Source organism: Myotis yumanensis, unplaced genomic scaffold (assembly GCF_028538775.1).
Source record: "Myotis yumanensis isolate MYYU_CA2020_CCGP unplaced genomic scaffold, mMyoYum1.0.hap1 SCAF_14, whole genome shotgun sequence".
NCBI lineage: Eukaryota > Metazoa > Chordata > Mammalia > Chiroptera > Vespertilionidae > Myotis > Myotis yumanensis.
The window spans coordinates 5,544,299-5,823,486 of NW_027223765.1; the positions used below are offsets into that span (position 1 = coordinate 5,544,299).

At 51.3% G+C, this 279,188-nt stretch overlaps 10 protein-coding genes and 3 long non-coding RNA genes across 32 annotated transcripts; 6 read left to right on the top strand and 7 right to left on the bottom strand.

Annotated features, from left to right (window-relative positions):
* Positions 1-4,918: 4,918 nt before the first annotated feature.
* Positions 4,919-16,986, bottom strand: LOC138992641 (uncharacterized). 5 transcript variants are annotated; one of them, XR_011468112.1, is made up of 6 exons: positions 16,872-16,986; positions 14,861-15,000; positions 12,129-12,319; positions 10,301-10,467; positions 6,783-7,318; positions 4,919-5,616 (listed from the first exon to the last, which is right to left on the bottom strand). It is a non-coding gene; the product is annotated as an uncharacterized lncRNA (long non-coding RNA). The 5 variants fall into 5 exon arrangements; XR_011468113.1 differs by lacking the exon at positions 14,861-15,000 and having other exon boundaries at positions 6,783-7,311; XR_011468115.1 differs by lacking the exon at positions 14,861-15,000 and having other exon boundaries at positions 4,919-5,613.
* Positions 16,987-17,152: 166 nt separating this feature from the next.
* Positions 17,153-25,857, top strand: HIGD1A (HIG1 hypoxia inducible domain family member 1A). Of its 2 annotated transcripts, none has more exons than XM_070391482.1 (4): positions 17,153-17,236; positions 22,491-22,605; positions 23,915-24,049; positions 24,833-25,857. In XM_070391482.1, exons 2-4 carry the CDS (start codon positions 22,509-22,511, stop codon positions 24,880-24,882), a joined length of 282 nt encoding a protein of 93 aa, XP_070247583.1. In that variant the 5' UTR covers positions 17,153-17,236; positions 22,491-22,508; the 3' UTR covers positions 24,883-25,857. The 2 variants fall into 2 exon arrangements, with proteins under 2 accessions (XP_070247583.1, XP_070247584.1); XM_070391483.1 differs by lacking the exon at positions 17,153-17,236 and adding an exon at positions 21,758-21,897.
* A 5,373-nt stretch (positions 25,858-31,230) lies between these two features.
* On the bottom strand, positions 31,231-32,649 carry LOC138992642 (uncharacterized). Its single transcript, XR_011468116.1, has 2 exons — positions 32,470-32,649; positions 31,231-31,795 (listed from the first exon to the last, which is right to left on the bottom strand). It is a non-coding gene; the product is annotated as an uncharacterized lncRNA (long non-coding RNA).
* CCDC13 (coiled-coil domain containing 13) lies at positions 32,613-64,021 on the top strand. Its single transcript, XM_070391481.1, is given in 17 exon segments — positions 32,613-32,662; positions 34,157-34,383; positions 36,336-36,412; positions 36,415-36,468; positions 38,523-38,665; positions 40,238-40,327; positions 44,208-44,324; positions 45,529-45,633; positions 47,730-47,891; positions 48,615-48,791; positions 50,173-50,379; positions 52,259-52,395; positions 52,878-52,961; positions 55,349-55,471; positions 60,130-60,281; positions 62,670-62,784; positions 63,328-64,021. Coding segments are annotated over 16 exon segments (2,124 nt in total). The 5' UTR covers positions 32,613-32,662; positions 34,157-34,162; the 3' UTR covers positions 63,488-64,021.
* Positions 64,022-69,190: 5,169 nt separating this feature from the next.
* On the top strand, positions 69,191-78,264 carry HHATL (hedgehog acyltransferase like). Its single transcript, XM_070391487.1, has 12 exons — positions 69,191-69,403; positions 71,101-71,219; positions 71,587-71,654; positions 72,150-72,263; positions 72,396-72,590; positions 72,956-73,165; positions 73,545-73,716; positions 74,171-74,315; positions 74,419-74,454; positions 77,243-77,444; positions 77,788-77,929; positions 78,041-78,264. Exons 2-12 carry the CDS (start codon positions 71,114-71,116, stop codon positions 78,163-78,165), a joined length of 1,515 nt encoding a protein of 504 aa, XP_070247588.1. The 5' UTR covers positions 69,191-69,403; positions 71,101-71,113; the 3' UTR covers positions 78,166-78,264.
* KLHL40 (kelch like family member 40) lies at positions 76,131-85,123 on the bottom strand. The gene is made up of 6 exons (XM_070391486.1): positions 83,896-85,123; positions 82,564-82,724; positions 82,174-82,281; positions 81,857-82,042; positions 80,555-80,701; positions 76,131-79,048 (listed from the first exon to the last, which is right to left on the bottom strand). Exons 1-6 carry the CDS (start codon positions 85,051-85,053, stop codon positions 78,937-78,939), a joined length of 1,872 nt encoding a protein of 623 aa, XP_070247587.1. The 5' UTR covers positions 85,054-85,123; the 3' UTR covers positions 76,131-78,936.
* A 3,535-nt stretch (positions 85,124-88,658) lies between these two features.
* ZBTB47 (zinc finger and BTB domain containing 47) lies at positions 88,659-101,297 on the bottom strand. The gene is made up of 6 exons (XM_070391505.1): positions 101,139-101,297; positions 96,188-97,735; positions 94,353-94,500; positions 92,947-93,062; positions 92,280-92,424; positions 88,659-91,972 (listed from the first exon to the last, which is right to left on the bottom strand). The coding sequence occupies exons 1-6, from the start codon at positions 101,139-101,141 to the stop codon at positions 91,593-91,595; spliced, it is 2,340 nt and encodes a 779-aa protein (XP_070247606.1). The 5' UTR covers positions 101,142-101,297; the 3' UTR covers positions 88,659-91,592.
* A 165-nt stretch (positions 101,298-101,462) lies between these two features.
* LOC138992658 (uncharacterized) lies at positions 101,463-109,055 on the top strand. Its single transcript, XR_011468117.1, has 3 exons — positions 101,463-101,823; positions 101,905-102,015; positions 105,560-109,055. It is a non-coding gene; the product is annotated as an uncharacterized lncRNA (long non-coding RNA).
* On the bottom strand, positions 106,384-144,517 carry NKTR (natural killer cell triggering receptor). 10 transcript variants are annotated; one of them, XM_070391499.1, is made up of 18 exons: positions 144,418-144,517; positions 144,148-144,228; positions 138,415-138,489; positions 137,420-137,467; positions 136,797-136,841; positions 134,977-135,064; positions 126,416-126,445; positions 125,575-125,720; positions 124,464-124,686; positions 123,428-123,583; positions 121,935-122,022; positions 121,311-121,456; positions 116,977-119,853; positions 112,515-112,610; positions 111,470-111,526; positions 111,126-111,155; positions 110,850-110,954; positions 106,384-109,178 (listed from the first exon to the last, which is right to left on the bottom strand). In XM_070391499.1, the coding sequence occupies exons 2-18, from the start codon at positions 144,203-144,205 to the stop codon at positions 109,091-109,093; spliced, it is 4,356 nt and encodes a 1,451-aa protein (XP_070247600.1). In that variant the 5' UTR covers positions 144,206-144,228; positions 144,418-144,517; the 3' UTR covers positions 106,384-109,090. The 10 variants fall into 10 exon arrangements, with proteins under 10 accessions (XP_070247600.1, XP_070247605.1, XP_070247596.1 ...); XM_070391504.1 differs by lacking the exon at positions 134,977-135,064 and adding an exon at positions 136,463-136,490; XM_070391495.1 differs by having other exon boundaries at positions 110,850-110,951; positions 137,360-137,467.
* Positions 144,518-147,468: 2,951 nt separating this feature from the next.
* SS18L2 (SS18 like 2) lies at positions 147,469-150,569 on the bottom strand. Its single transcript, XM_070391046.1, has 3 exons — positions 150,394-150,569; positions 150,059-150,135; positions 147,469-147,748 (listed from the first exon to the last, which is right to left on the bottom strand). Exons 1-3 carry the CDS (start codon positions 150,460-150,462, stop codon positions 147,661-147,663), a joined length of 234 nt encoding a protein of 77 aa, XP_070247147.1. The 5' UTR covers positions 150,463-150,569; the 3' UTR covers positions 147,469-147,660.
* A 1,825-nt stretch (positions 150,570-152,394) lies between these two features.
* Positions 152,395-171,140, top strand: SEC22C (SEC22 homolog C, vesicle trafficking protein). 4 transcript variants are annotated; one of them, XM_070391510.1, is made up of 7 exons: positions 152,395-152,766; positions 155,779-155,987; positions 160,105-160,268; positions 161,035-161,214; positions 163,302-163,420; positions 164,577-164,642; positions 166,488-171,140. In XM_070391510.1, the coding sequence occupies exons 2-7, from the start codon at positions 155,806-155,808 to the stop codon at positions 166,686-166,688; spliced, it is 912 nt and encodes a 303-aa protein (XP_070247611.1). In that variant the 5' UTR covers positions 152,395-152,766; positions 155,779-155,805; the 3' UTR covers positions 166,689-171,140. The 4 variants fall into 4 exon arrangements, with proteins under 4 accessions (XP_070247611.1, XP_070247609.1, XP_070247610.1 ...); XM_070391508.1 differs by lacking the exon at positions 152,395-152,766 and adding an exon at positions 152,972-153,102; XM_070391509.1 differs by lacking the exon at positions 152,395-152,766 and adding an exon at positions 152,992-153,026.
* Positions 171,141-179,917: 8,777 nt separating this feature from the next.
* Positions 179,918-206,233, bottom strand: VIPR1 (vasoactive intestinal peptide receptor 1). 3 transcript variants are annotated; one of them, XM_070391515.1, is made up of 15 exons: positions 206,055-206,233; positions 202,024-202,091; positions 196,359-196,467; positions 192,769-192,876; positions 189,861-189,958; positions 188,681-188,784; positions 188,237-188,369; positions 185,665-185,818; positions 185,115-185,175; positions 184,842-184,911; positions 184,357-184,448; positions 184,116-184,268; positions 182,151-182,280; positions 181,883-181,924; positions 179,918-181,324 (listed from the first exon to the last, which is right to left on the bottom strand). In XM_070391515.1, exons 3-15 carry the CDS (start codon positions 196,435-196,437, stop codon positions 181,127-181,129), a joined length of 1,422 nt encoding a protein of 473 aa, XP_070247616.1. In that variant the 5' UTR covers positions 196,438-196,467; positions 202,024-202,091; positions 206,055-206,233; the 3' UTR covers positions 179,918-181,126. The 3 variants fall into 3 exon arrangements, with proteins under 3 accessions (XP_070247616.1, XP_070247614.1, XP_070247615.1); XM_070391513.1 differs by lacking the exon at positions 202,024-202,091 and having other exon boundaries at positions 206,055-206,215; XM_070391514.1 differs by lacking the exons at positions 184,116-184,268; positions 202,024-202,091 and having other exon boundaries at positions 206,055-206,215.
* Positions 206,234-246,193: 39,960 nt separating this feature from the next.
* LYZL4 (lysozyme like 4) lies at positions 246,194-252,299 on the top strand. Its single transcript, XM_070391088.1, has 4 exons — positions 246,194-246,332; positions 246,453-246,602; positions 248,028-248,106; positions 252,230-252,299. Exons 1-4 carry the CDS (start codon positions 246,194-246,196, stop codon positions 252,297-252,299), a joined length of 438 nt encoding a protein of 145 aa, XP_070247189.1.
* The last annotated feature ends 26,889 nt before the right edge of the window (positions 252,300-279,188 follow it).

Here is a 279,188-nt window from a genome sequence, read left to right on the forward strand (position 1 = left end):
GTCAAGGGCATGTACTTGGGTTGCGGGCACATCCCCAGTGGGAGATGTGCAGGAGGCAGCTGATCGATGTTTCTCTCTCATCGATGTTTCTAACTCTCTATCTCTCTCCCTTCCTCTCTGTAAAAAATCAATAAAATATATTTTAAAAAAAAGAATACAATAACTGAAATTGAAAAATACATTAGAGGGAATCAACAGCAGGATAGATGAAGCAGAGGACTGAATCAGCAACTTGGAAGGCAAGGTAGTGGAGAGAACCCAATCAGAACAGCCAAAAAAAGAAAAGAATCAAACAACAAGAACAAAGTAGCATAGTTTAAGGGACCTCTGGGACAACATCAAGCATACCAACATTCACATCATAGGGGTACCAGAGGGAGGAGAGAGAGAGAGAGAACAAAGGATTGCAACCTATTTGAAAAAATAATGACTGAAAACTTGCCTAACCTTTTGAAAGAAATAGACTTACATGTCCAGGAAGCAGAGTCCCAAACAAGATGAGCCCAAAGAAGCCCACACCAAGACACATCATAATTAAAATTCCAAAGGTCAAAGACAAACAGAGAATCCTAAAAGCAGTGAGAGAAAAGCAGTTAATTACCTACAAAAGAGATCCCATAGGACTGTCAGCTGATTCCTCAACGGAAACGTTGAAGGCCAGCGGGATTGGCATGAGCTATTCAAAGTGATGAAAAAGAAGGACCTACAACCAAGATTCCTCTACCCAGCAAAGCTATCATTTAAAATTGAAGGAAAAATAAAGACTCCCTAGAAAGGCTCTGGCCAGGGTGGCTCAGTTGGTTGGAGCATTGTCCTGTGCACCAAAAGTTGTGGGTTCAATTCCCCAGTCAGGGTACATACCTAGGTTATGGGTTTGATCCAGGTCAGGGCGCATATGAGAGGCAACCAATACATGGATGTTTCTCGAGCTCTATCTCCTGCTTCCTCCCACTCAAAAAAAAAAAAAGTGCTCCCTAGGCAAGAAAATGCTAAAGGACTTCATCATCACCAAACCAGTATTACAAGAAATGTTAAAGGTTAAAGGAGCTTCTTTAGGAAGGAGAGAGAAAGGGGGAGGAGGAAGAAGAAGAAGAAGAAAAAGAAGATATAAATATGAATAAAAAGAAGATATAAATATGAATCAATGATTACTTTAAATGTAAATATATTACATGCTCCATACAAAAGAAATAGGGTAGCTGAATGAATAAGAAAACAAGACTCAAGTGTCCACTGACAGATGAGTGGATAAAGAAGGTGTGATAGAGGAGGAACCAAGATGGCGGCATAGGTAAACACGGGAGTTTGCTGCCTCAAACAACCACTTCAAAAATACAACTAAAAGACGGAATGGACATCATCCAGAACCACAGGAAGGCTGGCTGAGTGGAAATTCTACAACTAGAAGGAAAGAGAAAAGCATACCGAGACGCAGAAGTAAAATACTAAGGTGCAGAGTGCATGCGGAGCAGGCTGGCGACTGAGGGCGTGGTTGTCGTTTTCAATCGGGAGGGAGTCTCAGCCTCTGAGCTCCAGTTCCGGGCGAGTCTCTAGGGACACAGACTCATACAGGAGAAGCAGGACTCTCTGGCATCGGTCAGAACCCGAGGGCAGCTGTCTCTCTGAGGGGCTTGCAGCAATTACCAGGACACTGAGAAGCAGAGCCTCTGAGGGCAAGACTGAGAGCAGCCAAAACTGCTAGCCCCGCCCTGTTGATCCCGTGGGACCTGCCCCGCCCAAGCCCAGCTGGGAGGCTTTTGCTGGATAGCCGCAGGCAAAGGCTAGATTAGCACCTTCCTAGAGATCCAGGAGCCAGGAAGCCCAGAGGTCAGGGTGGAACCATAAAAGACACACTCAGGGGGCAGACTCAGTGAGTACCAAAGCCCCATTGAAGCAAGTCTTGCCCTAGAGGGGTGTCTCCAGCACAGAAGTTCTCCCACTGCAGACACAGCTGATTCTCACAGCCAATTGGCCTGGAGGTCAATTCCTCCCAGTGATAACTACAACAATCAAGGCTTAATGACAACAAGACTGTGCACAAAGCCCACAAGGGGGTGCACCAAGAGTGTCTACCTCAGGTAATTGGGACACTTGGCACGGAGAGGCACTCTATCAACACAGCGAAGCATAAAAAATGCCGAGACAAAAAAACAGGACACAAATGGTGGAGGTGGAGGAGAGCAAACTGCTGGATATAGAGTTCAGGGCCACACTTTTAAGGTCTTTAAAGAACTGTCTAGAAGCCGCCGATAAATTTAGTAAGGCCCTCGAAAAGACTGGTGAGACCGCCAATAAATGTAGTGAGATCTACAAGAAATCTAGTGAGACCCTCGATGTTGTGATAAAGAACCAACTAGAAATTAAGCATACACTGACTGAAATAAAGAATATTATACAGACTCCCAACAGCAGAGCAGAGGAGCGCAAGAATCAAGTCAAAGATTTGAAATACGAAGAAGCAAAAAACACCCACCTGGAAAAGCAAAATGAAAAAAGAATCCAAAAATACGAACACAGTGTAAGGAGCCTCTGGGACAGCTTCAAGCGTACCAAATTCCGAATTATAGGGGTGCCAGAAGAAGAGAGAGAGCAAGATATTGAAAACCTATTTGAAGAAATAATGACAGAAAACTTCCCCCACATGGTGAAAGAAATAGACTTCCAAGTCCAGGAAGTGCAGAGAACCCCAAACAAAAGGAATCCAAAGAGGACCACACCAAGACACATCATAATTAAAATGCCAAGAGCAAAAGACAAAGAGAGAATCCTAAAAGCAGTAAGAGAAAGAAAATCAGTTACCTACAAGGGAGTACCCATACGAATGTCAGCTGATTTCTCAACAGAAACTTTGCAGGCCAGAAGGGAGTGGCAAGAAATATTCAAAGTGATGAATACCAAGAACCTACAACCAAGACTACTTTATCCAGCAAAGCTATCATTCAGAAGTGAAGGTCAGATAAAGAGCTTCACAGATAAGAAAAAGCTAAAGGAGTTCATCACCACCAAACCAGTATTATATGAAATGCTGAAAGGTATCCTTTAAGAAGAGGAAGAAGAAGAAAAAGGTAAAGATACAAATTATGAACAACAAATACACATCTATCAACAAGTGAATCTAAAAATCAAGTGAATAAATAATCTGATGAACAGTATGAACTGGTGATTGTAATAGAATCAGGGACATAGAAAGGGAATGGACTGACTATTCTTGGGGGCAGGGAAGGGGTGTGGGGGGTGCGGGAAGAGATTGGACAATAATCGTGCACCTATGGATGAGGACAGTGGGTAGGGAGTGAGGGCGGAGGGTGGGGTGGGAACTGGGTGGAGGGGAGTTATGGTGGGAAAAAAGAGGAACCAATGTAATAATCTGAACAATAAAGATTTAATTAAAAAAAAAGAAACGAGGAAAAAAAAAGAAGGTGTGATACATACATACAATAGAATATTACCTGGTCATTAAAAAATAATAAAACTTTACCATTTGCAACATCATGGATGAACCTAGAGGGTATTTATGCTAAGTGAAATAAGTCAGACAGAGGAAGACAAATACCATATGGTATCATTTATATGTGGAATCTAAAAAACAAAATAAGTGAGCAAACAAAACAGAAACAAACTCATAGATACAAAAAACAAATTAATGGTTGCTGGGTGGGAGGGGTGTTGAGGGCTGGGTGAAAAAGGTGAAGGGATTGAAAGTACAAACTGGCAGTTATAAAATAGTCAGAGGGATGTAAAGTACAGCATAGGGAATATAGTCAATAATATTGTAATAACTATATACGGTATCAGGGGTACTAGACTCATGGGGGGATCATTTTGTAAGTTATACAAATGTCTAACCACTATGCTGTACACGTGAGACTAATATAATATTGAATGTAATTGAAAACCAAATTTTAAAAAGGAAAGATGTGCAAGGATTGTTTGCCCTGGAAAGGAATGGACCCAGCCTCTGAAGCCAGGCACCCAAGATGCACAGGACACAAGGTTGCTTCAACTTCAGAGTAGAGACTTTAACATCTTCACCACTCTGACATGCTCCTGACGCACACACATTTTTAACATGTTGCACACATGGACTATGACAGTGAAAAGTGGCATCACATTTTCAAAACACCTGCTTCTCTCTTCAGGCAGCACTGACTGAATTTGGGAAGCTTTGCCTGCAGCCTCATCCATCCTCTACTCCACAGCCCAGCTCCCCCCAGGAGCCCCCTGTCTCCCCCAGTTTTCTAGGCCTCCCTGATGCCCTGCTCTGAGCTTCCCACGTCTATATAGGAATTAGCTCAGGGGCAATTTGTCTCCCTACAAGAGCACAACTTCCTCCTGGTCAGAAGCCTTGTCCATCTGCACGGAGGAACTGGCACTACCCACAGGGAGCAAGGAGTAGTGGGCTCCCATAGCCGAGCCGGCACCCGACAAACTGGCTTTTTGATGGAACAGCCCCAGTTTGGCTCCCGTCTCATCCTAGATCTCACTCTATCTCTTTCTCTCCATTTCTATCTTCCTTGGGCAAAGGTCACCCCATCTGGGCTGAGCCCACAAGAGGGTCAGTGTGGTTCATCTCTAAGTTCTTAACACTGGAGTTTCTGAACCACAGACGTGCCCTCCGGTCCACAAGCTCTGCCAGTGCCCGTGTTTACTTGCTTTGAATAGCTGCTGTGCCAGAACCTCAGGCTCACTCTTCCCACCATGCTCCATTGACGGCACAACAGGAAGCAAATGTTGCTCACCTCACCTCTTCCATTTCCTCTTTCTGTCGCCCCCACCGGCTGGCCCCTCCAGCCACCCGACATGTGTTGTCTCTCCTTGTGTACATCTGCCCATATGTGCTCAGAGGGCGTTGGGGGGGGGGGGGGTGCTTTCTGCTAAAGTTGGGGGAGGTGGTTTTGCCTTGGTACAAACATATGTGTTCGAAATCAATTTATTTATTCATTTGTCAAAATATCTTCAACCACATTTTACATGTAAAAGTTCTTGTAGTCACTCTCCAGATGCCTCTCTGTGGGTCAGGCCACGCTGAAGTGATCACACCCATTTTGCAGACAGGGTTGTCAAGGCTCCGAGACGGGAAAGTCGCTTTCCCAGAAACACAGGTGACAGGAGCCTCCTGCACTTGCTGACTCCCCACCCGAGTGCTCTCTTGCCCACAGGTCCATGAATATTCTGTTTAATTCTTTGCTCCTTCTCTCTAGCCAGCCCCCTCCACCTCAGATCTAGTTAGCTATTCCAGGAAAAAACTGATTTCTTACTCATCTGAGGGGCCCTCCCAGCACAGTCCAGCCAGTACTTGACAAGCAGGAAGACACCCAACAACAGCTACTGAGTGAACACGTGCTTCTGTATAGAAGGTCTTCCCAGATCACCTTCTCTGACCAGAGACTTGTCCCAGTGCTTTTTGTACACAAAGACTCCACTTCCTGGGGCTGTTTCCCTGTCTGTAGAGCAGCGACAGAGGGCTGGACTTGATGATATCCAGTCTCCATCAAGTGACTGGAAACCAGGATGCCCAGCCAGCCAGACATCTGGGAAGGCAAACAGCAGCAGCTGGCCATCCCCTCAGGTACCCAGCAAAGAAGACAACATCGTGGAGGGCTTTGGAAGCTGCTGCTGTTAAAAACAAACAAACAAACAAACAAAAAACCAATTTAATCCTACAAGCAGTTAATTTAGGTTATTTTGTAAGATTAACTTGACCTTGGTCATACCTCTGAAACATCATGAGCAAAACTAGAGCTGTTTCCCAAGGTAGAAAGAGGTAACCATTGGTCAATGCCCTATCATTTAAGAAAATCCTAGTATTACAGCCAGTGACTGTGAAGAGGAAAGAGTCACTGCCTTCTCACTGTGTAAGCTGCTTTATAACAACACGCCCTGAGCTCCAGTCCATGCTTTGGCTTGTGTGCTCCCAGTTTGCAAACTGTCTTTCTGGTGTGTGCACAGTGATCTTGCACTCATTACTGCTCAGTGGCTCAATGGTTTCCCTCTGGCTATTTATGACTCTTTGGCAGTGTTCACAGCTGAGCCAGGGAGTGGGTGGAAGGCGTGGACAGGCTGAGCTTCCTGCTTGCTGCAGCCAATTTCATCCTTCAGATTATTTTCTTTTCAACACTTTCAAAGTCTTGGAAACTGAAACGCCTACTGCCAATCAACAGTCTAGAACTGGAAGCCTTGCCTGACACTCCCTTCACCTTCCCACCCCATCTGTCCATCCGGGAGGCCCTCCCCCAGTGTCTGTCCAGGGCCCAGGGTGCCTGACGCCTCCACTCCTACCCTCGACCCCCAGCCAGTTGGCTGACTGCACTCCCCTTCCAAATCTATGTTTCCCTCTCGTCACCAGACAATTTTGTAGTTTTATTAAGTTGCTTACTGCATTTGAGGGTATATCAAACATATACCCTCAAAGTGCCAGAACAGTATAACGAACTCCTCTGCATCCATCTTCCGCTTCAACAATATCAACTAGTGACCCATCTTTTTTGCCTACACTTCCATCCACCTACCCCTTCCTATATTATTTTGAAGCAAATACCAGGCATCATATCATGTGATCTGTACATATCTGAGTATGTGCCTTTAAATGATATTAACTTTGACCATGGTCACACCTAAAAAAGTTAACACTGATCCCTTAATATGATCAAATAGCCAGTCACTGGCCTCATCCATTTTTTCCTTAAGTTTGTTTGTTTGAATCAGCATCCAAATGAGGTCCACACACTGTGAGTGGTTGCTGTATTTTTTAAACCTTTAAAACTCTACAGGTTTCCTCTCACCTCCATCCTTTGCTTTTCCTCACAACTTACTGAAGAAGCTGGTTGGTCACCGTGAATGTAAAGTTCCCCACAGCCTGGGTGTGCTGAACGCATCCTCGGCGGGTTTAACACGCCTCTCTGCACTCTATTTCATGGAAGTTGGAAGTCTGATCAGATTCAGGTTTGATGCTTCATAGGTAGAGCTGTTCATGCACCCGGAGGCACAGACTGCCTGGTCGTTGCTCTTCTTGTGGAGGTGCGTGGGGTCGATGCCCAGATCCATTCACTCTTCGCCGGTTGTACAATGGTGGCTGGCTTACTTTTGACCACTTATGGTCTCCTCCTGCAGACTCTTGCTCACCACTGACCCAGCTCTTGCATCTTCCGCCTAACTACTGGCATTTCTTGACACTTGGCCACTAGGCTTCTGTCAAGGCCGCCAGGTACCAGATAGGGCTGGAGACAGCACAAATTCCACCTGAAACCTCCCAGTCAGGGGGCTGTTCTTGGGGGCTGCGATGCTCGCTCCGTGGCCATCACAGTGTGCATCCTGACTCCTCCAGAAACATTCAATAAAATAAATGTAGTTCAGTGTCAGCTGAGATCACAGAATGGGATGGGCTTCCCTCTGGCAGGGAATCACCTCGCTACAATTCTCCACCCACTCACAGCTCACCCCCCACAGCTGTCCCCTGACCCTGCAGCTCCAGGTGTGGGACTCAGCGCAGTCACTACTATGTCTCCTGAAAAGCACTCACATGACTCATTGGTGAGTGTGACAGATGTTCCTAAGGTTGGGGACAATGGTGGGGTTTCAGGTTGCCGTGTGCCTGGGCCCCTCTCATTCTTCCTCTGTCTGTCCTCGTCCTCTGCCTCTCCTCCCCGCCCACTCCCCTCATTACGGTGAAGGTCAGCTCAGTGACGTGGCTGCGATGTCAGACCATCTGCCCCAGGTCTCCCCCAGCAGCACAGAAGACCTGGCCGAGGCTCTGAAACACTGCCCTTCCCTGTCCGCCTTCCCACCCAGCTCCTCTGGATAGAAGGGAACAAGGTGGAGGTACAGATTTCTCCCCTTTACAACTACATTTTTGTGCCAATGGGTCCCTTGGGTGGTGTAGCAAAGCCCTGGATTCCATCTCAGGACAACGTTTTTAACCCATAAAACAAATTATGTTTAAAAACAAATTATAGCCCAGAATTGGAAATAACCCAAATGTCCTTCAGTGAGCAAATGATCGAACAAGTTGAGTACGTGCCTACATGGAACGTTACTCAAGAACAAAAGGAACAAACCGTTATCTACACAAGAATTTGGACAGCCCTCCAGGGAAGTATACAGAATGAAAAACAGCCAATCTCAAAAGGTTACATACTTTTGAAAGTATGTGGACCTCAAAAGGTCACAGATTCCATGTTTTGACATCCTTGTAACTACAAAATTATAGATATGGAGAACAGATTAGTAAATGGCAGGGCTGAGGGAGGGGAGGGGGAGTGTCTGGCTATAAAAGGGTGATTGCATGAGGGATCCTTGCGGTGATGGAACTGTCCTGGTGATCACACAAATCTACACGTGTGACAAAATCGTATCAAACTAAATACACACGCACATATGTACACCAATGAGTGCATAGCCAACCTGCAGATGCCCCATGGATTGTGCCCATGTGAGTTTCCTGATGTGGTGATGTGCTATGGTTTCACAAGATGATGCCATTGGGGGAAACCGGGGGAAAGTTACATAGGGAATCTTAAGGGAATTTTAAAAGAAAAAGTTTAAAATGTATTCTGAAATAGTTATTTTTAAACACCTTTATGTTATAGTAATACATGCATTCCATTATTAACACATGTAGAAGATCTAGTGACAGATCTTACAGCTACCCTGACAATAATGAGTGTGAATGATATTTCAAGATACCTTCGACAGGTCCTGCTAATACTGCTGTCTTTTGTTGCCTACATCCATAATCGAAGGAGATGCCAATTTTGCCAATGAAAATAAAAATGTAAACTTTCTTCCTATCCACACTCAGAGTTCCCTGAACTATATCATTGATCCCCAAGTTAAGAACCCTTGCCTTGTTTAAAATGGCAACTTTTGCCCGGCTGGTGTGGCTCAGTACTTGAGCATTGACCTATGAAACAGGAGGTCACAGTTTGATTCTGGTCAGCGCACATGCTGGGATTGCAGGCTCAATTTCTAGTAGGGAGCATGCAGGAGGCAGCCGATCAATGATTCTCTCTCAATCTCTCCCTCTCCCTTCCTCTCTGAAATCAATAAAAAAATATATTTCTAAAAAAAAATGTATACACACACACACTTAAAAAAATTAAATGGCAACTTCCCCTCCTCTGTTACACAAGCTATGATGAACACAAAAGGCAAAAAGTAGAGGGAACATCTGTGTAAGAGACAGTGGTCACACTGCACTGGTAATGGACCGGGGAAGGGGGTGCGGGGAGGCATTTTTTTGAAATGTTAATTGATGTTTCCCTGTATTGACCATCCCTCCACTCAAACAGCCTGACCTCAGGAATGCTTCTCAAATGCTATTTTGTTCTGAGTACAGGAGCTTGGTGCACTGGATTTATAAGCATGACTTTTTCTGCCTGGGAAAGCTCTAAGTTAAAGCAGTTGACGTATGTAAAGAGAAATGTTTGAGATGAAGCAGTCCAGCGTGTAAATATTTATGAGTACCCTCCCTGTCCAATCCCTAGATCCCATCATTTCCCAGTGTAGGAACAATAACAAAATGGGGTTCCTGTATAGAAAAGGCTGCCTGAACACTAGCAGATTGCTATCTTGTCCTATCTATTTTAACTTCCACGAAAATGGGCAACCCACAGTTTCCAGATCCCTCCTTCCTTCCCCTGCTCACCAGATCCGGCATCTTAGTGCACAATTGGAGGAAGGAGCGTGATAGAATAAAACATGCGAGGCATGCCCCAGGGTTTTCCTATTTATTAGCTTTTCGTTGTGTGCACCGCCTTTCTTCTGCCACTGGTAAGCGGGGGGGGGGGGGGGGGGGGGGGGGGGGGGGGGGGGGGGCAGAAGAGGGGGGAAGGACACTAGGAGCCATCCACTGGGTCTGAGTTAAGCTTTTTCTCTGGGTAGTATACAGCGACCCCTACTGGAAGGCAGATGCCATCACAGAAGAACTCCCAAAAATGCATTCTTCCCCAGGAAAAGACAGGCTCACATCTAAACTCAGACTAATGTTCTCATTTCATGGGAAAACTTTTTCAACATGTGTATAAGTTACAAACCACACATTCTTCCAACCTCCAAAGCTCTGGTGAGCTAGAAGCAACACTATGGCACTAAGCAAAATCAAATAAAACTTTGCAACAAGCAAGTTTTACACCGCCTAAAACCTTTCCAAAGATCAAGATGAACACTAATGCTGCAATTCCACAACCCACCAGATGTTGGAACTCAGGCCACATCAACATCATTTTGGCTGGTACTCCACTAGTGTCACTTCAACCATGAGCTTTCTTACTTGTCTGTTACTATCTCATTGTCAAGTACTCACGTCCTGGATTCCTTTGCAGCCCGGGCCATCCTAGACGACATACAACACACAGGTACCAGCAGGATACAGGGTCTATGACAAGTCATTTCAACCAAGAACCCAGATGGAAAGAGCCCTGAGATGTTCCCTTGAGCATCTCCATGACTCTGTGGGGCTCTAGACCATCCCTGGAAGATACAAGGTGACAAGCCACAATTACATAAATGCCAATAGCAAACAAGGTAAGTCAGGAGACAATTCACAGAGACCACCAAAGCCCTTGACCTCGGGTGATAACTTACCTTTGGAATGTCAGAGTAATCTCCTTTTCCAGACGCCTCAGGGCACAACCTCCCACCAAAGCACCAACCCCTCAATGTTATCCTGGTGCCCACATACCAGTGAGATGGGCCAGACCAGGGGTGGGCAAACTTTTTGACTCGAGGGCCACAATGGGTTCTTAAACTGGACCGGAGGGCCGGAACAAAAGCATGGATGGAGTGTTTGTGTGAACTAATATAAATTCAAAGTAAACATCATTACATAAAAGGGTACGGTCTTTTTTTTTTTTAGTTTTATTCATTTCAAACGGGCCGGATCCGGCCCGCGGGCCGTAGTTTGCCCACGGCTGGGCCAGACACATCCTGGAGCCCTCCTGTGGTCCCTCCCTGGCCCCGATCATGCACTGGTGGGGTCCCTCAGCCTGGCCTGCGCCCTCTCATAATTTGGGACCCCTCAGGGGATGTCGGAGAGTCAGATCCTGCAGGCCACTCCCCTTGGGAGGGCACCAAACACAGGGCTCACAAGTGCTGCTGTGGTGGTGTGAGCCTCTCCCAATCGGGACTGATTGGGCACGAGCCTGCGGAAGGCACAGTGGGGCTGGGATGAGCTGGAGTGGCAGGTAGGAGCTGCAGGCAGCATTGGACTGTGGGTTTTGGCCCGATCCCTGCAGGCCACCCTGAGGGACCCCACCTGTGCATGAATTCATGCACCAGGCCTCTAGTATCAATAAAGCTACAGAATTAAGTCCAATATTTTTTATGCAATTTCTTTTTTTAAAACTGTCCCCCAAAGTGTCACTCACATTAAGTATGTGTCAAACCATGACTTAGAGCTGCACTGTCCCATACAATAGCCACTAGCCATACATGGCCATTGAGCCCTTAAAATGTGACTAGTACGAATTGAGAAGTGCTGCGTTTTCAGCATCATGGCCCATGAAAGGACAGTGAGGAGACAGTAACCACAATGGTTTGAAAAAAGAAAGTTTAATATAAAGAATTAGTAACTATTTAAAGGGAACTACTATGAGGAAATAAAAAGCAAACTCTAAAGAATACCCTCTGACAGAGGGAAAGTACTCAAAGAAGGAAATAGCTTGGGATGGGAGGGAGCCCCTCCCTAAAGCTGGGACACAGGTCTCTTAGGGTTTGACTGCCACCACTGGATGACAGGGAAGTTCACTGGGTCGTCCGGGCCAGAGCTGGTACGCCGTCAGAAGCTGAGGCTGGCAGGCAGAATACTATGGGCCTTGCCTGGCAAGCAAGAGTCCCCTACAACTGGGGTTCTTAGTAGGCAGAGGCTATGGTTGGACACCACCTGCTCACATGGATGAAATGTGCCCTCTAGCACCCCCTACTGACAACAATTGAGCCTGCTGGCAATGAAAAAATGTTCTAATATCACAAGAAAAGTAATGAAGGGTGGATTTGGAATAAGGAGGCGTTAAGTGACAACTGGCACACCCCCTCTAAAGGTTGAAGGCTTGATATTGTGCTATCAGGGTTGTTGTTGTTTTTTTAGAGAAACATAAAAAACTTCCCCAAAAGAATTTTACCAACATACTTACTGAGGTTTTCCAACTTCTCCTGGGGGGCAATTAAGGATTCAGCCTTTTACTTTTTAGTCCTCATTTTCTCATAGATCTCTGACTCAGTGTGGCCATGATGAGGGTTTCCTTTATTCTTCCTTGAACATTTCAGGAAATTATGGTCCCAGGATCAATCTCTGGAGTTTTGGGTTCTTTCTGGTACACGAATCCTAAATTAAACAGAAGAAGGACCAAAATGTTTAAGATGAACTGACTCAGGGGAAGTTGTAGTTCCTTTCCTGACCCAGACAGGAACATCCGTGGAACATTTATCCGGTGTAAAGAGAACTAGAGAACATCTGATTTTGAGGGGTCTGAGAAGGAAGGGGTGCAAGAGAGGCCAGACAGTTAAACAGGTTTAGTTTACAATGCCTGTCTGAAGCAACAAAGACTTTTGGAAAAGAAAACCAGCCCAGGGGCAGAACTTAGATATGGCATCACCAGGCGTGGAAGGCGAGGGAGGAGGACACAAAAGGAAGACATTACGGGATCTCACCAGGTGGGCACTTACCAATTCATTCTATATTACATCTCTGCTCTTCTGGGAGTCTGGTTGCTCCATATCTTGACTATGCCAAATTGTTGGGGGAGGGGGATACAGACAAAATCTAAAAGCAACATTTTGGTAAGACTGGGGTGGCTCCATGGTTGAGCATCGACCTATGACCCAGGAGAGGTCACCAGGGAGGCACATGCCCAAGTAGCACAGTCTTGGTCCCCAGTGTGGGACGTGCAGAAGGCAGCCAATCAATGGTTCTCTCTCATCGTTGATGTTTCTATCTCCGTCTCCCTCTCCCTCCCTCTCTGAAATCAATAAAAATATTTTTAAAAAATAAAGGCAAGATTTTGCTTCTTGTAGGGACTGCATTGTAGAAGTAGAGGAGTGCTCATCAGCCAGAGGTCAGAGATCAACACCTCCAACCCTTTATATGTGGAAATTACACACTTCCTTTGATACATGGATACAACCTAAGTCTCCCTCCACGATGGCCTTGTGGTCATCAGAGGAGAGTCATTGAGACATTCAGTCCTCATCACATTCATCAGGGGAGAGATCTATAGACCTAGTTGTAAGTTAACAAACTTCAAAAAAGCTATTTAAAAGGGGTGCTACAAAGAAAACATTTAAAGCGGTCCCAGTATTTGTTTAATAAAATATTAAGAGATCTATGAAAGGGTCACAGAATTTGTTATTTCGGAGTTTACATTTAAAAAAAGGTGACCTAACCCCGGCTTTCTCTTGAGAATAGGGCCATGGAAGACAAACCTCTGCCCCCAAACTCCTCCTGCCTCTCCCTACGTTCCCTGGGGCACTTTACAGTTGAGGGACAACCCCTTCAAGTCTCTGCCATGCCCCATTCTGTGTCCCTTTTGCCTTAGTTGGTACAATGGGAAGAAGACTCACAGAGGAAAGCCTTGTTGGTAGAGGACAGAGTGCAAGGGGTTGGTAGCCAAGAGGCCCTTCTAATCCCAACTCTGAAATCAGCATGCTGTGGGAATAAGGGCAAGTCCCTTCTCCTCTCTGGGCCTCAGGGTCCCTAACTATCAAGTTGGAGCTATTTCAACTCCAGGTCCCTCTCAGAGAAGTCAGAGGATGAGAGAACTGACAAAACCAGAATTTGGGAAAAGGTGAAGAGAATGAGCCGCATAAGCCCTTGGCCTGATCTCCCGGTATTAACCCTGGGGAGGGTGACTCACGCTGGCCCACCCAGAACTGCCCATCACTCCTGGTCCACCACTCCCTTTTTCTCCCCTGACCTGGTAAGTCACGTAGGTGGATTGCCTTAGTCATCCACTCAATAGGGCTACTGCCTAGAGTACAAAGACCTGTTTGCACCTACTGAGCTAATCTTCCTGTTTGAAAACTCTAAAGTCTGACACACCTACGTGAACAGATGGGCAGCAATTTCCCTGTGCCTTGCCGCTACCAAAGCCCAGGTTTACAGCCTTCTCAATATGCACTCTGCATTGATCAAATAGTGTATTTTACATATTCCAAACTCTGTGGCCCTCTGACTGACTGTTATCTCTTTTACCCTTCTCTCCATCCAAAGCTCACCCACACTTCCACCCTGCTTAAGGGACAGACGGGCGATCTCCTCTGTCCCTTCTCTAGTTGGCCAGTATCAGATGGCTTGATGCTCCCCTCTCCTGGGAATGTTTTGCCCAATAGTATTCTGACTGGGACAAGAAAAAACAGCCAACCTGTTCTGTTGAGTGGCTGTACCATTTTACATTCACACCACTAATGTATGAACAATCACTTCTCCACATCTTTGCAGTGTTTGATAATGTCACTATTTTTAAAATATATTTTTGTTGATTTAAGAGAGGAAGGGAGAGGGAGAGAGAGATAGAAATATCAATGACGAGAGAAAATCACTGAATGGCTGACTCTTCCAAGTTCCATTCTGGGGATTGAGCCTGAAACCTGGGCATGTACCCTAACAGGGAATTGAACTGTGACCTCCTGGTTCATAGGTTGACACTCAACCACTGAGCCATGCCAGCCAGACCATTTGGATATTTATAACATCATTCAAGGGACCATACAAAATTATCAACTTAAATTCTCTCTCATCATTGATGTTTCTCTCTCTCCCTTCCTCTCTGAAATCAATAAAAATATTAAATAGAGAATAAAAATATTCTCTAGTTCTCTGTATTAAAAACTAGCATGCTATATTTGGTTAAACATTTAATTAACTCACCCCTAATGTCTTTTGGCAGGGCTGTTTGGATAGCTGCATGTGGTTCTGCTTGCTTCTGGCTTAAGATACTTGCAGGTAAGGGGAGGCCGTGGACAGCTCACTCACTACAGCCCAGGGATCACAAGGATTCCAGATCCCAGCTAAATGTAAGAGCAAATGAACAAAAGGTGGTCTTTTAAAGTTATTGGTAAACTGCCCTTAAGCAACAGCCCATCCAGTTTCTAGGGAATTTACAATCTGGACAATACACTTAACACCTCTCGTTGCCAGTGATTTCTCTCTGGTCAGCCACACTGTGCTAGGTAACAGGCTCGCTTTTAAATATATATCCTATATAATAAAAAGGCAATATGCAAATTGACCAAACAGCAGAACGACCAGAATGCCCATGGCCCCTCCCCCTGGCCAGCCTTGCCCCGAGTGGGCCCACCCACCCACCCACCCTGATCCGGGGCAGAGTCCTGGCCAACAAACCACCCGTGGGCCCTAGCCCTGGCCAGCTGGTCCCCGATGGCTCCCATCAGGCAGGCCGGCTGGACCCCACTACTGCACAAATTCGTGCACGGGGCCTCTAGTATATATATATTTCAGAGAGGAAGAGAGAGGGAGCAATAGAAACATCAATGATGAAAGAGAATCATTGATTGGCTGCTTCCTGCTTGTCCCCTACTGGGGATCGAGCCCACAGGGGCATGTGCCCTGACAGGGAATCGAACCATGACCTCCTGGTTCATAGGTCAATACTCAATCACTGAGCCACACCAGCCCAACACTAGCTCACTTTTTTAGTGGTTACTTAACACTCATTATTTAAAAAGCTTTCTTGGCCCTTATAAAGCAAAATGGCCGGACTCTGATGGCTAGCACTTGACTGCTGATTCAGAGTGAACTTGGGTCAGGCAGAAAAACCTTTCTTTTCTGGTTTCCCCACAACAGGGCAGGCAGGTTCCAGTCCTTAGGCAAAAGCATCAGCACAGAGGAGGAGTCCCTCAGGGCCACCATGTGGAGTGAAGTGACTCTTTGTATAATCCATTTTTCTCCCAGAGGTATTCAAGTGATTTTTCCACCCATTATTTTGTGCTTACTGTGACGGGATCAAATTCAGATGTCAGCCACCTTTATGAGCCTCGATTCATTAAGCCATCGAGACAAACAGATGGTGCTATGCACTCAGTATGAGGGCAAAGTGACTTGGAGAGCCCAGAGATCAGTCAATAAAAGCCTATTTGCAGTGCCATTGAGTACGGCAGGGCCTCCCAGAAGAGGCACTCATTCTGGGCAAATTAGCGGACTGTAAAAATAGCCCTAAGTCGTGGTTGGGAGAGACAGAGTGGGAGAAAGCAGAGAGGCAATCAGTATCCACGGCAGTGAGTGGAGCAGGGAGGGGGGTTCTTTACAGAAGTGTGTAAATAGTGGGAATCAAGAGACTCTATTGACATATATAGATAGATATTATCGATATTTACAGATATAGATATACATGTGATAGGCAATCAGTCATGAGCTGAGCAAGGACCACGGGCCAAGTACACAAACGCACGAGGGTCAAAAAGCCCCAGAATAGGGGCAAGGCTGGGAAAACAAAAACCTAGACCCTAGGGCAGCGGTCCTCAACCTGTGGGTCGCGACCCTTTGGGGGTCGAATGACCCTTTCACAGGGGTCGCCTAAGACCATCGGAAAACACATATATAATTACATATTGTTTTGTGATTAATCACTATGCTTTAATTATGTAAAATTTGTAACAATGAAAATACATCCTGCATATCAGGTATTTACATTAGGATTCATAACAGTAGCAACATTACAGTTATGAAGTAGCAGCGAAAATAATTTGATGGCTGGGGGTCACCACAACACGAGGAACTGTATTAAAGGGTCGCGGCATTAGGAAGGTTGAGAACCACTGCCCTAGGGGTAAAGCTTTCCTCCCCTAGCAAATGGCTGGTCCTGTGGTTTGGCCCCCCTGAGCTCTCACACCGCGGACCATGCGGCTCAGACAAAACCGACCTTGAGGCGGCCGGGCTCCGCACACCCGGCCCCGCCTGTCCCCCCGGGAACGGGCGAGAGTAACGGGAAGTGCCCTCAAGCCGGGAGTCGTAGGCCGCAGCACCGCGCAAACCCCACAAGGGAGCGCTCACCTATGACGAGATCCCCGCGCGAGAGCAGGGGACTTCGCCCCTACGGCGCGCCAGCCAATTGGGAACCCGCTCCGGGCGGCCCCACCCACCGCGCACACGCACGCACACACCGGCCGCTTCCGACCTTCTGATTGGCTGGATCCGGCTGTAGGCGGGACGGGGAGAAGCCGGCTCGACGGCGCGCGCGGGCGGGGGCAGAAGCCGGCGAGTGTGTGAGCGGTCCCGTTGCGTTTGGTGAGTGAAGTCTGGAGGGGTCCTGGGAGCGGGGACGCCCGATTTGGGGCGGGAGGCGGTGGGGTCACGCTTGGCTGTGCCGAGAGCACCTTGAGGAGGTTGGGGGCCACGAGGCTGGGAGTGGGCGAGGCCGGGGGTAATGGGGGCGAGGTGTAATTGGGGGCTCAGGCTGGACCGCGTGGTTCAGGGAGTTTGGGGGGTGGGTGGGGTCCAAACACAAGGCCTGACGCCCTGTCGGGTGAGGAGAGACGGAGCCAGCGCGGAGGTGAGGCAGACGTTTGTGCAGTGCATGGTGGCCGGGAGGGAGGACTCTCGGATGGGACCGTCAGGAGTGACCCGCGGAGGGGCTGGGCCCGGAGCGGGGCCGAGCGGCGGGTGAGGACTGATCGGGAGGCCGAGCGCTCGGGCCATGGAGTCCTGACAAGGTCACGGGGAGAACGAGGGCGAGGAAGGTGAGAAGGTGGAGAGGAGGGCGTAAAAGCCCACGACCTTCCGGTCCGCGCCTCCTCCTCTCCGGGACCCGGTGTGCCCGCTCGCCCTCCGCGACCCTCGCCGGCCCTCGGGAGGGGACGAGGCCTCAGACCGGGTTTAAAGCATCTGGGACGGAATTGGCACCTCTTCCGGTTAGAGATTACAAAACACAGCCTGGGTTTGGAAGGGAGCAGCCGAGATGATTCGGCAGTGCTACTCGCCCGTCTCTCTTCATTGCCGGTGTGGGGAGCAGCCCCCCCGCCCCCCGCCATCGCCCCCCTCCCCCGGTACTAATCCTGCCAAAGGCCCTTGGGAGCGGGACCGGTTTGAATGGAAATCTGTGAGTGAGGGATCGGAGTACCGGGCCCGGCGTGACGAACCTGTTTGAGTCCCGTGTACCAGGGCTGCGCCTAACTCCGTGCACCAGTCACTGGAGGGGGAGGGAGCTTCTGCAAATGCACTCTCCTGGGTCCTCACCCCCTGGAGTCAGAGCCCTCAGGGTGGGGCCCTAGCAGCTATTTTTCGACAAGCTGGCAGGTGACCGATGCAAAATCAGAATCGGAGGTGATTGTTGTTAGATGCCGTTCTTGAGGCCCTAGTGGCCGCTGTGGAGGTCCGGCAGCCCAGCCTGTTGCGTCACCGGAGGCTGGGCAGCTCCTCTCCCCTTGCGCCAGACTCGTCCAGGTTCCTGTGCATTTGCAAAGGTCTTCAGGGGGAGTGGTGTCTTGCTCAGCCGACAGTGCTTCGTGTTTGTTAGACGGGCTTTGAGTATCTGGTTGCTAGCGCCTCTTTTTCACACCTGTTCGACTTTCTGTGGGCAGTCGTGGCAGTTGCTGTGTGTGGATGAGGAAATGATAAGGGGAATCTAGGAGTGCTAGTGGAAAGTACATCTTTTCAAATCACAATTGTGAAATTGTCAGATAAGAAGCTGGGGAAGAAGGTTCCATTTAATGTTAGGTATGATATATATATATATATATATATATATATATATATATATGTATACTTTTTTACAATTCAAGGAAAGAGATGCAGACTTCTGTTATGGAATGGATTTCAGTATTTTTCCAGATTAAAATATACCAGCATCATAAGATGGGTGGTTTGGAATATATTGTCAATCACAGGAACCCTGGACTCTGTCAGGAGAGCTTGGTTCTAGTCCCACCCTGCCAGAAATGTATGCCTGTTGTTGAGCAGTTCCTATAAGCCTTCCTAACCCCTTTTCCATCTGTAAAATAAGGCTGTTCGCATTCATCATGAGTTGTTATTTTCAAATTATATGATTTATAGTTACTGACCCTGGTACTTTAAATGTTAACCATGTTCAGTTTAGGTGGCTGTAAATCATGACTACTTGGGAAACTTCTAGGTGGTAATTAGAAAGAATTATAAAAATCTTATATTCAGAGTGTTATAAATATAACACAGAATTTATAAGACAGTATAAAATATAATTTAAGTGTTGGATTTTTAATGTTTCTGTTAATATTATCCTGAAATGTTCACACAAAGTATCCTGGATCAGACAGATTATCTAGTCACTTAAAGCAAATAATGACCATATGATTCTTACCCAGGGACTACTTTCTGAAAGCCAGATGAAATATCCTTCCCACACAAACTTCAGAGTCTGTATCATAGGTGAGGAATGGAAGTCAGTGGATTTTCTTCTGTTCTTTTATATATGCAGGAGGGAGACAGCCAGCCCTCAGCCCTCTCCCTCCTGAAAGGATGGAGGTTGGGGGGAGGGGGAGAGTGAGGAGGGAGGCTTTTGCTCCATTGCCTGTGGACAATTAGTGATCCAGATGTGAGAATGTAGAGCAAAAACTACCCACTTTCTTGCTCTTTAAAAATATATATATTTTTTATTGATTTTCAAGAAGGGAGAGGGGGAGATAGAAACATCAGTGATGAGAGGGAATCATTGATTGGCTGCCTCCTGCATGTCCCACACTGGGGATCAAGCCCCAAACCCCAACATGTGCCCTGACAGGGACTCAAACCATGGAATCAAACCATGACTTCCTAGTTCATAGGTCCACGCTCAACCACTGAGCCATGCCAGCGGGACCTACTTTCTTGCTTTTAAAGACAATTCCCAAATGACTTCATAGTTTAGGAATAATTAAGGCAAAGGAAGAAAACATGCTTTTATAGCTGCAAAAAAAGGTGCTAGATTTTAAAAGTAGATTATGGTATATAATAGTTTTGTCTCTTGTGATTGCAAGAAGCCAAGACCTACTGAGGTTAACCATTTTTTTCCTTTCATAGATAAAATATAAGAATTAAAATACAAATAAACACTTAAGGTATATACGGTTCAGCATTCTTCTTACCAACTGATTAAACCTGAGAATAATTTTAATTGTTGAAATATATTACCTTTAAATGTATTCAACATTTTGTGGTGTACTTCCTACATGCAAAGCATTGTGCCAGGCATTGGAAATAGATACAAGCAGGACAGGTGTGGCCTCCTGACTTCAAGGATTCTAGCAAAAAAAGCATTTAAATAGGCATTTATAAGAGAGAGTTATGATAGAGAAAACATAGCATTCGATGAGACTGCATAACCAAAACACCTTTAGAGGACTTTTTAGAGGTCAGTTAAGGTAAGAAGCTGGAAAATGGGAGGTGTCAGCTATGAAGGAGATGAAAAGGGAAAAGTGTTAGAGGAGTCAGCTGAAAGGCTGGAGGTATAGATCATCTATAAGATGTTAATAGTTATGCATTTGAGAAGTTCATGATTAGTTATGAAGGCAACTAATAGACATAGTAGCCTAAAATAAATACAGTGTTTAGTTTTTATCTAGTCCATTTATGTAGGTTCTTGAAGGCCATCCTCAAATATTTCTCTGTGAAACTTCCCAAACCTACTTTAGCTAAAAGACATCACACTGTAAATTCAGTTCTCGTTGTCTCTGTTATGCTATTGACAAGTAATCACATTGTCATGTCCTTTTTTTAAAATCTAATTTTTGAACCACTAATCATTTCTGTGTTTATGTTCTCTCTTCAGATAATATAGTGAGCGTCCTGAACCTTGAGCTTGTTGAACCTTGTATATAGTAAAAAAAGCTCAGTAAGCAGGGGTTTAGTCAATTAGCAGGTAACGGAGTACAAAAGAAAGTCTAGTTGTAATCTGAGTTTTCTTTCATCTCACCGTGATATTGCGTAACTCCTCTGGATTAAGGTTGTCTTTTCTGTCAGATGACAGAGTCAGCTCTTCCCATGGAGATGGGGCTTGGAGGGATGATGTCACTTTTCAAACTAAGTAGTAAAGTTGGGTTTTCTTTGAGGGCCTTAGCCACTCTAACAACCCTTGAAGAGCAAAGTGTTGAATGAGGGCTATTGTTATGGAAGGGAGTATAATGCACAGGAAACGCCCAGAAGTGAAGGTAAGATTTCACATGGGTAGTTGACTTTTGACTTTATTGTAATTGACACCGATCAGAGACTTGTGCACATATATACTATGTTTGACTCCCTTATTTTATCTATGGGTAAAGTTTATAGGCAGTTCAAATCAGATTGGTGAAGAAGGAAGTGTGTACAGTTACTGTGACTAAGGTGAAACTGAATTTATTACTTCATTGTGATGAAACGCCTGCTAACTTCCTATGTAAAAGAAGGTGATTGAAATGGGAGAATGGAGCCTTTAGTCCCTGTGATAATTGAAAATAATCTTTTTTTTTCCTGCCCCCTTATTCATATAATGGTCAGGCCAATATCTTGCCTTTTTTGATATTATTTAAAAGAAAGAGAATTTTAAGAAGCCCAGGGAATATAAGGTATGTAGGAAAGACAGCTAAAGCTTGAGAGATATTCTTTTATTATAAAAGAGTATAGTTTGATTTTATGCTGCAATATTGTTTAAAAAAATTATAACCCTAAGTTATAAAAATCTATTAGTTCAATTGAACATAGTTATGTTTAAAAGGAGACATTTCTAGCAATAATATTAAAATAAAAGCTTTGTCCTTAAAAGATGTAAACAATGAGTCTAGAAATTTTGGCTAATCAGAATAACTGTAATCTTCCCCACAGACAGCCACCATCAATAATAAAGATCAGTGTAATCGGTTGGAAACTATTCAGAGGCGAGAACTGAAGCCGGGTAGCATGTTGGAATAAGTCAGCCAGTTGTGATTGAAAGCAATAAAGACTACACTCAACTACACTTAAAGGTGCTTAGTAGTATTTCACCATGATATTGAAGAGGCAATAAGGAGTATCAGTTTGGTTTGAATAAATTAAAGTTGTCAAGTTGAATTGATTAAGGATGGAGAAAATAAAATTTTTTAAAAAGGATGAAGATAGTCAGCAAATTAATAGCTACTATTTTAATTGACGAAACTTACTTAAAATGCATTGTTATGAACAGTGACATGCTAAAAAGGAACTGGTGTATGGAGAAGCTTCTAAAAATGCTTTTTAGAGTTCATGGATATACCCGATTTTTTTTTTTTTAATATTTTTTATTGATTTTTTACAGAGAGGAAGGGAGAGAGATAGAGAGTTAGAAACATCGATGAGAGAGAAACATCGACCAGCTGCCTCCTGCACATCTCCTATTGGGGATGTGCCCGCAACCCAGGTACATGCCCTTGACCGGAATCGAACCTGGGACCTTTCAGTCCGCAGGCCGACGCTCTATCCACTGAGCCAAACCGGTTTCGGCGATATACCCGATTTTTATGGAAACTAGGATTAAGTACATCCAGTCACTTAATGTTCTAGTTGCTTTTAATTGCAGAACCTCATGGAAATTCTCTTTCAGGAAGATTCTTCAATCAGTATGTCATCCAACACAGATGTTTCTCTATCTTCATATGATGAAGGTCAGGGATCTAAATTTATCCGAAAAGCTAAAGAGGCACCATTTGTCCCTATTGGTAAGTTTGGCTTTGACGTTCTGATAATCAGTCCATTGTATGCTGTAACACAATCGAAGTGTGATCGATTCATCAAATACATCCATAAGCATTATTTTCAAATGTTTTTTCAGGTGTGATTGAAATATGCTGAGATTGGCATGATATAACTATCATTATAGAAATGCTTCTGTGTGTATTTAGACTTCTTGCTTTATTGACTCTTCTTTCAGTGAATGTGTTGGGGCCTGGACCCCCTTAGTCTCTGTGGTTTGCTAGGACTCAAGAGGCTAATCTTTTGTTTTTGGTTTTTTGTTTTGTTTTGTTTTGAATATATTTTATTAATTTTTACAGAGAGGAGGGGAGAGGGATAGAGAGTTAGAAACATCGATGAGAGAGAAACATCGATCAGCTGCCTCCTGCACACTCCCCACTGGGGATGTGCCCGCAACCCAGGTACATGCCCTTGACTGGAATCGATCCTGGGACCCTTCAGTCCGCAGGCCGACACTCTATCCACTGAGCCATACCAGTTAGGGCTTACCTTTTTTTTTTTCATTCTTTATTGTTGAAAGTATTACTTATGTCTCCTTTTCCCCTCTCACGAGGCTTTTTTAAAAAAGCTGTTCTACTCACAGTTACGGTTTCTTACAGTCTCTGTTATATTAATTGATTCCCTTTAGAGAGGGAAGGAGGACAGAAAGGAAGAGTTCCCCTGGTTCTCTTAAAGGAATTTATCTACTGGCTTCACAAGCCCACATTTTGAAGATCTTAACTTTATGAGTCTGCTACTTTTTGCCACCATCTCAGGATTTTTGGTTCTGCGTAGGGGAATTAAAAATACAACATGTATGTTAGCTAATTAATGGTCTCATAAGCATCTTATATAAAAAAGAGCTAATATGCAAATGGTCATTGCACCCTCGTGCTGGGGCCGGGGGACCTGAGGCCAGGCCAGGAGATCTGAGGGGCCCCCACCCACCCCACCGCCCCAGCGGGGCTTGACAGGGGGTGGGGCCAGCCGGGTCTGGGTCTTGCGCGATTTTGAGGCGCGGGTGGGCAGGGACTTGACTCTGGATCCTGTGGTCTGCTCCAGACTCTGACAGGAGGGAGATTTTCATATATATTTTACTAATTTTCTTTCATCTCTGACACTTCTATTATAGAGAAAGGGCAAATAGCAATATTAAAATATTTCCCTTTTAATGTGCACATGCACTGGGCCACTAGTTTTTATATAAAATAGTAGAAAGTACATTGATTGGTGGTGAAATCATCTTGGTTCCCTGTCCCCGTGTATCTGACATAATTGTGACTATTTGTTTCTCAGGAATGGCGGGTTTTGCAGCAATCGTTGCATATGGATTATATAAATTGAAGAACAGGGGAAATACTAAAATGTCCGTTCACCTGATCCACATGCGTGTGGCAGCCCAAGGTTTTGTTGTGGGAGCAATGACTCTTGGTAGGTACCTACAGGAAATTTCAAATTTGTGGTTTCCCATTCATGAATTTCTTTGTTAATAAAACAAGGTACATACTTTTAGCTAACTTTGAAGTACTTTTCAGATATCACTTATATTTATTTTCCTAGAAAAGTGATTAAAAATAGTTCAATTCAATAGTGACATAAATTTGCTGTGTATGATACAGGGTGGGGCAAAAGTAGGTTTATAGCTGTTCATATGGAAAATAATACAATCATTAAATAATAATACAAGAATGTACTCACAGCTGTAAACCCACTTACTAAGGTTATAAAATAAAGGAAGAAAGACAATCCTGTCCATCACTGAGTTTATAATTTCACTGAAGAGCCTAGATATGCATAGGGTTGGAAGTAAGATCCATTTTCTGGAAGAGACCTATGACTGCTGTTTTATTGAGTTGAAGATAAAAGAGATTTTTTAAATGTAGATATTAAATGCTTTTATTGGCTCTATGATTCATTGACTTTATCTGGTATTATGTAGCAAGAGCAGTGCCTTTTAAACTTGCCAGATAAATATTAAACAGTCTGAGCTAGTCCATACTAGCTTCAAGCTACTTGGGAAAGTGAAAAGAATTTTAGAAATTTAAACTGTTTAAGAAGGTAAGCAACCGGGGGTCTTGTTCCCTTTATAAAGATTGCATGCTAGCAAAGGTGCTACTTTTAGCTATTTTATGAGCCATTTTTAATTTTCTTAATATTGAAAAAAAGATCTTTAAATGCTTAACCAGCATTCTTTTTTTCTTCTTCTTTTTTAAGGTATGGGCTATTCCATGTATAAGGAATTCTGGGCAAAACCTAAACCATAGAAGAAGAGATGCTGTCTTGGTCTTGGTGGTGTTTGCTATAGTTAGACATCTCATATTGAGGTTATATGTTTATGTTGAAAATAATCATTTGAGAGGGTCAGACAATAACACATTAATATGAATATTGGCTTCCTTTTTTGCAGGCTTGATTTCCCAGGTGACTAAATTACTAGTGACTAGTTCACTAGCTGGGTCATTCAGGGGAGTCAGGTTAGCACATAAGAAACATGTCATTTTAAATGCACTCAATGTGGTGAAATGTCCACCTTGTTAAACTTTTCTGGTGAAATTAGTTCTAAGCAAGAACTACATGCCAATCCAGCAACTCCCAGTTGCTGCAGAATCTCACATGCTTTTGATGTTATGTAGGAATCCTATTTGCCCCGGTTACTTTGACTTTATTCTGCCTGCCTTGTGGACTGAATGAGTTCAGTTTTTAGGGTTGATTGGCTCTTAAAGAACCCTTTCAGAACAGTGCATGGCATATAATGTTACAAACCTCCCCACAACTGAACGTGTGTGTGTTTAAACCAAACCTAACATGCTGATAACAGCTGCTAGAAGGTAGTATTTATTTTAGAGTCACACTTGTAAATGTAAAATAATTATGGACCCCAGTTTAGCTCTTTTCTAATTGCAGAATTATATTTTTGCTGCTGTTATATTAGAATAATTTTTAAATGTCACCTTGAAATAGATACATGTATTTTAATTGCCAACACAAAGGTAATGAAAGACAGTTTTAAATATTTGCTGTACGTTTATTTTCTCTGTAAGAATCATAAATGTTAAACTAAACAAATAACTATAATGGAAATGATGACTGATTCAAGAGCAAGCTCTGGAAAGACATTATACAGAAACTTTGATGTACTACAGAAGGCTTTATTGCACTTGTGAAATTCTAACCTGAATTACATTCCATGGTGATAACATGGTAAATGTATTGTTATTAAAGTAAGTGAACACGTCAAATGTCTTGTATTTATTTCAATTTGGAAAAATAAATCATTCCTCAAAGTAGCATGAAAATTAAGTTTCCAAAGAGATAAACCAAAGAACTTACATACTTATATGCATATCCCATGGACATGGGCAATAGGGTAGTGAAGACCTGGGGGGTGGGTGGGGAGTGGGTAGGGGCTGGGAGGATGGGGGAAGTGGGAGATATCTGTAATACTATCAACCCTAAAAAATGTACTTAAAAATTAAAAAAAAATGTTTCCAGAAATGAGGGAGAGCATTTTGTACCTTTGGTAAGAACCATGGTTAAAGAATATTTACCAAATAGGAAAATTGGCTAACATTTATTGAGCATTTATTGTGTGCTACACACTGCTGTAAGCACCTTTTAAGTATAATGTCATTTAAGTTTCCTAACAACCCTAAGCGTTAGGAGCTATAGCCTCATTTCATAGAGGACTTTGGCATGAATAGTTTAAGTAATGAACCAATGTCGCATAGCTAGAGAAGGATAGAGGTTTGGGACTGGAACCTGTATAGCAAGTGGTAGATGCCAACCGGTTTTAGAGACTTGAAATGTTGGCCTTTGTGAAATTAATGCTGGAGTGGCAGCATTAATGTTATTTGTTATAAATAAAATTAAACGAGGTTATGGCATGGTCTTGGCTCACCACTGACTATAACCTGGACCAAGTCGATTTTCTCAATCTTCCTAGCTGTGAGGTGAGAGATTGGTCTAGGTAATTTCTATGGTCCTATTTAGATCATTTATGGGTCTGTGAGAAAGTGATTTAAAATATAAGCTATTAGGAATTTTAATCAGCTTCAAATAGACGTTATAGGAGATGCTTATAGGCAGTCTTAACGTTTCTGTAGAAGAAAAAAATTGGGAACAAGTTTCAGAAATTTGTCATTTTAATAGATGAAGGTATTATTGATTTTGTGAAAATAAATACTAATTTGAAAGAAAACGATCTGGACAAATGACAGGTTGCTGGGCAGCTTAAGTGCAATGGTGGATATAAAGGGCTGAGCATAGCACCTGATATATCAGTCACAGTCAATTGGTGCTGCTACCCTTGTGAAGCTTGGGGATGCAACAGGAGCTACGTGGGCCCTGCCCTTAAAATTCACAGTCTAGTACGGAGGGTGGCATTAAATAAGTGGTGACCAAAGGCATGGTGGGTATTAGGTATAGGATGCAGCAGGGACTTTGGGCTGGGGTCCTAATCCAGGGTTGGAGGCAGACGGTATCCCTGAGGAAACCATGTCCTGCCTTAGGCGATGGTCTGCTGATCTGTCACCGAGAGTTGGAGTCCTCAGCTTCCTGTTGTGTGTTACTGAGGCATTGGTGCGGGGTTGTTCCGTGCCTCTCCTCCACTAATCTGTAATTTTTTTCATCCAAAGCACCTGGCTGGCACCTGGCTCATATAGGTGTTCAACAAGTCTTTGTTGAATTAATTAGAATAAATAGGTTTTGTTTTTTTTTCACATTCAGGATCCTGCTGTCCCCAAAGCAGTTACCTATGTCTAGTTAGCAAGCAACAGTAACATCTGGTGATGAGAATCAGAATTTGACTCCATACTTATATAAACCCTCAAAGGACCTTCCCTTCTGTATCAGAATTTTGGAGTAGAGGATTGGACAAGTAGGCTATGCCTGAGGGAATGCTACTCAGAGAGTTACAGGAACTTGAAATTTAGGATCAATGCTCTTCTAAATATATACAGCCTGTGGCAACATACTTACTAGGCCAGAACAAAGCCGAATGCACACGTGGTATTTAAAGTTCTCACGTGTCAAGTACTGGGACTGCCAGTTATTTATATACTTGATCCTGTTTGAAAGTTCTCCAAATAGAAGGGAGAAATTTGAGAAACGGAACATGCACCAGCCTTGACGGGGTTGCCGCTTTCTCAGTGAATGACTTACCTGGGACAAGTTCACGAAAGAACCAGCACGGCCCAGGCATCCTAGCTTAGTCTTAGTCACTGAAATGAGGCCAAAGAATCCGTTTCTAGCAGGACAAAAGTTGTGCAGTTTTCTCCTACATTCAGTAGCGATAAATGGGTCTACAGTGGAGGCCAGCGTCCATGTGCCCCTCTCAGAGGAATGCAGGAATAGGTCCTTTTGAATATTTTGAGCTTCTTACACCTTCCGGCTCGAGCCCTATGACCTACACTCAGCTTATCTACAGCCACACTCAGGATCCTCCCCACTGGTGCTCCTTCCTAGCTCGCCCATGTGTCAGCGATGCCCTCCGGCTCCCACGGTCACACTCTGGGCTCAAACTCAAGCATCTTTCCTTCCTCCTGCCATTTATCACTATGAAACCAGTCCCCAGGACCTGCCAGTTTTTCCTAAGCAAAGTCTCTCAACATTCAGATTTGTCCTTCTCCTCTCCCTGTTGCCAACACTGTAAACCTAGGTCCTTCACCTCTGTTCTGCCACCTTCCTACAGCGGTGCCGCTGATGCCAGAGCCCTGTGCCCAGCACTGCCCGAAGGCAAGATTCCCATATACAATTCCCATATACAAAATTTTTTTTTAACTCAGTCTTTTTGTTGTTGTTTAAGATTTTAAAAATTGATTTTTAGAGAGAGGAAGGGAGGAGAGAGGAAGAGAGGAAATAGATGTGAAAGCAGAACATCAGTAGGCTGCCTCCTGTATGCCCCCTACCGGGGATGGAGCCCACAACCCAGGCCTGTCCCCTGACTGGGAATCAAACCCAGTAATCCTTAGGTGTATGGGATGATGCCCAACCAAGCCACACCGGCCAGGGCTATCCTCAGATTTTTTCTTTTTCATAAACTAAAATCCTCTGCCAATATTTGTTTTGGCCTTTATAAGAAAGAAGGTGAGATTCCCATATACAAATGGTCTTGACTGGAGGAGGTGAACGAAAAACTAGGAAGTACACAAGGCACTGGGGACCTAATCAATAGGGGGAAAAGGATGATCACTGAGACCAGCTGATTTCCATCCGTGTGTTTTGAAAGACCAAGAGTGATCTGAACCAAGAGTGAAATTGAGAAAGTTTGGGACAAATATAAATGATATTACCAGTGCATTGTGCTGAGAGCCGGAAGCAGAGCCAGGGTAGATCTCATCCATCGGAAAGATCTCTTGGAACTAAATAAAGACTAATGAGTCTTGGCAGAACATTTAGTTTCCTAACAAAATCAACATATGATGAATGAGATCACCATACACTATATACAAACACACCTTAGACAAAATAGCTCCATGGGTAAAATAAGACTTGAAGTGGTATGAAGTGAGAAGCTGATGGCCAACAAAAGCCCAAATCCTTGGTGAGTTGAAGAGGCAGAACTGACAGTGTGTATCCAGCACCTTCCAGCCCACGGGAACTTGAACCTGGAAAAGGGGAACAATTTTTATCTCTGCAGGAGCCCCCAGCTAAGAAGAGGCATATTTAATAAGACTTAAAATATCTCAGGCAGTTTGCCTGTTTGCTCTGAATCCGTACCCACAATATCCTTCTGGTAACTCTTGGCTTCTTGTGTGTCTGATTCCCGGAAGGGAGGGGCTCTGGATAAGGGTCATCGTCCCCTAAAGTAAACTGGTGGCTTAGTGTTCTGGGTGATACCATGACTGGCGTAGGTCTAGCCTCAAGAGACAACTCCTGGTCCAAGGACCAAATCCCATTATGGAGCCTAGCTTTAGGCTGCAGCAAAGCTTACTTCCTTTTTGAGACAAAACAGCTAAATATGGAGTGGTATTTCATTGTGAGTTTGTGGTTTTTATGTTATTTTATTTTTACTCCTCACCTGAGGGTATTTTTCCATTGATTCATAGACAGAGTGGAAGAGAGGGAAAGACAGAGAGAAATATCCATGTGAGAGAAACACATGGATTGGTTGCCTCCTGCACCACCCCTACTAGGGCCTGGGCCTGGGAGGAGCCTGTAACGAGGTATGTGCCCTTGCCCAGAAACAAACCTGGGACCCTTTGGTCCATAGGCTGATGCTCTATCCACTAAGCCAAACCGGCTAGGGCTTTTAAGTATATTTTTATTGATTTCAGAGAGGAAGGGAAAGGTAGAGAGAGACAGAAACATCAATGATAAGAGAATCATCGATTGCCTGCCTCCTGCATGCCCCCCACTAGGGATCAAGCTGCAACTGGGCAAGTGCCCTGACCAGGAATCAAACTGTTACCTCCTGGTTCATAGGTCAACCCTCAACCACTGAGCCACGCTGGCCTGGCTCATTGTGGTTTTGATTTGCATTTCCTTAATGGCTAGTGATGTGAGCATCTTTTCATGTGCTTATTGGCCATTTGTGTATCTTCACTGGAGAAATGTTTATTCAAGTCCGTTACCCGGTGCCAATTGTTTTTTTGTTGCTGTTGTTGAGTTTGCTCAACTGATTTTTAAAAAATATGTATTTTATTGATTTCAGAGAGGAAGGGAGAGGGAGAGAAGATAGAAACATCAATGATGAGAGAGAATCATTGATTGACTGCCTCCTGCACACCCCCTACTGGGGGTTGAGCCTGCAAGCCAGGATGTGCTCTGACGGAGAATAGAACTGTGACCTCCTGCACACCCCTGGTCGGAGCTCAACCACTGAGCCACACCAGCCGGGCTGCTCAACTGATTTTTGACAAAGGTTCAAAAGCAATCCAATGGAGGAAGGATATCTTTCAAGAGATGGTGCTGGGCATCCATACACAACAAAACAAAACAAAAACTTGACTTAAATCTCACACCTTATACAAAAGTCACATCAAAATAAATCATGAACATAAAACGCTGGCACTTTTAGAAAACTACAGGGAAGTCTTTGGGATCCAAGGCTAGGCAAGGAGTTTTTACACTTGACACCAAAAAAGGAAGAAACTGATCAATTGGACCTAATAAAAATGTAAAAAGTTGTTCCGTGAAGTCCATGCAAAGAGAATTAAAAGACAAGCTACAGACTGGGAAGAAATTTGCAAGCCACATACCCAACAAAAGACTAGTATGTAGAATACATAAAGAATTCTCAAAACTCAACAATTAGAAATTGGGTGAAAAGACATGAACAGACACTTCACCCAAGAGGATATACAGATCGCAGGTAAGCACAATGAGAAAACTGTTCAGTATCATTATCCATCATGAATGTCAGACCACAATGAGATGTCACCACACAGGTATTAGAATGGCTAAAATAAAAAACACTGCAAAGATGCGGAGAAACGAACGCTCATACATTGCTGGTGGGAATGTAAAATGGTACAGCCACTCTTACAGACCAGGTTGGCTGTTTTGTTTTTGCTTTTTTTTTGTAAAACTAAACATGTGATTACCATATAACTGTACTCCTGGGCATTCCAGAAAAAGGAAAACATAGGTTCACACAGAAACCTGTATATGAATGTTCATATCAGCTTTATTTATAATAGCCCTCAACTGGAAACAGCCCAGAAGTATTCTATGGGTGAAAGGTTAGACAAACCTGGGCACATCCATACTATGGAAAACTGCTCAGCAATAAAAAGAAACAAATTATTGATACAACAACTTGAATAAACCTCCAGAGAATTATCCTGGGGGATGGGGGGGGAGTCAATCCCAAAAGGTTACACGCTATATTATTCCACTCACAAAACATTTTTGAAATGACAAAATTTTAGAAATTGAGAACAGATTAGCAATCACCAGGGGTTAGGGACTTGGTGAAGGAGGTGGGGAGGGGAGGGAAGTGGGTGTGGCTTTAAAAGCCCAACAGGGGGGATCCTTGTGATTTAAATGCTCAGTGCCTTCTCTTCACTTTGGCGATCAAACTGACATGTGTGATAAAACTGTATGGAACTAAATATGCACACACATGAATACCGGTCAGACGGGGAAATCTGAGTAAGACAAGTGGGTTGTGTCAATGTCAGCATTCTGGTTGTGATACTGTGCTCGAGTGGTCTGGCGCTGCATCTCTGTGCATGTCTATGAGGTGGAAAAGAAGGAAAAAAATGAGAGATTTGAAGATTTTCACATTATAAAGACCTGGGTATATATTCAGAAAGCTTCCTCAGATCTTCTCTCCTAGAAATTTGTCTCCCACCCTCAGATGGCCTTGAATATAGTAGTGACTTCAATTGGGAAGTGCCTTTAAGAAAAAAAAAAAAACCACAAGAGTTTTTTTACTATGAAAATAAACCACATTCGTTATATTTAAACTCCTCTGAAGTGCAAACATGAATACAGCACTGCAGTTCCAACACCAACATGAAATAACTCTTTCTCACTATTTCTATGCGCCCCTCCCGGTCCTGCTTCTGGGCCCCATTTTAAAAAACACAACCTGAGCAATAGCTCACCATCAGGGCATGACCTTTCCCCCACACTTTTCAAAGACAGTCAAGGTGGGGTCGGCCACTTGCTTCACTCACCGTCACAACATGACCTTTCCCCCACATTTTAAAAACATTTTTCAAAGACATTCAAGGTGGGGCCGTCCCCCTTTCAACTCCCCGGCAGGCCTGCGGAATGTGCACCCTGCGCAGAACGTCTGGTCCGCAAAACTTTCAGAACACGTGGCCCCGAAGCGGACTGCCGCTTTCAAGTCTCCGGCACCCGACACCCGCCTCCAGCCCCCCCGCGCCTCCTTCCGTACCTACCCCACCGCCGCACCCGGGGCCCCCCAGGCCGCTGTCACTTTCCGAACTTCCGGCGCCCTCTGGACCACGTGGTGACGTGACCGGGCGTTGTAGCTCGGTTTCCCTGGCGACAGTTGCCGGGGCAGCGCGAGCAGCGTCCGGAAGAGGTGGCCCGGCTGCGGTGGCCCCAGACAGCAGGAGCGGAGTGACCGTTGTAAGTGCGGGGAAGTGCGCAAGGGAGCCCGCACCCCCGGGGGCTTGGATCGGAGCCGGAGCTCACACGCTCGCCCGGCGCGCAGGCACTGGCCGGGCGCTCCCTGCGCGCCCCACGCAGAGCGAGGACTCCTGCTCGGCTCCGGGAATCCTCACGCTCCGCCTCCTCCCTCTCCGGGCACTGATTTCCGCGCGGCACTGGGGTTAGTGAGGCTCCCAGGGTAGGTCACCCGCCCAAAGCCACCGAGCCGGTGGCAAACTCGGGTCCGCCTGACCTCCAGCGCCCTCTTCTGGTCTCTGCTGCGGAGGCCTCGCGCCCCACGCGCGGGTGGAGCGGGAACTGCGCCACCTGGTGGCCGTCACTGTCCCCGTCCTCCCGCTCCAGGGCCAGCCCCCGCTTCTCTTCCATCTCTAGACACCTTTTCAGGTGAAATTCCTCCAAATGGGCTTGGCAAACTAAGGCTCACAGCTCAAATCCAGACCACTGCCTATTTTCGTAATAAAGTTTTATTGGAACACAGCCACACCCGCCCACTCACGTCTTGTCTGTGGCTGCTTTTCACTGCAATGGCACAACACAGTAGCGGCAACAGAGCCCTCTGGCCCGCAAAGCTTAGAATATTTACCATCCGGCCCTTTACAGAAACAGTAAGTTGGACTCTGTTGTAAATTTAGGCTAACCAGACTTTTCCTGTGAGGTGTAGGAGCAAGGTGACCTAGAGGTGGCATTATCAAGGGGAAGGCAGGCTGGAAGGAGAGACAGCGGCCAAATCCCCCAAAGCCTTCCGTGCCTTTGGACTCGGTTTGGGGTTAACGGGCATCTACTGAAGCTTTTATTTATTTATTAAAAATATATTTTATTGATTTTTTTTTACAGAGAGGAAGGGAGAGGGATAGAGAGTTAGAAACATTGATGAGAGAGAAGCATCGATCAGCTGCCTCCGGCACACCCCCAACCAGGGAGGTGCCTGCAACCAAGGTACATGCCCTTGACTGGAATCGAACCTGGGACCCTTCAGTCCGCAGGCCGACGCTCTATCCACTGAGCCAAACCGGTCAGGGCTACTGAAGCTTTTAAAAGTCATGATTGAGTCCCATCCCTAGGAATTGGGATTTAATTGGTCCAATATGTGCCCAAGTCATATTTTGGGAGCTCCTGAGAGATTCTAATGTTCAGCCAGAGTGGAGAACCACTGTTTTAGGGACAGGAAGGGGGAAGCGTTGAGTCTGAGTGATGGGGAGTATTCTGCTGCCAGGCACAGTTGGGGGGCATAGTCAGGGCTAGAGGAGGAGGCTCAGCTCAACTTTGGTTTCCAGGGGATTGAGGTGGGGCGGGGGGGTGGTGTCTTCTGAACTTCCACGTGGCCACATGCAAAGCTAAGCAGCTAACTCCAGGGTTGGGGGCTGCAGACCCGCTGACTATGTACTGAGCCCTCATGGGAAATGTGCGTTTTGTGAGGGTCGCTTCAGCTCGGGCCTCTTTTCCTACTTCCAGGGCAAGATGGCAGCGGAGGAGGGCTCGCAGGACACCTTGCGGCTCCAGTTCCAGGCCATGCAGGAGATGCAGCACAGAAGGCTACAGAAGCAGATGGAGAAACAGAAGGAAAAGGAACTGAGCCTCAGCAGCAGAGACGATGACCCGGAAGAGCCCTTGGAGGTCTTCGATGGCCTCAGCCTTCTCCAAGCCGGGGAGCAAAACTCGCAAAGCGGCTTTGAGCGGCGGTAAATGCACGTCTGAACTCTCCCCGGAGCGCCCGCCGCAAAGAGGTCGGGAGGCGGGGGAGAACCGATAGCCGAGAGTTGGGCCGTCAGGTTGACTGCATATGCGTTTTTAAGTTGAGACACAGGGGTATTGGCACAGGTTGTTATCAAAGACTCTAGAGCAGTGGTTCTCAACCTTCTGGCCCTTTAAATACAGTTCCTCATGTTGTGACCCAACCATAAAATTATTTTCGTTGCTACTTCATATCTGTAATGTTGCTACTATTATGAATCATAATGTGAATATCTGATATGCAGGATGGTCTCAGGCGATCCCTGTGAAAGGGTCTTTCGACCGCCAAAGGGGTCTCGACCCACAGGTTGAGAACTGCTGCTCTAGAGTCTGGTAGGTCTGCGGACAAAATTGGGTAGGAAATGTACTTAAAAAACCACTTAAAGTTTAAATGAAATCTTGGCACTCATCAGGGTGTAGTCTATTCACTTGGATTTTCTTACGTCGTTTCTCATGGAAACTGGGCCTGGGTTTCTGAGGAGCTGGTTGGCTAATTCTCGTGGTTCATCGGTTCATCGACAGTCATCGCTCCCATTCCCACCTGGGATTGTTCCTCCGGGCAGTGTCCCTTTCCTGGCCTAGCATCACAGAAAGCTGGCTGTGCTGAAGAAGCTCTGGGCGGGTTCCTTGCGATTTTACAGTTGGTGGAAAAGTCGAAGAGAGTCCATAACCTTCTCACTCTGCTCCGAATTCGACGTCCCACGGATGCATGTTGGTCTACACAGGAGTCTGTATTGACACAAAATTCTCTGTTTGTCATTTGTCATAAAAATCACTGCAGTTGTTGAGCTGCCTCTTTGCTTCTGGCTTCACCCAGGATCTTTTTTCTCCATCTTCAAATACTACTGTTTATGGTTTCTCAATTTTCAGAATGTTCTACTAAAAATTCTAGTTGATAAAAAATAGAAGACCTCCCGATAATTGAAACTTCATATGGCTCTTAAATATTAGCTCCAAGTTAACCCCAGAGCTATTGGCAAATGACCTTTCCCCAGATCAGGAACCTGGAAGCGAGGGAGACTTGAGCCATGGGTGGATTAACAGCAACAGCAATAATTTCTATAACCTTTAACTTCTATAACGGATTTCCTTTCTGAGCAGCTGTCGCTGGGGAGCCTGTCCCATTCGTACAATGGAAGTGATCGCAGACGCTCCGTTACAAATGGCCTTGCAGACAATTTATAACACACAAAACCAACCAACCACCCGATTCTCTGTCAGGTTTACCGAAAACCTGGAGACGCAGCCTCAACGTAAGGCTTAGACAAATTCTGTCTGGTCTTCTAGCATGTGTGTGCCATGAAGACTGTAAATCCCCTTCTAAGCATCACTTTCTGCCTTTCACAAGTTGTGATATTTATCGCTTCTGCAGTCCGTCCATTCGAAATGCTGGATGATGCATTTAGGATTTCTTCTTAATCCACACCTAATTTAGGAGTGGGTTTTTTTTTGTTGTTTTTTTTTGTTTGTTTTTTTTAGTTCCAGACATACGATAGGTTTGCCGTTTTTTTTTTTTTTTTTGTCGTGTTGATTTCTAATTTTAGTCAATTGCCATGAAGGAAAAACGGTCTGTAGAGCTATGTCCATTATTTGGCATTTGCCAAGATTGCCTTTGTACACGTTCCATGGATGCTTAAGAGGAAGATGGATTCTCTGAGCGGAGGTTTTATGTCCCGCTCTGTTGAATCCGTAGTGAACCATGTTATTCAGATTTCTTTCTCCTCTCACGTGTGCGCGCGCATGTGCGTGTGGCTCGTGTGCACCGAGTCTCGATTTTGAAACCAGTCTGTTAACATCCGCTCACTGAGGGTCCCCTAATTTCCCCTTCCTACTTTGTTCAGACCAGTTCTCATCACCACCTGGTGCCCGGCGGGGCCGTAACGCTGCCTGTGCCTTGCAGGGTGCTGGAAGATGAGATCGAACAGCTTCGCCACCAGCTCAGGGAAACCGTGGACGAGAACGGGCGGTTGTACAAGCTGCTGAGATCAAACACCTGAAGAAGAAGCTGGAAGAGGACAGGTTCGCCTTCACAGGTAGCTCCGCCATCGCCGCGATGGGCCCACAGCGGGTTCCAGGCGGCAGGGGCCCAAGGAGGGTGCTGAGGGTCCGCTGTGGTTGGGCTTGTCCAGAGGAGTCCTGGAAATGAGGGCGAGGGGAGGGAGGGCAGGCCCGGAGGCCAGCACGGGAAGTGGGAGGGGAGAGCGGTAGGGATAGAAGAACTGGGGCTCAGCCAGGACTCCCGGCGAGGGTTCTGCATGGTGCTGGCTCGCTGTGTGTTCCCGGGTCAGCAGGGCCCATTTCCTGTGGGTGCTCTGGCCCCGACGTTGAATCTTGGACGTGGAAACGCCCCAGCGATAGCAGGCGTTTACTCAACTCGCACTGCTGCACCAGAGAGGTGGGCGAGCCGGGGAAGCCAGCTGTTCCCTGGGATTTCGTAGGACCCAGCATGGCCTAGAATGGACGGGGGCCCTTCAGGTCCAGGCTGGACCTTGGCTGTGTTGGTGGAGACCTTGCCCCACGGGTCTGGTGGGGACCGTGGCTTTGTGGGTGTACGTAAGATTGACCTTAGCCCTGTGGGCGTGGGCTGGACGTTGGCTCTGTGGTTATGAGCTAGACCTTGGCCCCCGCTCCCTGTGTGCCCGATGAGCAATCCCCAGGTGGCTGACCAGTAAACCACAAAGGCCGTGTCACCAATGGCAGAGAGCAGCCGGCCTCGCCGGACACCGGCCAGAGCGTCCCTCCCGGCCTTTGATCTTAAATGCCTTAGAGGGTGGGGACACCCAGAGGACCAGTTCCAAATGCAACAGCCAGGGGCTTTGGCACCCTGACGGCCCTTGGGGTTCTCCTGCGCCTCCCTGCGTGCTCCGGCCGTTTCTGTCTAAAACAGAACACCGGAGACCGGGCTCAGTGTTGCCAGGGCAGAAACACTCATCCTGGCTCGGGGCTCAGACGTGCAGGGCGGCCTGCCCTGGCGCAAGGCTGCCGAGAAGCGGTGGCTCCACCGCCTGCCCTCGCTAGGCCCCGCACCATGCGGCCTCCTCCGTGGCATCCCTCCAGCCACCCCTTCTGCAGCCTCCTGCCCCTGCCCACGGCCTCCTGGCTGCTTCCTCAGACACTCCACGCACTTTCCTGCCTCCGGACCTTTGCACTTGCTAGTTCCTCCACCGAGAACACCCTTCTGCCTGACCGGTCTCTCACTTCATCCACCCAGGTCTCTGTCCACACGTTGCCTCCTCAGAGAGGCCTTTCCTGACCGTCCCTCGAGCAGCATCACCCCTTCACTCTCACCCCCTTGCCCAGCGTCAGTAGCACTTATTCCTCCCGGGTATTGGAATGCATATTTATGCTGGTTTTTTATGATCTATAAAAATCTTTTTCATTCACCATTGAGTCCCTGATGCCACGAGTGTTCGACACTTGGTAGAAACTCACTAAGTTTTGACTGAATGAACATGTGCTCCTGTATTATTAGGTGTTACCACCAAATCCTGTGTAACAACCACATCGCCTCAGCAGCGCTCAGCAGCAAGCGCTGATTTAGCTCCGACCTCTGGGGTTAGGCTGGGGACCAGCTGGTCTAGGCCGGGCTGGGGCGGGTCAGCTTTGTTCTGTGCATCTCTCTTCCTCTTCCTGGGGTCAGCCAGCTGGCCTGGGTGTGCTGCTCCTGAGGAGGTGGCCCAAGCGACAAGGGCGAGCTTACCTGCACGAGAGTGTCTCAAGCCTCCACCTCCACCTTGTCTGCTAGTGTCCCATCGGCCAAAGCCAGTCCTTGTCACCCCAGCGTCAGCACTGGGGGGCATAGCCGAGTCCCGGGGCCGGAGGTGTGGGTGTGTGAGCCTGTCACCAAGAAGGGCGTGGAGGACCGGCACAATCACCCCCTCTCTCGGAGGATTAACACTCCGCTTCCCGACTAGGTTATTCTCCTAGGGCACGCCCGCCTGCTGGGGTCGGGTTCCAGGCGCCCAGGTGTGCGGGGACTCTCCCGAGCCTCTTTCAAAGCCCTGGTGGTTGGCTGGCAGTGGAGCGTGTGTGTGCTGTGTGGGACTGTGTCTTTCACTGACCCCACCCTCTCTTCCTTTCCCCCAAGGGTCAGTCGGTGTGGCTGGGGATGCGATCGCCAGCAAGATCGTCGAGCTGTCCAAGAGGAACCGGGTGCTGATGGCGGAGTCGGAGGGCGCGAAGACCAGAGTGAAGCAGCTGAGCAATCGCGTCCGGGAGCTGGAGCAGGAAGTGAGGCGCCTTGCTCATCCCCGTCTCTGCCGGGGCCCCAGCACCCCGGGCCACCCCTCCACAGAGGGAGCCTCACTGGGGGGCTGTGGCTCCTTCTGAAGGGCTGGTGGGTCCGTGGTAGCAGGGAGCTCCTCAGTCTGTCGCATCCTGAGAGGGGGGAGTGTGTCGGGAAGCGAGGGGGACAGGGGTCACGGAGAGGCAGCGCACAGAGGTCAGGACGCGGCCTGGAGCCTGGCTGCCTGGGTGGGGACCTCAGCTCTGTCGCTGACTCGCTTTGTGACACCGAGCGAGGTGGTCCCCCCCATCCCGTCTGTCACGTGGCGGTAGGGACAGGGCTCCCCCTACGGTTTCCTGAGGAATGAATGACTTCATGTTGCAAAGCGCTTAGAGCAGGACCCAGCATGGAGTGAGCACTGGATGCACGTTTGTTAGATGCGTTAACGGGGATCCTGGCGAATTGGAAGTTCAAGCCAGGAGCGTGCTACCAATTGGTCTCACTTCCGCCCACCTTCCTCTTTCTGCTGCGCCCCCCTGTCCTCCCCCCGCCCCCTGCACCCCCCCCCCCCCCCAGCTCATCCCAGAGCCCTCCAGCAGGGCCAGGGCACAGCCCAGGCAGTCCACGCTCCCGTAGGAGCCGGGACGGAATCCATGTACCAGGGAGCACCCACCAGCCTCTGCTCACACGGCGGCAGGAGCCGAGGCTGGAAGAGGCTAAGCGGCTTCCTGGAGCCGCACAGCACGTGGTGGTGCCCAAGTCCAGTTCTGTGGCTCCGCAGTGTCCTCCCTGTCACTGTGCCTGGCACGGACCTGGGGCTTCTTTCTTCCATAACACAGTTCTGAGACCCGTCTCGGGCTCTGTGCCAGGCCCCGGGGAGACTGTAGGGATAAGATAGGCCTGGTTCTCGCCCTCCTGGGAGATAGACCAGCACCCAGGGCCTCTTAGAGGAGGGAGCGTGGAGGATGAGATGGGAGAGGTGGCGGAGGGGCCCCCATGCCTGGTGCCCGCAGGTGCGGGGCCCTGAGTGGGGAAGAAGGTCTGGGAGGAGACCCGTGTGGCCGGGAGGGGAAGAGGATGAGGTGAGAGAGGTGGGGGTGGGCCATGCCCAGCCTTGTTAGGCAGGGCGTGGGCTTCGTGTGAGGAGCAGTGGGGAAGCCAGTGACGGGCTGGTGGCCTGTCTGTATGTGGTGATGGTCTTGGCCATGGGCCCAGGCAGCGGGTCCTCAGCGTCTCCTCGTCTGAACCATGAAGTCTGTCTTTCCTTACCCCTCCCAGACGGCTGTTAGGGTTCCCGGGCACAGGCCCTGGCTGCAGCGTTCTTCTTGTTAAGTTGTCAGTGACTCCCAGGGCTGGGGAGAGGGCGGACTGTCCATGGGACCCTCTCCCAGGGCATGTGGTGGATGAGCGTTCCCCACCAAAGACCCCCACCAAAGACCCCCCGACAACCACGGAGGTCGGAGATCTGCAGCCACGCACCCGAGGGCGGCCTGGGCCTAGGGCGGCCTTGGCTGCTTCACTCGGTGCCACAATTGCTGAGCAGAATGAAAGATTGAGTGTGGGGCTTTCTTTTCCAGCTGCAGACGGCCCTGGCCAGGCTGCCAGCCAAGGGGGCCACCGACGCGGGAGCTAAGCCACCGAGGGCCCAGCCGGGAGACGGAGCCTTGGTATGCATCTTCCTCTGTGCTGGGAGGCAGCGGGCAGCCCCGGGGGGGGGGGGGGGGGGGGGAAGGTGCCTCTGTCCCGGGACCACCTCTACCCCCCTGGGGAGCGGTGCCACCATCATAGCATCTGCACAGCAGCGATTGGGGGGCCACAATCCCCCCCCCAGGGATGCCCCAGTGGAGGCAGGGGTGGGGGGTGGTCTAACGCAGAGAGGGGCTTGGGAGGGGCCTGAGGACCTGAAAGCCTAGGATTTCAGGACCAGAGGGGAGGGCCTGGCCCCACCGGCCGCCCACTCTCAGCCCAGCACCCTGTACAGCATCCTCACTGGGGGGACACCCCACCTGCGTCACCCCCGGGGGCAGGGGGCTCACCGCTGCCCATGGAGCCCTGCTTGGAGGGGGCGGTTTATTTTCTGAGAATTCTTCTCTTTCCCGGAGTCTCGAGAGCATCCCAGAGGCCTCCCTGGACATTCCCCTGGGAAGCAGCCAGCTGGTGACCCGGGTCCCAGCCTCAGGACGCCCAGTTCAGAGCTCCTGTCCCAGCCCCTCCCCCCAGCTCTCCACCACTCAGGACCGAGTGGCTTCACGCCCGTCCCGGGGGGGGGGCTCAGTCCTCTGCATGCAGCGTCCGGCCCTGGGGGTCCAGGGTGGATGTGCCTCCTGAGGGCCCGTCTGTGTGAACCCGCCTGGCTGCTGGGGGTGCGAGGAGGGCTGGCGCTCGGCAGGGGCTGGGCTGAGGGTCCAGGGCCTTTCCTGGTTCCGAGGGACGCGCTCAGCGGCCCCGGTTGACCCAGAGCTCTGAGCGCCTCCGTGCCCACCCCGGGCCGGGCCGGAGCTCCTGGAGGGGGCAGCGCTGGCCCAGGCACTTGTGGAGACTGAATCCGGGGAGCCCAAGAGGGCAGATGAGGGGCCATGTCGAGGGAAGGAGGGGGCAGGGCCTTCTAGAGGGGCTGAGCTCTGAGGTCGCAGAGGGAGCGTGCCCCTCACCCCTGGTCTGAGGCGGCTGGGAGGTGGCATGAAGGAGGGTTCCTGAGGGGGGCCCTGCTGGAGAAGGGGGTGGGGGCGGGGCCTCCAACAGGCAAGCCCAGGCTCAGAGGCCGGGAAGCATGGGTATTCTATCGCAGGGGTCCTCAAACTACGGCCCGCAGGCCACATGCAAATACAAATATTGTATTTGTTCCCGTTTTGTTTTTTTTACTTCAAAATAAGATATGTGCAGTGTGCATAGGAATTTTTTCATAGTTTTTTTTTTTTAACTATAGTCCGGCCCTCCAACGGTCTGTGGGACAGTGAACTGGCCCCCTGTTTAAAAAGTTTGAGGACCCCTGTTCTATCCTGTTTGCTAACTGGTGTCTGTCAGCTGGATCACCTTGGCCTGCAGCCCAGGGCCCCTGAGGGGGAAAAGGGAGTGTGAGCTGAAGGAAGCTGGGGGGGGGGGGATCCCCATGGAGGGGGCCTCGAATGGCAGCTGGGGTGTCTGCAGGGGGCCTGGACGGTTTCTGATGGAGGAGCAGGTGATGGGCTGCCCGTCTCAATTCATCAGTGCCCTGTGGTTTTCCTGGGCATCTTCTGACCAGAGAGAGAACCAAGGCAGTGCCTTCCCCCCACCCCCAGTAGACTGTTCAGAGTGGAGCGGGTGGCCCTCCCTCCGCTGGGGCTGCAGGAGGCGGTGGTGTGAGCGTCGTTGGCGTTGGCGCTGCCGGCTCCCCGGGGGCTGGGCTTCACTTATCCCCTCCAAGGACACAGCCCTACCCACGTCCCCTCAGAGCCTGTGGACTTTCACTCTGGGCGGACACAGCTTCGAAACGGCAGGAGGTGGGGTTGGCCCAGCTGCCGGGACAGGAGGACTGGGCCGGGCAGAGCAGAGGGCTGCCGGCTGTATGTGCATGTGGGCCCTCAGCCCCCTTTACCAGCTGCCCGGCCCAGTCGGGCTAGGGCCTCCGGCATCGCCCTCTGGCAGAATCTGCCCCAGGCAGCGCCCTTTACCTGTGTGATCCTATCACCACTTCGCAGGCCCCGGAGGCTGGTGACCCCCCCCCCCCCCCCGCCATCTTACAGATGAGGAAACGGGCTGGGGAGACGTCATGGCCTGGGTTCTAGATGCAGGTGCTCTCTGCCTGCTCTCCCCGTGCTCTGAGAAGCTCACCGCCCAGCAGGGCCCGCGGGGCTCCTGGCACCGGAGATCTGACCGGCAGGGGGTGTTGCTTCCCACTCCAAGGCAGAGTCAAAGCAGCAGAGTAGCTGGGAGAAGACAGTGCCCAACAGCCATGAGAAGGGATGGCAGGGAGCCAGATTGGGGGGGAGGGAGGGACCCGTAAAAAAAAAAAGATTAAAAAAAGGATGCCCTTGGGTTTTGTGTAAGTTCCCAGCTTGCAGAACTGTTCACGTCTGTCACTCTGTTTGGCCTCGTGGTGGTGCTGTGGGAGCAGGACCGGGGAGTAGCGTTTTATACCCACTCCATCACGAGGAAACCTGGTGAGGCCGGGCTTTTCCGCTGGGCTACCCAGAGCCTTGGGGGCTCCACGGCGCTCCCCACACCCAGGCTCCTCGGATCTGCCTTTCCTGCGGGCGTTGACACTGGAAGTTTTGTTGTGTCCGTTAAGGGAGGCTCAGAAAGCCACTGCAGTCCCCGTCCTGCTTCCCAGAAGTGCGGCCCCCCTGGCCTGTTGGGACAGGAGCAGGCGGTCGGTGCCATGGCTGGTGGGACGCCTAGCCCACCAGCCAGCACTCCTGCTGCCACAGTGCCTGGGCATCAGCAACGGCTTACGTGGGCGAGTCGGCTGGTGCAGGGGAAGGAGCAGGCTTCTGATTCCACCTCTGGCACCCCCAACCGGCTGTGCACCCCAGGGCAAGTTACTTCCCCTCTCTGGACCTTACTCTCATTACCTAGGGTAGGGGTGTGAATGGGCTGACCTGGGAGTACCTTTCAAGCCGAACGAGTCTCGGGAACTTCTACTGAAGACAGAGAAGTGGGCAGCACATTGGAGAAAATTTTACATTTAATAGTTGAAATCAAACATTATTTAAAAAAACAAAAAACGTTGCTAGGAGTTCCAGGAGGCAGAGTTTTCATGGCTGCCACAGCTCTTCAAGCCACGGGTATGGAGCGTTTGGGGATTTAAACGGGGTCCTTATTTCTGTTCAGCGACCTCAGTGCCAGGAAAGGGACCCAGGCCCGGCTGGGGGTTTCAGGAGAGGGAGGCCCCACGTTTCCATGGCAGTGGCCCTCCTGCAAAGGAACCGGTTCCCTCTCTGTTCCGAGTGAAGATGGGTGAGCTGTGAGGCTGGTCTCTGAGCACAGCAGAGAGAGTGCACAGCCTGGAAGTGTGGCTCCCCCTCTGTGGCCACTGTGTGTGTGTGTGTCTGTGTATGTCTGTATGTGTGTGTGTCTGTGTGTGTCTGTATGTGTGTGTCTGTGTGTATGTCTGTGTGTGTCTGTATGTGTGTGTCTGTGTGTCTCTGTGTGTGTCTGTATGTGTGTGTGTCTGTGTGTGTGTGTCTGTATGTGTGTGTCTGTATGTGTGTGTGTGCGTGTGCATGTGTGTGTCTGTATGTGTGTGTATGTGTGTGTGCGCGCATGTGTGTGCACGTGCAACCCTCAGAACAAAGGGCTCAGCCCCCAGAGTTGGGCTGACAGGACTCACCTCCACCTCCCTCTCTCCCAACCAGGTGCCCAAGCCCAGGGGGCTTACCCCCAACCAGCCTCCACCTTGCAGCTCTAAGGGGCTGACAGCAGAACCTTCCTCACAGGGGCTGGTGAGGATGAAATGAGAGGCTCCTCGCTGAGCACTGGGCAGGGCCCCCGGCACGTGCTCGGAAATGGGGGCTCTGGTTATTACCACAGCTTAGGGCCTTAGGCTCTCTATCCTGTCTCCCCCACCAGCTGGAGACCCCGGAGGTGAAGGCCTTGCAGGACAGGCTGGCCACCGCAAACCTGAAGACGAGTGACCTCCGCAACCAGGTCCAGTCTCTGAAGCAGGACCTCCGGATGGCCCAGAAGGTACCTCAGAGCCAGGCTCAGGCCCGCTTGGCCGGGGCTGGCATCGGGAAGGGGCATGACGGGGACAATGGGTTCCATTCAGGACGAGCGAGGGCTTGGCCCTGTGGGCACCATGCTGCTCGCTCTGGGTCAGGCTCCAGATCCAGTAACTTCCTTCCACCAGCCCTGGAAACAGAACCATTTGGCGAGGGGGGTTGCCGGCTGCCCGGGGAGCCCTGCACACATGCCCGCGTGGAGCCCACCCAGCCCCGGAGCGAGGAGGACAGTGTTGTCCACCCAGGGAGAGCCCTTAAAACCTGCCTTGTGCCCTGTGCACCCCAGTGGATCCTGGGCCTCTCCTCCCTAAGCCACCTTGGACTTAGAAGCCAAGACCTGCCTCGTGCCCTCTGCCGTCCGCAATATTAGAAAATGAATAGGTTGTTTGTGTATTCCGGGCCCCCCTTCAAAGGCAAACGCTCAGGCTTGGGAGGCAGGCCCAGCGGCTCCATTATTTATTTTTATTTACACAGTGAATTCTCTGGCATTTGTCTGTCCTGCTGGAACGCCTCAGATTTCCAAAACAGTGTTCTATTGTAGAAACAAGCGCCGGGGACGCGGTGCGCCCGATCAGGTTTCCGTGACGGGCTTCAGAAGGGCCCGGGCACAGGCCGAGCCTGCTGTGTCCAGCTCAGGCCTGAACACCTCCCGTCAGCAGCCGCAGCGTTGGGCCTTCTGGAGCCAAACGTCCCCGATTGACATCCATAAGCCCCTCTGCCTCGCTGCCCTCAGATGTGGCCCGGTGTCAGTGGCTTTCACAGAGGGCGTGGCCCCGTGGCCCTGCACTTCCTGTGGCCGTCCAGAACGAGCTCAGCGCTAGGTGACGGGTGAACAAACTAAGGAAGCAGGTTTTGGTGAATTCTGTGGTTCACTCATCCCAGAATATGTCATGAGCGAGGGACCCCCCCCCCCCCCCCCCCCGCCCGCCCCGGGTGTTGTCAGCAGTTCCTCGTCTGCTCTAAGCATCCATCGCCAAGAAATGCTGGGGACGAGGGGCCTGCTGCCTTCCTGGGGAGAGCTGCTCTTGGAAGGTGGTCAGCTGGCCTCTGGGGTGGAGGAAGGCTGTGCGGGCAGAGGCCGGGCCTCCTGGGAGCCCCACGCACCCACTCTGCCTCCGAACAGGCGGGGCCCTCTCTCCCGGCCACACTGAAGGCCGCGCCCTTTCCAGGTGCTGGCCAGCGAGGTTGGGGAAGATGTGAACATCCAGCAGCTTCTGTCCTCGCCAGGGACCTGGAGAGGTCGGGCACAACAGATTCTCGTTTTGCAGAGCAAGGTGAGTGAGTCATCAGACTTCTCCGGGCCCTGGACAGAGGGCTTGAAATGCCCCCGAAAGACCCCCACGGACCCACATCCGAGACACAGGACCCCCAAAAGGCCCCCCGCAGGCTCGTCGTTTCCCGTTCTCCCCAACCAGCCTGGTTTTAATTTGCCATTTAGTGAACAAGCATTTATGTAACCGTTACCATGTGGCAGGCACTGGCGCTTCACAGAGCCAAAGCCTCTGATTTATTCGACTCCAGGCATGTTTTCCCCCCAGTCCGTGTAAACTTGCGTGACTGGCGCGCTTGTAGGCTTTTCCCAGTTTTGTCCAGATGCTCGTAGACTTTTAGAAGTTTTAATACCCAGTAAAAACTTAGCCTGGTCTCCCTCTTTCCGTTCTCAACATTCGGAGCCTCCCTAGAGGATCAGAGCAGGGGGAGTCCAACAGCTTGGATCAAATCCCAGCTCTCCACTCACCCACCAGCTGTGTGGCCTCGGGCAAGTTACTTCCCCTCTCTGTGCTCAGTTTCCTCATCTGCAAACACTGGACTCTGCTAGTACCTCCCCCACCGGGCTGTTGGGAGGACTGAAGGAGCCGGGGGGTGTAACACGTTCAGCACAGCGCCAGGCCCGAGGAAGCGCTGGACCGAGGTTAGCTGTGCTTAATTTCCTCTTTTTTGCCTTCAAACCAAGAAACACCAGTCGGTGTATAACTACCACAGCCTCCGAGCACTTGGCCCTCATCCCAGGGACTTCGGGGTCACAGCTCTGGGTGGCTTTTACCCTCGGGGGGCTCCTGTGGGATCCTTGAAACCAACCCGAGGAGGAAAAGGCCCTCAGAAAACTATTAACCAGTGACCAGTGTGGGGCCTGGGGGTTCAAGAGACTCGAGTCTGAGTGTGGCCTGAGCCGCTGGTCTACAAGTTCTGTGACCTTGGGCAAATCACTTCTCTGTGCCTCAGTCTCCCCACCTGTAAAATGGAGGCGACAGTCCTTTTCTCATGGGTTGTTGGGGGTTCAGTGAAATAACATTTGTAAAGCACAGTGCTTGGACATTATAAGCACTCCACACAGCCATCATTGTTGTTGTTAAGTTGCATAAATAAACTTTTAAAAGTAGTCCTGTGTTCCTTAATGCTCAATGGAATCACCGCACAACGCCACACGAGGGCATTGACATGCGCTTTCACGGCCTCACTGCTACCCTTTGCCAGTGAGTCTGGTGAATTTTGCTGCCCCTGCACCCCGCACCAGCCCGCCCCCACCTGCTCAGGTTTACCCAACTTTATTCCATCATTTATGTTATGTCGCCAGGGGAACCAGGGTTAGAAGGACCCTGGGAATTACCCACTCCCACCCCAGGGTGATAAGCCACCCGCCTGCCACTTGCCGAGAGCCTAGCAGAGCTGGACCGGCGCTGAGGGCTGCGCGTGGGCCACCGTAGGATTTCCCAAAGCACTTGTTTTCCACGCAGGTCCCACAGGCCCTGCCCCTGGCGCTCTGACGTGTTGGTCTGGAGTGGGCCCCAGGATTTGTCATTCCAAGGAGCATCTGGGGGGTTCCCGAGCTCAGACAAGCTCAGGGTATACCCGTAGGGCCATGTCACAGACGAGAGACCTGAGATTCAGAGAAGTTCAGTGAGGCTCTGAGCCGGCCTCTGAGCCTCCCATCCCTGCCCTTCCTCTGCGGCATCTCTCGCACGTGGCCAGCACCCCGGGCCGCCCGAGGCGCACACCACGCACGTCTTGGGTGGTCTGTCTGTCAGAGTTCTTCTAGCTGAGGTCCTCTGTCCTCTCCCTCCCGGGTTCCTGGGGCTACACATCTGCTTCTCGGCCTCAAGGCCCTCGGAGACGGGGCGATCTCTCTCATTGACTTTGATGCTTCCCATTTCCAAGCTGACCCTCTCTAGTGTCTTCTCTTGTTTTGCTCAAGGTGTCACCTCAGATCCCTCCCCTCCCCAGCCCCCCTCCTCTGGGGCTTCCACATCCATCTGGAACCGTGGCGTCCTCTGCCTGGTGGGGTCCCCCGTCACCCCTCAGGGTGGCCCTCCGAGCAGTCGAGTCTGATGGCAGACCGGCCGTGGAACAGCGAGTCTTAACCCCCCCTCAGGTTCGAGAGCTTGAGAAGCAGCTGGGACAGACCCAGAGCCAGTCTGTGGGAGCAGCCAGTGACGAGCCGTCCGTCTGTCCCGACCCAAGGAAGCTGACGGCACAGGAGAAAAACCTGCTGAGGATCCGCAACCTGGAAAGGGAAAAGCAGGAAGGCTGGGAGGTAATGCACGCCCCGGGGAGGGCGGTGGGGCCCGGGGATCATGACGCCCTGCAAGGACTCGGAGGCAGCCCTTAGAGGCAGGACACCCGGGGGTTGGGGTCGCCGCTGTGTATGTTCCTCACACCCTGAGATCAGCTGGAGCCGCCTGACTGGGTCCTCAGGCCGAGCCCATTTCATGGCCTTGGGTGGCCCCATCCTGGCCGATTGGGAGGTTGGATCTGAAACTTCCATTGTAAAAGGAGAGGGGAAGTGTCCCAGCCCCAGAGGTGTGCAGGGCCCAGATGGCCTTAAAGGAGCAGCACTGGGGCAGGTGGAGGCCTGGTATCACCCCCGGGGCCTGCATCATGGAAGCACAGCTATTCTCTCATCCCAGCTCAGGTGGGGGCGGGGAGGGGGGGCCGGGGGTGGGGGGAGGACCACCCCTGGAGGACAGAGCCAGAGGTGCCCAGAGGTGGCCGTGTGCTTCCTCTCAGCCTGACTCTGGCAGAGTGGGGGCAGCTCCTGGAGCTCGAGCCAAGGAAGGAGTCCTGGCATCCACGGTGCCGTCCACCCTGTGCTTGGGCAAGGCCTGGCGTCGGGGCCCTGGCTCCACTGACTTGCTCTATGGCCTTGGCCAAGTCCCCTGCCCATTCAGGCATCGCCTCCCAGTGAGCGGGAGCGAGGCACCCGATGTGCTGGGGGGCCCCGCTCCGCCCTGCCCAGGACTGCACTTTCTGGTTCCAGAAACTGGCTGCTGAGCGGGACGCCCTCCAGAGAGAGCTCGAAGAGCTGAAGAAGAAGTTTGAGGGCGTGAGGTCCCGGAACAAGGTGCTGGCGAGCGAAGTGAAGACCCTCAGGAGTCAGATGGGGACCCTGGTGGAGAAGGGCCGGCATGACGACGAGCTCATCGATGCCCTCATGGTACGGCCCCTCCCAGAAGCCTGCGATCGGCCGGCCCAGCCCCTGGGAGCCCTCACTGGACCCCAAATGCCACCTGCATGACCCCGCAGCCCATGGCCTCCAGATGCTCACCCCAGGGGCAGGAGCAGCTCAGAAGCTGCCCAAGGGCGTCTAGAGGTCATGGGGTATGAGACGGATGTCAGGCACAAGCCACCAGGCCTGCGGACGCCAAAGGAGAAAGGAATGGGTGAGGGCGGAGGAATAGGATGACGCTTGGGTTATTTTTCATCAGGGAATGGGAGGGACAACTGAGGGGCCAGCACAGATTCTTGTCCGTGTGGCAACACGGAGCCCCTCCCCTCTGGGCCCTTGGGGAGCAGTTTGTAATGGTTAGTCCCCAAGATAACCCGGTTTCACAGACGGGGAAACTAAGACTCCAGTTGCCTAGATGAGTCACCCAAGACCATACAACCGGGTTTATCTGCCTGTGAAGCCTTTGATGAGCAGCGCCGCTCTGCGGCTCTGACCCCAGCCTGGCCTGTTCTTTCCGGGGCCTGCGGCACCCCAGAGTTTTGACTCTGAATTCCAAGTTGTGCCCTCGGTGGTCATGCCTGGCTGACCGGGGTACCTGGGGGAACGGATGCAGGCGTAGGCACCGCCCCCAGTCCGTGATCATTCTGGGGGGTGGGGGGTGGGGGCAGACACAGGACACCTGAGATCCAGGCCTGCTTCTGTTGACACCTCACCGTGTGATCCTAGGCCAGCTGCCTTCCCGCTCTGAGCCTCAGCTCCCTGTTTTGAAATAAGGTGCCGGGCTGAGGGCCCAGTGTGCCACCATCCTTGGTCACTGAAGGTGGCACGATGAGAGCTGCAACCCAGCCCAGCCCAGCCCAGCCATTCACCAGCAGTGCCCCTGGGCTCCCCGAGCCCCATCTCCCTCCTGTTCCGCGTCACCAACGTGGTCCTTCCTGGCCCGTAGGCAGGGCACTTCCACCTCAGAGTGTCCTCCGGGGCCTCCGGCAGGTGCCGAAGGATTCCTGGCGAGGGTGCCGGGTACTGCCTGCAAGGGCGGTCTCCCAGCAGAGGGGGGTAGGGTTTCGTTTTGCCCAAATGTCCCCCCGCACTGGCTGAGGGGCCACCATCTGAGCTGCTTCCCGTTGTCCCGAGAGCCCCTTGGACGCCCTTGGCCCCGACCTCAGGGAGAAGAAAGTTGAGGAGAGGAAAAGGGCCTGGCCCTCACCTGCCCGAGTGCTTTCCCAGGGAACACAGTGTCCCAGTGAGGCCCCGGCAGGCACAGGGAATGGTGGGGTGCTGGTGGGGGGTGGGGGGTCGGTGGCCCCTTGTCCTTCCTTACCCAGGGGCCATGGCTGGCCCTGGCCTGCCCTCCTGCTCGGCCCCCCAGGTCCAGCTGAAGCAGCTACAGGAGATTCTGGGCAGCCTGAGTCTGCAGGAGGAAAAGACGCGAGCCTCCCAGCACCGCCTGGACCAGCAGCTCAACAACGAGGCCCAGCAGAGCAGCAGCCTGGTGGCCCAGCTGCAGGCCATGGTGGCTGAGCGGGAGGCCAAGGTGCGGCGGCTGGAGTTGGAGATTGGGCAGCTCAGTGTGCAGGTGAGTAGGGCTCTGGCTCAGCCCAGCAGCCATTTCCCAGTCCTGGCGCGTCCGTCCGCCATCCAGAGACATCTCAGCCCCGTCTGCACCCTTCCGCCTGCCTTTATTCAGGGTGCACCGCACCCTGCCTGCTTCCACCTGGCGCCCCCACCCCCGCTCATCCTGCACACACCTGTACCCTCCCAGGTACAAACCTGACTGTCCCCCTGCTCTGCATAAAACCTGTCCCTGGCTCCCCACCACGCAGTCCTCACGGGCCCAGGCTCCTTCCAGCTCATCCCCTCCTCCTCATGGTCCAAGGCGGTGGCTGGAGAGCAGCCTTCACACTCACATCCCAGGTAGCGGGAAGCCACACTTCCTCATCTGGCCGGCAGGGCCCCATGTGACCAGCTCTTGCTGCCACCCCTCCGGCACCTTCTCCTCGCCCCTCCGGTTCCTGCACGCTCTGGCCACAGGATGCCATTCAGCTCCTCACTCGCCCTGCTCTCTCCCTGCTCCAGGCCTGTGCGTGTGCCTGACGCTCACGCCTTCCCTTCCCTCCCCCACACCCTGCCTGGCCAGCTGCCTCTCAGCATTAGGTCTTACCTCTCATGAGCCCCCCTGGGAAGCTCCGGGGCCCCAGTTCTCTGTTACATACCCCTCCTGGGCACTCTCCGAACGCCCTGTGCATCCCCGAGCCAGACTCGTCCCACTGCGCCATCATTTTCCAGTTTTCTCCCCTTGAGGAGACACCGGCCATAGCAGTATCATCACGGCAGATGCTCAGTAAAGGCATCTCAGGCGTGAGCTCCTGAAGATATGCGGCCCTGGCCGACCCCTCGAGGGCGCAGCCTGGGCTGCTCGGCGTCAGGCACGAGGGCTCTGCGGCCCCTCCCTGCGGTGCCAGTGGTGCTGGGGGCAGGGGCTTTGGTCACCTCTGGGGAGGATTCCTTGACATCCACACAGGTTTCCCAGGATGGGAGCCTCTCGGCCAGCTCGACGGGCACAGCCAAAGGCGTGTCTCAGAGCATCCCTGCCCTGTTCCCAGGGTGCATGGTGCCGTGGGAGGCACCGGAGCCCAGGGAGCCCTCAGCCCCGGCTGGTGTTGGTGGGTGTGGGCGGTTTGTCCTGTAGCCATCCCTCTCCAGAGCCAGGCCAGCCTGGGCCACGGGATCAGGCTGTGGGAGAGCCGGGGGCAGGAGGGAGGCTTGGGGACAGTATGCGTGGCAGTGAGTGGGGGCATCTTCTCACAGTCCTCCCCCTGCCTCTCGCCCAGGCTCACTGGGGAGTGAAGTCTGAAGGGCACACGGCATTCCAGCATCCCCACCTCAGCGCTCCTGGCTCCGGGCACACAAACGGGGACTGACCCTTTTCTCAAAGGTCACCAGCCGGCTGGGGGCAAGCACTGCCCACCAGACAAGTTTTCTCAGAACGGGTGGGGCTGTCCACCCCTTGCTGGGGTCCTTCAGGCAGGCCTCATTGCTATCCAGAGGAGGGAGGGGCGGGGGAGGAATGGGGGCCCGGCAGCCTCTCTGGCCACAGGTGTCTGGAAGTTCAAGTTTCTCCAGCTGGCGGCGAGGGTGGGGTGGCCGAGAGCGACGGGCCCACTCAGGACGTCAGCCTCTGATCGCCCGCCGGCCGTGCGTCCCTTTGGGACCAGAATGTAGAACAGCTCTCCGGCCTCGGCCTTGCACCGGGCAGCTCCCTTCTGAAGAGAGGCATTATTCAATGTCATTATCATGCAAGGAGCGCCGGCACCAGACAGGCCTCGCGTCTCACCCCTGAAAAGAAGCCTCTTTCATGTCCCCTGAAAGGCCCGGAATCCAGCCAAGGCCCCCTCCTGCCTGCCCAGGCCTCAGAGGCAAACCCTGAGCGTCCAACCCGTGTCTGTTCCCTGCAGTATCATCGGAATAAAGGCGTGAGCGAGGGGTCCAGTGGGCCCGAGGTCGGCCCCGCCCCCACCGAGGTCCCGGAGGACGCGGGCCTGGCCAAGCCCCCGGCCTCGGCGGGCGACCACGGCAGGCTCAGATCCCCTCGGTAAGTGGCCCGTGGGCTGCAGGGGTGGGGAAGTGACTGTTGGCGACTCAGCGGAAAGGAGGCTTCTGCTGCCTCCGCTGGGAATGTGGAGATGGCTGTGGCATCGTCCTCCCAGCACGTGGGCCCCTCCTGCCCGCTGGCCCCGCATCTGCTTGAAGGGCAGGAGGCCCAGGCCCCGCCACTCGTGGAGCCTGCGGTTGCAGCTCCCTGCACAGTCCTCTCGGGATGCACCTGCTTCTGGGACTCACAGCACAGACCTGTGCTCGATTGTTCGAGGCTCTGACGTCTCCTGCTTTCTCGTTTTGAGCACGAGCTCTCCAGAGAGGAGCAGCCAGCCAATCCACAGGCGGCTGCGAGGGCCAGCACTGGCCACCTCCTCGGCGCTCTGGGCCCTGCTAGCCCCGGCTCCCCGCCCAGCTGGTGGGGCCCGGCAGGACCGGCCTGCCTCCCCGCGGTGACGAGCCCCTTCTGCCTTCACACAGCTCGGTGACCAGCCTGGGCCACACACTCGTGGAATCTGCCCGCACGTGGCCTTCCCCGCCCAGTCCTCATGGGGCCTCACCCAGGTAAGAACCCAGCATCCCGGGCCCTCTCCGTCCTTCCCATCCCTGACGCAGCCGGGAGCACCATCCCATTAAAAGGAGGGGAAACTGAGGCCAGGCCAAGTCCGGGAACGCTCGCACGGTTACATAAGGACGTGGAGGGCAGGGAGGACCTGGAGTGCCTTGTCCAAGGTGAGAGGCTTGGAACCAGTCCCAGCCTCCGACTCGCAGTCCAGTGTCCCTGCTCCTGTAGCCTGAAGGGGAATCTTCCAGGGCCCAGGGCCCAGCCCCGCCCCTCGTCTTCGCTTGCCCGCTGAGAATCAGCCTCTGGGGGAGAAATTCTCATCCCGATGCCTCCCCACTTGAAGGCACTGATAGCCCCTCCTCCCCCGGCCCCATCTCTGTGACAGAAGCCAGCCTTGTTCTCAGATGGGCTCTTTGTTCTTCCTGCTGCTCACTGGACAAAGGGTGGCTTTGTCCTGCCTCTGAGCCCTGCCCACTGTCCCCTGGAACCCTGCCCCTGCTGCCAGCCACTCCCCCACCCCCACCCCTCAGGCAGGTCAGCTCAGGTTCTGATGGGAGCCGCAGAGTGGGTCTAGGCCAGTGGTCGGCAAACTCATTAGTCAACAGAGCCAAATATCAACAGTACAACGATTGAAATTTCTTTTGAGAGCCAAATTTTTTAAACTTAAACTATATAGGTAGGTACATTGTTATTAACTTAATTAGGGTACTCCTAAGGCTTAGGAAGAGCCACACTCAAGGGGCCAAAGAGCCGCATGTGGCTCGCGAGCCGCAGTTTGCCGACCACGGGTCTAGGCCCACCCTTGACTTGCTGGGCAATTTGGTCCTCTCGGGGCTTCCGTTTCCCAGGAAGTGCCCACGACACTTCTGGCCTGGCATCCGGCAGCTCGGGGACCATGGCCAAGGCCAGCCCTGCAGCTGCCCCGCTCAGCAGCCTGGAGACACAGGGCATCTGGGGAGAGAGGGAGCCAACTCTGAGCCAGGGGGCTCCCACCACAGTTCTCCTGCCACAGAGAAGGACAGGCTCTGTCTCCTTTGGTTGTAGTCACAGGAGGAGGATCGGGGAGGTGGACAGGATGACCTCTGGAGGTCCCTTCCAGCCTGTGTGGCTGGGACCTGGGCATGCCACAGGGGTGCAGGGGCCCGTGTGCTCCTGGGCCCAGCCTGCTGGTTCTCAAGCTGGTTCCTTCCATGATGCAAATGTTCACTGAACCTGAGCGCGTGCGGGCCCTGCCTTCATGGAGCTTGCAGTCCCTTCCCATCAGTGGCAGGACGGGTGTGCGTGGGGCAGGGGTGACCCAGAGAAGGTTTCCATCAGGGATGGCCTGGAGACTGGTGGGTGCCTGGAGTAAGGCAGGGTGCCTCCCCCACATGGGAGATCAAGGAGGTGACTGGAGTAGGGCTTTCCGAACTGTGGTGCTCACACGGGTCAGCATGGCTCTGCCAGGTTAGATGTGGGTTCTGAGTCGGCGGCAGGTCTGGGCCAGAGACTGGGACCCTGCATTTCCAACCGGCTCGCAGGCAATGCCCCGGCCGCTGACACGGACACCACACTCTGAGCAGAGCAGCAAGGCCTTGGTCAGAGCATGGAGCCTGCATCCTCAGGGCCCTCTCCACCGGCCCCACCCTGTGCAGAGGGACCACCAGGGCCCAGAGAGGGGAAGAACCTGCCCAAGACCACGGAGTGCCAGCCTCTGGGCTGGCCTATCTGTGTCCTGTGATGCTGAGCACAGCCAGGGTCACCAGGGTCTCACTGGGAAAGGTGAAGGCAAAGCAGAGAGCAGCTTGGGACTCGCACGTGGCCTCTGGGGGGTTGGGGTGAGGCAGAGCTTACCTTCTGCCCTGACCCCGGCCACTGGGGAGGGCAGGTAGGCAGGCCCAGTGGTAAGGAGGGAAGCAGTGATGTCCGGATCAGGGCTGGAGAAAGCGGACAGTTCACAAAGCCACCTGTTCGGGCTCTGGCAGAGTGGGCTGGGCTTGGGACCAAGTCGGCATGTGCGAGAGGGCTGGGGCAGGCTGGCATTGGGCAGGGAGGCCAGGCCCCAGGCCACACAGGTACCCAGAACACCCCAGGTCCCCAAAAGCCAACTACTGTGGCCGCCAGACTTATTCCAGGCCCCCACGAGGGGTTGGATGAACAGAGGTGCCCTGGTGGGGCCTGGTGTAGAGCCGGCGACGTGAGGCCTGGAGACTTCAGCAGGGCCCAGAATGGTGGCTGAGGAGCAGCCAAGGGTGGATGACCAGGGGGCCAGGGGGACTGGGGTGGCTTCCTCCTCTCTGGCCATCTCTGAGAACCCCTGAATGTCCTTCAACTCTCTGCCACCATCGTAGTGTGTCTTCAGGTAACCCCTCAAATGACCTCATCCTGCCTTCGTCCTGGTCCCCAGGTTCTTGGACTCCCCGGAACACAAGGGCTGGCAGGCCCAGGTGACAGAGCTCAAGGCTCTCTGGCAGGCCACCGAGGTGGAACGCAACCGGCTCACCGAGTTCGTCACCGTCCTGCAGAAACGGTAACCCCTGGGCTCAGGGACTCCCTTTCATGGGCCTACCTGGGTCGGGGGTGCACGGCCTGGCCAGGCCTCGTCTGTGACTGGGTCCACGTGACCGGGGAGTTCAGCTCCCACAGTGTTGGTCCGGGGCATTCCCTGACACAGCTCATGTCCCCACCCAGTGCCCACACCCTGGGGGCCCTGTCATCACGCCGGTTTGCCCTGTCCTACGAGGCTGTTGCAGGCAGGTGGACTGAGGTGGGGGTCTCAGGGAGAGGCTCCCTGGAGTAGTGAAGTCAGTCAATCGACCACATCGGAGGCTAGACTGGTGTCCGGAGTTACAAAGGGAAAGAGAGCAGCTGGGAGCTCAGAGCTGGGACTTCTCTGGGGAGGCGAGGGGAGCGGGTGGCCCGAGGCAGTGGACCAGGAGGCATGGTTTTCTCCAAGGGGTTGTTGACAGGTTTCCGTTCAGATAAATCAGTGCTCCTCACTCAAGTGACCCTTTGGCAAGAAACGCAGGTGCCCTGGCCAACACATGGCCTACCCACGTGACCTCCACAGTGAGAATATAAATGACATCACCGAGTTTCCACCCTAACGGGCCCGTATCACATGTCAGTGAGGGCGCTTTGGTGACAGGCAATAGGAACCGATTCCGGCTAAGCGGAGGGAAAGGCCGGCACTAGGAGGGTGCTGGCAGGCTCCAGGCACTGAGCAGGAGAGAAGCTCGAGAGGGTCCAGGAATCTTGGTAGCAGGGACCTTGGGTGGTCTCCCCTGGGCCACTGGCATGAAGGCCCGATGGCTTTCAGTTCCAGTGCCCGTGGGTTCTGAGGGGGAATTCTAGCTGCCCAGATCACTCTCGTGTCCCTCCCTGGACGCGGGCCAGGCATCTTGACTGGAAATGCCTCCAGGTACTCACAGGTGGAGGAGGGGCAGCGTGTTAAAGAGAAAAAGAGAATATCATGACCAAAGGAGGGAGGGGTGCTGGGAAGTGGTCAATGGATGGCCGCCACCTTAGCGGCGGGAAGTGATCAGCGTTCATTGTTGTCTTTTCCTGCAGTACGCAGGGAGGATCTGATTTCCGGACACGCTCAGGTCTGTGAGAAAAGTGACAGTAATTCTTTCTCTGTCGTGGAAACGGAACGGGAGGAATACACCCGTTCAGGCTTTCTCTCCCATTTCCTCTGAGTCGCACCTGAGCGTTGGGGGTTTTGTGAACCAAGGTGAGGCAGCTATCTGTTTCCGCAGCAGAAACCACCCCACGCGGAGTGGCTCGCGGCAGTTCTTAGGCCGTGGAAGTGCTCCTCCACGGAGCGGCTTTTGTCTGTGTGGCGCTCTTGGGGTTTCAGTGGTCTGTGCTCGGTCATTTATGCTAATTTCTTGGTTTAGGGTTTCCTGAACACACAAGTGCTGGCCTTGTTTTCCATTTCCTCAAGCTCGGTGCTCTGTCCCCCGCTGAGGCCCTGGTAGACTGCGGGCGTCCTTACCACTTCCCTGGCTTGCCGAAGGAGACTGCCTCAGTCCACAATTACGCAGACAACTCGCTCGCAGCTCGCTGCCTTGTCTGAGCCCAAGTTCATGTCTTCTGCTCTCACACTGGCTTATGAGATTGGAAGCTTTCCTGTGACAGAGATATAACTTATTGCAAAAAGACTCCTTTTCCAACCCCTACCCCCCACCAATTTCCCACTCCTCACAGAAAAGATCTGTTAGAACTTTCAACATGTTTTCTTTGTACATCCAAAAATATGCATGTATATGTGTACATATGTGTATCTGTAGATGCACACACATATATAATTAATTAAAAGACGGACTCACACTAGGCACATCTTTACATGTCTGTGGGAGTATATCCGTGTTACAAACTTCTAGTAGTGGGATCTCTGAATCAAAGAATATGCCCATTTAAAATGTCCACAAATAATGGCAAACCATGTATACGGCATTATGTATATAATGTGTAATATTGATCTTCATAGAGATCTTGTATCATTTGTATTAAATTCATTCCTGGATAGGGAGACCTCCTCATCTGAGTATTCTTTATCCCTATCCCAACAGTTACAGTCCTCGTGAAAGCAAAATTTTTAACATCAAAACATTCACTCACCAATGACTTGGTGTAGTCACCACTTCCCATTGCCATTCGGTCCATTTGGTCAAACGCTCAAAATAGAATGAAAATCAATTACAAAGTAAAAAGGGCGGGTCTTTAACAATGTCTGGAGTCTCATGAGGTTGGTGCACATGGTCTTGGGGAGCTGCTAGGACTAAAGCCATTGACAAACGGGCGCCTAACCGCCTCGGCTCAGCTACTGATCAAAGAAGCAACTAGCCACGTGTGGCCAGTGTGACTGAGGAGCCGAGCTTTTAATGCCATCTGATGTTCATTCATGTGCATTTAGCTACACATGAGCATTATGCTGGCAGCCCCGGTGCCGACCAGCACAGCTCTCTCAGATTCCATCGGACTCCCTGGGATGAGTATGTTAGTGACCACTTATTCTCTTTCCCCTGTCCATGGACCTTTTAGGTTGTTTGAGTTGTTCTTTTGCTTCTGCAAATAGTTTCAAGGAACATGCTTGAACAAGTTGTGTTAAGAGGCCTGTATACTGTGTTTGTGTACTGTTTGGTATTAGTAGTTAGTACTTTTGAAAATTGTCACCATTCAGTTCCTTCTTGACTCGTCACAAGTGTGCAAAGACCAGTTCCTCCAACCCTGAGAATTTCCCGGCAGCCACTCTGATCGGCATGTGTGTCTGTAACGTTTGCCTGCCTCAGTCTCCGGGAGTCCCGGCCTTCCCACTGAGCCTTGAGTGTCACCAAAGTCGCCAGTGCCCCACCTGGCCACAGGAACGACTTACCCCCAGCCCCAGGGAGGTCAAACAAGTCCTTCGTGAGAAATAACCAAATAGCAAGGTCTTCCAGGCCCGTGAATCCATTATTGTTATAGAAGAGAACAATAATAATAGCCATAAATGACAATAAACAGAAGGCAATCACTCAATCCAAGAGAAGCAACAATTAAGAAAGGAAATGTAACCATGACATTTCTAATGCAACCCCCTGGGGTGGACCGGATTGGGTCCCCCTCTGGGGCCAAAGGGACTTTGCAAATGTAATTATTGTTATGGATCCCAACGTAGGAACATTATCTTGGATTACCAGGTGGGCCCAGTGTAATCACTTGAGCCCTTAAAAGCAGAGAGATTGCTGCAGCTGGGTCTGTCGGAGAGCCGCAGCAGAAACCCCAGAGACTTGGAGCGCGGGTGAGCGTATCAGGCCGGCGTAGAAGAGGGAGAGCCCACGGGGCCTGTAAGAGATAATGACCCGGCCAGCAACCAGCAGGAGCCGGGAGCTCAGTCCCTCCATTGGATCTGACTTCTTCCGGATGCTCCCCCAGAACCTCCAGGGACCAGCCCAGGTCCGCCAGCACCTTGGTTCTGGCTCGTGGAACCTGGAGCAGAGACACCCACAGAACCTGCCGAACCCTCTGGCTAACAGAACTGTGAGATAATAAACTCGTGTCCCGTCATGCTGTTTACGTTTGCAACCATTTGTTACAGCAGCAACAGGAACCCGATACGCCACCTCATATTAATTCAGCAGGACTTGGGAGGTGGAGGGGGGACGCTCGGTCCTAAGAGGAGGGGATCGAAGTAAAACTAAATTCTCATGTTGCACAGCAGGAAGTCCAACGATTCCATTTAAACCTTAAAAGGACAGGCATATTCCTGGCTGGGTAACTCAGCTGGTTAGAGCCGTGGTCGGCAAACCTCGGCTCGCGAGCCACATGCGGCTCTTTGGCCCCTTGAGTGTGGCTCTTCCACAAAAGACCACGTACAGTTCAAAGTTGACTTAAAACTTTAAAGTTTATTAAGTTAATTTTAGGGAACGTTGTGGAGTGAAAGAAGATGTAGTGTCGAGGATTGAGAAAGGCATGTTGAGATGGTTTGGACATAGAGAGAGGATGAACGAAAGGAGATAGACGAAACCAGTATACAAGACGAGTGTGGATGGGAGAGTTGGAAGGGGCCGACCTCAGCGGACGTACCTCAATCAGATTGAGGGCGTTTTCAGCAAAGGCCAGCTTAGGAGCACCCTAATTAAGTTAATAACAATGTACCTACCTATATAGTTTAAGTTTAAAAAATTTGGCTCTCAAAAGACATTTCAGTCGTTGTACTGTTGACATTTGGCTCTGCTGACTAATGAGTTTGCCGACCACTGGGCTAGAGGGTCGTCCTGCTACGCCAAGGTTGTGGTTCGATCCCCGGTCAGGGCTTGTCACAAGAAGCAACCAGTGAATGCATAAGCAAGTGGAACAGCAAATCTCGCCCTCCCTCCCTCACTCCCTCCCTCCCTTCCTCTCTCTCTAAAGAAATTAAAAAAAATAAAACATAGCAGCATAAGCATCTGTGGAAACAAGGCATTAAATAGTCCAAGCAGCAGCCAGCCGTGTTCGAGGTGCTTGCTTCTGGCGAGCAGGCATGGGAGTGAGCAGCGTGCAGATTTTTCCCTTTTCCGCCTCGGGGGGAACCATAGGGATTTTAAACGCACGTGCCCGTGTTACTGCGTCGAAAGGAAAGAAGAGCCCGTCCCACCACCACCCGTGTCAGATGTGCCCACCTCCCTGGGAGCCAGGCAGTGCGGCAGCCCCTCGTCTCGCCCCCAGGGTGGAGGAGAGGGACGGCCGGCTTCTGGAGGCCCAGCGGAGGCTGCAGGAGGAGCGGCAGCGCAGCGTGGTGCTGGAGCAGCACCTGGGGAGGATGCGCCTGGAGCCCGGGAGGACGGCCTCTCACACATCAGCCTCTAGGAGCAAAACAGGTAGGGCTGGACCGGGGGCCCAGGGTCGGGGCAGGGAAGCTGGTCAGCAGCCCGTCGAGGAGAATGTGGGAAGCGGAGGCTCCATCAGAGGGGGCTCTGCCCGTCCCTGCTGCCCCCTGTCCTCTTTCCCCGGCCTCCCAGGCAGACCCGGGAGCCCCAGAGTGCCTTCGCCCCAGGTGGCCCTGGCCCAGCTCACCTGTGAGCACTTAGCGGAAGGTGGCAGTGCCCTGGCTGGGTGTCCTCAGCCACCACCCCAGCCCTCAGCCCTCTGTCCCGAGCTGACGTCGGTGAGGGGCAGAGCTGGCCGGCTGGGAGCCAGAGCAGCAGGCCCGCCAGCAGAGGACACGTTCTGCCCCCAGCAGTCGTCAGCGGAGCGAAGGGCCTCTCCTAGGCCTGGGGGCTCCCGTCATGTGCCCCACCATCCCCACACTCAGCTTCCCTCTCATGGTCCAAGGTGGTGGCTTCCGCTTCCCGCCAGCAGCACGGAGGGGAGATGGGCAGGGACAGCCTGCTCCTCGCCTTGGAGGGAGCGAACCTGAGGTCACTTCCGCTTTCCTGGCCTTGACCAGGTCCTCTCCTAGGACCACACCGGCCTGTGGAGGGCGTTTACCGTCCTAACCCAAAAGGCCTGCGGCTCTAACACAGGGCTTCTCGAGGGGCAGCAGCGTTAGCGTCCCGTGGGGCTGAACCGAGCTGGGGGTGCCGGATGCCAGAGCCAGAAGCCTTTCTGGGGTGGCTGACTCCCACGGGGGAGGAGTCCAGTGTGGAGGGCTGGGCCTGCCTCCCTCGGACATCCCATCCCAACCCCTCGGGGCTCTGTCTCCACTGCCCTGCCTCTCAACACCCCAGTCCTTCCCCCTCCGTCCCCCCAGCCCAGGACACTCAGACCTTTGGTGCCAGCCCAGCTGGGATCAGGACGGAGACACAGAGGGGGGTGTGCCCTTCTCGCTGCTCTCGCCAGCAGGGCCCAGGGCTCGGGCCTTCAGGTGCTGCTGAGGCCCCAGCTGAGGAAGGGCCTGGCGCTCAGCCTTGCTGACCCCCTGGGCCCTCAGGAGCAGGTCTTCACGGACGCGGTGTCTCCGGGCCTGAAGCTCCCCTCCCGCCGAGCAGCCAGGTTCCCGGCCTAGGAGGGCTAAACACACTGCCTTGATCCTGGCCAGACAGTGAGGGGCAGCTGCCGGGCAGAAAGTGCCCCTGTGGCCGCTGCCACCCGCCAGCCTGGGGCACGGGCAGGGCAGCCCCCAGTCAGTAAAGGGAGGGGCCCCGATTCTGGGGTTTGGCCGCTCAGGACAGTTCAGTCCAGTGAAGAAGGTAGACGAAAGACAGATAAACCAGTGGAAGACATGCGAGGACCTAGCAGCTAAGTTAGCTGGAGGCAGGTGCCGTGGCTTGAGGCAGCGGAAGGGGGCAGGTGGTCGGAGGGAGCAGCTGCTTTCCGTGGGGCGGCCGGCAGAGATGGTGGGGGTGGGAGTGGGAGGGGACGAGGCACACAGGTACTGGAGGGAGGAGCAAGTGCAGAGGCACCCCGCTGGGAGCTCGGCTGGAGGTCCCTCTTTTAGAGGAACCACAAGGAGGCCCTGAAGCTGGAGCAAGTGAGGGGAGGGAATAGAAGGTGAGGTCAGGGGAGCCGTGGGTGCTGAGGAGGTGGTCCGACCCACAAGTGTGAATTCACTCAGGCCTCACTAGAGGCGAGAGAACGATTGTCCTCATTTTACAGGTGAGGAAAGCAGCTCAGAGAGGTTGATGGTTTACCTGAGGCCACACAGCAGGGGGTGAAAGCCAGGTCTGCTGATGCCAGGTGATTTCCCCTGAGCCCCATCACCCAGAGGGCCATCCAGCCTGAGGGCCTTGTCAGCACAGAGGTTTTCTGATGCTGTTGATCGTGCCCAAGTTCCCCACCAGCTGGGCTTTGATTTTTTTTTCTGAGCCCAGCCATGGTCCCTGAGCCCAGCCACCCTGGACCCTCTGTATGTATGTATGTATGTATGGGCGGAGCTGCTGGCTGGGATGGGCACTAGAGTTGGGGACCCAGGGGTTTGAGGGCATCAGATGAAGTGACTGCCTAGACTCAGGCTCAGACTGCAGGCCTGGCCTCAGGCCCCACTGCCTTCCAGAAACTTGTAAAGTGCAAAGAGGGACAGAGGAACTAGAGGAACCACCTTGGTACAAAGTCGGGGCTATAGCAGAGGCCACAGCCAGTGTCCAGGGGGATGCAGCGCCGGTATCAGGGAGGGCTTCCCGGGGGAGGCAGGCCTTGCCGGCACCTTGAAGGAATTCTACTGTTTCAACAAGCGGAAAAGCAGGAAGCGGATAGCCGGGGGTGGAGAAGGAGAGTGTGAACACGGGGCCAAGGCCTCATCACCGACAGCGGATGCTGCTGCCCCACAGGTCTGCCCGCCTCTACCGCCAGGCACAACCCAAATGCGAGAGAGAAGAAGGACCGGTCTCTCACCCAGCCCTCCAGCATGCCCGTGGAGTCCCAGATGGAGGAGATTACCACCAGGTGCCCCTGCCCTGTCTCCCGGAGGGTGGCACAGTCCGGGTGGAGGTGATTCGATGGGCAGGAGGATCATGTCCCTCCCCTTTGACCTCTGCTTGTCCAGAAGGCTGGCCCTGCCGAGCTGTGGGTTGTAGGCCTGTAATTCAGCGACTGGCCATCAGGAGGTGGAGAGACTCGGCCGTGACCCTGATAACCCCAAAGTCCCAAGAGAAGTTTCATTAAGCGAGGGCTGCCAAACCCACTTGGCTCACTCGGTTAAGCCTTGCAAGGTCAAATGCAGTGATGGGGAACCTCGACAAATGAGTCCCATCCTTGAGGCAGCCAACCTTTTGGGAGGCGAACTGGTGCCAGGCCCAGAGAGGAATCCTACATGGTCTGTCCCCCCCCTCCACCCCCCACCCCCGGGTCTGTGGGAGGATGGGACGGGTCAGAGGGAGCCTGCGCCTGAGGCGGCGGCGCTGATAGTCCCATCCCAGGGCCTCCCGTGCGCGCGCACGCACGCGCACCAGCGCGGGCCTCACCGAGCCCTCTCTCCGCGTGGTCCAGGCTGGCCATCCAGGCCGAGGAGAATGAGATGCTGAAGGCTGCCCTGGACGGTGCCCTGCGGGGGAAGGAGGAGGACTTCCGCATGTACCACGAGACCCTGGGCCAGGTGAAGGGGGTCTTCCTGAAGGCCCTGCGGCAGCAGAAGGAGGATAAGCGCTAGGACAGCGGCCAGTGTCACTCCGGCCGGATGGGGCCGCCAGCTCAGCCCTGCTCCTGGGAGAGGCTCCCCAGGTGACAGAGCCAACGTATCAGGCCAGGAGGGCAAGGTAGAGGCCCCAGTGGAGCCCTGGGCAGAGCCCCGGCAGGCGTGGCTGCCGCAGGGAGAGGCCCAGCAGCCTGCTCGGCTCGGCGACGCTCTGGGACAAGCTGACAGTGGACAGATGCCATCTCAGACGGGTGCTCGTCGCCCTTGTCCTGGGGCCCAGCAGGAGCCCCTGCGTGCCCACGTGACTTCATCTGCACAGAAGAGCCCTGGAGCTCCAGGCTGGAAGCATCCCCCAGGCCCCCACCTCCCCCGACCCCTCACCAGAGCATCCCTGTACCCCCATCCCCCGTGACTCCACCTGAGGCCATCCCCACCCGACACAGATGTGGGAGCACGATGCTCTCAGCCACCTTGTCGGCCCGCCCCTCAGGGTCTTCCTTAGAGGCAGACCCTCGGACTTGTAGTAATAATGATTTTGTTCGTAATCGCCGCAGCTCCCAGTGAGTGAGCATCTACTGTGGAAACCTGAGCCCGTCTAGTCCTCTCGGAACCCAGGGGCTATCACCCCATGTTACACTTGGGGAAACTGAGGCTCGCGGAAGGAAGCTGAGCTGGTATTGAGCCCTGGCCTGCCTGCCTCCGAAAGCAGGGTCCTCTGTGCAGCAGGCCCGGCATGCCCGCCCCGCTGCTGGGCAGGCCCACCCCGGCCAGCTGCTCCGAGAGGCACCTCTCTTTGCTTCCAGTGGCTGCTGGCGGCGGAGGGCAGTGGTGGGGCTGCGCTGGAGCACGGGCAGGAGTCCCGCTGCAGGCACGGGGCACCTTCCTCACCACAGCATGGGGACCGCTGCAGGAGGGACACCCTGGCCACGCCTGTGCACACGCAGGCCCACACACAGATGCGGACACACACACACATTCCCAGACGGGAGCACCAATCGCAGGTGTACACACGCACACCCAGACGGGGCTGGCTGCACACGCAGGCCCCTCCACACCGGCCTGTGGCACATGGGTGTGTGTGTGGGTGTAGACGCATGCTCCCACACACCAAGACCAGTCCCTGTGTCACGTGTGCAGTGGCTCACAAACTCGGGAGCATAGACTGTGAACTCCTACCACCCACCTCCATTCCGCCAGGGGAGGCCATGTGGTGCTCTTGGGACCCCGTTTGCTCAGGGCCTTCCTCAGGGACACGGCTGTGGCGGGACTCCGCGCTGAACCCTCAGTCAGGGAGCCGACCCTGCATGGGGTGACGCGGGCCTAGAGGTCCCCAGCAAGGGCTAGTGAAGGCCGTCGGGATGAAGGGCAATTCTGATGGCTGGACAGAGCGAGAGAGGGCCTGTGCCGGGAGGGGAGCGTGTGACATGAGGAGTGGACCAAACGCAGAGTCCGAACACCAGGCCGAGTAGCTGGGACCTTCAGCTGCAGGCGAAGGGGAGCCCAGAGGGTGATTTGAGCATGTGGGGTGCAGGCTCTGGCCCTCGGCGGAGCCCCTGGGAGGGAGAAGCAGGCGTAGGGCCAGCCATCCTCAGGGACGGACGGATCAGTAGGGGGTCAACTCAGGGAGTGTAGGGTGGCGTGGCTCCTGCACTGACCGTGCCAGGGTGGTTTTGCTACCCTTCCTGGCTCAGGACTGGGTCTGAGAGGGGAAGGGGCATCTGGCCACAGGGTCTGAACAGGTGGGGGTGTGGGGCAGGTCTCTCTCCTCACTCCCCAACTGTGTGGCCTTGGGCAGGTGACTTAACCTCCCTGAGCCTGCATATCCTTGTCCTTCAAACGGGGAGAATAATAGAACCCTCCCCGCCGGGGCTGCTGTAGGTGTCAAAGAATAACTCAGAGACGTTTGCTGGTCATTAGCTTGCTGTTTACTTCTGTACAAGGAACATAGTAAATCTAGTTTGCACATTTGGAGGTAAACTGATTAGCTGGCACCTTGCAGAGCTCAGCCCGGGCATTCAGTCCTTGCTTAGGCCAGAGGTGGGTAGAATGACCACTGGTTCACTGACAGGTTCTACGGGCAACCTTGAGAGCTTAGCTGGGGAGCTGTGGGCCAGGGGTCCCCGTGGCGTCTGCTGGCACCTCCCGTCAGCACACAGCTTGGTTAATCCAGGTCCCCTCCATTCCCATCAGACTCTCTCTTCAGGAGTCACTGAGTTTAAAAGTGTCCGAGTGCTAGGGGAGCAGCTGGCACACAGCAAGCGCTCAGTAAACGCGTGGCTTCACGGTGCCTCCATCAGTTCAACAAAACAAACAGCTCTGCCCCGGGCACGGGGTCCAGGTGAGGCAGACTCAGCCCCTGAGCTCCAAGAAGTCCCAGGCCCCCATCCACGGAGCCGGCCGGCCATCAGTGAGTGGCGACGGCACGCCAGCCCCTGGGCGATCAGACTCGCTCCTGCTCTCAGGGAGCTCCTGGCACAGTCAGAGGGACACAGAGGGCCCGGGTGGGGGGCGGGGGCAGACAGAAGGTGGCACCGCAGAGCCTCCACCTTCCCTGCTGAGGCTCCCGGGCTCATGGCCCAGCTCTGGGCGGGGAGGGGCTGTCCAGAGCTCCCTGAGGTGTGAGTGGGGGAGGGTGGGAGGGAGAGGCCCAGGGGAGCCTGGGAGCAGGATTCTTAAGAGAAGGAGGGGTTGTCAAAGGGGCCCAGGAATGGGGCCCTGAGGGGTCTACCCCAGGTGGGGGAGGGGGCAGCCTGGACCATCCAGGTGAAGGCCCAGGGCCCCTCCTGAGCAGAGCCACCTGTCCCTGGGCCCCTGAGGAGGCCGATCCCAGCCCTCAGGCAAGTGGGCCGCAGGTGGGCTGGACTTGCCTTTCACAGATGAGAACACCCTGCCCAGAGCCACTAGGTGGTAGGGGGAGGGGCAAGGGCAATCAAAGGGGCCTCACGTGAGGCTTCTCCCTGGCTGCTCCCCAGTCAGGTGCCGCCGCCGACCTGGGTGCTCAGGTTCCCACACTGACAGGTGAGACCTGGTGGAGCCATGGGTGTGGCTTGGCCACTGTCCCCGTGGGGGCCTCTGCGGCACCACAGCTGAGCTAGACAAGACTGCGGGCGGCTCAGGCTGATTCAAGCCCCAAACTCATTCCATTGGCCCTGGGTCCCTCCTCTGGGCCCACATCCAGTGTCTAGACCAGCGGTTCTCAACCTGCAGATCGAGACCCCTTTGGCGGTCGAACGACCCTTTCACAGGGGTCGCCTAAGACCATCCTGCATATCAGATATTTACATTATGATTCATAACAGTAGCAACATTACAGTTATGAAGTAGCGACGAAAATAATTTTATGGTTGGGGGTCACCACAACATGAGGAACTGTATTTAAAGGGCCAGAAGGTTGAGAACCACTGGTCTAGACCCAGCCTCTCTGCCTCCTCCCTGTCTCAGCCAGCCCACCGCCACCCACAAGGAAGTCCCTGCCTGCCCACCCCCTCTCCACACAATGCAACACACACACACACACACACACACACACACACACACACCGCACAACCAACACAACACAAGTTTACACACACACAGGAGCTTTCCTCACATTTTTACTTTGAACAACAACAACGAAAACGCCGAAGAGCTGAAAAGGGACTCTGCCCACCACATCTTTCCACTCGTGACCCCAGGTCCTTGTGCTGGTCTTACCCTAATCGGGTTCCTGCCCCTCGTTCTGCAGCCCGGCCATCCAGCCCCAGGTCCCAGGGCCTCCCTAGCCCTCCCTGCCGAGCTCCCTGGAGACCCCGCCGTGAGGGGTCCCCCGGTGAACATCTGGAACATCTGCCGTGTGGGAGTCCTGCCTCTCTGGGCCTCTCCAGTGAGAGCGTTTCGGCTTCTCTTGGTGAGCAATCCAGCGAGCCAAGCCCTGGCCGTGGAGTGAGCTGTCAAGCCCCTCAGGAAGGCGATCTGGTCAGGGCCGGAAGTCTGCCCATTTTTAGGTGGGGATCCGAGGCTCGGAGAAGTGGTCACACCAGCGAGGGGCAGCTCAGGTTCAAGTGAACTGGCTGGACCTGTGCTCTTCACCGTGGAGCCAAACCACCCTGTCTTCTTCCCTGACCCATTGTCTTCGAGCCTCCTGAGGGCACCAGCTGGATGGCCGGCCACGGCCACGGGGGTCTCAGCCGCAGATGGTGTGGGAGCTGGGTTCTGGCCCCTGCAGGGCCGTCAGCTCAGGAAGCTCAGGGGGCTGCCCCAACCACTGAACCTCCTGGTGCGTCCATTTCCTTCTCCATCAAGTGGGGCTCAGGATATCACCTTCCCTCCAGGTGGTGGTGAAATTAAGAGTCGATCCATGCCCAGCCTTAGAACCAGGCCTGGCTACTGGGATTAACTTACTCCTAACAACCATTGACTCCCTCAGGACTCTGCTCAGGTGGCCCCCACCCCAGGCCAGGAATCCCTCCCTAACTCCCACAGGCACCCCTCCCTGATGCTGGCCCTTCTAGTGCCCAGGATCCTGATGGCAGCCCTCACCCAGCGCCCACACTGGGCAGTAATCGCTCTTCACACTTCTCAGGTCAGGGACCAGTGACGCAGGTCTCGCCACCGTGGGGAGTGTGTGCTGGGTTCTCCGGCTTTGGCCTCTGGGCCGGCATGTCTGCATGCTTGGGAGGAAGCTCACTGCCTACAAGCACTGTTGGGAGGGTTTGGGTCTCTCCCTCCTTCCCAGGCCTTGCTCAGGCCCTGGAAGTGCCCCTGCTGTGGTAGGAGAGCAGCCCCTTCTTCCCAGTTGCACCTGAGCCTGTGGCCGGAGTTGGGATCGGCAGTGGCACCAGGGCCTGTCCTGTGATTATAGTCACACAGCAACTTCTGCCTCCCGCCCCCCAACACACATGCATGAAGAATCCCCCATAGGCCCTGAGGCCCCTATTTTAAAGGGGGACTCTCAAAGGTTCCTGTCCTCTCAGGGTGGCCCCATCAGATAGACTGGGCTGAGGACTTGGCTGCACCGTTCCAGAGTGAGGCCCTGCCCACCTCCCCCAGAGGAGCCCCAGTTGGTCAGGGACATGGCTGGCTGCCTCCACCCTACCATGGAGGGGATGCCAGTCACTCCATGTACCCCCTCAAGCCTGGCCGAGTGACCCTGTTAGGACCCCTCACCTGGGCAGCACCCCGTGGGACAGGGCTGGAACACGGAGGGTCCCACAGCCACATGTCTCTTGTCAGTTCCAATCCCACTGGGCAAGTCAGTCCTCCCCCGGGCCTGATGCCCGGCCAGCCAGGACTCTCAGCATGATGGCATGGCCTCGGGCAGGGGCTAGATGGCCTGACCTGGGTCAGCCCATGGGAGTTCACTTATAAAGGTGCAGGCTGGAGTTCTTGGAACTGATCATGCAAGTTGTGTGTGTGTGTGTGTGTGTGTGTGTGTGTGTGTGTGTGTGTGTGGTGGCTGCAGGGATCTCAGGCCTAGAGAGACCAGCAAGGGACACCTGGAAGGCTTCCTGGAAGAGGGGATTTCTGGCTAGCAGTGACAGGAGGCACAGACTCTATGGGCCAGGGAGGCAGGTTAAAGTGAGGCCCAGGTGTCCCTTTCTGAGACAGTGGCCACCCCTTCCACCCCACCCCCACCCCCACCTCCACCCTCACCCCCACCCCCACTGAGATCCTCCCTGCGGCTCCCTGTGGCCAGCAGCTCTGCAGCACTCGGCTCGGCTCCACTCCGCTCAGCTCCGCTCCAGGCAGGCCACCTCCTCCCTGCCCTCTTCCTCCCCCTGCTCCTGCTGTCACCACTCACCGCTCACAGCCTCGAGGAGGTGGGGACCCCAGGGCTGGACACACCCCACCGTGGCCCCAGAGCCCACCTGGTCGGACGGACAAACGCTTGGACGCAGGACCCCGGAGCCCCGAGGTGGGCAGTGTGCCAGGGTCCCTCACAGCCTCCTCAAGGTCAGTGCCAGCCGGGGATGCAGCTACTCTGGGATCCTTGAGACCTTCAGAGCCCTCCCCAGGCTCCTCATCTTAGAACTCAGGTCCCAGAGTGGGCTCCTGCCCAGGTGTACTTGAACCTGGCAGGACCAGGGGACAGGGGGGACTCCTGTGTCCACAAGCTGGCCCAGGTCTGGGGGTCAATTGGGAGAGGTCCCAGGCCAGGGGCCAGCCCTGGCCCCGCTCACAGAGGCTCACTGGGGACACCCGCACCGGCCATGGGGAGCTAAAATTGGAAAGTGGCGAGTGGGAGGCAGCTGACAAAGCTATTTCGCGGGCTCTTCACTGTGCTCCGGTTTCAAGCTCCTGCTCCATTAACCTGATCCTTGGGGCCTCCCTACCCCCGCCGGCCGATGAGGAGGCGGCTCAGCCCTCAGGCCGGCCAGCCGCGCAGAAGTCAGGCGCAGCAGCCCCCTGGTTTGGGAAGGGGCAGCAATGGTCCTTTTATCTGTGACCCCAGAGGGGCTCACTGAGAACCCCTGATCCTATCCATTTTGCTGTCTGACCTTGACAGGTCCCTGTGCCTCTGTTCCATGGCCCCTCCATCTGTAACAGGGAGAATGCTGACACTGGGGGCCTAGGGGAGCTGTTATCAGACTTGGTGAGGGAGACTTGGGAGGGCACCTGGGTTGGGAGAGAGCCATGCCTGCTAACTCTTGGCTCGGCCCAGCTCGAGAGGGTGCCCATACATGTCCCCCTCCTCCCCCTTTTAATTTGGGCCCTGAGTCTGTTACCCATGGGGCCCTTGGGAAGGTCCGGGGCCAGGCTGGAGCCAGATCGGGAAGGAATAGGTGCTAGCTGAGGTCCCAGGGATGGCCCAGCAGAGCTCCTGGGGACAAACCAGGCTCTGGTAGAAGGGAGTGGCTAGGCTCGCCCTGAGCCTGATACGGTCAGCACCTTGGACAGCGGCCAGTGCCCTCCCTGGTGCCCGTCTGGCCCCACTCCCGCTACCCCAGGGCAACTCTTCAAATAGCACAGCCTCCAGCCAGCATCCAGGGCCTGAATACACAGAACACTGAGAGACACAGCAGGGACCAGGGACACAGGCAGGGACCAGGGACATGGCAGGGACCAGGGACATGGCAGGGACCAGGGACATGGCAGGCTGGGGCTCAAGGGCTGATTGGGGGCGTGGGGGGTCAGCCAGAGGCTAAAGGCTTGGTGCTGGGGCTGGACCTGGGGAGGTCAGGGAAAGTAAAGGCGGCTCAGGAGGGTGTGGAAGTCAGAGAAGGGGCAGGGAGGGGTGGGGCTTTGTCAGGACTGAGGGAGGCTTACTGAAGGGGTTGGGGATCCTGAGGGCCAGAAACAGGATTGAGGTGATGCAGAGGGGGCTGCTCCACTTGAGGGGCACCTGAGGCCTGGGCAGGAGCAGGATGAGCAGAGGGTGGGGACCAGTCCACCGCCAGGTATGGGAGTAAGTGAAGGTGAGGTAGGCAGGCTGAGGGTGGAGAATATGCTTTCAAGAGTTTTAATGGGAAAGACGGGAGTTTGGATGGGGGAGGCCTGGGAGGAGTTGGGGATGGGGGAGGGGAGAATGATGGGGGGAGACAAGAGGGGCAGTCTCAAGAGTGGGGTCCTCACCACCTCAGGAGGGGAGTATAAGGTGGGCGAGGCAGGACTGGGGGTCAGCGGTGCCCTCACCCAATCTGTCTCCCCAGCCACCTCCAGGCTATGGGCACCAAGACAGCGTTGCCGGCGGCGGAGCTGGGCCTGTACTCCCTGGTGCTGAGCGGGGCCCTGGCCTACGCTGGCCGGGGCCTCCTCGAGGCTTCACAAGGTAACCGCTGGGCCCCTGGGCACGGGGTGGGACCCTTCTCTCTCTGGGGGCCTCAGCGTTCCAACCAGCAAGGCCAGACACTCAGAGGCTCCAGACCCAGGGTGGTCTCTGGGCCCTGGACGGGGCTGAGCCAGGTACAGTGACGGGGAGACACAGACGCAGGAGCACGGACAGAGACCTGGACACAGAGCCATGGAGAGAGAGACGCTCAGACCCTTAGGGAGGCCTGGGCCCAGGCATACAGTGAGACCCCGAGAGAAACAGGCAGAAAGAGACACAGGCTTTGTAAGGTGGGGGCCAGCCTCGCGTAGGGCAGGCATGGGAGAGGCGGGGCGGTCCTGCCCCTGAGGCCACGCTCTGTTCTCAGATGGGGCCCAGAGGAAGGCCTTCCGGGAGTCTGTGCGACCCGGCTGGGAGTACATTGGTCGGAAGATGGTAGGTCCTTCACACCCCAGGTCCCTGGCTGGGGTCCCTGGCCCCTGGCACATCTCTCTGACCCCAAACCTGTCCGGATGCTCCCCTTGTCCAGATGTTCAGGGGGCTCCCAATGGGGAGGGTCTCCAGCACCTTCCCTTTCTCCACTGGCCCCTCCTGCCCAGACCCTGCTCATTCAGGGAGTAAATCGAGACGTGCCCAGCAGGGGCCTCCAGCACCGTCCTTCCCGGGAACAAGGCAATCATGGCTTCATGCCAGGCAACGGGCCGGGGAGAGGGTGAGCTCTGAGGGGCAGAGCAGCCCACATGATACTCCTCACGCCTCTCTGTCTCCCTGCCTGGTGCTTCCCTCAGAGGGGAAGGCAGGGCCTCCAGCCATGGCTCTGCTCTCATGCGTCAGAAGAACCCGGGGGCTGGGACGTGCTGGGACTCTGAGCAGCCCGAGTGCCAGCCCCTCCTGCCCCCGCCCCACCTTAACCTGCCCGGGCCCACCCAGGACGTGGCTGACTTCGAGTGGGTGATGTGGTTCGGCTCCTTCCGCAACGTCATCCTCTTCACCCTCTCCGGACACGTGCTGTTTGCGAAACTCTGCACCATGGTGGCTCCGCAGGTGAGCAGGGCCGGAGCCACCCCAGCCTCCCCCACCAGCTCCTCCGCAGCTACAGGGGGTGTGGGGAACCCACGCCGGGGTCCCACCTCCTTGTGTCTGGACAGGTAAACGCAGCCTCCCCCCTGCCCACAGCTCCGCGCCTGGATGTACGCTGTATACGGGGCCCTGGCCGTGGTGGGCACGATGGGCCCCTGGTACCTGCTGCTGCTGCTGGGCCACTGTGTCGGCCACTATGTGGCCTCGCTCCTGGGTCAGCCCTGGCTCTGTCTTGGCCTCGGCATGGCCAGCCTGGCCTCCTTCAAGCTGGACCCCCTCATCTCCTGGCAGGTGTGCGACAGGGCGGGGCAAGGGTAGAGGGTGCAGGGATAGGACCTCAAACCCCTCTCACCCCATCCAAAGCCCTTCCCCCCAACCTCCCCAAGCCTTCCCTTCACTCTCCCGGCGGTCTCCCGGCTTGTTCCCAGGGAGGACGCCTGGCCTACAAGGTGGTCCCCTCCACCAAACCAGGGACGCATCCAGCTCATCCTCTGCCCCGCCCCAGCCCTTACCATGAATGGGCCCTGAATGGCCAGTGTTGTCTGGGTCTGGAGAGAGGAAGGGACAGGACCAGGCTGGGCCCCTGGGGAAGCTGGGCGGGCTTCCCAGAGACAAGGGGCACCTGGTGAGCTGGCGGCCTGCTCTCTCCCATCCAGAACGGGTTTGTAACAGGCACTTTTGATCTTCAAGAGGTGCTGTTCCAGGGGGGCAGCGGCTTCACGGCACTGCGCTGCACCAGCTTTGCCCTAGAGAGCTGTGCCCACCCTGATCGCCGCTACTCCCTGGCTGACCTGCTCAAGTACAACTTCTACCTGCCCTTCTTCTTCTTCGGGCCCATCATGACCTTTGATCGCTTCCATGCCCAGGTGAGGGGCGCCCTGTGGCTCTCAGAGCTGAGCTGACGGTCCCTCTTCAGCCAGGGGCTCCTGTCTCTGATAGGACTCCCGGGGCGGGCTGTGCCCCCTCCTCAGGCATGACGGCCTTCCTCAGACCCCAGGACAGGGCCACCTTCCCCCCTCCTCCCCCGCAAGGATCACAAGATGGAGATGTGTCTCCTCCCAGACAGGACTCTCCTCCTACTCAAATGGGGTTCCCAAGGCAGGACTGGGGCTCCCCTAGCCGGCTGTGCCCCCTCCTCGGGCGTTCCCACCCTCAGGCCAGGCTGCCAGGATGGAGGCAAGTCTCCCTCACACTCCGATCCCCAGGAAGTCAGTGACTCCCATTCACATCCGGGACATCCCCCAGGTGAGCCAGGTGGAGCCGGTGAGGCGCGAGGGTGAGCTGTGGCACATCCAGGCCCAGGCGGGCCTCAGCGTGGCGGCCATCATAGCCGTGGACATCTTCTTTCACTTCTTCTACATCCTCACCATCCCCAGTGACCTCAAGTTCGCCAGCCGCCTGCCGGACAGCGCCCTCGGTGGGTGCGCGGGGGACCCGGAATGGGGGTGGGGTCTGGGCTGCCCCCTCAGAAAGATAGACCTGTATTCCTATGGTGTCACCGCTGGGGAAGCTGACACCCTAAGGGCACAGCACCGATCTGAGGGGGTGGGAGCGGGAACTTATTCCTTGACATGTGTGGGGCTTGTTCTCTTTGTCCTGTGAAGCCAGACTGGTATGGGACAGAGCCCTTTCCACCTCACTGGGGCCTCGAGCTGATCTCCACAATGGGATGGGGTCTCCCTGGGGTGGCCAGGATCCAGGAGGTGGGGAGCGGGGTGCCCATGGAGCGATCTGGGCAGCAGGACCTTCCCCCGAACCTGGTGATTGTCAGAAGCAGAAGGCCAGACTCAGTGATTCCCCCTAGATTTGGGTGTCTGGGGTGGGGAGACAGGTGCGACACCCATCAGGCCGTGACAACATGCTGTCCCCAGCTGCCCTCGCCTACTCAAACCTGGTGTATGACTGGGTGAAGGCCGCTGTCCTGTTCGGTGTAGTCAACACGGTGGCGCGTCTTGACCACTTGGACCCGCCCCAGCCTCCCAAGTGCATCACAGCGCTCTACATCTTTGCAGAAACGTGAGTGTGGGCAGCGGGCATCTGGGGGCACGCCCTTGGGTTCCCCTCCTTCCCTGAGCCTCTTCCCCTACGTGATTCACACCCCACTGCCCTCTTCCCACAGGCACTTTGACCGTGGCATCAATGACTGGCTTTGCAAGTGAGTCGGGGTGGCATGGAGTGGGGGGATGGTCACAGTCATCGTGCCAGGGGTTTGAGCAGGCAGTGCGGAGATTGGTCCATGTTTGAAAAGATCACCCCTGGCCCAGAGGAAGCACGGAGGACAGGGAGGAGATCGCGGCAGAAGTCTAGGTCAAAGACACAGAGGTTTGTTGTTGGGTGGGGCCCGGAAGGTGAGAGAAACAGCCGGAGTAGAGACACACAACAGGAAGCCGGGGCAGGACTCGGACATCGATTTCAGATATCAGGAAAGTGAGGGAGACGATTCCCAGATTCATGTCTACAGCCTGGGAGGATGGAGGGTTCCAATGGAGAGATGTCTGGTTGGATTCTGGGAGACACGTCTGTGGAAGTTCAGGGAGGTGGTTCAGAGAAGCCTGGAGGGTGGATGGAACCCTGAGCATTCTGGGTGTGGGTGGTCTTTCGGCCTTGGGTGTCCCAAGGAGAGAGAATAGAGTGAGAAGGGTAAAGCAGGGTTGGCCGAGATGGGGCCGGGAAGAACTCTGGCTCGGGGAGAAGTAAGAGCAGGTGGAAGAGACTGAAAGGAGTGGTCAGTGGAACAGGAGAAAAGCCAAGGCCAGGTGACATCCTGGAACTCAGAGAAGACCACCCAGGCAAGGTGGGCGCAACTGGGCCAGGTGCTTCCGGGGTCCCAGAAGCTAGACACTGAGTGTTCGTGTTGAGGGCATGGAGGATTCAGCCCTTCACGGGAGAGGCCGGGGCAGGTGAGGCGTGAGAAAAAAACTGAGGAACTATAAGGGAAGAAGCCTGGCACTGAAGGGGAAGACAGGGGAGTGGCTGGCAGAGATGTGGGGGTTTTAAAGACAAGAAATAGTGGAACATGCCTGGGTGCTGGAGGGATGACTGCTTAGCGAGGAAGGAGTTGGTGATGCAGGGTAGAGGACTGATTGATCGAGTGAGGTCCCTGAGGAGGGAGAAGGAGATGGGACCAGCAGAGGCCTGGCTTCAGGTCACGGGAAGCCAGTGTGCTGCCGAAGGATAGCAGGTTCATGTCGAAGGTGAGGGATTCCACCTGAAGGCTCTGGTTTTCTCCATGAAGTAGGAGGCGAGGTCATCAGCTGAGAGAGGCAGGATTGGGGGCATGGAGGGAGGTGGCATCTGTGTCTTCCACCCTCTTGTCTAGATCCCCCCACACCCACTCCCCTTGTCAAGGGGAGGTAAGGGTGGCGTATCCACTGCAGAGCAAGGGAGTTGCCGACTAGAGAAAACTTGGCATTGAGAGCTCTGGTGAGGTTGGAGACAGTGGTTTTATGGACTCTAATGTGTGAAGGTGTGAGATTTCCCCCATCAGTGCTTAGCTTCTTGGGTGCCGGTGAGGAGAAAGTGGGTGATTGGGCTCTCCCAGGTGGGTGAGAAGAAAGAGGAGAGGAATAAGGAGTTTTAAGTTAATTATGATAATGACTCACTGAATATAAGCCTGTTAAGGAAGATAAGGAAGGGTGGGTGCCAATGAGATTGGAGAACAGAGCTGGGAGGCCAGGCCAGGAGGGACTGGGGGAAGAATGGGAATGAGGAATGAGTGAAATTTCAAGTGGTGACAAAGTTGGGGTGTGGCCATGGGAGTGGGTGGCTGAGGCGGACTGGAAAAGAAACCATTGGAAATGAGGAGGTCAAGGATGTTACTCAATGGGCTGTCTACTGAATTTATTTAACAAATGTTTATTAAGCACCTACTATGTGCCAGGCACTGTTCTAGGCATTGGGGATACAGCAGTGAGCATGGCAAAGACCCCAAACTCATGGAGCTTACAGTCTAGTTGGGGTGAAACAGACCATAAGCAGGTAAACACACACATAAACCATTTTAGAGAGTGGTAGGCATTATGGAAGAACACACACAGTATAATGGGATAGAAGCTGGCCACAGGATCTGGGCAGACCTCTGTGAGATGATATTTGAACTGAGATTTGAGAGATCAGGGAATGTGGGGAAGATCATTTGAGACAGGGGAGCAATGAGTACAAAAGCCTTAAGGCAGGAACTAGCTGTATCTGAGGGACAGGAAGGCCAATGAAGCCAGAGCAGAGTTCACGAGGGCAAGAATGGTGGTGATGAAGTGAGAAGGCGGGCAGAATCCAGGGGACATGGGATCTTCTAGCCACAGTAAGGAGGATGAATTTATTCTAATCGTAATGGGGGCAAAGGTTTGATTGTGGAAGTGATGTGGCCCAAGCCACACTCTTAAACGATGCCTCTCGCTGCTGTGAGGGCAGGGGGCGAAGGCAGAAGCAGGGAGACGACCTAGAGACGTGCCTTAATCTCTGTGGGAGGAGATAGCCTGGACTAGGATGGTGGTAGTGGAAGTGGTGAGCAGTGGCCAGGGCTGAGTGGAGACCACTTGCAGGCACGGATGTGGGTGGAGGTGGGAACTGAGTATCCAGGAAGGCACGAAGGCTCCTGGCCTACCACTGAGTGGAGGGTGGTGTCATGAACTGAAATGGGGATGCAGTGGGTTTGGGCAGGGATGGGGAACCTGTCCTTCAAGTGAGGAGTCTGGTAACCATGGGACAGGGGAGTTCGGAAGGAGACTGGACTAAAGACCCTGGTTAGTATTCAGAGCCTTGGGTTTGGACGCAGCCATGTGGGGACTGAGTGAGCACAGCTGGAGGAGCTCTGGAGTCCTGTGCTGAGCCCTCCACCTTCCCAAGTTGGGTCCACGAAGAGAAGCCACCGGCGGTCAGGAATGCTGCATGTGCTGTCCCTGCTGGGTACCCTTTGCCCGCCTCCTACCTGTCTTTTCCCACAGGTACGTGTATGACCACATCGGCGGGGAGCACTCTGAGGTGATCCCTGAGCTGGCGGCCTCCGTGGCCACATTTGCCGTCACCACCCTGTGGCTTGGGCCTTGTGACATTGTCTACCTGTGGTCACTCCTAAACTGCTTTGGCCTCAACTTTGAGCTCTGGGTGCAGAAGCTGGCAGAGAGGGAGCCCTTGGCACACATTGAGGTGAGCAGGGAGGGGCTGGCTGGGGACTGCTGCTCTCTGAAGGCTCCCAGCCACACTTGGTCCCCAGTCCAGAACTTTCTCACCACCACCCTCCTGGTTGTCAGGACAATGGCTCACCTGGCGGGTATCTGGCCCTCCCTGCCTTCTGTGTGGCGTGGGACCCCCAGGGCTGGCTATGTTGGTCAGGCCCTCATCTTTAACAATGAGAGAGGGCTGGCCTGGGACTCTCAGACCCGGGCACATCCCAGGGCCTCCCTGACCATGTGGGAAGGCCTCTGACAGACCATGACCTCTTCCCTCTGGGCCTCTTGCCACACTGACAATGCTTTCCTGCACCGCGCAGGCCTCTCTGTCGGAGCAGATGTCTCGCAGGGTCCGGGGTCTCTTTGGGGCCATGAACTTCTGGGCTATCATCATGTACAACCTTGTAAGCCTGAACAGCCTGGAGTTCACAGAGCTGGTCGCCCGGCGCCTGCTACTCTCAGGTGAGGGACAGGAGGGGGGATACAGAACGTGACCTTCTGCAATGCCCCAGGGCGGGTCGAGTGGGAGGGGCATGATTGAGAAGAGTCACCCCGGACCTCTTGCCCCCACAGGGTTTCCCCAGACCACACTGGCCGTCCTGTTTGTCACCTACTGTGGTGTTCAGCTGGTGAAGGAGCGAGAGCGAACCCTGGCGCTAGAGGAGGAGCAGAATCAGGACAAGTTGAAGCCGGAGTAGGCGGGAGCGGGGAGGGACGGTTCGGCTCAGCCATTCCTGGGCCCAGGCCAGGCCAGGCCAGATGAGGCCTGACCAAGAGAATAAAAGACTTTTCTATCACAGTTTGGCTGGCCCCTCCCTTCCCCGCCCCGCCCGGCAGTCCCCTGGCTCCTTGTCTATGCAAGGTGAGCAGGGAGTTCTGGGCCTCAGGGGGAGAGTCAAGGTCTTGGCACACGCAATGTGGAGGACACACCCACATGGAGGGCAGAGACCACCAACCCGGGTAACCCCAAATCTGAGCACTAAAGCCCCAAACCTTCAAACTAGCTGGTCACTAACTCTTGGAGCCCCGGCTTCCGGACCCTGAGCTGCCCGCTCAGAAGGCACTTTATTCTTCTCACAGAAGGAGCCCTATCTGTGCTGCAGGGAGCACTCGGTGGGGACCGTCCCCCTCTGACAGCCAGGACTGGGGCTTGTGGGGAATTTGCAGGCACAGAGCCGGGCTGGGACAGGGCCGGGATGCAGCCGGGGATGATGTCCCTGTGGTTTTGGCTCAAGAACAGGGGGAGATGGTGGAGACCGGAGACCCCAGAGAGGCCTTAAATTCCTCGTCCCTGCCCCAAGGCTAGGACTGGGCAGCTACTACCTTCCCCGCTGAGGCAGCCACTCGGCCATTACAACAGGTCCAGGTGGGCTCTGGCCTCTCCCAGCCTCCTCCCTGGAGCCCCCAGGAGGCCCAGCCTGTGTGGGCCACGGGGTGGGACGGTGCTGAGTTCAGGCCCCGCGGGCTGCTCACATCTTGGTCAGGCGCAGCACGTTGAGTCGCACGGGCAGGAAGGTGGCGCCGGTGGCATAGGCAAGCTCCCGCAGAACACCTTCCCACTTCTTCTCCTCCTCGTTATATCTGCAGGCGGGGCAGGGACAAGGAGCTTGGTCAGCCGAGTTCAGAGGGGGACCCAGAAGGAAGGGGTGGCTGGGTGCCCTAGGCCCACCCCTGAGGAGTCCCCACCCCACTCTACCCCAGCCCTGGAGAATGGTCCACTCCTAGAGGTTTCCCATGTTCTGGGAAAGGTTCCCACAAGACTCACCCCCAGAGAACATCCACCCCACATTCCAGGAAGGGCACCTTCCTCCAAGGAGGTCTACATCTTCCCTTGAGATGTAGACTTTCCCTCCTCTGCCCTCCAAGTCCCCCCAACTCCCACTCTCCCAGCAGCAATGCCCCCTACAGGCTGCCGGCAGCAGTGGGAGAACTAAAGGATCAGAAGGTGCCCCAGGTGGCCAGGACCTCTCCCCTCCACCCCCAGGAAGGACCCGCCATGGAAAGCAATGGCTCTGTGAAACTGGGGTCCGGCAAATCTCAATCCTGGCCCCAGCTCTCCCCGCAGAGCCTCCAGGAAGGAGGGGAGAGGAAAGGGCCCCTGTTTCCGTGGGTCTGTGCCCTAAACTTGGGGTCAGCTCCTGGCTGTGACACTGTTGGGAACCCACAGTGGGACATGGTTTCATGTGTGCAAACCCAGACTTTCCCAGCTGTGGCGGGCTGGCACGGCCATGCACACTCAGCCCCACACTGGGCGCCTTATGTGCCGTGCCAGCTCAGCCAGGTTCGGTGAGCCCGAGTGGGGGCGGTGAAGGATGGAGAAAAGACAGACAAGAGAAGAAAGCTGGGTCTCGGCGGGATGCCGCCCTCTCTGATGGAGAGAGACAGCGCCACGGACTACAAGCCGAGTCTTTATTTTATAGCAGATTCCACGAGGCAAAGTAAGGGCGTGGTCAAGATGTTTACAACAGTCTCGTGGGTTTCGATCCTACTCAAGTACAGGCACCTGAACTCTATCAAGCCCACATCACTCAGGCACGTGGGGCCACGTGTTCCGACCATAGGTTCAAGCTCACAACTACAGCTGTTGGCTATAATTGTGCTGGGAGGGCTCTGCCCTCCAAGCTGGGACTTGCACGTGGCCACGAGAGGACTGTGCCCTCTCATTAGTCTGAGGCTTGAACCTGTCCAAACACTGTAGCCCAGTGGTTCTGAACCTTCTGGCCCTTTAAATACGGTTCCTCATGTTGTGACCCAACCATAAAATTATTTTCGTTGCTACTTCATAACTGTAATGTTGCTACTGTTATGAATCGTCATGTAAATATCTGATATGCAGGATGGTCTTAGGCGAACCCTGTGAAAGGGTCGTTCGACCGCCAAAGGGGTCTCGACCCACAGGTTGTCCACACCCAACCAAACTGGAGAGAACCGGGGCTGAACGGGGTCTACTGTCCCTTCCCCCAGGGCTCTCAGAAGAGGGATCAGCTCTGCCCTCAAAGAGCCTGCCAGGTGCTGGGGTGCCCGGCCGCGAGGCTGTGAGCGTCAGCCTTGCTCATGATGCCCCTCACCTCCCGGGGCCAGGCTCACCTCCAGATGTCGTTGAGCTCTGTGGGGACCAGCTCGCCGGACTCCGTCTCCAGAGTGGCAAAGCCACCGATGGCATAGAGGGTGCCCGCCAGGCTGACCAGGCTGAGCGAGCTGCGCTCCTGCGGGAAGGCCTCAAAGGGTGCCCACCTGTTTGGGGGGGGAGGGGGAGGAGGTGCATCACCGGGAGGCCTCAGCACACAGAGCGACTGTCCCACCCCAGCACCCACAGCCTCAGTTGCACCTCTGAAATCTGAACCCCAGGGACCCAGGCTCTCAACACAACATCCTGTTCTGGACCTTTTCAGGAATGCCCACCTGTGCCCCTGCCCAGGCCTCAGGGTGTCCCAACCCTGTTCCCCTTCCCCTTCCCTCTGGTCTTCACTTCCTTTCCCATTCAATTACCCTCAACATTTCCCTTCACTGTCCCTTTGACATTCTACCCAACCTGCCCCCCAAAACCCACTATGGACCTCCCCTGTGTCCCTCCTTCACTCCCACTTGCTACCTCAGTGGCCATTAAGCCCCCGACCCCTTGGACTCCTGCCCTGACCCCTTCTCCCACAGTCCAATTACTCTCAGGGAGTCTTCGTCCCCACCCTCCAAAACTGCTCGCAGGTCCCTGACTACCCAGGGCTCGGGAATCCAGGCACAGCGCACGCACTGCCGGTGTGACTTGCGTCACACCTACATCAGCTGTCATGAAGCATCTTAGTAAAACACAGATGTGAGCTCACAGCCCCTCGGAGGCATTTCATCGCCTTTGAGAGAAAGTTCCTCAGCCCTGCTGGCCGCCTCTGCAGCCCCAGGACCCCCTCACCACACTCCATCCAACCTGAGCAATTCCTCCACGTGGGCCAGCCCTCTTCTCCTAACTGTCTTGGCTCCAACTGCCTGGGCATCCTTCTCCCACCACAGCTGTTGTCTTCCTGACCTCCCAGGGCAGGGTAGCTTGGTCACCACTGCATCCCTCGGACCAGGCCAGTGCCTGGTGTGAGTCTCTGAATGGGGAACCTGGCATCTCCTACTCCACTCCTGGGAGCTCTCTCCTGCCGACCGGGCTGGCCCTAACCCTCGCCCCACCTTGTGGGGGAAGCCCACCTCACTACTGATCAGGGGAGGGGGACTACTTCTGTGCTGATGTCCAAGCTCAACTGTGAAAACCCAATTCCGAGCTATGCTGCTCTCCGGGGCTGACTCAGAGAGGACTGGCCTAGGCCCAAAGCCACACAGCCAGGGGGTCCCAGGGGTGACCCTGGTTGCCCTGCCTGGGGAAGGGAGGAAGAAAGGAGGAGAGCGGCGTACTTGTTGTCCGTGATGCTGTACACCTCCACGGAACTGGTCAGCCCCGTGTCCGTGACCCCGGCGGCCACAAAAATGCGGCCATCGTGCACGGTGGCCCCGAAGAGTGACCGGGCCGTCTGCATGGGAGCCAGCTCCTTCCACTCGAACTTCTTGGGGTCATAGACGCACATCTTGTTCAGGCACTTCCTGTGGGGTGGAGGCAGTCAGAGAGAGCCAGGCAGCGGGAGCAGGGCACCTCCCCCCCTGGCCCAGTCCCTCCCCAGGCAGCCAGGACACCTGCCACCCTCTGCTGCACCCACTGCGGGCCTGAGTCTCACCGGTTGCTGCCTTTGCCGCCAATGACGTAGACAAGGTCCATATGGGAGAGCACCGCGTGGCCGTACACCGCATAGGGCAGCGGGTCCGACTCCCCCCATTTGAACGACCTGAGGGGAGGGGAGACGGTAAACACACTGGGTCCCTGTCTCTGCACCCCCCCACCCCCCCACCCCCCAACACGTATTGGGGGTGCACCCGGTACATTACCAGAACTCCCCAGACCTTCATTTCCTTGCTTCCATGTCACCTGCCAACCATCCCGCCTCGCCCCTACCTAACCGGGTCTTGGTCGGGTTCCCCGGGGCCACACCCGCTAGACCAGCGCCCTGGCGCCAGGCCCCGCCCGCATCCTCAACTCCGCCCCCAGGCCCCGCCCCTGCCCCGCTCACAGGCGATCGTAGCACAGCACCGAGTCCAGGCTGCTCTCCCGCTCCTTGAGCTCCCGGCCGCCGACCACGTAGATGGCGTTGAGAGCCTCTCCCAGGCCGAAGAGGCAGCGCGGCGAGGGCAGCGGCGGCATCCCCAGCCACTCTGAGTCCAGGTGGTCAAACTGCGGACCGGGGGTCCAGTCAGCTGGCGCCCCACAGTCCCCGCCCCAGCCCCAGCCCAGCTCAGCTCAGCCCCATCAGGCCACCCGGGTCACCAGGAGTCCAAGGCTCCAGGTCGGGCCAGCGCAGGTGGAGGTGGTTTCTGGAGGCAGGGCCCGCCTCCTTTCTGGTTGAGAAAGCCCACCCCACCTCCACCCCATTCCTGAACAGGCAGGTGCCGGAAGATCGCCATGATAGCCCCAGGATGGGGCAGCTTTCCCCGGGCCCTGGCCCTTCCCCTGTACACCTCCCCGCCCCCTGTTCTCCACCTCATCCCCTGGCACAGGAACCCCACCTACAGCCAGCTCTGCCACTCGCCCTTAAAGCCTACACTGTAAGCCTGTCGCCCTGTCCACCTGGACAGTCTTATAATAACAGTACCAGTGGCTCACCTTTTTGAAAAGTTTTCTGAAGACTGCGCCCTGTACTGATGAACACTTTATACCTGCCATCTAACCTTCAAATGACCTTATCAAGCAGGAGGAATAATACCCTCACTTATGAATGGAAGCCCAGAGGGAGTGAACATGTGCCCACCTGTGCCCACCACTCACTCGGCTCATTCTCCACCACCCTCCCCTTCGGGTCTCCAAATTCCACCCGAGTGGCAAGGCCCACACCTACATGGCCTGCCACCAGGAAGCCGTTTCCGTCCTCTGAGATCCCACAGTCCCACTACAACTTGGACTGGGCACCCCACTCTACGGGTCCTTCCCGTGCCTCAGTTTCCTCATCTGTATAATGGGAAGACTAGGTAGGATGATCCCTTTGTCTGGGACACACTCCAGTCCCCGACTCATGCAAAGGCCCTGCCCAGAACCCCTACACTGACCTTGCTCCTCCTTCTCACTGTGCCTGACCCCAACCCTTGTGCAAGGCCCGGGCCTCCAACATATCAGACCATCCTGGGGCTAACGTCCCCCTGAAGCCCAGTCACCAAAGTTATGGAGCCATTGTCCACTGTCTATCACCGTCTTCAGCTTTCAGGCAAGTGGCTGTCGGTGAACCGCCCTGGCCTACACCTCCCCGTAGACCAAGGACATTCGCCAACACGTAGACACAGGTCTCTCCTGGGCCCCAAGGCCGACCCCCGGCCCCAGCACTGGCCACCCCCTCCCAGCGCTGGCAAGGCACCTGCAAAAAGTAAGAGCTCATGGGGTCTTCTTTGTTGTCCTCGTTGAAGAAGAGGCCCCCGGCCACGAAGACCTGGTTCTCCTTCGTCACCAGGCTGGCGTGGTTCTTGGGGATCTGAGTGGAGAGGGAGGCACAGTAACACTCATTGGCCGCCGGATCGTAGGCCACGGTGCCCTCCTCGCTGATCATAAAGATGAGGTCCTGCAGGAACATGCCGAAGCGCAGAGTGTCGTTGAGGATGCCAGGGAGGACGCGCTCGTCCTCCTCCTCCCCCTCGGCCTTGGCGTCGCCGGTGCCCTTGCCGGCCACCTGGGGCCCGGCTGCCTCCTTCCCCTTCTCCTTCTTCTTCTTGCGCAGCACGGTGAGGCGGCCCTCGTGCGCGTCCTTCACCATCTGCACCTTCCGCTGCAGCTCGGGCTGGGCGCGCACGAGCGGGTGGCGCTCCACGCGGCTCTCCAGGAAGGCGCGCGGCAGCAGGCGGCAGCGCACGCTCTCGAAGACGGTGGGCAGCGCGCGCTGGCGCTCGGCCTGGGCCTCGGCGTCGCCGCTGGCCGCCCACCGCATCACCGCCTCGAACACCTCCTCCTCCTTCTCCACGTTGAGGTCGTCGCTGGAGATGACGGCGATGAGCTCGTCGGCCGAGAGCCCGAGGAAGTCGGCGTCGCGCGCCACGAGCGGGAAGCGCGCACAGATGAAGTCGCGGGCGGCCACGGCCAGGCGCGCGCAGTCCAGCAGCAGCCCGAGGCGGAAGACGGCCAGGCAGTTGGAGAGGCACAGGCGCTTCTGCAGGAAGGACACGCAGATGGTGAAGATGGACGGGATCTGGAAGCGGTGCGCCGCGGCGAACAGGTCCTGCACGCTCGCCTCGTCCAGCGCGATCTCCGACGTGTACAGGTAGTGCAGCACCTGCGCCACCACGTCCGGGGCCACCTCCTCCAGGCGCAGCTCGCCCGCCGGCTCCGACTCGGCCAGGAAGCGCGCCCGGAAGTAGGGGCTGCAGGCGGCCAGCACCAGGCGGTGGCACGGGAACTCGCGCTCGCCCACCCGCACCACGCAGTCCAGGAACTTGCCGTGGTCCAGCATGTCCTTGAGCCCGTCCTGCAGGAGCGTCTGCTGGTACAGCCGCTGCTCCTCCGCCTGCTCCAAGCCCAGAGCCATGGTGAGTGGCCTAGGGTGCAGCGACCAGGGGTGCCAGGGGCCTCCTCTCCGTGTTCCCTGCTTTCCTGCTGGGTTGTGCTCCGTCTCCGCAGCTGTCTCGGTGGGCTATATATAGAGGTGGGCCTGGCCCTGTAAGGCGAGCTGCCTGGCCTCCGGCACATGACGCAGAGGGGACAGCTGGGCAGAGAGAGGCCCTCTCCCAGAGCAGCCTTGACTCAGCCCCGCGGACTCATGGGACGGGAGTGGGGTTTCTGGGCCCTGCTGGGAAGATGAGGGCCTCACCGCCTCATTTCTAAATGGAGCACAGTACGGCCTTGATCGCATTCCGAGGTTGGGCAGTGCCCCTTGGGGGAGGGGGTGACCCAAGCTCTGCCCCTTACATTAGGGAGGGGCAGGTATTGGAGTCCCACCTTCGGTCTCCCTTCATGCCTTCTGGGTCTTTCCATCAGGTGCCTCTATTTCCTCTCTGGAGTATATCTCACTCCAGCCACCTCTGGATACAGTGTGCTTGGGTCTGTGCTCAGAGAACTTGAGCATGACATTCAATCATTGGGGATCTTGTTGTCCCACCTTTAAAATGGGAAGATCTTCTCCCATGTCTGCCCCAGCTCTGAGATGCTCCTTCAACTGTGCAAGAAAGCAAGTAGGGGCCTTAGGTAAACAAGATGGCCACTTTTTAGGGGGAAAATATATATATTTAATATATTTTTATTGATTTCAGAGAAGAAAGGAGGAGAGATAGAAACATCAATGATAAGAGAGAATCATCAGCTGCCTCCTGCACGCCCCCTACTGGGGATAGAGCCTGCAACCCGGGCATATGCCCTTGACTGGAATCGAACCTGGAACCCTTCAGTCTGCAAGCTGACACTCTATCCACTGAACCAAACTTGCTAGGGCAAAATATATATTTTTATTGATCTCAGAGAGGAAGAAAGAGGGAGAGATATAAACATCAATGATGAGAGAGAATCACCGACTGGCTGCCTCCTGCACAGGTGGCCACTTTTCTGTGGAGCCTGGGGCAGGTCAGATCTCTCTGTTGAGCCTCAGTTTCCCTTCCTACCATATGAGGAGATGGGGGAGTTAGACTAGGAGGGCCTTAGCTGAGGTTCAGAAGCACTGAGGTTCTGTATTCCTAGGAGTACACAGTCACAGGGTATTAACACTCTTAGGTGTCAGACATGCTAGAAAATTCATTTCCTAGAATTCGACTATTCTAGGTGTTTAGGCCCCAGGTTTTTAACATTCTAGGGGAGGGACATTTTGGATTCTAAGGTTCAAAAAGACGTTCACTGTCTATGCTCATTGGTCTTGGCCCATTGTAGGCTTGGCCTGAGCCTGCCTGGCCCTAGCGCCCCTGCACCCTGTGTACAGCCTAAGGGCTCAGGGTAGGGGCCCAGGACAGCCAGTCCCTATGCCCACACTGCTCTGGACTGCTGCCCACCCCACCCCGCTCCACACACACACACACCAGCCTCAGCCACCAAGATTAACTTGTTTCCAAAGTGCCAGAGGCTGCAGCTGTGGGTTAAATTTAGCCCCCAGGACACTGGTGTGAACTGTTATGGGGTATTCTCCCATCATTCCTCTGAGTCACTTGTTTATAACGCAGGCTTGGGGGGATGGGAGGATTGGAGAGGGGACCTCAGGCTGGGCCAGGACTGAGTCACCTCCCCTTTTGTGATCTCAGCCATGTCACTGTCTGTTCCTCCTGAGCAGTGCATTTGACCATCCCTTGCTCACCCTGCCAGCAGGTCCCAGAAGGCACAGCACCTGAGAAGGCCCTGGAGTTCCTGTCCACCTTGCAGAGAGGATAAGGAGGACGAGTGGTGGCTTCCAACCCAGCCCTGGACTGCAGGGCACTTCCAGCAAGTACTGTCGGTGACACAAGGCGCTGAGAGGCTAGGCAACTTGGCCAAGCCACACAGCGGACAAGTGGCCCAGCCAGGATTCAAAGCCGATCTGCCCGCCTCCAAGGACTGTGGGTATCCTTATCTTACCGCTTCCCACAAATTAACAACCAAAAAAAGGTCAGACAGAAGGTACTGACTGAACAATTAACTTATATTTACCAAATGACTCCACGATGTATTTTTAGATCATGATGAGTCCCATCGTGCTCACTCCCTACCAGGCATTCCATTACGTGGCTCATTCATTCATCGAGAACCTGCTGAGGATGCACCTGAACATCAGGCAGGAATTCCTGTTTTCATGGAGCTTACATTCAGCCCAGGGCGTGGGGGTAGGGGGGTGGGTGTGGAAGACAGCAATAAATAAATAAATTATTATGCAGCATGTCAGATGATACTGCTATGGTGACAGACAGCAGGAAAGGGGGTGTGGGGAGTGACAGGTGGAGGTGGAAACAATGTAAAATGGAATAGTCAGGATGGGCTCACTAAAAGGTCTATATTTGAGCAGGTTCAAGCCATGGAGAAAGCAGGACTCCAGGGAAGGGAACAGCTGGAGCAAATGCCCTGGGGCAGGAAGTGTCTGGCTCATTCTAGGAACAGCAGGAGGCCAGTGGGGCTGGAGCCGTGAATGAGGTGAGTAGATGAGGACAGAGAGGAGAGGGTGAGGGACCCATGCAGGACTGCATGTGGAGTGTACAGCGTTGGTTTTCCCCTCAGTGAAACGGGGAGCCACTGTTGTTGTTTTAATTCTAATTATGGAAAATGCAAACATATACAAAGGTGGAGAGAATAGTATACTGACGTCCCATGTACTCATCATCCCACTTCAACAACTACCAGGTCATGGCTAGGCCTGTACCCACTCTGTGAATGACCCAGGGAGCTTGGATGTGGGTGTAGGAGAGAGAGGGAGGCAGCGTGACTCCACTGCTTTACAATGAATCAAAGGAAAATGTCATCTCATTTCATCCCTTTAATCTTCACATCAATATTATGAGGTAGGTATTAGTTTCCCCATTTTATAGAAACTGAAATTTAGATGGCTAGCAAATAGGGGATCAGTCTTATGTTGTTTTTATTTAGTTAGTTATTTTTATTGACTTCAAAGAGGAAGGGAGAGGGAGATAGAAACATCAATGAATGAGAGAGGCTCATTGATCAGCTGCCTCCTGCATGCCCCCTACTGAGGATCAAGCCCACAACCTGGGCATGTACCCTGACCGGAAATCGAACTGAAATCTGGCCCCTCCAGAATCCCCACCCACGAGGGGAGGGGTGAGTCCACAGGGCTCGTCACAGCACCCCCAGCGCCGAGCATGGGAGGGACCCCGGCGGCTACACACCTGGTGCTCACGGAAAACCACACCTGCAGGGGCCCTGGCCCCTGTGGCACTGCCTTCGGGGCCTCGACCTCAGGAGCCCCAGGACCTCTCCTCTTTCAAGCCCATTCTGCACCCCCTCAAAGACCCAGCTCCCGTTTGGGGGTGCACCTCTGCTCTGGCCTCAGCTCCAGACTCTGGGTGTTCCCCAAAGCTCAGCCCACCGTAAGGGAGGGAGATGGGGTCCAGGGCATGATGTCCATGCTGTCTGCCGCCGAGCTGCCTGGTTCCTTGTTCTGGTTCAAGTCTTTAAATCTAGCCGATAGTCCGGGCAGGCAACATGTAAAGAAGAGACTGGACCAAGGAACAGTTGTACTGACTTTATTCCCCTCACTCTTCTCACTCACCCACCTGCTGTTCCCCGCACACTCTGTGGCTGTGGGGTGGCCACAGATGACCAGACATCGGGGGTCCACAGGCCTGGGCACAGCCAAGCTGCCACCGCGGTGAGGGGCACTGTGGCAGCACATGCCAGAGTCAGAGGCTCAGGCTCTAAGGCCAGTCCCAGATCCCAGAACTGTGATCCTGGGGCTGGAGGCACCCCTCTGGCCCAAGACCAGAGAGCCCTGGGGAAGCTGGGGCAGCGACAGGCCCAGGTTCCGGACCTGAGATCTGGCCAACGGGGCTGAGAAGTCCAGATGGACAGACCTCCTCACGGCCGAATCCCAGTGGAGGTGATGAGCTAAGCCCCTCCCCACCACCTACTGCCAGCCCTGGGGTTGGGTAGGAAGCCCCAGTGCCCTCAGTCCAATATCCAGGTGCTTACTTTTGAAATAAAAAGGAAATGGAGAAGCTGGTAAAACAAGAACCCCGTCGACACTGGCACTGCTGAGGTTCCATTATTGCTTCAGGCCCCCGAGGTCTGGCTGGAAGGGTGATCCCACCCAGTGGCCCAAGGGGAAGAGAGCATTTAGCACCAGGGACATGGGGCTCCTGTCCCCACTGGGATGGGGCCTCCCAGGAGAGGACTTGGCTGCACCCACCTATACAGCTCCAAGACCATTGTGACCGGAGCCCCGCCTGCTGTCTGGACCCCTCTCCTGCCCTCAGAGGGAAGGTATAAAAGAATAGGGAACCCAAGTCTTAGGACAGGGGTTCACAACCAGTCCCCCCCACCCCCCAATCTCTGGCCTCTGCTTGTCAAAGTCTGGCCTGACAGACCAGGGGCCCCGCCTGGCCAGGCCCCCAGGCTTGCTAAGGCTGCAGTGGGGCTGGCTGGTGACAAGGCCACCAGCCCCTAGGGTAGGGTAGACCCTGGTGTCAGTGACAGGGTGTTGGGGAACCCATGGGGGTCCCGGCCTAAAGCCCATCGTGGGGAGATCAACCTTTTTTTGGAAAATGTGAGCCAGCTCTGAAGAGCTGCCAGGCACTGGGACCAGAGGTTAGAAATAGTAAGGGTGGGGGCGTGGGGAGGGGGGTCCCTGAGGACATCATGGAAGCCCAGAGATTAGAGGTACAAGAGAGGGGAAGAGCTACAGTAACGCAGGGCCCTGGGAGGCCCAGCCTTGGGGTGGGAGCCAGACAGGAAGCCTTCCTCTCAGGGAGGGGCCCACGTTCAGTCCCAGGAGGACGGCAGGGGCCCCAGAGGGTGAGTCTGTGGGCTCTGGTTTGTACTGCTCCTGCTGCAGCCCCCGAATCAACCGGGCCAGGGCACTGCCTGCTCCACGCTCAGAGAGCGAGCGGGCTGTGCGGCTTGGATTATACACCCTCAAATCACTCGGGCTCCTCGGGCCTGCCCACATCTGTACAGAATAAAGTGCTTCGTTTATTGATGATTAAAATGTGCCCAACCCCCTGCCCCAGCGCCGTGGGCCTCACAAGGAGGTCAGTGGGGTTCTAACCCCCTCAGCCCTCAGGCTGATGGGGCCCAGTCCCCCCACCACCCCACTGGGGCTCAGGCCTGCTCCCACTCCAGCCATGCTGGGAAGGCGGTGGTATGGGGGTCGTCGTGGGGGTTTAAGGTGCAAAGAGTATAACAAACAAAACCGTATAAACAATAGGAAAGAGCTTAACTAGGAAACATGTAGCTTATGGAACCTTCCTCCCCATTTTAAGGGCAGGAATAAAGATGTTAAATGACAACAAAAAAGGGTGACCTGTTAGCGCTGGCCTCATGCAGGCAAGCATTGGGCACAGGCAGGGACTCCCCTAGGACCCTGCCCCGACTCGGGGTCTGACCCTGCAGGCTCCTCAGGCTCCTCTCACTAACAATGCCACAGGCACCCGCCACCAACGCAGAGGCCCAGAGGGACAAGGGTGCCGGACACCAGCCATGGGCAGGTTGTGGCGGGGCCAGGAGAGGATGAGGCCTGGCATTGCCTTCAGGGAGCATGATGGACAGACACACACATCTCCTCTCGCGTGGGAGACAGGGCCGGGACAGCTGGTGAGGGGCGGGTGTTCTGTCACCAGCAGCTCTGCCCTCTGCCCTCTGCCCCCGATAGCACCTTGAAACCTCGGAACACTTGTCCAGGCCTCCCCCTAGGCCCTGCCCCTGGGGGCCACCCATTTGCAGGGGCTCCTTGACTGTAGCCCCTGGGAGCCGGTGCCGGGGGAGCCGACCCATCTGCCCACCCCAGGCCTCTCCCCAGCATCTTGAGTGAGGCCCAGGGACCTCGGTGCAGCCTGGTGCAGGGCGGGGACCCCTGTGCTTGCTGGCAGGGCGATGGGTGGGGAAAGCAAATGCCGGGGTCCAGCCCCTGCCCGCCCCACTCCACATGGTGCAGAGCTGGGTCTGAAGTCTTCACGCCTCACCAGGCCCCACCCAACACGCTCCTGGGCATTCAGACTCAAGCCCCTGCCTCGGTGTCCACAGTCCTCAGACTGAGTCCACAACTGCTCCCGGGGGAGAGGGGGCTGGCACCCCAACCCCTTTAGGACAAGGAAGCAAGTTAGGGGACACAGGGGAGGCAGGGAGGAGCCCGAGGCTGGCCCAGGCTCAACCTGAACAACCCCTCGGCTCAAGCCTCAGCAGAGTGACCAGTCACACCTGCGCTGCAGGCCACCCCTTCCCCCGTCCCTGCTGCCTCCAATGCCCCCCTCACCTGGAGGGGGTACTGCAAAGCGTTTCCTCTCTTTTTCCTTCACTTCCAAAAAAGGGGAAAGGCTCATGGAGTCCCTGAAAGGGGGCACTTGGGAGTGAGGTGTCCTCCACCAGCTCTGGGGGCAGCCAGCCTGCACCCTGGCCGGGCTGGCGTGTCGCTCCCACTGGCCCCCGGGCTCCAGGTCCTGCGTGTGTAGGTCAGGGCTGGTTGTTGGCGCTCATCCTCCCGCCGCTGTTGGCCGAGGTGGGGAAGAGGGGAGGCGGGGCGGGCAGGTGGGGCGGCGGGGGCAGCGTCTGGGGCAGGGTCTGGGGCAGCCCCGGGAGCAAGGGCAGGGCGGGAGCCTGAGGCTGGGTGGGGGGCAGGCCTGGCGCCGAGGGGGGCCCGTCGCCGGCCAGCGGGTGGCTGACGCGGAAGCACTTCTCCTTGTGGGCCTTGAGCATGTTGGAGAAGCGGAAGCGCTGGCCGCACACGTCGCAGGGGTAGGGCTTCTCGCCCGTGTGGGTGCGCCGGTGCCGCTTCATGTTGGGCCGGCTGGTGAAGCTCTTGCCGCAGATCTCGCAGATGTACGGCTTCTCCCCTGGGGGACGGCAGCGAGCAGCGGGGTGTCACTGGAGGGTGCCCCACCCCGGCCCGGGGCCAGCCCCCCTGCCTCCATGGGTCCGCAGTGCGGCTCGGCCCTGGCAGCCTCAGATCCTCCCACCCTGAGCCGCTCTGTCCCAGCCGCACCCAACCTGGGAGGCAGGGAGGATGGCCCCAAGCCTCAGGGGGGTAAGAAGTCCCAGGGTGAGGAGGGGCGGGGCCATCGCGGGCATCCTGGGCAGGGCTGAGAAGGGGGCCCCTGCCTGGCATGGAACCCCCCATCCCGGGCAGCAGGGTGGCCCTACCTGTGTGGGTCTTCATGTGCTCGTCGAAGTACTGCTTCATGTTGAAGTCCTTGCCACACCACTGGCACATGAACTGCTTGTGGCCGATGTGGATGCTCATGTGTGAGCGCAGCTGGTACTTGTACTGGAAGCGCTCGTTGCAGTTCTGCGGGGGGGTGGGTGGGGGTGAGGCCAGGGGCAGGGCGGGGAGCAGCCTTCGGGGAGGGAGGCACTGGCCCTGCCTCCTGGGGCAGAGCAGCGCAGGGGCAGAGGTGAGAAGCCAGGGGGTCCAGGGCACAGGTGGGAATAGGGGCCAGGAGGTGGGAAAGGCCACAGAGTGGAGGCGGGCCTCAAGATGAACGCCCCCCGCCCCCCCCCCCCCCCCGCCACCCTTCTGTGTTGTTAGGCCCCTCCTCCCCCCACCTGCAGCGCCATCTCTCCTGAAAGTCTGCCCCACGGTTCCAGCCCAGGCTGTGTGGGGTTGGGGTTAGGGGTGGAATGGCAGAGTGCGGGGTGGGGGGAGGCCAGCGGGTGACCAGGAAAGGATGGAGTGGGAAGCAAGGGCCACAGACATCAGAGGGAGGGCCCCTCTCCTTCAGAACCCTGTACCCCTGGCTTTTAGACAGCTGCTGTCCCTGCCCCCTGCCCTGCCCTGGCGGCCCCGGGGCAGGGGGAGCAGGGGGCTCACCTCACAGCGGAAGGGCTTCTCCCCCGAGTGCTGCAGCGAGTGCACCTTGAGGGACATGCTCCGTTTGAAGGACTTCCCGCAGGTCTCGCAGGTGAAGGGCATGTCCTTGGTGTGAGCTACAGGGCGTGCACAGGGCGGTCACAGCTCTGGGGGACCCCGCCTGCCCTGGGGCCTGCCTCACAGTCTCTGCCCCAGGACCTGGGGCTGCCCCCAGACAGGCCCCCCTTCCCCGTGGGCTCCTTCTCCATCTGCTCTGAAGGCTGGTCCGACAAGCGTGGAAGGAAACCCTCGTGGTTCTTTAGCCTCTGAAATAGCCAAGGCCGCCTCACCCTCCAAAATTTCGGATGGAAGGATCCTAATGGGACCGGCCTCAGCTCGAGTCCTGGCCCAGCCCTGGCGCCCTGCACGGCCTCGGTGGGCCTCGGTGTCTTCCTCTACAAAAGGAGGCTAGGGGTGGTACTGTGCTCACCGGTGGGGGCTTTCCAGGGGACGACACCTCTAAAAGTTAGTGGCACTCCCCCCAGAACCCATGGGTAGATGAAGCAGATCTTGGAGGAAGTAACTGGAGGCAGGGGGGACCCCCGCAGAGCTCAGGGCTGGTGAACCTGAGCCCAGGAAGGGCCACCAATCCTGTTTCACCCCAGCATCTCCTGGCTGAGACCTAGGCCCCGGGTCCCCGGTCCCAGGCAGTTCACGCAGGAGGCCCCCAGCACCGTCTGGTGGAGAAAGGGGGTAAGGCCCACCTTGGCCACCATTCCCTTAGCCCCGTCGGCGGCGGCGGCGGCGGCGGCGGCAAACTGCAGCTCGCAAGCCACATGCGGCTTTTTGGCCCCTTGAGTGTGGCTCTTCCTAAGCCTTAGGAGTACCCTAATTAAGTTAATAACAACGTACCTACCTATATAGTTTAAGTTTAAAAAATTTGGCTCTCAAAAGAAATTTCAATCGTCGTACTGTTGATATTTGGCTCTGTTGACTGAGTTTGCCGACCACTGCCTTAGCCCAAATCTATGAGCAGGCAAGGAAGGGAGGGCCAGCCATGCCCAAGGCAGAGGGGAGGCCCCACACACACTTGGGGAGCCTCCTCACTGTGCCCAGGCGTGACCCCGGGGGAAGGGTTGCATTCAGAGGAGCCTGAAGCCCTGTGAGGGCCCGAAGGTAAGGAAGAATCAGAGGCAGAGCTGTCCTCAAACTGAGGCAGGGCCTGTGCAGCTAGATTCTGGTCCCCGCCTGCCGTCTCGTCCAGGAGTCCTTGTGCCACACCTGGCACTGCAACCAGCTACCCCAGGCCTCCCCACCAGAGGGGCCTCTCACCCCTTCACACTGCCCTGGGGTGTGGAGTCCTTGCCAGCACACCCACCAGCCGGCCAGCTCTGCCCTCAGGCGCCTCCCGCAGGGCCCAGACTCACCCACCATGTGCTTGCGCACATGGGCCATGGTGTAGAACTTCTTCTCGCAGATCTCACACGAGAACTTCTTCTCCGCGTAGCCGTGCACGATCTTGTTGTGCTCGTGGAGGGACCACAGCTTCTTAAACGCTTTGCCGCACGTCACACACTGTGGGGCGAGAGGAGTTTAGGCCCCGAGTTCTGAGTCAGGACTGTGTGACATAGGACACGTCGCTGCCCCTCTCTGGGCCTCCTTTTTTTTTTCCGCCTGAATTGTGCTGGAGAGAGAACCCTTGAGACCAAGGACCCGAGGGATCTGATGTCCTGGGACTTGGGGGTAGGAGCTCCCTAAACACCCACCCACCACCCAGGACAGCAGCCTGGCCCCCTCTTCATCCTTGAACTTAACTAGAACTTCTCCCAGGAGGCCCCTCTTCTGTGCTCATCCTCCCGCTGCGGTTGGAGGGGAGACACCTGGCTGGCTGAAGGGCCACAGGGGGTGTGGAGAAGCCCCTCTGAGATAACAGGTCGGGACAGAGTTGGGCCATTATCTCTGCAGCCTCCTCCCCCTGCCGGGACCCATGCCCCGATACCATGGAGATCACCACGGAGATAGGTCTCAAAGGGTTGCTGTGGGAAAGAGGGGGCGGGGGGACAGCGCTGCAGAAGGTACCAGCTCCCATGGGCAGGGCAGGGTGGTGGGAAACTTGAGGTCACACTCCCCTCCTCCTCTTCCCCTGAACCCTCCTCCTGTCTATCCCTGCAGGACACCCCCAGAGGCCTGGAGGCAAGGCCAGGGCTCGAGCGGAAATTGGGTCAGGGTGGTCAGGTTGCCCGGGTCGGAGGAAGCACAAGTATCTTTCCCCTTCGGAGGGAGGCTCAAGTGTGTGGCAGGGGGAGAGCCAGAGAGCAGCCCAGCAGGCAGGCGAGTGGGAACAGGTACTGGAAGGTGGGGCAGGAGACCAGGTAACCCCCAGGTAACACTTTCTCCACAGGGCACTGCAATTAGCAATTAGTTCAGGCAATTAGCACCCGCCTACCTGCGGCCTCATCTCACCACCGCTCAGCCACAAAGGTAAAAACCAGCCTGGCTGGCCCTGCACGGCCCACATCTGAGAGGCCAGGCTGGCATCGACTTGGGCTGGCCCCACGCCTGGCAGCCAGCCCAGCTCCCCACTTGGCCCCAGCAGCCTCTGCTCTTCCCAAATTTCTCATCCAGTCCCTCTTCCCCAGGCCCAGGCCAGCTGGCATCTCCAAAGAGCTGAATGCAGGGACTCCTTCCTGCCCAGCTGCCCCTTACTCTACTCGGCCTTTGTGGCGAGTGGAAAGTGGCACCCCGCTCTGGGTAAATGCCTCCTCCCTTCATCGATGCTTTTGTGCACTGCCGGTCTGTGAGACTATACACAGTGGCCCCGCTGGCCGTAGGGTAGCCCTAAGGATTTGCTAAAACACTGACTCATCCCTCCTCACAGCTGGCTGTCCCCAGTCTCATGTGCTCAGGCAACTCTCTCCTCTCATCCTCCCAACCGCGTTCCCTGGGCCCTCTGGCCAAGGGCACTGCTTGTTCTAGTCTTATCTGCACATCTTCCCAAGTGTCAAAGCCCAGAGCTCTTCGACTCCTCCCGAAAGCTCTCCTTGACGTTCTCACCACCCTGGGCCCCACCCTCTTGGTTCATCCTGGGCCCGCTGTCCAGGGGGCTAAGTCTGGTCTCCCCAGACTGTCTGGGCCATGCAGGCAGCAGGACCCAGGATGTCCAGGGCCCAGCTCTGGCCTGGCCCCGCCTGGCTGACTGTGGCCTCAGCTGGCCTTCGGCCCTGTCCCGCCCCGTCCACCCGTGAAGCGGCCTGAGACCCACCTGGATGTTGCGCTCGCAGTCCGTCTGCCGGTGCAGCAGCAGCTCGCTCTCCAGCAGGAAGCGCTTGCCACACTGGTCGCAGATCTGCATGCGGCTGTGGGTCACATTCATGTGTTTCTCCAGGTACCAGCGGTTGTTGAACACGCGCGGGCACTTCTGGCACGGGTGGTGCTGTTTCTCCTCCAGCTTCACCTTGGCCCCCAGCCCATCAGTGGCCTGTGACCCTCGTGCTGGCGCCGGGGCCGCTCCGGGGGGCTGCTTGGGCCTCTTGCCACCCTGCCTGGCCTCCTCGGGCTCAGAGGGGACCCGGCGCTGGGCATTCTCCCGGGACCGTGTGGCCATGCGACTGTGGGGAAGGGGCTCTGCCCGGCTGCCCCTGCGCCCCGCTGGCCCCTGTCTGACCCCCACCTCCTCTTCCTCCTCCTCCTCCTCCTCCGAGCTGTCCTGATCCTGCTCACTCTGTCCTTCCTCTTCCTCCTCCTCGTCCTCCTCCTGTTCACTGTGCCCTTCCTCCTCCTCCTCCTCCTCCTCTTCCCCCTGACTACCACCTTCCTCCTCCTCCTCCTCCCCTCCACTGCCACCACCCTCCTCCTCTACTTCCTCCTCCTCCTCTTCCTCATTGTCCTCCTCCTCCTCCTCCTCGTGTCTTTGCAGCCCGTCCTCCCGGCCCAGCACCATGGTGGCCGGGCCTGTGGCAGCACCCGGCTTCCCCTCGGGCGTCGTGGACACGTGCAGTGTCTGGTTGTTGAGGTTCACCTCCACGATGATCTGGGACTGCTCCTGGTGGCTGTAGGTGCCGGATCCCCCAAGCTCTTCCTCCAACTCCTCCCCACTCTCCAGCTTGCACAGGCTGGCTGGGGGCCCGCCAGCCTCCTCCACGCTACTCTCCTTCTCCTCCTTGAAGAAGGGCTGAGCTGGCCCAAGGGTGGCAGGCACTGTGCCGCCCGCAGTCCCTGCCCCGTCCTCCACGCGCACAGAGTAGGGATCAGGGCCCTCTCGGGCGTAGATCTTGGGCAGGCCCGGGGTATCGGCCTCCTGCTTGATGTCACAGTAGTAGGGTGGCGGGGCTGGGGTGCAGCTGGCAGCTGGCTGGGCCAGGGCCACAGCGCTGGGGCCCGGGGGGCCGAGGGAGCGGGCGTCCAGCAGCTCCTGGCAGGACGCGGCGATGTCAGCCATCTGCAGCAACGAGGCAGCGCTGAGCACCTCGTGGACGTTGGCGGCGTTGACCAGCAGCTTGGACGTGTAGATGAAGTTGAGGATCTGCTGCAGGCCGCCGGGCGCCAGCGCCTCCAGGGACAGCTCCACACGCTGCAGCTGCTTGTTCTGGGTGAAGAGCGAGTGAAAGAACTGGCTGTAGGCGGCCAGCACGCCCTTGTGCGCCGGGAAGACACTGCACTGGGGCACCAGCACCAGGTCCACGTCGCAGAGGTCAGGCTGGAAGAGGCGCTGCTCATTCAGACGGCCCATCAAGCAGGCAAAGTGCAGAGCCACATCCTCCACCAGCGAGAACTCAGCCGCCGGTGAGTCGGTTGTCTTCTCAACCAGCAACTGCGGGGCAGAGGGCAGAGGGCAGAGGGCAGAGGTCAGGTCAAGGCCAGCATAGCCCCTGCACTGCCCACGCCCACCGTCCAGGAGGCAGCCCACCCTTCACTCCTGGCTCCACGTTACACAAAAGGAGCCAGAGCTCCAGCCAGGAGGAGGAGGAAGAACCAGGATTCAAGCTCGAGTCAAGTCAGCTGCCCTCAGAGCTCAATTTCTGATCATGACTTTCTGAGGCCAAAGATCAGTTAACTTTTCTGGGCCTCCAGCTCTCCTGTTGTGAAACAGGAAGTCATCGGGGAAAGAGAGAGGCAGTGGGGGACTAGGGGCACTCAGTGTCCAGGTGTGCCAGAGGCCTAGCAGTTTCCCGGGATACGGGACTCTCAGTGCTAAAAGCAGGGCCATCGGGGGCACACGGGACTGGGGTGGTCACCCCGGCAGGGACATGGGCATTTCCTGAGCTCCATGGATTCTCTCCCCCACAAGTTACTTGTACAAATGAAACCAAGCCCGCCCAACCACATACACCTCGCGCACAGAAGTCAGGCTTACTCGCTCACTGCCCAGCCTCTGGCTACTGGACCCCTCACCTTCCCAACAGTGGGCGCTGCAACAGTGGCCGGCGTGGCTCAGTGGTTGAGCATCTACCTATGAACCAGGAGGTCAGGGTTCGATTCCTGGTCAGGGCACATGCCCGGGTTGCAGGCTTGAGCCCCACTGTGGGGCGTGCAGGAGGCAGCTGATCAATGATCCTCTCATCATTGATGTTTCTATCTCTCTCTCCCTCTCCCTTCCTCTCTGATATCTATATCTATATCTATATCTATATCTATATCTATATCTATATCTATATCTATCTACCTATCTATCTATCTATATATACATATCAACCTTCTATGAAGAAATCCATGCCCAGGGCCTGTGACTTCTCCCTACCCTGTCCTGCTGCCCTGCTAGAGGCAGCTAGTGAGGTCGGGCATCACAGGCTTAATCTTCCCTGGCTCCACCACAGTGGCTAGCCGAAGGGTGGGTGCCACAGACAGGAAGGCTTCCCAGTCCCTTGTAGGGGTCCAGCACACAGCAGATGCTCAATTAATATCTGCCGACTACCTACCTGGCTGGACCAACCCCAAAGGTTCCAGGTTCTGACCCTCCTCGGATCCTGTCCAGCCAGGTCAGAGCATCCTATATTTGAGGACCTTGGCCCACAGCCACAAAGCCATCAGCTCCCCTCCCCCAAGCACCTCTGCGAAGGCCCTAGGATGAAACCTGGGTCCCATCCATGCATAGCCATCCCCTGCCCCCCCCCCCCCACCATGCCCATCCTTCCACTGCTCAAGCAGCAGTAGGTGGGCACACACTGGGCAGGGAGGTATGTGGTGGGTGTCTATTCTCAACTTCTCAGTCACCTGAATGAGAATCTGCCCTGGGCCTCAGAATGGGCCTCAAGTTGCCACCAGGGACAACCTACTCCCAGTCCTGGCCTGGGCCCCACCCTCCACACCCAGCAGCCAGGGCAGCACCCACCCCAGACTCACTCAGATCCCACTCTGGCCAGGCCTTGGCCATGAACAGCATCTTCCTCGAGTTCTCCCCATGCGTCCTGCCCCCCAGCCAAGAAGCCACCCATTTGCCCCTCTGTCTCAGAGCTGCCGGCCTGTCCAGGCCTGGCCAATCTAACCGGGATATGGTGCCAAGCACCTCCCATTTCCCTCCCCTGACTCCGTCTAACTCATCTTCTGGGACCAACTCCTGGTGCACAGATGGGGAGACTGAGGCTCAGAATGAGAGAGTCCCAGGGGAGCAGTAGCAGAGCCCTTGGCCTCCCAATTTCCTAAGGCCACCCTTCCCTGCTGGGCTGGACACTACTCCATGTTGATGGAGTTCTTGACCTTTAATGACTTAAAAAGCATTTAACCCTCTCACCCAGGGGACCAGCTGTGCTTCCTCAGACTCCCCCCACACCCCGCCTCCCCCCCAGAGCTGCTGCTACCTGTAGGTGAGGGGTCAGGGTGCAACTTAGGGGCTCCTTAGGGGCTCCGGTAGCCAGATAGTGGCAGAGAAAGTGGTTTGGAAAAGGGCTGGCCAAAGCCTGGCCTGTTGTGGGGAGCCCACCCAAGGCCACTGGGCCCCCATCCACCCACTCCCCCTTCACAGAATGCCCTCCAGTGCCTGCTTTCCATGGGGAAAGGGCAGTGCCCAACCTTCCTGTGTGCAGGTCCGGACCCAGGTCCCAGGCAAGGCCTGGCCAGGGCCCCGTGGCTTCAGCGGAGGAGGAGGGGTTAGCCTGGAGGGTAGTGCTGCCCCAAAGACTCCATTCACAAGGCAGTACCCCAGCTCAGACAGCACCTCTTGGTCTCTCAGGACTGAGCACTGTGACTGGACGTCTTTGAGAAGGCACACAGACGTGCCTGAGTCCATCACTGGCAGCCCTTCAGCAGGCACAGCTGCCCCCTAGCCTGGCTCCTTCCACCCGGGCCCACCAGCTGTGCCTGCCTCCCCAGCCAGATGTGCCCGTTCCCTGAAGCTGCAGATGCCCCTCCCCATCTGGCTGTGCCAGCTGCAGCCACACACCCCACCCCAAGCCCAGGCCAGCCAGGCTGAGATGCAGGAGGAGGGGGTCATGTACTCCTGGTGCCAGGGATACCTGCCCAGGTGCTCACCCAGGTCGGAGCTTCTGTGCCTGAAGGATACCCTGCCTCATGGCCAGGAAGCCACTGGCTCCTCACCTGCCCCAGCACCTCCCAGGATGAAACCTGGGCTCCACCTACACCCCTACCCCCACCCCCACCCCCAGGACAATCCTTCCAGGGCAGGCAGCAGTGGGTGGGCCCAGATGAGCAAGGGGCACAGGCTCACGACTTCCAGGCTCCTCCTTCTGGGGAGGAGGGGTGTCTATTCCAATCTCCTCTGAGCTTATGCCTCCCTCCTTCCCGGGGAAACAGGCCCAGAGAGGGCGGGGGACCAGCCCAAGGTCACACAGTAGTTCGGACTGGAGCCGCGGGCGACCCCCGACACACCCCGCTGGGCCCAGGCACCCTGAATCCCGAGGCGGGGCGGTTCCGATGCCCACGTGTCCCAAGGCCCAGGCGGGAATCCGACCTCCCCCTCCCCCCATCCCCCAGTCCGAGGGCGGCGCCGTCCGGGCTCAGGGCAGCGCCCCCTTCCGCCAGTGCCCAGCAAGACCTCATCCTCTCGCGCCCCGGCCCCCACCCCAGGAATTTAACCCCCTTCCCGCCGAGGGCCCGCACCGGAGCGCCGCATTCCGGGCGGAGACCCAGGGAAAGGGGTTCTGGGAGATCGGGAAAGGTCCCTCCGAACCCTGCACCCCGAGCCAGCGGGCCGTGCGCTCGGGAGGGCGGAGGGGGGCAGGTGGGCGGATAAGCGGGGGGACAGGCAGGGCCTGGCGTACCATGGTGCCGTGGCGCTGGGGGCTCACAGGGCCCCGCGGGATCGCGCTGCCCCCGGCGGCCGGGCCGGGGCCGCTCCATGAAGCGCCGCGCTGGGGGCCGCCCCCGCGCAGGGCCCCGCGACCATGGCCCCCGGGGGCGCGGCCGGGCGGGCGGAGGCGCAGGGCCGCGGCGAGTCCAGCCGCCGAGCAGCTGCGGCCCCAGAGCCTCGGGCGCGGCGGGCGGGGGGCGCGGGGCGCCGATTGGAGCCCGCGCGTCAGCTGGGGCCGCCGTCTGGACGCTTAAAGGGCCAGGCCGCCCTGCGTGCCGGCTGGGGGCGCGGACACGCGTGGAGTGCGCCCTCCCGGCGCTGGCCGCTCGGCCTCGGGCCTCCGGGGCCCGCCGCCAGGCCCCGCGCCTCGCATGCCAGCGGAGGGACCCCGGCCTCACGCTCCCACGCTGAGCCCCCTTTCCGCCGCCGCCGGGAAGTTCGTCCCGGAGTCTAACCTCCGTGCCCTCCAGCTGCGCCACGGAGGCGGAGTCGGAGCGGGAGGCGGCCCGAGATGGAGAGGCTGGCGCGCCCGCCCCCCAACCAGCTGCAGAAAAGCTTCCACCTGCTCCCCAGGGCGATCCCACGCCGAGGAGCAGAACCGGCACCCTGGTGGCTCATCGCCCCCACCCTCTGGCCTGGGCTGCTCTGATTTGAGGGTGAGTCTGGGGTCTCCAACTAGCCGGGCCCCGCACCCTCCCGCAGGGCAGCCCAGGGCTCATTTTGCTCTATGCTTTCAGGACTGGTGCCGGTGGACCCATACCTACCGGGTGGTCGCTGCACAGCCCCGCCTAGGGCAGGAGATCACAACACCCCGGACCACAGCTGGAGGAGTGATCCAAGCCTCTCAGGTGACTGGCCCCGGACCAGAAGGAGAGACAAGGGAGTGGGTCCAGAGGCCCAGGCCCACGGTGCCCCCAGCCCCGCGGCCTCCTCGCTCAGTCTCTGCTGGGGAGAGGCAGCCAGGCCTGCGGAATGCTGCTCTGGCATGGACACCAGTGGGGGCAGGGGGCTGGCTGTGCTGGCAGGAAGCGACAGAGGAACGCTGCCAGGCCGAGCAGGCAGCAGAGTGAGGACCACAGGGCTCTGGGCTTGGCAGGGCCACCATTGTGGAGAGGGGGCCTCTGTGGGTCTCTCATGTGGCCACGTCATCATTCAGATGCACCACCCCCACCGCACCCCAAGTTGACTGCAGCCCCACATTTGGTCACCCTCCCAGTGCCCTCTCCTGACAGTCCCACTCAATCCCCCTGCCCCTCCCCACACACATGCACCTGTGCTTACACACCATCCCATGCCCAGCTGCAGCAGTATCCCCGAGTATGCCATCTTACTCATGGGTGGGCAGGGACTCTAGGGCCTGTGCAGAGTGACTTGGTTCTGGATGCCAGGGAAAAATGGAGCAGAGGCCAGATCCCAGGCAGACACCATCCTGTAGTCCAATGGTTGGTCCTTCAAGATTGTATGGGCCTCCCCTAAGACCAAAATGGGGAGGTCCTTGAGTAGGGTATCTCAAAGCCAGAGAGAAAGTACCTCAGGGGCAAAGATGGGGTGAGCAAAAAGTGCCAAGAGAAAGGGGAGGAATGCACATAGCCGGATGGAGGGGTGGGAGAGACCCTGGTGGAAAAAGAGATGGGAAGAGAGGAAGGGGCATGGATGGGGACACACCTCCAGAGGCAGCCACTGCAGACATTTCGCACTTCTGTAGCTCTGGTAGGTGCATAACAACTGGCTTAGCTCCCAGAGGTCTTGGGCGAAGGCCAGGCCACAGCAGCTTACATGCCACACCAGCCCGCCACCACAGGGCTGCCTCTGCCTCTCCATCCCCACCCACTTCTCATCTGACTCAGTGGATCCTGCCACCATCCTGGGAGGTGGCAAGGAATCCTGTAGCCTTTGGTTAGATAAGGACAGCCAGGCCCCAGCATCAGGAGCCGGGAAAGGAGGCCGGGCAAGGTGGCCTCCCCCACGGCTGGGAGGAGCCTGGCAGAGAGGACTTCAGGGACACTCCTGGGCCCACTTCCCAGTCATGGCTTGGCAAGCCAGCATGACCAAGGTAGGGCTGCTGGCCCCCTTGGGATTGGCCTATGTTGCAGCAGTCAAGCCAAAGGAGGGGCTAGAGTTGGGAGGAGGAGGGGGGTCAAGGGGGGGGTGTCAGTCTCCACGAAGACCCTAGCAGCTCCCCTTGCTTTGGCCTCCAACCTATCTGGGGGAGCCCCAGGCAGAGCCTGAGCTCTATGAGAGGCTTTGGCACTTGGGTCACAAGAGAACTGGAAGGAAGGTGCTGTTTGAGGAGCTTAGCCCGGGCTCCAGTGGAGCTGCTCAGAGCCAAGGCCAGCATGCTGAGGGAGTGCACATCAGCTGGAGCAGAGGGAGGGGAAGGGCGCTCCAGGCAGAGGGAGCATCTGCAAGGGCCAGGAGACAGGCCTTTGATGCCATGGAGTCCAAATTCTTGTCTGGTGGGAGCGCCCAGCCAGATGGAGACAGCAGCGTTGCCCTCTGCGCCTTGGCAAGGGCCATGCCATGGGAGCTTCACTCCAGGCTTGGTCAAGGCAGGCTTTCTGGAGAGGGTCGGAGGGACTGGGTTAGTGGGGAGGGGATCCTGGGCCAGGATGGCATGCCCCAGCGGGAAGCCAGGAGCTGGTGGGGACGAGGGCAGAGCTTGAGGAGCCTGAGGCACTTGAGGCTGGGTGCTGGCGAGGTCAGCAGCTGTGCCCCTGCCTCTTGAGATCAGCTCACAGGTTTTTTTACAACTTCCCTTAGCATCCAGTCCCAAGCTTCTCTCTCATGTTAGGGAGGAAGAACAGACCCAAACAAGCAGCCCCCAGGCTCAGAAATGCCAAACTCACCCCTATCTAACTAAACCTGGAAAGACCAGGATGGTGTGTGTGTGTGTGTGTGTGTGTGTGCAGGCTCAGCTTCTCTGGGACCGTGGAGCTGTGAAGCTGCTGTAGCTGAGATGGGGGAGGAGGGAGAGCAGAGTGGCTATTTGGGCTGGCACTTCAGTCCCAGGTCATCCAGGGCCTCCTGCAACTAAAATCTACCACCAGGCCAGATTCCCTAAACAAAGGTCTCACTGGCCTCAATGCCTCTGGCTGAATTTGCTTTTATTTTGAAGATATAAAGGACCCCTCTGCGCAACCATTCTGTGGCACAGTCCTTAAGGGTTCTGGCCCAGAGCCAGACTGCCTGGGTTCAAGTTCTGCCTCTTCCTAAAGTTGGGTAACTAGATCAATTGCTTGGCTTTTACAATTCAGCTCCTCCCTCCGAAGAACTGGGATATTAAGGCCTCCTCCCTCCTGGAACGGGTGAGGATTAAATGCTTAGAACCAAGCACACAGCCACGTAGTTCAGGGAAGCTGGCCCATGGGCTTGCCTCCAGGAGGGTAGGAGGTCCACAGGTTCACGTGGAGGGCCGGGCTCAATCATTAATGAGAGGCCTGGGGTCCCTTGACCCGTCAGGGTGGGAGAGGATCCTGGATGCAGCTAGGGAGGCCTGGAATGCCAAGGCCATGACGTCTGTGCTGCTGAGGGAATGCAACCTGCTGGTTTGAATTAGGTCCCCACCCTCCAGCAGATGTATCCTATTAATGCCAAACTCAGTGGAGGCAGAACATAAGCCACACCCCTCCAATCCCACACCCAGAGATCTATGCACCCCCATCCTGCAGGGCCCTGGGTCAGCTGGGATTTCCCTGCCACCCCACCACCCCACTGGAAGCTATTGGATTTGATTCACACGGAGACAGGGACCAGGGAGCGTTGCCTCTTTCTACTGAAACCTTTGAATACAGACCACCCCAGCCCCCTGCCCCTTTGTGCAGCTGCTTGCCTCCTCTGTCCTGGGGCAAGCAGGTTCTGTCACTCAGGGCACCGGGCTCCTGCGCAGCAGCCTCTACAGCAGTGGTTCTCAACCTGTGGGTCGCGACCCCTTTGGGGGTCGAACGACCCTTTCACAGAGGTCGCCTAAGACCATCAGAAAACACATATATAATTACATATTGTTTTTGTGATTAATCACTATGCTTTAATCATGTTCAATTTGTAACAATGAAAATACATCCTGCATATCAGATATTTACATGACGATTCATAACAGTAGCAAAATTAGTTATGAAGTAGTAACGAAAATAATTTGATGGTTGGGCGTTGCCACAACATGAGGAACTGTATTAAAGGGTCACGGCATTAGGAAGGTTGAGAACCACTGCTCTACGGCATCAAAGAACTCCCTCCCCAGCTCCTTCCATCACAAGTTCCTCAGGGGACTCCGGCTCTGCCTTCACTACAGGGAGCAGCAGAGTAGATGCCCTCTCCCAGGCCCCTCACCTGGTCGCAGAGACTAACGCGCAGGCTTCTCACTCCACACCGACTGGAGCCTCCTTTCCCTTCCAGTGACGTCTGGCCATTGTTCATGGTCGCCTGAGAGGGGCATTTCCTTGGATTATCTTACCTCCTGTTCAAAGCCCAGCTGATTCAGAACAGTCAAGACCAAACCCTTGACATTTCCCCCCAAGGCTGCCCAGCTGATGAAGGTGGTCGCTTCAGAAGGGAGATGAAGACACCAGGCTCAGTAGCAAGTGAGACCCCGCAGGAGCCTGACTTGGGGATTTTCCACAGCGACTTGCACATTTTCTTTACATTCTAAAGCAACACATCCAGGCTGGACTACTGTCAGGAACTGCCTGACTTGGGGGTCCTCCTTTTACTGAATTTTGAAAATGGAATCTACAAGCCTTACTGTGAGGTTATGTTGTATTCACTAAGCAAATACAAACTCTGGAGTGCCGAGGCGGCAAAAGTTAATTGTACTTGCCCTGCGAATCCCCCCGTGGCTGCTATAAATACCCCATGTTTCCTCCAGGAGAGCGTGCCATGTGCCTGCTGGTGAACCACAGGAGGAGGGAGGTGTGGAGGCTGGATAGGTGGGTTAGCAGCACCGTGCAGATGGAACGGTCACATTCCTTCCTCAGCAAAGACATCTGCGTGCAGGTCACAGCTGGGTGACAGCAGCACAGCCCGGAGGAGCTGGGAGTCAGCAGGGAAGGGGACGTCTCTGCCTGAAGCTCTCGGGCTGCGCCTCCTGCCCCATCACTAATGCTCAGCTACAAGATGAAGGCGCCTGGGAGCTGGGTCAGCAAAGACGCGAGCTTTCCTGTTCCACTTCAGAAAGACTAGCTGAAGTGTGGGCAGTAAAGAAAGATGAAACAGACTCCGCCTTAGACTAAGTATATATTTTAATTTCTACAAGGTCCCCCTTTCAAGTCTTGGGGAATTTAAACGAAGTGTATACAAATTACACATTGCTGATATGTACAAAAGTATTTTCTAGTTTTTAAACAATACCAGCCACATCATGTTTCATTTGCAGTAAACAGGACATTACAAAAACAGTCCAACAATGCATCTTCTATTAAGCACAATACACAACATAATTCAATTTTATTTATAAAATAACTTAAAATACAGAATAATCCCCTTAGGAAGAAAAACTGTCTCTGTAGTTCATTCAGTAAACACACAAGCTGAAGGCTGCAGCCGAGGGCTGTTCTTTTCAATGGAGAAAACAAATGAGGCTTCCAGGGCCCACCTTTTCAGGATAAAACTCCACCCGCAGCCCCAGTGGGTGAAGTTACTGCCTGTGGTAGGCAGAATTCTACAGTGCCCCTTCCACCCCCATATCCATGCCCCAACCCAGGACCCTGTGAATAGGGGACCGCTCCTGTGATATGTTCTATGACCTTAAGATAGGGAGACTAGCTCGGTGGGCTGGATCTAGTCACATGAACCTTAAATCAGAGGAGGAAGGCGGAGAGATCTGAAGCAGGAGGGCTCGATGGCCACCACTGGTTTGAACATGGAGGGGAGCACACGGGAAGGAACTGGACCAGCCTTAGGAGCCGAGAGAGGCCCCGACAGAAACGGAATACTGCTAACCCCCTGAATGAACACGGAAGCAGATTCCCTAGAGCCTCCATCGGGGAATGCTGCCCTGCTGGCCCTTGGTTTCAGCCTGTGACACCCTGAGCAGAGAACCCAGCCATACCACGCCAGATTGCGAGCTACAGAACTGGGAGCTAACAAACAGGTATTGTTTTAAGCTGCAAGTTTGGGGTAATTATTTACAAAGCAATAGAAAACCAACACACTGCCCAAGGGTAACTTTTCTTAACATAATTAGATTTGGCAGTTTTTGTTTGGGTTCTAAATGCAGTTATTTTCCCCACTGAGTATCATTAAAGCAATATTCTCCATTGTAGGCAACTTCTGAAAACCCCTCATGTGAATCACACAATGTTTTGTATTCACTAGCAAGAACATTTGACTTAAGTCCTGTTTTCTAATGTACTCTTATCTATCAACTTGGCAAACTACTGACCCCTTAACCCTGTTGAACCTTTTATGGGTAATGGTTTGAATACATCCAAGATCATCCTTCCACCCTTCAAGGGTTGTCCAATCCCTCCAACGGAGGGCTCTTTCCCCCATCCCAAGTACACCAGGCAAGGCCCGGGGCAGGATGGCACCGAGTTCTACGTCAGATATCCCATATGCATTTCTTCTGCATAACTGGACTAAACTGGCACTAAGGTGATTAAGTACACTTATGGAAAAAACTCCAACCAGATAAAACAAAAAATCACACCGGTTTTTACAGGTCAAGTCATTTTTGGAGGAACCACCCCAAACTGAACGTGTAATTTGTGCAGTCCCGTACACCTCTTTCCCTGTCTGTTGTCCTGGGTTTAGTCATGTCACCAAGGCTTCACTGAGTCAGCGTGGCCACAGCGGAAACAGGAAAACCACTTAGAACCGTCCAAATACTGCTGTGTCTCTTACTTGAAAGACTTAGGAGCCCTGCACATGTGCGGGATGGAGGCAGGTAGATGGTGGTGGTACTTTTGAAGTCCATTCTTCAGTCTACCCTTCCAGAGGCACACACGTCAGCCAAGGAGACAGTGGCCACACAACCCCTTTTGCCAATCCTGCCTGGCCCAGGAGACCCCCAGCCCACATCATGGCTTGAGAGGACCCCTCCAAATATTCAGTGAATATAGCTGAGAAGGAACCGTGTTTGGTGCCAGTGAATAAAAAAATTTTTTTTTTAATTTCTCTCTTAAGAGATTGTAGCGTATAGTATAGAAGAACAACGCCTAAAGAGGCACCAAAAGGTACCAAGCACCAAAGGGTGAAGTGGAGTAGAATGGTTTTCACAGTCTAAACTTCTGAGAGTGCTTATTAGAAAGCACATGAAGCATGAGGTGCTCAGCCAGTGAACGTACTATAGTTAAGGCTGATTCATTCTCAGCCTCGCCTGCCAACATGAAGTAATACAGACAGCGGGCCGTGTAATGACCACTTTCCTGGTCCTCTGAGACAACACAGAAGGAATGAATCAAGAGCCCCCAAGCCACTACCTCGTGCTCCTGGCTACCATCAGTATCAATCTAGGTGGTTTGATTTTAAGAGCACATATGTGTTAGACTCTGTAACTGGTATATAAACATTTGGCCACCTTTAATAGTTCTTCACAGGTCTGTGCTTGGCAGCAAATACTGAACCTGAACAATGGGCAAAAAAACTCTGCATTCTAAGGAACACCGAAGATGGGAGAGAAAACATCTATCTAAAATAATATTGCAAATTATACTAAAATTTCATGGTTTCTTGATTCAAGAAAATGAAATTCACTTCCATAGTTGGCTACTGTATGTAAAATGTGGCATAAAAATATTTTTAGGAGACATATCTGTATTTTAAATTCTGCACACAAATAAATGAACAAGTAACAATTAAGAAGTGCCTATTTTTGAAATTCAGTTCTAATACTGAAATAGAACAACAGACTGCCATTAAGTTTCTTAAACTTTTAAGTTACCAGATATTTACAAATAAAATATAATTCATATCAAAAAGGGGACATTTTCAACTATATCTGCTGCTTTCACTGGGACTCCGGTGATGAGAGTAACTTCGGTCACTTTCACTGTCAGAGCCATAGGATCTACAGCTCCTGTATAACAAAACAAACACACAAACACCTTTAGCTGTCAATCCGCTGAATTCCTCACCTGAGGATATTTTCCATTGATTTTTAGAGAGAGTGGAAGGGAGGGGGAGAGACAGAAACATGATGTGAGAGAGACACATCGATTGGTTGCCTCCTGCATGTACCCTGACTAGAGCCAGGGATCGAGCCTGCAACTGAGATACGTGCCCTTGGCTGAAGTTGAACCCTTGACCCTTCAGTCTGTGGGCCAATGCTCTAACGACTGAGCAAAACTGGCTACTAGGGATGTAGCTTCTTATTTACAAGAGTAGATTGAAAGCAACACTGATGTGGCATACCGCAGGGGGTGGACCAGTGGGTTGCTGATGTGGTGACACTGGACTTTTCAGAGATGTTTTAAATGACAGATAGTAATATCAAGGTTAAGATAAAATAAAGAAACATTACATCTTGGAAAATTCCTTGAAATCCACTCATGCAAATGAGCAGAGTAATTTTCCATGCTACCCAAATGATCATCAATATTTCATCAGACTGAGGAAGTGAGGGGTATGGAAAGCAAAATGGTGCCAGTGAGGGGTGAGGGTTGGGGCATGGACAGGAGCATTATGATCGTGCGTCAAGAGGACATGGTCACCATCCAGTTAGTTTGAAAGATATTCACTGGGAGCCAGTCACTTTGCTAGATACTAGGAACACATACACATAAAAGTAGACCAAGTACTGTTCCCCGGGGCTCAAGGATAGTACAGAAGAGTGGCAAGACAAATGACATACACGGGGGTGGGGGTGGCTTATCTCAGGTCAGCAGTCAGGGAGGACTTCCCAGGGGCAGTAGGCTGCAGTGGAGACGTGCAGGCTAAGTGGGGATTGGCTATTTCAAGAGGTAGGACGGGAGACAGTGGCGTGGGGGTCTCTAGGCAGAAGCAAAGGTTCCAGTACAAAAGCCTGGGCTGAAGGTGTGGGTGGAGAGGCCTGAGGTGCAATGCTAGAACCTGGACGTGTGCCGGAGGGCAGTGCGGATGGCACCCTTGAAGAGTTTCAAACAAGGTAGTGTCCAGATTACACATAGCATGATATTCTACAAGGATCACCGATTGTCCCTGCAGTGGGTGGGGGAAGAGTATGACCAAAAGTCCCCAGGAAAGGGATATTACAAAAAGTCACCGTAACAACTTGCAGTTTTAGGCAAAATGTTACATAAAACATAATATTTATAAATATAATATATAAGAAACACATTTTTCCCCAAATAAATGACAAGATACAAACCTCAATTCTGCTGTTAAAGCAAATAATTATGACATTTTATTATACATTTATTTTTAAAAATTGACAAACTGGCTTTGCTGTTTCTAGCAACAAGCCCCATTTTAAAAAGTGGGCCATGCTTTGGGTGGACTTCTCTCTTTACTCCTTCCAAGAGAAATGTTTGTCTAAGGAAGATGTGAATATTTAAAAATCCATTTGAGAGTCAACATTAACAATAACTAACAAACATTCCCTGGCAACTCTTAATACAAAGGCCACATTTAGTAGCTGCCTGTGGGTTGCTGAAATTCAAGAGGAAGAAAAGGATTTCTGTCCTAAGAAGATTATGCTATCTCTCCTAAGTCTACCGCCTCGCACACCCAGTGCCCACAGGAACGTGCAGTGTTCTGGGGAGGGACCCACCTGGACCGCCTGTTGTAGCTTCTGCCTCGGTGGTAACTGTCGCTCCTCTGGCTGCGGCTGCGACTGCGACTCCTGCTGTAGTAGCTATCGTAAGTGTAGGACCTGCTTTAACAGCAACAACAAGCACTAAGGTTTCCTACTCAAGCACTCATATTCCCACTTATTTTTAGGAGCTTCAGGCTGTTTTCTTAGAACATGGGCACTATTTGATGGTGTGAGGCACATGTGCATAACAAGTACTGAAAACATTTAACAAATTCCCCAAATCAGACTTACCATATTAAACAGAAAAATGTTAATTCTTTTCTGCATTGAAAAATATCACAAAATTAACACTGAGTTAGTTGGATTGAATCTGGTGGGTTTCAGGCAATTATATTCAATAAACACCTGCCATTACAATTTGACATCAATTGTCCCTTTCGACACTAGAGTACAATGGGCCAACAGAAAAAAACTGTCAAAGAGACTTCATTTAGAAAGGGTATGATTTCATGAGACAAATATGTGTGTCTAAGTTTCTCAATAAAATGCAACACATTTTAAAGGGAATTAAGGGTTTTATAAAACAAGGCCTCTCAATTCTGCCCCGCAGGTGGCTGCCCAGTCCCCGTGCATACCTGGACCGACTGTGGGGATCGTATGAGGTGCTCCTGGACCTGCTCCTGCTGGACGTCCTAGTAGTAATCACAGGAGGGACTGTCATCTTAGGGGTCAGGACAGGCTACATCAAAACTCTAGACACTTATTTGCCCATCAAGAAGAAAACAGCTATACTGATTCTGTCTTTTTTTTTTAATGTATTTTTTATTGATTTTTTACAGAGAGGAAGGGAGAGGTATAGAGAGTTAGAAACATCGATGAGAGAGAAACATCGATCAGCTGCCTACTGCACATCTCCCACTGGGGATGTGCCCGCAACCCAGGTACATGCCCTTGACTGGAATCGAACCTGGGACCTTTCAGTCCGCAGGCCGACGCTCTATCCACTGAGCCAAACCGGTTTTGGCTGATTCTGTCTTTATCTCAAAAGCATGTTGGATGTTTTAAAAAGCATGTTGGTTTTCATAAGAAAGATTAAGTTTCTGCTCTTCTGCACCTAAAGAAAGTCACTTTGACCTGGGGTGGTAAACACACAATACAGCACACAGATGATGCACTGAAGAACTGTATACTTGTAACTTGCATAATTTTATTAACCACTGTCACCTCAATAAATTCAATAAAAAAAAAGAAAGTCAGTGGGGAGGCTCTATCTGGGTGGGGGAGGAAGGTCTGCCCAGGGAGGACACTTATATGTAAAATGAAGCTGCAGCCGTGGGAAATACCCGAGAGGCCTCCTTTTTCCTTCTGGTTCCCCCTTTAAAACTCCTCCTATCCCAATCTCTCACCCAACTAAAGAGGTGACTGCAGATGTGGTTAAGGAAGATGTACTGTGAGTCGGGAGGAGGAGGAGGTAGAGGTCACAGGGCCTCTTTAAAATATTTCTACTGCTTCCCTTTCCTCATTCTGGGAAGATCCCAGCCTGAGAACAGCCAGTAAGAATCTGACTGCCCTTTTAAAGAAAGAACTAGATGAGGAAAAAGCTGGACTGGCCTTCAGCAATGACAGGCCTTGAGAAGCAGACGGGATGGAGACCATACAGGAGGGCGGGTTCCCGCTCACCTATGACTTTTGTAACTGCGGGAGGAACTGCTCCGGCTTCTTGTTCGGCCTCTGCTGTACCATCCTCTGCTCCGACTTCTAGAGTAGCTTCTCGATCTACAACGAAGAGTGGAAAACTGTAATCATAGCAACTCCCCATGCTGTTAAACTTAATTACTTAGAGGGCAGGAAGGGGAAAGCACAGTCAGAGGGAAGGTCGTTGGGAAGATCTCTCAGGCACTCCTCACAGTGGGTATGGCAGTGACAACTAATAAGGGTTTAAAGTGCACTGAATGAAATAAAGAAAAGCCAGGAAAGGCTGGTACAGGTATGTCTATAGGAGCCCTATTAGTAATACTGGAAGAGGAAATAATCCAATCTTTATCAATGGTAGAACGGGTTAAAAAAATTAACGCACAGATTTATACTGAAATGTTCTAAAGCAGAAAAATGAATTAACTACAGCCTTGTGTATCAACTGAGTTATCTCTCTGGAACATAATGTTGAGTGAAAAGGCAAATGTAGAACATCCTATCTAATAATAGACAAACATGGTAATTAACCATACCTCCAACACGCTTCCCATTGGCTAATCAGGGAGATATGCAAATTAACTGCCAACCAAGATGGCGGCCAGCAGCCAGGCAGCTGAAGCGAACAGGAGGCTTGCTTGCTCCAGTGATGGAGGAAGCCAAGGTTCCCCGCCTGCCGCTGCTGGCCTCTGAGTTGCACTCTAAGAAACAATGTTGCGATTATAGAAGCTAAACAAACCCCAGAAACCTGCTTTCAGCCAGCCGGGGCTCAGAGCTGGAGTTGCAACAGTGTTTCAATTATAGAAGCCAAACAAACCCAGATACCTGGCTTTCAGCAGCTGAGGTCTCAGAGCTGGAGCCGAGCCTCAGAGCTAAAGACGGCTCTCAGTTCCAGTGACAGCCATAGAAGGTAAATAAATCCCAGAATAAAAAAGAAAAAAAGGAGAGGTTGGGAGCTTCAGTCGCCCGCCAGCCTGAAAACGGCTCTCAGCCCCTCAACCAGACTGGCCAGGCACCCCAGTGGGGACCCCCACCCTGAAGGGGGTGTGACCAGCTGCAAACAGCCATCATCCCCTCATCCAGGCTGGCTAGGCACCCAAGCAGGACCCCCACCCTGATCCGGGACACCCTTCAGGACAAACCAGGCCTCTATCTTAGATAGTAAAAGGGTAATATGCAAACTGACCCTAACAGCAGAAGGACTGGATATGACTGGTCACTATGACACACACTGACCACCAGGGGGCAGATGCTCAATGCAGGCGATGCCCTCTGGTGGTCAGGGCGCTCTCACATGCCAGGCTGATGGCTGCCAGTACAGCGGTGGTGGTGGGAGCCTCTCCTGCCTCCTCAGCAGCGCTAAGGATGTCCGACTGCAGTTTAGGCCTGCTCCCTGCTGGCAAGTGGACATCCCCCGAGGGCTGCCGGGCTGCCAGAGGGATGTCTGATTGTATCTTAGGCCCAATCCCCCGGGGAGCGGGCCTAAGCCAGCAGGTGGTCATCCCGAGGGGTCCCAGACTGCGAGAGGGCACAGGCCGGGCTGAGGGACCCCCTCCTACCTCCCGAGTGCACAAATTTTTGTGCACCGGGCCTCTAGTATATAATAAAAGGCTAATATGCAAATCGATGGAATGGCGGAATGACTGGTTGCTATGACGCGCACTGACCACCAGGGAACAGATGCTCAACGCAGGAGCTGCTCCCTGGTGGTCAGTGCGCTCCCATGGGGGAGCGCTGCTCAGCCAGAAGCCCTGAGCTGGGCTCACGGCTGGCGAGCACAATGGTGGTGGCAGGAGCCTCTCCCGCCTCCGCAGCAGCGCTAAGGATGTCCGACTGCTGGTTTAAGCCGTCAGTTGGACATCCTCTGAGGGCTCCCAAACTGCGAGAGGGTGCAGGCCAGGCTGAGGGACCTTCACTGTGTGCACGAATTTTGTGAACTGGGCCTCTAGTTACTTATATAACCAATAATTAAACTCTAATTTTTTAACCTTAAGGACTACAGTCATGTTAATCTTTATATATTTGCCTGATTACTTTAAGAGTTCTCAAAAGTGGAATTGTTAGGTAGAAGAGGATATATATATCCTCCTATATAATAAGAGGCTAATATGCAAATCTACCAAACGGTGGAACGACTGGTTTCTATGATGTGCACTAACCACCAGGGGGCAGACGCTCAACGCAGGAGCTGCCCCCTAGTGGTCAGTGTGCTCCCACAGCCAGGGAGCGCCACTCAGCCAGAAGCCAGGCTCATGGTTGGCAACCGCAGTAGCGGTGGTGGGAGCCCCGCTTAGCGCAGGGAGCGGGCCTAAGCTGGCAGTCGGACATCCTCCAAGGAGTCCCGGGTTGTGAGAGGGCGCAGGCCGGGCTGAGGGACACCCCCCCAGTGCATGAATGTTGTGTACTGGGCCTCTAGTGTGTGTGTGTGTGTGTATGTGTGTGTGTGTGTGTGTGTGTGTATAGACTTTGAAAACATGCAAAAGCAACACTGTATAAGGATAGAAACATTTGTGGTAAAACTATAAAGAAAAGCAATAAAACTCAAAGGGAAGTCAGAATAATGTTTAGGAGAAAAGAGAGAAAGTAGGGTAGCATGGGTAGGGCTACATCAGGGATGTCAAAGTTCTATACTAGTATTTTAAGTTAGATGACATTTTTTATTACTTCTTATACCTTAATCACTTATTTTATTTGTATATCTATTTAGTATTTAATAAAACAAATAAAAACTCAAGTAATGCAATCCTACCCCTCTGCACTCACTTGGCCCCCTGCCCTTCTCCCCAGTTCATACATGTTACTCAGGATCAGGACAATAGCCCTAGTGTAGGCTACTTATGTAATGTAGTACCTCACAGGTTTTATGCAGTTTTGAACACATTATGTCCTAATAAGATTCTGGTCATTTACCCAGCAAGCACTTATAAAGCAGACTCTGTGAGGGACTGGAATATGAGTAGGGAGCAGTCTCTGGATTAGCAGACATTTAGTCCATCCAAAATGTCCATCTGGCTGACACCAAATGGTCCCTGATATTTGGTCCTATCAAAAACATCCATGTTTAAAAAACATCCCTGGGTTCAAAGAGCTCATGTTTATTTCTATATATATTTTTAATCCTCACCCGAGGATACGTTTACTGGTTTTAGAGAGAGGAAGGAAGAGGGAGGGGGAGGGGGAGGTGGAGAGGGAGGGAGTGAGTGAAACATGGATGTGAGAAACACCACCTTTTGGTGTATAGGACAATGCTCCAACCAACTGAGCCACACCAGCCAGGGCTATTTATATTTTTTATTTAATACATAAAAAATACTATCATGTTTTAGTGGTCCAATAACTGTGGGGTAGCTGTACTGCCAACAACAACACCCCTTCCCACCCACCGCCCTTGGGGTTAGGCAGATCAGAAGATATGGACCAACTGTGTCCACGGATGCTTTGGATAGGACCAAGATGTTCTGCAAGGCATTCCCTGACTTTAACGAGTTCACAGTCTAGTAGGGGCATCAGGCCTAGGTGGGTAACCAAAACAGAGAGGCAGAGTTCAGCTATCTCTCAGTATACTACCCTCAGCTGAACAGCTTAGAGCAAATTCCTTAGCTTCTCTATGCCTCACTTCATTTATAAAATAAAATACCACCCACCTCAAAGGTACTAAATGGGAGTGGCCAGCATCACCAACAGCTCAGAGCTATCAGAGTGTAAATGGGAAGGCAGATGTTGAGCAGACAGGAGGCTGGAGTAGCTAAACAGGCAGCTGCACCAGGGGGTGGGCCTAAGCTGGCAGGTGGACATCCCCCGAGGGGTCCTGGACTGCGAGAGGGTGCAGGCTGAGCTGAGGGGACACCCGCCCTCCCCCGTACCCCCCCCCAAGTGCACGAATTTTTGTGCACTGGGCCTCTAGTAAAAAATAATACTGAATGTCAATTGTACTTGGAAAAAAAAAATAATATATATATATATATATATATAAATATAATATAATATAATACACACACACACACACACACACACACACACACACGATGCTCATCTTGAACAGGCAACTTTGTCTCTCTGGTCCTCATCTCTCATGTATGTGAAGTGGAGGGTTAGACAGATAATCTCTAAATCCTTTCCATCCTGTAAATTCAGGATTCACCACTGACAGGTGAGAGAACAGCTTCATACCTTTAAAGATTAACAACTTGCCACCTAGCATAGCAACTGATTTCTATTGCCAGGGAGCTTCAATTGCAAGTGAGAGCCTTTTACAATGAGCCTAATTTCTTCCCTGAAATCTACTCCGTGTCCTCAATCTGCTGAGTCACATAGCACAAGACCTCTCCTTATTCACCTTCCAGATATTTGGAAATAGCGATCTTGTCCCTAATTCTGATGTTCTTCCAAGCTAAACAATAACAGACTCTCTTTGAGAGGAAAAAAAAAAAAGAAAGAGAACATTGCTCACCGATAAGATGATGTGGAACTTCGAGATCGACTTCGTGAGTGACTGTAGGAGACGGACCTGGTTCTATGTCTTGATTTGGTTTCAGATTTGCTCCGAGATCGACTTGGACTCCTGGACTGGCTGTCACCATCCCGACTAGGTGTCTGCTCATCACTTGAACTCTCCTGATTTCTAGGCCTCCGGTTTAAGCGTGCTGTCTTTCTCACTTCATCAAAGAGGGATCCAGGCCGAACTTTATTTTTGCTTTTAATTTCTATTCTCAAGCCTTGTGGTTTCATTTCAGGCACAGCCGTCAATGCCTTAACTTCCACGGCACTGGATGTAGCCGTCGGTGCTGCCAGGTTTCCCACCCCTTGCAGGGGCTTCCATTTATTATCCAGGAGGCTGACCGGACCCCTTTCGGCCGCCTCCCTCCTCACTGTGCTTTCCACAGCACTGGCTGAACCCGCAGAGCTGCTGTCGGGTTTCCCCACCTCCCGCACCGTGGGGATTTCAGACACGCTGCTTTCCTGTTTCCCCACCTCTGCTGCAGGATGCTCTGCCTGCTTTACCACAATGCTGGTATCTGGGGTGTCAAGCCTTGAATTTCCCAGAGGGGATGTTCCCTCCACTTTTGTTGGGGAATTCCTATCAGGAGTGCAAATCTCCATGTTGTCATCTGCTTGGAACATGTCTTCCACTCCGCCTGGGACACTTTCTTCAATGTGCTGAATGTTTGGGGGAGAACTAGTGACATTTTCCTCAGTAGCTGAAGGTGTGGGAGAAATGCTGAGTTTACTCTCATCGTTAGCAGGCTGCTCAGTATCTGATAAAATCGTGATTGCATTCTGTTTATCTGAAAGGCTGCCGTCTTCACAGGGCTTCTCGGTTTGGGGGATATTTCCTTTTGTGGTTTCACTGTTTTCAGAAGCTTGTTTTTTCTCCTGTGACTCCTGAGTCACTTGCTTCTCATTACTCTCCTCCTCCTCCTCTTCACCAAATTCTAGTGGGGGCTGCCAGTGAAATGCTTGTTTTCGTTTTGGGGCCTTATGCTTTTTGTCTTTTTTCCCTTTCATTTTCTCTTTCACTTTTTTGGTGTGTTCCCTTTTCAGAGCTTCCTTTGACGCGTGTTTGTGCTTCCTTGGCTTTCCCCTAGGGTTTTCCGAGTTGGAACAGGACCCCTCAGAATCAGAGGTGGATGACCGCTGTTTGCTCGACTTCCAAGCATCATTACCATCGGGCAGTGAAGAACTTGAAGACTTTGTTGTGGGTTTGGCTTTGATGTGGATTTCACCAAACTCTGATTCAGAATCTGATGTGGCCTCACCTTCCTCCTTATCAGAAGACGGCAGGGAATTCTTTTTACTGCTCTTAGTTACATCTCGTTCGGAATTCGACTCAGAGTCCCATTTACTCCCAGCATAATTCTTCCTTTTGGGCTTACTGGCACTTCTAAAGTGATCAGAAAGATTCTCTTTCAAAGTTCTCTTCTTTGAACGCGGGCATTCCCGTTCAGGCTTGGATTTCTCTTCATCTCTGTTTTTCTCTCGTTTGTTACTCATTTCCATTTGGCCTTGCTTCTCTTTCTCCTGGGCTGACTGTGTCACCTGAACACCTGAGTGTTCACTGTCTGAAGAATAATCTAAGGATGACCTGCTTTCGCTATACTTTCTCGGGCACGAAGACTTGTCTCTGCCTTTGGTATATTTACTGCAAGGTGCCTTTTCAGAGCTGCTGCTCTGCCTTTTATGTGAAGTGCTATTTTTCCCACTGGATCTAAATTTTCTCTTTGCTCGTCTTCCAGCATCACTGCTAACAGAAGAATATGAAGATGATCTACTACATTGTGAGCGATCGCTGTATTTATTTCGTGAATGAGATCTAGATGAGGGAGACCTAGACCTCGAGTGTGAACTAGCTACACTTCTCGACCTTGTGTACGATCTGGAATAAGACCTACTCCTAGAGGATCTGCTCCTTGACCTTGGGGAACTTTCTGAACTTCTATCACTATATTTTGAATAAGCACTCTGATCACTTTCTGAATTTTTTTCTCTTTTATTGTAGGATGATGAACTACCAGTCTCCTTAATATTTGTTAAACTGTAAGTGCTTTGGATGGGTAGCAAATGGGTTGTTTTTGCTTTCATTTCCTGAATTCGCTCATAAGAGGGCTTCCAGGGCTTCTGTCCAGGCTTCCACCTGGAAGGAGGGGGACTGTCACTCAGTGGTATTACAGGAATATGTTCTGCCACCACTGGCTGTTGTACTAGGATGGTTTCATTCTGTGGCACTGTTGCTCTTAAAGGTTCTGTTTTAACTGGTTTATTTTCACTTAGCTGAGGGGCTGTTCTTTTGGGGGACTTTGATGCTGTCCGTTGATGCCCTGACTTGGAACTAGATCTGGACTTTGATCTACTTGGAGAATGTGAGGAGGATTTCGATGGAGTCCGTGATCTTGAGCTTCCTCTAGAGTAAGACTGGGAGTGAGATTTGGATCTGTATGAGTCTCTGCTGGAATGGGTGGAAGAGCTCTGATCACCCTTATCAGATTTAGACCAGTCCCTCTTGGATGAGTGATGAGAGGATAGCGAGGAAGAACGAGATCTCCTTTCTCTATCACAAGGGAATTTCATTCGTCGGGTAGAAGATTTCGAGGATTCTATGTCAGATGGTACAATAATCCTTCTCTTCTTAGTCTGTTTGTGTCTTCTGCAATGTTTTTGCTTTTTAGCTTTCTTTTTATGTTTAACTTTTTTGTCTTTTCTGCGTTTTTTACGGTGACTATCAGAGTGTCTTGCTGTACTAAGGTCTGAATAATATCCATTGTAAGACCATGATCTCGATCTTTGGGACAAGCTTCTTTCGTCCCATCGGCTTGAACAGGGGTCACTTAACCTATAGAAAATAGCATAATATGCATCCATTACTTCCAAGCATATTTTGTATATTTAAAAATTTTTTTAAATGTATTGATTTTAGGAAGAGGGAGAGAAAGAGAGGAAAGGGGGAGGGGAGCAGAGAAATACTGATTTGTTGTTCCACTTATTTATGCATCCATTGGTTGCTTCTTGTATGTGCCCTGACAAGAGATCAAACCCACAACCTTGGTATGTTGGGATGATGCTCTAACCAACTGAGTTACCCGTCCAGGGCTTCTATGTTTTAAAACTAAAACACATTTGTTGTCCATACAAATGCACTGACAAAAGCCTCCTTAATGACAGAGTACTGGCTCTATCAACACTTTAAGCACTTGCAGGAAGGATAAATCAGAGTGACTGGCCTGATCCTGACCTTACAACTGCAGACACAGGGGCAACTGCTAACAGAGCCAGTTACAGAAGGTTTTTCTCCATAGCTAAGCAAAGAACTTCAAATTTGATAGGAAAATGTAAAATGGTTTTGAAAACCAAACCAACTAATCATAAGAGCACTGCTGACTACCATGTTCCTGACTGTGAGTAGCTAACCCTCTGCCTCCAGGAACAATGTTAAACTCAGTTCCCAAACAATCCTGTGGAGTCCCTGCAGATACAGGACAGCTACCCGAACTAGAAGAGAAACCCCTTTTGCTTACGAAGCTGGCAAGACTATCGTTTTAGCTCAGCCTCACAGAGATAATCAAGACCTTCCCCTAAGGTTTCAACTACTTACTACAGAAACTGAGGAAAAGTACGTGAAAATAGACGCAGGCTTTAAATCTCACTGGTAATGTCAGGCTCAAAATCGAGCGTTCACAGTACCACAGTGTCTAAATCACTTCCACACCGCAGATGCACACCTTTTCCTTCCTCTTCCCATCTCAATCACGCTACAGGACGCCCACACCGAAAAAGAGAATTTTATCATGAACAATTACAGAGGGTCCCATTGGTATGTTTTCTTTTTTTTTTTAAAGTCTATTTTCACTAGCTATTCTGAGGCCAGTCCCATTTCTAAAATAAGCATTCCACTGTGGGGTGTCACTTTGTCCTGGGGTCAGAAGTGAAGGGATACACTGGATACAGATTTTTCTATCTATCAATTCACTCATCAGTGACTAAGAGACCTGGCTATGAAAGTACCTGCCATATCATTTTAAGTCCTGATTATTTCTAAAATTGAACAAGAAATCTTTGAGAGACTCAGTAGGTTTACAGTCTTGTGGGGGAAAATTTTGAATTAAAAGCACCCCAAGGCCATCAGCCCTCCTGGTTCATAGCACCATTTTTACCAAGTATTCCCAAATGTATTCTCTGGTCACTGTCTAATTTTGTTTAAATCTTTAAGGAAAAATCCAAAAGTAAGTCTCTATCTACTTTACACTTAAAATATAGCAGACACGGGATTGTGCGTGTACGCAAAGCTCTTACTTATCTCCTTTACTCCACTTTTCTCCACTAGGAGGTCTGTATGCTCTCAGTCTCTGCATCTCCTCTTTCCAGTGAGGAGGAGTCTCACTGCTGTCATCATCATCTGATTCAGAGCAGGACCTTGACCTTGGAGGAGTGTGATAGCGCTTTAAAAACAAAGACAGGAATCACTATTTTAAAACTGCTCCTCAATTACAGTCTGCTATAGGACAGAGTTAGGTGTAAGACCCAATCTCAGACCCCATTCAAAGGCAATAGTGACTGAAGTGGCAAGAGGATGATATAAAGTTATATCAAACAATAGCAACTAAAAGAAATAGGAATGGCTGAGATTCACCTAAAATCACACGTGAAAATTTCCTCTTCGAAGTCCTAATGGTTACATTCATTAGCCTGGAGTATTCAGCATACTAAGATTTCTCACTGATTGCTTCACATGTTTATTTCATACCTAAACCCATTCAAACATGGCAGGGAACTCTAACAGCATCACCTTCCCATCGTTACGGAGAACACCTTGGACAGATTTTGGATTCTCCCTAAAATTAAAGCTAGGATTTTGCCTACAGGTAAAAACATTTTACTGCTTAGATAATTTGAAAAAAGAAGTATTAACAAACATACAATTGTGCCCCTTCCTTTAATCTTCCGTCCAGACTTTGACACAGATGGTTTCTGATCACTTACAATGGGTGTAGCATCAGGAATCTTCCTGGAAAGGAGAATTAAAAATAAAAATTAGGACATGTAAGCAGTTTTCTCAATGTTTACATGTACAATTTATGCTTCTATAATACAAAAACACTTTATTTAGACCCAGCATTTTTGTAGAATGAGGCACTCCACAAAATCTAATTCTTTAAGCAAATGTTTTAAATGCCAAAACAGGGGGGTGGGGATGGGCTGGGGGTGAGGGGAAAGGGAGTAACCCAACTGGATAGAAAAACATGATACTAGTAGTATCTATTTTTGCCAAGCACAAAATCATTTTAAGCGCAGTACTATTTTTAAACAAAATCCTCTTTTTGTGTGTGTGTGTGTGTTAATCCTCAACTGAGGATATTTTCCACTGATTTTAGAGAGAGAAACATCAAGGTGAGAGAGTTACATCGATTGCTTGTCTCTCACACACACCCCGACCAGGGCTGGGGATCGAGCCCACAAGCAAGGTACGTGTCCTTGACCAGAATCGAACAAGGGACCCTTCAGTCCATGGGCCTACATTCTATCCACTGAGCCAAACCAGCTAGTGCAAAAAATCCTCTTTTAGATGTCTCTTGTCAAAAAGTAATGTTCTAAAGGAATCCTGAGTTATTCCTGATTCTGATGCTTAGTTGTGCTTTTTTAAGTCATTTTTAATTTTACTTTATATTTCTTACAGTTCATCTGTCTCCACCTCTCTACTATAAACTCCCTCTTTCAATGCTCTGAAATGGGTGCCTCATCTTATGGGCAATTTTAAGAGTATGGATTTTGTGGTGACTATAGTTCTGCATGCATAAGAAGTTTTTTCATACCTCATCTTAATATAATAGCTAGCTTTTACTGAGTACTTACTATGTATCAGGCATTATGTTAATGAGCATTTTTAAATACACTCTTTATTGGGTACAATATATATAACACAGAATTGGCCATTTTAAGCATACAATTCACTGGCATTAATTATATTCACAATGTTGTGCAACCATCACTATTTTCTTTCTAAAACTTATTCATCACCCCAAACCAAAACTCTCTTCATTAAACTCTAATTCTCCATCACCCCAACTTCTGTTTATTACTCTATTAGATCCAAAGAGTTCAACTCACTTTGCTCTGACAACCAGTTTCACCTCTAATGAAAAACCAAGGAAATAAGATTAGTAATGAAATCTTTCCAGGCCTCCAACAAGAATTTCTCCCCTGACCTACTTGTCCAGCCCCCTTTTTCTACTACTTATAGAATATGAATTCTGAAAGGTAGGGTAAATGTCATTCTTGAATCTGATATCTCCCATAGTTAATTTTCAAGCGCCTTGACTATAGGTCATGCTCCATAAATGAGTGTGGAACGGCAATGAGCTGATGAAAATCATCAATCGGAAATAAAAACACAGGTTAACCATCCTACTTACGGTTCAGGTTCCACTGTGACAAGAGGCATATCTCTTCTCAGTAAGAATCGGTTCTCAGGCACTGGCGGTATCTCTTCTGGGCGGACCACAGGCTTTTCCCTTTTAGCATTTGAATCCACTGACCTTTTTCCATTGTTATCACTTCTCTCAGAGTGACTTAGAGAGAACATACCAAGTTACCAATTAAGATATGTAATGTTTGCATTCCACAATAATAAAAGCACATAAAATTAGATATTAAATAGCAAAACTACTGATACAAGTCTCACTCGAAAGGTCTATACCAGCCGTGGGCAAACTACGGCCCGTTTGAAATGAATAAAACTAAAAAAACTAAATAAAACTAAAAAAAAAAAGACCGTACCCTTTTATGTAATGATGTTTACTTTGAATTTATATTAGTTCACACAAACACTCCAGCCATGCTTTTGTTCCAGCCCTCCGGTCCAGTTTAAGAACCCATTGTGGCCCTCGAGTCAAAAAGTTTGCCCACCCCTGGTCTATACAGTTTCCTCAAAGAGAACATATAAAAATGTCAACTCAAGTGAAAACCCACAGTACTAAAATTCTGAAAATTGTCAAATGTATCCAAATTTTTTCTTTTAAGAGTTTCAGGGAGCCCTGGACTACATGGCTCAGCTGGTTGGACATTGTCCGGAGCACCAAAAGGTTGCTGGTTCTATTCCTGGTCAGGGCACATGCCTGGGTTGTGGGCCCAATCCCGGTTAGGGGGCCTGCAGGAGGCAGCTGATCAATGATCCTCTCTCATCATTGATGTTTCTCTCTCTCTCACTCTCCCTTCCTTTCTCTCTAAAAATCAATAAAAATATATTTTTAAAAAGTTGCAGGGATTATTTTCACCTGCAAACAAATAAAATGTTTATGCTACCCTATATTTGCCAGACTTCATTTACAGTAAAAAGATGCTCTTTTTTCAACAATAGGTTGCAGAGCTAAGTTACAGAATTATACATGCTTTCCCCATTCTAGGGAGTTTATTTTTTTTTAGGTACGATGATTCTAGGGTTTCACTTACCCTTTTGGACTCACTACATGTTTATTCCTTGGCTCTTCTGAACTACTTGCTTCCTTTCGTCTTTTTTTAGGATGTTTAACTTTTGGCCTCCTCTTATGTTTCCTCCTTCTGCTTCTCTCACGTTCAATTTCACTTTCTGAAGATGATTCTGAAGAGGAAGAGGAATTGGAAGAGGAATCCGAGTCTTCTGAATGAGTTGGTTTCTTCCTTTTTTTCTCAAAAACTTTCAAGAAATATTAACAAAAATATTAGTACTGGATTTCAGTGCCTACCTTTCAGAGTAAAAAACGTGATTAGCAAATACTGTAAAACATGCTTTATGTATAACAAAATAAAAACAACATTTAAATAAACTTTTTTTCAAGCTGATAATACTGTTTGCTGGTGAGATTGTAAGGCAACAAAGCCCTTGCCTTCATGAAATCTATGTTCTAGAGGGGTCAGATAAGAAAGTAAGTAATTGCATAATATGACAAATAATAAATGAAAAAAAGCAGTATAAAGGGAATAGGGAGTCAGGGGTAATTTAAGATAATATCTGAGCAGAGACTTTAGTAAAGGGAGTGAGGGGGTCAGTCAGGTATCTGAATAGAGTTTTCCAGACAGAGGAGTCAGCAGCACAAAGTCCCTGAGTATTTGGCATGTCTGAGTCGTCAAGGTCAGCATGCTGGAAGACAATGAATGAGGGAGAAGAAGTCGGAAACAACAGAGAGCCAGATGCCTTACAGGCCATTATAAAGACTTCAGCTTTGGCTGACTGAGAAGGGAGCCCTAGGAGAAGATCACTCTGGTGGGCCTTAAGGACAGACTGCAGAGTACTGCCACTGAGAAAAGATTATAGAGGAGCAAAGATAGAGGCGAAGTACACTTATGAGGCTATTGCAATAAGCCAGGTAAGAGACACTGGTGTTGACCAGGCTGCAGGGGAAGGAAGAAGAAGAGGTAAGATTTGCTGATGGACTGGATACAGGGTATGATAAAGGGTCTCAGAGCCATGGATATACTACTCATTAAATCCAGGGGGTAGCCAGGAGGTATCTTTAAGTCACAGTCTTCACCATGAGTTGCCTGTATCCTAGCTCCCATTACCCCTTCGCCCCCAAACTCTTACCATCTTTTGTTGATTTTGTGGCAAGCACCCCACAGTCAATAACTCGCACATCTGCATAAGGTCTGCTTGCAGCATCAGTTTTCAGATTTTCAATTTGTTCGATTACTTCAAAACCGGAAATAACTAGTCCAAAGACAACATGCACCCTGTCACAACACAAATGTAAGAAAGAGTTGGTTTGCTGACAATTAAGTACGAGCAGTAATCATGTCCACAGACCTAAGTATAAAAGCACAGTTTCTGATGTATAAAGGAAATTAGAACCTGAAATCTACTTCATAAAAGAAAAAAAGCAGCCGAAACCGGTTTGGCTCAGTGGATAGAGCGTCGGCCTGCGACTGAAAGGTCCCAGGTTTGATTCCGGTCAAGGGCATGTACCTTGGTTGCGGGCACATCCCCAGTAGGAGATGTGCAGGAGGCAGCTGATCGATGTTTCTAACTCTCTATCTCTCTCCCTTCCGCTCTGTAAAAAATCAATAAAATATATTTAAAAAAGAAAAAGAAAAAAAGCAATTACTCAATTTGGGCCTTAGTTTTCTGCCTTTAAAACAATGGTTCTTATTTTATGGTAAATAGTCCTATAACAGTAAGAATGCACTTGCTACTCAGAAACCATCCCTACAGGGTCACTTCATGGCTGAGAAGCCCTGGTAAAGACCCCTTCAAGGACATGGAAGCCATGGAGTCTCAAGGTTACTGCATCCTATGATCTTTAAGTAAGCATCTGGCTATATAAGATCAAGAGCGGCCCCTTGAGGGTTTATCCATGGTCCAATATGCCTGGGACTGGCCACACAGCCCCCACCTCCCCCTGCCCAAAGTAATAAGAAATAACTCTTACCCATCCAGGTGCGGAGCAGGTTTCGTGGTACTGTGGAGCAAACATCACAAAGATGGCAGAAACCAGGTGTTCCGGTGAACAGAGCAGAAGAGTTTAACACAGAGCATGTAGAAAACAAAGAGGTAAAGATAAAAAGACCAGGAAAAAGTTAAATGATATACATGTAACTTAAAACACACATGTAAACCTTAAGAACAGCAATAATAGCATTTTACTGATTAAAAAACTCAAAATTATATCTATTTCTCCAATGTGAAGACTATATATATATACATATATGCACACACACATACACATATTTATGAAATAGGTTTGAAATATACAGCATAGACATTAATATTAAAGTTACTCTAAATTCCAAAAAAACCCCCAAAAAAACAAACTCAAAATGTATTAAGATAACCAAACAAGAATAAAAAGAACTATCATTTGCTCAATGAAAATGAAAGTGTGATCAACACGTGCTCCACACACTTGACAAGCATGAGTTCTGTTCCTATGTCTCATACTGAGCCAGTGTGCATCTTTTAGGCAGGCAGATGGGAGTGAGGCCTCAGGAATTCTGTTTCCAGAACTTTCCACCCCTCTTCCTTCACCTAAGGTGAAGCTCTGCCACCACTCAGAGCAACTCTGAAAATGCAATAGGAGCAAACCTTCAATCTGCCAACACTTCTGACAGCAAGGTAAAGATGATGGGTAACATTACAGACATTTCAAATTTCCGTGGCCCAGAAAACACTCAAGTGGCTTCTTCCAGTTACAAGCTGGCAGCTAGTCACTCTTGAGAAGCCTTTTGGGTACATTTGGTTAAAATATTTTGAACCCAAACTGGTTTTCCCATAGCATTTTCACAAATCTTCACCTTGTGAATTGCAGTAGAAAAAAATCTAAAGCAGAAATAACTAGACTCAGATGTATATGCCACAAACATCTTAACTTTTAAGATGAGTAATGAACACTTGAAAGAAAGATCACTGGACATCAGGCCATGTTAAAGCAGTCAATTGTACTAGGAGCTCCTTTATCAATTTTTATATTCAATTTAAGTGAACAAAATACAATTTAACCTTCACAACAATGCTAAAAGTCAGTATTCTACAAAGAACTTTAACACTTATACTTACATTAAGACAATCCAGTTCTGTAAGACCACTTCATAATTTAAGAAAATTAAAATGTCAACCTAAGTAGTTCTAGAATTTTAACGGGGATCTTGAGTTTTAAAACCACTAGTCTCAAATTTTCCTTAGAAGATTGAGAAGTGGTTACTCAAGCTAATGTAATATTAAAAATGAATAAAAACAGGCAGGAGAAAGAAAGAAAAGAAAAAAGAAAGAGAAAAGAAAGAGTAAGTCAGCAAACTGATGAGGCACTAATGCTTCAATCAATAAACTAGCATCCAGAAACTACCTTGGACAATAACTTTGAGAAAGAAATATGCTTCCCACAACTATCAAACTTTACCAAAGCACATTAAAGATAGGACGAAATCAGTCCACACTCTAGACAGTGATTCCATTGCAGAAAGATGTAAAGAGGTAAGTTCAAAGGTTTTTTAAATGTTATGCTGTGTAAAGGCTCCATCTCAAATGTGCAGCAGTGAAACAATGGATGGTTTGTTGGTTAGATTTATTCCTCTTTCTTCCTTGATCCCTTCTCTCACAATTCTCAATCTTCTGGTACAGAGGAAAACCTACAGATTTTTCCAAAACACACAGAACCCAATTCAATTCACCACCTTGGCTAATAGGAATGCTGTAATATGTATGGCAAACCTTTGCAAATGCTAAGATATAAACATTCTAGCTAACTGCATTGATGTAGCAACATACTACTATCCTCAGAGACTCGATCTGAGGATAGAATAGCTACCTTTCTGTAAATTCAAGTTGAGTTTTTAATTCAAATGAAAGCTGAAGACAAATGAACTTGGTCCTTCACTGCAGTAGTGAAGGAAACAAATGAAGACAGGAACAATTCATTCAAGGACAAGTTTCAGCTGGTCCACAGTGCCCAATCTGGTGTAATTCCGTCCGTTTACTTACGTCTGCAACTCAAGATGCAGCAATACAAGTTTATACCCTAATTGGGTTAGACTACATATTAAGAATACTGAAACAATCTTAATGAAAGGAAGCCCTCTGGGGTTCTCAGCCTCCATTCCAGTAGAAATCCCAATGTCAGCAGACTTACTGGCACTGGGCTGACACTTAGACATGGATAAACAGAGGATGCTGCCAAAGGGGTTACAGAAGGACAGGGGGAAGTGATACGCTCAGTTCAAGCTATTCAATTCTATTACAATGGACAAAGCCCTCTCGTCCCACCAACTCTTAACTGTTTGACCTTTCAAAACGATCCAGTTGTAAAGTCCCATGCAGTGATGACATACGCTCAGTAAGTTAAGACCTTAAGAAGGCCACAGACTATCATTTGTTCATGCTTATGAAAACATATCTAGAGGAGAACAACCACACAGAACATTTCAAATGACAAAAGATTTCAATATTTTCAGATTTTCATTTTCTTCTGTCACTTAGACACTAATTGTCCAGGTTTCCCTAACTCTTGAATCTACTTAAAAAATGCAGGGGTGAGCAAAAGTAGGTTAATAATATTACATAAATAATACAAAAATCAATCAGTAAATATTACAAGAATAAACTGTGTTTCATGTACTCACAACTGTAAACCTACTTTTGTCTACCCCTGTATATGTACCAGGGTTCACTTAAACCTTGTAAATCCTAGAAATTGGAAAGTGTCACTATTACGCCAACAATCTATTTTTACGCCATTACCAAAGAAGCTTTTGGCCTTATACAAAAATTAATAGTTCTGTACTAAAATGAAATCTAAAACCATTATATACAATATAACACCCCCAACCCTGAAGATATGTGGAAACTTGGTAGACATAAGCCACTGAAATTAAAACATGCTTCCCAGGGTCAACCATGAACAATAAAACACACTTGTTTTAAGGTATTGCTGCCATACAGATCAAGCAGAGTTTTTTCCCCGTAAAATTGTTCAATACACATAACAATAGGATTAAAGAGATAGAGGCAAAGAGAGAGAGAGAAAGAGAGAGAGAGAGAGAGAGAGAGAGAGAGAGAGAGGGAGAGAGAGAGCCTTAGAGTAATGAGACATTACCTTTGGAGCGCACGGTGTAACACTCTTTCTGTAAATTTTACACAAAAATGGCAAGAAATAAATTGTAATACACTTTTAAGACAAGACTGAATCTATGTTTTAATATTAATATAACTTCGAAATTAAATATTTTCAAGTTTTATGCAAAGCAAGAAAGCTTCTTAAAATGGAGGGCTCTAAATTTTCTTTCACATAGCTATGTATGTAGAAGTGAATCATATTTGAGAAAAGCATTGTGGTCAAAGTTGAAATTTGCTCAGAGTGTTAATACACTATTAACAAAGCATTACGTTTCGCTCACAAATCCTAGAAACTAGCTAAGTCAACTAACATCTTTCTCAAAAAGAGAGTAATGTATCCTGAGTACATACAAAAACATAAATCTTTAATGCCCAGGAGCCATTATACCAGTGGAAAGCAAAGATTTAAATGGGAAAAAAAAAGCTGAGTTAAGAGAATTCAAAACCAACATTTCAGGAAACTTTTTTACTAATTCACTTCAAATAGTTCAAGAATGTTTTGTGCTCCCACATTTAAAACCATTTTTCAATCATACATCACAACAGATCACTATCAGAAATGAATAAGCAAATTTTGGACTGTAGCTACTGTTCACGGATATATACACAATGTAGCTGTTAAGTCACTGAAAATAATAATATAACAAAGCATCATAACTAGAATTTTAAACATCTTCTCAAAAGAAAAAAAGGCAAAATAGATGAATGTGTGAGAGTGTGCTGTCAAATCTTGGCCACGTGACAGGACTTTATAGTCCTAATTCTGATTTTCCCCATTATGTACTTTTTTCAAAGAATATATACTGTCTGATCAACTTTAACGCTACTGAACTGTAAACATAGCTATTACTACTCAGACCGAAATCTTATTATATATAGTAGACAAAATTCTTTATAGTTTTTTAGAACATATTAAATATTAAAATACTTAAAAACAAGCTATAATTTCTTCTAAAGGCACTGATACATGGATTACTGTCAAAAAAGAATATGTTTCAAATAATGTGAAGTTTTCAGTGAATGTAAAAAAAAAATGACTCTAGGTGTAAAGTAGTTTGTGAGAAGAAAACAAAGATAGCATATTTCTGTCTAATGCAGTCTTTAATTTCAATTTTCACCTTCCAACTCCTGAAACCATCACACCATCATGGAGGAGGCACCAACAAATTATACAGAGCGACATAGCCTTGTGAGGGCAACAGAAACTAACCAAGCCACATTATGGGGTCCTACACATATGTTCCAAAAGTCACCAAAATAGAAGAGCTTTAAAAAATTCAGTGCTATTGTTAACATGATACCCACCAATGCATACATCACATAAATACTAAGTAATACTAAAACTGAATTTTAGGGATGACACTTGATACTTAGATAACTTGGCTTATGGTTAAGTTTTATAAGCATCTTTGTTATGAAAAATCCTAAACATAACATATGAAGGTATTACCCAAAAAATGGAAGAAAAAAGCTAGAACTTCTCAGGTTATTAACACTTACTAGCATTTCTTCTCATCCATATTCATGAATAGTGGAGGAAAAAGAATTTCTACCCAAATACACCTTTGCTACCCCAAATGTCAACAAAGCTTTATAAACCCCGTAAACCCAAACCACCCCACTCCCTTTGCTGTGGAATGATCAGCACCTGTCCCTTTCAGGTGAGTAGCCACTGGCAAGTCAAGATTCTTAAATGACAGAGCACATCCTAGAACTTCTGTTTTCCTCCCTATAATCCTATTTATAACTGTTAAAATATAACAAAAACTCATTGTTTAAAATCAAGTTTGACTTTTCTGCATTATTTTGTTTTCACACCTTTTTATAATTACCATGACCACTGACAGAGATGTCTGCAAAGTTCTGAAAATCTTTCTACCCGACGATTGTGACAAAAGGCACAAGCCCAAGCTTTAACCGCAGCGGATGGAGAGATTGCTGCTGCTGCTGCTGCTGCTGCTGCTCCTGACTGAGGCTCGATGAGCCCAAAGCTTCTTTGCAGCACCTTTTAGACTGATGAAAACTAGGCAAAGACACCGATTTCCTTTAGGCAAGACAATATTTGCACAAAAATCATTTCACATATTCAGAAACTTAGGGTCAACCCACAAAACTTTCTTCTTTTTATGTGCACATGTTCACACTAAAAGATTTACTTTATCTTTGAAAGTGGGGTAGGAACTTTATAACGTGCCATTTTATTTCCCAGGAATGCTTGATCTTCTAATACCTAACCAAAACAAATTCAGAGCAGAGTGGTCAATAAGATTTCATAGCTTACAATGTGCAGGATTCTCTTTCTAGCTATCAACTGTCTATAGATTATGAATGAAATTGTTATAACCTGGCTTTTCTTCCTTAGCTAGTATTATCTATAGAACAAAAAAGATGAACTAGATCTCTAAATTCTTTTCCACTCCAAGACTTTGTAATTCTATAGCTTTTATTGTGGTGCTTCCTAGTCTTTGGCTTAAAACATAAATAATAATAAAAAGGACAAAATGATTAAATACTGAATTAACTTGGCTACAAATTTTGTCCCTGTTCTTTGAATTCCTTCAATAATACCTCAACATGAACCATTATCTCCTCAGTGATTCGTGGGGACACCACCATACATCACTTCTCTCATGTTTCCTGAGCAGTACAATTCCAAAAGAATCAGTTTTCTTCTATTTAAGTCCCTAAACCAAAATCATGATAACTAATACAGTAGTAGATATAAGCAATTATTGCAAAAATTACAAATAGCTTGATAGAAGAAAGCCTGATTTCTATCATATATGTAATTGTTCTACTCAAAGAAAGCAATATATGCAAAATTATATGTAATGAAATGCTGTATGCATAGGAAGGGGAAGTTTTAAATGTGTAAGTAATGAAGACAACAGTTATTGCATTGAAGCACAAAAATTCTTGAGGAACATTTTGAAAATACCCACACTAATAGCATTAAATGTACTCTTTAGGAATTGCAAAGTTAACAGATTTAGAACATAAACTACAAACACAGTTTTTGCAAGGATATATCAAAAGTCCTTATTAAGTTTATAAAACAGGAACTATAAAGACAGTTCGTGGCATTTTTACCACCCATTCTTACACTATCCTTTTTTTAAAAATTGCAGAACTACTGCTCAAGGTGCCACAGAAAGAGTTGTGGTAAGAAGGTAAAAGGCAGAGGAGCCATCAGATGGCTGTGACCATCAACCCCCGAAACCTCAACTTTGAGAGATATTATCTGTGATCACATACACAAGTTGAAGACAGTACATTATACTTTTTTACTATTGTTGACTCCAAAAGGATTTAGGCTTGCAAAACATGAATTTTCAAAGATTATTCTTTTATGGAAAAAACCATCACCATTTTACTGTCCTTTCTAAAAAAGCAAGGAGATGTTTTGTTTAGAAATATGAATGGTTTGATTTTTACATTGCAACCCATAAGGAACTGGTACTTTTAGCCAGCATTATAGAAGCACATTCATAAAAACTTCTTTTAAAAAAGAGAGATTAGAATTTTTTTGAGTGTGCAAAAACACTGTTACTTTCAAGATTGCTTTTAACTGAAAACGCATCTCCAGAATTAAATTTCAAACTAAAAGTAGAAAATTTTCTTTCAATCACAGCTCACAGTAATTTTAATGCCATCTACAGTTCATTATCAAAACAAGTTTAAAATCTGTAAACTCAATTTACTAAAGTTAAAATTTTCATTTAGCATTACTTGTTAAAAGTAGTAGTCTGATGTGAAATTAAGCAATGGCTTTAATTTTGTTTTGATACTCAACATTTCTAGGAAAGACTTAAGCAAGTACTAGATAACACAGAAACAAGACACTCTAATTTTTTTGACTGGAGAATCTCATATATTGGATTTTAATTAATGTATGTACGTGCACTGGTTTTAACTCTTAACATTTTATAAACGAGCTAGGCGGTAAGTAACAATGGGAAGAAGCAGCTGCTACTTATTAAATCAAATTTTACATGTGCTGATATCAAAAAAGGAAATCTAAAAGAAACTTTAGAGCCCTCAGATGGTAGCTTCTTGACCAATGAATGGTTTATCATGTTCAGTTCAGATAAGCTTAAAAATGGAAATGGGAAACTCAATCAGAGTTAAGAGCTTCTATATATTTAATTACCAAATAAAAAGTTTTTCAAAATATTTCCCACTACCTTTTTTTGACCCTGAAGAAGGTTAAGAATAGAAAGATACTCTATAAAGAAGTGTAATAACGAATACTCTCTGGCATCAAAACGAGATACAGGAACAACTGCTTAAGGTCTTCCTTTTTCCTGTACAAATCCAAGTATTATAGCTTCTCTCAGCTTTCCATTTTTAGAACATTCTTAGAAACAGAATGCCCCTTATCTGAACTTTATCAGATCATGGTGGAAATCTATTTTTTCAGACAAATTTAAAATGTGAAATTTAAATTCCTTTAAATATAAATTACTTTAAAGACAGGGAAGCGCCATTCATATTCATTCATTCAGAAAGATGAGCCCCCCCAAACAAAAAACTTTTTCTGATAAGAGATAAGTAGTTCTCCAATATGAGTAGCACAACTATAGAGATTTACTTCCAATCTAAAGCTTTAGACTTCATGCTAGACAATTATCTTTCATATTTTATATCATAGGATTATAATAAAAATAGGTTTTGGAGGAGCTGTAGTTAAGAACATAATTAAGAGTATGCTAAAGGTCTTTTAGATGAAAAATAAGTAGTAAGATTTCAGTTGTGCATGCACGTATACATAAAGGTGTTTGTATTTTAAAAAGCAAATTTAGCATGCTGAAGTTTCCTGAGTGATAATCTCATAAATTCTGGTGGAAATGACAACAGCATTAGGTTAACTGCATAGAGATCTCATAGGTTTGAGGTTTTTAAAATATAATATCAGAAAATAATAGTATCTCTCTCAAATTGGCTCAAAGAGCAGTAAGAGAAAAAGCAACTATATGATGGTTTATTCAAACCAACTGCTTTCCATGCCAAGGGTACATCTAATCCTAGTCAATGAACAATTTTTAAATGGCCATCAATAATTGATGTTCCAGTCTAGCTTTGGTAAACTGAGCCTCCAAATTAGTTAAGAGTCAAAGCCAATTTCTTTTCGTAAGATGATAATGTATTTTGAAGATAATGTACATGTTCAAGGTATGACCTTTAAGTATAATTCTTCAAATCCAGGATATCTGCTGAACACAGAAGTGGTTGCTAGAGCTTACCAGTTACTATACCATCAGAAGTTAAAAATAAAATCCCAACTCACAGAATTCTAGCATTAAACTTGGTTTAACTATACCATCTTTCTCATGAACAGCGCTTCTCTGTTTAAGAAAAGCCCATCTCTGAATTATGCCTACTCACATGAAAAACTGGGAACCATTGGTATGTTTCCCTCGATTAGCCATTGACAAAAGGAACGCTCTGTCATGTTTGAGAATAAAGTTTTCATCTGTTTGAAGAAAACACAAATTCGTCAGTCTCCAGTATAAGCCACTTTTAAAGTGTAATGTTCACAGAAATAAATAGAAAGCAAAGGATGAAATTCCTCTTCTGGTCAGTACAGATACTTGACTGAATATTTAGAAAAAAAGTTTCAACTAACCAAATAACAAAAGCATAAAAAGACCAAAAAATACTACTTAAAGCCGTGAGAAAAAGAACATATATTTAATACTTTATATAAACAGCCTTAGAACAGTCACTTTTAATAATAACATACTTTGGCTAAATAACATTTAAACTATAACTTTCAGGGAAAACTAATAAAGAAATTTTAGAAAAAAAAATCTCTATTTAGTAAAGCTCATTTCCTCCAAATTGTCTTGCCTAATGTACATGAGAGCTTAATAATCTTCTTATGTGCTTAATTTCTATATAGTAAATTTAGCACTCAAATGAACTGAAGCTAGACTGTGAGAGCAGAAACCAAAAAATTACATACATTAAGTTGTAGAGACATGCCTAAATCAAATTAAGTATGAGGATTCCTTCCCATCAATAGGATCACAAAATTATCTAAGGAAGAAAGTCCTGTAACAACAACTTAAATGGCAAAATACAATGTTCAGATACACAAGTATTTGCCACAGGGAACGACCACATGAAAGTGGCCTACCAGCATCAGTCTCAAAGCTACAGGCTAAGAGGACCGGCCACAGAGCTGTTTCTTAATAGTTCAAAGGAAATACTCTGTCAGAAAAATCACTTAGAGATTATTTTAATTCCAGCAGAAATATCTTGAGAATTTAAATTTCCTTTTAACATTCATACAAACAAATCTTTCTTTAGAACAAACAGAAACATAGAAAACTTTAAAAAATGATTACCTTGGGAACAGGCTTCTGAAAAAGAGTAGTAATCCATTTTCCCCAAAAGAAATATAAAAGACTATTATAACACTGGCGCTATCACGGCATTAACACCTAGTAATATTGGATCCCATTATAAATCTCTGCAACTGACTTTTCTAAGGCTTTCAGGGCAAGTGCAACAGTTAGATTTATGCAAATGCTACTGCTGTAGGAATAATACACAGTCATACAGTTCTAGTAGACAAAAGAAAATATACAAACCTTGGACAAAGAAAGAAATACCAACTTTTGTTCAAAGAAATTGCTTGGTTTAGGGGGAAAAAAGACACAACTAGGTTCTTTTCCCTGATGTGGAAGTAATAACCCATCAGGGAAAGAAAAAAGATACAGATGTATGAAGTAGTATACACAATTTTCCAAGTCTTCAAGCAATACTGAAATGCAGCCACAACCTGACCCAGGCTGTCCATAAACTTATTAGGAAGGGTGCAAGGGAACAGAGTTGGAGTTTGTGTTACTGCGCTTCGTTCTCTTACCTTTTCATTTTGCAAAAGACCACATTCTCTATAAACAAAAGAATATGTTGACAGTTTTAGGCAGGAAGATAGGAGTTTTCATGTATATAGTTGCCTAACCTCCATGCTGAAGTCATGTTTAACCATAACGTTAGCCTTAATTAATCTTGCCAATTAAAAGTTACATATTACAATATACTTTATCCCCAAGTTCATGCAAATAAAGTATTTTCATGCAGCATTAGTTTCATGCAAAAAGTGAACTAAGAATAAACCTCTTCTCATTAAAAGTACATGATCAAACTTGCTTTAATATCAGAACTGAAACAAGAGACCATAAAATATTAAGGCTTACCTTTAAAATAGCCACCATAAATTGATTCTCCACCTTTTCCATTACCTGCAAATAACAAGCTACATTAAACTATAATGACAATTTAAAATATACTCACACATATAAATTACTTTTTATGGTTTCAATTTGCTGAAGGAGATAACACCTTGTAATTATTGCAAATAATCAAAATTCTAACAAATCTCATCTTTAAAATATAAGTGTAATCCTATTACAATAAATACTATTAAAAGAATTATCTCCACAACCCATTTATTTCAAACAGTAATCATACCAATAAAATTCTAGAATAAATACAACTGAACAGTACTTAAGCATTTATCATAAGGTAATTCACCAAGTAATTATATTATTAAAATTGCATAAAAACAAAATGTCTTAGCGTTTTGCTTTTGCACACATTCCTGGTCTACAACATTCCTTCACCCAACAACTATTCACTGATCACCTAATATTTACATTATACTGTATCTGACAATATTTACAATTAGATACAATGATTAATAATGATTACTTTTGAAACTGATAGACAAAGTTATTAGGGACATAACTTTTAGCTCTACCTTCACTGAAGTCCCCACCCTGAATCATAAAGTTTTTAACCACACGATGGAATGTAGAACCTTTATAACATAATTTCTTCCCAGTTGTTTTCCCAAGGCCTTTCTCCCCTGGAAAAAAGAAAAAAAAAAAGAAGTTTAGCTACAAAAACATCCTTCCATGAAAAATGCCATCCATTCAACCCTCTGTCAAATCACTCTTGTGTGCTGGGCATAAAAGATACAAGGGGTTCACAGTGTGACAACTTCACACACACACACAAACCAAAATAAATATACAAAGCAGCATATAAATGTTAAATTGTGTGGTAATCAGGGAGTTTGTATAAAGATTGTGTATACGTGTGCGTATACCCAAGTATGGATTTTAAAAATAGATATAATTTGCTGTTTCTATTTTTAAGGTAACATTATAGATGCTTTCCTTCCCATTTTTCTACTTTTAAAAATTATCAGCCCTGGCCAGGTAGCTCATTTAGTTAGAGCATCATCCCAACATGCCAAGGTTTCTGGTTCGATCTCCAGTCAGGCACACATAGGAATTAACCAATGAATGCATGGATGGGTGGAGCAAGAAATCAATGTCTCTCTCTCTCTCTCTCTCCCGCCCTTTCTCTCTCTCTCAAATCAATCAATAAATTTTTAAAAATTTTAAAAATATCAATCCAATTTTATATAACAAGGAATAACTTAAATATATTTTGCCCCTCTACCTTCTAATCTTAAATTTCTTGTGAAATCTGGAGTAGTAAATTTGCTCAGAGTACTAAAACTTCTAAAATTCTACCAAATCAGTTTTGAAATGCTATTATTTTATAAACTACATTGTACAGAGATTTCATTACACACAATAGTACTCTATTTTTCATTTTTAAGACCATTTATTCTCTTTTCCCTTGAAAAAATGCTTCCATGATTTCATATTAGTGAAAATAATATTTTTATTTGCTAAACTAATTTCACAGCCCATTACTTTTTAAGAAATATGTCTACTCTGTTCAGCAAGGAAAAACTGTAAGCCATGACTTCTCATTAGAATAAATTAATGATTCATTTACCTGAGCAGAGGCAAAGGAAGTTTTTGCATGTTTTTGGACATATGTCTGAGAAGAGCTGAAACATAATGCGACCAACTGAAATAAAACACATGACAAAAAAGGTAAGCAAGTTGATTACAATATACCACATTTTATATGGGAGGAATAAAACAGATACATAAAATTGACAAACTGGAAAGTCTATTTTAGTAATTCACTTTAATTTTTAAAATTAACAGGTACTATCAACACATTTTATATTTGGCTACAGACAAGCAAAAGCCAAGACAAGCCTATGTCATGTTGTAATCCTGATGTGACCACTAGGTGGCAGGAATAAAATCAACAAGTACCCAGAATCTGAATGAAATCAAACATCATCTTTCAATAATATTATTGTTCCTATTTCTTAGAAACAGCTGTGCTAGAATTGCAGGTACAATGGTGAGAAAGAAGACATACATTATGGACATAAAAGGTATGGTAGTTATAAAAATAAGCATTGATTGGAAAAAATATTATAGATGATACACTACAAAAGGCAAATATCACATATACAATTACAAGGGATAAGGATAAGAACAAAGGAACAGATCATATTGGGTAGGCAGAGAGTAAAATCTAAGAAGACATTAAGCAATTAAGCATTTCAACAAAATCAGGCCATTTACTCAAACATTATTTACTAACTAGAAGCCCGGTGCACGAAATTCTTGCGGGGGGTGGGGGGGCGGTCTCTCAACCCAGCCTGCGTCCTCTCGCAGTCCGGGAGCCCTTTGGGGGATGTTCAACTGATGGCTTAGGCCCGCTCCCCATGGTCAATGCGCATCATAGCAACCAGTAGTTCTGCCATTCGGTCGATTTGCTATACAATGTGCTGAGCCATCAGTGATATGAACAAAGTACACTTGTATCCACCCACCCTAGGCCTGGGCATGTGAGGGCAAAAAAATCCCATGTCTGTTTTACTCACCTCTGTCCCCACTGATTTTGTATAGTACAGTGATAATAATGACAACAAAACCCTTGAAACAAAATTATTCAATGGTAGAGAATAAGATATAAATGAAGGACTGCCTAAATATACAGATCAAAAGTATTCACTATGTACCAGCAAAAGTTATTATACGTGAAACACCATCAAGACATAGTTTAATAAAATCTTTCTTTTCAGAGATATAAGTCCTTCTAGAATCCAGGCAGTAGAATTATGTTACTTACAAAGAAAAAGCAACCACAGTATAAATAAAACCAACAAGAGAGGGTTAAGTTGGTAAGAGAAAGGACATTTCCTCATATTGACTTTGCTAAAGTAGATAAAAGAGGAAATATGGGTTTAGGAAAACTTAAAACATGTAATCACCTGTAGAATTAAAAACGTATGAACTGTCTTTCAAATTACTGTGGTAGAGTAACTCATGTAAAAGGAAGTAGTAAGATAAGATAAATAAGATATAAGCTAAGGTAAGAGAAGATCAAAACAGCTCTATAATTATTTAGGCACCTAAAACTTTTTCATAACATGTCATTCAACACCCAAGTAAAGGTATCCTGGAGATAGTACAATTAAAAACTCAAAAGAGAATGTATTTATTGGCTCATGTAGTAGCTGACAAGGATATTAGCACACATCAGAGAAGTGAAGAACTGTAAGAACCAGGATGTTGAGGAATGGGGCCAGATCTTGGAGCTGCCAACTCTCACAAGGCAAAAGATATTGAATACCATCACTTTCTTTGTCCCAATGCATACAGTCCTAAATATTTCCATTAATGCATAAGACCAAAGGTAAATTAATCACTCAACTCAGGAAGAAAAAAAGCAATAAACCTAAGAAAAATATAAAGAAGGTTTAGTGAAAGTACAAGCAGAAATCAATGAAGTAAGAAACTGAAATACATCAGATTTGATAAATAAATCCCAAAGCTGGTTTGCTGCAGTTTTGTGATGAAAATGCCAGGGTCTTTTTTTGTCAATTAGTTTTATTTTCAATTACAGTTTACATTCAATATTATTTTATATTAGTTCCAGATATACAGCATAGTGTTTAGAAAATTACACGTTTTACAAAGTGTACCCCCAGATATTTCCAGTACCCACCTGGCACCATACATCGTTGTTACAGTATTATTGACAATATTCCCTATGCTGTACTTTACATCCCCATGACTATTTGTAACTACCAATCTGTACTTCTAAATCCTTTCTATTTTTTTGACCCCAAAATGTCAGGGTCTTTGCATTAACTATGTTACCTAAAAAGATCCCTTCGTGTAGCATAATTTAGGTACATAACTTTGCCTTTCCCCTTTCATATTAGGTTTTCAATCTATGCACAGAAAATCTACCCTTCAAAGCGTCTCTACTCACACATTACTAACTAAGAATCAGGCATCAGCTCTGGCTGGTTTGGCTCAGTGGTTAGAGGGCCAGCCTATGGACCGAAGGGTCACAGGTTCGATTCCTAGTTAAGGGCATGAGCTTCAGTTGCAGGCTCGATCCCTGTCAGGATGCAAATGGGAGGCAACCAATCAACCTGTCCCTCTCACACTGATGTTTCTCTTCCCTCGCCCTTCCCTCTCCACTCTCTCAAAAAGTCAGTGGAAAAAATATCCTCAGGTGAGGCTAAACTAGAAAATCATTAATAAAGACAACTGCAAAATATTCAAGTGCTTGGAAATTAAAACACTTCTAAATCAAATAAAGTATTGTGCATTGAAATAAAATGAGCAATATAACAAAATCTGTGGGGTGTACAAAATAGCTGGGGTCCATGTAGAGGGAAATTTATAGCATTAAATGCCTACACTAGAATATAAAGGTCTCAAGTCAACAATCCAAGTTTCCACTTTAAGTAGCTAGAAATAGAGCAAAATAAAGTCAAAGCAAGCAGTAGAAAGGAATAGAGTAGAAATCAATGAAATTGTAAACAGAAAAAAAAGGGGTGGGGTGGGGAAATCAATGAAATCAAATCTGGTCCTTTAAAATGATAATAAAGTTGATAAACCTCTAGCCAAATGAAACAAGGAAAAAGACAAAAGGCACAAATTATCAATATCAGGAATGAAGGAGGATATATCACTATAGATCCCACAGACATTCAATTAAGGGACTATGTCAAACAACTCTATGCCCACAAAGATAAAATGGACAAACTTCTTAAAAGACACAAACTACCAAAACTCACTCAAGAATAACATGAAAAGTTCCTTAACTATTAAAGAAATGAAAATCTTAGTTTAAAACCTTATGAAAAACATTTCTAAGGAACAATACTAGAATTATTTCAAATAGGAACCACCTTATTAGATTCACAGAGAAAAACTCATGTAAAAAGCCTTTTCCTCTCACCGGATGGGAGTGACTCTGGTTGAGTGACAACCCATGAACCAGGAGGTCACAATTCCATTCCCAGTTAGGGTACATGCGGGGTTCTGGCCTCAATCCCCAGTGGGGGGCGTGCAGGAGGCACCCAACCAATGATTCTCTCTCATCATTGACGTATCTATCTCTCCCTCTCCCTTCCTCTCTGAAATCAATAAAAATATATATTTAAAGACTTTTATAAAAAGTCTTTATAAAAATATATATAAAAAGACTTTTATAAAAAAAAATATATTTAAAGACTGTATATAAAAAGACTTTTCCTCTTTTGATATACATTTGCATTCACCTGGTGGCTTTTTTATTTAAAATTCTAATTTGATTGCTATAAAATATACACTTTTCCATTGATAGCAATGAAAAAGCATACTGTGCAGTATTCAACTCAATTTTTACTGGCAATCCACCTCCCTCTCCCAATTCTTCACTCTCTTTCTCTTTCTCTCTTTCCCCTTTTCCCTCTCTCTCTCCTTCCCCCTCTAATAAAAATGAAACTTTTATCAATACTTCTTGATCTCATTAAAGTGAACACTATGGCCACTCTTCAAGGATCTTTGCTTAAAGTCCATCAAAGATATTACTTTGCACTTCTATCAAGTGAATTATTAACTATACAAGAAGTCAAGAGTTTTACTTGAATAAGTACTCAGAGACAAATACAATATACTAATGGTTAAATCCCACAAAGCAGAATCCATCAAACTGAAGTGATCCTTAAAAGCTGTGCAAAAATCAAGTACCTACTATTTATATAGACAATTTACTGAGTTGAAAGTGCTAGATAAGTATTACATGAGATTGGACCAGATGAAACTGCAGATTACCTATGATTTCAACCTAGAACAATGTAAGCATTCCCTGTCTCATATATAATTCAGTCTTCTCAAGGGTGCTACTCACTTCTCCCAGGATGGTATTATAATGAATTACCTTGGATGTTGGGGACTGAAGTTCATCCAACATTTACCAAACATATTCCAGACATTTTTCACCACAAAGGTTATTTACAAATCTAGGATATAAACATGTACGGGGAAAGCGGTACTTTACATGACTACAGAACCTTTATTTCTACTTTTCAGGAGTGTTCTATTTTTAATTCTTTATAAAAAACGTTAAGTTCTACTATCTGACGCTTTGATTCACTATAGAATAAGGATTAAGGTCCATCAAGGCTCAAAAGCTAGTAAGAGAGAATATAACAACATGTCCAAGATAACATCATTCCTTTGCTCAAATCCCTTCAATAATTTCTTATCTTACGGAGTCAAAGTCCTTACTATGGCCTATCGCCATTTCCTGCTACTCTCTGTCCTCCCCGAACTTCTCCAGGTCCCTTAAACACGCAAGTCCTTAAAATCCCCTGCTCAGGACCTTTGCATTAAACTGTCCCTCCACCAGGAATGTTCTTCTCCAAGATGCCATCTCCTCCAGATGTCTGCTGAGTTGTCATCTCCTCAATATGGCCTTTTCGGACCAACTTATTAAATCAGGACCCCTACTGTACAAGTCACTCAATTTTTTTTTCCTCCTGCTTTATTGTCTGTCTTCCCCCAACAGGCTAAAAACTACAAGGAAGAGAGGCCTTTGTTTTACTCACCGCTAGATCCCCACAGTCTAGAACAGTAGGAGGCTCTCAAGAATCTACTGAACAAGAAAGAGGGCGCACAAAGACTGCATCTATGCCTGCCATTTAAAGTTCTGTTACAGATAAAAAAAATAAATTTAAAAAAAGCCAAGAAAACAAGCTTGAAACACTGCTCGCTCTGCTGCTACTCAGAATGAAACCACCACCCGTTAGAAGAAAATACTTTATTTTCAACAAAATACCCAGACAAAACATGAATGCGTGCAGCCAGTCTGCTGGTACAGAATGCTTGGGTTTAACCAGAGGACTTCCCCAGGCCGTTTCCCCAGGAACCACAGATTCTGGCTAAAGATACTTTAAGGAATAACAGAGCTCGGCTAACCTATTCACGGCATTCAAGTATTGGGAAATACAACATGTAGGAGTCCGGACACCACCGCTCACAGCAAGATAACTGAAATCCGAACTGGAGGTGTTTGCCACCTAGGAACATATAAAAGGACCCAAAAGGAATGCACCCCTTTTCTTGGCGCCAGGCATGAACACTCAGTCTGGGGGTGCAAAGGGAAGGGGGGGCGAGGCCTGGACTCCGAGGAGTGGGAGTGGTGTACCGGAGCCACCCTCCCCACCCTCCCCACCGCCCAGATTCTGGCTCAGGAGAAACGGAATGTGGACCGTCTACCCGCTCCCAAAAAGGCTCAGGGAGAGTCGACGAGGGTAGACCCCTCCCCTTCCCCGAGATAATCCCGGGCCCCAGCAGGGCTCCCCTGTGTCCGGCTCACCCGGCTCCCGGTTGATCTCGATGTCAAAGTGGCACTGCGGCCGGTCCTGCGCCCCCATCGCTACCGAGGCGGCGGAAAGAGCTGGGAGAGAGAGGGGGTAAAGCGGTCAGGTCCCGACAGGTCGGGAGCCGGAGCGGGGGCGGAGCCCGAGCCTCGGTCGCCCCGCGCCAGCCTGTCGCGACCGTGCGAGAGGGTGAGACGGCGCCCCCTCCCGCCCCGGGCCTCCTGGCTCCCACACGGCACGCCCACTCAAGCGGGCAAGCTCTTCACCTGGCTGGCCTCCAGCCTGAGCAGCTCCCCGTGCACAGAGGAGAAAGCGCGGTTACAGCGGCCGAAACCCAACGCCGATAACGGACCACCACCCCCTTCCCCCAGCCCGGCCTCCCAGTGCCACGCTAAACCCCGCGAGAGTCTGGACAAATACCGCGAGAGCGCAGGCTCGGAGAGGGTCTTGACCGGAAAGGAGCACACGTGGGCGTGTCCGGGAGCTCTGGAGAAGCCTCCGGTCCGGCGCTCCTATTACTGAGCTGGTCCTTTTTTTTGTCCCGCCCCTTTTCTCTACTGGAATCAGTCGCCCAATCTGGGAGCCCTGGACACGCCTGCGCTCTCACTTCCTCTGGTTCCTTGTCGAGGGCTGGGAGCTTCCGCGCATCACCGGATATCGCGAGGTTTTGCTGTTGACAGCTTCGAGCCAGTTGTGTGAATTAAGTCCTTGAGGTTTAAGCCCACAGAGCTTTTATAGCCTGTTTTCTTTTTTGCATCATATCCTCTGTAATACACAATGCAGCCTCGAGCAGGGATCCCTGCTCCAACCTCGCCCCAAAGTAACTTTTACATTTTTATAACTTAGGGAAGGGAGAAAAGAGGTGAAGGAGAGAAAAGGAATCCCATGAGAAGGTACAGACACAATTCTCCCTTATTTGCTCATACTATTTTATAAAGTTTTAAATATATTTTTTACTGGTTTCAGAGAGGAAGAGAGAGATAGAAACATCAATGATAATAGAGAATCATTGATTGGCTGTGTCCCGCACGTCCCACACAGGAGGGTGGAGCCATGTCCTAACTGGGAATCGAACCAGCAACCTCTTGGTTCATGGGAATGATGCTCAATCCACTGAGCCACACCAACAGGGCAAGGCTGCTGTCTTTCTTTTTTCTTTATTTATTTTAAATATATTTTTATTGATTTCAGAGAGGAAGAGAGAGATAGAAACATCAATGATGAGAAAGAATCACTGATCGGCTAAGGCTACTGTCTTTAGAAAGACCTGCTTACAAGGTTGGCCTTTGAGTGGAATCTGGGAACTTGAATGGTAATCAATTTCCTACAATTATAGAAAATGTTCATTATATAAGAGTGCCTCACTATGCCTAAGCTATTTGTGTAAACACTATGACTTTTGCTGAACACCTGCTTTCCTTTGGGGAATCTGGGATATAGGTATGTGTTAGGCAGAAGATGCATATGTGACTAGCCTCTAATAAAATATTTTGGGTAATGCCCCACCGGTGTAGCTCAGTGGCTGAGGGTTGACCTATGAACCAGGTCAGGGTTCAATTCTCCGTCAGGGCACATGCCCAGGTTGTGGGTTTGATCCCTAGTGTGGGGCGTGCAGGAGGCAGCTGATCAATAATTCTCTCATCATTGATGTTTCTATCTCTCCCTTCCTCTATGAAATCAATAAAAAATGTTTAAAAAATTTTGGGTACTGACTCTGTAATGAACTTCCCTGGTAGGCAGTTCTCACTGGTCACACAGTTCATCCCTGGTTGAAGTAAGCTTGCCCTGTGTCATTAGACTGGGAGGGGCGTTTAAACTTGGGTCCTGTGTCTTTTCCCTTTGCTGAGTTAGCTTTGAATTATTTTGCTAATAAACTATAGCTGTGGTTTATATGCTGTGTCCTGTGAGTCCTCCCAACCAACCATCAAACTGGAGGGAATCTTGGGACCCATGATGCAGAAACAAGTATTACCAGAACTTGGTAACAAAATCTATATATTGAAAATTCGGAAACACACGTTTTGAAATCCTAGATTTTTTGTGTGGAAAATTAGTAGACCATTTCATGGGGTAAATAAAAAAGAGTATGTTGCTAAAATGACATCCTCATTATATTCGTCAAGATCAGATTGGCTTTCTCCAGGTGGAACAGGGAACTTGGCCATGGTATCTTCAAGCATACATCGTTATAGTCTGGCAATCTGAACGGAAAGCATTTTTCCTGCCAGCACCAGTGAGCAAAAGTCCTGGGGACATTCTGGTTGGCTTGATGAGCTTCATACCGCATCTCCTGATGGCCATGGCAATGGGTAGATATCATGATTGATCAGCTTAGGGTAGAACCAGTAACCAGGAGAAAGGAATGGTGTGTGGCCACACAGAGATGGCCATTGGGGCAATGGCTTCAAAGTAATAAGTCACCATAATTGTGGATACAGCACCCATCTTTTAGCCTTTTAGGTAAGTGGCTTTTTTTTTTTTGCCACTGACTTGTTTTAAAGCATGGCTGTTTTCATAAATGTCTGCTGCTTCATTCTCTCCAAGGGGGAGTTTGAATCTCATTAAATTCATATGAAAAACCTACTACAACAAACACTTCCTGTCAGATAGGATCCTAACTCATTTTTTGTGGAGCCCAGCACAGGCCTGGTCAAATGACACGTTATACTTGAATTGATGACCACATATGTGCATACTGCTCTATAAATGGACTGACAAGACAAATAACAATGGTTGGAATGAAGGGTCCTTGCATAGCTGTTGCTTCTGCCTGCACCACCGGTTCCCCTGATGATCATATATCAGGTTCCTTGTTATTTATAACTCCTATGAGGGGTGCACTCCCTATACCCAAAGGAGCATCCTTATCTCTGAAGACAAGGGACACGGAGCAAAGAGGCCTAGCTAAGTTCCCCCCAGTTCACTACACTCAGCTCATACCACTGAGCAGAACTGGCCAGGGTGTTACATATATTTTTAAGTTCTTACAGTTTTCCTGGAAAACCAAATGGAACACTTATTACGTGGAAATTTCTATACCTCCGTATCAGTCTTTTGTGGAAAGGCAAGCTTTATTTCCAAGCAACCTGACCAGAGCGGCCAGGGGGTCCAGAACTACAAACTAGTAGAAAGGAGAACACAGTTACATGTTCCACTGGCAGGGTCTCAGTCGGGAGTCTCACCAATTCCTCCTGATCGCCAAGCACCTGCTCAGGTTCCTCTTCAGGCTGAACCTAAGAAAGTAGGCTTGAAGAAGCCCATGACATCTTTGTTGTCCAAACACACCTATTTCAAGAAAGAAAGCACCTGGAGGCAACTTGAGGGAATCTGCTTAATTATTAAAATAAATATTTACATGGAAATAGTTACTTTAGTTCTTCACATTTTCACACTTAAAAGAGACACAGAGATTTCCTTCATGTTTTCAGCAGTGGAGTTGGTAAAGATCCTGCCTGTTTCATAGGAAATGTATTACTTTCGATTACTCCTCACAACAGCCACCTGGAAGATCATTCCATCACTTTTGAAGGACTGGTTGGGTTGGCATCTGCAATGGTAGCCAAATAAATGAGATTTCTGTGCAGCACATGCTGGTACCTACGGGTGAAAAACAGGCAAAAATTAGTCTTGTTTTTACTGAACATGAACAAACAACTGGAAGAGAATTGACCTACTCTAGTGGAAAGGCTCATCCACAGGCTGATGAGTCAGTGTTATTCACCTTCTTGTTTAACTCTTTCAAGGAAAATATATCCACTTATTTCCATAGGCACCTCTCTAGACTATGGTATTGAACCAAACTCCTAAACTGGTCCCTGTGCTCTATCTCTGTACCCCTACTCTATTCTCCACATAACAGCCTGAGTGATCACTGTGCAATTTAAGTTAAGATCATGTCATTTCTCTGTTTAGTACTTTTCAAAGGCCCCCATCTCATTCTGAGCAAAGCTGAGCCCTTCTCGTGGCCCACAAGGCCCTACAAGATCGGGGCCTCTAGTGGCCTCTCTGATCTCATCTTCTACCACTTTCCCTTTGCTCACTGAGTTCTAGTTACAGCGGCATCCTTGCTGACATTTAAAGACACGGAGCACACTCCAGCCTGGGGGCTTTTCCTCCTCATGCTCTGCCTCACATACTGCACAGCTGGCTCCCTTACCTCAGGTATCTCCTCAACTGTCACATCAGAGACACCTGGTATCACACAGCACCCTGCCCCCCACTTACCCACACTTTATTCTTATTCAAAGAGTTATTAGCATGTGCTTAATTATATGAACTCCTCTGGTTGGATTGGCATCTGCAATGGTAGCCAAATAAATGAGATTTCTCTGTGGCACATGCTACACAGAAGGTAAGCTCCACGCCTGCAGAGCTACTGTTTTGGTCCTGATTCCCCAGTAGCTGAGACAGTTCCTGGTACTCAGTAGACTTACAAAATACCTGAACAAACTTAAAAGCAGGGATGGAATACCTCCACGTGTGCTTCCTATCGTAGCGATTCTCAGTCAGGGAGTCGAGCTCCCTACCAAGGAAGAGCAGTCAGACTAGGAAGCAGGAGGCATGGCAGGTGCAGTGTGAAAAAGCCCAGCAGGAGACTTTGATAACTTTCTTACCCAGAGGCTGAGAATCACTGCACCAAACGGAATGCTTTGTAACTCTTTCTCATATAGAAAAACGGGTGTTTACTATAAACTGCAAAAAAGCAAATGACCAAATACCAGAGTCAAATGTAAAAACTTATCCAAAGACGGATTATCTCTACTATTCCACTGAGCTGTTCAGTGAAGGATTGTAGGTGATTTTTTGGGGGGGGGGGGGGGCGGGGGGGGGGGGCGGAAAGCATAGCTTTCTTAACTATGACTTCAGTAACAATGAAATAATGTATTTTTCTATAATAAACGGCATAATTCCTGGACTACATTTAGAAAACCGATTATTTTCTCTCACTAGAGCACATTAAATTACTGTACAAAATTTACCTCTGGCTTAACTTAGACATCTTTCATTGGTCTTTGTGTGTTAACGTTGCAAATGGTCTGACCCCACCCAACTGAACAGAAAAAGGGTGAGCCGCCGGGGATCCACGATAAGACAGCCGCCACTGCCACCACACGCTCCCAGGAGCACGGCCACCCCTTTATTTCCTCTCGGGCTGCTTCTCCTAAACTCTAAGGGTCCCCAAGAGACTTGCAACCACGAGAGCAATGGGCAGTGGCAGCTCACCCCAGGCCGGCCCCGGAATCTGTCTCCAAGGCCCCTTTTCTCTGACTTTCCAGGGAGCCACAGCAGCCCGCCCAGGCTCTCTCCTGCAGCTTCCTCCACCCTAAGCCCTTCCTTGGGTCACTGTTCCCGGCTTTAATACACGCACGCTAAAAACAGAAAAGGGAAAGCAGCCTCCAGGATCATCTCCTAAGACCACCTTCCCATGTGCTTCCCTCCCCATCCCCGTTGTCATCAGCTGGCATGACTAGGGGTGACGAAGGCTTGGCAAAATGAGCATAACTCAGGTTTTGAAGCGGGTGCCACCTCTGACTCCAGGCTTCACAGGGTGCAGTCCCACGGTGCCGGGCAGGCAAGCCACCGCTCCGATCCTCCCCGGAAGAGTTCGGGACAGCGGCTGTGTCACCACACGCGCTTCCACGCCACTCAAAAGTAAGGGGAGGGTCCTGGCCGATTTGGCTCAGTGGATAAAACATCCACCTGCGGACTGAAGGGTCCCAGGTTCGATTTCGGTCAAGGGCACATGCCCGGGTTGTGGGCTTGATCCCCAGTAGGGGGCGTGCAGGAGGCAGCCGATCCATGATTCTCTCTCATTCATTGATGTTTCTAATTCCCTCTCTCTCCCTCTCTGAAGTCAATAAAAATATTTTTTAAAAAAAAAATAAGGGGAGGGAGCTGGGGACTTACTGGACGCACTCGTTCGCCCGGCCTTTGTTCTGATACTCCACGATACAGCGGATCAGCTGGTCATTTTCCTCCAGGAGCTGCAAGATCAGAGAAGGGGTCAGTGCCACACGACACCACGGCGTGAAGGAACCTGCCCACGGCCTCACAGCCCCGTGCCAGGCTGTCCTGCCCCGGCGCCTTTGCTGACTTGGTTTCCCTCTCACCCCGACCCCAGAGTCCACACCCGGGCGCACGGTGTCGGCGGGGATGCAGCCACCCCGGGAAGCTTCCCGCACACGCGGCCCTTCCGGTCCTCGGCTGAGAAACCCCTCCCCTTGGTCCGCGTTAGCGCTCACCCGCTGGATGGTCTCCTGATTGACTTGCGCCTTGCCTCGCAGCCAGTCCGGTACGAAGGCCACCGACATCCCGGGAAGCCAGGTCGGAACCGGGTCCCAGGCCCCGGAAACCCCCGCGCCGCTAGAGCAGAGCCAACCAGCAGCTCCACACACTCCGCGGCAGGAACCCTGGGAAGGTCGGGGTTAGCTCTTGATGTTGATTGGTCCTCCCGCTTAGAAGGCGGGAACAGGCGGAGCGTCGTCTGTGATTGGACACGCAAGACTGTCCAGCTGTTGCCGGCGGATCCTTCGCGGTTGCGCAGTCTGGGAAGCGAGCTTGGGGCGGGGCCCGGCAGCAGCGCTGGCTTTTTAACCCTCTGTAGTCTGTAGGCAGGAGCACCGCGCCTGGGTCACTCGAGAATCGGTGCTGGAACCCAGGAAGTTGGCTCGGCCAAGTCCACTCCTCTTCCCACATCACTCTCGTGCCTCCAGTTTGCGCCTGGAGGGGAACCCTGGGCACTGTCTCCTCCCAAGCCAAATCCCCGCAGGGCCAAGGAAAACACTGCTGAGCTTTATGATTTGCGGAGGGACAAACTCACATATATACCTGTTTGTTCTTTGGGCAATAATAATGCTTTATGAGGCTTACACAAGGCATGAGTACCAGGGGGCAGGGTCCCCTGGAGGTCGACTTGGACTCTATCATAACTCTCTCTTGTTTTTTTGTGTTTTTTACATTGAACTGCAACCTGTATATTCAATTGACAACATTGACATCCCAATTAGAAGTCTCAAGGTGACTCAAGGAACTGAGGACCAATCTTCTCTCCTAAATCAGATCTTTCTCCAGTGCTCCCCATATCTATGAGTCCCTCCACCACCCACCCATTCCCTCAAGGCTGAACAGTGGCATCATTCTTGAAACGACCTTGTCACCCTTTCACATCCTTCATCACCACGTCCTGTTGATTTTGCTCATACACTTCTCTGCACGCTGCCTAGTTCTCTTCCTCATCAGCGTCGCTCTGCTCCAAGCTCCAGCTTCATCCTCTCTTACCCAGATGACTGCATTGGCTTCCCACCTGGTGTGACCACAGCTTCCATTTGGGTCTTAATGTCAAGCAGCCAAAGTGATTTTTACAAAATGCAAACCTGTTCAGTATTCCACTGCCCTAAACTGTCTACCATGGCCTACAAGATCTTACCTGGTCTTACCTCTTCTAGTCTCTCTAGGGCAGCGGTTCTCAACCTGTGGGTCGCGACCCCTTTGGCGGTCGAACGACCCTTTCACAGGGGACGCCTAAGACCATCCTGCATATCAGATATTTACATGACGATTCATAACAGTAGCAACATTACAGTTATGAAGTAGCAATGAAAATAATTTTATGGTTGGGTCACAACACGAGGAACTGTATTTAAAGGGCCAGAAGGTTCAGAACCACTGCTCTAGTGGCTCTCACTTTACTCCTTTACTCTCTAAAGTCAGAATTAATTTCTCTCTCTTTTTTGTGTGTGTGGCAACATAGACATAACATAAAATTTACCATCTAACCGTGTTGAAATGTACAATTCAGTGGCACTTAGTACATTTACATTGTTGTGCAACTATCACCACCATCGATTTCCACCACATGTCAGCTTGTCCAACTGAAATTCTGTGCCTATTAAGTACTAACTCCCCATGTGCTCCCCAACTTCTTGTCATCCCTCAAGGAGTCCCGTTGCCTTGCACACAGAGTCCTTCCTACGGGATCCCGTTCTCTTCTGTCTGAAACGCTCTTCTTTTCCTTTTTGTCCTGGTAGCTACTAAGCCAGTGTCACGTTCTCAGAGAGGCATCACCGGACAACAAAGTCCCGGCCAGAAGACGCTGTAAATTCTCATAAAAAAAAAAAAAAAAAAAAAAAGCTTGCTCCTCCCTGAAGAGCGCATATCTCGGTTTGTATCTAAACACGGGTGGTGTAATTGCTTGGTAGGTGCTCTCACTCTGCCCTCCTCTCTTCCCGTAGTTTTCAGTGTCAGGAATTCCTCGCCACGGGCGCAGTGCCTGGCATAGTGCCTGGCACACAGCAGGTGCTCAGAACTGTTTGAAAGAATAAATGGGTGAACTCTGTTGCCCAGTCTCCCTGGAGCCCATCTGTGAGAGCCTCCGACCCGGACCGGGGTGTGTCCCTAGACTTTGGCATCTCTTCCAGGCTGGCAGGAAGCTGTGCTCTTTGGCTTGCCTATCTCGGCCGGCCGCCCAGCCGTGCGGACGTCGGAACCCACGCCCGGAACCCTCGCCTCGGCGTGTCAGTGCTGTTTGCTACTCCGGCAGGAATCGAGCTTGGACCGTGAGGCCTCCTGCCACTTCCCGGCGCGGGAAATACAGGCCTGCACCTCGGACCCTGCGGGTGAGCGCGGGGAAAGGGAAGAGAGTTGGGAGGCGCGCGCCCAGCCACGCCCCCTCTGCCTGTGGGTCGCGGCCCTTTAAGAACGACTTCATTCTTTACCCTGCCGGGAGGGGCGGCGGAGTCACGCCAGGATTGGTCGGTTCGGGTGCGAGTGTTGCTTAGCAGCAGCGAATGGGAGCTGAAGACGCGCGCATGCGCACTGTCCTCTACCTGCGCCTGGGCTGCCAGTGATCTGGGCTGGGTCTGCCCTGGGGGCTAAGGTAGCGGACGAGGCGGCGGGTGGCTCGGCGGCGCGGAGGGAGGCTGCTGACTCCCGGAGGCCGCCGTCCGGGAGAGGTGAGGGCTTGCGGGCGGAGGCGGGCGCAGCGGCCCGTTAGCCGACAGCAGGCGGACTCGGTGTGGCGCAGGGCGGGCCTGGAGGTGGAGGCGATTCCGGGCCCGCCCCTCCGGCAGGCCCAGCCTTAGCCCCACCGGGCTCTGCGGGGCTTCCCGGAGTCGCCGGTCTCCCTTCCGGGTGCCCGCCGCTCTCCAGACTGGGACCCTCCCAGGCGCGCACCTGCAGAACTGTCAGCTGTCAGATGCGCACCGAGCGCCGCTTCCGGTGGGAGGAGATGGGTGTGTCCAAAAGAGAGAGCGCGGGCGATTATTTCCTTAATTATCCACGAAACTCATGCCAGGAGTATCGTTTAGTTTTAACAGCAGACTTCCCTTGGCGTGCAGATCTTGTAAGATTTGGTTTATCAGATCGTGGCTGTACTGGACCAGCTTTTCTGAACACCGGCTGTAGGAGAGGTGGTCTACTTGTGTGTCCATTGTTAAGCTTACATCTGGACCTCCAGAGCCAGAGAGAGAAAGCACCCCGGGGAAAAATTAGGATTGGAGAAACCAAAGCCACAAAAAGAATATCACGAGTGTTGAAGTGTAATGGGTGACATTTGCGACATGGTCAGAAAGAATAAAGTAATACAATAAGTAAGGAGCCATTGGAACAGGTGCCTGCGAACAGGTCTGTGGTTAGTTTTGAGTATCAGTGCCCTTAGGGGAAGGAATTGTTTTAGAGAAATGGAGTAGCGGTAATACCAAAGATTGGATTTGAGAAGCAGTACTGTAGTGGAAAGATTATAGGCTTTCGAGTATTTTGAGTAATAAAATCTGGGTTTGAATCCTGGCCCTACCACTTGCAGCTACACTATTCACACCTGTCCAGTGCAGATTATGCCCACTTCGTAGTCATGAGCACTAAATAACATTATCAATGGAAGAGTTTCTAGCACAGCGCCTGGTGTATAATATTCGTTGCTGTCACTTTCAGTCCCCTCCTTTTCCTGAGCTCTTAACAATTGACAGTTGACCTCTACCCTCCTTCCCCACCCCATCCCCAAGCAAAGTGGAACAGAGGCGCCTTCATGATCTACAAATCTTAAGTCCTGTGACTGAGAGCGAATTCAGTAAGGGTGACATGACTCAGTTTTGTTTTCTGTATTGTGTATGTGAGGATTAGGCAGTACGCCTTACGGTGAAAACTTGTGTGTGACTATTTGTGTGCCAAACGCAACTTGTTTTGCTTGTTTAAGTGACCATTTTGCCAAGCCTGGTCATTTCTCCGGGAGAGGGTTAAGGGTAAAGGGGAGAGGAAAAATAAAAAAAAACTTGGGGAACCAGGGTGGCCTCTAGCTAGGCACAACGTTTTTGCTGGTAGACAAGGGATTATCTGTGACATGAGCAGTTTATAAATAGAGCTGAGAAGAGGATTTAGGAAATGGGGGAGGCAGATTAAAATATTTTATCAAATCGAGTCGTACCTCAGTCTGAGAAGGTCGCATGGAAAGGGTGGATTGGAGACAGGCCTTGATGTGGGTTTGGATATGGGGAGACAGGAAAAGTGGCAGATATAGACAAAGAATAGGCCCAGAAGTGACGAGAGTGGTGTGCATCCTGGGGGCTCCCCTTTCCTACCGCTCCCAGGAACTGAGGTGCCGAAAAGGTTACGTGTCTAGAGTTCCTTGGAAGAAAAGCCCACCAGTGTGTGAACCTATTCACATCCTCTCGAAAACAGGATCTGTGAGACGGGATGTGTGGGGGAGTGGAAAGACCTGTTCAAGCTGCAGTGGCCGCCTCACTAACCCCGGGTTGCCTCACTAACCCCGGGTTGCGGGGCTGCGCGTGCAGATGTGCGCGAGATGCCCTGTACAAGCACCTGCGGAGTTAACAGATGGGGCTAAAACCCAGCCAGGCTCTGTCAGCAGAACTGGCCCAGGCTGCTTCGACCGGGGAAGTACCTTGTTCTAATTTGCCAGAGGCTCCATGACGGCTCAGAATCTGTTTCCTTTGTTTCTTAATGGTGTTCACATATCAAGGCCAAATATTGCGTATCTTCCTGTAATACAATTCACTAAGTGATTTCTGTTAACCATCTGTAGGAGCTCAGTTATCATTTTGAAGACTGGCCCTGTATCAAAAATTTACAGAAATTCAGGAGGACCTGCTGTGCTCTCTCAGCTCCATCTTTGCCCTCTGCTCTCCTTTCTACCTCCTTTAGGTTAGATGCTTAGGATCCCTAAGTTGCTCAGCACCCACCTCCCTGGGTGACCTGAAATGCACTGGTCCCTGCACCCCATGCCTGCTCTTCAGCATCAGGCACTTCCGGTCCCTTTGGCGTCATCTTGCTACCTGTGTCCAGCTACCCACTGTCATTGCCGTTGCTCCTGAGCCCTCTGCCCCTGCCTCCTTGCTTCTCTGTTCCTTTCCACCTCATCCTGGTTGGTTTAATTTTGGAAAGGGAGAGATTCATTAGAGAAAAGGAACAGGAGGATTATAAGAAAAGAAGAGGCACAAAGGATAATGGAGGGAGGAAAATTGGGAGTGACAGCCATAGAGACTAGGGAAATAATAAGAGAAGCAACATTCGCCATGATGGGGGGGTGAGGGTGAAATGGAGCGCGCATTTCGAGGACGGGGGTCTCTGGCACCGTCATCTGGTCCTCAGTAACAAGGTGACCTTGCTTCCCTCAGGTGTCCTCATGACTTCTCTTGCGGACCATGTCCATGATCCTCTTCGCCTGTGTGGTAAGGGTGAGGGATGGACTGCCCCTCTCGGCCTCCACTGACTTCTACCACACCCAAGAGTTTCTGGAAATCAGGAGACGGCTCAAGACTTTAGCCTTGCGACTGGCCCAGTATCCAGGTCGAGGTTCTGCACAAGGACGTGACTTCAGTATACAGTAAGCAAGCATGTTCACTTTCCCAGAACATCAGCAAAGCCGGGGCTACTTCTGTCATATGTTCAGGTAACGTTATGCAGATCACATGGCATGTTAAAAGGAGACCTAGCCTGGCTGGTGTGGTTCAGTGGTTGGGTGTCGACCCAGAAACCGAGAGATCATGGTTCGATTTCCAATCAGGACACATGCCTGGGTTGTGGGCTCGATCCCCAGAAGTGGGTGTGCAGGAGGCAGCCGATCCATGATGTTTCTCCCTCATCATTGTTTCTCTCTATCCCTCTCCTTTCCTTTCTCTCTAAAAATCAATAAAAACATTAAAAAAAAAGTAGATCTAGCATCAGACAGTGGTCGGAGGTTGTGTGTGTGCACAATAGAGTTAAGGGAGCCTTCAGCATTGCTGCTGCACCTGCTGCTTCTGTTAGTGGCATCAGGAGACCCGCCTTCAACCATTTTTCATGCCTCTAGTATCGGAGATTTTCTACACTGGATGCAGGGGTGGAAAAAAGGTGAAGAGGGAAGAGATACTAGATTAAAATGGCAGAGAAGAAAACGGAGCATCAGAAAGCCAAAAAATTAAGAAAAAAGACAAGAGTTCTTGCCTTCAGGTTTTGCTTTAAAATTTTTTAACTTTTTGAAAAATGTTTAAATTTAAAAAATTTAGTTACGTGCCAGGAGCCCGACAATGAAAAATAAGTCCCTCTCCTCAAGTAGCTTAAAGTATAATGAGGGAACAAGAGAAATAATTACTAAATATGATACAGGGCCTGATCCTCATGGTTTTTATCATTTCTTATTCTAGGTCTCAGAGCAAAAAGCCATTCTACGGAGGGATCAGGGCAAGGCAGGTTTTGAAATATCAGAATGGCTGGTTATAATTGTACACCATTGTTTTCTATCATTTAGGCCAGTCGTTCTCAACCTTCTGGCCCTTTAAATACAGTTTCTCATGTTGTGACCCAACCATCAAATTATTTTCGTTGCTACTTCATAACTGTAATGTTGCTACTGTTATGAATCCTAATGTAAATATCTGATATGCAGGATGGTCTTAGGCGACCCCTGTGAAAGGGTCGTTCGACCGCCAAAGGGGCCGCGACCCACAGGTTGAGAACCGCTGATTTAGGCCTTCTTTTGCTCCCAAGCTCTCTTTGCTCCCTTGAACAGTGAATTTTTAGTTGACCTGATAAGGTGGGATCCTTTCAGTGGAATTCAGTCTCAGACTCAGAAAAACAAAAAGGAAAAGTCCAGGCCTGACTCCAGGCTCGGTGGTGGAGTCAGGTGAGAAGGGATGGGGCCCGAAGAGGGTGCCAGGTGGCAGGCACGTGCAGCTGTCACCCTGCGGTGTGGGCAGTGGGTGCTCAGGAGCCAACCCTGAGCTGCGCCCGCCATGCCCGTGACTCCTTCCTCTGGGAGCCTGAGCCCCCCGTCCCCACTGTGCTGTGATAACCTGACCTTCTGTGGGAGCTTCGTGCTGGACCGGAAACAGCATGCCTTTTCTCTGTTAGGAAAAAAGTCCATGGCTTCGAATGAAACTCTGGGCATTTCAGTTTTTTGAAAAGTGGAGTATAAAACCTTCTACTCATTTGTCTTTGCATTTAATAGTCACCGTTTTCACAGAGGAAACAGACTTTTTCCCTTACAGGGGAGCAGTACCATAGCTTATTTTGTAGTTAAGGAGCTGAATTACTTTCCTAGTGTTGTCATAACAAATGACCACACACTGCCCTAAAACAACAGAAATGTGTTCTCTCAAGGTTCAGGAGGCCAGAAGGCTGCAGTCAGGGTGTCAGCAGCAGGGCGCGCGCTCTCAGGCTCTAAGGAAGAATCCTTCCCGTGACTCTCTAGCACCTTCTGGTGGTTGCCAGCGGTCGTGGTCACTCTGTGTTGCAGAAGCCTCATGCAGTCTCTGCCTCCGTGATTACATGGGCTTCTTCCTTCCGTCTCTGTGACCAGATTTCACACCAGTCGTTGGATGAAGGCCCACCCTAACCCATTATGCCTTAATCCATTATGACCTCATTTTGTCTGGATTACTGCTACAAAGGCTATTTCCAAATAAGGTCATATTCACTGGTACTAGGAGTTAGAACTTCAATATATTTTTTGGGGGGGCGGGGGGAGAGGCACAATTCAGCCCATAAATAGGGGTCCTCTTTCAGGTAGGAACACCTTCATCCGAGAGACTTAGGCTCTGCTGGAAAATTCCTTGTACAAGGAGGATGTCATTCTTGTTTAACAATTGAAAACGTTTTTATATAGACTTCCAATTACAAAAAGGTGGTGGGTAATATAACCTAAAAACACTTCTGCCAGAAACACCCAGAAATGGGGGTATATTTATTCTTTTATATATATATATAAATTTTTAAAAAATATTTTTATTGGTTTCAGAGAGGAAGGGAGAGGGAGAGAGAGAGAGAGAGAGAGAGAGAGAAACATCAATGATGAGAGAATCATTGATGGGTAACCTCCTGCACACCCCCAACTGGGGATTGAGCTTGCAACCTGGGCATGTGCCCTGACCAGAATTGGACCCAGGATCCTTCAGTTCGGAGGCCGACGCTCTACCGCTGAGCGAAACCAGCTGGGGATATATATTTTAAAAAATGTGTAGCTGAGCTTGAAAGAAAGAAATCCCAAGGTGCCAGAAATGCAGAAATGCAGGGGAACAGAATGTCCACATGGGCAGTGTGTGAGTTGGCAATGAGCCTCCTGGGTAAACAGTCATAGTGAACTCAGGGTTAAGTTTCTGCATCATAAAGGGAGAGACCTTTGAGCGTACGTAAAGTGAGGAGTTGGAATAAGACCCGTGCGTAAAGACGGGTTCTTGTCAGGGTGCAACCCTAGAGCAATGATAGGGGAGAAATAGTCTGCTCACCAGTGTAGGGGTAACTCATCTCTCTTTGGCTTTGAATGGGAAGAAAAGATAAAATCTCACCTAAGAAATCAAAACCCTGCTCTTGTGCCTTTTTTCAGATTAGAGCAGGGGTGGGCAAACTTTTTGACTCGAGGGCCACAATGGGTTCTTAAACTGGACCGGAGGGCCGGAACAAAAGCATGGATGGAGTGTTTGTGTGAACTAATATAAATTCAAAGTAAACATCATTACATAAAAGGGTACGGTCTTTTTTTTCTTTTAGTTTTATTCATTTCAAACGGGCCGGATCCGGCCCGCGGGCCGTAGTTTGCCCACGGCTGGATTAGAGTCTGAGTTTATATCTTTTTGTTTTGTTTTGTTTGTTAATCCTCACTCAAGGATATTTTTCCATTGATTTTTAGAGAGAGCAGAAAGGAGGGGAAGAGACAGAGAGAAACATTGATGTGAGAGAGACACATCGATTGGTTGCCTCCCACATGCGCCCCCACCAGACTGGGGATTAAGCCTGCAACTGGTATGTGCCCTTGACCGGAATTGAATCCTGGACCTTTCAGTCCACAGGCCGACGCTGAAACCACTGAGCCAACCCAGCTAGGGCTGAGCTTATACTTTATACTCCCCACAGGCTAGGAATTCCTAAGCCACGGTTCAAATATCAGTGTCGGTTCCACACTGATGACACGGGAGCATCAGGCCAAGGCAAATGCAGACCCTCATGAAGAGTGAGCCTCAAGTCGGGCCTCAAGGGAGTCCCCCAGGAGAAAGCAGGCTCCGCAGTGACGAGCCGTCAGCAAAAGTGACAAACACTGGAGAAGGCCCACAGTGAGTGGGAGTCAGGAGGCAACACAGAAAGGGGAAGTAGAGTCCCCAGAACTTGAAATAATAGCGTGATAGCCTGAAAGGAGTAGGTGTCATTTCAGGATGCCCGTCTGACTCAGTGTTAGAACACCTTTTGATGTAGATTAAAAAAGAAAATCATTTTCCTCTAAGATGCAGAGAAATCTGAGGCTACGTCCCTCTAATGGAACATGCACTTTGGATATGAATAATGGCAGATACCGCTATACATTTCAGAGGAAGTATAAGAAAGGCACAGACCCAGGTAGGTCTAGCTGAGGACACATATATGCAACCAGCAGGTCCAGAGTGGAGGCAAGGTTGGGTCTGGGTGTTGGGGGGGGGGTGGCGGTCGTCCATGGGTCTGCTCCTGCTAATATAGATATTGCCCTTTTGTTTCAGCTTTTCTTCTTCAGGGCATGTGGCCTGCATGGCTATCTGCTCCCACTGGTGCCCAGCAGCCATGGCCTTCTGCTTCCTGGAGACCTTGTGGTGGGAATTCACAGCTTCCTATGACACCACCTGCATTGGCCTAACCTCCAGGCCATACGCCTTTCTGGAATTTGGTTTGTAACCCTCTTTTATATTTACTGTTCTCACTCATGGCGTGTGTAGATTTGTAGTTTAGATTTGGCTTTGACCCTCAAGGAAAGTCATTGGAGGTGTGGTAAGATATCACTGGAGAACAGCCGTCTATCCTGAGATTTTACAGGGATGGGAGAGGCCTGGGAACTTCGAGGTTTAACACTCTGGCTTGTCATCTCTCCAGAGCCTTGGGGCAGCTGAAAGGATGGTGAGAACTGTACGGGTCAGTCACCACAGCCCTGGCGAGTGGGGTCAGCAAACTGTGGCCCACGGGCCAAAAACTTGACAATAAATCGGTGCTAACATAAATAAAAGAATGAAAACCAATGCCTTTCAAATATATAATCCTGGTTGGCACAGCACATTCACGTTCATGTGTAATTTTTCTCTCACATGCCTTTTCTTGAGATAACCAGGTCGAGGATAACCATCCCCGTTTTTTAAGCTTAGAAATATTCTGTGAGTTGTTAGGATTATACTGTCATAAGTGGCTGAGCTAAGTAAGAATCAAGTCTTCTTCCCCCGACCCCCTTGTCACTGAGGTGAATTTCAATCACTCTGCTCTGGAGAGACTGATATGACTAGTCATGCTATGGAGGGATCATTTGACCTTTGTGTATAACTTGACACTCTTGAGAGTCTGGCTGACATTAGCCTGATTGGAAATGTAAAGTTCACTTGGTACGTATTGTCTTGTAACACCCGTTGTGAAGAAAATGCTCAACTTGGGGTGCTCTCTTGTTGCAGACAGCATCGTTCAGAAAGTGAAGTGGCATTTTAACCATGTGACTTCTGCTCAGTTGGGGAGCAGCTTAGAAAAGATTCAGGAGGAGCTGGAGTTCCAGCCTCCAGCGGTTCTCACTCTGGAGGACCCAGATGTGGCAAACGGGGTGATGAACGGTCACATGCAGATGCCCTTGGAGCCCGGTAAGTGGCCTGCTGCTCTCGGAGGTTGCTGAAGGTGAGGGGATGTTATATATTTCAAAGGGACATTGAGTTCTTTCACTAGGAAGGTATTTTTTTTGCAGGGGGGGCGGGGGTGGTGGAAATACCTTGTATGTTAATATATTTCCTGGGTGGCCGTTTTAAGAAACTTGACAGTTATAACAGTGAGTTGATCTGAGGGGAGGTGACTCTTATGATGAATTTCAGGAAAAGAGTGACTTGGCAGATTGTTTTCTTAACCAGGATGAAGTCTACAGGTTTGAATGTTGTCAAGGAGGTTCATTCTCTTTTCCTGGAAGTCACTTGTACAGATTTGTACACCTGTCTGTCTGTCTATCCATCCATCCATCTAGCTATCTGTTCTTTATCTATCTTTATTCCTTTGACAATGAATCTTTATCTCATCACTTATTGAAATACTGCAAGTCTCCACTGAGAGACCCCGTTCTCCTTGATGGAGGGCCGGGAGGGCTATGGGACGAGTGTGGGCAGGGCCAGAGCCAGGGCTTCTGTTGCTCTCACTGCCTGGTTCTCTGTGAGAACTGGGGGCCTCCCTCTATCCCTGCGGACACCTGAGTCCTTATCTGATGAATGAGGTGTTAATGAATGTGATCACATGCCCTGGCATTCTCTGACAGTCTGGCATTACACTCAATGCCTGACATATAATGAAGCATGATTGTTAGCATTCCTTTTTTTTTTTTTTTTTTAATATATTTTATGGATTTTTCACAGAGAGGAAGGGAGAGGAATAGAGAGTTAGAAACATCGATGAGAGAGAAACATCGATCAGCTGCTTCCTGCACACCTCCTACTGGGGATGTGCCTGCAACCAAGGTACATGCCCTTGACCGGAATTGAACCTGAGACCCTTCAGTCTGCAGGCCTACACTCTATCCATTGAGCCAAACCAGTTAGGGCAGCATTCCTTGTTTACAGTTATACACAATTAAACCTGCTCTTAGTTAAGGTGGATATTTACATTGTAAGGATTTTGTAATGGTGAAGAGCTGAATTTTGCTCTGAAAGAAAGAGCTGTCTATACTACAATAATCTAATTATTTTAACTTTTATACTAAACTCATTGCTTGAACTTTAAAAGTTATATATTAAAAGTGTTCATGCTTTTGACTTAACTTTGTGTTTTAATTGAATGTTTTGACCAACAAATTCCTGGATTGGCTCTCAGGCTAGTCAGTCAGTTGTAATTTATGTTGGGAAGGAAGACTGGCTGGTTGAGCCCCTCCTTTGCTGTGTCTGAGATGGGGTAACTTTGTGACATAAGTTTTGTTTTTTAACCACTTGGACAAGAGGAACAAATACTTGCCTATCCTTCTAGGACATTATACTGCGGTTTGGCTCACCCTGTTGTCCTGAGGCTAGAACCTGTGCAGGTAGCACATTCTGTTCTAACAGGAACATTGACTTGCTCGGTGGAGACCCTAACACCAACAATAGGCATCCGTGGGGTTGCAGCAAGCTGTCTGTGTGTGCGTGTGCATGGCCGTGTATGTGAGAGATGAAAGGACAAGGAAGGATGATTTAGAAAGAGCACAGCAAGAGAAATCCTGACTTAAGGCAGTTTGCCGGTATGGCTTTATTTGTGAATTAGCTGTCAGTTTCTGAGAGCATTTCTATCACACACATCGACTCTCGGCTTGTAAAATGCTCCGCTCTTTTCTGACAAGGACAACATTCAGTGACATGTGGGCCCCCGTCTTGTACTGGATAGTGCTTTGTTGTGGGGCGGCTTGTGGATCGCAGGATGTGTAGGAGCATTCGTCACCTCTACCCAGTGGGTGCCAGTAATGGCCTGTCCCCAGTGTGACCATCCAGAACGTCTCGAGACATTGTCACATGGCCATTGAGGAAACTCCCCTAGATTCCCAGATCCATTCTGCCTGTCATTTCTTGCCCTTCCCCTTCTAACTACAGCTGCTTTTTAAATTAACATGCATGTTTAGCATAACCTGTCATTAGTGGAGGTCTAGATCATGTCTTCATTTATTTCTTTTCATGTAGAAGGCATTTTCACTAGACACTTATTTTTTTTTTTTTTAATTGCGAAGCTCCTAATTTCCGAATGGAACCAGTGACGGCCCTGGGTGTCCTCTCCCTTGTCCTCAACATCATGTGCGCGGCTCTGAATCTCATTCGTGGCATTCACCTTGCAGAGCATTCTTTACAGGTAACCTTTTCTTTCCAGGTTAAATGGAAGGACACGTGGTGGAGGAAACTGATAACCTTATAACTGAAACACATATTTTATTTATAAGGTTATTATGTACTAAGGCCTTAAAATGCAAATAAAATTTTTATTTCTAATTTTATTCTTTGTAGTAAGTTGAACAAATATGAAACGTGCTCTTTCGTATCATTTTTCTAAGAAGCCAAAGGGGCCTTTGGGATACTGGTGAGAAATGGACAACTTGGTACAAGGGAGTCCGGCCCCCGTGGCCCTTGGGACCCCCGGAATCACTACAGGCTGGGTTGTCCATGCTGGGCAAAAGTTTGAGTCTAGACTGATTGGTAGCATGCAGATCCCACTTCTCTGTGTTCTTGTCCAAAACTCTCACCAGGGAGTTGACTTTCCAGCCTGCTCCTCTCAAAGCACCTTTCTAGTCTAATGTTTTTAAATACTGTTTTTAAATTTTGAAATATTTCAAACACTTTATAAGAGTCTAGAATCATCATGAGCGTAAGCAGGTATTACTTTCAAAGACAGAGCCACAGTGCCCATGCCCCAGTGCATGATGGCTGAAGTCTGAGGCATGGCTGCTGTTGAGTCTCAGGGCCCTGACACAGGCCCGCCCGTTGAGGGAATGGAAGCAGGCCTGTGCTACAAGAGCGGTGACTGCCTGTCACCGCATCCTGTCTTTGGCCGTGTGTGGTGTGGTTCCCACTCCTATTGTTTATGATGACTCATAACCTGTCACTTACCAATATCCGTATACGCCAGAACTGGTGCCTGGCCAACATGATGGTTAAGACACAGTCCCTGCCTCATGGGCACAGAGCAGAGTGTGGTGACATCACTGAGGAGGCGCAGTACCTGGGCATGGGAGGAATTAGGGAAAGCTTGGTATTGACAGATGGGGAGGATTTTGAGAGGTGGCGAGGTCGTTGGGGGCATTTCAGGTTGAGGGCTTAGCACAGATGCGTCGGGAGGGTGCACGGTGTGCCCAGGTCATTGAAGACGATTGCCTATCAACCCCTGGTTGATACATAAACAGGGACTCGTGTCTCACCCAGCCAGGGATTGTGTGCTGTCAACCACGCCAGACCGGATCGTGTTTCCTTTCACCTAAATATTCCTTTTCTTGTGTTCCTCCTATTTGTTTTAGGTTACCCACGAGGAAGTTGGAAATATTCTGGCTTTTCTTATTCCTTTCGTAGCCTGCATTTTCCAGGTGAGTGAAATGTTGATAGTGTGCCGAGTGGGTTAAACCCATGGCCTTATTTCCTTCTTTGGTGGGAACCATCAACACGTTTCTAGATTCTAATTTTGTTCCACCAAGGCCTTGGTTCAAATCATGGACAACGCCGGCTCTTAGGGGACGGAGTCTAGGCCCATCCTGCCCTAACCTCTCATTTAACAGAGCGAGAGCGAGAACTTTGGGCTCAGCAAGGGAACGCTGGGCCGCAGGGCCTTCCATGGTGTCAGATAGAGAGCAGGGACGTGGCCTTGCCTCCAGGGAGGAGGGATGCAATGGCAGGGGCTGGGCGGGGCCTGCCTGGCTGCGGCAGGGCCTTGCCTCCTGCTTGTTATTGGACAACCCAAGTGCAGAAACGTCCTTCTGCAGAGGTCACGGCTGCGGCTGCATGTGTGTTTTTAAAACAAGGAGAGGTAAAAAGTGTTTTAAATAGTAGTACTGCCCTAGCCGGTTTGGCTCAGTGGATAGAGTGACAGCCTGCACACTGAAAGGTCCCAGGTTTGATTCCGGTCAAGGGCACATACTCAGGCTGTGGGCTCGATCCCCAGTGGGGGGCATGCAGGAGGCAGCCAATCAATGATTCTCTCATCATTGATGTTTCTCTCTCTCCCTCTCCTTTCTTCTCTGAAATCAATAAAAATATATTAAAAAATAGTAGTATTATCTGACTCAAATCTGCCCTTAGGGAATGAAACAAAAATTATAACATCAGAGAGCCTTGATTATTAGTTATTTTCAGATAAGATGCATATGTAAGGGGTGGAGTAAAAAGGAGCTTTTGAATCTCCAAACGCAGAGTTAATTCTAGTAAAAACCTGGCTGTGATTCTCTTGTCCTCCACTGGGCTAGGATTTACTACTTTCTCATCTTCAAGTTTTTTTTAAAATTAAAATTTCTGTTCTTAGGGTACTTCCTCTCTCTTCCACACCCTAAATGGTGTATTTTTAAAGAATTTCATGATTGTGCAAAAAGAAATTTTCAGCCCAAAATGGAAAATGCCCTCAAACTTTTAGAAACAAGTCTCGGAAACCATGTGTGTTGCCTGTGGACGGTTCGTGGAGCTGCGTTTCAGGCTGCGGGATCTTACAGCCCCCCCTCCAGTCCCGCAGCCGCCTTCTCATTTGTTAGCTCTTTCCACGGGGATCTCTCCCTCCCCCTGCGCTGAGCCTTGGTCAGATTGCCCTGTGTTTTGAGAATGTACTTTTTTTTTTTAACATCAAAGCAAAAAGCTGTTTCCACCTTTTGCAGAACAAGAACAGCCTCTTTTCCATGTGAGAGCCCGACACAAAATATCAGTCCCTCTCCCTGCTGAGACCTTCCCATCTCGGACAGGAGAGGCCTTTGAGGATGTGATAAGGGAGCTGTCTCGGGGACAGCAGACCCTGTGGGCCTGTAACTCAGGAAGCGCTAAACTGGGAAAAGCATAGCTCCTCTCACCGCCTTTCTCACCTGCCGTGAGCCCCTGGGAGGTGAGAGGCCAGTCAGGCTTGTTGGGTGTCCTGGCCTGGCTGTGTGCCCCTGACCCCCCTCTCTTCTTCCTCTGCATTTCTGTCTGTATTTCCTAAGCTTCTTTCAGGAGTGCGATGTTCTGATTCCTCCTGTGATATCTGTTTCACTTTCCTTCTCTCTTCCAAATCTCCACTTCCCGCCAGTGGTGAACAGTGACTTACCCAGCGAGTGGCAGCCTCACTGTGATGAGTTCAGTGTAATAAGCTAACGTGGGTGAAATGACGCACGTGGCAGGTGTGAGAAGTGAATCTTGCATCTGGCCCGTGGCCATTTCACCGCCCGATTGGACCTCCCCTCCTGCTGTCATTTCAGTGTTACCTGTACCTGGTCTACAGTCCAGCCAGGACGACGAAGGTGGTGCTGATGCTGCTCTTTATTTGCCTGGGCAACGCGTACCTGCACGGGCTGAGGAACCTCTGGCAGATCCTCTTCCACGTGGGCGTGGCTTCTCTGTCTTCGCACCAGATACTGACGAGGCAGCTCCAGGAGAAGCCGGCTGACTGTGGAGTGTGAGGAACGGGCCCTTCATCTTTCGCATGAGGGTCATCTGTGTTTCCCTTTTGGCTTCTCGACTTCACCTCCAGTTTCCATCCTTGAAGTTCATTTTGACCAGACGGGGCTGAGCGAGACTGGGGACTTCGGACAGGTGCAGTGGAGGCATGGGGTCGCTCGATGCCCAGGCCCGTTTGGAGCTGAGCGTTACTGCCGGCTCTCCAGTTCGGCACGTTTACCTGGGACGGCAGACGCTGGGCTGAATTCAGACAGAGCGTATCGGAAGACCAGAAGGGAATTCTTTTGGTCTTTTAAACCGAATGATGCAATAAACCACTAGATTCAGTAGTGCTAGTTTTAGTGATAGGCAGTTGTCTCTGAGGAACCGCGTTCAAATCCATATCAGCGTTTTAGTCTAAATGTGACTTGATTAGGTTTTTTTGAGGGTCAGTACAGGGTGAATTAAAAACTTAAAAATATGGTTCATGAATTAAGCAACATAAATTTTGTTTACATTTTTGATAACAGGATAGTTATCAATATGATACTTTTAGAACAGTTAAATATATTTTGGATATAAATTGAACTTATCTACATTTAGGGTAAGGACAGACTTAAGCTGAGAAAATGGTTAAGAAAGCTCAGTTTATTTAATTTATAAATATAACCTTGTATGGTGGTGGGACAGTGTGGGTACGGACATGTTTTGTATGTTTTGTGCAGGGCATATCTGAATATTTTAAAAATTAATTGAGCAAGATTCCTTGCCGCGGGTCGGGAACTGGAGCAGGGGAGCCACACGGATTCCCACGGGCGCACTTTTCGGACGCCGGTGGGAGAGGCTGCTGCCGGCAGCCTTGCACGTGGCAGCTGGGGCCTGTCATTTTAATGATGAACACTCGACTCTGTGTACCTGTTCCCAGAAGACCTCCCAAATTAATCACTCCTCTCCACCTTTCCCACTCACCTTAGTTGGATCAAGGGCCTCATTTTTTATGAATAAGAGTTAAGTAGGTGTTAACTTTTTAAAAACTTGACAAATATAGAATTAACCCTGTGCTCAGAAAACCTTTTCTTTATCTCACTGTCAAAATACTGAGTGATCATCGTTTCCCCAAAACCTGGCTCTGAGTCTGATCTTAGCTTGTCTAGTGCCATCCAGGGGCCAGTTTGGAAGCTGCCCCTAGATTGTTGTTGGTGGAAGTCTGGGATCCGAATAGCTCAGCCACAGTTGTATGGGATACTTTGAGTGGAATTATGTAGTCTTGATAAGTTAAAAAAAATCCTATTTTGGTAGTTTTTATAGGTTGAAAAGCAGTGCAAGAGGTATTGCGCACAGGAGAAAGCAAGGATATTGTTTCAGTGGATTCGCCGTCCTTGGTTATTCCTGGTGGTGTGTTGCTACTGAGCCACCTTGGTATCACTTTAAGAAAAACAAGTATATGTGGCTGGGAACTGTTGGGGAACTGTTGCCAGAGTGATTTTATTTTCTTATAATGGAATTTTCTATTTTTACTCAAATAAAATATCTGAATATGAAAGTCCTACTGGCAACACCCTCCGATGGAAACTTCAGCGTTGTCTCTCTATTGATTTTGGATCTGCAGAATTCTGGCACATCCAGCAGGTGAATGTTCAGCCTTTCTGGGAGATCGTTTTGAGGAGATGGTGAAATAGAGGGGGAGGCCAAGGAGGCGCGACAGATCCTTCTATGGTAGAAGCACAAAGAAGCTGTAAAAGTTGGTAGAACAGCTTATGAATGACTTGTTTTCTTTTCGAGCCCATGTGCTTGCCCTGCAGCCCTGAGCCCCAGAGGCCTTGAGCGTCTGAGCCCGTGACCCACTTCCAGCCAGCATTACAGGCTGTGCTGAGGGGTCCCCCTCCTGGGAACGCCCCAGCAAGCATTACAGGCTGTGCTGAGGGGTCCCCCTCCTGGGAGTGCTCCCTGCATTAGCCGCCATGGTCTCCACACTTGAGTGACTGTGGTCTTGGGGTTTGAGGTTTCCTTTTGCAAGTTAAAGGGAGAAGAGGACCAGCCAAGCAGTACAAACGCATGACCACATACACACACACACTGTTTAACTGAAATCCAGCTGAGAGAGGCCTCAGCCCACCGGAGGGAGAAACTGCTGATAGGAAAGAAGGGCTTGAGATTTCGTCCAAGGGAAATCCCAACTCAGGGGTGACTTGGTCCAGGCCTGAAGTTTTGAGGCCCCCTCTCCCCCCCTTCCCCCACTGCCCATGTCACCCTCACTGCCAGAAAGCTGGCTGCACGTGGCTGTAGTTACTCTCACTCCACCACGGAGTCAGGGCCGGTCCACCACCTTTGTTTTCCCAGTGGTTAAAGGACACCTGCCCCGCCCACCTCACAGGGTGAGGACTGGGACAAGATGAAATGAAACCTCACAAGTGCCTTCTGGTATCAGCTGCTGCAAGATCAGGAGCGTCAGTGTTGTGTCCTGTGGAGTGTCCTGGCAGGAATGCGGCTCGGGCTCCCGAGCAGGGCTTCCCCTTCCCCTGGGTGCCGTGGGGGAGGCACGGGGACTCTGTTGCTTTCCGTGCCCCCGGCGAGCCTGGCTGTGACCAGGACCCCTCCGGGCGGTCCTTTTCCTGAGTGGAGCTAGTCGGCACCTTTGGGGTGGGATTCCCTCTGGTACTAGAGGCCCCTCTGCCTGTGGCAGGAGGAATGTGAACGCTGTTGACAGGCACTGAGTCAGGGCCTAGCATTTTAAAGATCTTTGAGGGCTGTGAGAAGGGTGTTTGGAGGAGTGCTGAAATGAAAACATTGAATCATCATTTCATCATTTCTATCAGCCTCACCTTGAGCTCCATTCTTTTCCCAGACGCCCTTCTCCAGTTCTCCCCTCCTCTCCACCTCTGCCCCACACTCCAGCCCCGGCCACAGAGGCTGACACTGGACCTGGAGGGGTGGGAAAGGCACCTCTCATTGTAACCGGTAGGGCGCGTACAGGAGCTTCAGAGAGGGGGCAGGCTGTGTACCCCAAGGGGCTTCAGCACGCTCCTGGGGGTCTGGTCTCGAAGGAAGCATCGCTTTGGTGGTGAGCACTGCTCAGCGTCATAGACGACCACCAGCCAGGCTGGCCATTTGGGGCGCGGGAAGCAGGGGGTGAGGGATCAGAGCTGGGGGCTCTCTGTCTGCTGGAAGACGGCAGCTGCCCCTTGGCATGGGGAGGCTGCGGGTTGCACCCCCATCCAGGGCTGCCATTGGTTGTTCCTCAAAGGAGCCGGCCCCTCATTGTAACTGGAGGACAGGTGGCCCTCAGAGAGCCCGCCGCTGGCTCAGTCAACACAGGCTAGGCCTGAGGACCGGCAGGGATGGGGGTATTGGCTGCGACCAGACGTGTGCCCCGCTCTGACGGTTCACATTCCATTGTTCCTGCACGGAGTCCTGCCCAGGTGCAGGGGAGCTCCGCCTGTGCCCTGAGTGTTCATAGAGGAGGAGCAGGAGAGAGCAGGTGTGCTGTGAGGGGTGAGGCTGGGGAAGCGGCACCACAGTGGAGGAGGATGCTGGGCGAACCCATCCCTCATGTGCAGGAGGATGGCTTTGAGTTCACAGAGATTCTGTGCCTGCTTCAGGTGGCGCAGCACAGCCCTGTCTTCTGGCCTTTACAACAAGGGGCATTTTATGGCACTGCCATGTGAATGGCCTCATTCTCCACCCCCAGAAAGGTAGCGGCCTCTCTTCCGCCCCCTGGACCTGGCCCCTGCCTTCCAGGCTCAGAGCCCTTGGCACCAGGAGTATTGGGTCCTCCAGGATCCAGAGGGGTGGAAGGGGGTCTGCTGGTTGTGGTTGAGACCTGTCCTAGAGACCCAGAGACCAAACCTCAAGGTCTGCCCCCCAACGAGGAGTGCTCTGCTTTTCCCGTGTGGGAGCAGTGATGTCAAATTCTGTTGCTGGGGCAACGTCATTGGCAGGGAACCTGTGGAAACGGGCTTGTCAGTCAAATCTGGGAATGGCCGGATATGGAAACATCTGGCTGTGTGTACCGACGGCGGGGCTGTTGCCCACAAGCGCCTTGTATTTAGGGTAAACTTACCAAATCCATTCTGTCCCTCCAACCTGTGCTTGGTACATATGACCTTCCCTCCCCTTTACACCTGTGTGATCTGGGGTTGCTTCAGAAGTAGTGTTTAATGCGTTATTCACATGACCCCCAGGATTCTGTTTTGTTGAATGGACTTTTCTATTAAGAGCATAAACGATGGAGGCTGACTGGGCCAGGGCAGCCACAATTCACATATTCCTTTTGAATGCTTACCGTTTCCATGTCATAACAAAGACCTATTTTGACCAAATGATGGGTACTTTTAACAAACTTCCGCACAGCAGTGAAGCCTAAACTTGTGTTCATGTATGTGGAGAATGTTGTATGGCATTATATACTGTGTATATGTACATTACATGAGGTGGCTTCAGGCGTGGGGGGAGAATAAATCCAAGGTGCTTATTAACTTGTGTGTCTGTATTTGTGTGAAAGATTCTGAGTTATGGGCTCACTTTCCTGGGCCCAGCACAATGGAGGGGGGTGCGTTGTGAGAAGGAAAATTCAGGTCCTCTTGTCCAGTGGAGTCTAGGCAGGTGCAAGGACCCCAAGAGTCTTCAGCCCTAATCCCAGACTCTGGCTGCAGAAAGACCCTGGAAACCCCAGAAAAGCAGTCACGCCCTAATCGGTTTGGCTCAGTGGATAGAGCGTTGGCCTGCGGACTCCAGAGTCCCAGGTTTGATTCCGGTCGGGGGCATGCGCCTTGGTTGCGGGCACATTCCCAGTAGGGAGTGTGCGGGAGGCAGCTGATCGATGTTTCTCTCTCATCGATGTTTCTAACTCTCTATCCCTCTCCCTTCCTCTCTGTGAAAAATCAATAAAACATATTTATTTATTTAAAAAAAAAAAAGCAGTCGCAGTGCCGCCCTGGGGGCTGGGAGGCCTGCCTTCCTGCAGGCGCTGTCCCTGCCTTACAGCCACTTCCCCGCCCTGGGCTCCGGGCTCCTGTCTGCTCCCAGGGTGACGGTGTGAGTTATCTCCCAAGACCAGCCCCATCTCGAGAAGGCCACCAGGAGGCGCAGCTGCCAGCCAGTCTTCAGGACTGGGCCCCTGTGTCCAGGTCCTCCTGGGCAGCTGATAAAATTCCCGGAAAGGAAGCAAGGCGCCCACCTCTCCTGATCACGCTCCAGGCACGTGGGGAAATGGACGCTCCGAGCTTCCCTCCGCCATCTGTCCTGCACGGAATCTTTCAGAGGAGGGCAAAGGCGTCCAAAATAAACATCTGAGTTTTTGAGTTCTGAGGTTCGGAGTTGGCAGAGCCTTTCGACACCATCTGGCTCAACCCCCTTGTCCTTGCGCGAGTTGGGGAAGTTGAGGCCCATCCTAGGGAGCCAGTCCAGTGTAGCCCCGAGCTCCTTCCCCTCAGGTCGGTTCCTGAGGGCCCTCGGAGAGCCAGGGGCCTGCGTTGCCCCTGGAGAGCTTGCCCTGGGTGTGCCCAGGCTGGGAACGAGGTGCTGTCTCCCACTTGGCAGCACCCACACAGAAAAAGCGATCTTGGCCCACATAGGGTGCCCTTTCTGTGCCAGGAGGGCTGGCTTTTCAGTGGTTAGAGCGTCAGCCCACAGAATGAATGATCCCAGGCTCAATTCTGGTCAGGGGCATGTACCTCAGTTGCAAGCTTGATCCCTGGTAATGGTTGGGGCCTGTGCCGGAGGCAACCAATCAGTGTCTCTCTCTGTTTGTTCCCTTCCCTTCTACTCTCTCTAAAAATGAATGGAAAAAATATCCTCTGGTGAGGATTAACAAAACAACAACAAGAAAAAGAAGAGATTAGGACACGGACGTGTACAGAGAGAAGGCCGCGGGAAAACACAGGGAGAAGGTGGCTGTCTGCAAGCCAAGGAGAGAGGCCTCAGGAGAAACCAACCTGCCAACATCTTGGTCTCTGACTTCTAGCCGCCAGGGCTGTGAGGAAATAAATTCCTATTCTTCAATCCACCCAGTCTGTGGTCTTTGTTATGGCGGCTCAGGCTGACTGATACAGCTGCCTACCCAAATGCAGTTGTGTACATGCCTTTTGGAAACTTCACTACTGGTTTTACATCCCTGGCAAATTCGTACACAGATCCTTAAGGGGACAGGTATAAAGGTAAGTGTTTCCTGAAGCATCATTTGCGTTGGCAGAAAGCATCTGTGTGCCGATCATGGACACAAAGTGTGCACCACACAACAGGCAGAAGTGCCAGGTTTACATGTAACATAGGATGTGGATGGAGCTTCAAAACAGAAAGCTGAGTGAAAAATAACATTTTAGGATTAGATGTATTGCACACAAAATAATAAAATATTTCGTAAGAATGTATTTAAAAAGATACATGTTCAGCCCAGCTGGAGTGACTCGGTTGAGTGTTGCTCCATGCACCGGAAGGTTGTGGGTTTGATTCCTGATCAGGGCACATACCTGGGCTGCAGATTCCATCCCAGGTTGGGGCACATATACAGAAGGCAATAGAACGATGTTTCTTTCTCACATCAATGTTTCTCTCCCTTTCTCTCTCTCTCTCTCTCTCTCTCTCTCTCTCTCTCATCTCCCTTCCCCACTTCCTCTCTCTAAGCACGTCCTCAGGTGAGGATTAAAAAATAAATAAATAAAAATATCCATGTTTAATGCATTTGAACGATTGCCTACACAGGACCAGGAGCATGGGAGTTAGGTCTAGAGATGATGAGGAATTAAAAAAATAATAAAAGAGGGTCAGTGGTCAGTCAGTTCCTGAGGGCCCTGGGAGAGCTTGCCCTGGGTGTGCCCAGGCCTGCCAACTCCATAAGGCCAAGAAAGCCTGCCTTTGGGGGCTCTACCCCCACCCCCACCCCCCCTCCCGCTGCCAGAGTGTTTGCGCCTCCAGGGCTGCTTCAGCGGTGTCAGGGATGGGAACCGAAGCCGAGGCCAGGGCTATAGTGGTCAGGGAGGGCTTCTGGAAGCCACGGGGCGGGCAGAGCAGGGAGGAGGGGACTCCAGAGGGAAAAGCAGGCGGGAGGGAGCTGGCCCTGGCCACTGGGGACTCGCTGCTTCCAAGATTCAGGCTGTCTGACAAGTAGTTTCCTGGCGGAGACTCTTTCCCACGTGAGGCCACGAGTTGATGGGCTCTCACAGGGATCAGGACACAGCTGCAGGGGGCAGAGGTGCCCCGAGGCCAGGCCTTCTTCCCGCCCCAGAAATAGCCTGTTCTGGCCCCACAGCCAAGTGAGCCCGGGGAAGAAGCAAAGCCGAAGGGGGTGGAGTTGGACGGGGTGAAGGGACCAGGACCACCACGAACCCAAGCGGTTGTTCCAGGCACATTCTCTGAGGCCCCGGGGATCCGAGCAGGGGCCAGGGGCAAGGGACACGGGCCAGCTCGGGGATGAACTCGCTCACAGGGCTCCGAACTGAAGGTGCACGAGCAGAGCCATGCTGCGTGGGACGGCGCCTTGGAACACGCTGTCCCCACCTCGAGGACATTGTCTCATCCTGGATGCCGGTGCCCTCAGGGCATCTGCCCATCTCCCGGAGTGGCTCCTGTGTGTCCATCCCACAGGCGAGCCCGACGCCAGCCGCAGGAAACAGCCTGTGCCAGCTTCCATTTGAAGAGTAAATATTAGTTTTTTCAAGAGCTGCCTGTTCTCTATCACTTGGCACCGAGGACACTGAGCTGGGGAGGTGGGGGGACCTCTTGGTCCCCACCCACGCCCAGATGGAGTCTGTGGGCCCAGGTCACTGCTGCGATGGAAGGTCCAAGAAACAGGGCTCCCCGTGTCCAGGCAGGCATCCCCTGCCAGTCGCCTGAGCTCTGGAGTCCCTAGGGGAGAGGCGGACACACTGGGGCCCCCAGCTCCTAGTGCAGGGGTGTCCTCACAGGCTGTCCGGGCTGCTGCTGCAGTGGCAGGGGCCTGCACGTTCTGACCTGGCTCTCAAGGTGTCTGACGTACACGGTTTAAAATCCTGATGGCTCTGCCCAGTGTGGCTCAGTTGGTTGAGCATCATCCCATGTACCAAAAGGTTGCCGGTTCGATTCCCGGCCAGGGCACATGCAAGAGGCAGCCAATCCTTTTTCTGCTCTCACATAGGTGTTTCTGTCTCCCTCTCCCTTCCTCTCTCTCTAAAAATCAATAAACAGTAATTTAAAAAAAAAATCATCTGATTATCAGGAAGGGGGTGACCTGCTCCTGCTCCACTGTCCCCTCTTTGGGGAGGCCTCCTGTGACCACCCCCTTAATCTAGCCCCGCATCCTGCTTGCTGCTATCATTTCTCGCATTTATTACAGGTCAGCTCCGGGAGGCAGGGCCTCTGCCTCGTATCCTCAGAGCCGGGAACTCTGCACACAGTTTAGCGCTCAGGAACTTTTTGGTCGCACGGTGTGATGATGTTAATACTTGGAAAATATTAAACTGAGTCCTCTTCCCCTAGCCCTTGCAGTCATACTCCTCTGAAGCCACTGCACCATGATGAGCCTGCAAGGGCGGGGCGGGGGAGTCTCAGGCACAGGAGGGAGGAGGCAGCTGTGGGCCTGCTGGGACTCAGCGATGCTGGGCCCTCGGGGAGCTGAGCAAGGGAGGCACTCACCTCGGGGTGCGCAGTTTAAGGAGGTGGCGCAGAGCTCAGTCATCGGGATAACTTACATTTTAAAAAATCAAAACAAAGGCAAAAACACACGACTAACGAGATATCAAGGTTTTTAAAGAAAGAGACTGAAGAATCAGCATTGCCAACTCGGTCTGCTCCACTTGCTGTCCACACAGGGCACACCCAGTGACCCTCAGCTGGGACCGGGCTCTGGGGTTTCGAGAACTGGGTTCAAGGCCGGACTCTACCAATGACTTGCTGGTGAACCCAGCAAGTCCCTTTCCTTCTCTCTGGACTCTGGTTACCCGTCCGTCCTGCATGGGGGCTGGGGCACTGCCAGGATGACCCGTCCTGCTCATCGCCATGGCCTGCTGAGGTGACTGTCCCCCTTCCTGGGAGGCTGTGTCTCCAGGGCCATGGACTCCCGGCTATTAATATCTCAGCCATCCAGGCCTGATCAGGGTGTTTAATGACTGCCAGCTGTGGCTCCAGCCCCCACCCCCTGGAGAGATAAGAGCAGTTCCTGTTCCCACGTAGAGGGAAGCAGGGTCATTGCTCATTAAAACAGGCTCTGGGTGAGTGGTGGGAAATGGGGGAGGGGAAGGGGGGATGGCACCTAACCACCCTGGGCCGTCACACCAGCTGGAGGTGCCTGGGGACAGACTCCCTGCGCACCTCTTCCCCACGGGGCTGCCCTGGTCTCCCCGCACCCTGCCTGGGCCCTGTTGATTTAGGTTTTTTTAAAAAAATATATTTTATTGATTTTTTTTTACAGAGAGGAAGGGAGAGGGATAGAGAGTTAGAAACATCGATGAGAGAGAAACATCGATCAGCTGCCTCCTGCACACTCCCTACTGGGGATGTGCCCGCAACCAAGGTATATGCCCTTCACTGGAATCGAACCTGGGACCCTTGAGTCCGCAGGCTGACACTCTATCCACTGAGCCAAACCGGTTAGGGCTTGATTTAGGTTCTGATTCCAACAGCCTTGGGGCTTCTGCCCAGGTGTCCCACAGACATTACATTCAGCATATCCCAAACCACCAGGTCATCATCTTCCCAAACCCGCCCGCCCCTCCCCGCCCCCCTTCCTCACCTGGATGATGGACTGGTGACTTTTCCCAGACCTGCCCACCCTCTTCCTCTGGGCCTCACTGAAGAAGCCTGCACTGGGCTCCTGCTGCAAAGAGGCCCCAGCACCTGCTCACCTGGACTCAGGTGTTCCTTGCACTCACCACACTCCCTTGGGACCCACGGACTCCTACCCAGCTCTCAGAGACGTCACCTCCCCATGTCACCTCACCTGGGAAGCTGCTCCCAATCCACTTTGATGGCAGACTGGCTGCCCTCCCTGGAGTGGCAGGAACCAGCCACACGTCACCCTCGGCCATCAAGGCGACGGTGGCCCTCTCCGCCAGGATGGTGGGAGACCCTTTGCACTTGTCTTCCCAGGAGGTGACCCCCCCCCCCACCCCCCTGAGTTAACTGGCTTTTGCCTACAAGGACTGGGTCAGAGCTTGGTCAAGGGCGAGGGCCGAGCCTACGGAGAACCCAGCTGGGGTTTGTGTGCCACTGTGGTCAGGGGCCTGGGTCCAAAGGCCAGGCTCTGGTCTCCTGGATCCCTGGCGTCACCAGGCCTGTTGCCTCCCCATCTCCTCCTCTTCTATCTCACTCTGAAATGGAGCTGAGGCGAGAGAGGCCTGCCCCTGGTGTCATCTGGCCTTCCAGGTGTTGGGGGACCTAAGCCAATCTTGGGGAAGTCCTTGAGGTACCCACCAGGTGGCGATAGAGATGAGCTGGTCTGGCTTGATAAGTGCCCTGCAAGGCAGGAGGGGCCCCTAGAGCTGGAGGGAAGAGGGGGTGCAGGAGAAATTCTTTGTGTGGTCAGCCCCACCCCACCCCACCCCACCCCACCTCATAGGCAGCTTGGATGTCCGCCTATGGCCTGTGCCAGCCCAAGACAGAGTTTCAGCTTCTCCTTCTTCCTGAAAGCCACCCCTGGGCTGCTCACCTGCTGCCTCTTCTCAGGGCAGGAGCCCACCTCTGTCCCCGTTTTGCCCCATCTTGGGTCTCTCTGTGTTTCATTCCCTTTCCACCCTCCTGGCTGATAACTCGGCTCCTCTCCTCAGGGCTCTCCCCTTACCCTAAAGCCGTGACTCACTAATGGGGGATTTTAGGCCCTGGCGAGGCTGGGTTCAGCTTAGTCTGTGGGCCTCCCGCTCTTTACACCCCTCAGTCAGCTGCTGGGGCTCCTTATCTGGAGGTGGGGTGCTGGTGCTGCCCTTTCCTCTGCACACACTTGGCTTCCAGGATCTGTTGGCTCCTCCCATTTCTGTTCCCCTCCTCCCCTCCCCTCTTCTACCAGCCTGAGCTCATCCCTCATTCTCTGACCTCGTTCTCTGCACAGCCTTCACCCTCTGGCTCTCCCTTGGCCCCTAGATGCTTGGGGCACCCCTCCAGCTGCTCTCTTCCTCCTGAGCCCACAGGACAAAGCAGGTGGCAGAGGCTCTGGCCAGGCTCCTCCTCATTAGCCACCCAAGTCTTAGCCGGAAACAAAGCTAAGCCATCCAGCACCCTCCCCGATTATGCAGGTGGAGAAACTGAGGCCCAGAATCAGGACTAAAAGACTAGGGCCAGTCTTCTAGGCCTTACTGAGCAGAATGGGGTGGGTAAGGTCTCTGGAGCCAGTGCAGGGAGTCCCCAGTCGGGAGGAGAAGGAAGGAAACCAGAGAGAGTAAGCAACATACCCCAGCTGGGTGAGAGGAGCATGGATATACCGCCTGTTCCCCATCCCTCGTCTCAGTGCCTTGGAGTACAGGGGTGGGGGACAGGGAGGAATGGAGCAAGTCCCAAGTGTCCCAAACGCCTGAGCCCAGCTCTCCCCACCTGACCCACACCTTATTGGTGGTCACCATGGTTGGCCTAGGCAGGGGGAGGGTGCTGAGAACTCTCTCTCCAGCAGGCCAGGCAACTCAAGCTGGGTGCTGCCTCCTTCTCTGCCCTATAGCTGCCATGCACAGGGCAGGCACAGAGCGCAGATCTAGATGGAGAGGTTTTGCTACTCCTGGACATGCTGGACCACGGACCAAAGGGTATTTGCCTGGGGCTGCCTTGCTCTAAGCTTACAGGCACTCTCCCTGGCCTGACTGCCCCTGACTGGGGCCTCCGGGCCGCTGGGTGCTGGGCTGGTCTGTCCTTGATGAGTCCTGGGATGGCACTGAGTAGCCCAGGGCTTGGAAGGAGCCTTGCAGGCAGATCTAAGCCTTTGCCAGCCCATTCTGGCCTTTTTTTTCTTTCTTCTTTTTTTTTTTTTTACCAACTTGGCATCCCTCTCCTGCTCCTGCAGCAAGACACCTCCTTGTAAGTTTGTAGAAAGTGGAGGCCAAGGACGTCAACTCAGGCAATGGCTTTGGAGACATCGCTTGCTGGCTGACATCATCCACCTCACCCTACTGCCTCTGTCTACCAGTGGTTCTCCGCCTTCCTAATGCCGCGACCCTTTAATACAGTTCCTCATGTTGTGGTGACCCCCAATTTCATTGTTACAAATTGAACATAATTAAAGCATAGTGATTAATCACAAAAACAATATGTAGCCAAAACCGGTTTGGCTCAGTGGATAGAGCGTCGGCCTATGGACTGAAAGGTCCCGGGTTCGATTCCGGTCAAGGGCATGTACCTGGGTTGCGGGCACATCCCCCGTGGGAGATGTGCAGGAGGCAGCTGGTCGATGTTTCTCTCCCATCGATGTTTCTAACTATCTATCTCTCTCCCTTCCTCTCTGTAAAAAATCAATAAAATATATTTAAAAAAAAAAAAAAAAAAAAAAAAAAACAATATGTAATTATATATGTGTTTTCCGATGGTCTTAGGCAATCCCTATGAAAGGGTCGCGACCCACAGGTTGAGAACCGCCGGAACCTTTCTGTTAGTGGTATTGCCTCTGCTCACTCACTTTTTTGGGTTACTCCTCACCTGAGGATATTTTACCGCTGATTTTTAGAGAGTGGAAGGGAGGGGGAGAGACACACTGAGAGAAACATAATGACTGGTTGCCTCCCACACACACCCGACCAGGGCTGGGAATGGAGCCTGCATTGGGGGGTACGTGCCCTTGACCGGAATCGAACCTGTAACTCTTCAGTTTGCGGGCCGATGCTCTATCCATTGAGCCAGACTGGCTAGGGCTCACTCACTTGTTTTGGTGACATTTGTTCTGTCCTCTATCTTCCTCCTCTTGGCTGAATAATGGCAATAGCAACACGGCTATCTCATACCCCATGGACCCCTTGTCTGCAGTAATGATGCGGCCTGGGAAATGCTCACACCTAACCATTTCCGGGGCTGTGGCATCTCTGTTAGCTGTTTTGTATTGATCCAATAGAACTGTCTCTTTTGGGCTGGAAGGATACAGTGAAGACCTGGTATAACTTCTTCACACTAGGAAGGGAGAATACCTCTCCGTGAAATGTCAGTCCAAGACCCTTAGAACTGCGTGCTTCTCCCATGGCAGGCATTGCTGCCCAAAGTCAGAGGGGTGGTAGCTTCTGGCTTCAGTGTACCCCTCCTCCCCATGGGGAAAGATGGCAGCAAGTTGGAAGCTAGTCCCCATTTTAGGTCACACAGGAACATCGACCACCAGGGAAACCAAGCCAATCCAACACAACATTTATTATTGCACAAATGAGGGTCTTCCGGCTGTGGTGTGGGCAGGAAGCCATGGGACCACAGAGGTGCAGAGCAGACACACGATGCCATGACCACCAGGCTGTTGTGTAGGTGACACATGGGCCAGAGGACTCCTCAGCCACAGCCACACGCCAGGGAGGGTCAGGTGGGATGGGGTTGGGGGTTACAGGGATGGTGGCAATAACAAGGAGTGGTGAAACAAATAACAAGAGGATCCAGCATGTTATAAGATGTAAAAGGCAGCAGTAAGAAGTCTGTGCTTTCCCTTTCCTGTCAGCCAGATCTGAGTTCAAATTCCGCTGCATGACAAGGCCAGGTACCTGCTCTGTGAGGCTCCGCTTCCTGATCTGTGAAACAGGGACAGTCATTCCCACCTTGCTGGGTTGATGTGAGGACTGAGGGGCCCACGAGTGCACATCTCTGAGCCTAGTTCTCACAGTTGGCTCGTAGGTAGGCAGCGGAGGGCAGCTCCCACAACCCATAGGGATGGGTACGGTTGGTGGCAGCTCCTCGAATTGTTGTCATCATCCTGGGACCACCCCACTTCAGCAGAGACTCTGAAGACAGCTGTGCTCCCCAAACCAGAACTCCGCATCACAACTGCATCGCTTCCCTCCAGGACTTGGCAGCTAAGAGGGCACTGGGGGAGGGGACCGCATCCTCAGAGAGATGCCTGAATGGTGATACTTAATCCAAAGGAAGCTGACAGCAAGGTTGGAACTTCAGGCACTGATGAGGTGGTGGTGTCGGGGGACCTTTGGGGATGGGGGCGTGCAAAGCCTTTGTCAACCATGTTCCCACTGTATTGTCTGGCCTGGGTGGTTGCCTTCTCGACTGGTCACGAGGAGGGCCGGAGTCACTTGAGTATGCAAATTTCCTTCCATTGATTGGGAGAGAGCCTTTGCGGGAGGAGTCTGATGACTGAGCTCCACCCCACACCTTTCAGGGTGCACCTCTCCGGGCTCCAGCTTGCTTAGAAGCACCTCCCTCTCCCCAGGCCAGCGCCAGGGCTTCTGGACAGTGACCTGGGGGCCAGGACGGCCTCCGAGCCCAGGGCTGGGGCTACTCGCCCTGTAGGCCTCTGTCCCCAGTGTTGCCCGGGAGGGCGGGCGGGTGGGTGGGTGCGGGCAGGTGGAGCCTCCCTGCGCCCCTGGGTGCCTGGCGGTCAGACCACGGAGTCCTCGGCCTGGAAGCTGGAGGAGCGGCGCGCGCCCGGGCTGACGCGGGTCAGCAAGGAGACCTGTGTGCTGCAGGTCACCCCGTTGCTGCTGCTGCCTCCGGGTGGGTGCTGGTATTTGGGGCCCAGGCCCAAGACACCCTGTAGGTCCCAGCGCCGCCACTTCCGCCGCAGCTCTGCCTGCACCTGGGAGAAGGGAGGGTGGTCACACCCACAAAGCCTCCTGGGGAGTCTAAATTGAGAGACCCCGATGCTCCCTTTGGGGATACAGAGTTGGGACGCTGGGGGCCAAGGTCAAATCAAGGCCTTGGAGTAGGGGAGGAGGGAGGCAGAGAGGATCAGAGAATGCAGACCGGGGATGGAGAGGGATGGCTCCATCCCTGCCCTCCAGACCACCAGAGCTCATCCAAACGGACTTCTGCGCTTTGTAACCAGGGCTTCACTGGAACGCAGCCTTCACTTGCTGCCCCACCCTCCCCTCTCACTCTGCGCACAGCCCCTGAACAGGCCCTTGTCAAACTCTGCGTTTACTGAAAATGCAGACCCGAAGCCAGCAGGTCTGGAGTGGGCCCAGCAATCAGCATTCTTAACTAGGTCTTAGATTCCGCCATTGAGTTACTAGTCTGAGGACCACACTTGGAGTAGTGAGGCTTAACCCGTCCTCGCTCTGCTCCTATCCCACCAGCGTTTCTGGACCCTGGGCCCCAAGGTCTGGGCGGGGAGGGGGGCGGCAGGGGGGCTCACCTCGCCATTGAGGAAGCAGTAGAGGACAGCCACCAGAAAACCCTGGGAGGAAGGGAACAGGGAGGTGAGTTGGGCCGACCACAGGGGCCCCTAGCCCTGCCCAGCCCCCTTATTCTCCTGGTTAAGCAAAAGGCTAAGTACACAGCAGGTGCTTAATCAATACTTATTACAGTTAAAAGACTGTAATTCAGTGGCAAGGGGCGGAGGCCCCAGGTCGAATTCCCTTCCAGCCCAGAGGAGAAGGCAGCCGTAAGTCAACAATTCATACCTGGAAAGACCCCACGACGAGATCAAAGACCATTTTCACTTCAGCGTTGAAGTTGTCGGGGAAGAAGGCAAACACGGTGTAGTGCATCCCAAACAGGGGGATCAGCAGCAGGGTGGACTTGGCCAGCCTCCTGGGGGCAGGGAGGGGCAGGCAGTGAGTCGGTGTGTCCGTACATGTGGACACGACAGGCCTCCCCAAGAGGATGGGGACAGCAACCAGGGTGTGCGAGGAAGAACTCTGGCCCCCTGACTGTGATGTCCGCCTCTGGTCCTGGTCCTGGTCCTGGTCCATATCTGAGGTGTCTATGCCCTCGGGCCCCAGCCCTCCTAGTCCTGAGGGAAGCACGAGGGAGAAAGAAACCCCTCTATCCTCATCCTTCTGGAAGAGTGGAAAGGAGGGCCAGTGCTGAACCCCGAGGATGATGCATGATGGTGGGATTCCAGCCTCTGTGGCAGCCAACGGGGAGAGAACCCGACTCCCTCTCCTGGCCTCAGTTTCCCCCAATCTGTACAATGGGGTAAGTGTACGCTCCACATGGTCAAATTATAGACAGGGGACCCGCTGTAGACTGAGAAGTGCTTTGGGTGCTATGAAGTGCAATGGCTCCATGAGACCAGTTCTCTCCTGGGAGAGGTCTGAGTGGTGGAGGGGTCTCTGTGTTTCTCTGTCCTGCCTTGGCAGTCAGCCCAGGGGAGCCTAGTCCCCGGCCTGAGGCCCCACAGCAAACCGGGGGCAGGGAAACTGGCCTTGCCTCTCCCATTCCTTCCTGGACCTGGTTCCCAGTCATGCCAAGATCCCGAGCGCTGCCCACCCCTCCTTGGCCCGCTGAGGCTGACAGATGGAAGCTCTCTTTAAAGTGAAGGCTTATGGGGAGGTGGAGAGTGGGAGCTGACAGCCCTGCTCAGGGAGCTCCATCTCCTATCCGTCCCCCGCCCCTCTGCCTGCCGACAGCTGTTCAGTTTCCATCTCACCCACGTGGACCTGGCAATGACCAGCTCTCTTTGCCTCGGATTCAAGCCCTTTTGAGTAGTTGAATGTTGCGAAAAACAAGGCCCACAGACAAAAGTAGAGAGTGAGCGTGGGCAGGCCTGAGGTCCTACCCCTTGGCAGACGGCCGCCCCCTGCAGGGCCTTCCCTTCAACAACTGGGAGAGGCTCCGCCCCCACACCCAGCAGGAGAGAAAGCGGGCACCCTATGGAATGCCTATCTCAGTCTCATCCGTGAGATCATAGGAGTCCAGAATAGAATCCTCACTCCAGCAGCTCAGGAAGTTCTAGCCGGGAACCTTAAAACCACAGCACAGACTCCCCCAAAGAGAAGCCAGGCCAAGAACGTTCTAGAATCCCAGGACTAGAAGGCCCTTGCAGAATGCCCAGGCTTGTGTCTAGTCTGTGCAGCGGTGATAATCTCCTGTTCCCATCTGTGGGCATGCAGATGCCTACTCACCTGCCCACAGACACCCTTTTCTTGTTTCTTTTGTTCTGTCTTCAAGCCTATTGTCCTCACGAGAACCTGCCTGTTTCTCCAGTCCTTCCCGGCACAGGGGACAGCCCTCACACCCTGCTAAGCCAGGAGCATGACCGCTGTCCCATGGACACCGTGCCCTCCCCCTGCCATGCGGCATACTCCCAAACCTTTGAGAGGAGGGAGTGTGTGTCAGTATCCTCACTTGTAAAACAGGAGCAGTTTATAGGGGGCGGTGGGGTGAAATGAGATGATGAATGGAAACCCCTGGCACATGCCTGGCATGTGAACTGCAGATGTTGTTATTATTACTGGCAAGTCCTGAGTCCTGAATATGGCTGTGTTGTTGGTAGATTGGAGGCTCCCCAGGGCATTCACTAACTGCATTTATTGGCCCCTTTTCTCTGCCAATCACATGCCAGGGACTGGGCACTCAGTGTGGACAAGACACAGGTTATCTACTGTCTTCTCCAGCACCTTGGCTAGGCAGCAGATTCGTACCTGGGTCCGATCACCTGCCAGGGAAGGTGACTGCAGGAGAAGCAGACGTGGGACTCATGAGCCTGGACCGGTGGGGCTGGGGCAGAGGACACTTGTGGACTGAGCCAGGCCATGGGGTAGAGGTGGGCAAGAGCAACGTGGCTTTTGGTGACTCTGGAGGGAGACATACAGGAGACACGGGATGCTCTGAGGACCGGGGATGGGGATCCTGGGAGAGCCAGGGCACTGGCGGCACACTCACGAGTACGGGCTTTTGTCACTCTTCCCGACATTTGGGGTCTGCAGTTTCTGAACCAGGATTCGGATGATGCGAACAAATAGGATGAAGTTCACCTGGTGGTGGTAGGCCAAGGATGGGTAGTCAGAGAGAGAAGATTGTCCAGCTCCCTGGGCGGAGGGCCCGTCTCATCCCTAGAGCCTTCCTGCCCTTCCGTCTTACCTGTCCCCTAGCTCTCCCCTCTTTGGGGCAAGTCATCTGGGAACTCTACTTCCCATCCCTAAGGCCTGGGCCTCCCAATCCTTCTTCTCTACTCTAGAGGAAAAATGATCCCTAAGGCCTTGGGGAGGTAGGGGGGAGAGGGAAGGCGGCAACACTGCGTTAGACATTGGGAAGCCTAGGTTTCAGTTCTGACCTAGACTTGGAATTTCCTGTGTGACCTGAAGCAAGTTGACTACCCAACCTGGGCCTCCGTTTCCCCATCTCTGAGTGGTGGGAGGAGGTCTTACCAAGATGGAGGTGAGGACGGGGGTCTTTAGGATCCACCACAATCGTGAGGTACCGATGGTGTCCCAGCATCTGGGCAAGGGATGGTAGGGGAGAATGAGAGGTTGTCCTCAGCCAGAGAGATGGTCAGCAGTTCTCCCATTGTCCCCAGCTCTGCCCCCAGTCCCTTCAGAGGCATGGACCTAGAGTCTGTCGCTCCCAAGCCCCCCTCATCCCACCCAGGGATGTGCCCCAAGGGATGGCCGCCAGGAGGAGGGGGTAGGGTGACAGCTCACCCATAATCCTCAAAATGGATCTTGGTGATGGTCCACACCGTGGTGAATATGCTGGGCACCCCTGTCAGGGCCGAAGGAGAAAGAGAGGAGAGGGCATGGGAGTCAGGGAGAGAGGGCATGAGGGAGAGATTACGGAGGAAGAACCAGAGAGAGGGAGGGAGAGAGAACAGGTGGGTTACTAGGGCTGCGCTGTATGGTTGCATTGGTTGTTCACTGTGCTCCATTGAGGATTGAAACTGTGTGTCTGAGGGGCTGTGCCCACCTACAGGGAGAGTCTTTTTCAGCCCTGTGTTTCAAGGCTGAAGGGGTGGTGGAAAGATGTTCCTAGAACCTGTCTGTCCCACAGCCCAGCCCTGGCACAGCCTCAGGGCACCTGCCCTGGGTCACACATTTAGGAGACTTTTATCAACCCTTGGCTAGAGACTTGCAGGCAGGACCTACAGTCCAGCAAGACCTAGGATTGCAGGCTGGGTCAGTACCTGCCCCTTTGTAAGCTCCCCAAGCCTCGTCCCCTATGTCCCCAGCCTGGTCGCCCTCCCCAGAACCATACCCCAGCCGATGAGCATGTACCCCCAGAAGTACTTCCGCTCGGAGAAGAAGGAGACTACAAGCAGGGTGTGCAGGTACAGGCCCTCCACCAGCAGCCAGAAGAAGTTGCTCATGACACAGTATTGGAATAAGACCACAGCGGCCTTACAGCCCACCTGCAGGGAAGGAGCAGAAGAGGGGTCTCACTGGGGCTAGTGGCGGCCCCCATCTGCCCACAGCTCTGTCTGGGTTGACACAGTTGCTGTACAGCCGACTTAATCTCTGTTTTTATCCCCTTAAAAATATACTCAGTGGTTTTCCAATTATCCTTGATGTGAGATCATCTGATGCTTTGGAATAAACTTGTGGTTTTAATTATCCTAGCAATTTATCATCTTATCTATTTATCTATCCACCACCTACCCATCCAACCATGCATCTTCCTACCTATCCATTTATCTACTTATTCACCCACTAGACATCCATTACCAACTCGCCCATCTATCTATCCATCTACCATCCATGCAGTCATCCACCATCTATTCACTTTCCATCTATCAATCCATCCACACACTCACCTATCTATCCATTCATCTACCTACTCACCTACTAGCCATCTACTACCAACCCAGATACCTAACCATCTATCTATTCATTCATCTATCTCCCTGTCCATCAACCTGCTCAACCTATCTACCCACCTACCCCTCTAACATTATCTATCCTTTCTTTTTCTTACTTTATCCACCTGTCCTTCCACCTACTCAGTCATCCACACACCTATTTACTCAGCCATCCATCTACTTACTCATCCACTTAAACATCCCTCCCCCATTCATCTTATTCCAATTAGGATTGAAGGTGGAAGAGGTGTGAGGGCAATTCTTGCTCCCATTTGCAAGAATCCATTGAATGTGTGGGGATGTGAGCTCTGGGCTGTGGAGTAGGCCCAGATATGAGTGTTGAGGAGAGATGGGGACTGAAAAGAGAGAAGTGGAGGGGGGAGGAGAAATGAGGAAAAAATGGAGAAGAGAGGGATGGCTATTCCTCCTGGGGGCCAGAGGAGCTGGTGAAAGAATGGGTTCCCCAGGTAGGTGAGGACAATGGCAGGTAGGTGAGGACAATGGAGGAGTTACAGGTCACTCCTGAGGAGGGCAAGCAGGGGCTCTGGGTTGATTAGAAGGTCTCCTTGCCGAACCAGTTTGGCTCAGTGGATAGAGCGTCAGCCTGCAGACTGAAGAGTCCCAGGTTCGATTCCGGTCAAGGGCATGTACCTTGGTTGCAGGCACATCCCCACTGGGGGGCGTGCAGGAGGCAGCTGATCGATCTCTCTCATTGATGTTTCTAACTCTCTATCCCTCTCCCTTCTTCTCTGTAAAAAAAGGCCTCCTGTGCTCTCCTAGAAGCAGCCTCCCATTTCAGATCAAGCCCACCCACCTGTGAGCCAGAGCTTAAAGCCACCTCCTCCAGGAAGCCCTCTAGCATCTACTCCTCCCAGTATCTGGAACGCAGGTTCCCACTCTTCCTTCCTGTGCCCTTGGCTTTGAAACATCCTCAGAGAACAGTCTACCTTCCTGTTGTACACTTGCCTACCTTCCGTTGTACACTTGTTTTACGAGAATAACTCAGCTCTTTAATAGGACCATTTATAAGCATTTGTCTAGCCTTCGAAAAGCTTCATGGAGCTGCTAATGAGACGGGAAGCCAGGCTCCACAATTACCCTTAACCAGTGAGCTGGCGGCTGCAGGCAGCTCCCCAGGCTCTGCACTGAAACTGCATATGTCTGGGTCCTCTGAGGAGCTCTGGGAATGGCCAGGGTGGCTCCCCTGGGCTTTTCCTTCCCCTTGTCGAGATGCCTGAGATTCCACGGGCACAGATGAACTCTGGGGAGAAGGTACTGCTCTCCCCTGAAACCATGCGCGGTGTCTGCCATCACTCATGGAGTTGGGGTAGGGGTGGGAGCCGGGGCTGGTCTCGAGCTCTCTGTCCCAGCTCGAGGACACTCCTGAGCTCAGAATCACCTGCAGATGGACCCCTCAGTGACAGCGATGCATTCTTAGACGCTCTGTTAACTTCTCTTCTCGAGGAAGCCCCCGGACTTACTGATGGCGGGGAGCACAGGAGAGGGGGGCTGTGTGTGTCTGGACTGGCTCCACGTGGAAAGGGGGCGTAGGAAGGGTGGCGTGGTGAGCAGAGCCCGGGTTTGCCGATGGCAGAGGGTAGAGCTGGAAGCAAGCTTGGAAGTCCTTGTGCAGATGGGGGAACTGAGGCAGGGAGTTTCCTAAAGTCACATGGGGAGTTAGGACAGATGTGAGACGGTGGCTGTGGGCTCTGGCCATGAAGTTTATTTCCCATCAAGGAGAGACGTTTCTCATTGGTGGGGGCAGGTCTTCGAAGCCCCAGATGGCTGGGCACCATCTCTCATTGTGGGGAGAGGAGTGGGATTCAACAAGCTGCCAGGGGGTTGGCCATCCATGGAGAGAAAAAGAGGAGGAGGAGGAGGAGAGAGAGAGAGAGAGAGAGAGAGAGAGAGAGAGAGAGAGAGAGAGAGAGAGAGAAGGGGGAAGAGACAGGGCGGTGGCCAGGTCCTCACCCAGGACTCGGAGCAGTCTTCTGACGGGCTGCTGTTGAAGAGGATCAGGTCCTTGATGAAGACGGAGGCTGCCCTCAGGATGAAGGACATGAAGAGGTGCATGTGGATGTAGTTCCGTGTGCAGTGGAGTTTCCTGTGTGACGTGGGCAGAGCTGGGAGGCCGAAGGGGCCTCGGACCCCCACCCAACACTGTCAGTGCTCTGAGCAAGGGTACGGAGGAAGGAACACATGGCCCAAGTGCTGGTCCTGCCCCAAACGGGGGCCCTGTCCCAGGCATCCCTTCCCTGACTGACCGACCAACTGACCGTGTGCAGCCGGGCCTCCAAGTGCCTCAGCCTCCAGGTGTCTCAGTCCAGAACAGAGGCCCTGCCCTCCGGTCCCCTATCCCCAGGTGCAAAGCCATCCTGTGGGGACCAGGCTAGGACAGAGGAGGCTGGACCTTACCTGAACAGGCTCAAGATGGCCATGGCGACCAGAAGGGAGGTGAGGGACAGGCCGTAGCCGATGGTGTAGCCGGTCTTCACGGAAATGTAGAACCTATTCTGTTGCTGGTAGAGGGAGGTGGTGAGGATCTTTGGTAGGGGATGGGGTGAACGCACCTAGGGGTACTGGCAGGGGTGGGGCGCCCTACACATCCTGCCTGCCCATCCCTGCTTGGCAGAGGAGGCTGAAGCCCAGGGCTCCCAAGGGCAGCTGAGCTGCCCCCTTCAGAACCCAGACCCATGACATCCCAGTCTGCACAGCGGAGACGGGACTGCCTCCAGGGTGGGGGTTGACTGTAATCGCCCTCTGCTCCTTCATGGGAAATGTCAGGGAAGGAGAGAGAGAAAACCTCACATGTTCCATCTGTCCCTGTATTCTTCAGTCATGGTCTGGCACCCCCTCTGTGCCAACTCTGGGCTTGGCAGCCTCGGAACCAAGACTGCTTGCCCTTCAGACCCCACCCCAGGACTTCCCTCTGTGTGGGGAGGGAGGCACGGCGGGCATGGAGAAGGCCAAGAAGACACTGTGGGTGATTTCACATTTGGGGCTCTATCTGAGAAGGGTGTCTGGGGGCGGGACAGATGTCATCACAGACATACAGAGACACACACAGGGGTTCACACACCAAAGCAGCGAGGGCTGCTAGCTGCGGACTCCAGTTCCACCCCAGCTCCCCATCAGTGTCCCTGCCTGGCCCCTGACAGTGACCACCTATGCTTCCCCCACTCTGGGGCAGATCCCTGTCCTGGGACTGACGGGTGGTCCTGTCCCTGTCCCTGTCCCTGACTGACAGTTGGTTCCCTCCAGGATCTGCTCCTTGTTTTCCTTCCCCACGTGACAGGGAGGATAGTATCTCCCTCCCTTGTCATGTCCAGGGCTGGAGCAAGGTCCCACCAGGCAATGGGTGGCCTGGCCCGGGGGTGCGGCTTCAGCTTTTGCTGCTCTGAGTCATCCCCATGAAAGCACCCTCATCAGGGGAAGCCAGGGGACAAGCCCCTGGAAAGGCAGGCCTGGCGAGGGAGGGGGCGCCTGGTGAGGGCAGAGCCCAGGAATCCTGGCTCCCACACAGGCCGCAACCTCCACTCCTTGGTGGGAGAGAGTGGAAGGAGCGGGGGCGGGGGTGGGGTGCACTGAGGCCTACCTCTTCCAAATATGGTTCTGTGTCACAGGCAATGGGGTAGGGGGCAGGCTCCAGTTCTGTCCAGCCCTTGTCTGTACATCTGCGGCTCACGTTGTGGCCTTGGGGGAGGAGAGAGGTTGAGGCCAGGGGAGGGGCAGGCCCGTGGAGTAGGCATGGGGCCTGGCTGTCTCTGCCCTCAGCCCTACTCCCGTGAACCTCTGCTGTGTCAGACTCCCACCTAGACCCCAGGGCATCATGGGGGAACCTGGGGCAGGGAGAAGCCTTCCCTCTCCCCACCTTCCCCTGCTACCCCCAGCTGCCAGGGCATTCCTGGGCTCAGCCCTGCCCCTTGTCATGTCTGAACCTGACCCCAGGTGCAATGTAAGCTCTGATCCTTGTCCCAGGTAGCCTGGATCCTTGGCTCACTGAATGATCCCTGACCCTTGCCATGAGCTAAATGCTGACCCTTGTCACAGGGCCTGGTGTGGCAGATGACTTCTTTGTCCTGTGGGTCCAGACAGCAGCCCTCTGACCTGGCCACTGCTCCTGGGCCAGCCTGCCTGGGCCTACGGGCCTGGGTTTCCTCCCACACCTGGTGGGGCTCAGGCGAGGAACCACAGGTGAGGCAGGAGGCGGGCGTGGCTGGGGGACACCTGATAATGGTGCCGATCTATAATCCACATAAATGGAGAAGCAGGGAGTTCCCGGCAGGGGAACCTGCCCAGGCAAAGGCATGTGCGAGGGGACTCAAGCAGCACAGCACAGCACAGCAGGATCTTGGGGCTGAACCATGTGGATCCTGGGGCTCCAGGCAGCTTCAGGATGTTGGGGGCGGGGCGAGGGGAGGAGGTGTCCTGTAGACCCCCTTAACACAGACTTGAGTGTTTTCAACCAAAATAGCCATCACACTAAAAGAGGCTCTTCAAAGAGTTGAAGGTAAAAACCAGATTAAAGGCACGCAGACCACGACTTAAAGGACTAGGCCCCCCGGAACACTTTGGCGCTTCAATGAGTGGCCCACCCCCACCCAGGTGCTCTGACCCCGTTTGGGAAAATGACTTCTTTCGGACCCTCCGCAATCTTTATCTTCCGCGGGGTCTCTTCAGTTCTCATTGTAGAACCAGGTCCCTTCCAACCTTTCCAGGGAGAACACGTCTTCCTGGGTCCCGGTACCCCAGGAGCTGGCGTTGGCATCACCCTGCCCTGCACTTCCCTTCCTCACGAACTTCCCTCTTTGGAACTTCAGGCCAGCTGCTCACACCTTCTTCACCTAGTTGCCCAGGAAAGCACACCCTGTTTCCTTTACATTCCCGGCCCCTACCCCTGTCTCCTACTTGTCTCTGTCATCCTCAGAGGCACTTGCACAGCCAAGGAGAGCTGAGCAGGCTGCTCACTGCACCGGGCAGGCGCCTGGCTGATGGGGACGGGCTGTTTTCCTTTATGCTCAGCTGGCCACTAGGTGGGTCTGTGACAGGCTGGCTCTGTCTGAGGAAGGGCAGCCCTTTTCTCCTAGGCACAAAGGCACCGCGTGGGCCCCCGGGGGGCGGGCGGCCTCGGGATTAGTCAGATGGTGGGCTGCAGTCCAGGTTCTCAAGTGAAGGAGCTGCTTCGATAATCCCAGCAGGGCCAGAAGCAAGAGCCGGCAGGAGGAATGCAATTAGCGGGTGTCAGGAAGGAACGTCATTAGTAGGCGCTTCCAGGGATCCAAGAGAAGGCTGGGTGCCAGGCCCTGCTGATGGGACCTGGGGGAGTAACTCATCTCCCACCTGCCCCCCGGCTGGGCTCCCCTGGAGGAGTGCTGGGCTGGGTGGGTGCCATCTGGAATATGACACGCCTGTGATCGCTCCCAGATTCTGCAGGGAGGGCCTCGGGGTCTCTCCGTCACGGCTGAGGGCACACCACTGGGGGGCAAAACTGGCCTGTCCCCAAGAAGCCACTTGGTCCACCTCCCATGCCTACTTTACAAACAGGGAGACTGCGGTCCAGAGAGGGAAAGGCCACCCTGAGCGAGAGGTGCCCAGAGTCTTTGTGCGCACCCTTCGGATCCGTATCTAGGTGCTGCTCCTCCCTACGTCCTCCCTGCCGCTGCTCCAGTCCACCTTGTCCCACCGATGTTGATTCTCTCCAGATGCTCCCACAACGGGATCTTTGCGTGGCGGCTCCCCCCACACTCCAGGCCTTCAGTTCCTGTCCCTGAACATCTGCTTTACGTTGCACCCCTTCCCCCTTCCCCCTCCGGGCACCGTTTACCATTTAGGACACGTTTGTCTTTTTTGCTCAATGTCTCTCCAACTGGAACATTAGCCCCCTGTGGGCAGACGGGGTGGCTGTCTTCTGCCCCCCACCAGCGCATGTTTGTCTAGCCCAGTGCTGGGCATGTTAGTAGGTGCTGAATGAACATTCACAGAATGGAAGGATGGCTGACGGACCACATTACGCGGTCAGCCTCTTTAACTGTTCACTAGCAAGAAAGCCCACTTCCTCAAGAGGCTCCCTTCTCTTTCTCCCTTGTATGTGAACATTCATTTAAGCAGAACACGACGAGGTGTGTAAGCAAGGCCATGCGGTGATTTCATGGAGCCGGAGAGGGCACTGGCTCCAGGCAGCGAAAGACTGAATCAAGTGCAGACCGGGACAACGGAACACAGGAGCCATGGTTTAATCAAGTACCTGTCAGTCAATCAGTTATTAATTGCTGAGCAAATATTTAGTGAGCCCTTCCCACATGGCTATCTTTATGTGAAGAGTTAATCAAATCCCGTAAGTTCTTCAAAGACCTAGTGCCAGAGCATCCTCTTCCAGGAAGGCACCCTGATTGCCCCAGCCCCTTTGACCCTCTTTCCTTCTCATTTCCCCGGGAGGTGAGACTCCACTCTAGTCCGCGCCACTTGTGCCACCCAGCTCCCTCACTTGAATCCAGGGCTCTTACCTTGAAGAGGGTAGAATAACCTGTAGATGAGGGGACAGGCCATGACGACCACCTGGCCCCGAGGGGTGGCTGGCCAGCAGGTGATGTTGTCCCACATCCTGCTGCAGCCTGTGGGGTAACGGCAGGGGACACATGGGTCAGCATGGCCACCAGGTGCCTCCAGCCACTCTTCTTCCTCCTCCTCCTCCAGGCTCCCACCTCGAGGAGCCTGTGGTCCGAGAGGGAAGGCCCAGCCCCGCCCAGGCTGTACAGAGCCCGTCCCAACAGGGCCCAAGGAGGAGGCAGACTACAGCTCCACAGTCCTCAGTGAGGGGCAGAGCGGCCCGGGGGTATTTTGGACAGTCGTGGGGGATTTCTTTGTTGTAGGTTGGGGGCCTCACCCTGCATTTGACGGGCAGGCACCAGCTCCAGCGTGGCCCTGCACAACGATGAATTGCAGAGCTTCTGCAAGACTATCAAGTGAGCCCTGGCTGGCTTGGCTCAGTGGATAGAGCGTCAGCCTGCGGACTGAGGGGTCCCAGCTTCGATTCCGGCTAAGGGCATATGCCTGGGTTGCAGGTTCCATCCCCAGTAGGGGGTGTGCAGGAAGCAGCCAATCAATGATTCTCTCTCATCATTGATGTTTCTATCTCTCTTTCCCTCTCCCTTCCTCTCTGAAATCAATAAATACATGTATATATTAATAAAAAAATAAAAAGTAAAAAAATGAATAATATGTGTCCTGAATTTCATTTTATAATAGTAAAGGAGGCATTATATTTTTATGGACAATATAATTTTAAAGAGGAGTTGCTTACGTTGGGGTGATGGGTATATTGGGGTTCAGCTAGTTCTTGAGGAGCCTTCATACAACTCACAAAGCAACACGATGCCCCCAACTCAGCGAAATTGTGAAACATGATGGGGGTGGTGGTCGGGGTGAGTTCAGAGGAAATCCTGCATCACAGGCTGTGTACTAGCCCGGGTCCTGGGGGCGAGGGGTGCACAGTGGGGTCTGGAGGAGTCTACTTTAATAGGCAGATGCAAATGCCATGGGTTTGCCCGGTCAGGGGTTAGGCGCCTCTCAGGGACTAGGACTCCTCTGGATCCCCTCCCCCGAGGGAGGTTTAATTGTCTCTTTGCAACCCTGCCAGTCCCATAGCTTTGTTCAGGAAACCCAACCCCTGAGCCAAAGTCAACGTCAGCTGAGCCAAGCCCAGCCCAGCCCAAGTCCGAAGGTTCCCGAGTTCCCAAGAAGGGGGCCTGGGAAGAAAAGGTGGAAGGATGTCCCCACTCGAGGAGGAGCCTCGGGACTCGGGACTCAGAGGGCAGGGCAGCGGGGAGGAGTACCTTCCAGGCCTGCAGCAGCCAATGGTAGCTGCCGCTGAGGCCTGAGGACACCTGAGGACACCTGAGGACACTCAAGGGCTGGCCCAGGAACACAGCCTGCCTTCCTCTGGGATCCTAGAACTTCTGCCCCACCCTGTCCTGAGGCTTCTGTCCGCAGGCTTCTGTCCTCATTGGTTCCCAGTCCCTCCTTCCTTCCTGTGCCAACCTCTCTGGCGGCCACGTAGGGCCAGTCAAATCCTGCTGCTGTGCAAGACCATTAATAATATCAGTCACCACTCCTGGAGCCTTTGTAAGTGGGAGGAGCTCTTCCCCCTGCCTTTCAATGAATGACTTAGTTAGTCCTCCCATTTTAGAGATGAGTTACTGAGGCACAGAGCAATGAGGGAACTAGCCCAGGGGCGAGTGGGGTAGCCTGTTCACATGCTCCCTCTCCAGCAAACCTCTTGCTCTCCTGTGCTGAGTGGCTCCATGCTGATTCTCTGGGGAATTTTCTCTGTGGGGCTCTGTTTAGCCTCCCTGACGGCACTGGGCTCCGCCTCCACCAGAGGCAGCACAGAGGAGGGAGACCAGGCCCTGTCCTTAGGGAGGTCACACTTGGCCTCAAGGACTCTCAGTGCTACCAGGCTGGGCGGTGACCTGTGCTGGGCACAGGCCAGTGGGCGGGGCAGGGGAGCCAGGGAAGAGAGGCCGGCAGGGGGATGTGGTGGTGGTGGTGGGGAGGGTTCCTGCAGGAGGCAGCAGGGTCTGGAAGCAGAGAAGAGGTGACGGCCAAGAAAATGCCGGGCATCTGGAGGCCCGTTGTCCTGGGCTGGGCCTGGACATATTTTCTGTGTGTCCACCCAGGGAGACCCCTCAGGTCCCACCACGTGTCACCAGGCCCACAGAGATACAGGGCCCAGGCTGGCTGTGTGTGCCTGCTGGGGGCTGCCACCTAACAGGAAAGAAAGATCAACCAGGAGCCTGGGGTGGGGGATGGTGAGGCAGAGTGGGGACCTCTGCCAGGTCATTTCATAGATCTGTGTGCACAGAGAGAGACACACTCACTGACAAGCACTCCCAGACACACAGAACCACAGACACGCATGCAAACATACGTACATGTATGCTTACTTGGACCCGGAAAGACCAGACACAAGTAAACACAGGTATAGAGACATGACTTGGACACATATGCATAGACATGATAGCGTATCACAGACATTCACACTGACACACACACACACACAGCACACCAGGCAGATACATCTGGGCACATCCAGGCTACACAGACACACGCTCTGACACACAAAGACACTCCGAGTCAGACATGGAGCTCAGACCCCAGAGGCACAGAAACAGAACCAGGCAGACACAGGCTGGGAGCACACACCTGCACCTGCCACTGCCTGAACATGCGCAGAGCCCCACACAAGGTCACGGGCAGGCTCACTGCCCGCTGACCCATACCTGCCCTCCTCTGGATTCCTAGCTGGCTGCCTGGCGACAGGGTGTTGGTTGCACCTGACAGGCACCCTGTGCCAGCAATGACCTCATCAGGATCACGAGGGTGGCCGGCCTTTGGGGCCTGGGAGGGATGCAGGGGGGCCTAGAGTCTGGGGTCCTGGCCTCTCTGAGCTGTCCACGATCCAGATCGTACTGCTGGGGCCTGTCGGTGGCCTGGCCCCGCCTCCATGTCCCGGTGGGAGCATTGGCAGTGGGCAGTACCCCTGGACCCAGGCTTAGTCTCAGGGGCTGAGGAGACAGGAGGCCACCCCTCCTTGAGCGGGGGTAGTGAAAGCTATCGGCAAGGCTACTCACACCCACTGATGGTGCAGGAGGCAGAGAGCCTGGGCACCAGGTCCAAGAAGGAAGGACCCGGAGGGGTCACATAATTGTCAGCCTCAGAGGCGGCAGGGGACTGGGGAACCAGGAAGACATCACCCCTTTTCCTGGGGAAGAGGGGTAGGGACCTCCAAATGCAGAGCTGGCTGCACTCACTCTTCTGAACCCCAATTTGTATACTCTCCTTAGGTAACAGCTGGGAGCTCCCCAGACTTGGGGTGAGTGATGGGAACATGGAGGTCTGTTGGCACCGTCCTTCTTTGTCTGGCTCCCCAGCTTTTCCCAGCATCCTCTCCTCACCACCCAGCAGCCCCATGGTGCTGCTCCCTCCAACACTATACAATGAGTGTGATATGGATCTGGGCTTGCACTGTGAGAACTGGAGCTCCTTGGGGGTCTGCAGCACCCCTCTTCCTACGGGGGGGGGGCGGGGGGCTCACCTGCTGTTTCATTTTCCAGCTCGGCCTCCTCCAGGCACTGCCTGTGCTCCACCTTCATCATTTGTATGTAGTCACACATATCCCTCACATTGGCCCAGTCCCAGCCGCTCTGCGGGACAGAGACAGGGAAGGGACCGTCAGCCTTGTCCATGGCCCACATCCCATCCACAAACTCCCAGGAACATGGATCAAGCAAGTAAGGCCTGGTTACTGGACTGACCCGAGTTCCAGTCTGAACCCCAATCCCAACCTCGACTCAATCCCGATCCTCACCCCAGACCGAGGCCTGACCCTGACCTGGATCTTACCCCAAATGTGCTCATTGTCCCCAAAGCTTGGTCTGCCTTGAGGACCCTGTCATGGCTTCCTGGTGGCGCCCCAACCGTGCTGTGGTTATAACAGCTGTGTCTCTTTGAGGGTAGCACGGCCCACACAGGTGAGAGGGCCTCTCCTTGGAGCCCAGAGCTGGCCCACGGACTCTGCCATTGTCCAGCTTGGCGGGCGCGCTGGGAGTCCTCTGTCCCGACCACAGTCCCTGTGACGGGCGGGGCCCGGCTAGTGCTACCTCACTACAGGGGCTGGACCCTGGCCTCCTGGTCCTGGAGCCAGACCTGGAGGAATCCAGGAGCCTGGCTGCATCTTCCCGCCTGTCCCCATTCTAGGTGCTCAGTCCCCAGGTCACCAGCTAGGAAGGGCACACTAGCCCTCGTTGCCAGACCTCAACTGCCTCCCTCTTAGCTTTTGAATAATTCAAGCTAAGTCAGACCTACTGCTGGGGGTGGGGGTGGGAAGGTTAAGGAAGTAAGGGAAGCCCTCCCAGGATGGCTTGCCACCCACCAGGCCTCCTCTGCCTCTGGAAGGCAGGGAGAAGCTCGAGCTTCCTCATCCCCTCCCCTCCGCTCGCCTGCACCCTACCTAGGGATCAGGGGTGGGGCCAGACCTGTGTGCCAGTGGAACATTGGCACTGGAGCCAACATGTAAGTAGGGGTGATGGATGCCTAGGAACAGCCAGAAAATTCAGGTCTGGGGAGCCGTTGGGTGGGGAAGGGCGGGTGAAGGCCTCCAGGGAGGAACTGCTGGGCTGGTGGCAGCTTCTGCCTGTCTCTTTGGCTTTAGGGAAGTGGCTGCTGCCCCTGGGAACCCCGTATCAGCTTCCTCATTTCTGCTTAGGGAGGAGAATGTCACAGTCCCAAACAGGGCATCAGGGGAGAGTCCAGCAAGGCTGTGCCAGAATCAGATTCTCAGTGTGTCTTCCAGCTTGTCCTCACCGCCAGGGGATAAGGCCTCAGTTTCCCTGTAGGCTAAATGGGCCTTAACTACCTCCCCTGATGACTGAAAGGGTTCTTTTTAAAAAATATATATTTTATTGATTTTTTTACAGCGAGGAAGGGAAGAGGAATAGAGAGTTAGAAACATCGATCAGCTGCCTCCTGCACACCCCCTATTGGGGATGGAGCCCGCAACCAAGATACATGCCCTTGACCGGAATCGAACCTGGGACCCTTTAGTCTGCAGGCCGACCCTCTATCCACTGAGCCAAACCGGTTAGGGCTGAAAGGGTTCTTGTAGTGGGAAGACACAGATTGGAGGAGTTCCCCCTTATTTCCTTTCTTTAAGAGGGTCCCCATCCAGCCAGTAGGCACCCAGGGTGTGACTTTGACCACTGTTCTAAGTGAGTTGACCTCCCTGAGGGATAAGTGTCCTGGGTGCCAGTGAGCTAGCTCTCCACTGCTGTAGGGAGGGGGGCGGTTCAAGCTGAAGCCTGACCACTCAGTGCCCAAGGGCCACACGGCTGAGTCCCTTCCCCCTCAATGGCTCTCATCCCCTGTTGAAGGCTTGGTGGAGCCTCATTGTCACAGAGGTCCCCGACTTTCCCAGTATAGCACCACAGCTGACCACGCCCAGGCGTGAGGGAAAGCCTCCTTGTCCAGGATGTCTTTCAGACTCCCCCACATCCAGATCTCACTCGCCCACGTGCCACGGGCCTGGAGCCACAGTGACCTTGGCTTCCATCTTGTACCATTCACTTTACCAGACAATTGGAGTAAAGACATTAGCTGGTCAGTCATTTAAAACTTGGCACATTGAAAGTAACACGGATCTGTTATGGAGAGGATGACGTTATTTGTATAACTTTCAAAGAAAGGATATGAGACTTCCAAGGAAATGCACTGTGATCCCTCTTTGGCGTCACGCACTTCCTCTCTTGCCCATAGGGTTGTTCAGATGAAACACTCCAGATGCTCTGTCCTAAGGGATCTGTGGCTGGCTCAGGCCTGGGAAGAGGGGTGGCCAGATGGATCCCAGAGGTGGCCTCTGGAAGAGGAACCTGGGGACTGGCCACTCCAGGTTGTGTCCCGCCATCTTGCTTGCTTGGAGTTCCCAAAGTCCCTTCTCGGTCCCACTGTCCACCAGCAACAGGGTTCAGTCTGCCTTCTGGCCCCTTCCCAGCCTTGCCTGCCTCTCCTTCCCATTCCTGCCTCTTATCTCCCACAACACGGATGGTAGTGGATCTATTGTTGCTGCCTTCTACCATCCTTTACCCTCCTCTGGTGCCATGTCCTCATCTCCATCTGGGAAACCACCTTCTTTCCCTCTCCTAGTTCATGGGTTCTGATGATCCCTCTTCTAGGGAATCAACGTGGGATCAGACTTGAGCCAGTCAGAGTATTCTGGCCACAGTGTCTGGCACATGGCCCAAGTCAAAGCCAGGACGCTCATTCCTGGGACTCTGGATTAACCAATTAAGCAAGTGGATTTGTTCTTTTCCACTGGACTGGAAACCTCAAGGGATGAAAGGGCTGGAGCTTCTGCTACCAACTTGTTGCCAAGTGGAACACGATGTGGTAGGGCTTTGAGTGCCACACAGCTAAACGCAGAAAAGAGAGATGGAGAAACACTGGGCCCTCCTGACTTGGTCGGCTTCCCTGGGCAGCCATGCCTGAACCCAGCCCTGCTTCCGGCAGCATGAATCAATACCTTTCTTTACAACTTGAGCCAGTTGAGTTTCTGTCTTGGTAACCTAGAGTCCAGACTTGAGCTCTGAGGACAGGACAAGGGATGCCCTCGCTTGCTGGGCCCTCTTAAGCTAGGGTGTGGCTGTTTGACCAATAACATTTCTTTTCCAATCACTGAGGGCTTCAGAGGATTCTTGGTGACTTATGCCCACCATCGTAGGGTGGAAGGATGTTGGGTCAACTTCTCCAGCCAGTTCTGCTGCCCCCAGCAGCACAGTCACAGAGCACTTCTGCACAGGGAAGTAGGAGCCCCCAGAGTAACCCTGATCCTGGGGTGTCTCTGAATAAAGTTGGGGGGGGGTGTTTGGAAATGAGCTCTAACTTCACCAAAATGTAGTTGCGTGCTGGGCCCCATCTGGAGAAGGGTAGAGGAAACAGGGACCCAAAGAGGGCTGAGGTCACCCAGCAAATGGACATTCCTAGAAGGGACCAAAATTTCTGACTATTAGTCTGGACTATATCAATCTTTCTCCACCATCTCGCCTTGGGCCATCTGGTCAACCATTGCCCTTTGGGCCAAGGCAGCTCCCTCTAGCCTTTATCACTGAGGAACGCAGGCAGACTTTGGACTTCCTCTTCCACTTATTTCCCTATTCTAAACATCCTCATTATCCCTCTGGAATCCAGACACACTAAATTGGAAAATTCCCAGCCGGATACAGGCAAGCCTGCTGATCCATGGAAGGGTTCCAGGGTAGGATAAGCTGGGGTGTGGACTTCATAGAGAATGGGTAGTAGAGGTGGGAGGGTCTTTGAGGATGTGTAGGAAGTGGATAATTAGAGGCGGAATAAGAACATTCCAGAAAGTAGGAGCTGTGTGTACAGAAGCATGGAGGCATGAGAATGCTTAAAACATTCAAGGTTGCAAGAAGCCTTGTGTGGCTGCAGCAAGGAGCCGTGGGGTATCAGGAGACAAGTTGGGAGATATTGACAGGGAGGGGCCAGGCTTCATCAATTCCTGCCTGGACTGGTACAGTAGTTTTCAGCCCCAATACCGACAACCTGAGGGATCTTAATAAAATGTGTATCCCCATCCTCATTCTCCTGCTTCAAATCTCTGATGGTTCCTAGGAGTCAAAGCCCACACTTCAAAATGCATTCAAGGCCTATATCTCTCAACTTGTTTCCTGATGCTCCATGTGGAGAAGAGAAAGCAGGGCTTTCCCAAGCCCTCACCCATTACTGTGCTGAGGTCCAAGAGAGCTTAGAGTCAGCCTGGCCTTGCAGTTGGGTTGAGGCTAGAGAGTTTCAGGACATACGGGGTCTCCAACACTTTCTCTATGACAGGAGAACCTGAGCCCAGAAGAAGGGACCTAAGCAAGCGCGAGGGAGTCCACAGCATCTCTTCAGTCCTGGTCCTCTGTGTCCCCTGCCATGGAGTTGGCTGGACGTGGGAGGTGACTGACAGAAAGTTGGCAGGAGAATCCCAACTCTCCGGTTGGGGCCAAGGATTAACCAAAGTTTGTTAATTCCATCGGCTCAGCTGAGGGCCCTCCTCTCTATCTCCACTGCGAGGGGTTTGGGAGAAACCCTGCCTTCTCTCCACATGGTGTTCCTGAGATTTGGGGCAAAGGCTGTGGAGGGTGAAGGTGCTGGGAGTTGAAGCTGTTAAACACTAGGGGTTCAGGAAGACAGGGAGGGCCCCACTCACATGCTGTAGGCCATCCCCAGCTCCCTCAAGGGGAGGCTGAGACCACCGGCTTGAGTCAGAACCCCCAGCCTCATCCAGGCAGGAGGAGTCAAGGGAGACAGAAGCAGTATGCTGGGGGAGCACTTCTGAGGAGCAGCTGGTCCCAGAGGCGACTACAATACAGCAGGTTGGATTAGGTGAGACCAGAGAAAACTTCCTGCATGCAAATCACCGAGCACTGGGAGCCACCGTGAACAAGGGGGCTTTTTCCTGCTGGGATGGGGGTGGTTGGTGGAGTCTGGTGATTGGGGAGTAGAGGGTAGGGGGCTCAGGAGTGGCCCCACTTACCATTCCCCCAATGCCATCTTATATCCCATATTTCTTTAAGCCCACCCCAATTGAAATAACGGAGAACAAAGAGTCAGTCACAGGGGAAAGCTGAGGATCCAGAGAGAAAGGCACATGGGAGCATCACCCAGCTTCCCAGGCTACCCCCTTCGTTTTGGCTTTTGTGTTTGAGATGGTAAGGAGATGGAGATCTTGCAGCGGATGGGGAGGGGGAAGAGGAGCAAGAAGAGAAGAGGGTGGGGGGGGAGTGTGGTGGGAGCACACGGGTAGGTAAGGCAGAGCATGGAATGCAGAAGTCACAGAAAAGAGGAGAATCACCCCGGCTTTGCAGAGGGCACGAGAAGAAGCTGAAACCAGACCTCCTCTTAGTGGGAAGGGGCACAAGGGAGACTTTGGGGGGGACCAGCGGAAGTGCCATCAGTTGATCTGGGTGGTGGCTACACTGGTACACACACGTGTGACAATGCCCGAGCTGTCACTTCGTATTTGTGCATCTTACGAATTAAAAACTATCTTGAAAGGCCCAGGGCAGCACTCGGCCTCCACCGGCGCTTTGGAAGAAGCAGTTCCTCTTAGGGAGACAGCAGAACCCCGTTAGGTCCACAGGGTCTGGGATGCCACTGTCTGCCACTTCCTGGATGGTGACCTCAGGCAAAGTATCCCAGCTCACCTGCAAATGGGGACAAGGACAGCACCGCCGACTTCCAGGGTTGTGTCGAGGGTCACATGTGAAGTACGCTAGGGGACCACCAAGAAGTTAGCAGCAACTACCAAAATGCCAGGCCAGCCCCTCGTGCCAGACTGGCCTTCCCGGGACCCTAGCCTGGCCACAGCCTGAATGCCCGGCACAGGCGCAGGCAGTCAGAGCGCCCCACCCACGGACCAGTGGCAGCTGCGCCAGCGGACGCTTCCAGTCTGGCGGTTCCCCTCACCCCCCACTGCAGTCATTTCTCTCCCCTGCCCTGTATTTTCACATCCTTCAGCCAGTGGTCGGCACCTTCCCCTCTCTGCAAATCCATATTTTGCCAGGCACACCTTCCGCTGGGAGGCTGAGCTCTGGCTGGTAGGAGAGTGGAATGAGAACTAGTGTGTGTGGAGCGGGCAGTAAGGAAGAGGTGGAGACGGAGATGTTGTGGTGACCCCCAATTTCATTGTTACAAATTTAACATAATTAAAGCATAGCGATTAATCACAAAACAATATGTAATTATATATGTGTTTTCCGATGGTCTTAGGCGACCCCTGTGAAAGGGTCATTTGACCCCCAAAGGGATCGTGACCCACAGGTTGAGAACCGCTGTTATAGAGAAAAATGTCCTTTGGTTTTCGAGATTCATTGTAAAATAATTTGGGGTAAAAGGTCATGATGTCCATAATTTATCTTAAAAATACTTCAGCCAAAAAAACACAAAACAACAACAAATGATGCAAATATGAACTGTTAAGGCTAACAATGGACAAATCTAGGAATTGGGAGGGAGGAGTGCTAGAAATTCATCTGCTGCCACTTTTCTGATGTCACTGCAAAAAATGGGTATTTCCATGTTTGTTACGCTAGTCTCTACATTTTTAGGCGTGTTTGAAAATTTCCAAAATAAAAACCAAGTTTCATTCTCTTTTTCTGAACTGTGTCTCAGGTACGCGAGGGTTTTCACACACTGCACAATTTCCCATGTGCAGTGACAACTGCGTTGTGTAGGGGAGTCACACAGGGGAGGCTGGAGTCTGGGAGGTTGAGCAAGAGGGACAGGGAGAAAGGGATGGGGCTTTGTCTAGCTCCTGGCCCTATTCCTGCATCCACAGCCAGAGGGACCGCAGTGAGGAGATCGGGCAGGTGGCAGTGCTGCCCAAGCTGGACTGCCACTGAGAATGCCCACCATGTGAGGAAGCCCATCACCTGTCACTCAGCCCTCCCCCACCTTGGTTTGGAGTCTCCCCCCCTCCCCCCCCAACTGTTTGGCCCTCTTATGAGTATACCCCGTTTCCACGACTCCCACCTGCCCTGGGGACCCCTGGAGGGCCTGGGCAGCTATGGATAGTCCCTAAGAGCCTAGAAGTAGATGGCTAGGGCAGCATGCCTATGGTGAGGTGAGGCCTTCAGGAGCAGGTGGCCTGCTACCTGCCTCACAGATGAGTTAGAGGAGCCAAGCCTCCCCAACCCCTGAGCCATTCCAGCCTCTGGGGGGATCTAGGGGCTTCCTCCTTCTTCTGGGGTCAGGCCCGTTGGCTCAGCCAACTGAGGCTGTTTCATGATTTCAGGTGGAAGGTTGGCCTCTTTCGTGGAACTCCTCCAGGGAGCCTTCCCTGACTTCTCCTCTCGGAGACCTGGTTTGGGGAGACTGCACCCCCCCCCCCCACCCACCAGGACTCTTCTTCCTTGGTCACTAGCTCTGCTCTTCCCCACCAGCCTGGGAATCTTCCCAGGTCAAGGCCTGGGTCTGCCCCTCCTCTGTGGCACCCCTCCCCCCACCTTTCGGCTGGGCATTGCCCAGAGCCGTTCAGCTATCAGTGAGGAGCCCCTGTGCCTGCTGTCTGGGGGGTAGGGGCAGTGGAAGCCTGACAGGTGGCCTTGGGGTGGACTTCCTCCTCTGAGACACTGGAAGTTTTCTCCCCCGGTTCAGAGGTTTCCCCTTCCCAGGCTGAGGTCGGGGCACCATAAACAAATGTGATAAGGCCTTGGGCCTTCAAACTGAACTTTGCAGCTGCCACTTTATGGCTCTGATAACGTCAGCCGCCCCCCCCCCCCCCCCCCCCCCCGCCGCATCGAGTCCGGCTGGAGCAGAATTGCCTGATGTCCATTCAGTGCAGGAGCAAATAGCTGGTGGGGAGAAAAGGGAACTAGGGCCTCTCACTCCAGCCTGTCCTCACTCAGTCCTGGCTGAGTCCCTTCTCCTCCCTATGTGGGCCTAGCCTTGCACTGGGCTGTGGGGGACAGGGGAGGAGACAGACCTCAGCCTTTGATCCCATAGGATGGTCAGAAGAGCCCAGGCTGGGAGGTGGGGAGGGCTGAAGGGTGGGGTCAGAGGTAGGAGGGCTGAGCGGGCTGGAGCAATCAGGGAAGGCTGTCTGGAGGAGGAGCTGGTGTTGGGTACAAAGTGAATAAGATGTGGAAAGACAGGGGAGGGAAGGCATTGGAGGAGCCAGACTTGGATGTCTCAGGAGGTGGGGGCAGACGTGACCTAGCATGATAGAAGGCCTCGTTGAACCACTCTTCTCCTGGGCTGAGAAGCCTCCAGGGATGAGGGAACCGGCACCAGTGGTGGTCCCAAGATTCCTGGCCCATCCAAGGAGAATTTGAGTGGCCGGAGCCCAGGGTTGTAAGAGCCAAAGGGTTGTTCATCATGTCTGGAGGCTTCATAATACGGAGGGGCTGTTAAGTGGTATGAGAGCTGTGGCTTCCGGTCCTGAACCTGGTAGGGCGTTGAGTGCTCAGGAGGTGGGTCTCATGGGTGGCAGTGGGAGGAGGGGAAGCTCTGGTCAATGGTCATACGGTCTGCTCCCAGGACAGGCAATGAGCTCCCTGTCCCCAGGGTGTGCAAGACATCTAGATGGAAACACAGATTCCTGTCCTGGTGGAGGTGACAGTAAGGGAGGTCATCACGAGATAGAAGAGACTAGATCAACATACTCCACCTACCCACCAGGCAACCTGTAGCTGGTGTTGCCAGACCTGGAACCCACTTGGGTTTCAGGCCCTGCACAAGCAGCAACCCCAGATTCCTCAAGTCCTGGGGTAGGGGAAGAGAGAAAAATCAACCTCAGCTCAGGTTGGATCGGTAGGGGACAGGTGTGGCTCCAGGGTCTTTGGGCCTCATTTTGCCCATCGGTATTATGGGCTTGAGTAGATTTATTGTCTTGAGTTCTTTCTTGGTGTTAGAGGGAGATGATCCATGTGTCTCCTGCCTCAACTAGGATCTGGCAGCCGAGGTGAGCCACCCACAGACACACAGGAGCACACCCACACATGGGGCATGCTGGCACACATCAGAGGCACACGCATCCCCATGGGGATGAAGCAGAAGCGACAGGAAGCGGGAGACCACCGCTTGTTGGCTGTATGCTCCCAGCTCAGCCTTCCCCATGCACGTGGCTAGTCCTTCCTGGTAAACACCCCCAGCCCTCATCGCCCACCACCTTCCCCCTTTGGCTCCCTACCTTTCACCTCTGCTCAGTGAGAAGGCACTGGAAAGGTCTGCCGGTCACCCACCCGGTCCCCAAAGCGCCTTCCCAGGTCCTGGGTTCCCCAGCGCTAGATCTGGGCTGAGACGTCACTCCTCCACGTAACACACAACGCTCCACAGACGCCTCTACATTGGCACCGCACACACGCAGCCTCCCTTCCACCCACCGTCTACCAGACCGCCCATTGCAATCGGCCACGGCCCCAGCTGAGCTCCCCACTCCACGCGCACCCGCAGCCACACACGAAAGGCGAGTGTGGCGCACGCTCGCATCCACCGCCCTCCGCCGGCGTCCCACTCGGCGCGCGGAGCGGGCTCCGGGCGGTGCGGTGAGGGACTCCGTGCGCCCGGGACCACTCCCCTCGGGCCCAGACACGGTCCGAGGCGGAGCCGGGAGGCGAGACCCCGTGCTCCGTGCCCGGACTCCCCTCGCCCCGGCGGGCGCCCCCGCAGCCCGTCTCCCGCCGCCCCCACTCCACACCCAGCTGCCGGGATTCCGGGTGGCCCGGCGGGCACTCACCGCGGGGCGGAGGGCGCAGGCGAAGGCGCCCGCCAGCAGGCAGAGCCGCAGGGCCGGCAGCGGGCGCCGGGGGCGCATGGTCCGCCCAGAGCCGAGCCGGGCGGCCCCGCGCCGGCAATGGGCGGGCGGGCGGCGCACCGCGGTCGACTGCGGGAACCAGGCTGAGTGGCGCTGGCGCGGGGCCGCCCCGCGCAAAGAGACGCTGCTCTGGGCTGGGGGCGGGACCCGGGGGCTCGCCTGACGGGCGGCGCGTGCAGCCAATGGCTCGGCAGGGGCGTGGCCGCCGCCCAGGTGTGGGCGGGGCTCGGGGCCCCCGGCGAGTCGGGTGTCCCCGGGTTCCCTCTGCCAGTCCCGAGTCTGTGCGCTTCCACCGGCCTTCGCCCCCTCGGACTGCGTCCCGGGAGTCTCGAGACCCTAACACCCTCCCTCTTCTCTGGCTGGCGGCCATGCCCCCTCCGGGCGCCCCTCTGCTCCGCCCCGGGGCGCTGAGCCCGTCCACCTTTAGAGCCACCTCCTGGCGGCCCCGCCGCCGGCCTCCCCGTCCCCCTCCTGCGCCTCGGAGGGCTGGTGGGGGCGGGCCGGGCCGCGAGACGGGACCGGCCGCTTCTTACTCCCCAGGCTGCTGGCTGCCCGCGGCGCGGCCCGCTTCGGGTCGGAGGAGGTGGGGCGCGCGGTTTGCTCCATTTCAACCAGCCCCACCTGACCCGCGCGCCCGACCAGCCAGGCTAGGGCCAGCCGGGGCGCCAGGGAGGCCCGCCGCTGGGCTCCCCGGTGCCTTCCCTGAGCCGGGCGGCCTGGCACGGCGCACTGGGCACCGGCTGTCGGGCTGCAGTAAAGACGGCGCGTGTCCGCGCCCTCGCACATTTAGGCGGGGGCACCCCCAGAGGGCGGCTGGGCTGAGCTCCAGCGCCTCCACGCGGGGAGGGAAGGTCTGCTCCCAGCGCTCGGGCCCAGGCTCCGCGCAACCGACCTACAACCAGAGACCTCCTCCCTCTCCTCCTGCCTGCCTGCCTGCCCTATTTTCCAGCCCAGGAAACGGGTCCAGAGAAAGGTCCGGGCCTGGGCCTCCTGCCTCTGGGGCCTCGCTTCCAAGGCTCGGCGGGCCGGCCGCGGGGTAGCATCGGGCCGACCTGCCTCCACCGGGAGTCCTCGGGGCTCAGTTGATTTGCGCCAGGAGCGCGTCTTCTTGGGGACCAAGCGCAGGTGGCAGCTCTGCCTTCTTTCCGAGGAATCGAGACCACGCAATCGAGACTGGTGGTGGTCGAGGGGACAGGTGGATGGTAAATAGATGGGGAGGGGGGGCGCCAGCGAGTGCGTCAGGGTTCCCCGAGGACTCGCCCAGGCTTCGCTCCCCACAGCGCGGGGAAACTCGGGCTGCTGACCTTCGGGGTGGGATGGAGTTGGGGATCAGGGAAGAGCCAGAAGGGGTGAGGGCCCAGCCCCTCTCAGTTTCGGCTTACTTGCTTTCTGCCTTCCCTCCCTTCCCTGCCTCCCTCCCACCTCCCTCTCTTCCCACTTCCTCCTTCCCTTCCTCGCACAGGCATTCATGACTCGCTGTGTGCCACGCTGTGCCCTGTGCCGGGGCGCAGAGGTGGGTAAGGCAGGGGCGCCTCTTGTTGGAGGAGGACCTGGGCAGCTATTGTCCTCCCCACAATTTCCACTTCCTTCCAGATATGCTCAGCGAGACTGGGCATAGGCCCCTCCCTCCCAGGTATGGGAACTGTGCGTGGCCTTGCGTCTGCGGTTTGGACTCAACCCCTCCCGGGGGGGCGGGGGAAAACCCCCAGCCACATCCTCCGCCATCCCCACTTCTGGGGCTCAGTTTAGGCTCGGGGGCCAGGGGTCTTTGCTCTCCTTGCGAGGCTGACAGACCCTCTCCTCAGGCCTCAGCTCTCAGCAGGACACTGGAGTCATATCCAAATTCCGGGGAATTGCCTCTGCTGGCACCGTGTCCTGCAGTCCCAGGTGAATGGCAAACCCAAGGGCTCTCATAAACCCACTCCCCCGCCCCACACACACACCCCATGCTGAAATCCCACCATCAGTGCTTGTCCCCGGGGTGTGGAGGTGCTGCTCTCTCTCTGAGGACAGGGCGAGGTGAGGGGTGAGGATTGGGGGACAGCAGGGAGCCAGACCCCCCCCCCCCCTTGGGACGTGACCTTGTGGGGAGAATCTTAGGCTCCCGGTGGGGGGTGGGTTGCCTCTCCTTTTGTTCTGGAGGGTGGTCCACAAGAACCCCATCCTTAGCTCAGGGATGCTAGAGCAGGCTGCAGGGGGCGGGAGTGAGTGACAGTGAAACCGGACAACAGATGGGTCCGGGCTGCCTGTCATTACTTGAGCCACTTAAGCAGAGACAAGGTTGAATAATGTATGAGCATTTGTTGCAATAATGCCGGCAGTATGGTCATCTGCTAAAATCTGCTCTACCTCCTCCCCACCCCGCAAAAGTCTGCTGTTTCTATTGGGTAGAAGGACAAAGATTACACAGGGAAGTAGACAAGAGGAATAAAAATGGGTACTCCAGGCAATGGGAAGTAGGCAAAAGGAATAAAAATGGTATAATGGTTAAAGATTACAGGCCATGCAGGCTGGGGGTTGCAAAGGGCAGACTCCATTGTTTGGGCAACAAGGTGGGTTAATCTTTCCATGATGATAGGCAGTTCTCGGATAAGGAGCATGGACCGAATTCCCAGGTTAACTTCCAGGCCTGGGGTACAGCTCCCAGCCAGGTCAGAATGTGCCTTCTTTCATCAGAACCAAACAATCACGGTTAACAGAGCATGACTAACATTTCTTATAACTATAGCTAGTCCCCACGGTTCCATTTCTCCCCCTGCCCCTAACAGCAGGGCGCCTGGATGCCCAGGCTGTTCCCCGGCTCCCAGGAAGGAAGGGGGGCCTGAGGAAGAATATTTTCCTGCAGATCCTTTGCAGTGAAAATGACTTCTTTGTTCTGTCAGAGGGAGACCCGCCCTTCCTTACCTATCGAAAGGCACTGACACAAAATCAGAAGCGAGAGAAAACAAACAAACCCCTAAAAAACTCAGCCAAGGCTACCCTGCACTGCGCTTCAGCTGATTGTTGCCAAATGCCCAGTCCTGTGTCCTGAAGGCCTGAGGGGATCAGCTGTGGCCCACTCTGAGGAGGCGGGGTGGGGGGTGGGGAGGGGGGGATCTGATGAGGAGAAGCTAGCCAAGTGATTCACCTGTCAGGGGGGATGGGAAGGCTTCTGGTTGGCGGGTGGAGGGACTTCAGAATCCACAGGTGGGTGGGAAGCAGTGATGGGATCTCTGTTCCCATCCCCCGTCAATCGCTCTGGCTTGGGGAGGGGCAGCGCCTCCCCCTGCTCTCTATTCCCCCCATGCCCTCTTGCGTGGGCTCCTCCCAGGAAGCTGCTGTTCTGAGGCCTGCCTCCTGGATCCCTGGAACGGGTCCCCAGGCTCTGCCCCACCCCCACCTTGCCTCGGGATTTGAGAATGGCGTGGGTGCAGAGGTGGAGGGGAAGAGAGAGGCAGTCACTTGCCATCCTCCGTGACATGAGTACAGGCACGACAAGCAAGTCAGGAAAGGATCTGTAGTTACTCACTTGGAGCCTGCCTGGCTTCCGGGCTGCCTGCCTCACTCCTGCAGGGGGGCCACCCTTGCCTCCCCCAGTCCTTCATGCAGCACCCTGAGTCATCACTCACTCTTCCCAGGCTCCCAGCTCAGGAACTCAATGGTGGTGGCCAACTTCTGCTGTGGAGCGGGGAGGGCAGCTGGCCCCGGCCATGCACATGGCTGTGCTGATGCAGACAAGCTTTGCCTTCCAGGCCTCTGAGTTGAAGGAACCTACGCCTTTAGGTCTTTGTCCATGGGGGGGGGGGGGGGGGGGGGGGGAGGGGGGCCGGGGGCTGGCAGCTCCAGGGAGATGACCTGCTCGCCACTTCCCCGGGCGGCCCCTTCTTTGGGGCCGGTTCTTCCTGTGAGGAGACACATCTTAACTCCAAGCTTAATTTCCAGGTGGGGTGGAGGGCAGGAGAGGCCCAGGTAGGTGTTTAGAGAAGAAAAGTTCTGTTCAACCCTAACTGGTTTATTCAGTGGATAGAACATCGGCCGGCAGACTGAAGGGTTCCAGGTTCGATTCTGGTCAAGGGCACGTACCTTGGTTGCAGGCACATTCCCAGTAGGGGGTGTGCAGGAGGCAGCTGATCGATGTTTCTCTCTCATCGATGTTTCTAACTCTCTATCCCTCTCCCTTCCTCTCTGTAAAAAATCAATAAAGTATTTTTTTTTTTTAAAAGAAAGAAAAGTTCTGTCCATCCCTCTGGACCGGCACGCAGTGGGTAGCATCCTTCCTTCCTCACATCTCAGCGTCTTCACTTACACTGCCAGGCCTGGTGACGGGCACTGGAGATGTCACGGTGACTTAGATACGGGCTGCCCCTCCAGGGGAGCCTAGCACTGCTTGAGGGGGGCACTGGGAGGGTGGGGGGCAGGGCGGTGGGGGCAATCTCCTGGTGGTGCATGAGAAATGGAAGGAGTGCTCCTGCTCCCGGAGGCTGAGGCAGAGGGGACTTGCTCCTGCCCTTGGGGAGCTCCTGTTCTGGGCACAGAGAGCGATGCCTTGAGAAGGAGCTCCTCTCCTCAGCACCCCAGGGCTCGGTGCCGTCCTGGGGGCCAGAAGTCTGTCACCATGAAGGTTGGCACGGAGGTCATGGTGCAGCGACTGGGACCATGTACGCTCTGGCAGCCTCAGTCTCTTGGTCTAGTCTGCAGGCACGTGCGTGTGTGTTGTGTATGCTTGTGTATGTATGTGTGTGTGTGCATGCACATGCATGCCCGTGTAGGAGAGCGTGTGGGGTGTGCATCCTTGTGTGTGGGCGTGAGTCAGAACAGACATATTTGCTCCCAGCTGGAGTCTGAGAGCAGGGCTTGGCCAATGTGTGTTGGGAGGAGGAGGAGGAGGAGCTAGGGGCAAGATTCTGGGAAACTAGGGGCAGAGAGAGACAGAGGCTGCGTCTCAGAGAGGCTGCCTGGGACCACAGGCAGCACCAGGCCACCTCTCAGAGCTCATTCCTGTGGCTGGGGGTGCCCTGGGGGTTGCGAGGCACTTTCCATCCCAGGGGAAGCTCAGACAAGCTGCACAGGAGATCTAAGCTCATGTACTCACCTCCCCAGCTCCCAGCCCTGGTCCCTGGGAGTCGGTGTGTAGCTGATGTTAGGCAGAGATTATAGGAGAGGAAGGTGATGGGACAAAACAGGCATGGAGTTTAAGTAACATAATTGATGTCACCAGAGATTGGAGTGGTGTGTTAAAATTTAAGGCTATCAACGAAAAAATTATGGATGCCTCTGTGTAACTCCCATACGCAAGGAGAAGGAAAAAATAAAACAAAGAAAACACCACCAATTTAATAAAAGATTACATGTCTGGGGGATTAGAGACAAAAAGACATGATGAAGGGAAACATAAAATCATATACTACGCATAATTACGGACATCAATCACAATAGTCCATGTTTGAAGGACTATATTCCTTCAAACTAAGCTCGGACTCAACCTTCCCTTGTTGCCCAAACAATGAAGGAGAGAATTCAAAGTGGGAAATTTAAGAGGAATAGTTCATATTATTAGAACATCCCATCTGTCCAGGAAATGTAATAATCCCAAACATTGATGTGTCTAATAATATAGCCTCAAGTTACATAAAAAGGATCCATTTTTAAAAAGGAGGACTTTCCAGTCTACAGTCACAATGGAAGACTCGAATCCCCTTCCCTTAGGAATTTATTGGCGGTGAGGGCCATCCAAATAAATGAGCTGGAGCCCCATCTCCCAGCAGCGGTATCGATCTCAAAACATGGTGTTGAGCAACCAAAGCAGGCTGCAGAAGGGTGTGTATGTACCATGCTAATTGTGCAGAGCCTAGAATCTGCAAGCAGCACTGTGTGCCTCTGATGGATGATAAGTGTGCAGTACGTCTAGGAAACGTTTAGGAAGGGTAAACACCCATGCCATGTTTTTCCTCTGCAGAGGGAGGGAAGGGAAGGCAGTAAGGGAGGTGCATTCATTTTCTATGCGGTGTAACAAACCACCATCACTCAGTGCTTAACACAGCACCCATTTACCATCTCACGTTTCCTGTATATCAGAAGTCCAGATATGGGTTCGCGGGGTCTCAGCTGAAATCGAGGTGTTGACATTCTGTCTGAACTAAAGACCCTCTTTAAAAAGGGCTCACCTGGTTAGTTCAGGCCCACCGACACTCGAGGGGTGGGGTTATACAGGGTGTGTGTACAAGGGGCCAGGAATCTTGGGTGCCATTTCAGAATTCTGCCAACCATAGGAGGGATACACAGGGGGTCCTCAGTTGCATTAAATATTTTATTTCTACATAAAATTCTACAGCAAATATGGCATTATGTTAAGGTTTAATATGACATTATGTTAAGGGTGATGAATAGATTGGTTATAGATTGTGTTCAATTTTCTTATTCCCTTCTCCAGTATATTTAGAAATATTTCACACACATATATAATGAGCAACAACAACAAAAAGAGCCAAGAATCACCCTTCTAAGAAACTGTGGTAGTAAGACATCACAATTGAAATTATAAATGACTTAGAAACAGATAGCACAACGAATACTAAAACCTGAGAGATACAGACATTATAGTAATTAGGTAAAACGTTGTAGCTTTAATTACTATCTTATGAACAAGAAAGACAAATAATTAGTGAAATAAGTTTACAACTAAATATACTAGAAAAGAAACAACAAAAACGAATTTAAAGAAGGAATTAGTAAAGATAAAAGCATAAAGTGACGACAGAAGTAAAATGTAGAATTAATAAATGAAATAAATGAACTTTCCCCTTGAGCAGTAAACAGAAAAGGGTTAGCCAGCCTGATCAAGAATAAAAGTGGCAACATAAGAAGAGGGACATAGTTCTATAGAGAATATTAAAAACTGTAAGAGAATATTTTCTTTATGCCAATATAGTTGAAGATCCAGGTGAAATGCATGCTTTTCTAGCAAAATAGAAATTATTATATTTACCCTTAAAGAAAGACACCAGGCCCAGACAGTTTTATAGGAGAATTTTATAACCTTTAAGGAACTGGGAATTCCAATGCAATCCAACTGCTCGAGAGCAGCCAAGATATTCGGCGAGGTATTGTAATGCTGACATTAAAACAAGGCAAGGGTAGCACAAGCAGAGAAAGCTAGAAGTGCATTTTATGATTCAGGTCGCATTAGTAAGTAACTATGAATTAATTTAATACATACTTACTTTAATGTTTAATTCATGTCCATACATAAACATAGAAGCCAACATTGAGACAAAGGAGACAATCTATGGCCGCTGCGGTAGGGAAGGGTTGGGGCAGGTCTTCTATCAGCTGCCAGCCATTGCCTGGTGGGGTGAGGGCATGGGCCCAGGGGGTGTGTCTGCAGAGGCAGGTCTCACCTGCCAGGTGGGAGTTGAGACTGGAGGAGAGGACCTCCCTGGTAACGTGAAGGCTGCTCTGGATGAACCAGATGTTTCCAGAAAGGGACGGGCCCTAAGCCTGGGCTGCCATGGGCCTGAGAATCGTGGTGGAGGTGGGGTCTCCCCTTCTTGAGGTGGAGCAGTAAGGGAGTCAGTCGGCAGTCCTCCCCTCCTCCTGCCCTGCAGGGCCAGCCTAGGCTTGACACGTGACCCTCCTGGCCTGAGAAAGTGGCCCCGGCGGGCTCACTTCTGCTTCCTTCCTAGGTTCAGCCCTCCTCTGTGGTGTGAGCTCATTCATCCAAGAGAGGAATCATTCCCAGGGAGAAGAACAGCAAAACCATCTCTCGTTCTCTTGGCCAAGTTGGGCCCCACCCCGCCCCTGCCTCGCTGAGGTAGTGCCTGCTCTGAGTAGGAAAAATAGAGCCGGCAACACCCTTTTTTGCTTTTCTGGAGGAGATTTGATGGTGTATGTGTCTGTGCTGTTCTTAGCTAGGAGACAGCAGGCCCAGGAGACTGGGGGTGGGCGGGAGTGGGGGGCAGCGACCAGAGGAGTCAAACTGGAGCTGCCTGGTAACTGGAGCAACCTACTTGCAGAGAAACCAGCTGGGTGGGCCACCTGTGCGAGGCTGGGCACCAGGCCAGGGTGAAGCTTGCTGGAAAGAGAGGCGGGAGGAAGACTGATGAGGAAGGAGAGGGAGGATGGAGATGTGGAGGAGGGATGAGGAAGGGAGGGTGAGGAGTGTGAGTGGGAGGAGGGAATTTGAGGGGAGAGGGGGAGGGAGGAAGAGGAGTGAGGAGGAATCCAAAGACTGGAGCATGGGGGAGTCTTGGAAAAGGAAGTCTTCTCCTGCAGGCCCCTCCCCATCCCTGTGCCCTCCCCCCAACCTTTACCCCCGTCTCAGGTCATCTTCATTTCTTCCCTTACTGCTCAGCTGTGCCTCTGCTCATCGCAGTAGGTTCCGCATAATTTCTGGCTTCTCCCTAGCCCCGCCCGCCTCTCCAATCTCAGCAGCCAGGTTGTGTACCATGATTAGTCTTAAATTTGTTAAGAAGAGCTTCAAAATACACAAAGTGGATAAAATAATATAAAGAACCCTCACATACTTCATTTGTTTCCTCTGTGCGCCCACCCATCTGTGATCCTTTTGAATAAAATCACGGATCTATCATTTTATCTGTAAATATATCATCAGTATGTATAACGGATAGGAACTAAAAAAAAACTGACCTCAATACTGTTATCACACAATATCATTTTTATAAAAAAAAAACACCTCCCCAATTCCTTAATAACAATAAATATTCAGTTCTTATTTAATTTTTTGTCTCATCCATGCTTTTATTTTTATTTTTCACTAGTTGTTTATTTCAATAAGGTTCACACATTAGGATTTACCAAGGAGGCCCTCCACCTCCCTGCCCAGACCTCTCTTTGCAATTCCTCTTTTGAAGGAACTGGGTTGGTCCTGTAGACTGGCTTCCCAGGGCTGATAGCTCCCCTGTGGTGTTATTTAACCTCCTTCTCTAAGACCAGTTATTTTAAGAAGCTTTGAAAACAGAAGCGAGAGACCCTGCGGCTCCTTAGTTCCAAGTGCCGGCAGCCCCTGAACGGGTCCCCATCGCCTCTCCTTCACCTCTCCTCTGGGCTCTCCGTCTTGCCTCCAGCCCCACCGGCCTCCCTGTTATTCCACGAATCCATTCCTCCCCCCCTACCCCGCCCCCCCTTGCTCTCAGCTCTTTGCACTGCTGCTCCCTCAGCTTGCAAGGCCTTGCCCAGGTCTCCCCATGGCTCCTGACCTCCCTCTTCAATGCCGACTCCCCGACTTAATATTGCCAACTGCCCCCTCCCCTCCAGCTCCGGGGCTCCCAAAGGCACGTGTCACCTTCTAAGGCACCATGTCCTTTCAGTATTTGTGCATTGACTTTATTACATTTCCTACCTGTCTCCCGGCTAGAGCAGAAACTCCCCGAGGGCAGGGCTTTCCAGGTGTTTTGTTCCCAGGGTATCTCAAGTCCCTAGAATGGTGCCTGTCACATGTTAAGCCCTCTATTTATACTTATTGAATGAATGAACGAATGAATGAACGAATGAACGATTCTTCCTAAAACCCAGAGCTGATGCTCCCTCCTGCCCCCAGCTTTTTAATGCTGCCCTCTCATTCTTCCCACCCCCACCCACGCCTGGGCTCTGCCTTGCAGAACACGTGCTCAATCTTCTTCTGAGCCCTTGCCTGGGCTGTCCCTTCTGCCGGGAATGCCGTCCTCCACACATCTCTCAGAGATTTTGTCATGCCTCAGGGCTCACCAGTCATTCCCTCTCGGGAGACTTCTGGGGGCTCTCTGCTAGGGCTGGTAGTCGCAGCGTGGGTGCCAGGGGAGGGTGGACAAGCAAGAGGAGCCCCTCTGGGAGGCCTTTCCTCCTCTGACTTATCTCTGACTCTAGGTCGAGCCTGACCCTGGACCACAGGTTGATCTCTAACCCTGATCATAGGCCTCCACCCAGACAAATCTCTGATGCTGATCACGCGCCTCAGCCTGGAGTGACCGATGGCCCCGGGATGATACCTACCCCTGATCACAGACTTCTGACCCCAGGCTGACCCCGGGCCCTGATTCCAGCCCCAACCCACACTGCCTGCCTTGGGGAGTGAGTGAGCCTGTGGGGATCCAGGGCCTCAAGGCGGGGAGTCTCTGGGGCACCTGGGGACAGTCCTCATTCTGCCCTTCTTCTGCCCATCCCTCCCCTCTGGCTCCCACCCAGTGGATGCTGCCAACCTGGTAAGAGACTTCGTGGCCAGGCACCGGGGGAGGGAAAGAACTGGCTGGACCAGCTTGCGCCTCTGTTTGCACAGGTCTGGGTAAAAATAGCCTCAGCCCCGCAAGCCTCTCTCACTTCCTCCCTAGCCTAGATCCTGCCCAGGCCCAAGTCACTTGCCAGCTGTCCCTGCCCCGCGGCTTCTTCTGGCCTCAGTGGGACAGGGCTCAGGAAGATGGGGCAGGTGCCTGGACAGCCACAGTGGCTCTGATCAGCCCAAGTGAACCCTGACACCTGCTGCAGCCTCTGGGAAGCCACCCCATTGGCTGCTGGCTCTCTTGCCTGGTGGTGGCTCCAGATATGAGATTATTTGTCCTCCCTGGGGTGTGTAGACATGTCTGTCCACTGCTGGAAGGGGGAGGCCCTGGCAGGGGGAAGGAAGCAAGGAGGAAGCCCAGGCCCTGCGATGGGAGCCCCCAAGATGGTTGGGGGGAGTAGAATTTAATTCCCTGTAGGGGTGAGTTAGAGTGAGTGGGGGCTGCAGGCTGGGCTTAGCCTTTCTGGGTGCTGCAGAGCAAGAAGGGGTTCAGTGGGAACTGTGTTCTGAAGGGAACAGAGGGTCAGGGAGGGGAAGTCTTGGACTAGTGGTGGAGGAGGGGTGTGCGTGCGTGCATTGTGTGTGTGTGTGTGTGTGTGTGTGTGTGTGTAACCTACAGTGGGGAAGTGGGAAGAGGGTAATGCAGGCTGCAGCCAAGACCACATTTGAGGGCACCTGAGCGCCACCACACGATCATGCGAAGGGGTTCTGCTCAGGAAGGTACTGAACTGAGTGCATTAAAGAAATGCCCCACCCCTGGTTTAGGGCAAGTTCCAAGTCATGGAAAAGCTGGGGCCTGAAGATCCCGTAATACGGGGCCAGAGCAGGGGTTGGGGTCTTGGCCTTCCGCCCACATAGATGGGCTGGGTGTGTTATACCACGCCCAGGCTGCTCTCGCCTGGCACATGCTGCCCACTCAGCGACTGGAGTCTCTTCCTGAGTCCTCCTGATGTCAGTGTGGAAAACTCATCCACGGAGAACACATCTGTCATCACCCAGCGCCCTGCGGTAGCACTGCCTGAGTGCTGGGGTGGAAACCACAACTCCCCCACTCTTGGTCTATGTGGTTCCAGGGTTGGGTGGGGCTCATCCTCACTCTGGCTCTAGTCATGGGTACTCACCCCAGGCCTGGCCAGTAAGAGGCATGCTGATGGTCACATGATTCAAGCAGAGCCAATGAGCATCAGGCCTGGAACTTCAGGGGAAACCTAAGCCTGCTGCTATTGTGGCCATATGTACCTGTCTGAGATTGGAGTCAGGACACAGGAAATTGGGTCCAGAAATGTAGATTGCCTTTTCTTTCTGTGGGGGATGGAAAGGGCCCACGTCATAGATTACCTTATGGGGCCTTGACCAGAAAATTCTGGACTGGTTGATTAAGATTCCATTTCCAGGGCAGGTTGAAACAGCAGTTAGGCAGGTATTAAATGTAGGGTTGGTATCCTGGGCTTTAGCACAAGTGATGCCATTTTGGGCCTGTGGTTTTCTCTTTAACAGAAACCACAGTGCCTCTTATGACTGGTCTTGGAAGTCACACACAGTCACCTCTGCCACAGGCTGTTGGACAGACAGGCCACTCCCGATTCAAGGGCGTGAATGCCAGGAGGTGAAGGTCCTTGTCCGCGTGGCCCAAGTTGTCTTGCTGCCGTTTCTGCTCCCCAGGGAGCGGGAAGGGAAAGGGGAAGGAAAAGGCACCCTCCTCCCCAGCAACTAAGTGACTTGGAAACTGCACAGTCACCTCTTTTCATATCCCATTTGCCCTGACCTAGTCACATGGCCACACGCAGCTAAAGAGTGCGGCTGGGAAAGGTAGCTGTATAGGGGCAATCCTATGCCCAGCTTAATATTTCCATTACTATGTGTCTTCGCGTGGGTGCCCAGAGCAGAACCGGAACTTGGGTGCAGATAGTTTATTTGGGCGCTGGATGGTTGGAGGAAGAGGGCAGGGAGTGTGCTGTTGAGGTCTCTACATTGATCTACAGTCCCACCCTGGGAAGGAACCCTCCTGCACTTTCTGGCTCCCTCCACCCCCACTCTCCCTGGCTCTCAGGGCAGGTGCAGTGGGCTCACTGTAGGGCCTGTCCTGGAGCTCACTTCCCAGCCATGTCTGATAACCAACACAGGCCATCTCCAGGAAAGCCTGGCACTGGGCCCTGTCACTCCCAGACCTCAGCTGGGAAACTGAGGGCCATTCTGTGGGCTGTCGGCCATCCCCTAAAACCTCAGTCCAGGAGGCCACCGACTGGTGCCCCTCAGGCCCGCGCTGGCCACTCCATCCTGCCAGGAACCCTCTCTGCCAAGCTCCACACCAAATGGAAATGTTCAGAAGTCGAAGCCATAAATACGAGCCTAAAAAACAACAACTAGAAACAAAGAAGAATGGCTGCCCCGACCCTGCCCCAGAACACGCATTTCTAGGACTTCCTGGCCCACCTCCGCGGGGTTGGATGAGGACCTGACTGGAGGCCACCCCTTCCCTCTTCCCTGGGGGTCTCTCCATGGCAGCAGGTTGGACCTTTTTACTTTCATGGACCTTCTGGTGAAGCCTGTGGACTCTGGTTAGAATGAGGTTTTGAAGTGCGTAGAACATGTAAAGGATTACAAAGGCAATCAATCAAACTACGGCTATCAAAATATTACACACAACTTTGCGTCATAGTGATGCCTGTGTCTTCATTCAGTTAAGATCTCGTGGCGGGCTGAATAACGACATGGCTTTAAAGCAGCGATGAGAATAAAGGACATTGTGAGCCGTCTCCACTAATGGGACTGTGAGGTGCACGTCGCTAGGGTTTCTGTTGGTGACAAAGTCACAGCTTCTGCTGAGGCCACTGTGGGAGAATGCACCCAACTTCAGTGCAAAGTTAATGGGAATAACGTTGTCCTTCTCTCCCACCCAAATCCATGAGCCTGATTTCTATTCCTGTATTCCTTGGGGGTCAGTGGACCCAGGGCTGAGATGCCCCATTCTACCGGGAGCCTTAACCAAGATCTGTGGGCATCTCAGGCCACATAGCCCCAGTTGGAGATCCTCTCCCGGCCCGGGCTGGTTGCCGTTGAGCCAGGGAGGTTTGGGGGAAATGCCGGCGGTGGCGTGTGCATTCAGACCCTGGGGTCATGGGAAGGGGAAGCTGAAGCAGACTCAGCCCCAGCTGTGCGTGGCTCAGTCAAGGAGGAAAGGATATTCCCGGCACCTGAGACAAAATGTTGCCAGGGCCACCAGAGGCTGGGGACCCTTAGGGGAGGGAGACAGCATCTCTGATGGGATGCAGGAAGACGTCATGTCGACGCTGGCCTGTGAGAGTCCAGGGGGATGTTCAGGGTGGTGGAGGACAGCAGGGCATCCCCAGCAGGAGGCTCTGACAGCGTGATGGGGCTGTGGCTGCGGTCAGGCAGGCCTGGACTGGAAGGAGGTGGCCACAGCGGGGGCCGGAGCAGAGACCTAAGCAGGCAGCCAGCTGGGCCCCAGCTCTACAACCCTAAGCCCTCAGGCACTTCCTCCTGTGCAGGCCCTCAGCAGAGCCGGTGCAGCTGCCACTGCACATCTTGGCTTTGGGACAGCTCGACCCATAGCGCCAGCTGCCAGGCACTCAAGCCAAAAGCCACTGCCCTCATTAGCTGGCAGGGGATCAGCTGCTTTGAGGCCCAGTGGCCCGGATGTCTTAGATGTTTGTAAATCATCAGATTATAAAACGAATTGCAGTGTTAGCCCTAAACCTGGCTCATCCCTGTCAATGTCTGGTTGTGTTTCACTCTGGGGGGTCGTGGAAGCTGCAGGGACAGTTCAATGGAGCCTTGAGGGGTGGCGGTAGGGGAGGTCCATGCCCTGTGGCTTTGGCTATGCTGGCCTGGCCCCCCTGTGTGCTGGACAGTACCACTCACCTTGACTGAACTTCCCAGGAGCCTTTGGAGAAGCAGGGAAGAGGATGTGGAGGGACGGCTGGGGCTGTGGACTGGAGGCTCAGCCTCCCTGTGTACCTCATCGCGCCTCGGGAGGAGGCAGGACAGGCTACAGGACTGCAGAGTAAAGCTGGGCAGTAGCCAGGCCCAGAGGCTGGACTGGGTCAGTTCAACCAGCCCTGAGCCCAAGAGGCTCACTGGCCTAGGAGGCTACTTAGCATCTCAGCTCTGCCCCTGGGTTCTCCACCCCCCAGCCATCCCCAGGACCCTGACTCCTCCATCCTCTCTCCTCAAGACCCCCCTCCTGCCTCCAAGTCTCCCCACGGCCTGACTCCCCACCTGCCCCCACCTTCACGGGCTCCCATCACTCTGCTCCTTCTGAATGGGAGACTCTCTTCCTGTATTTCAAGGTCTAACTTGCTCCTTTGTCCCAATGTTTCCTGAACACCTTCTCCAGAGCAGCCCGGGCTGGGCTCTGGAGCCACCAACTCCTTTTCCCTTCCGAGAAGTCCCCCGCATCTGCTCTAACTCAGTTCATATGTTTGACACCTGTTCCATTGCCATGTGTACTGTCGTAGATTACACACTATTCATGTAAACACTCTGTCTTGCTGGGTTCACATTTCTTTTGAAGTCCCGGCCTCTACAAGGTCAAGGCTGAGACAGCCCAAGAAATAGTCTGCCCACCTCCAAGGAAGCTGAAACCCAGAGAGGACATGGAAGATCTCAAGCCACACAGTACACGGAACAGGCCTGGGCTGGAACTCGGGCTTCTTTTCTCACTTCTGGAGGCACAGGGGCCAAGGACACAGTCATAAATAAGCCCTGGACTCCCACAGGAAGGCTCGCCCTGCCGGCTGCTGACGTTCTGGGCAATCGGATGTCCCGGCTAGTGGAAAGCTATTGCTTCAACTATGGGTGGGCTTAGAGCCCACAAAATCTTGCTGCCCTGAAGGATGGCTACACCCTTTCTGTGGAGGTGGCGGGCCCCTCAGCACCCGAACTCTACCCCCTTCCTCCCTGGTGTGTGGCAGGGTGGCATGTGGGAGAGTAACCGGCGCCTGTCCTCCTCCCAGGGCTGAGGCCTGGAGTATCCATACCGAACAAAGCACACACTCCACCTCAAAGCGTGGGTGCCCGGCCAGCACCACCCTCTCCACACCCACACAGGGCCGGAGGTTGCCTACCGGCTTCTCCTGGGAGCCAGAGGGAGCTGGGGGATGCGGGAGTGATTTAGGTGTGTCCCAGGGTGGAGTGTTGTTTCTTGCTGCCAAAGACCCAACGGGAAGGGGGACGAGGTGAACCCACCTCCCAGGGGCCTCCTTCCTAGGCCTGAGTGCTCCTCCTGCCAGGGAGGCATCAACAGTCTCATTGTGTTCCCCAGTGAGTCTGCCCAGGAGGGAGCGCTGCCTTTCACGTAGCATAATGTCCTCAAGGTTTATCTACTTCGCAGCATAAGTCAGTTTCCTTTCATTTTAAGGCTGAACATAATATTCCATTGTGTGGCTAGCCCACACTTTATTTATCCAATTACCTGCCGAGGGGCACGTGGGTTGCTTCCCTATTTTAGCTATTGTGAGTGATGCCGCTATGAACATGGATGTATGAATATCTCTTCCAGGCCCTGCTGTTAATTCTTTTAGGTCTATATCCAGACGTGGAAATGCTGGATCCTATGGTAATTCTATTTTTAATTTTTTGAGAAACCACCGTACTGTTTTCCCTAGTGGCTCTCCCATTTTACATTCCCAGTAACAGTGCACAAAGGTTCCAATTGCTTCACATTCCTGCCAACATTTATTATTTTCTGTGGTTTCCTTTTTCAGAGTGGTCATCCTCATGGGTGAGATGATATCTCCTTGTGGTTTTGATTTGCATTCCCCTAATGATTAGTGATGGGGAACAACCTTTCATGTGCTTAGTGGCTATTTGTAGATCTCTTTAGAGAAAAGTCTATTCAAGTTCTTCGCCCATTTTTGTGTTGGGTGTTGTTATTGCTGTTGATTTTTAGTATTTCTCTACATATTCTGGATATCAATCCCTTATCAGATATATGATTTGTAAATAATTTTTACAATTCTTGGGGTTGTCTTCTTCCTTTGTGGAGAGTGTCTTTTGATGTACAAATTTTCAAAACTCTTTATGCAGTCCAATTGGTCTATTTTTCCCTTTGTTGCCTGCACCTTTGGTGTCATATCCGAGAACTCAATGCCAAATCTAGCAGGGTGCAGCTTTTGCACCGATATTTTTCTTCTAAGAGTTTTACAGTTTTAGGTCTTACAAGTAAGTAAACTGGAACACTTTTGAGAGTGGAAGAAAATGCTTTAAATAATGATATACTTAAATTTTATTTATACATTGCCCAACAAATGAATTGTCTTATTAGTGAGCCTATGAAATATTTTCATTCACTAATTAATTTCAAATATAAAGTTCTTTCTAAAACACAAGTAACATATGTCCATGTGCATCAAAACAAACATTGTATAGTGATTATTTGAACATTAAAAACAGCATACCCAAGAACACCTGGGGCTGTCACCACCTCTCCTGCAGCCGTGGGACACTGGAGTGAGTGCCCAGGTGGGAGGTGGGAGCTGTTCCCTCCTGGAAGTTCCCTTGGAGAAGCAACCATCTCCTCATCGCGCGCCCACCGCCCGCCGTGGTGGGTGAAAAGGATTTCAGAACCCGAGTGCCTCTAGCACTTACCCACGCAGAGTTCTACCCTGTGTGAAAACAGCTTCCTGGTGCCCAAAGGACGGCCATGCCAAATAGTGCAGATGTTAACTTCCAACCCTTAGAAAGGGGTCTCACCAAAGTCCACTTTGTTGAAACTGATATTTTTACAGACAAAAACATGAGGATATTTGCCCTCTACTGACAGCATAGATATTCCCAATATTAAGAGACATGATTATCAAACACACTTAAAAAACCCCCACAAATTACAAAGAGGAAAAAAGGTAAATTTAGAGAGGAAAAATCCAGCAGATACCACCTTCGCCAAGCAAGTGATCAAAGTTAACATCATCAGTAATGGGACAAACGGCATCATTTGCCTCCTGATGTGATATTCAGAGACATATAATTTATGTAGTGTGCCTGCCAGTAAGTGCATTACCTGAATCACGAGGAAGTCATCAGACAAATCTAAACTAAGGAACATTCTACAAAAAGGTGGACCTGTACTCTTCAAAAACATCAGTGTCACACACAAAAAAAAACAACTAAGAGAAATGACTGTTCCAAATTAAATGAGATTAAATGGACCTGGCAGCCAAATAAAAGTAAGATAGGATTCAAAATTGGATCTTAGAGTTGGGGAAGAAATTGCTCTAAAAGATGGAAATGGACATTTTGGAAAAAAATTTTTTTTTTTATTTCAGAAAGGAAGGGAGAAGAGAGAGAGAAAGAGAGACATCAATGTTGAAAGAGAATCGTTGATAGGCTGCCTCCTGCACACCCCCGACTGGGGATGGAGCTCGCAACCCTGGCATGTGCGCCTGACCCGGTATCAAACTGTGACCTCCTGGTTCATAGGTTGATGCTCAACCACTGAGCCACACCGGCTAGGTCATTTATTGCTTTTTAGAGAAAGTTGAATGTAAGCAGCATTTGTGGAAAGGAACCCTATTAAACAAAAAGCTCCGTCTCAGCTGCTCTCCTCTAAAGTAACTTATTGCTTTTTAGAATAACTAGAGACAAATGTGAACAAAGACACGGAGACACATTTTTTTCTTAACACTACCTACCCGTGACATAAACAACGTGCCTTTGAGGAAATGAGCAGAGTAAGTGGAAGCAAGCTCGGTCTCAGAAATTCTTCCCCAAGGTGCCTACTTATTATTTGTTAGAATATAGGTAGGAATGTGAGCTTTATCTGGAAAAAAAATTATTTAAGAAACACACATTGTTAACTGATTTTTTTAAAATGTAAGTTAGAGCAAATTAAGATATATTTACATAGCATTTTTTTATATTTGAAAAATTTTTTAATTGAATGCTTTATTTTGAGATAAGTACAGATTCACATGCAGTGGTAAGAAATTATAGAGAGAGATCCTGTATACCCTTTACCCAGTTTCCTCCAATGCTACATCTTACCACACTATGTACAGCAACATCCCAATCAGGATATTGACATTGGTATAATCAAGACACAGAACAGCTCCATCTCCATGAGAATCTCTTCACTGGTCCTTTTATAGCTAAGCCCACTCTCCACCCCTCCCCATCCCATTCTTCATCGGCATCCATGGCAACCACAAATCTGTTCTCTGTTTCTATAATTTTGCCATTTCAGGAATGCTATATAAATGGAATCCTACAGTATGTAACCTTTTGGGATCTTTTTTTCTCCCCCACTCAGAGTAATTCCTTGGAGATTCATCCAAATCGTTGAGTCAATCAAAGATTCATTCTTTTTTAAATTGCTGTGGAGTGTCTATATATATAAAAGCCCAGCGACCAAATGGCGGAGCGACTGGAATGGGAGGAATGACCAGAACGGCCGGAGTAAACAGTCTCTATGACATGCACTGCAGTGGCCAACCGGCCCAATCCAGGCCATGATTGGCCCCCACAACCACCTGCAGTCCCTCCCCCCGGCCAGCCCTGCCCCCAATCTGCACCCTCCCCATTGGGAGTGGGGCTGGCTGGCCAACCTCCCATGTCCCCTCCCCCTACCCCCCCTCTGTTGGCATGGCTGGCCCCGATTGGCCCCCATCCAGGCGGGCTGGCTGGACCCCACCCATGCATGAACTCATGCACCAGGCCTCTAGTTTGAAAATATGTATGTAGCACTGTTTGTTTATTTATTCACTTGTTGAAGAACATTAGGGTTGCTTCCCGTTAGGGGCAATTATGAATAAAGCTGTCTGAACATTTGTGCACAGGTTTTCCTGTGAACATAACATTTCATTCCTCTGGGAAAAATGCCCAATCCTGCAACTGCTGGGTCTTTCCGTGGTGGAAGGGTTAGGAGCTGCCAGGCTCTTTTCCAGTGTGGCCGTACCATTCTACATCCCCACCAGCAATGTCGGAGCAATCCAGTTTCTCTGCATATGGGGTTGTGGCTATTTTTTCTTTTAGTCACTTTCTTGCCTGTGGCTATTCAATTGCTACAGCATCATTTGTTGAAATGATTTGTTTGTTCCTTTTCTTCAGAATTGCTTTTGCACCTGTGTCAAAAATCAGTTGGACGTAAGTGTGTGGGTCTATTTCTGGACTCTCTATTCTATGCCTTTGAGCCATGTGTTTATCTGATTCTAATATCACACTGCCTTGATTACTGTACCAAGCCTTGATTTGGAGTAGAGTGATTCCTCCCACTACATTCTTATTTTTCAAAATTATTTTTAGTTATTCTAGGTCCTGTGCCTGTCCATATAAATTTTAGAAAACACTTGTCTATGTCTACAAAACCATTGCTGGGAATTCTCATAGGAATTACATTAAACCTTTCTTTACTATGTTGAAGTTTACATTTCTGAATATAGTATGTCTCCATTTATTTAGGTCTTCTTTAGTTTATTTTGTTTTCTCTGGAATGACTGTAAGTAGTATTGTAATTTTAATTTCAGTTTCTACACTGTCATTGTTAGGATATAGAAATACAATTGATTTTTGTTTCTTTATCTCATTCCTGTGATCCTGCTTAACTCACTTATTTGGTAGATTGCTTGGGATTTTCTACATAGATAATCACAGGAATAGTTTTAGTTCTTCCTTTCCCATCGATATGCTTTTATTTCTTTTTCTTGTCTCACTGCAGGGCTAGACGTTCTAGTTGGTGCTATATTAAACAGCAGTGGTGAAAACAGACATCCTGATCTTGTTCCTGATCTAGGGGGAAAGCAGTCTTTGCGCATTAAATGTGATGCCAGCTGTAGGCTTTTTGTAGGTTTCTTCATCAAGTTGAGCAAGTTCTCTTTGAATTCTAGTTTTCTGAGAGGTTTTCTTTTAAAAATTTTTATTTTTATTGATTTCAGAGAGGAAGGGAGAGGGAGAGAGAGCTAGAAATATCAATGATGAGAATCATTGATCGACTGCCTCCTGCACGCCCCCTACTGGGCATCGAGCCTGCAACTGGGGCATGTGCCCTTGACCGGAATCGAACATGGGACTGTTCAGTCTGCCGGCCGACGCGCTGAGAGGTTTTCTTAAAATCATAAATGGGTGTTGGATTTTGTCAAAAACCTTTTTGTGTCTATTGTTATAATCATATGATTTTTAAAATTTAGCTGATTGATTGGTTTTTGAATGTTGAGCACTTGCTATATGCCAGGGTCCCTTCTGGGGGCTGGGTAACATAGCAGTGAGCAGAACTGGTGGCATCTCCCCTATACATGAGACAATGAAAGGAAAACCCATCACCATTATTATGAGAATTAAAACCAGAGGCCCCAATATTGTGCTAAAGGATAATTTTCCAAAACTGGTAAAATTATGACTTATACAGAAAATGAACACTTGTTAAAGACTTTTATTTGCTCATTAATAAGAAAACTTAAAAATTTCACAGCTCAATCAAAGAAGAATCCAGAAAACAGATCCATGTATAGATAGATTAGAACCATTGAAATGAAGGTAGAAATGGATGCAAATTGGCTTTTCCAATAGAGGAGAGGAGCATCCTTCCCCTGCACAGAATTTATTTACATGTCTCTAAGCCAGAATGAGTTTGCATTGCTATCAGCTACAATTTGAGTTGCAAATTAGCTCCCATAAAACCAGGATTAGATAAACTGGACCCCAGTGTGCTATAAACAATGCATAGTTTTCCAATGAAACTCAAATTTCTCAGTTTTATTGGCCAAGTGGTTTTCCCATATAAACTTAGAGGAATGCTCTAACTGTAAACCGAAAAGTACATGATAGGAAGGAGCAGGACATGAGCAAAGATGTGACCTGACCCAGGACTGGGGGAGGGCCCTTTGGGATGTAAAGCCACTGGAGAGTTCCTGTACCTTGAGACTGGCCCTTTGACCCTCTGTGGCTGTTGGCGGGAGGAGGTGTGGGCTCTCTGAGGCAGCAGGTGATTGTCCAGAGAAGGGATAGCTTTGGAATGCTAACAGCCAACACAGCAGGGGGGAGGGGGGCGGTGCATCCACTCTGGGAAAGGGGATCTGTCCTGGGCCATAGCATACCATTCAGGGCTGCCACCTACACTTCCTTTGTTGATGTCCCAGCCAACCTGAGGATGGAATCTCATGACAATTTCATATTTTGAGAACGGGAGCTCTCTGATTAGTTCCATTTGATTTTGGGGCCCACACCACCAGACCAATCAATGATGGCCTGGAGGCCAGGTGATGGTCATGAAGATGACTATGCCCATTAAACTTGTGTGGGTAGTAGTGATAGTGGCGGGCATTCTGCCCAGCCGCCCAAGCCCCCAGAGGCACCATTCAGGTAAAGGATGGAGCTGTGTCCCAGAGATGCCACTCACACAGAACACAATGCATAAGCTGTGCATGGAGTATGTACCACGTGGGCTTTAGTGCTAGGGAGTTGAGGGGTTCCAGAATGTGCCACCCCCACATATGCCTCTTTGGCATACAGGCTGTTTTGAGTTAAAGGCCGTGGAGAACCTGAAGATGCAGGAACAGCTCTAGAAACAGGGCACACGTTTTCCTTCTGTGAAGGAAACTTACATTTATTATCAAGGAAATTTCCATTTGTAGGGGAGTCTCTGTCTCCTACTCTTATCAATAGAGAAATTGCAACACATAAATCTGCAACACAACCCTTGTCACCACACTTTTCCTGGTCTCAGTCCTGAACCTGCCTCCCCCACCCAGAAGTGCCCTTTAGTCTATGATGGTTTATAAGCCTGAGTTCTAAACTCCCCTTTGAGTTACTCATCTCTGTTTGCTCCCGTGTGTTACATGTGTGATACACATACTAATAAACATATGTTCATTTTTTCTTCTGTTAATCTGCCATTTTTTACAGAGCCCCAATCAAGGACCTAGAAGGGTGGAGGGAAAAAGATATTTTAAAAATCCCCTACAGAGATGAAGAATATTTCCCAGAAAGTGGGATTTTGAGGAGCAGCCCAAGGATAACTACCCACCAAAATGGTGGAACTGTCTAAGGGTGTGAAGTGGGGTAGGAGACATGAGGCTGGACAGGGCACAGGATCCATAGCACAGAGGACTTTGTGTTTCTCATTAAGGATTTTCACCCACCTGCTGCCACCCAAGTGGGGGAGTTGGCAAAGAAAGGCCAAATGGGGGCAGAATTACAAAGGGGGTTCTCACTTCAGGGCTCCCACCACATCTGCCCTTCTGGGGTGAGGCCCAGGCTTCAAAACCTTCTGAATTGTTATCTTCTCCCCCAAAACGTACCCATCCTGTGACTCATTCCCTTGACCCTTCTGTCTCTTGCACAACGGCTAGATAATTGGCAAACGACTAACAGTGATCTCTCTATATAAAAGGCTAATATGCTAAGTGTCCCTCCCACTGTCTGACCAGTTGCTATGATGCACACTGACCACCAGGGGGCAGACGCTCAATATAGGAGCTGCAGAGAAGCAGTGACTTGGCACCAGTGGTTCTTGGGCGATGCACCCCGAAACCAGAGAGGAGGGAGCCCAATAACTCGTGGGGCCGCGCGATTCCACCTTCGGCTGAGGGTTATGTTGTTGTTAGGGCACTGTTGGCCCTGAGTTTGGTTTACTGCACACTCGTGTTTGCGTTCCACACCCTGTACAACAGCAACTTTGCAGAGTGCCTTCTCGTACTCTGGGACCCCTCGGGGGATGTCGGAGAGCCAGTTTCGGCCTGATCCCCGCAGGCCAGGCCGAAGGACCCCACCTGCCAGAGGGACCCGCTCACTCTGCAGATGCCCTTGGAGCCACAGTGCCACCCCAGGTGCCGCCGGCCGGGGAGGGACTGAGGGAGGTTGGCTCCAGGGCATATCTGGCCTGCCTCGCCCCACCGGCCACCTTCTAATTGATTTCCTTTCAATGTACACAAATCTGTGCACTGGGTCACAAGTGTGTTAATAACGTAGAAAACTTGGCAAGTATGTGTCTCAAAGTGCCTTTCTAGAAGGAGAGATACTAATCATGAGTCCTGAGCCCTCTGGGGACAAGGCTTCCAGAGAGGTTTTGGGAACCTGTTTCGTAGGATTGGCCAGGGTGTGTCCTCTGTTCTGAGGTTGGCTCCTTCATCTCTGTCATTGTCTTCAGTGGGAGCCCCAGCCATGAGCCATGTGACAGCAGCACCTCCAGGTGGCAGTAGCGCCATGTTCCTCAGGCCTTAGGACACCCTCAGCCCAGTTGGTTGACTTGCGGGAGATAAAAGTGGGTGGGGAGGGGGTGTAAGGAATGGAGCCTGGGCTTTGGAGCCACCCAGATAACATGGGGTTTCTGCTCTGACCCTGAGCAGCTCCCTGAGAGCTAGAGCTAATTGTGTCACTGCAACAGCTTCTAAACAAAACCCCATCTTCCAGAATCATCGTTTATGAAGGGATTGTCATGCTTCAGGCGTGCGCTAAGATCTTGACCTAAATTAACTACGTCCCAGAAGAGGCTGTGAAGCACATGCTATGATTATCCTCAGTTTTTAAAAAAATTTTTTATTTTGGATGAGGAAACAGCCACAGAGAGGTTCAGTAACCTGTCTACATCACACAGCAGGGCTGGCTTTTGAACCCAGGCAGGCTGGCTTCGGAGCCCCTCCTGCCTGACTGCTGTGCTATGCCCTCTCAGCACCAGGGTGTGTGACAGTCAGCTCCCGTGTTGCTGCCCTAAGCCACAGCGTGTGGCAGAGACTACATGTTGGGAAGACAGCAAAATCGGAAGAAACACAGAGATGCTTCTAGATCGGTCATTCAAATTCCTTGTCTATTTTCCAGAGGTCATGACTTGTGGGCCTAAGACTCTGTTGGGAGAGCCTTCCACAGACACCAATGTCTTCTGCATCTGGGAGAGACAGCTCCCACCAACCCTGCAAATTCCTTACACTCTAGATCAGAGGGGCCCTGCCTCCTGGCTTCTCAGAATATGTGGGGATTATGTGAGCGAGGCATTGCTGGTTCTCTTCCGGGTCCATTACTTGTTTGGTGCCCCATCCCGAGTACCTAAGACTCATCTACTAAACCCTATTTATATATCCTGATGGACCCCTGCACTCCTGGTGGGCCAGTGCTGACACGGAGGATGGCAGGAGACCCCCAGGCATCTTCTGTGTGGGGCTCACCATCTCCACAGTCCTGGCCCATGCCACCCTCATGTCACAAGGTGTGCGTGGTGGCCTCCTGCTCCAGAATCCCTCCGCCCCAACCTCCTGGCCTAATCCTGCTCAAGAAGCCCTGCCCCGGCTTCCCAGGCTGGAGCTCCACCGGTGACCCCGGGCCCTCGAGGTCCAGGTGAGGACAACGGCCTCTTTGAGGCTCCTCCCGGGAACTCACCAGGTGGAGTCACTGCCATACTCACACATGCTGGGGGAGGAGCTTAAAATGCCGTGGCCACGTGGCTAGCTGCTCGGCAGTTATGTAAGAAGTTAAATGTCTATCTGTCCTTGAACTCAGGTCGATCTGTCCTGTAGCTCAACTCCTAGGTATTTGACCAAAAGCAATGTTCAGCAAGGTCCACAAAAAAGCCTGTGCATGAATATTCATGAGACCTTTACTCATAACAGCTCAACATTACAGACAGACCAGATGTCCTTGCTCAGGTGAATGGACAAGCAACTTCTGGTATTTTCTTTTTTCTTTCGTTAAAATATATTTTTATTGATTTAGAGAGGAAGGGTGAGGGAGAGAGAGATAGAAACATCAAGGATGAGAGAAAATCATTGATCAGCTGCCTCCAGCAGCTGGGGATAGAGCCTACAACCTGGGCATGTGCCCTTGACTGGAATCGAACCAGGGACCCTTCAGTCTGCAGTCTGAAGCTCTATCCCCTGAGCCAAAACAGCTAGGGCTATTTTCTTTTTTTTAAAAATTAAATATATTTTTATTGATTTTAGAGAGGAAAGGAGAAGGAGAGAGAGATAGAAACATCAATGATGAGAGAGAATCATGGATTAGTTGCCTCCTGTACATCCCACACTGGGGATCGAGCCTGCAACCCGGGCATGTGTCCTGACCATGAATCGAACTTCGACATCCTGGTTCATAGTCAATGCTCAATCACTGAGCCACACCGGCCAGGCTGGTCCCTGCTCCATAGCAAGTGCTTTTATTGTTGTGTGTGTATGTGTGTGTGTGTGTGTGTGTGTGTGTGTGTGTAATCTATCTATCTATCTATCTATCTATCTATCTATTATCTATATATATCATCTATCTATCTTTCTATCTATCATCTACAAACCTGGTCTGGTGACACCCAGAGTCCACACTTGTGCTGAGGAGAAAGCTCCCTGCAGATGGCAGCCGTGTCCTCCTCATCTGACGTATGAAACCTCCACCAGAGGCTCGTCCCTCAGATGCAGGCAGAGCAGACGTGGCCCTGCCGCCTTCCTCGCCTTTGTCTTCCTGTCCTGCTCCGGCGAGGGGACCTTTTGGCGTTTCCCCAGGATGCACGTAGAGCTGCCAGATTTAGCAAATCCAAACCCAAGGCACCTAGTTCACTTCGAATTTCTGGTCAATAATGAGTGTGCTGTTGTGTTTTAGTGTAAATAATGTCTCAAGTATTGGATTTTATCCGGGGCTCCCAGGCCTGCCTGAGATTTCTGCCATGCTCTTCACCCCTGCAAGCTCCCTGCAGGCGGGTGGAGGAGCAGGGCCTTTTGCGGGGGGGCCGGGAGAGGGGACCCCAGGGTCCATGTCCCTTGTGACTTCCCTCCTCTGTCCTGGGAACATCTCCTCCGGGAGCTGGGAATCTGGCTCTGACCTGGCACAGGTCTTCGAAGTTTCTAGATTATCTGTAAACTTCATGCCCGAGTCCTTCGGTCTCCTACGCCTCAAGTAGATTTCTGACGTTTAAAAGCCCAGCCAAGGTTCTGATGCTCTTGTTTTCTGTCCCTGCGGGAGGTCGTAGCTGCGGGCCGAGAGGAAGCAGGGCACCGAGGAGGCGCCACAGATACATCCACGCGTCCCCCTGTGCACACGCAGGTCTCACCGAATCTCTCCACCGTCCGGTCACCGTTCCCTCCCAACCCTGTTCTTCATTTCCGTGGCCACTGTCGGGGGAGGGGTGCCGCTGTTCCAAGGGCCAAGCCATTAAGGGACAGGTGTACCTGGTCCGCTCACAGCCCCTCCCTGTCATCCGTCAGAAAACGCAGCTGTCAGCTTTTCGTGCTGCTTCCCAGAGGGGACTGTCACTGTGTCTGTTCTGTCAGCCGATGGCAAATGCCTCTCATCAGGGAATCCCAGCGCATCTCTGCCGTGTGCTGGGGGACCAAGCCCAGAAGACAGAGGGGGCTGCCGAGACTCGAAAACTGCAAAGTGCTTTACGGAACCTTCTGGAAGCTGCAGCCGTAATGTCCCCGAGTCCCCGAGTCCTCGGAAGCGAGCATCGCTGCGGAGTAAGCTTGGGACAGGCTTGGCCGGGTCCCTGCAGGTGTGTGCAGGACGCCACCTACACGGCACCGTGAACCTGCAAGCCTGAGGGGAACGGGCAGTGAGGTCTGATGAGCCTTGTCCCCCAGCCACGAGGCTAAAAATGTACCTGTTTGTGTTAGACACAGGCCTTAGTCACCGGGGAAAGTGTGACAGAGAGAAGTGTCTCATACTTGGCAAGCTCGCCGAGCATTCACACTTCCTGAATCAAAGCCACTGACGTTTTGGGAAGAGCCAAATTTAATCGAGGCGTTTTGGAGAGATCTAAACCGAATCAAAAAGACATGAGGCCCCGCTGGCGGCCTTGATGCATCTTGATGACTAGTTAGGACTGGATTTGTCACGAAGCACAGCTTTCACCGAAAATGATGGGAAGTCCAATTCTGCAAGAACTGAGGAAGGGGGCCTGTTTTATCCATGTCATTAGGACACATTTGGAAAGAACACGCACACCTGAGATGCCCCGTTTGCCCCAAGACAGAGCCTGGGGTGTCTTGAGAAAGTGGGTCAACGTTTTGCCCACTTGAGGATCATGGGGTTTTTAGCTTTGAGATCGTGGTTCAAACAAAACCTCATTTAAAGGCCACTATGCAAGCCCAGCCGGCGTGGCTCAGTGGTGGAGCGTGGACCTATGAACCAGGAGGTCACGGTTCGATTCCCGGTGATGGCACAGGCCTGGGTTGCAGGCTCGATCCCCAGTAGGGGGCGTGCAGGAGGCAGCCAATCCATGATTCTCTCTCATCACTGATGTTTCTATCTCTCTCTCCCTCTCCCTTCCTCTCTGAAATCAACAAAAATATATTTTAAAAAAGTAAAGGCCAATATGCAAAACCTGGAAGTGAGCTGCCCCAAGGAGGAGGCCGGGAGGCCGCTGTGTGCCCTGAGACCCGCCATGTCACGTTCATTTCTCCCCTCACAAGTCCACGTGGGCAGGATTTCTTTCCGGCTTGTTCACGGCTGTCTCCCCTGGGTCTTGAACATTGTCAGAGGTAGCCCTGGGTATGTATTCACTCAATGCATGAGCGAAGGGAGCGCAGGACAGTGGGAATGTTACACATGTGACCATGGTTTGCGAAGTCCCTTACTCCGAAGCCCACGGAGGTTTGAATCTATAGCACTGTTCTCCTTCAATGTGCGGTAACATCCCATGCTGCGAATCATAATGCAGATCGGAACTGCAGTTGAAGTTGGTATATTGAATAAGTATAACTCATATAATCGGAATGCAACTTTAGTTTTTTCCCCAGAGAGTCCCTGTAAACATTCTCAAACTTTCTCCAGCCTCTGATCAGAAACACGGACAACGTGGGTCCTACTCAGACTTGGGTACCAGACAGTCTCACGGCCAACCTCAGAGAACACAAAGATGCCGCCTGGACGTGCCCATCGAAGCCCACTCACTCCAGACCTGAAGGAATGGAGGCAGCACTCCATCCAACACCCCTCCCCCAAGGCCCCTGCACAGTCTCCCCCAAAGAATCTCTCCTCAAATCCTACCCTTTCCACTCCGATCTTGTTTCTTATCCTTGATCCAGCCGAGGGTTCCCACTTCCTGGTAAGTCTGCGAATGAGGAGGCTGTGTCTCGGGTTTTCTTGGCTACCCAGTGAGTAGCGTAGGGAAGTGCCCTCGGACCGGAGGCCAGGAGTCCTGACGTCACATCCTTCTAAAAGGGCATCGGGATCCTGCACCTGCTCAAGGCTTCCTCTCTTCTTACTGCCTGGATGCTGGGAGCTTTGTGATTTGTAGAGCGGAGCTCCACCTCCTGAGAGTAGAATAGAGTCCCAAGCAGCAAGGTGAGGATTTTCATGAATGTATGGAGACATTACTCTCAGATCCTGTGAATACTTTTTAAAAAAAATGTATTTTATTGATTTTTTACAGAGAGGAAGGTAGAGGGATAGAGAGTTAGAAACATCGATGAGAAAAACATTGATCAGCTGCCTCCTGCATACTCCCTACTGGGGATGTGCCCGCAACCAAGGTACATGCCCTTGACCGGAATCGAACCTGAAACCCTTCAGTCCGCAGGCCGATGCTCTACCCACTGAGCCAAACGGGTTAGGGTGGTCCTGTGAACACTTTTGTCTGCCCAGAGCTACCTGGAGAGGTCCCAGAGCTGCTCAGGTGATGAGCACCTCCACCTGCCTTCCTTCTCCCTCTGCCCTCAACTTCTTTACTAAAAACACTTCCTATGCTTAATGAAAGCTCCAGAGGGCTGAGGTGGTGGCCAGGTGGAGGGCAGGTGGGTTGGAGAGATCTCTGGTATCATGAGTCCTGGGTAGAACGGAAGTTTTTACTCTAAGATTTTACCTACGTACCCCAAGAATCACGGGTGTCATTGGGTTCTAGGTTGGAAGCCTGTATTTACAGTCACAAAAGCAGATCTCCCTGTGGCTTTCTAGTCAAGAGTCGTAGGAGGGAAAAGGAGGGGGGATTTGGAATACATGTTTCAAAGACTTGCAGTCCCTGGTAAGAGTAGATTCAAATAGTTCTCTACTTTTCCAAAGCTTTTATGGCCTCTCTCTCTCTCTTCCTCTCCCCCTCCTCAACCCAAGGATTTGATTTTTGAAACCCAGCCCAAGGCAGAATCTTAAACACATCTCGAGTTATGATCTCAGTGGCAATGGGCTCCCACTGGGTTGAGGTTCTGTAAGGCATTTCATGATAAATGCACCAAAGCCACAGGACCCCGGTCTTTGTACACAACCCCGGCCTCCTTCATTGCTCATTATTTGCCGTCAGCCCTTGGGGAGCAATTAGTTTCCACAGAATGGAGAGGCTTTCCGTCCACGCAGTTGCACTCCCAGCACTTTTATTTTTACGAACCCTTCATCTGATCGGCCTCTAGATTAATTTTGGCAGCGCTAGAGATATTTAATTTATGAAAACCCTGCAAAGCAGCTGCGCTGACACCGAACCTACGGCAAGAGCCATCCATTTGGGGGTCACTCTGCTAACAAGCCACGCCCCGCTGCTGGGGAAGGGATGCTAAACCTTTGCAGGCACATCCCTGGGCGCGAGCTGGAGAAACTCACAGAGAGGAACACACACAGAGGTCAGCGGGAAGGATGACGCCATGGAGGCCGTGAAACCAGGTACCGGACGTGGCGAGGACCAAGCAGGGCTTTCAAAAACAATGTTTCAAGAGGCGGGCACCTGGGCTGTGGGCCATCATGTAAGAAGCCCATCCACCCTGAGTCCCCTGTTAGAATAAAAAACAAGAAGAGACCCGCCGTTAAAACCCCCTAGACAGACAAACCGGTGTGGTGGACAGACAAAGCTTAGATTGGGCCTGGGCCCAGCAGCCGGTGGAAGGTCACACTGTTACCGGGCTGTGATAGCTGGTTGACAGCAGGCATAGAGCCCGCCCACCTGCCAGAGCAGGGAACGTGACTTATCTTTTAAGAGAGGCATGTCAAAGCATTTGTAGCCATCTGTAATCTGCTCTGTGCCTCACTCCCTGCCCCAGGCCAAACCCCAGTGAGGCCATAGGAACCCCAAAATAGGTTTGTAGGATCTGGGAGCTGGAGAAAGAAGGCAGGCTTTCGGGTCCTACTCCAGGCCCGTGACCCAGAATCTGCATGTTGGCAAGCTTCCCCCGGGGTGTTTGTGACCCCCAAAACCTCCCCTTCCTCACCCTGCGATTCAGCATGGAGGAGAGCGAAGCGAGGATTGGCAAAGAACAGCAAGACGCTGGGCTTCGGCCTGCAGACACTGATTTAGACACTTTAGCCGCGGTGGGGTGGTGAAGGGGCTGGGATGAGAACAGCCCCCTGCGGGGGCAGCTGAGAATCTACCAGAAGACCCGCTCGCTTGTGTACAGGAGAGCAGGCTCTTCAGATGGCTGGGCACAGCCTGAAGATCCCACCTCCCCATCTGCCAAACTCAGGATCCTCCCGACTGCTTGGAAAATATCTTGTGTTTTTCTTTTGAATAAAATACATTTTATTTCATCCTTTGGGACTCAAATGGTTTCTTTACTTTTCCCTCCTCCCCCTTTCTACTTTAGTTCTGGCTGTCAAGGCTGTTAGTTCAACCCATTCCTACTTGTTTCAATTGCTACATCCATTTTTTCTTTTTTCTTTTTGAGGAGAATGGGGAACTGAAAATTACTGTGATTTCTGCCCTCCCTCCCCCACCTCCCCACCCCCACGTCTGCCTTTTTCAACAAGAATTTCTCGCTTTGCTCTTTCCCTTGGGGCTTCCTGGCTGTTTCTCTCATTTTCACGTTGCCCACGTTCTTGCTATTTATCCGTAAGAGCAATTAAGTCCGATCTAATGATACTTGCCCACCACGGGAGAGATCGGTATCGCTGCGCTCTGTTCTTCTTGAGGCTGTCATGTATTTTTAAGAGAAGTTCATGAACGTGTCTTATTTCTCTGGGATCTCTCTCTGCACAGCAAGGCTTTATGTTGCTCAAGCTGGGGGCTGGGAACAGGAGGAATGGCTGATGGCACCAGCTGAGCGCCCCAGTGTCTGGCACAGAGGTTTGGATAAGACATCAAATGCCATCCCCTCTGTTTAGTGACTATCCATCCCTCTATTCACCACGCAGCCCTTGAGCTTCCACCAGGGGCCACAAAGAGGGCTGAGCCACAGTCTGGGTCCCAGAAGCTCACAAACAATCACAGTATCTCCTGGGGAAGAGGGCGGGGTGCGGGGTGAAGGGGGGTGCCAAACAGAGGTGTCACCCAAGCCGTGGGAAGCGCCATGGTGTGGGGTGGGTTACTGCTGTCCTCACAGGAAGAGAGGAAGAGTGGAGTGAACGCTGCCCCTGCCCCCAATCTAAGGATTGAGAAGAAGCCATTGGCTGGGGTAGATGCTTGGGGTCTGGGGCTCCCGGCTAGGGGATGGGATCAGGAGAACCAAATATTTTTGTAGGAAGGCCTGGTAGAGGGGAATGGGGGAGGGAAGAGGTTGGGGAAAGGAATAAAGGAATCAGGTGATGGGAAATGGATGCGGGGAAAGGGGCAAATTGCCCAGCAGGGGAGGTCCACGTAGGACTCCGAAGGCCGCCGTGGGAGTATCTCATTTGAGCTGACTCCCGCATCCCTTAAAGCCCCCCAGTCCCAGCACTATCTCTGCCCATTCTGTAAAATCCCAGAAATCAGGATTTTAAAAAGATTCCCAGGTGATTCTACTGTGCAGCCAAGGTTGAGAACCACTGTTCTAGAAGCTTTTTCTCCTAAGAAAGTCCACAGCAGAGGTTGCCCCAAGCTCTGGCACAGAGGGCAAGCTCACGCCCCTCTGGGGACCCAGCCCCCACCCGCTCTCCACAGCCCGTTTGCCAGGGATGGAGAGCTGCTCATCTGGGAATTGTTTCCCTGTAATGATCCGAGGCCTCGGGAGGGCCGCTATTTTCCTGCTAATTCCCAGCCTGCGCGCTGTTGACACCGGATAATGCTAGTCCCCGGGCTGATATAGCGGCGGATGAGCAAACATTGGGCTGCTGGCAGAATCCCCGACTTCCTGAGTGGCCACCATCGCAGACTCATTGAAGTTTAAACACATACAACCTCGCCACCCTTGCCCTTTGCGTTTGCCAGGAGATGAGATTATTGGTGTAAACAGCCCGCCCTCACTTCCCCCGCCAGCGGCTCCCACTTTAGATTTTAATCAGGTTCAAAGCCTGCCTGGTGTGTGGCCTCTTTTCCCACCTGCAGGACCCTCGGGCCAGCCCAGGGGCGCTTGCACGTAAGCGTGTGCGCACACACACACACACATCACCCAGGGACCGTCTTCAAATGCAGAATTGCATTCGGCAGGTCTGGGTGGGGCCCGAGAGCCTGCATTTCTAACAAGCCCCCGGGGACCCCGATGTTCCTCCAAGGTCCGCAAAGGGGCTACCACCCTCAAGACCCATCCATGACGGTATCATGTTAAGTGAAGTAAGTCAGACGGAAAAGCGCAAATACCATAGCATTTCACTCACATGTGGAATATAAAACAACAAGACAAAAGGAACCAAACAAGCACAACAAAAACCAATCACAGAGACAGATAACAGAATGGTGGTTACCAGAGGGGAAGGGGTTGTGGGGAGAGTGAATGGGGTAGACTTTCAGTGGCGAGCATACAATAGAGGATAGAGATATTGAATTTTAATGTTATGCTTTTGAAATTTATGTTATTAATCAATGTTATCTCAATAAATTTAATTTAAAAAGATTACCAACTGACCAGCAAATAAATAAATAAAAGCAAGGGCTAGGCCAATGGCTTCCAACCCTGGCTGCACCATCTATGGCAGTGGTTCTCAACTTGGGCTGCACATTAGAATCACCTGGGAATCTTTTTTAAATCCTGATTTCTGGGCCTCATCCTCCGGAAATTCTGTTTCTTTGTTACTAATGTTGTGGCCCCACCCCATAACAAAGAAACAGAATTTCCGGAGGATGAGGCCCAGAAATCAGGATTTTAAAAAGATTCCCAGGTGATTCTAATGTGCAGCCAAGGTTGAGAACCACTGGTCTATGGAGTCACCTGGCCGCTGCAGAAATACAGAGGCCTGGGTCCCCTCTCAGATGTTCAGGCTCCCTGGTTGGGGGGTGATTCCCCAGGTGATTCTGATGGGCAGCCAGGGCGAACCCCGGCTCTCAGCCTCCACTTGCTTGCTCCTTCTCATCACACCTGGCTGCTCAGGCATCCTCCACACTGCGCTCCTGGACACCCCTCTCCCTTGTCATTCACAGAGAGGCAACCATGGACTGGGACTTCCCACACCACCCGATGAGGTCAGCACTATCTTTGCCCATTCTGTAGGCAGAGAAGGATCTTGTCCTTGGTCACACAGCTGGTCAGCCACAGCGTCAGGACCCAGCCAGGCCTCTGTCCCTGGATCAAAAACCCAGCAGAGCGTGGGCCTCAGAGGGTGGCCTCTGCAGTTAGACTGACGTGAGAACCACCACTTCCTCTGTGTGTGACCTTGGCTGGCCACCTAGATCCTGTGAGCATTAGCTGCCCTCCCCTCCCCGCCCCCCAGAGCCCCCCCCCCCCCCCCGTGGGATAGGGGTGATCAGAGTACCCACTCTCAGGGGTATGAGGAGCATGAAATGAGATGACTCATAGACGCCATGCCCCAGAGCCTGGCCTCAGGAGAGGTTAGTGCCACCTCCATGCCACTTCCCATGGGCCCCTCTTCACTGGCACTGGGCACAGGCTTCTAGATGGTAACTCGTCTTTTCTGTGCTCACAACTCTTCCAATGGAAAGCAACTTTCTTCAAGGCAGAAAGGTACGAGTAGGAAATCGTGTGCAATGTGATATTTTTGATTTCTGGCCTCAGATGGGTTGCTTTTAGCCCTCAGGCCTAGCAGGGGAAGGTGGTGGATTCACCAGCGTTTGTCAAATGATGGAATTTATGTTAGTCAATGGAAAATACTAGTAGTTGTGTCAGAAACAGAACTGTTGTATAAGTCGTTACACTATTAGAATCATCGATCCATCCACCCACCCATCCATCCATCCACCCATCCACCCACCCACCCATCCATCCATCCATCCATCCATCCATCCCTTTATTGCCTTCTGTTCCGCGGACCCCATGGAGCGACTGAAGACACCTCGTCCTGAACCCGCCAGACCCCAGGCCAGGCTGGCTCAGCTGCTTCTGTCCCTCTGCGGGGAGGGGTGTGTGAGGGGGTTGAGCAGGTGTGGCTCCATCTCCCGTGGAACTCATGTATTCAAGTAACTATGTTTAGAGCCTCTACAACCCAAACTTTCCCAATTTTAACAATGAAAGTCCCGCATCCCTTAAAGGCCCCCCAGTCCCAGACAAATGGGGACAGTGGGTTACCCCACCTGCTGTTTTCTCTCATCCCCTTTGTGATTTGGGCTCGCAAGCCCCGCACCCCACCCTCACACTGGGACGATGCTGCGCCTCCCTCCCTCCACGCCTGGGCTTGCGGGTCGTGACGGGTCCCCTGCCTGCTCCCCGCTCAGCTGGTCTCTCGGCACAGCCTGACGTCTTTCTCCTTCCCTCTCGGTGCCCTGTGGGTGGCCCGGGGAGCCTTTGTCTGGACCCGGGTAACAAGAAGAGTGTCCATAAAAGAGCACCGCCGGCCCCTGCCTGTCTCAAGGCGGGGAGCCCCCTCTCCTCAGCCAGCCCCCAATAACTACACAAAAGCGGGGCGCTTCCTCCCTGATGTCATTTCAGAGGAAGCCGAATATTTTTAAACTAGACAAGCAACAGCACAGCTAAACATGCTTGCACTTGGAGATAGACGTGTGGCGGATTTACACGCATCCCCAGAACCAGTGGGAGGTGTTTTCAGCGCAAGTACAATCCGTGACTGAAGGGGGGCCAGGCCACCGAGCATTGCGCTTCTTGCATAAGAGGTCTGCAGGTGGGCAGCTGTGATACCGACTCAGGGGTCAGAGGGGCGGGGCTCTGAGTTGACATCAATGCCATTCTCTAGGTCCCTTCATGTCGAAAAATGACAGCAGCAACTCCAAACATCACCCTCGTGCAGCTGAGCTCAGAGGGGAAGCGGGTGACCCAGGGGAATTCATCCCCAGGACCCCCCTCTCCCAGTGCACTTCTCTACATCTTACTGGCCAGAACTGGGTCACACACCCACCCATAGGCCAGACGCAGGTTCCACCTTCTTTGCAATCCCCGGGTCTCTGCCCAAAATATTATCAGGGTTCTTTTTAGAAGGTGGGGGGGGGGGGGGGGGCTTTGACTGAAGCACCAAAAATGTGTGCTCAGCCCTCTTTCTCTGGGTGTCAGAAGCCCTGAGTTCTTTCTGTCTTGCTCAGGTGTGAATAACATCATCCTCAAGTCCCGATATGGCCCCCATGGACCACTCCCAAGGGAGGGAGGGAGGGAGGATGAAGGAAGGAAGGAAGGAAGGAAGGAAGGAGAGCTAGCAGCGAGGGCTTCTGCATGAATTTACCTTTCATCAGGGGCTCCAAGGCCAGAAACAACTTTGAATGCAAGTGAACTAGCTCATTTCAAAGGGAACTTCTACCTCAGGTGTTTCTGAGTGTCAGGATTGGCTGGGCCGGCATCTTGTCTGATCTTCAGGCGTTTTCCCCCCCAAGACACTGTACAGATATAGATGCAGATATGGACACAGATACACATGTAATTATAGATTGTGTTATCTGGTCATGTATGCAGAGCAGATGGAGATCCATCCGTTGGGGAAGAGCTAGGGCAAGGGTGGGGGCAAACTGAGGGCAGCTGAAGGCAAATGAGACTCAGGTGTTCGGGGCTGGCTCCCCATCTTGGAGTCAGAAGGGGCTGCGTGTGCATGCATGCGTGTGTGTGTGTGTGTGCGCACGCGCGCACGCGCGCAAAACTTCCAGGATAAGAGCAATGATTCAAAGTCTACTTTCTGCTCTACCATTAAAACCTTTTAAAATATTTTGCTTAAGCCCTAGCCGGTTTAGCTCAGTGGGTAGAGCCGTCAGCCTGTGGACTGAAGGGACCCAGGTTCGATTCTGGTCAAGGGCACATGCCCGGGTTGCAGGCTCCATCCCCAGTGGGGGGCATGCAGGAGGCAGCCAATCAATGATTCTCTCTCATCATTGATTTTTCTATCTTCTCTCTCCCTCTCCCTTCCTCTCTGAAATCAATAAAAGTATATATGTTAAAAATAAAAATAATTAAAATATTTTGCTTAATTGTTTAATTTATTTACTTGTTTTAAAATAATGGTCAAGCATTGCCGTACATTTCTTGCCTATTTTTCCATGTATGTAACAAGCAAACATGCGTTATTACCATTTTGCAAAACGATAGCATACTGAGCTACTGATTTGAGTCTCCTCATTTAACTATATTTCATAAATATCTTTCCCTCTTAGTATGTAGAGAGCTGCCTCATTGCTTTATAAAAAACGTTGTGCCCCAGCCAGTAAATCATATCTAAGAAAAGGTAATCTCTAATGATTGTTGAGCAATTGTGCATTTATGGGCTTAAGTTTGTTTTTATGGCCTGGCATTTCCCCCCTCCACTTTATCACTTTTAATTAATCAATTAATTACCAATCATAACTGAGTCAAGCTAGAAGGACTTTCTGGGTTTTCAAAACAACATTAATCCTCAATCATCTCAACATCTCTTAACCTTTTTGGATCTTAAAGATAACCTGCTCTGATGCCCTCATGTCACAAATGAGGTTGCCTAGGCTCCAAGAGAGGACGTCTTTGATTATGGCCCCACTGGGAGTAGAGAAGCAAAATAAGGGCTTCTCCCACTGCTCCACACTAGAAGGAATTTCTGTGGGGGCCCAGAGAATGCTGTGACAGACAGAATAATGCTCCCCACAGATGTCCATGCCCTCACCCCCAGAACTTCAGAATGTTATTGACATGGCAGACGTGATTAAGGTTGAGGACCTTGAGATGGGGAGATTATCCTGGATTGTCTAGGTGAGCCAATCTAATCGCATGAGCCCTTAAAAAATGTGAGAGGAGGCAGAAGGTGAGTCAGAGAGAGAGATACAATGGAAAAAGAGGCAGGAGAGAGTCAAAGTGTGAGAGGATTTTGACCCATTCTTGCTGACCTTGAAGCTAGAAGAAGGGAGGTCCGGTCAAGAACTGTGGGTGGCCCTCGCAGCAGGGATGGTCCTCAGCTGCCAGTCAGCTAGGAAATGGGATAGCAGTCCTACAGCCACAAGGAACTTTGTTCTGCCAATAGCATAAATGACCAAGGGAACAGATCTTCCTCAAGAGCCCTCAGGAGCCTGCTAACACCTGATGTTAGCCCATGAAACTCATGTCTGACTTCAGACCTACAGAACTTCAAAACAACACATTTGTGTTGTTTAAGCTGCTATGTTTGAGATCACTTGTTACAGCAGCAATAGAAAAAGAATACAAATGCTATGGTGACAGACCCCTCCCTGCTTCAGAATTTTCTGGTGCATAGCAACTGATGTCATAGAAAAGATTCTAGAAGAACAGGTAATGGAGAAGGACATATGGTTTAGAAGCTCTTGGGTGAAGGCAAAGGGGTATTAATAAGTGGCGTCTGAAAAATCCGGGGAACTGAGTGGAGGGAGAGCAACTTTCTGTAGCAAAGACTGAAGCTGCCACAGGGGCTGTTCCTCCCCTCCCCCGAGAGGGCACCAAGACCTGCAGAAGGACTGGTAGACTGGTAAGCAGGTACATGGTGGGCAGGAACCAGGACAGGTGTGATAATACCCAGTTGCAGGTGACATTTATCAACAAATTCACTTACTGCTCATCCGACAACAGTTCTGTTGGGAAGAGTAGGTTTTTGTTCATTCATTCATTCCAGAGAGATTTATTGAGTACCTACTATGCACCAGGATCTGTTCTAAGTTCTGGGGATAAAGTGGAGAACACAATAGACCAGGTTTCTGCATCTCTGGTGCTTACACTCTGGTAATGGGAGATAGACAAGGGAACAAATAAATAAATAAGGTAATTTCTGAAATTGACTTATATTATGAAGAAAACTAGAGGCCCAGTGCACAAAATTTGTGCATATACAGGGTCCCTAGGCCTGGCCGGCAATCAGGACCAATTGGGGCCTTCTGGCTGCTGGCTGGGGCCTCCCTTCGTTCTGTGCCACCCCCTGGTGGTCAGCCCATGTCATAGTGAGCAAGCAAACTCCCGGTCTCCTAATCGAACTCCTGAGGGGACACTTTGCATATTAGTCTTTTATATAGAGAGATAAGAACGATTGTCTGTGATGGGCAGTGGTCAGGGAGTCCTATTTGAGGTGGTGACTTTACTTGAGTTGAGACCATGACCAGAAAGAGCAAGCTATGTGGTGGTTGGGTGGAGTCATGTTGTAGGCCAGTGATGGCGAACCTATGTCACCTCTGACATGCGAACTCATTTTTTTTGGTTGATTTTTCTTTGTTAAATGGCATTTAAATATATAAAATAAATATCAAAAATATAAGTCTTTGTTTTACTATGGTTGCAAATATCCAAAAATTTCTATATGTGACACGGCACCAGAGCTAAGTTAGGGTTTTTCAAAATGCTGACACGCCGAGCTCAAAAGGTTCGCCGTCACTGTTGTAGGCAGAAGAAACAGCATGTGGTGGGAGTGAGATTGGGGTGTTCGAAGAGAAACATGCAAGATGTACGTGGTGGTGTGAAGGTGAACCAGGAGGGGAGAGGTGTGAAACTTGGCTAGAGAAGTTCTCAGGGACTCGGTCAGGAAGGGTCTTGTTGGCCCAGGTTGAGGAGTTGGGGTCTTGTTTAAAGTACAAGGGGAGTCCAGTGGAGGCGAGTGAAGTGGCGGGATCCATGTTTTTAAGAAGGTCTTTCTAGGGCTGTTTGGAGAATGGAGAGAAGGGAGCAAAAGAGGAATACAATTAGGAAACCTCAACAGAAGTTGGAGATGATGATGATCTGGACGAGGATGGTGTGGAGATGGCGAGAGCTGGGTAGGTTTTGGAAGAACCGGGGACGGGGCTCTGATGAATTGTCTGCTGGGGAAGAGGCAGGGAGAGAGGACTGAGCATGGCTTTCATCAGCTGAGAAGGGGCCTGTCCTCTGGGAGCCAGACATTGCCTAAAAATATTGCTTGCTCTGTTGGGAAATGTCAACAAACTTCTCTCAGATGCATTGGAATTCAGTTATTAAGCTAAGGGCATGGAGTGCCCCAGGTCTCAGAAAAACAAGTGTCCACGGGAGATTGAGTGCTTCGCATATTTAACTGATTTACTCTTTAAATTAATGCAATTAGGTGAGGGTTACTTTCACCTCGATTACAGGTGAGGGAACAGGCACAGAGAGGTCGAGTACCTCCCTGAGCTCGCCCCTAGGATCGCGAAGACCCCAGCCACTGAGGGTGGAAAGCTGGGATGTGGACCCAGGCCACCTGAGCACTTAGATGCTAGGCCCTCCTCAGCAGCGTATTTGGTGCACTGGTCATGTCTTTCCTTTTCTGTTTTCCAAAATGCATTTAATGACCAAGTTCCACCTCCACAATAAAGGAGAAGAAAGGATTTCAGCACCTGTAACTAGTGTGAGAGAGAGATGAGTGAGAACGAATCAAGAGGAAGCCATTGGGTTTTGCTGAAGAGAAAGTGTGTGTGTGTGTGTGTGTGTGTGTGTGTGTGTGTGTGAGAGAGAGAGAGAGAGAGAGAGAGAGAGAGAGAGAGAGAGACCTTCAAAAGAGCAATTTCCTTAGAAAACAAGAGGTTAAGAAGAGGGTGAGGCTGCAGGTATCTGAGTTTACAGGAACTTGCAGTGGAGAATTGAGGTGGGCAGCCGTGTCGTGGTTAAGCCAGGAGGGGCTCCCATTTCTCTGAACACACTGAGTCAGACCCTCCACCCCCACAGTGCTCTTCTGTCCCTTCACAGGAGCCCCCGTGCCCCTGGGACTTTGGTAGAAACTATCTGTGACTCGGCCCTCTCACCTGGCCGCTGTTGCCCAGAATTGCAGGAGCCTGGAGAAGATGAAGGCGTCAGTGGTTCTCTCCCTCATTGGCTACCTGGTGGTCCCTAGTGGCGCTGCCATCTTGGGACGCTGTGTGGTGGCCAAGAGGCTCCACGATGGAGGCCTGAGTGGTTTTGAGGGCTACAGCCTTGAAAACTGTGAGTAGGCCCCTCTCAGCCCCCTTCCTCCTCACCCCTTCTCTCTCTGCCCCTTCCCCAAGCACCCCAAACTCCAGCCCTCCTCCGAACCATACACACACCCCACCTGTTCCATCTTAGGGGTGTGCCTGGCTTACTTTGAGAGCAAGTTCAACCCCGTGGCTGTCTACGAGAACATAGATGGGTGGTACACGGGCTACGGACTCTTTCAGATTCGCAACCCCGACTGGTGCGACAGGGGGAGGAACCGCTGCCACGTGTCCTGCTCGGGTAGGTCCCCTCCCTCCATTCCTCACTGGGGCCCTCAGGGGCACAGCTTTGGGTTCAGAGGTCTGCCTTCCTAGTGGCCAGAGTTCACAAGTTTGGAGCAGGGAGGAGGAGGGCTTGGCGGGTGGGGCCCCTGGGGCACAGGCAGGAAGGAGGGCTGTGAGCCAGGCACAGTGGGAGGTCTGGGGCAGAGCGATGGACACCCGCATCCAGGTGGGCAGAGGAGGTGTCTGGTGTTGAGAAGAGGCAGGGAGGAAGCTGCAGGCCTGAGAGCCCACTGAGCCGCACGGGTGAGCATACATTACCCACACTTGGCACCGCACTCTTTTCGAGGGAACAGAAGCTGCCACTGTGACAGGCAGAAGTGGCCCCTGGGAGGAGGCAGGAGTGGGCCAACCCACAGTGAGCTGGGCCTGCTTAGGAGGGTCCAAGCCCCTGTGGTCAAGAGGAGGCGGTTCCTCAAGATTGACTCGTCCCGTGAGCATTTACTGAGCACTACGTGCCAGAGGGACTGCATGAGGTCCCAACTATGGGTGGTGGGGGTGGAGCACCCGCCACCAGGGAGGGCACGTCTTTGTCTCCTGTCCCCTGCCAGGTCCTGAATGGTGGGGTCCCGGAGGGGAGCAATGGGAGGTGAGGTGGGAGCCATAGGCAGGCATGTGGGGCAAAGTGAGACTAAGCGAAGGGTTTGGGGTTCTGTTTGACAGGCAACAAGGGGGCCCCAAACGAAAGTTTTAAAGAAAAGCAGACTAGGTTAGGGAAGGGGGAGCCGCAGTGCAGGCCAGAAGGAGGACGTCGCTGTGGTCCCAGGTGGGAGGTCTGGTTTCCACATTCCAAGGAGGGAATGGAAGGATGGTTGGCAGCCATGTTGGTTCCTCAGAGGCCCTCTCATACGCTGTTCCTTCTGCCTGGAACAATTTTCCTTCTGTGACTCCCTCAACCCGCTTTCCTTGCTTACGCCTTTAGATATCACTTGGCCCAAATACCCTTTTCCCTGATCCTTCAAGTCTAACTTAGGTGCCTCCATCAAGGTGCATCCCCCACCATTCCAGGTACTCCTTGTATTGTAATTGACTACACGCTTTACCCACTTCCAGACGGCAGGTGCCACGGACAGGGATTTAGCACGTGGGTCATTCTTTTCCCACTACTTCTTATGTTGCCTAACACAGAATATTCACTGTACGCATATATTTTTAATGAAGATATGGTAAGAATTACAAGAAGAAGTGAATAGATTTAAGATGACCACATGCTGCTACCCTCCACCCCCTCCACCCCCCAGTGCTGTCTGGGAAAAATCTAGGGATAGATGTGTTCTTGGAACCACACGGAAGCCTCTCTGCTGTGAGCACCTGGGCCTTCCCTGACATGCTCTGATGTAGCCACGTGGCGGTTGGGTATCATTGCACTTCATTTTCTCCACAGCTTTACTGAATCCAAATTTGAATAAGACAATCGAGTGTGCCAAGAAAATTGTAAAAGGAAAGCAAGGAATGGGAGCATGGTAAGTGGCCCATCTTTACCTATTCTGTATTAAAGACTTTTACCTTAATTAAGATTTCATCTTAATCTCCGTCTAGTTTTGGCTGCACATCTGCAGTCCCAAACTAGTGGGATCCTCCTCGCCAAGTTAAGCAGAACAACACCATTGCGTCCTACAACCCCAAGGCCACAGAAGGAAGGAGATAATTATCAGTCAAATTGTTTTAAGTTGAACATCCCCCCGCCCCAGCCGCCACTCAAATCTTGTGTAGGGTTATACAGGATGGGCATCCTTGTAATAAATCTCTGTGTATACCCCTGATTATTTCTTTCACGTGTATTTCCACAAGGGTGTTTGAATACTTTCAAAGATCCTTGATGCATGTTGTGAAGTGACTGTCCAGCAAGCCTGTACCAATTTACACAAATATTGATAGTTGAGTGAAATACCCGTTGACTACACTCTCACCAATTATAAAATCCTTGCCATTTGAAAGGTGAATAGCAAATTTGTCTTATCTTCTTTGGCGTTTTATGATATCCCCTTAGGGTATTTTCTGTTGGGTTATCTGGCTTTTTCTTATACATTTGTCAGGAGTGATTGAAATTCTGGCCACAGTGCTAGAATGGATGGCGACTCTGTGCTTTTCCAAGCTTCAGCATCTAAAGCGCTGGGGATGGTCTGCAGAGAGGACCTATGCTCTCGTCAAGTATAAAGCAGCCGGAGGGTCTGTGCCAGCCGTGGGCAAACTACGGCCGGGTCTGGCCCGTTTGAAATGAATAAAACTAAAAAAAAAAAAAAAAAGACCGTACCCTTTTATGTAATGATGTTTACTTTGAATTTATATTAGTTCACACAAACACTCCATCCATTCTTTTGTTCCGGCCCTCCGGTCCAGTTTAAGAACCCATTGTGGCCCTCGAGTCAAAAAGTTTGCCCACCCTGGTCTGTGCTGTTCTCCTGTGGGGCCTACCCGGGTCTCCTGAGCAGGGGCAGCAGTGGAGCAGGGGCAGATCCGCAGGGGGACGTGTTGCCCTTGTAGGAGCCTGCGTGGTGTTCCTTCCCAGAGCCCACAGGCCCTGTACGCTCTGAAGACCTTGTCCAGTCTCTTGCCCAGCTCAGAGGTCAGGGCTTTTGTTTTGAGCTGTTTGCTGTCTCTTTGGGAGCTGAGTTCAGCCAGACATTTTTGCTTCCTTCGTGTCTCCCTATCTCCAGCTTCTAGCTCTGTGCCTGGCACGTCATAGCTGCCCCCTCGGGCCCCTTGAAAGACCAAAGCTGCATTTGAAGCCGTCACCCAGAAGCCAGTTTTATTTTTAATTTATAAAAATAAAATAACACAGACATATTTTAAACTGAAAAATGAACGTACCAGCAGCCTCGAGAAGGCCACCCAGTTACCATGTCCCGTGAACCAGAGAAAAACGATCGCAAAGGTATTTCCAAATCCACGCGGCATCCCAGGGCGTGCGCTGACGGCACCCAGCTTTTTTCACGTATGAGCAGAGCTTGCCCATCCTGGCGAACCTCTCCCTAGCACAGTGATGGCGAACCTACGACACGCGTGTCAGAGGTGACACGCGAACTCATTTTCTTGGTTGATTTTTCTTTGTTAAATGGCCTTTAAATATATAAAATAAATATCAAAAATATAAATCTCCGTTTTACTATGGTTGCAAATATCAAAAAAGTTCTATAGGTGACACGGCACCAGAGTTAAGTTAGGGTTTTTCAAAATGCTGACACGCCGAGCTCAAAAGGTTCGCCATCACTGTCCTAGCAGCTTCTGCCATCCCGGTGACCACTGCTCGGGGCTCGTCTGCCAGTGAGGTGGTTCCATTTGGTTCCTGCTGCTGTTTCCAACAACTTTACATGAGCATCTTGCTCTCAGAATTTTTATGTTCTTTCAAGCGTGTTCTATGGAAACCCCTTGCAGAAGACCCGCTGGGACCGCTCAGTGCATTGAAACGTTGGAGACAAATTGTTAAATTGGCTCCAGAGAAGGCGTACCTCCAGCTGCACTGCGTTAGGGGGCCGTGTTCCCCCGGCTCATTAGCCTGCAGCATTTCAACTTGTGTGGTTTTCGGCAGTTGTGGCCTGTAAAATAGCGTTCTGTTTTGCTTTGCATCTTTAAAACGTAAAATAAATTGGGCATCTTTTCAGTCTTTCTTAGCCATTTCCTCTGAGCTGCTGATCCATGTTCTTAGCCAGTTTTTTAAATTGGGATAACAATGTTTTCTTTTTATTGCTTTTACACATATCCTTCATAAATTAGGGTCATGACACCTTTGTCCATCATATCTTTGTGAACTGTTTTTTTTCTCAGGTTTGTTCTTTATCTTTTGACTTGACTTATGGTATTTTCATCATCCAGGAGTTTAACATTTTCACAGAATCAAATCCCTCCATCTTCCCTTGTGTGTGTGGCTTGAGTTTTTGTGGGATGTCCTTGTTAGAAAGTTTTCCATGCTCCAAGACCGTTGAGAAATGGAGTCATATTTTCTTCTGTATTAAAACAGTGGCTGGCGCAAACTGAATCTCACATTGAGTTTTTGTTAATTCAGTTACCAAATAGAACTGTCATGTTTTCATTCTTAAATTTCGGCCTTCTTGGAATTTATTCGGGTATAAGAAGTGAGGTAGGGATTCCACTTTATATTTTTCAAATGGCTAGTCGGGGGGGGGGTGGGTCTCAACACCACGAATCCGTGATTTAATTGTGTTTTAGGTGGGAGTCCCCTTACTAATAGGAGCTGTCTTCTGAGTGTTTAACATAGCTTGCATACCTCGCCTTGACTTTCCAATGAACTTGGAAGCTTGGCTGACCCTCTGGGGCGAGCACTAATGAGCTGAAACCATCTGTACGGTATAGCACGCTAAGTAGAGAGATGCCGGGTCAGGCTGATCAAGCCCTTCTCGCTTGCTCAGAATTCCCAGGGACGTGACTCTTATTGAGCTAATCAGCAGCCACGTCTTTCCCAAAGCTCAGGTCAGCAGCTCTGCCGAGCTGGGGCAGACAGGAAGGGAGGAGACCAAGACCCCGCATGCCGCAGGAGTCTCTTCTGCAATGCCTGCCCGGCTCGGCTCGTGGAGAGCCTTGAGATTTCGGAGAGCCTGTGTGTTTCCCTGCTGCTTTATTATATCCATGAAGTGCAGGAGCCAGAGCCTCCCCTTCGATTCTGGGACCAAGGACCCCGGAGGACTCATGGAGGCCTGCTCGACAGAATTTCTAAAGGCCTGCAGCTGGCCTGGGGACACCCACAGCTTCTGGGTTGGGATTACCGTGGTTGGCAAACTTCGGCTCGCGAGCCACATGCGGCTCTTTGGCCCCTTGAGTGTGGCTCTTCCACAAAATACCATGTGCGGGCGCATGTACAGTGCGATTGAAACTTCGTGGCCCATGCGCAGAAGTCGGTTTTCGGCCAGGGCGAGTCTATTTTGAAGAAGTGCTGTTGATATTTGGCTCTGTTGACTAATGAGTTTGCCGACCACTGGGATAGGAGGACCTGGGGTGTGGGGACTGGATCCCTGGAGAACCTGAGCTCTGACTCCCTTACTGTCCACTCCGCAGGAGCTGGGAATAGGGGGATCACTTCCAGGGGCGCCGGGAGAGAGGTTAGAGAAGCGCAGTGCAGCGGACCTGGGCAGGTGGAGGGGCTGCTAGGAGTTTGGAAGGTGAGGTAAGGCAGGCGCATGGAAAGGTGAAGGAGGCCCTAGCCCAGGGCACAAGGGTTCCCATGTCAGATCTTGGGTCTGCCAAGTGCTCCATGACCCTGTGCCAGTCCCAGAACTCCGATGCCCACTTCAGAGAAGTTAAAAATATCGACCTTGCAGGGTTGGGAGGAGTCTTTCAGTTCACAGTTTCTCTTCCCCACCTCGCGGTGTGGGATTTATGGAAAGAGGTGTGTTTGTTGCAGGGTTTGGGGGCTCGGGGGTGAGCATGTGAGCATAGGGAGCACCAGCATGTTAGGGTGTGGGGGCGGCAGCCAGAGACACACTTGAGATGCACAAGAGCCTTGAGAAATATGCCCACAGCAGGAGTGGCCTGCTCCAGTGCCCCAGGGGCCAGGGCGCGGTGTAAAGGGGCCCATGGGGGCTGGATCCCTGGAGAACTTGAGCTCCGACTCCCTGGCGGTCCTCTCCGCAGGCCCTCTTGGACCCTGAACTGCCAGTACTCCGACACCCTGGCCCGGTGGTTGGACGGATGCAAGCTGTAGCTGCCGGGGCGGCCCTCGCCACACTCCCAGCTGAATGTTCTGAATGAAGACGCCTTCCTGTGTGCAGCCTTCACTCAATCCCACTTGACAGCTCCAGGTGGAAAAGGACAAAAGTTTGCTTCCTTCCAGGGATGCAGGATGCAGAATAAACCAGCCACTTCTTCAACCTGGGCCAGAGGTCTCCACTTGTGTGATTGTACTGTGATCGTCACTATGCTAAACATCATTTACCATGATTATGACTTATCATTAATTAATCTCAGATGGAGGGTTTGGAGGAAGGAAAGGATCTGGAAAATGAGATGTGTCTATGAATATTAAGTAAAAAAAAGGAAGAAAAGAGGCAGTGGGAGAAAAGGGGCGTCAAAGAAGAGCAGAGGAGAGGCCTCCGGTCCAGTGCGTAGAGACGCACAGGTGGATGGAGGAGACCACAGAATCCCCTTTGCCCTTCTGTGGAGAGAATCCAGTGACAGTTGCTCTTTCTTATAAAGAGTTAAGTTTTTTAAATATATTTTTATTGATTTCAAAGAGGAAGGGAGAGAGAGAGAGATACAAACATCAATGGTGAGAGAGAATCATTGATTGGCTGCCTCCTGCACGCCCCATACTGGGGATTGAGCCCCCAACCTGGGCATGTGCCCTGACTGGGAATCAAACCATGACCTCCTGGTTCATAGGTCAACTGATGCTCAACCACTGAGCCACACTGGCCGGGCAAGAGTTACGTTTTTAAAAGTAACACGTACTCGCGCTAGAGAAGCTGTGAAAGATACAGAAGCATAAGAAAGGAGAGTCCGCCATGATCCTGGCATCCAAAGACAGCAGTGCCACACTTCAGTGGCACTCCATTTCAGCCCTTCTCTGTAGACGGGTCTTATTTTTCAACAGCGCTGTATAAGGCCGTAGGTAAAGTTCCTCTTTTTAGAAAGAAAATTATGGTAACACGTTGTTCCCCTACATGTGTTTTGATTTTAAGCAGAAAGGGGTTTATTTCCGAAGCTCAGAGGCCCACAGGGTCTTGCAGAGGAGGGAGCAGCAGGTGTCAGCTCAGCGGTCGGAGACAGGCAAGTGGGAGCAGCAACATGGGCTCCCCAGGAGCCAGGGCACCTGCAGGAGCCCGAATTCTGATGGGGTTCAGCCCAGTATAGGAGGGAAGGACTGGAGGGCGTCGGACGGGCTCATCTCAGCGGTGTTAGAGACTCTTCAGAATGACATCTCAGTGCCGGTGAACATTCCATGGTGTGAACGCACCGCATTTTATGAACTTTTCCCCACACTGTCAGCGTTTTAGAAACCAGTAGCGGATGCTGGGGTGCGTGTTTGTAGCACTCTTAAAACAACACAAACAGCCTATATTGGGTGAAGAGAATGCGGAGAGTACAGATAGTCATGAAGAAGGAGAGGAAAGACTCCCACCTGCCTCTTACCAGAAACAAGTTGTTCTCATTGTCGTGCAGCCACGTGGAGAGGACCTGGGCACAGGGATGGGGGTGTCCGTCACTGTGGGTGCACCCTCCCCACTTCAGGGTGAGCGTGTGCACGTTCTCGTCCTTACACACATGGACTGCTACCGGGCATACGGCTTTGCAGCTTGTGTCAGTTAATATTTTGTGGTCTTAATAGTCTATGGCGGATTCCAGCGCTGTTTTTAACGACTGCGCAGTATCCGTTTATGTGGACAAACTATAATCTACATAACCCTCTGTTAGTCTCTTCAATCCAGACAAAAAGTCAGCCGCACAAGCGAGTCGTGGCCACCCAGAAGGCAGGCAGGACCCTTCTTTTAGTTATCCTTTGGCCACTTTCAGAAAGGAGCAGGAAGAGCTAAGAGTTAGAATTGCAGGGGCTGAACTTCTGCTCGAGTTCACTAACGACTGACCAGCCTGCTTGGTTGGTTTCGTGGCCCTCCCCGCTCTCTAGATAAAAGGCGGTCACAGCATGAACTGGACAGTGAAATGCTGCTGGCGGTGGCACTTGCTGTTGAGGCCAACGAGAAGCGCTTGAGACCGTGAGGCAACTTCCTTATTGAGCTGGGTGGGTCCCGAAGTGATAATGCCTCTGCCCTCCACCTGGCCCGGCCATACCCCAGACATTAATGCAGCCTGCAATTGACGTGCGCCCTGGCCCCTCAGGGGCCACCCAGCGTGCTGCCGCCTCCTTCCAGCCCATTACTTCGGCGGCGGCTCATCGTGTCCTCTAATGGCCACTTGTGTCAACATGGGGGTGAGGCTCAAGGACAGAGCAAATGTTAGTGTATTGATTGGAACGGCCTCTCTGGGGTTTCCCCACATCTTCTCCTGACGAGGCGCCCTCAAACCCGCTGATAACGGGCGTTCCTGCTAGCACTCATTCTGGGCCCAGATCTCCCCGTCTGGTTTACAGAACGATCAAAGCCAGATTAAGAAAGCTCAACGACTCCTGTCACTATTACTTCTATCACCAGCAGCTACCACATGAACTCCAATTGTACACATATGACACTGTTAGGCCTTAACATACAATATTTTCAAACCTTGAGTAAATCTTACAAGATCGGTATGAATCATAACCATGACTCAGGTGGAGAAACTGAGGTTTGGAGGGACTAATTAACCTGGCTTTACTCCAGTCTGATGAGTGAGGGATGGGTTGGTATCTACACAAAACCTATAGTTCCTCCACACAGCTCCCTCCGAATCCTGGGACTATATCGGTGCTAATTCTCCATTCTACCCATTAGGTAGAAAGTTGGGTCTTCAGCTTTTTCTTTTTAAAGTATGTTTTTACTGATTTAGAGAGAGAGGAAGGGAGAGGGAGAGAGAGAAACATCAATGGGAAACATTGATTGGCTGCCTCCTGCATGCCCCCTACTGGGGATCTAGCCTGCAACCCAGGCATGTCCCCTGACTGGGAATTGAACCGTGAGCTCCTGGTTCGTAGGTTGACGCTTAACCACTGAGCCACGCTAGCCGAGCCTGAAGCCTCCTTCTTGCTCTTCCTCCTGTTAATACCTATTCCTTCCTCACCCTTGTTTTCACTGTGAGAGCTGCTGCCATCCCCCTACACCAAGCATGTCAAACTTGTGGCCCTTGTTTATTTGGCCCATGTTAGCCTTTGAGTTTGACATCCTTGCCCTACACTGTGCATAAGACAGACATAAGTGCAGATCTACAACAATCAAGTTTTGTGTCTCACTCTTGCTTACAGATGTGATATTGATTACGAAGTTGTTGTTTTTTTTAACCAGAAAAGATAAACACACGGTTTACAGTCCATTTCCCTCCAATAGATGTGTATCTTCATTGTGCGTTCCTCCCTACCCCCTACCTGACCAGAATCCACACACACTTGCATAAAGCAATGGGCTGTATCTATCAGGAGAGAATATGCGATTGTCCAATAAACAAATTCATTTGGGCTGAGTTAGGGCCATTTTAGGGAGGAGGTTTAGAGCAGGGACCTTGCCATTCAGTAGACCTGGGTTCCAGTTTCAGCTCATGACTCACTAGCGGTGGAAGCCCCTGAAGTTGGTTGCTTTTCTAGCCTCAGTTTCCTGATCTATAAAAACAAGGAAATTGGCAGGAAAACTAGGACATTAATGATTGGGGATATATGAGGATTAAGTGAGATGTACATAGTGCATTATTATCCTAAACAGTCGAGTTCTAGCTAGTACTATCTCCCTGATAGCAATAATAATTTCCTTGATAATTAAACATCATTACAACCCAAAAACTTGAATAAAGTAAAAGCCTGGTGAAGGATGATTTGTCCAAGACTCTCTCTTCCCTGGACCAAAAGATCACACACACACACACACACACACAATGTCTACATTGTCTGTCGGCTGTGGCTAATTTAGTGCATTCAGTGACTAAGGAGTATCTTCTTAACACTTTGTTGAGCAAGGAAGAGAGAAACGTATCAGCCCCTGGGGCATCAGACAAGCAGTCTCTAAATATTTGCTTTGCTGTTGGTAAAAGACGGGGTATATGCTACCTGGGGTGCCATTCCCCGGCACACAGTAGGTGATCCATATGTATTCTCTGAGTTTGGATCTGTTTTCTTATTCCTTCCAGAATGCAGTTGGCTAGTTCTGTTTTGCTACCACTGACACTTTTGAAAGCTTCCAAGTGCTTGTTAGGACACAGTGTAATCCCAGAGGTATTCCTTTTCCCTCCCGGAGAGCTGCAGCGGTGTTCAGCTATACGTGCCCTAGAATAAGCGCAAAGCTGAGCGTAATCCTTGTGGATTCTAGCAGAAGCCAGTGACCAGAAATCAGCCTTCCGAAGCTTCTCCCACCGGGTGTTCTGAAAGGCAAATGTAAATAACGCTTGCTGTGTCTACTTGTTTGGGCAAAGGCGGATTTATTTCTGTAGAATTTTGTATTCTACAGGGATCGGCACCCAGTGAAAGGGGACTTGACAAAGAAGCCTGTAAATCAATCGCGTAAGCTTTCCCCTGAAGCTTGGTCTTTAAAATACTTGTTGTTTTGGGTCACTTTTTTTTGGTCATTTTTGGCTAGATTTTCCTTCCAGAAAGCTCCAATTTATTATCCCAGCAATAAATTCTGGCTCCTTTCAGATGCACTGTCATTTCAATGTTGGTTTTCATTTTTTTTTCCAGCTTCTTTCAAAGTTCAGAATCATTTTTAAGCCAGCTGGCTTTGATCACTCTACACCACCAACAAAGAATACAGCCCACCCCTCTTTTCCTCTTTGTTTTTAAATGAAATTCTTAAGTAATCTCTTGGTTTAGTCAATTCGTTAAAAAACTTTCTTTAAATGAATTAAGAGATTGAAATACTGAAATCTGACAAAGACAAATTTAAGATTTTATCTCGGTTTTGGAGTAGGCACTTAAAAAGAGGGTCAAGGACAGGAAAGTTACAACATTGGTTATTGTATCAGTTAGCTCTTGCCACAATAATGCTGCATAACAAACTATCCAGACCTCAGTGGGCTCCCACAGTAAGCATTTATTTTTCTCTCTTATGTCTGTAGGTCATTGGATCTAAGCTGGGCTCACCAGGACTTGGCTAGAGTTCACAGTTAGGTTTAATACTGCTCCATTAAATTTTCCATTTTTCTGGAACCACTGAGCTACCCTTGGGTGCTCGTCTTAAAAAAGCACAACCTCGCAAGCATATTTCAAGCCTCTGCTCATGTCACTTCTGCTAGCATCCCATTGGTCATAGCCAATAACACGGCCAAATACAAAGTTGAAGAGCAGAGAACACAACCAACCATGAGGTCAAAAATAAGTCACATGACCTAGCCCAACATCAGTGGATCAGGGCAGTACACACCTCCTATGGAGGTGTGAGGTGGAAGTGAATACTTACTAAGCAGTTCACCTTCGACCAACGCACTCTGGAAGCTCCAGGAAAGGCAAATCCTACAGTGAGCGGAGGGTACATTGTGTCACTTTCCAGGCCTCGGCCTTAAGAAATTGGCAACTCACACTTTCTTCTCCATGGAGTGCTTGCTTTGGGACCCAGCCGCCATGTTGAGGGGGAAACCCAAACTGCCCATGGAGAGGCTCATGTAGAGAGGAACCCACAACCAGCGCCATCTCAGCAACATGTCTGAGCCCTTTGGCAAGTGGATCCTCCGGCCTCAATCCAGTTGTCCCAGGTGATGCCACGTGGAGCAGAGACAACCTGTCTCTACTGAGCCTGGCCCCGGTTGCAGATTTGTGAGCAAAACAGATGCTTGCTGTTGGCATAAGCTGCTCAATGTGCAGTGGCTGGATATGCAACAATAGATGAATGGAGCAACCAGCTAGAGATGTTTTTGTTGTTTCGTTTTTTTTTTTCTGTTGTTTACAACCAGAAGAGCAGAAGCACAGAGATTAAACATTTAGATCTGGATTCGGGTTGTCCTGGTCCAAATCCGGTCTCGCCGCTTGCTAGGTGCGATTTGGGGGCAAGTTGTGACATCTCTCTGCACTTCAATTTCCTCACTTGTGAAATGAGGCGAGATGAAGAAAAACAGTCATTTTCATGTGGTTGCTGTGAGAATTGAGTGAGGTTGTTCATGCAAAGCATCTAGCGTGGTCTAGCACAGTGAGCACCAAGTGTGCTAGCCACCCTGACTAATGCACAAATGAGCGTTAGGAACGGGCTGTAAGGTACCAGAGCTGTACGTGTGGAACCAGCCAAGTTGGGCTGGGGTGGGATGAAGTGAGAGTCCCCCTGACCCCAGTATGGGATGCTGGTGAGCCTTTTACATGGAGGGACAAACACAGTCCATTAATCTACCTCTTGTTGTCCACTTGAAGTCAGCCCATGTGGCCCATGATGAAGCACTTGGGGCAACTCAGCAAAAGGCCAGAGTACTTCAGGGGTTGAAGATCATCTAGAGACCTTAGTACAGTCTCCAGAGAGGGACAAGCTCCAGGCAAGCTGACTCGGCCACCTGAATACTGACTGACAACGACAGAACAGATACACAAGTTTGGCAACAGATATATTACTTGCTGCTGGTGCCCTAAGGCCACTGGGTCAAATAATCATACCTTGATTCATTTCAGAGGCCACAGTCTCTGCTGCCCTTGAATAAACGCCCCGATGAACACGCTTGGTCCCTGGGACAGAGATGCCTGGGAGAAACCCAAGGAGACAGGCTGCTGACTTTGCACCTATCCTGCCACCCTGGGACCCTGCCACCCTGGGACCCTGCCACCCTGGGACCCTGCCACCCTGGGACCAGCTCACAAATCCCACATGGATGAGCCCTCGTGGGTTTTGTCTGCACTGCGTGTTTCCACCTCTGTGACCGTTCCTGATAGCTCTAGGGGAGAACCCAGTTGAGGCTGAATCTATCACATTCTCTGACCTTGAACTGAAGGACCTAGACCTTGGGTTGCTGAGTCATGGTCATGCCAGTACACCCTAGAGGCGGTCAGCAAACCTGCTGCCGAGTCCACAGACCTGCCCTTGGCCCCTGCCCTTCTCCAGCCTTGGATGGGCTGGCTTTCCTTTTCACTCTGTGGCCTCCAGCAGTGCTGCTTTCTGTTTGAGCTAGCCAGAACGGACTCCTCTTGTTGGCCACCCTAAGAAACTTAATATAAGGGAGATTAAAATAAAAACAAAACAACAAATGATTTACCATGGGCATATGCTGAGGGTTCAAAGAGATGTTAAGGCATCAAGGGGACCAGCCCTGTGCTGCACCAAGTAGGTCATGAGTAGGCTTGACACCTACATTGTCTCCCTTCCCTGCTCCTGCTCTTGGCCCTGTCTGTTCTCAGAGACGCACCCAGGACCACAAGAATCCAGACTGCTCTGCAGCATCGTCCTATTGCCTCAGGGGCCGGCAGCCCTCCGCCCAGCGCATCTACATGCTAATGCAATTTCTGAGCATGATATATTGTAAGCGTGGCTACAAATCCTGGGAGATTTATTATTGTCCCCTAGTTCTATAGATCAGAGACAATTTTTTATAAGTTCTTGCATTTGCTGAACAATTTAATATGCCATTGTCTAGGCAACAGAATTTTCCTCAATTAGATTTTAAGGCTAATATGGGGAGGAACTTTCCCCCTTCCTCTCCAACAATATTAGGAAAGGCCATAAGTCCTGATCAAGAGCAGAATTTGCCGGTGCCTCTCGGGGAACTTCAAACCTGATTGTCTTTGGCAGCAGGACTGCATCCGACCTTCTGATGTCCTGTTGAGGCACCTGAGGCTGCCAGTGGGAAGAACCCAAGTCTCAACAGAGTCTTGGTACTGGCCATGCAGAGAGGCCCCCATCAGGGGATGCTGACCTTAGAGAATGAGTCACTCTTCAGCCACACAAGCGCAGAAATTCAATCTTTTCATGCCCCGAGTTATTGGATGCTTGAATAAACATAACCACCGAGGGACCCGAGAACAAACCAGAAGGAAAATTTACTAATTCCAAGCAGTCTGGAGTGTCACACCAGTGGGGTGAGCACATTTTCTTCCCAGAGGCACCGCTTCCCTGGAAGCCAAGGTATCCGAAGGTGGCATGGTGAACATGAACTTGGCGTGCAGGGCTATCACTGTGTCATGGGTACTTGGAATGGCTACAGCTCCTCCTGGGCAGGGGGAGGGCAGGCCCCGCTCAGGTGCAACCGCAGACCTCCTTCAGGCTTCCCTGGTTCATGAGCGTCCATCCGGGGACCACCATCTCCAGTGAAGGGCTGGGGCTTGTCCTCGGGCTTCTGTTCTATTGGTCATGAGCTGATTCCTGGCTTAACTCTCAGGAGACTACTCATTCCCTCCTCCGCAGACTCTTGGGGGGTCTCTTTCAGTCACCTTGATGCGGGCAGATCTTGGTTTTGACTGGACTTGAGGGCGGGGCGGAGGAGGAGTTAGGTGACTCAGGTTGTAGTTTGGTGACAAGCTGGGGGACGGTGTCCTTCCGAGCGCAGCAATAGTTGCTGTTTACAAGTGCTGTCCGGGGACCTTTGAATCATTAGCTCATTTAGTGCTCCCAACGCTCCTATGAGTAAAGTCCTAGTGTATTTCCCAATTGGCTGAATGGCAACTTTGAAAAATTTCCTTGTTTTGTGTAAGTATTTAGTTCTCGTTTACCAGTTTTCATTTTGTCTTTAAAACAGCAAGAGGAAGCCCAGTGAGTCTTGTTCCATTTCCTGCTGCCGCCACGGGAGCCAAAGGGTGGAGAGAGGGGAGAGCGGGGAAGAAGGAAGTGTAATATATTCTTTAATAAGGAGGATTCTTATGAACATATCCTTCATTCATGTTTTCTTGGTCATAAGGATAACAAATTTTTACGAGTCTCCATAACCAAGAGCACAGTCTCATGAATGTATTCTCCTATGCCCCCCCCCCCCGACCCCCCTTGATCTTCAGCTGCAGCAGCTGGGAGCTGGGGGAGACAACAGTCGAATAGTCAGTAAAATCCTGTTATGGAGACAAGATGAAAGCTGGTTGATGAGAACAGGATACTTCAAAGCCTCAAGTGATTTGGTGGATTGTTCATTTGGCAGCCGGGCTCTCAGCACGCTGGGTGAACTGGCCATTGAGTTGGCTTTGGCTAACTGTCTAGGTGCCTGAATGACCTGGAGTCCTGTGCCAGATGAGGAAGCAGAGGCCGGAGAAGTCGAGGCAGTTGTCTGAGGTCACAACACTAAGTGTTAGAGCCACAATTTGACAAGGCTTGTCTGAAGGAGAGCCGGTGTCTTCAGCCCTCCAGCAGGGTTAGAGCACAGGAGAGAGGACAGGACATGACGCAGGATGGTTTCCTGGTGTCTCCGAAGAACTGAATCGGGGTAAGTTGATGTGCAAGTAACAAAAGCTCAAATGCTGACAGAAGTCAGGAAGGTGAGAACACAATTGAGGGGCTGTAAAGGAATTAGAAAAATCTAATTTACTCTAAGAAAAAAACACAATGTAAAGGGTCACTTGGCACCAATGACAGGGACGCAATAGGGACAGGCGAGGACTGTGGTGCACTGATGAAGTCACCATCAGGGTTGGAGACCTGATTTTTCAAGAAAAGTTGTACTTTGGCCCTAACCGGTTTGGCTCAGTGGATAGAGCGTTGGCCTGCGGACTGAAAGGTCCGGGGTTTGATTCCGGTCAAGGGCATGTACCTTGGTTGTGGGCACATCCCCAGTAGGGCGTGTGCAGGAGGCAGCTGATCAATGTTTCTCTCTCCTTGATGTTTCTAACTCTCTATCCCTCTCCCTTCCTCTCTGTAAAAAATCAATAAAATATATATTTTTTTTAAAAAAGGAAAAGTTGTACTTTGATATCCAATCTCTCAAGATGTAAGTGTAACATCAAAAGATCCTGTAGAGTGGGGTACTGCTCACTAACCACCTTGGTGGGTCAGACACAGTACTCACCGCACAGCCGCTCCCTGAGGTGGGCGCTGTCTTTACTCCTACTGAACAAATGAGAGACCAGAAGCCACAGGGCCAGGAAGTAGCAGAGCCAAGACTGGAACTCAGACCTTCCCGGCTCCAAAAGTCCTGCCTGTTCCATCCCATGATATGCTCCTGGTTCCTTGCATGGTGCGTCTCCCCTCCCTGATCAAGCCTTGACTATCAGGACAGAAGTGCGCATGACTGACCAGTTACTGCGACATCAGTCACTGCCACAAGAGCATGAAATTGTCATCCGGGAACCGAGTGTACCGAGACAGCTGGCTCCAGCCCACAGAGGCGGGCAGCACTATTATTTTAAGAATCCTCCTGGGCACAGAACAGCAGCCTTCATGTCTGTGGAGTTTGGCACAGGGATGGTGCTGCCCTCCCCATCATGGGCTGTGCAGGAAGACCCAATGGGAAAACCCAGTCTGGACCCTCTCTCATCTGCTGCTCCTCATGAAAAATAGAGGACTGACAGTCTGGAGATCTGGCTTCTAATTCTCACCCATCCCTTTATTGTCTGCGTGAACTTGGCTCCTCGCTCCCCCACACTGGACCTTGGTTTCATGGGTTACAGGAATTGGACCTATGAGCACAGGGGGTCCCATCAAGTGCAGCAGGAAGGGGCTGACCCCAGACCCGTGGCTGACCCCAGACCCAGCTTCATTCATCCTTGAACAGGGCAGATAAGATAATCTCCAGGTCCTATCTTAGAATTAAGGGAAACATTCATTGGCTAAAAATATAGGGTGTCCCCCCCACCAAAACGAAACATGTATACACAAACTTTGAATAATTGTAAAGGCAGTGTTTATTAAAAAAACATTTTATTTTCAAAATTGAGCTATCAGCTGGGACACCCTGTACTATATTTTTCTTGTGTGCTTGTTCTAACCGAAGATCCTAGAAAAGATGGACATTTGTTTATGCCTGCATTCACATAACCAACTACTCTTTAGAGAATACCTTTGGTCTAGACCAGGGGTGGGCAAACTTTTTGACTCGAGGGCCACAATGGGTTCTTAAACTGGACCGGAGGGCCGGAACAAAAGCATGGATGGAGTGTTTGTGTGAACTAATATAAATTCAAAGTAAACATCATTACAAAAAAGGGTACGGTCTTTTTTTTTTTTTTTTTTTTTAGTTTTATTCATTTCAAACAGGCCAGATCCGGCCCTCGGGCCGTAGTTTGCCCACGGCTGGTCTAGACCCTGAGCGTGGCATCACGGATACAGAAATAGGTAATATGAGGCCCTTGGCCTTGAGTGTCAGGAAATGCCACTGGAAAGCGATGGACAGGAATGAGTAAGACAGAAAAGAGCTTGGGCTGTCTCTGCTTCCCCTGAGTGGTGGCCTCAATGAGTCCCTGTAAGGAATAAACCATAGCAGCTTATCGAGAAAGGTCTGCTCCATCTGGACAAGGGCCAACTGCTTCCCGCATTGCAGAGGGGAGAGGGGACTCCCAGAAAAATCAGGGAAGGCTTCATAGAGGAGGTGACATTGAGTGGAGCCTTGAAAGGTGCACAGGACCTCAGCAGTTGGAGATGGGAAGAGGATGTTCCAGGCAGAGCAAATGCCTGCAGTCCATCAGACATTGTCCAGGGCAAACCTGTTTCAGCTGGATGCAGCAGAGGCTGTGTGAGAAGAAAAGGAAAGGGGTGGGGGGGAATGACCACTCCGATCATATGAGAAAGCTTCTGAAATCAGACCGAGGAGCAGGCGATTCTGTCGAGGAGACTTGGTGGATGAGTTCTACCAATCAGGGACCTGGGTTACAAACCACAGAAATCAATTCCAAATAACGGTAATCACGAGAAGAATCTGTTAGGATATGATAAAGCTCACAGAATTGAAGGAGGGGCTGCCCAACCAGACTTCAGAAACTACAAAACATCTAGAAGGAAAGAGTGGTAGGGAGTCATGAACGGTGCATTATGCAGCTATTGCTACAGTAAAGCGGCTTAACAAATAGTCCTCGACTCTTGGCGACGACAACCAACCTTTTATTTGTCCTTGTTTGTGGGCCTGGGGGGTTGGCTGGGATGGCCCTAGTTTAGGCTACACCAAGTTCAGGTGTATGATACATGCCTCCTCAGTTCTCCTCGGACCAGTGGCTCCCTGGGGCTTATTGTTTCGTAACAGAAGGCAGAGGAGCAGGCCAAACCACAGAAGAACTTTTAAGGGCTCTGCTCCTGTCCTGTCCAGTAATATTCCATTGGCCAGAGCAAGTCCCATGGAGAAACAAAAGGAAAAATAAGAGGGTGGGAATTCATGAGGAATGTATGTGTGTGTGTGGCGGGGGGTGGGGGGGCTGCGGGGATTGTTTCAAGAAAAGATACTGTAACTACTAAAGAGGGACAGTTTGCCAGTAGGATTCAGCACCGGAGGCCAGCCAGCCAGAGCCCCCACCCTCCTCAGAACCTCAGTGACTCGGGCTTTCCCCACCTCTGGCCACGAATCTCCTAAGGGCGGAGGTAGAGCACCCTGGAGGTGTCAGTATTGCCCCCTCGCCTCACAGCGAGTGGTCTTGCCCATTCCTGCTCGGATCCAAACATCAAACTGAAGCCCCAGGTTGCAGCCTTCTTGCCCAAAGTTTGAAGTGATAGCTTGGGCCCTGTGGGCTCCCCGCCCCCCACTACTGACAACTGGGGAGCAGCAGGGGTTCCAAGAGACTAAGCTGTCTGTCTCAGATCACCCTGGGGTTGAGGGGAAGAGGAGTTGAAACCTTTCTACACCCAAGTTGAAAGCATTCAGCTTCTTATCACTCTTCAGGGTGGGGAGTGAAGCTTCCAGATGAGGCTGTACCTGAAGCACCCCCCACCCCTAACTCTGCATCCCGGCTCCGGACCCTGGGCTTCCTCTGGGAGGACCTCTTGGCTATTGCATCTCACTAGGGGACAGCTCTCTAGTTGAAAGCCAGCACTTTTCATTCCAACTCCTGATTTTTCGCTCCTGAAGCCTATGTGCCTATAAGCAGAGCCCTGGTTGCTAGGTGATGTCCTCCCGCCTGGTTCTGGAAGCAGCAGAGGCAGAGATGAGCCGAAGAGATCTGAAGCTTCCCCTTTAAAGACAAAAATATGAAGCCTAAAAGAGGAAATGAGACCCTACATTAATTGGAGGCTTATATAACAGCCAGACACGGTTCTCACGTCCTCCCCGCCACCCTGCCAAGACCAGTGGGATATATTTAAATGTATTTTTCAAAATAGGGGGAAAAGGAGGAAGTTGAACTGATAAATATAGTTGGCTCTTCTGATTGGGAGAGGAAACTTCTAATTACGTCTTTTTTTCTGAGCTGCATCAATCAGACCTACACCTTCATTAGCCTCTGAGTCACTAGTGGGACTTATTGAAACAATTAGATCTGCAAGAACTGCAGCCATCAGCATGGCGACAGCTGTGCCGGGGATTTAAACTTCTCATTAAAATTGAAGGGAGGCTCTTGCAAATCAATAAGGAATAGGGGAACATTCCAAGAGAAAAATGAGCAAAGATCGTGAATAGGCAATTCACAAAAGAGCCACAAATGGCCAATAAACAAATGAAAAAAAAAATTCTCAAACTTATTAGCAACTGAGGAAATACATAAAAACCATAATGAGAAAGCATTTTTTAAATCTAAGGGTATTTTTAAAGGACAATATATAAGATGAACAAATATGCAGTAAATGCTATTTTTATACACTGTTAGTTGGAATAAGGTTATTATCATTTTTGCTAATCCTCACCCCAGGATATTTTTCCCTTGAGAGAGGGAAAGAGAGAGAAATAGCGATGGGAGAGAAACACATCGATTGGTTGCTTCCTGCACATGCCCTGACCAGAGCCTGGCCGGCGGGGAGCCTGCAACCGAGGTACCTGCCTTTGACCAGAATTGAACCCGGGAGGGACCCTTGGGTCTGCAGACCGATGCTCTATCCACTGAGCCAAACCAGCTAGGGCATGGAACGAGGTTAGAGAAGACCTTACCAGAGAGCAATTGTGCCACAGACGTGTATAAACACATACGCATCTCTTGGCCAAGCAATATGGTATCTTTATTTGCAAAGATATTTATCCAGCATTATTTATAAAAAGGGAGAAATCTGAAAAAAATATCTATCTAATCATGGGCTCTTTGTTAAGCACCCCTGTGAGTTCAACGCAGCGCCCTGGGGCTCCCAGCACGGACACGGAAGCTGCAGCCGCTACAAACCTGGTTGGAATATGGGCTCTCTCCTTGGCTAATGAGTGACCCTGTGCAGATGGGGCGCCTTTTCTGGGCCTCAGTTTCCTCGTCTGTTAAGTGGAGATGAGAACAGTGCCTACCTTTGGACTCTTGTGAGCCTGTGAATGCGGTGTGCCTGGTGGTGGTGAGAATCAGTAACTGTGAGCTCCCATTAACCCTCACCGGGGCCTTTTATATAGGTGACTTCTGTAATAAAGACATTGCTCCTTTTTAGATTAGAGACAGGAACACTGTAAGCTCACCCTGTCCTGAGCGCTGTGCCTGTCAGGACCCAGGACAAAACAGGCACACATGTCCCAGGGCATTCAGCAGCTCCCATCCTGCAAGCCCGCCGAGCCTTAGTAATTCTGCATCAAGAACGCCCTCCATACCGGGCCTGGACGGAAAGGCTCCCTGCGGGCACCTTACTCGCTATTCATACCGGACGGCTCAGCTGCTCCCTGCCCCTCCTCCGCCTGGCTGTGCTCCCACCCTGCTCCAGACTCCGCCCTCTTGCCCAGTCCCGGGGGGTTTTCTGGATGACATTGGCTTGTTGACGTTGAACAGCTTTTGACTAGCGTACACCATAGGTCAGTGGTTCTCAACCTTGGCTGCACATTAGAATCACCTGGGAATCTTTTTAAAATCCTGACTTCTGGGCCTCATCCTCCGGAAATTCTGTTTCTTTGTTATGGGGTGGGGCCACAACATTAGTAACAGAGAAACAGAATTTCTGGAGGATGAGGCCCAGAAATCAGGATTTTAAAAAGATTCCCAGGTGATTCTAATGTGCAGCCAAGGTTGAGAACCACTGCCATAGGTGATGCTGTGTGCTCCGTAGGACACCACTTTGGAAGACCGTATTGTCCAATTGACCCTTTCGTTCAAGGTCTCACCTACCAGATAAGGCCAGGCCAAGGCTCCCTGGTGGTCTAGTGGATATAATTCAGAGAGGGCAAGGCCAAGGCTAAGATCTGCCTGGTTTGGTCAGTAAAGATACAAGCCACTTTAGATTCTGACAATGTCCCTTGTGCAGACAGGGGAAGGAAGTGTGCTGAAGGTGCCAACTCCCATGACCCCTGTCTCACACGCCAGAAAGGACCACAGTGACACAGAAGGGGCTGGATGCCTGCCATGCAAACTGTGGGCTCCCGGCTGAGGAGCCCGTGCCGGCTGCAGCTGAGCGGTGGTATATTCCGCAGCTGTGGTCCGAGTCCAGGGGCCACGGGGGTGGAGCAGAAGGCCCCGGGCCTTATCAGAGCCTGGAAGGTGCGAGAAACTTTTGTGTGACCACCTCCCAGGGGAGATAGGAGGCGAGTGGGAGATGGCCTCGCGGCAACTTCTCACAACCTCCCATCCTGTGTGCTGACAGGGTCACAGGACGTTCTGCCAAGACCAGATTGGCCGTGGCTCAAGCCTTCGCTGCTGTGGGCACATCCAAGGCCACCATGACCCACGGTGGAGCTGGACTGTTGAGGGAAGGTGATGGCGGTCTGAATGTCCTACCGGAAATGATCTGTGGGATGGCCCTACGGCACTGCATGAACCTTGAGTTCCCCATCAACCGTTCATCTGACGCAGCAGCAACGATGAATAATCTCTGCCCGAGTCGACTGTTTTCATGGTGCTGGCGAAACGGCGTGTTCTGTCTGCAGTCCATCTACACCCGTTAGCTGGCCTTCTTCCATGAAGCAAGCTTTCCCTCAGCACCTGGGGCTCTCTGGTTTCTCCTACTGAACGTGTGGGGTTAGTGCTTGATTTTTTACAACTGCATTTCCAACGTTTTGTTATTAAAAAAATTAAGATACCCAGAAAAGTTGAAAGAACAGCGGTCTCTGTCAGCCGCGACCAGTCTTGGGTGCCAGTGTTCCCGGAAGAGGAGGCCGCGGGAGGAGGAAGCAGCCGGATAAGTGTACCCTTGCTGAGCTATGACCAACCGCTGGGCACACGGCTTGGGGCCTGGAATGAAACTAGAAAACCATTAATTTATCTAATCTGCTAATTAAGCTAATTGTCTGAACAGAGCTTTTTGCTGTAGTCATCAAAAAGAGGGGGAATGAGCATAAAGACAATGCGACCTTTTGCTTTTTCATTCATGTCTTAATCATCACTTCAAGTGTCCCCGGCTGGTTGCTGTAATTATAGGCTCTTGTGAAGCTGGTTCCCCAGAGGACGCGGAGTTCAGGTCCCTGCTCTGCGGGAAGCCACCCGGTCCTCTCAGGAGCTGGAGTCGGGGACGCCTCTCTTCCCTTTGTGAGCAGATTCACTCGGTGCCTTTAGATCAGGAGACGGACATTTCAGAACACACGGGACAGGGACTCGGGAAAGGGCCCTCCCTGCACAACGGGAAGAAGTCAAATTGTGGTGGGTAAACGTGGTGCCAGAGTGGGGACCACCAGGGCTAGACACCCTTGTCCCCTACAGTGTTCATCTGAGCCCTACAGAGCAGAGGGGGCCTGAGTGCCCCGGGGCCCTGAGTGAGAGGCCGTTGGTGGGTGGTGATGGAGACCTAGGCAGAATGGACACCTCAGCTGTCCCCACACCCATTGACAAGACCATGTCTCCACGGTGCTGTGGAGTGGAAGACCCTTACCACTTCTGGGCACGATATCGGCCTGACTTCCATCAGCCATCTCTGTTACAGAGTCCCCGGACCTGCATGCGGGAGGGAGTGGGAGGAGCCAGGGAATTACGCAATGGCTGACAGGTGTGACTACCCTGGTTTCCTAATCGGCCACATCTCAGATTTCTTCTCAAGATTATGCTCCAGGTTCATGGGTTGATGCTCAACCACTTGGTGCCATGGAACGTCACTGGTTCCGGCCTCTGCCCCCAGCATCATCCCCGCATCAGGAAACGACAGGAAATGGTCAACTGTCTCCCCAGCTCCCACAGCCCCAGGCTCCAGGCTTGCTCCTTGGCCTCCAGACACCGCAGTCAATAGAAACAGGTTTTCCCTTTAGCACAACTGGGGCAGACTGACATTTTAAAGCGTTTTTCTAAAAACAAAGGGGAAAAGGGAATAAACTCTTGAAACACAAACATGAAAATAATTAGTGACATACTCAAGTTTAGATCTTAATGCTAAACATCCAGTAGAAGCAGCAAAAAAGCTAATTGGAGTCCTGGGATTTTTCTGCTTGGAACAACCCTGAGGCGCTGTCCTGGCTATAGATCCTCATCCTCCCGGCCTGGATCTGCCCATATCTGAATGTCTGGGACCCCATGAGCTCCCTCAGTCCTAGTCTGAGGGTCTCAGCCAGGAATTCCCAGTCTTCCCTTCACTTGGGAAGGCTTCAGAGATGGTGGCTTATCCGTGAAGAGTCCTTGGGATCCTCAAGTCATCCTCTCCACAGTGTGGCAGGGAAGTGTGCAGGGAAGGGAGGGGCAGTTCTAGGCAAGAGTTGAGTGCACACTTGTACCAGGCCAACGCCAGGCAGGGTTGAGTGGGGCTCCTTGCCTCCTGGGGGGATGGCTGCTTCCACAGGTGCTTTTAATTTTTGCTAAGAAACCCAGGGGACTGTAGAATATCAGGTGATAACCCAGGTGGAGTTCCTGCCTTCAGCCTCGCCCTTGGACCTGAGGCCCTGAAGATAAGCCTGCCTCTTATCACAGATTCGTTTTTACTGTCTTGCAAGCACTGGACAGCAGCTGTTAGTAGTTGGTGGTTGAGCTGAGCATTGATTTTGCTTTGGAGGAGGCAAAGTCCCTGCAGTGTGCACATGACATCTTCATCCATAATGCCTGAGGCTGGACACCCGAAGTGCACACTCATGCGGTGGCCGGTGGGAGCCGATGATCCGTACAGGAAAAACAAGGAACATTCTCTCCTGTAAGAGTTAGCATTTATCATCACTCACTCTTTGTCATCGTCCAAGGCTTTTATTCCTATGCAATTTTCAACCTTTCAGAGCTTCACGGTTAGAAATGAATCAAATCCAGCTCATCATACCAGGTGGGAGCAGCGTCCACCCAGGGATTCAGAGGATGGGCGTGTGATGTGGTGGGGAGAGTCCTGGTGAAGCCATGGGAAGATCCAGGCCTGTCTGCAATTTTCTGAGCATGCATATATATATGTGTGTGTGTGTGTTTATGCATGTGTGCGTGCATGTGTGTGTACGCATGATATGCATATGGGGTAATATATGACCACCTCTTATTTTAAAGTCATTTCCCTCTGAGGGCAGAAAACTTTTACATTCACTAATCAAAGACAATTCTATCTCTTCTAGTTTGAATGTCCCTTTTGCATAAATATTCAGCTAATGCTGAGTTCAAACTTCCTCTCTGAAATGCCGCTCACCTCTCAAAGGATTATTCCTACCCCTTTTCCTTCCCAAGGGAATACATATGAAAACCACACGGAGCTACCACTGAACGCCCCCTAGGGTGGCGGGAATCAAAATGACATAATAACAAGTGTGGGTGAGGATGTGGAAAAACGGAAACGTTCATGCAGTGCTGATGGGAATGTAAATTGATGCGCCCACGATGGAAAACAGTCCAGCAGTTCCTCAGAAGGTTAAACGTAGAATCACCATCTGACCCAGAAACTTCACTCCGAGGGATCTACCCAAGGGAAATGAAAACACAGGTCCACACAAAAACTCGTACGTAAATGTTTACAGCAACAGTACTCACAACAGCCAAAGCCAGAAACAACTCAAATCTCCCCTGACTAATGAATGGACAAATATCCATGTTTAAAATATTGGAAATATCCTAAATAATAGGAAATATTATTATTCAATAAAGAGACATAAAATACTGATAGATGCTACTGTATGGATGTTCTGGAAAACCTTATGTTAAGTGGAAGAAGACAGTCACAAAAAACCATATACTGTATGATTTCATTTACATGAAATGTCCCAAATAAGCAAATCCGTAGAAACAGGAAGTAGATTGGTGATTGTCTAAGGCTGGGGGTGAGAGTTGGGGGGAAATGGGGAATGACTGCTAAAGGATGTAGGGTTTTGGATGATGAAAATGTTTCAGATGGACTGTGATGATGGTTGCATAAAAAACCACTGGCCTACACAAGTGGATGGACTTGAAGGTGGTGAACTGTTTAAGATGTGAATTGTATATCAAGAAAGTTCTTAACAAAAACAAAAACTAGAAAAGAATAGAGTTTCTCTCTCTCCTCTGATGTTAAGTTGGCAGAACAAAAACTTGAAATTGCTCATGGTCAAATTTGCCTATTTCTGAATGAAGCCAACACCCAAGAGGAAAGAAAGAGAAAATTTCCTGCAGATGTTATTTGAACCCCTGATTCAGCCAGGCCTGGAGCCATATTCTCTCTGGACTTTCTGGTTATGTGAACCAATGAATGCCTTTGTTTTGTTTAATACATTTTAATTTGAGCTTCTCTCACAACTAAAAATATCCCGATTTCTCTAGCAAGATGGGCAGCCTGGTTTCATAGGGTTTGCTTGGTTTTCAATCCAACTCTACTTTGGAACATGCCTTCCAGAACTTTCTCAGCTACGTAAACCTGTGTGGGTAAGAGGTGCCCAACTCCGTACACAGGTGTGCTGGGTCTTGAGAAAATCTCTGTGGAGCCCAGTCCTCACCCAGGACTGAGCAGGGCTAGGCACCCACATCCCGGGGACTCGTAGTCACACATCGCCCTATAACATGAGGCTGATTTTGCAACAGTGTGGATTCAATGACAGGAACACCTGTCACAGGCAGGCGTTTCTGTCTGGGGAAGGGGGAGGCCAGTTTGTCTTGCACCCCGACCTGGCTCTCCTGAGGGCTCTCTTCCTTCCTTGACCTGGCCCCACATTCAGAAGATAGCATCTGACCTTCAGAACAGCTTCCCTGCCTGACAGCTCTGCCTTCCATTATAACCCACCCATAGCTTGGAGTCTGAAACCCACCAATTCTGCCTTCAGAGCTGGCCCCAGACTTCCAGGCACAAGTCCCACCCACCGACTTCAGGAACAAGCCCAGGCATGATTGGGAGCTGTCCCGTTAGCCCCTGAGGACTGGCAAGTGCTAGTCATCCGATTTGTGCAAACACCTTACCTCTCCACCAGAATGGCCCGTCCCTGGGAGCACTGTGCTCGAAACCCTTATGCAATGGCTGCTATACATGTCCGTGGTGCCCCATTAATGTCTCTGCTGAGGGGATGAGGCCACTGGGTAGAGTTTGCTTTTTAAGTGGCTTCCCAGCCTGATCACAGGAGGCTTTTGCTAACAAGCTCTTCTCAATCATTTGCATTGCAGTATTTGGGCTTGCTTGCTGGGCTGTTGGTAAAAACAAAACCCAAGGATGTCTTTCAAGTAAAGGACCCAATGTTTAGAGTCCACAATGAAAATAAACTAATGAATACCCTGGAGGGATCTTGAAGCCAGAGCTGGAATGTCGGATTTGTTATAATTACTTTCTGTCCAGCTGGAGAGCTATGGAGGCAGCTCAGAATTTCCCTTAAATGTACTAAACAGCCTCAAGTAAGGGAACAGAGGACTGTCCCTGGGAGGGAAGGATGTAAATGAGGACACGGCCCCCAGCTGGGGCGGAGGTGGTTTACCTGAGCCTAGGGGGCTGCTTCTGGGCCAGGAGAGGGAAGAGAAAGTAGATGGAAATGCAATGCTTGTTTTTGTAGAAAAGTGCCACTTACTAAAAGAAACAAATAAAACTGGAGGATATGAGATCATGATTGAGAATTTTTTGGTGTTGATAATAGCATTATGGTTAAGCTTCGAATAAAGGGACCATTGTATTTTAGAGACATATACTGGATGATTTACTAGTAAAGTGATAACTGCTCTGAAATTTGCTTATAAGTAAAGGATGGCCTATGGCTCAGTTGGCTGGGCATCGTCCAGTGCACCAGCAGCTTGCAGGTTTGATTCCTGATCAGGGCACACACCTGGGTTGCGGGCTCTATCCCCAGTAGGAGACGTGCAGCGGTCAGCTGATTGATGTTTCCCTCTCACAGCGATGTTGTTTTTCTCTCTCTCTCTCTCCCTCTCCCTTCCTCTCTCTCTCTGAAAAGAATCAATTTTAAAAAAAATCTTTTAATAAAAGGCAAAGCATGGATGCAAGTAAAGGGTAAAAATGAGAATTTGTTATATTTGTTAAAAAGGTTTCTCTACTTTTGTATGTGTTCAAAAATCTCCATAGTAAAAAGTAAAAATGAACAATAAAATCAGCATTAAATGATCCCAACTTGCTGATTATTTATGGTTCACTGTTGTGGCTGCAGAATTTCTCCCTGAGCTGACTGGGGGTTGGTGGGGAAGAGGGCAGCAATTGGATTGGCCTGGAGAAAGGGTCACTAAGGGGCTTGTGTGAAATACGTTTGCATAAAAAGGGCACTCTTTTTACTTTATCTGGAATGGCTTGGTGATGGGCTCATGGCCATTATGGGAGAGATGGGAGAGGGGATGGTAAAGTTCCCAAAGGCTGTGTAATTCTGGGAACCTCCTGTGAATTTTTCTTGGAGGTCAGGAAACTTCTGGAATAATTGACCTGCTCTTGCAAATTTCAGGGCTTAGAAGAGAAACAGAAGCAGCCAACATTGCATGGTTGCTGCTCCCTCCATTTCAAGTGGGACTTGGTCTACTCCTGTAGTCTAGGGTGGTCTTGCTCTATACGGCCAAGCACTGGACCTCAGAGTTCAAAAAGTTTTTGTTGATTAAGTGATTGCTTGATTGATAGATCAATTGATGGTCCACATAGAGCCATGCTACTGGGAGGATTGCTTGATAGCACACACTTAGCCTAAGGCCAGGCACACTGGATAAACCATCATTCCCTCCTTCTGACACCACACATTGTTTGCCACTTGTGAATATCAAAACTGCAGAGAGCAGTGCCTAGAAACAGAATTTTCCTCATTTCCATTTCCTTGCTTTGCTCTGTTCAGGTTCTGGACTTTGAACTTCTTTGGTAGCTTAAATTTTAAGTCGTTTTGGAGAAAAACTTAAACTCTGCAACCATGTATTTTTCCTTTAAAAAATTATACACAATTGAGCAGTTAGCTCAGCTCAAGATCTTGAAGATACAAAGTGAGCACTAGTCACTTATAAAAATGGAAAATGCACACCTAAAGGCCCACCAAGTCATTCCTTATCCATGAGGGGACCTGTCATTTCAATTTGCATGTGCTTATACTTCTCAATCCACTTCCCAGGACCAAATAGCTTCCCCATGTTCTAGGTCTGTATTTCATTGGTCTGCTAGACGTCTCTACCCTTGGGTTCTCAAACATTTCTGATGTTGAATTTATTTTCCTTCAAACTTGCTACCTGACTTGGGAACTGGCCAGCTCAGAAGCTGGTGTCATCACTCTGGCCCTGACGAGTACGTAGTGAAAATAAAACAATGAATACTCTTGTTGTCCCCATGCTCAGTTGATTCTGGCTCCTGAACACCTCTAGAATCTATTGATTCTTCAATCTGATGGCCACTGATGGTTAAGACCTTCATCGTCTCTCTCCTGAATCCTGACAACAGACTCACAGCCTGTAGACTTCCAAGTGAATGGATGTAGGGTATTTCCTTGAATGACAAGCGGGCAGACAATCTCAGGCATATAGGCAAGGGCCAGGTCACAGGTGGCTTTTGGTGCCATGATGGGAAGTGGGTCTTCATCATGCTGTTTCCACTGTCTTTGCAGGAGGATGTAAGGTCCTTACCCAAGAGGACACGGAGACACCATCTTAGATATCAAAGATAATGGGAGATCAAGTAGACCACCTTGGTCCTTACTTTCAGATAGCTTCAAATGGGTACTTTAGCTCTGAAAAACGTAGGAACCCTTGCCACTGTGACCTTCGATAGGGTCAGGAACCAGACAGGTGGAGCCCGTGGATGGTGGGAGATGCTGTCCATTGCTCCCTCTGAGAGGAACCGGGAAAGGCAGAGTAAGAACAGTGTGGGTACTCTTGTTATCTGTACTGTTTTTCATGGGTAATTTCTCTTGTATCACACAACTCCCTATCAGTTTGCAAATAAATACAACCTCTTTCCATAATGGTGACTACTTCAAGCTCTTACCTGCAAAACATTTAACAGCCTTATTAAAGCTTGTTTAAAGATGTCTTCCTTTGATAAAGTGGCAATTATCAGGTATAGGGCTTGTGCCGCAGGATCATTTATCATTTTACAATCAATGATATTGATTTAGCTTCTCAGTGCTATGAATCTGAATGCGTTCCAGCCAATGGTAGCATCACCAAATGATCAAGTCATTGTCATCACAATGGTGAACCCTTGACAAGAATAGGATTCAAGAACACAAGCCTTCCCTAGAGGCCTTCCCTGGAGTCTTAGGATCGTTCATGGGAAATAGGCTGGATGCTAATTTTGTGGTTTCCATAGCTCTGCTCTGGGAACCCAAGGACATCCTTGTCAACGCTGCCTAATTGTCTGGTTACACTTTTTAAAAACGACATCTCCTGGATCAGGAGGACCATATGCATCCACTGTAGTCTCCCCACACAAATCCCTATACATTTAAGAAAATGTATTTTAAAAAATTCATAACAGTTGGAAAGTAAGAGAGGGTGCCATTGGTGAAAAATGGTCAGGAAGGAAGGAGGACACCCAACCCCACAACATGCAAAGGAGAGAACTCTGAAAAAGGAAGGATTATCATAGAGGGAGCTCCAGTGGGGGCAGCGGGTAAAGAGACCTGAAGAGTTCTGGCTGGGATACGGCAGGAGGAGCAGCCAGGGGGCTCAGGTCCTCTACTGTCCATCAATCATGCCGGCAACAGGTGACAGCAGGCTCATTATTCAGGCGGGAGTAGTGAGTGCTTGACCTAACTTCTGAAGTATTCTTTCAGCCAGCTGGAGAATAGGGGGAAATTGTGTTGGGGGATTATGTAAAAGAAGGGTAGATTTAGAGAACAGTCAGCAATTGAAAAGAATTGTTTCAGGAGTATAGGTTGCCTGTTATGGGAAAAACAGGAAATGCAGATGGAGGCTATTCAGGGCAAATCACAAAGACCCCGCAGGCTGGGCCAGGGAGCTTGGACTTCCTTCTGTAGGTGCAGGAAACCACTGAAAGGTTTTAAGAAGGGGGATGGCCTGGTTAGACGTATATTTTAGTCAGATTCATCCGGGGACAATGGCTGATGAATCCCATGGACAAAGCATTTCAAGCATGACTGCCGATCAAACCAGACACCACGCAACTGGATAAGCCAGGAGGAAGAACAAGTTGGGCAAAGAAAAAATATTGCTGCCATGTCACTTAGACTTAGGGAGTAGTAAGCAGATCTTTTTAGCATTAAACATGAAGGACTTTTTCTATTTTTTTCTACTTCCAGAACCTGAGAGGAAAGATTCAGTTCCGGGGACAGTGCCGAGACCTCACCCAACCTGCTCAGGGGGCCTGGTTGAAGGAGGTTTCCCTTAAGGAGGCCCCCCACAACATGGTAGGCGCTTAGGGGGCGCTTACAGCAGCCCCAGAATCGCTTGCATTCACAGAGCATCTGCCTTGCTTCTCCCCTTTCCTGTTTTCCTGAGTTGCGTGCTGGAAATAGTCGAGCACAAAGCACAGCTCCGTGGACAAAGAAGAAGATGTTTGTGTTCATGAAAAATTCAACCCTAATGATGCCTCGGGGAGCCAGTGGGAGTGATGAGGCAGCGCGCCCAGGCTGCTCATCTCGTTAATAGATGGGGGCCACAGGGTGCTTCTGTCGTGTGCCGTTTATAAAGCCTTTGATGGACATGGACGAAGCGGCTTGCGTCAGTGCATAGCGTTATGCGACCTAAAGGAGATAATGGTAATCGTTTCGGGTGATTTTCATTTCGTGTCTGGTCTACGAGAAGCTTCTCTTCCTGTTAGGGCAATATTGCAGCAAAGGGACCGCGAGCTTAGCGGGAGCTCACAGGAGTACAGGCACTAACTTGGGATGCATTGGCTGCCATTTAAAGGCTTGTTAAGGAAATGGTTTTAAAATGTTATTTCTGACTCCGTTTAGGAGTGATAACGCCATATCACATGGGGCCGTTTGACCCAGCCCAGACGAGGAAAGCTCGAAGCAGGTTTTCAGCGACTAAGGCAGCCGGATCCACGTTTCCCCATGTGACAGCGGTTTTCTGAAGGCAGTGAGCACACAGCTGAGGGGACATGAAAGATGCAAAGAGAAAACCAGCTAGTCCTTCTGTTAGAAGGACAGAGACCATATAAGCCATAAGAGTCCAGTTCAGAAACTCAGACTTCAGTGACTGTCACTCATGATTATGGAGGTTGAACCATACGAAACTCCCAATATTCTACTGCTCCTGACAGTCAGTTGTTTCATATGGTTCAACCTCCCGCTTTGGAAACAACATCCTGTCTGCACCCTAGAACTTGGCATAGCCTGTGCTTGAGCTCCAAAGCCTTAAAATCTCAGACTGCAGCCTCCTGTCCTTCCGAACCTCTCCTGTCCTCACCCGGGTCACCAGTCGATTCTGCAGCCCAGCCAGTTTGCAGAGCTTCAGGCCCGTAGAGCCCAAGTCCCCTGGGCACCTCTGCAAGGAGCTCCATTACCTCAGTGCAATAATGTTTACAATATGTTCCCAAATTCTTCAAAACTTGTTCGTATAAAGGGTAGAGTCTTAATCCTCTCCTCTCTGAGCATGAGTGACATGCTGCTAAAGACTAGAATGGAGAAGAAGGGTCATTGGTTATACAGCCATAAATAACTCATACCCCAGGAACAAGAAGTCCAAGTTTTAATTCATCTTTGTGCTAGTTTCACAGGGGTATGGTACCAATGACCATAAATTACCCTTCAAGCCAGTCAATCATTCCAGGAATGTTTTAGACACTTCTGTTTTCATCACTTGAAACATCAATTGGTCACTGACATTTGTAGACTCAACCTGCTTGACACCTCTGACCTGGCCCACCTTGGCCATTTCCTTGTCCCTGCCTCAGTTCAGGTCCCCATTCCCTTGTGGCTGGATGGCTATACTTGCTTCCCAAGTGACCTCCTTCACTTCCGTCTCGCTCCCCATCTCTGCATCCGGGGTGATTTTTCTACAGCTCACCACGTCACTCTCTTGCCCACACACCTCCCATGCCCTCTTGCTTCCTCAGGAACTCTTGGGGTTGGCCCACACTCACCCAGGATCTAGACTTCTCTACCTTACCTCCTGCCACTTCCCATAAGCATCGTTGGCTTTAGTGAGTGATACCAAACTTGCCCTCAGACCTCAGGAAAGCCAGGCTGCCTCATCCTCCTTGTGTTATTAACAGGTGGTATTCTTTCTGTCTAAAAGGCCCATGACTTCCTCTTTTCCTGCCTTTATCTAGATGCATCCAAATGTACTTTAAAATTCAGCTTAAGTTAGAGAACAACCAAAGGACTTGTATGCACGCGTATTAGCATAGCCAGTGGACACAGACACTGGGGGGTTGGGGGCTTGCCGGGGGTGGGAATGGCTGGGGGAGGGGGAGTCAACTGGGGGGAAAGGAGACATATGTAAAACTTAGGCAATAAAAAAAATTCAGCGTAAGTACCATCCCCTCCTGGCAGCCTTCTCTGCGTCTCTAGGGCCATTCCTCTGCTTCCCTCCAGCCTCCCCCTGCAGTGGAGCAATGCTGAAGCCATCTTTCCCTTTAAAAGTGTGCTTGCATGAATCCGGGACCCTGTCCACATGCACCCACCTTTCACCCCTCTGTTTCTGCACTGTGTACCGGACCCTGAGGGGTGAGTGGGTGGAAATCCCACTGTGCCCTGTCTCCTGAGGAGCTCCTTTGTGTAATTCCACTGTCAAAGGGAGAGCTTTTAGCAATAAGTCTGCCCAGAAGGGGTGCCTTTTAAAATATTGCCTTGTGTGCGAACTGGGGCCCTGCTCACACCTTTGGCCAGAGAGGAAGGAGAC

What these genes read in the sequence shown, in the direction of transcription:
- KLHL40 (XM_070391486.1), bottom strand. Translation starts at nt 85,053, where the DNA reads ATGGCTCTGGGCTTGGAGCAGGCGGAGGAGCAGCGGCTGTACCAGCAG. An exon ending in TGAGCTCTTACTTTTTGCAG is followed by an intron (nt 82,725 to 83,895) that starts GTGCCTTGCCAG and finishes CCCGGTCCGCAG; the next exon opens with TTTGACCACCTGGACTCAGA. An exon ending in TACAGCATCACGGACAACAA is followed by an intron (nt 80,702 to 81,856) that starts GTACGCCGCTCT and finishes CCCCCCAAACAG; the next exon opens with GTGGGCACCCTTTGAGGCCT.
- SEC22C (XM_070391510.1), top strand. Translation starts at nt 155,806, where the DNA reads ATGTCCATGATCCTCTTCGCCTGTGTGGTAAGGGTGAGGGATGGACTG. An exon ending in GGACGTGACTTCAGTATACA is followed by an intron (nt 155,988 to 160,104) that starts GTAAGCAAGCAT and finishes CTTTTGTTTCAG; the next exon opens with CTTTTCTTCTTCAGGGCATG. An exon ending in TTGCAGAGCATTCTTTACAG is followed by an intron (nt 163,421 to 164,576) that starts GTAACCTTTTCT and finishes TATTTGTTTTAG; the next exon opens with GTTACCCACGAGGAAGTTGG.
- NKTR (XM_070391494.1), bottom strand. Translation starts at nt 144,205, where the DNA reads ATGGGGGCGCAGGACCGGCCGCAGTGCCACTTTGACATCGAGATCAAC. An exon ending in AAGTGGAGTAAAGGAGATAA is followed by an intron (nt 119,854 to 121,310) that starts GTAAGAGCTTTG and finishes TATTTTCTATAG; the next exon opens with GTTAAGTGACCCCTGTTCAA. An exon ending in CGCAGTTACAAAAGTCATAG is followed by an intron (nt 111,527 to 112,514) that starts GTGAGCGGGAAC and finishes GATTACTACTAG; the next exon opens with GACGTCCAGCAGGAGCAGGT.
- ZBTB47 (XM_070391505.1), bottom strand. An exon ending in ACTGCGAGCGCAACATCCAG is followed by an intron (nt 94,501 to 96,187) that starts GTGGGTCTCAGG and finishes CTCGCCCCACAG; the next exon opens with TGTGTGACGTGCGGCAAAGC. An exon ending in GCACATGAAGACCCACACAG is followed by an intron (nt 91,973 to 92,279) that starts GTAGGGCCACCC and finishes GCCGTCCCCCAG; the next exon opens with GGGAGAAGCCGTACATCTGC.
- VIPR1 (XM_070391513.1), bottom strand. Translation starts at nt 206,132, where the DNA reads ATGCGCCCCCGGCGCCCGCTGCCGGCCCTGCGGCTCTGCCTGCTGGCG. An exon ending in ATCCATTTTGAGGATTATGG is followed by an intron (nt 184,912 to 185,114) that starts GTGAGCTGTCAC and finishes TCCCTTGCCCAG; the next exon opens with ATGCTGGGACACCATCGGTA. An exon ending in TGGCAGGTGATCGGACCCAG is followed by an intron (nt 182,281 to 184,115) that starts GTACGAATCTGC and finishes CCCTGCCCCCAG; the next exon opens with GAGGCTGGCCAAGTCCACCC.
- LYZL4 (XM_070391088.1), top strand. Translation starts at nt 246,194, where the DNA reads ATGAAGGCGTCAGTGGTTCTCTCCCTCATTGGCTACCTGGTGGTCCCT. An exon ending in CTGCCACGTGTCCTGCTCGG is followed by an intron (nt 246,603 to 248,027) that starts GTAGGTCCCCTC and finishes TTTTCTCCACAG; the next exon opens with CTTTACTGAATCCAAATTTG. An exon ending in AAGCAAGGAATGGGAGCATG is followed by an intron (nt 248,107 to 252,229) that starts GTAAGTGGCCCA and finishes TCCTCTCCGCAG; the next exon opens with GCCCTCTTGGACCCTGAACT.
- HHATL (XM_070391487.1), top strand. Translation starts at nt 71,114, where the DNA reads ATGGGCACCAAGACAGCGTTGCCGGCGGCGGAGCTGGGCCTGTACTCC. An exon ending in CCTCCTCGAGGCTTCACAAG is followed by an intron (nt 71,220 to 71,586) that starts GTAACCGCTGGG and finishes CTCTGTTCTCAG; the next exon opens with ATGGGGCCCAGAGGAAGGCC. An exon ending in GCACCATGGTGGCTCCGCAG is followed by an intron (nt 72,264 to 72,395) that starts GTGAGCAGGGCC and finishes CCCTGCCCACAG; the next exon opens with CTCCGCGCCTGGATGTACGC.
- SS18L2 (XM_070391046.1), bottom strand. Translation starts at nt 150,462, where the DNA reads ATGTCGGTGGCCTTCGTACCGGACTGGCTGCGAGGCAAGGCGCAAGTC. An exon ending in ATCAGGAGACCATCCAGCGG is followed by an intron (nt 150,136 to 150,393) that starts GTGAGCGCTAAC and finishes CTGATCTTGCAG; the next exon opens with CTCCTGGAGGAAAATGACCA. An exon ending in CGGGCGAACGAGTGCGTCCA is followed by an intron (nt 147,749 to 150,058) that starts GTAAGTCCCCAG and finishes TTTCACCCGTAG; the next exon opens with GTACCAGCATGTGCTGCACA.
- HIGD1A (XM_070391482.1), top strand. Translation starts at nt 22,509, where the DNA reads ATGTCATCCAACACAGATGTTTCTCTATCTTCATATGATGAAGGTCAG. An exon ending in GGCACCATTTGTCCCTATTG is followed by an intron (nt 22,606 to 23,914) that starts GTAAGTTTGGCT and finishes TTTGTTTCTCAG; the next exon opens with GAATGGCGGGTTTTGCAGCA. An exon ending in TGTGGGAGCAATGACTCTTG is followed by an intron (nt 24,050 to 24,832) that starts GTAGGTACCTAC and finishes TTCTTTTTTAAG; the next exon opens with GTATGGGCTATTCCATGTAT.